A 255,000-nucleotide genomic window follows, 5' to 3' on the forward strand; every position below is an offset into this window, starting at 1 on the left:
GGACAAGCGGATGGGCATGTACTTAGTAATCTTTAGGATGTGTACGTATGTGCGTTGATGTTATACCAAGGCTTTTCTAATTCTTAGTAGTGAATCTAAAATTCCCTCTCACTTTCTATATATATCTTTCTTTCTCTTTATTTTTGCTCTAGTATTAATCATAGGGGATTGTATGGTGTGACTTCAGTTACTGTAGCAAAAAGCAGGCCACTGGGCTCATTGTGGGTATTTGTCACAAGTACGAATCATTTGGCCAGGTTGTCAGCAGTGGAAAATAGCCTAGTATTGAAGGTACACACAACTTATATTGTATGACAAAAACAGCTGAACATAAATAAATCAGGGTACAAAACTAAGCTTACCATGTCACGAGGTACTACAAAGAGACTGGGTATGTGCATGTCTGTCTGTGTATATACTGTGCATGTAGATTTATACATACTTTATATACACTTGTACAGAGAGGTCCATAGAAGACAGCATCTATCTGTGTATTTTACACCTCCAAATGAAACAGATCCAAAAAAAAGCATGTTATCATGTTAAAAACATGTTGTCAGAGATGTTTTACTTGGGCTTTATCGTAGATGCTAATAGTATAACTAATACACTGGGACACAGCCTGGTGCTCAATGCCAATTAATACCTGGTGCTCAGTGGAGTCTGTCTTCTAGCGGAGAAGGTGAGAAAAAGTGGGGAAAATGACTACAGTATGTTGTGTTGTATTAGTAAGTCTTTAATAAAGACTTGACTAACAAAGGTTATTGGCTTTGAAAAGAGAAGTGATGAAAGAAGCCGCAAGAGCTGAACGGGGGTATGACTACCTGGGTACAAACTGCCACAAATCCCATGAGCCTTTACCTTTGTTCCACTCCATGGTCTCAGTCTGGCATTACATTGTGACCCATTTGCGCACATGGGCATGAACACTAATCACAAGAGCGTATGCTATTGCTATGACTTCTCAATAATATACTCTTCCACATCACACCTTTTTTTGCATTTACCTGTCGTCATCCAACCTATCACCACTGTTTTGTCAAATGCACTCCCTGAAAAGATGAAAGAGGAAAGAACATGCACATTCTTATCTCAAAAATACAATGAAGACTGCCAGACTGCTGGACTTCAAAAATCTGTATAATCCTATAACAAAAATGAGATTTCAAGCAAATAAGACCTCTGGATAATACAAATGTAATTCCCTAGAGGGTTTTTACTGATCTAATGGGTGTGTTTTTGTTTTACACATTGTAACATGAAAAGCTAATATATTTGAACATGAAAACCATAAAAAGTTGGCATTGTTTAATAAAAGCGATTGCTGAATATTCAAGGTTGGTCTAAATAACTTTTTTTATCAGTGTCAGAATTTATCAGTGTCAAGGCACAAACCTGGGTACAGTCTTTGATTTATATTGTGGCCTCTGAAAGCTATGGGGGGAATTCTAAGTTTCCATAGCAGCCTTAGCTGTAAGAAATATCTAACATAAAATTTACCTTTGCCTAGCTATTGCTGGTGGTCTGTTGTGTCGGCAAGTTAATTAATCAGTTCTCTTTATCGGGTGATATATGTGTTAAAGGGTTTAGAGGTTGGAGTGTCCCACCAATATCAAAGTTAAGATACCTAACCATCCTCCTTCTAGAGTTTTGGCACGTATTAATTATTGTGACGGGGATATGGCATATAAACTCCCTTGATGAAAATTTTACAAATGTGCTTGTCCTGCTAATTTACTGATTTCAGTGACTCGTTTTTTATTTCCACTGTAGAACCGTAAAAGAGGAAAGAGGAGTCCTTCAAAAAAAAGCTAAAAATATATTATAGCGTGCAAGCGTATAATCTTTCGTGGTCTCGTAAGCAGCTTCAATGCGGGGATGCGCACTCATCTCCGATTCATGGACGGCGTAATGGATTACAAGGTCGGGGGCACCGTTTTCCCGTGCTGGCGCTCTCATTCAAAACCGGTAGACGGATGGGACAGACACAGAGAGACTGAACCAGGATGAATAAACCCTATCACGATTCAGTGACAGTGGGGTCTCTTTGAATGCTTATTTCCATTCATCAGAAATGTGGCCCCAACAGACATCGTAATGTTACATTTTGTTTTTCGTCTCAGAGCTCTAAACTTTCAGCAGGTAACCTTGATGAAATTTGGCTTCTGCAAAAGGAGTAAAGTCAGCAAAAATCAGAAGAAAAAAAAAACAAAACGATTTTTAGGAAAGTGAGCTGTAGTGCTGTATCTAGGGATCAATATTTTCATCGTAACTATGTATATTTACTTGGTGCGTTAACTCGTTTTGACTTTTAATATTATTACACTTCTGTATTTCAGAATGGTTTTGGGTGTGGTGTGATAAGTTTGAATCTCGGCAATCCTAAATCAAGGACTAAAAATCTTGCGCATAATTCCGTCGCGTTTCTGTATGCCACATTAAAAGGTTTTGGAACGTCACGTTATATAGAAAAAATACAATTTATAAAGAAAAATAATAAACTTTCTGTTAACAGTGAATGACCAAAGGATAGGACAGCCTCTACAGCCATTAGTAAATATCCCCAATGATAAAGGCACTGGAACATAACATTACGCTCAGAATGATCGTTTCGTAAATGTAGTGGATTAATGTGATGGGCAAGCTTAATATATTGTAACTCGGCGTTATATGAATTTGCCTTGTCGATTAGACTGCACAGGGTAATGCCTCTTGATAAATGCATGTCGATTGATTTTTTCACATCGCAGATGTCCACACAAACCACAGAACTCTCTATAGTATAGTTGGATATTTGAAGCTCTCCACGAACAACATACTGAGCACCGAGTAATTACAAGACTGAGAGCCTCCCAGGTGCAAGACCGATTGAACAACGCGTTATAACAGCATCACCGTATGTGGTTTACTGGTTTAACACGCTACAGTCAGGTTATAATAAACATAAGAGGAAGGAACTGTTACAAAGTGACTCCTGCAAACCACGGCTAGTAGCGTATTAGGCTAAACCATAGCTGCATTTCTATAGACACCCATGAGCCGGTTTTAGTGCAATGAATCAAATAAAAGCAATCGGAATTCTTACCATTGCAACAGAAAACAGAGGATGTGAAACGATGTGATGAGGATAGATCACTTAGCTCCTCTTCGTGGTTTCGCGAGATGTCTAGAACAAACTGCAGCGTGCGCTTTCATGGCGCAAAAAAAAATACTCCGGTTTCCAGACAGCTCGAAAACTTCGTGAGTTCAGCAGGCTTCTTGCATCGTAGAGTCTCCCTCCGTTACGATTCTCATGACGTGCAAGCCATACCCATCCGAGTGGATATGAAATTGTATAGCTATTTTAAAAAAAGAAGGATGACGTAAAAAAATATATAATAATAAATAAATAAAGGAAATTAGTTAACAATAACTGTAGATGACTGGGATATATCTCTCTCCATATTATATGTTTAGTGACATTGCTTTGCGCTTATCCGCGCAGACTCACAATGTTCTTCGGTATGCGCTGCGCATTTTGATGAACAGACACAATCTCTATCTGTCTCTCTCTGTCTCGCTCTCTCTCTGTCTCTGTCTCTCTCTGTCTCTCTCTCTCTCTCTCTCTCTCTCTCTCTCTCTCTCTTTCTCTCTCTCTCTGTGTCTCTTTCATATACACATACGCAAACAACGTGTCCAGTTGATCAACAGCTGTTTAGAGCGGCTGGCCTAGGGTAGCTTTGCAAATATTGATACCTGCATACACACACACACACACACACACACATAAACACACAGTGAAAGGTGTCCAGGCTGTAGCCTAAGAAACGTGTACATCAAACGAGCCCAATGTAAACTGTATACATTTTAGACATGTATACAAATGTATACATATACGATGTACAATCGTTCGTGTACATGGGCTTGGCCATCATAGCTGAAGTTAATAACTAAATTGTTATACTATTAATCTTTTTTTATCCAGTCGCGTAGGCCTTTATTAGCAAAAGTGAAGTGGGGAAATATAGCTCCGACGTGCTTCTCCATGTTCTCCTCCCTTGCATAAATAGGTGAACTGAAATCTTCACCATGCACATCATGCTTGACCTACATCCGAAGCCAGGAGTACCGCGGGCCAGGACCTTGGACAGCAGCCGGTATAACTTCGCATGATTTAATCAATTAAAAGTTACGTCAGAGACACAGTAGCAGCGCCGGAAATTCTTCTTCCTAATATATACCGAGACTAATAGGCCACGGCTGGATTTTTTTATTTCCTCTCTCTCTCTCTCTCTCTCTCTCTCTCTCTCTCTCTCTCTCTCTCACACACACACACACACACACACACAGCGAAAATTCTTCTCAGTTGTCATCAGTTTTCCTTCTCAACTGTAAAGGAAACTATATAGTGGATTAAATTGATCCACGAAATAACATTTAATACAGTTGACTGTATTGTACTCTGTGCACACATACACAAAACAGAGGACAACTCCATATTTCCAAAGCTTTGCTTATCTTTTGTGTTAGTACTTGTTCGTATTAGAAGTGAGAGTAAGTTTTATCACATGACAACTGTCATGGCAACAGCTAAGGGGGAAGAGTAGTGATCAACATCTACCTGTGCACTTACATATAAGGTCTGAATGGTGTATTCAACCAAACTCCTCATTCAAAAGTTTTCATTGTGCAGGTGAGAGCATTGCTAGCCATGTTTGTATTTTTGGGTGCTGTCAGTAGGCTGCAGGATGTGAAGCAGTAAGAATTGTGTTTGCTCCTTAAGGAAGCCTCAAGCCTATCATTTAAAGGAAAATAAATGCTGTGATGTGATGATTCAGTACTGATCGGGATGCCATTTTCAAAAGTATTAAAAAAAAAAAAGCAAAGCAAAGTAAATTTTTTAAGGGTTCCAGAATGCAGGCGATATTAATGCACTTATTATTGTTTGTTACTTGGTTGGTAACACCAATAGCCTGTTTTTAAGATAATACTATGAGATTCCTATAGGAACATGTTGTCTTGTCTGATTTTATAAAACTGGACTTCCAATGGCCAATAATGTAGATCTGAAGCTATTAGAATAACAAAAGTTGTGGTGACACCTAATGTATGAGTGGTACATTTCAATTGCCCCTTGCCATCAAACTTTTATCGGGCTTACAAAATTTAGGCAGCGTTATTTTTAGACACATTTTTAAAATGCCACACAGATGCTGCGAGGTGTATGTATGCTCACAAAGCAAAGCCCCATTTCAAAATCTAACATATTTTTCTGTTTGTTTCGTATCATGTCTCTGGCTGTTTGAGTGTCTTCTCCACTCTCCCCAAAAGCAGCCGATTGAGTTTGTTATTCTCTTTGCCTCCTCCACACTAGCTGCAGATGACTCAGCCTCCTGCAGCTGCTTTGCTGCTCCTGTCACTGGGAGAAAGTGAAGTCATATATGCAGCCTGGCCTTTCTTTCTCCTCTAGCCCAATAAATTTCCTGCCTATACGTTTCCTGTAACACGGAGTACTCGAGTCCTCCATTCTAAATACAGTGCAGTTTCACTATAGTCTCAAATCAATAATGGGATAATCACCTCCCATATACATGTTTTCTACATTATATTTTCTGTATCTTGCTCTATATGTTATTATACATTGCAGTACACTTTTAAATATTAGTCTTACTGCTGAATAAATGTACCTAACAGAGCTATATTTGCTCACTCTCTGTCCATAGAATCAAATACATGGCACTACTTCTGCACAGCTCCAAGATGGCTCCAACCTTAATCTAACACACTCCTGACTGAGCTAATCTAGGATTTCTAACATGTCTGAATATTGCCACTGGGCATTTCAGATTGCCTTGGAGCTAAACTCTGTAGGTGAGGGGTTGAGTTCTGCTTGCATTAGAGGACACTGCAATACCCACTGTTCCCAAAGCTTTCATCATCATTTTCTTTGATGACACTGACTGAACCCATAATAGCAGACCATGTTTCCCTGTGAGAGTGACTCAGAGACTTTGCATCAAATTAGGTTTGTTTATCTCACCTCTCTGTGACCATGTGATGTGCCCAAGCATCATGGCGCTTTATATTAGTCTCTCAAATCCCCCAGAGTGCATTCTACTACAGCTTCGCCAGTCACATGCTTCCTTCTCCATCTCTCCCACTCACATTACGCCTCACCCAATTCTCGCCTCCTCACGGCTCATCACAGCTCGCCTAGTGAAGCTCTTTTCTTGAACGCATGTCCCTGCATTCCTATGGTCATTCGCAATGCATTGGCTAGTTCCTCGTCTCTGTCCAGCTTTTTCCATTTCCCTCATTCTCCCAGTCTACATCCATCTCTCTGTCTCTTCCCAGGCTGAGATGCCGGGATACAATCATCGCTGCCTCTGGTGCATCAACCATCACTAATTGATGCCTCATTGAAAGAAAGAAAATGATACAGCACTGGCAGTGCATATGGTTGCCACAGCAACGGGCATGTTAGATGAAAGGAGTCAGCGGTGCGGGGGGGAAAAAAGAACTTTGGGATGCGGGGGATGGGGAAGTAATATAGGGGTGTTCGTGTGTGTGTGTGCTGAGGGAGTGCAAATAATTATAGTGGCTGAAAGACTGCATGCTAGAGAGACAAATAATGGCTTCAGGAAAAACAAAAAGCAAAACCCACACTGTCCAATCTATAGCAGGTTCACAGTGATCACCTACTGGGTTAGGAGCATTTCTCCTTGACAGTAGAGTGCACTGTGAGCATTTGTGCTGCAGGGATCCATACAGCTGAAGTGGCAAGAACAGGCAGGTGGTGGTGGATGCTGAAGGGTGCAGCGTCTGGCTCCTAACGGGCTTGGAGTCCTCCACCCAACCCTTCCAGACACCACCAGAGCTTTGAAGCCCACTCACCGTCCAAACGGAGACAGAGAGAGTAAGAGAGAAATTTCCACAGTTTGGCTCCCGCCTTGCTTCTCATGCCCTTTTCCCTGTGGTTGTGTTTGAATCGTACATTCTGAGTGTGGTAGTTATCACTTGTAAATTGACTCATTGGGGACGGAAGTAGCTACAATCTATGTGATCGCAGTATTTTTGGAGTTTCACCCTCTGAATATCGTCACAGGCATTTGCCATGCCAACCTAAACTAATTATTGTACTGACTCCCCTACTGAATCATTGTAGTTTATGTGCAGTATAAACATTGTCGATGTTGCACAATTAATTGTAATGGGAGAAAGTAATGATTTTATTCAGATGAGACAACGTCTTCCTTAAAATGATATATGCATGCGTGGACAGCTACTGCTTATGTAAAAAATGCAAATGTTACTGTTTCTGTTACTTGCTCAAACAACGGTTGCCGTTGTCATGGAAACAAAATCTACCTTTGAGCTTGGCTGTGAAGGAAAAAACAGAACATGCTGGAGACTTTGAAAAACAAAAAGAGATTTATAGAGGTGTGAAGACATTTCAGGCTGTGCGTGTGTGTGTGTGTGTGTGTGTGTGTGTGTGTGTGTGTGTGTACATAAGAAAGAGAGAGCAAGAGAGGAAGAGAGCAAGAATAGTCAGAATTGAGATGGGGTTTTTTTCATTATTAAATTTTTCACCATCCTTTGATCTGTGTTTTTCCCCTGAGACAGCACTTGAGAAAAACAATATTCTGTTATTGACATTACTTCAACCCTCTTAGCCAAGAGCCACTGGGTTTGGGGCTTCTTATGGCTTCAAAAAAACAATACTTAAGAAGTATTACAACATGGTAAAATAACACCTGTAGGTGATATGATCACTCACTAACTTTAAATGTAAGTGATTTATTGTTACATTTTATATTTAACATTTTATCAACATTCATTCTGTATATTTCTCACACTGTTGGTGTTATTTGTAAGTAGAATTTGGTTATTATAATTTTGGGCTTTTTGGAATTTGGGCAGATTTTGAAAGATGAATATATATAGCACTAAGCGATAAAAGCTTACAACATTCTTAGAACATTGTCAGAAACCGGTGGCAGATATAAGGTGTACTTTCTTTGAGAAAGTGTTAGCTCTCCTCTCAGTTCTAAACATCTTGCAGGAATGCTTTTAGTTATGTCGACCAAAACACTGATATGAATGACACTGATATTTTATACTTCTGGTGCAACATAAATGCACATTTCATTATGGACATTTTGTGATTCCTGAAATGTTGGGACCCAAAATGAGGACCCCACAAGATAAGTGGGAATAACTGTACCAAGACCTCAATAGCAAAAGTCATTTTTTAAGTAAAGATCCCTATTTATGGCCAATTTTTCTAGGGCTTGCCCAAGCCTTTAATGTAGATAACTGAAAAAGAGAGCAAGAAAAAAAGATTATGTGGGCTGAAACTCACAATCCTGACTTTGCAGCAGACAGTGGTCTAGGGACTCCCAGTCTTTCACAGTAAGGTAGTTGCATCAGTCTTGAGTGTGCTGAAGATAGTCTCTCTTTTTATATCACTCAGAGTTTCTCTGAGTTTCTTCAACTGAGTTGCAGGGTTTTTTACATGGCTCTTAAGCTGTTTGATTCAATGAAGATCTCCACATGGGGTCTGCCTGTCTCTCCACCTCAATTAGGTCGCCAAGCAGTGCCATTGCCATGGAGACTGGGCTGCCAAGGGGCATGGTAGGATTTGTCAATCGTCTGAAGTGCTTTGACAACCCCCCCCAGATATGGCTTTGTAAGTGAATTCACATGTGCAGCAACGTGTACAGACCACAAATGCAGTGGACGTTCTTATTTCCAGCTAACATAAAGATTTAGAATGGCCAAGATGATAAATTTGAAGAACAAACTATGTACATACCCAAAATCTGTCCATCTCTCTTTCTCTCTCTCTCTCTCTCTCTCTCTCTCTCTCTCTGCACAGCCCTGTTCTTGCTTGACATGGTGCAAGCACTAGTGAGAGAGTGTGCCCTGACTGCAGTATGTCTTTGATTTTAGCTTCATTTAACACTCTGCAGGCCTAGTTAATGACAGTCTTTGTGTCTATGCACAAAAAAGTCTTCAAATCTGGTCAAACTGCTCATTAATTCACTGCCTAAAGTGCAATGGGTCTGACACATACAAAGGGTCACTTTGCATGTTGTCTAAATGAAGGCAGATTCAGGATACAAGCAGAGTCCAAAAAAACTCTTTGCTATCAGAACACAAAGCAAAACACAAAGCACAAAAAACAAACAAAAAAAAAAAACATATCCTTGGTGAAAGAGGATGGAGCTGAGAGGAGAGCAGAGGTTTATTTTGTTGTCACTTTGAAAACACCCAGTGTTTTGGAAGAATGAATAGTGAGAGATTTTTCTCTTCTCCAGCTTAGGTTCAGTACAGGCAATTAATGCAGTTCAAGAAGTGTTGGAAATCAAGAAAAACTTTATTACAGAGAATCATTTTCAGTCTCAAGAGGAAAAAGTTAGAATTTAGTTGTATGTGTTAATCTTAAATACACAGTTTCACAGAGGGGGAACCCTCTTGCTAAGTCTGACTGGCTTATCCTTTTGGCTGATCGGTTTAGTTTCACCTACTCTTAATACCTCTGTATCACCACTAAATGTCATCCTATGCCTATCCAGAGCTTACATGACTTCTCACCTTGAGAAATCTTCAACTGTGGGTTTTCATATTTATAGAACACATTGCCTTTAAACCATAAACACAACACAAACAAAAGGATTTTCTTTCTACCTTTCTTCTGTGGTCTTTCCCTCTCTGTGATGTTCCTTTATCATCACAAATCTTTAGGAGCTAGTTAGAGCAGCTTTCTTTTACAGTGGGAAAACACTGTATTCCAAATATGCCATAGTGTCCCTAGGGAGTTTGTTAGCTATGTTTTTGCCAACATATTTGAACCCTGCACCAAGGTGGCAAATCTTTCAAATATTTACTATGTTTTTAAAGTTTCAGAAAGTATGGAAGCTGTAAATTTTAAAGAATTGTGCACAGTGCTAATCAAGATGGCTGCACACAGAGACAGCAGCTGGGTTCTCTCTATCCTTTCTTTTGAGGTCTCTTTTTTGCTTAGTGTCTTAGTTTTCTTAGTTAGTCTTTTATCAGTAAAGCAACCGCAGTCAACAAGTATGGATGAGCAATTTTTGATCAACACAGCTTCCTCATTTGACACTATCTTTATGCCCCCCGGAGATCCTAACCATAGGAGCCCATTGGAATTGCTAATCCACCCACGAAGCAGCACAGTCGGTGGAGTGAGCGGTAACAGGAGCGGGGGAAGAGAGCCAAGCTGCGTGCTATGCTAAAAGCTAAAAAAGTTGCACAGACCAGCACTTCTGGGCCTGTTCCTCGCCAGCTTCAGGTCTCTCCCCAACAAGACGGACAAGATCAGAGTGAAAACAGCTCCTCACTGGGTTATGACCATTGCAGAGACCTGTCTGAACCATTGTGTTCTAGGCGCTGCTATCAAGCTAGGCGGCTCACTTTACAGAGCAGACCAAACTTCCCTAGTGGGATGAGCATGGAGGAGGACTGTATGTAAACAACAACTGGTGCACAGTCACAGATATGATCAATAAGCACTGCTGCCCTGATCTGGAATTCCTAATGGGAAGGTTCTGACTTTTTCTGAATAGAATTCACAACAGTAATAATCATAGCAGCATACAGCATTAGCTTCTCCCACAAGCTAATGCTAAGACAGCATTGCAAAACTATAGGATGACATTAACAATGGTACACCTGAATGACGTAATCACTGTAGCAGTGGATTTCAATCGCACAGATCTCAAATTGGTTATGCTGAAATTTCATAATAATGTGAATATGCTGACAAGATAGAAAAACATCCTGCACCAAATGTATGCAAACAATCCAGGAGTATTTAAAGCTACTCCATCAGCACACCTAGGACAATCAGATCATATTTCCCTAACTCTGGCCCCAGCTAACAGAGCACAGATCTGCAGAACAAAACCAGCTATCAGGACAATACAAGTGTGGTCTGAGGAAGTGTGGTCTCACTGCTTTTATAGCACACTCTGGGTTTTGTTTGCAGATGGAATAGACATGGAGGAATATGCTGGCTCAGTCTTAGGTTGCATAAACCTATGCACAGAAAATGTATTATCACAAAGGATGATAAAGGTGTTTCCTACAAAAACCATGGTTAAACAGCAAGGTGAGGACACTTATCAAGAAGTGAAATGCAGCATTCAGATCAGGTGACAAAGAAGCCTACAGTGATACAAACACAAGAGAGGCATCAGGGATGAAAAGTTCAGATACAAAGAGTGCATTGAGGAACACTTCAAAAACAACAACTCCTGTAGCATGTGGAATGGCATCAAGATGCTGACTGATGATAATATCACCAATATGCTGCCCAGCCTTGACACCACACTGCCTGATGCCTTGAACAAGTCCTTTTCCAGCTTTGACACTCACAGCAGAAGTGACTGCTCCACTCATCATTGATACTGGTTCTACAGCACCACCAGATGAGGAATGCTAGCTAATCAGCAGGCCAAGGTATTACATACAGAGGTATTTACTAACATATTCAGTCTCTCATTGCAACAAGCTTCAATAAATAGTTGATCATCATACTGTGCCCAAGAAATCAGTTGTGAAGTGCCTAAATCATCCAGTGGCTATAGACATGAAATGATTTGAGAAGATCGTGCTTTCAAGCATCAGATCTGTCATCTCACCTGATCTAGATAAGCACCAATCTACTGGCCAAATCACTACATAGAATATGCTATCACCACAGCACTCCACACTGCCCTGACACTGTTAGAAGAACCAGACAATTATGTGAGAACGCTATTTGTGGATTTTAGCTAAGCAGTTAACACAATCTTCCCCCACAAACTGTTCAGAAAATTGAACATGTGCTTTGGTCATTCTATATGATAAGGGCTATGGTCTCCTTCATGGGCCAACCACGGTAGATCAAAATTGAAACTCACACTTCTTCCACCCTCATTTTAAACAAGGGGCTGTGTGCTGTCTAAAACAAAGGAGACTATCACTTCAGCAGATCCCTCCACATACATGAAGCAGTGGAAAAGGTAGAAAACCAAAACTTCCTTGGAGTCTATGTGCCGAAACAGCTGATATGGACCACCAACACCTCATACCTAGTCAGAAAATCCCAACAAAACCTTTCTTCCTCAGGAAGCTGAAAGAGGCCCAGATGCCATAGAAACTGTTGGTGAATTTCTACATAAGCCCCACTGAAAGCATCCTTAACCAACTGTGCCCCACTGCGGTATACCAGCTGCATGGCATGAAAGGATCTGCATCACGTAGTGAAGGCGTCGTGGTGCATTGTTGCAGCAGGGCTCCCAAACTTGGACACTGTTTATGCTTTCTGACTGAGGAAGAAGACTAGCAGCAGCATGAAAGACGCTGCACACCACGGCCACTCCCTGTTGGAGCTGAAGAACTGGAGAACAGCTTCATCCCCACAGCCGTGGCCTCTGACACCAAGGACTGCGGCAACACTGTTGGGGAGGTGAAGCAGGAAGCAGAGATGAGCCACATAGATATTTATGTTCACATGTTACAAAGCGAATGGCGACACTCAGTGAACAGAAGACAACTGCAGCAAGTGTTAAACATGACTCTAAACACCACAAGAGGCTGGGAACAGCACACATGAGGTCAAACACTTACAAAGACTAACAACTAATCGGGACCTTAAATATATACGTTAACAGGGGAGCTGACAAAAGGGAGGTGTGACACATGGGAGGGGTGTGGCAACAAATACACACACACACACACACACACACATAAAAGACTATGACACATACATGCATGCATACACACACACCTTCAGCCTCAGACATTACAGATACTACTCAGAAATACTTACTGATTTATTACTAACACCCAACACCTATCATTTTTGTTACGTACATTTAGATTCTAAATTTTATTTTGTCCCTTGCACAATGTCACTTTTAACAGAATGCTGAATTTTCTTCCTCAGTAATGCTTTTGTGACCTCTGGAGGAGAAATGTCATGTGAAATTACATTGTACCTGACTGAGCATAATGGCAATAAAGATTCTATTCTATTCTATTCTATTCCATTCTATTCTAAAGAGGATGAATACTAAATAGTGTAATCTCTTCCTTTGGCCATGACACTGCTATGCAGACTGAATCTAAGAAACAAGAATCAGGCAGGATTTTTTTGCAATATTGTTCTAATGCAAGAGGATACTCAGCAGGAAAATTCTAATTATTTCTAACTGGTGTGTAAATATTTATTTGACATGGTTAGCTTTAACCAGGAGAAAATGTATTTATAACAGGAGAGGTGAGGAGAAAAAAAATGGGAAAGGGAGTAACTACTGTAAAGGAATATAAATCCCTGCAAAATAATTATTTGGGCATTAACATAGAAGGTTACTTTTGCTTCCCATAACAGAATGTAAGTGTGTGGTTTGTCTTTTTCTAATGTCTGTTTCTGACAAAACTGATGTTTGGAATCTGCACTGCTGCACTGCTGATGTGGTGGAGATATAAAAAAATTTTTTTATTATTATTGTAAATCATTCTACAGTACGTAGTTGCCATAAAGTCAATTAGCAGCCTGTCCATAACAAAGGCATAGATCAGAGCCTTTTTAGATCTAGTGTACAATCCAAACATGGTACAATGGTTATACACACACATACATACGTGTGTGTGTGTGTGTGTGTGTGTGTGTGTGTGTGTGTGTGTGTGTGTGTGTGTGTGTGTTTGTGTGTGAGTGTGATGTCATATAATTTGCCACCTTATATTAAGAGGACAGCACTAGAGGCTTAAAAGTCAACTCAAAGACAACTGCCCAGGTACCCAGCAGGCACAATAAGATGTTGAAGAAAATAGCTAGAAGCTACCAACATTCAAATAAGAAAACTTCTTGCAATGCACGGATTATGGTGGACACTAAACAAACCTAGAAATGGCTGGAAAAGACAGAATTGAAGAACAGCACATAGATACTAATTATGGCAGCCCAAGAACAAGCAGTAAGCACTAAGTCAATTGAAACGTGGGTGTATCACATCAGACAAGACCCATGGCCCCGAGACAATATAGCACTAATAGCATGATACAATAAGATGGTGAGCAACAGAATATACAGAGAGACACCTCAAGTGCCCTTGTGTCATGCAGAAACATATGCAAATGACAAGCAAATGACCTGCACAGCCACAAGTCTGAATGGGAGGAGCTAATGCTGATTACAGGTTATATTATGTAGCAATACCAAGCAATGTCCACATCTAAGGAAGCATCCCAAGAGGGTTACAGCATTATCAGGGACTGAAAGATGAAATAAAGAGGATGTGGAAGGCCATTACCAAGGTTATTCCAGTATTGATAGGGGCACTTACAGCTGTGTCCCCTGACTACAGGACTGGCTCCAACAGATTCCAAGAATGACAGCATCAACATCAGTCTAGAAGAGTGAAATTCTAGGAATGACAAAAATATTGTGCATCACACACAAACTGCCCATTGTGCATATAAAACCAGTATGAACAGGTTAACTATTGCTAAGAATGCGTAAAAATTCATAAAAGAAATGTTGTGTTGAAGTGAGTTACTATAAAAATTACCTTAATGGGAAAAGGAAAAATTATGAGGTAATGTACATACATAATTAAGGCCTTTAAATAACTTTAATTAAAGCCATTTAGGTGATTTGAACAAATTAGGCCCCAGACAAAAGGAACAATGGATATTTTGTAATCACTTCAGTGCATTTTTAATGTTTAAATGTATTCAGGGGCTACACATATATGATTTTATGTTGTATAACCCCTCCCCCAACCTGTATTTAAAAGCAGCCTTGAGCAGCTGCACACAGATAATCAAAGGGAGCACCACGTCACAATCAAGTGGAAATCACAGTCCCTATTCAGGCTGTAATCACTGTCATTGTACTGCTTCAGTGTGCTTCCACTGACAGGTTCTCTACCCGGCAGTACTTTCCAAGTGCTACACTGGGACCCTAGCCACTGATCAGCAGAACGGCATATGCCACATGAGCAGCAGGGACATTATACGCAGCAGAACACAAGGAATGCACGAGAACAAACTTCTTTAATATTATTCCTTGGATTTGACATCTTAAGACTTACTTCATTATAAGGGAAAGTTTTATTTAGGGTATTTTAGAATAACATATTTAGTTGAGAGTTGATCTGCTAGAATATGTAAATGATAGTTGATTGGATTAATTTAAAATATTGTAGATTGGGGTATTGTTTTCCATGTAAAACATGCATTTTTTCTGCTTCTGCTTTTATCTTAACAAAGAAAAATACCTGCAATCTCATTATCCAGCTCTGTTGTCACAACGAAACACAATCAATTTTTACCCCAGGATTTTACAGTACTCTTCCATTGGTATTTTCTATATGCAGAGAGAATTCATCAAAGAGAGAGAGAATGTCATTATAATGACTGAAGGTTACCCTTGCATGATTTCCTTCTGTGATGAAGGCTAATCCCATAATCTTGCTCAAATTTTATATGACAGATACAGTTGCCAGGGAGGTGCTCAGCGAGCACTGCCCTTGTGCTTGGATTACCAGTCCTCTCACTTCCCTTAGTACTCAACATCTTAGGGCTACTGTATGTCCAGGTATTCTCTTAAAATACATTTGACTGAATTTCAGAGCAAAATCTATGAAGGTGCTCACCACGGTTAAGAATTTTGACAATTTTAACTCCGCCATTGCCGGTTCTCTAGCGCCGGATGCGAAAGAAGGAGGGTTAGGCGCCGGGCCAGCAACCCAGCCCTGTAAAAACATCTACCGCTACGGAAACAACAAGCGAATATTCTAAACGATCCCATCAGCAAAGAGGACCTGGCTCTAACTTGATGAGGGTGCTGGAGCAAACCCGCGAGGGTGTCCAACGCCCGATGCAGACCGGAACCTTCGATGCAAAAACGATTTCCAAATTAGGCACCTGGACTGTTAGAACTCTCCGCGAAGGTGGAAAGCTCGCCCAGCTTCTACGCGAATTTGACAACTACAATCTTGACATATTGGGCGTCTCCGAAATGCGTTGGACTGGATCGGGAAAGATCGTAAGTGATGGCAAGTCAGTCCTGTATTCAGGACATGAGGAGCACCATATTCATGGTGTCAGGTTGGTGCTTAGTAAAAAGGCATCATGTGCACTGCTTGGATGGAAACCTGTCAACGATTGCATCATCACGGTGCGATTTCAATCAAGACACGCTAAAACTTCCATCATCGAAGTATACGCTCCAACCGAAGACTCCGATGATGATCAGAAGGATACGTTCTACGGACTGCTACAAGACACCATTGATGAAATCCCGACCCATGATGTTAAACTTCTCATCGGTGATTTCAATGCGCAAATTACCGACAACCATCGTGGCTTAGAAAACGTCATTGGTCCACACAGTTCGGGGTGACAGACCAACGATAATGGTGAACGACTTCTATCCTTTAGCAATATGAACAATTTCTGCATTGGTAACACATACTTCTGACACAAAAACATCTATAAGAAAACCTGGCAATCGCCAGATGGAGCCACATACAATGAAATTGACCTTATCTGTATCTCTCGGCGATGGCGTTCAACACTGTTGGATGTCAGACCCTATCGCTGAGCGGACGTTGGATCGGACCATTATCTTGTACGATCCTCAATTCGGTTACGGCTCAAACGGAGAGAACAAAAGCAACGGCAACGTCCTTACGCTGTGGAGAAGCTGGAAGGACCTGCCGCGGTCCAACAATTCCAACTGGAGTTAAGAAATCGGTTCGAGCTACTCCAAGATGCGGGCGACATCAACAAATACTGGATGGCATTCAAACAAGCAGTCATAGAAACGGTAAAGGAAACCGTGGGTCGCCGACGCGGGACACAGAAAGAACATTGGATACGGGACCCAACTTGGAGCCTGATTGACGAAAGGAAAATCGCAAAATGCCGACGCGAACAGGCAAAAGCTGACCCTGACAAGGAAACCACAGCAGAGCGATATCGGCAACTGGATAGGGCAGTTAAACGAAGCTGCAAATCTGACAAGAAGGCATGGTTGGAATGCAAAGGAGCCAAAGCACATGAGGCGGCTAGCAAGAATGACAATAAGACGCTGTACCGCATTGTACGAGAGTTGACTGGGGCATGGAGCAACTCAAGTGCACCCATCAAAAACAAGGACGGGATGTTTCTGCTCACCAGAGAAGAACAAGACGCGCGCTGGGTAGAACACTTCAAGGAAACCTTAAACCAGCCCACCCCTGCCAACACCTATGACTTTGGCACCACACCGCCACCTCCAGACCTGCTAGTTAATCTTGATCTAATCACTATCGAGGAAACTAAGGTGGCTATTCGAACACTCAAAGCCAACAAAGCACCCGGCCTAGACGAGATAGCACCGGAAATGCTAAAGCACGGTGGAGACGCAATTGTAAACACCCTCACAGTGCTGCTCAATAAGGGCTGGCAAGATCAGAACGTCCCAAGTGACTGGAGGAAAGGAGTAATCGTTAAACTCCCCAAGAAAGGCAATACCGCCAACTGCAAAAATTGGCCATGCATTACACTCCTTTCGGTTCCTGGGAAAGTCTTCTGCAGTGTTCTATTATGGAGCCTACAACAAGCAGTGGACGAAATTCTCCGGGAAGAGCAAGCTGGATTCAGAGCGGGCCGATCGTGCAGTGAGCAGATTTACACGGTTCGTAATATCTTGAACAGTGCATCGAATTCCAGCACCCCCTGATCATCAACTTTCTTGACTTCAAAAAGGCTTTTGATAGCGTCCACAGGGGCTCCTTGTGGAAAATTTTACGAGCCTATGGCATTCCACAATGGTTTGTCAACGTCTTCCAGAACCTATATAATCAGCTCTAGCTGCTGCGTCAGGACAGACGACGGCTACACAGACTTCTTCAACATCGAAACCGGAGTCAAGCAAGGATGTATCCTGTCACCAATTCTCTTTTTGCTCGCAGTCGACTACGTCATGAAAAAGGTGATGATGAGCCCAGTGACTGGAATCCCTTGGACAAACGGATCTCATCTCACTGATCTCGATTTCGCAGACGACATTGCCTTGCTAGCGAATACAAAACCGGCTCTACAATCCATGACAACATGCCTTGAGGGCGAAGACAAAACCAAGGTCATGCGGGCGAATCATCAAACCAAGGTGCAGATAACTATTGGGCAGCAAACAGTGGAGGACATTGACAAGTTCACATATCTCGGCAGCGTAGTATCCAATAATGACGGTGGCTCAGAAGCGGACGTTCGCTGTAGGATCGGAAAGGCGGCGGGTGTGTTCCAGCGTCTACGCCGCATCTGGTCCTCAACAACAATCAATACAGGAATCAAAATGCATCTGTACTCCACGATCGTCATCCCAACCGCCATTTACTCCAGTGAAACCTGGAGGAACACAAAGAGGATCGCCCAGAAACTAAACGTTTTCCATCAACAGTGCCTCCGCCAAATATTGGGTATCTCGTATAAGGACAGAATTACCCATGAGGAAGTTCTTCAATGGAGTGGATTGCGGAAGCTGGAAGAAATCGTCACCGAACGCAGAATGCGCCTCGCTGGTCATCTCCTACGTCTTCCAGACAAACGCATCTCAAAGGCAGCTGTACACTGGACACTGACAGGAGGAAAGCGAAAGCAAGGCCGACCCAAAACCACCTGGAGATCAACCTTCATCGCTGACCTAAAAACTATTGACATACGCTCATTGGACGAAGCCAGAGACGCTGCAGCCGATAGGACCCGTTGGAGAGCGCTTGTTGCCCAATGCACCAAGGAGTGCGGGAGGAACTAAAGTAAAAAAAAAAGCTGGCCTGCATATAGAAATGTCCTAGCAAAAGTGTGTTTTGAACAGTCAAATGGCACTACATGCATTCCTTTCTTTACCGACATTTTGGAGGGCTTGCTTAGTCCCAAGAATGCCTTCAGACAATTAGCACCCAGAGGAACTTTTTGATTCTGTGTTACATAGGCCACTCTGCAATTAGACAGTAATTGACCCGTGTCTTGCTGAGGTAACCCCTCTAGTCAAACCCCGACATCAGGAACAGGAGTGAATGAGTAAGGGGATGCATAACTTGGCCTCTGGATAACTACTGTCAAGTCTAATTAATGATCCTCATTTATAGCACGTGCTGTGGTACAGCACAGATAATTATAGTTATCTTATGTTTAACTCGTATTCCATGATGCACTTTCTTGCATCACAAATCTACACATATTGTGTCGTGTGTGTGTGTGTTCTTTATTCTTAGAAAAGAGCTTAGAGGAAAACATTATGCTGAACCAAATCTAATTCTCATAACGACCTCAGAGCAAGTCCATTGCTTTCTATGCAGACCTCACTCAGTCATGAATGTCTTTTTATCTTACTTCACTCACCCTTTCATCATGATTATCAACACTGATTACATTGTTGTTGTGTGTAAGAAAGTTAGTACAAAGATTTATTAACAATGATATAGTTCATGGACACCTATGGACACAACAGAAAGGTACAGTGAGGATAGGGAGCACCGCAAAATAGCAAATATATTCCATAATCTTTAAAACATGGTAATTAATTTATGTTGCCGATAGATGGTGAATAATTAACGCAGTTTTTGATGATTTAATTTCATATTGCAGCAACTTGCCTAAAATCAGCCACTGTAAAGAATTATTTTCTCTTTTTTTACCTTTGCTTCTTTTGTTAAGTCAGTTTAGATTCACCAATATTGCTAAGATAGTCTCTGTTTTACATTGTGTTGAGTTTCAGTTATCTTAAAAATTAAGGCAACTAGGCTGCTCACTTTGTTAAAGGTTAAAACAACAGATATTTTTAATGTGTGATAAAATGACAGTTGGTATGTTAACTGTTTCAGTTGATTGAATAAATAAGCATTGTATTTTTTCAGTCAGAAAACCTGTAATTCATTAGGAAACAAAATGATTTCGAATGAAAAATTACAAATGGCTTAGGTTATGGCTAGTGTTGGATTTTTCTTATGATGTTTCATTTTTAGTGACATCTAGCCCACTGTGATTTGTATACATTTTAGTGACATCATTTTCTGGAAAATAACTGAAAAAAGAATCCAAACTCAGATGTAGCATGCACATGAATACAGGACATTTGATACTCCATTAAACTCTACTGTTCAAAGGTCAGGAAATGAATGTTAATAAATCCAGGGAGAATAAAAATCAGGTGTCTGTCTATTAGCATAATAAAGCCATGCTGAAGGTGACATGTGTAAGACTACTAAAAAATGGATCTTTATTTCCCAGTATGTGAGAGGGCTGTTGATCATACAGTCTTCTAGAACAGGAGGCTTTGAGTCTGCATGAGAACAGCTTCCTGTTTGCTCTGAGCCAAATGAAACACTTCTAATTATAATATTTCCAATTTCCAATTATTTTTCCACTTCCTGACTGACTGCAACTAGTCTGTTTATTATTATATCAATAAAGTCATTGCTCAGAGTGACATCATTCTGACCTGGGATGATTGCAAAATGTCTTCCTTGAGAATTGCTCTCTGAGTCACTGAAGCCAAACAATAAATAAAGACATGAAAACAAGAGATTTTAATGAGTGCCTTGGTGTAAAAATGTGAGTCAAGTAATTTTTTTAACGTACGTGACTGTGAATTGTGTAATGCTATGAAATCATTATGTGCTCCCCAGAGGGGAGAAAGAGACAGTCTTTCAGCCGCTCACACACAGCAAGTGTAATTAGTAGAGCTTGTCTGTGATGTAGGCCAAGCTTGGGCCTCGGGTATTTCTCCATTTCAGCACTGCTCCACCTAGTACACAGATCAAGGGCAACTTCAACCCTATAAAACACATCACTTCCACTCTCCCCCTTTTATGATCATACATAATATCATTACTCAGAAAAAAACAATAATACTACTTAATATAACTATCAAGACGAGTACTTAGACTACAAATTTAAATGTAAAATGTATTAAAATGTACATTTATTTTTGCAACATAGATATAAGAAATGTTATATAGATATCTAACTGAAACAACAATAAAAACATACTGTAAATCACAAGCCAATTTGTAAGGTCTTTTATTGTTTTAGTCATCGGGCCTTTAGCAAATAGTAAAGTGCAATAGTCAACTTTAGTCTGTTCATTTTTTTGCCAATCTCTTTAAGTGACAGAATTGCCTTTCTCAGAAGCAACATGCACAATAATAATACATAGAAGACATGTATTATTCACAAGCACATTATTGATATAATACAGTTTTCTGAGTTGACAGATAAAGAGATTAATGTTCAAAACAGAATAGGCAAAAGTATGAAATCAAACTGATTAAACATATGTGTCTGATTTAAGAGTGAATATGCATGTGCTCTTCATACAGAACTCTGTGAATTATTGTTCAACATGGGTGTTTGGCAGTTCCTGCTAAATATAGCTAGTGCTGCAGAAGGAAAGTGCTAGATGCCAGAATTGTGATCTATAGTGTGCATTTATCAGTGGCAAGTGGTAAGTTCACATCAAGTGTAATTGAATTGCAATTTAATTACTGGCAACTTTCAGATTTCATATTTTAAAAGAATATTAAATCAAAGCATCCAACAAAAGTAGAAAAAATAGAGATGGAGAGAGAGAGAGAGAGAGAGAGAGAGAGAGAGAGAGAGAGAGAAAGAGGACATCCCAGGAGTCCTTGCAACAGGCAGACACAGACGTTGAAATTCAGATCACACCCACGTAGACCATGGCACAAGGACAATGGCTGCAAACAAGAGAGGAGAGAACAACAAGGGACTGAGAAAATAGAGAGGAAAGACAAACCACATGGCAGAGAGGAAACTTAAGATGAGAAGACATAGATAGTGTCAGGCAGACACATGCTGAAGCAAGCAGAGCACACACGTGCAGTTACAGCTCTGGCACATGCACTGTGTTAGGTGTGCCTGTTCATTTAGCTTGTCCTGTCTTACCCTCAGTTATGTCTGCAGAAAGACGTTTTCTGTGTCTCTGTAGATTATTAGTGAGAAGCCGCCATTACTCTTCTCTCCGTCTCAAGTACCTCTACCACAAATATATATCATCATTACAATATTAATATCACACTCCATGCATATACATCACACTTACATGGCCATCAAATTGGAAACATTACCATCACACTCCACACATATACATCACAATGACATTACCATCACAATGATAACATTACCCTCACACTCCACACATATACATCACAATGACATTACCATCACAATGATAACATTACCCTCACACTCCAAACATACACATCACAATGACATCATTACCATCACATTGGAAACATTACCCTCACACTCCACACATATACATCACAATGACATTACCATCACAATGATAACATTATCCTCACACTCCATACATACACATCACAATGACATCATTACCATCACATTTGAAACATTACCCTCACACTCCACACATATACATCACAATGACATTACCATCACAATGATAACATTACCCTCACACTCCAAACATACACATCACAATGACATCATTACCATCACATTGGAAACATTACCCTCACACTCCACACATATACATCACAATGATGTCATTACCATCACACTCCACACATATACATCACAATGACGTTATTACTATCACACTCCACACATATACATCACAATGATATCATTACCATCACACTCCACACATATACATCACAATGACGTCATTACCATCACACTCCACACATATACATCACAATGACGTCATTACCATCACAATCCACACATATACATTACAATGACGTCATTACCATCACAATCCACACATATACATCACAATGACGTCATTACCATCACACTCCACACATATACATCACAATGACATCATTACCATCACACTCTATACATCCAAGGAAACTCTCAAAATGGTGCAAATTGTTATTGTTACTAAATGCAGCTCACTAAAACACTGTTTCTGTCTCAACCAAATATCCCATTTCATTCACAACATACCCCGAGTGGTCACTGTGAGCTCAGACGTTTTGGGGGAGTTTGGTGAGCATTTCCAGTTGAGGTGGTCATACAATTCATAATACTGGTTAACACCTTCTACAGCAAGGCCTGTATTTGTATTAAGAATGTTGTGTTAGCGTTACCTAGTACATAATCCGCTTGCATGTGCAATTACACATCCAACCACCAGTTAAACACTGCTAAGATAAAAGAGGGGAGAAAACAATATAATTTTCCATATCCTGATATTGCATAATATACAGTATAAGGTATTATAATATAATACCTGAGAAACAGTAAAATAGAGTGGAGCTTCACATTAGGCATCCAGCCACTAAGATGTTTTTTGTCCTTATTTCTCATGTCTACTTTGAATAAGTAATTTTAGAATAAAAGGTGAGAGCTCCTATAAGAGCACAGTAAATGGGAACTGGAGGAGGGACAGTTATAGTAATATGTACACAGTGTACAGGTGGACACAATGAGAAGAATTAAACAAAGACAAAGAGAATGGGGCATGGTAGATAAATTCAAAGAGGCTGTGTGTATCATAGCATGTGGCATTGTAGAAGGATGAATTCCAAGAGGCTGTGTGGACCATAGAATGTAGGCAAAATATCAAAATCAAAGAAAACAAATTATGCAAAAGGGGTGAGAAAATAATGGAAGCATAAATACACTGAAAAGAGCCTATTGCTCATATTGCATCAACACAGAACCTCTTCTCTTACAAAGGAACACCTTCCTCTGAGTGTATATAACTGCATGCCAAATCCACTACAGTCAAAATAAGGATTCCAAACACTCAGAGGAAGGTGTTCCTTAATAAGGATTTTGATTGGTGTATGCCGTATGTAGTGCAGCAGTCAATTCATGAACACAGCCCATCACAGGGGAGAGGCCTCCTGGGTGGAGACCATATGTGCAGTTCTGGAGCATAGCAGAGCACTTTCTGTGAGTCGCACAGTGCAGCCTGCAGGAGTGGGCCAGGGAATAGAGCATAGGGTGGCTGAAGCAGCCACCACCTCACTCCAAGCTCTCTGGCTTATGCTACCACTCTTATATATACTCAGTCACTTAGTGTAAAGATCACCATGGCAACCACAGCCAGAGCTCTTCAGCCATTTTCTCACCTGCCTTGAATGAGTTGAGCACAGTGGCACACAATGCCTCAGTCACAGCATCATTAAACTGGAGATATCTATGCACAACTGCATTCACATACACACTCGCTCATGCATACACACACACACACACACACACACACACACACACACACACACACACACACACACACACACACACACACACACACACTTGACATGTATTAATGTAGAAGTTAGAAGAAGGTGGGGATTTGGATGGAGCAGAGAGCTCCCAGCTGGCACCAAGAACACAAAACAAGGTGTGTGAGCCATCTAACATCCTGAAAGCCAGCCTTTTGTTGTGAGTTTTATGATCTGCTGCAGTTTCAGGCATCTTTAGTGCCAGTCATGAAGCTCTCCTCTTAGCTTGTAAAGTCTGTGTGGGAAAAATAGATGTGACAACACCAAACTGCAAAACAGTTTCCATTTGTGATTTTTTTTCTCTTGGCCCAAATAGTAGTACAGAATTATTCCATTCCCCTCTTGGAGGACCAAAGAGCTACACAATTTAGTGCTTTACTGACTCTGACACACCTGATATAACACCCCATTAGCTAATGATGATGATTATTAGTAGTAGAATTAATGGTATATTATTATCTGAATCATGTGTTGAGAAAGGCAAATGCTATGCTATCTTCCAGGAGTGAAGACCTTTTTCCTATGCAGAGTAGTAATTATGTAGTCTATTAATGTCATTGATGAAAACAGCAAAAACTGTTCATAACAGAGCGTACTTGATTGAACTATAAAGCAATGTACATACTAATTGCAAAATAAATCAGTTCAGATGCTATCATGCATAAAGTACACATGTATGCACACCAATTTGGAAACATGTACTCATACGTTCTCATATTTCTGGCTGTTCAGAAACAGGAAAGTGCTCCTGGGGTAAGGACTGTATGATGGGGACTTTCTATCATTGTTTAAGTGAGATGCCCTCTGGGGTTACAGTTGTTAGATACACTACCTGGCCAAAAAAAAAGGTCACACACTCTAATATTTCATTGGAGCACCTTTAGCTTTGATTATGGCATGCATTCTTCCGCAATGTCACAACAATTATTTCTGTCCAGAGTTGCATTAATTTTTCTCCAAGATATTGTATTGATGATGGGAGATTTGGCCCACTGCGCAAAGTTTTCTCCAGCGCATCTCAAAGATTCTCGATGGGGTTCAGGTCCATGTGTGAAAATGATGTCTCATGCTCCCTGAACCACTCTTTCACAATTTGAGCCTGATGAATCCTGGCATTGTCATCTTGGAATATGCCCGTGCCATCCGGGAAGAAAAAATCCATTGATGGAATAACCTGGTCATTTAGTATATTCAGGTAGTCAGCTGACTTCATTCTTTGGACACATAACGTTGCTGAACCTAGACCTGACCAACTGCAGCAACCCCAGATTATATATAGTACTGCCCCCACAGGCTTGTACGGTAGGCACTAGGCATGATGGGTGCATCGCTTCAGCATCACTCCCATCACTCTGAAACTGGGTATATCTGGACTTATCAGACCACATGACCTTCTTCCATTGCTCCAAAGTCCAATTTTTATGTTCCCTAGCAAATTGAAGCCATTTTTGCTGGTTAGCGTCACTGACAAGTGGTTTTCTTAAAGGTACACAGCTGTTTAGTCCCAATCCCCTGAGTTCCCTTCACATTGTGCATGTGGAAATGCTCTTACTTTTACTATTAAACATATCCCTGAGTTCTGCTGTTGTTTTTCTATGATTTGATTTCACCACGTTTAAGTGATCGCCGATCACGATCATTCAAGATTTTTTTTCCGACCACATTCCTTCCTCGAAGATGATGTTTCCCCACTGTCCTTCCACTTTTTAATAATGTGTTGGGCAGTTCTTAACCAGATTTTAGTAGCTTCAGCAATCTCCTGAAAGTTTTAGAGATGTTTTCTCTGCTTGGTGCATGCCAATAATTTGACCCTTCTGAAACAGACTAACATCTTTTCCACGACCACAGGATGTGTCTTTCGACATGGTTGTTTAACAAATGAGAAGCTACTCACAGCATCAGTTAGGGTTAAATAACTTGCTGCCAGCTGAAACATAATCACCCATGCAGTAATTATCCAATCAGAGGCTCTTACCTATTTGCTTAGTTAAATCCAGGTGGTGACCTTTTTTTTGGCCAGGCAGTGTATATGTGTGTGTCATTTTGTGCAGCCAGTACTGTGCAGTGCGGTGACTCATCCTCAACGTATTGCTCTGGGGTGCATGGTGTTGGGTGCATTGATAAGCACTTGGCTTCTTTATGATTTAAAATGGCATCCGTTTGCACACAGTTACTCATATGGAATGAAGGATTTATTTGGCTTAACAAATAGCTATAACAAAATGTCAAAACATCAAGATGTTTTAAACAGAAAACCAAGCCTTTAATATGTGAAAACCTGGCAGTCATTTAAGTACCAAATGCACTACACATAATCAGTCCAGCTGCTCTGAAGTGGAGCTTCACAAACTGAGAGTCTTTGAGATTAGGTGCTATGTGTATTGTTATTTCAACCTGACAGGACCAGCATGACAACAGCTTGCCCTTTAACCTCCCTTTTCAAGTGACACCCCCCACCCCCAGCTCTGAAAGTGCCAGCTGTCAGCAGGACAGCCAGGCAGGGTGAGAGTTATTCATTTGGTGCATCTATATCTCTGTCACCAACCAGCTGTCTCTAATTTTCTTAGATGTAACATAAAGTAAGAGAGAAAAAGAGAGAGCGAGAGAGAGAGAGAGAGAGAGAGAGAGAGAGAGAGAGAGAGAGAGAGAGAGAGAGAGAGAGAAAGAGAGAGAGAGAGAGAGAGAGAGAGAGAGAAAGAGAGAGCGAGAGAGAGAGAGAGAGCAAGAGAGAGAGAAAGAGAGAGAGAGAGAGAGAGAGAGAGAGAAAGAGAGAGCGAGAGAGAGAGAGAGAGAGAGAAAGAGAGAGCGAGAGAGAGAGAGAGAGAGAGAGAGAGAGAGAGAGAGAGAGAGAGAGAGAGAGAAAGAGAGAGAGAGAGAGAGAGAGAGAGACAGAGAGAGAGAGAGAGAGAGAGAGAGAGAGGGAGTATGTATGCATGCCGAGGGGTATTGTAACTTACGAAAGTTTAATAGAGAAAAGCGAAATGTTCTTTCTCTTCCTTGTCCTCTCCATAAATCATACCCACCACACACACACTCATATACTCTTTCCTCTCAGCGGATGCTCATCAGTAGAACTGCTACATATAGAGATCCCATCTTTAATGGAAGTAAATGGAGCATGGCTTTGGGAACAAACAAAAAAAAAAACACCAGGTATCTATGGAAACCTAAAATAGGAATCAGACGTGGATACAGCAAAATGAGCAGGATTGTCAACTGACCATCTTCTGATCTAAGGAAAGACAAATAATTGATAACATCATAAGCCAATAACATCATAAGGGTCTTCATCCAGAACTCAGTGGAACACTGGAGGAATATTAGAAACCAACTTGAAAACAATTCCCCAACTTACCATAAAGTGTGATATATACTAAAGAGATGCACTACCCCCACTGTATAGACCTGAATATTCTAGTCACATCGTCAACAAGTCAGTATGAGTACCAACTTAGGAGTGGAATTACCATCAGCCACCTGTACATGGATGACTTCATGCAGTACAGCAAGATGGAAAGGGGCACAGAGTCACTGATCCACCTGACCAGCGTCTACTTAAAGGATGTTGGAATATCATTTGGAATGGAAAAGTGTGGGTATATAAAGGTCCTGGGGGACAGCTACAAATATTTGGGGTGCTATTCTATGCTATACCAATGGGAGTCTTTAGGCAACAGTTATAACACTGCATTTGCCTTCCTCTGTAACCTGACTGAAAATTGTAAGTCACTCTGGATATTAGCATCTGCCAAATGTGTTAAATGTTTCTTAAGAGCCAGTTGAATGGGAATAATAAGATCACAGATCAATGTCCTGCCAGTCATCAGATTCCTCACAAGCACAATAAAGCTGGACAAGAGAAGAGCTGGAAGTTGCTGATGTAAAGACTAGAAAGCTCCTGACAATGCATGGGGCACTCCACCCAAGATCCAACATCCAAAGCTGTACACTTCTTAACCTATAAAATCCTTAATGGCCTGTCCAGTGACTAAGGCCAACCCCACGGGCAACCCCACAGATCCATACTGGCCTCCCAGTGATTAAGGCCATACCCAGCTATATTAGCACTGTTAATGCACGCTCAGTGCCACCATCTGCAGGTACCATTCTAGATCTGACAATGACATCAGACTGCAATCCACTCACCTGCCCAGGCCTCCATATACCTGAAACACTGAACTCATCAGCCATTCCATCTTTGTAATGCATTTCCCCCAACCAGACTGTTCTCTCACCATCTACAGCCACTGACTAGCCCTTTAAGCTACTTCGGTTCATTCCTTTAAAGCTATCCTTATCTTACAGCCTCTAAAACCAAGTTCCACAAGTAAGGATGTGACAGACCTAGATAAGCCTGCCACCAATGTTCTCTCACCTCAACCTCCAAGTCATCATATGCTGCTTCTTCCTTTCAAAGACATTGAAATAATCTGTTTACAAAATCAATTGCACTAAATGTTCCATAATGGGCCATATTACAGCATGCATGACAGGGCATCCTCAATAATTAAACATTTTGGGCCAAACACGTCCCATTTGCAATCATGTCATATGCTGTTTACCATCAAACACTTGGTGCTATCATTGTCGGATCTGGCCTATACCTAGTTCTTGGCAATGTTGACATACTAGCACTCCTAACTTGATACTACCATCTGGGACAGATATGGTCATGTGTAGCTGTAGCTAACCCTGCAATTTTAATTTTAAGATGTGAATATGCTTTCATTACACACACTGAGGTCAAGAATTAATGTCATAGCTCTTTGAGTCTGCGCTTCAAGCTTGGTAGCTATTGGCAATTGCTTTTTTCTCTCTCTCTTTTGACATGTTTATGTGTAAGTGGTGCCCAGACGTTACCATCGATACAATACATACTAAACGGGCCATGGAGGGGGTGGTATAATAAGGAAAATAATGCAGAAGACTTCAAATCTGTTTCTCACCATCAGTAGTCTCGCAATCTGACACCAGAATTCAGCAGGGAAACACTACGTTTTTTTGTTGGTGGTTGTGGTGGTGGGATCGATTGATCGATTGATTGATTGATTGATTAATTGATTGATTGATTGATTGATTGATTGATTTGCATAATCTGTATGTTTTGTGTAATGATTGGAGATCAATTAAATAATAGTCACTAAATCATTACTGCATCATTGCGCAATCATTGCCAGCTACTCAATTATAATCTATAAAAAAAGATTTGATTTGAATCTGTGATCAATGTTTTAGTTTTTTTTTTTTTTACATAGTCTATTCCTCCACTTCCTTCATTGCTTTCATGCTGTGACTCAAAGAGATTTGTCCAGGCTTAGTATTCTACACTCATACCATTCCACAACAGGAGATTCTGAAGGTAAAAAATACAAGATACCACTCTCTTGCCTGTTTTTTTCTGTCTGTGTAGTAGCAGTTTCTGTCCAACCCACTAGCCTTTCCCCACCCAGACATAGATTGCCCTTGCCTGAGTAGCGATAGGCAACACCTGTTTCTCTTTCCGGTTTCCTTTATAACCTCCTGGTTTCCCTATCCAACTTGCAAAGTATTGTATTACTCTGATTCATACCGGGCATTCCATTTCCTTGTTGCTTCTCCTGGCTATTGACCTCTGCTTCCTTCCTAGACTACACCTCGCTCCTAGCCCTTATAATTACTTCAGACTCTGCCTACTGATTTCGACATTGGATTGGACCTACGACTCTCCCCATTGCAATCTCCCTATCACCAGTAACTACCCTACCAAACCACCTCGCAACTCCTCCCTGCTTGTGTTTCATTTATTTCTCTCTCACGTTTGGATCCTCAGCTACCTGGAATTCGTTACAAGCAGTAAACGCTCACACGCACACACACACATATCATCTCAGCTTGTTTCATCTAAAATGCTGACCAGCAGCTTGAGAAAGAATACCTGGTGTTTTATTCTTGCCCAAGTGCTTGAAGCATGTGTGTGTGTGTTTAGAAATGAAATTGTCTCATGAGGACAGCATGCCCCAGGCAATGAACCATGGTCTTAAAAATAAGTACACACACAATTAAAAATTGCCTTACTGCAGAGCAGCAGGGGAATAGGGGAAGAATGAGAAAATGAAAGAAAGCAATGCATTTCTGTAATTACAGTTGTGTGGAAAGGGATTGTTGTAATCAGAAAAAATAAGAAATGGACAAAGGAAAGTGTAAAGTTTCGCCCCTCCTAGTGTCCTTATTGTCATGGTTACCCCGTCTCGTGTATTTGTTTTGCCTCCGTGTTTTGATTATCTCCTCCTATCATTTGGTTCACCCATATCATTGTTCATTTGCTGGTCATAGTTAATCCTAGCGGTTGTTTGTTAATCTTATTGTCGCTAGTTTCATTTAAGTGTTCTACTGGTTGCTTGTGTATTTCTTATAGCCTTCTACCCTCTTTTGTCATCGTGTTTTGTTTCCGTTTGGTCAGTCATGTATTCCCATGCTCTATGACCCTGGACTGTTCCAACAATTATGATTCTGGATTTGCCCAAAATAAATATCACTCTTCTCCGCGTATGCGTCTGCCCCAAAGCGCCCATTTTTACAGAAAGCAAGAGAGTGACAGAGACCCGTATTCTTTGCCTAGGGGTAGAACTGTGTGCTTCTTTCTGTACTAATCTTACTTGACTTCACCTAATGTTGCATTCTCTAATGATGTATAACAGTAACATGTGACATAAAGCTTATTCACCCATTAGTCAAAGAGATACATTCACTAAATAAAGAAAAAAAAGCAACAATTTCTAGTTTATAAAACAGATTTTATTTTCATTTATATGAGAAAGCATTTTAAGCCTATACAAAGTATATTTGTACAACTTTACAAATAAACATGACTATAAGAATTTGTATCAAATTGTAAAAAGTGTGAAGCTTCAAATTAACGTCTACCTCTTGTAGTCATCCAATTAATTTCAGTGCTTTACTAGTACACTGCATGGGTGTTTTTTTTATTGAGAAGCCTGTCTCACGTAGGGTGGTCACAAAGAACAATAAGCAACCTTACCAAGCCAGCTCTGCCCTCTAGTGTTTGTATTTCTCACACTCTGGGCTTCTAGTAGCGGCCTATGAGTTTGAGGGTGTGGCACAGCATTTTCACCATTCCTAGGACTGTGCACTTCTAGACAGAATTCAATATTAGCAATCTGGAGAGCTTTTAGAACCACTCCTTCACCTTAAAGGTTACAGTCCTGAGTGACCCAGTCAACCACTGGGATAACCTTGATGTTAACCTTCCACATTCTCTCTGTGTCATCTTTTAGTCCCTGGCATTTTTCTAACTTCTTGTATTCCTTCCTTTTGTATGCCAAGATGGAAAAGGACCCCAACTCACAAATTTTAAAGCCAGGATATTGGGATGTCATTCAGGACAAAGGGAAATGAACTACCACAAGGCCATATGACACACCTGGAGGACAAATACCTGAGGATTCTCCAGTTAAAGAGGTACTATGTGGCAGAAAGGAGAGGAGGACAGCAATCTCAAAGTTCTTCTGCAAGGTAAGATAATGGAATGGGAATAAAGAAAGCCATATGAATGCATGGCCTGCCAGTCATCTGATTCCTAGCATGCAAAATAAACTCATGAAGAGAAGAGTAGGAAGCTGCTGACATCAAGACCAGAGAACCCCTCACAGTGCATGGAGCACACCACACAATATCCAACATCCAAACCTAAACAGCAACTGGATGGAGAACAGAAGAGACCAACAAAGTGTAAAATCCATTGTTCAGGATGAGACAGGAAACATCCATAAAAACATCCAAGCAGTGACTCCCAGGGTTGAGCTACTGAGAGAGTGCTCCAAGCAAATAGAAGACGTGGATACCATGGAAACAGAGGTGGTTGGATAGCAGGATAAGCCTATCCATGGAATGTACCACCAACAGATAGCAGAGGTGGACGACATAAGACAATACTACAAATTAATGTGGAAGACACTAATTAGAGATTAGAGACACTAATCATAATAGCACAAAAACAATCACCTATGTACCAAGACCATCCAACACCAAGTATCAGGGTATAACATGCACACGCGCGCACACACACACACACACACACACACACACACACACACACACACATACACATACACATACACATAAATACATATATATATATATATATATATATATATATATATATATATATATATATATATATATATATATATATATATATCAGTAACTCTGTAATAATACTGTAACTCAGTAATTATACTGCATAAATATACTGTAATTACAATAATTGTTCATATTTTCAATGAAAAGCAAAGAGCTTGTAAAGTTCTAGGAGGCAAAGCCAGTTTTTACTACTTTGTTTTACTGCCTCTAAACAAATACTACTAGAAAAACTTTTTTCCCAGCACAGTACTACAGTTATTTTCCATTCTGCCAGTTTAGAAAAGGTACTTTATTTCTGGACCTCTTCCACTGCCACAAGTTTGCATGCCTTTCCTAGCATGGTTTTAAATGGTTATATTTAAGCATGTCAAATACCTCAGATGTTAACAGCTAATATCCAATATCTTTATTATACACCTTTTTTACACTTGCAAAAATGTTAAGAATTTAACAAGAAAAGTCCTTTAAGTTATAGTTATATAAGTTATATAGCCTTGGTTTCTCATTTGTTGAATAGGACTGAAATATTTAAGAGTATGGTCAGCTACCAGGATACTGCTGCTTGTCCAGTAAATTGGCCATCTCCATCCAGGCCAGGTCCCATTGGATCTCTGTCACATCCTGTTTTGTTTGAGGCATTTCCTGCTGGGCACTCACCACTCTGGGTACTTTTGCTGGAAACGACTTGATTCTCGTCCTGAAAAGAAGAGCACATTATGGGTGCTTTTCCCAGCTGTCAGATTTCTAATAACTTATAATGGAAGAAGTTAAAAGCTATATATGTATATGTATATTCAAACACAATAGAGTCCATAAGTCTGAGCCTACTACAAACGTTTCTTCAGAATTTATCAAAAATATACCTTTTTAGTATAGCATTCTCTGTGTTATCATTGTGGTGTTTAAGCTGTGAAGAAGGACTGGAAATGTTGACAGAGCTTTCTGAAGTTAATTGTGGCCAAAGTTCTCCCCTGCGTTTTCAAGATATACTCTGTTGGAAAGGTCGTGGTAATAGATCCTTGGTAATGCACATTTCAACCATGTTATATAAGTATGCATATAAAATGCAAACTGCAATTCTGACACGTTCAGAATATTACAAGTTGCAGACTAGAAAAACCTTCAATTTATGGAAAAGTGTTGCATATTATTATTTTAGCTTGTTGACTAAATATCTGCAGCTAAATAATTTTTTGAAAATGTCAACTGTGGTTATCAGCAACATCTGCTATACCTGAGACTTGGTACAAGAAGAAAAATCAGTAGAATGAGAAGTAGAATGACCACAATGGCACAGACTACACCAAGCCAGGGCCCTGTGGAACACAGGTGGAAGCATATAGAAGTATGAGCATACCGTAGTAACCATGACTGACTAAAGTGAAAAAATATACCACAGTTACATACCTGTAGAGCCTTCTTCCTCTGAGTGAGCTTTGGCATTATATAGAAGTAAACAACTATGACTCATAAAATCTGAGGATTAAATTGTTTGAATGATGTTTAAAATAGAAAAGCAGACATTTACCTCTTACTGACAGCCAGCTATCTGGACGCTCCAGAGCAGATGTAAGGTCAGCACACTTGTTGAAACCTTCATGGGCCTTGGTGAGATTTCTGACTGTCACCTCAGCATCATTCATGAACTTGACACCATCTTTGTAGATGAAAGTCTGGTTTAAACGGTTGATTCATGCCTTACACACTAGAGTCACATTCCCCTCCATCATAACCTGGCCTGGTATCAGTACTATCATATTACCATCCATAGAAAGAGACAGAAGGCCATGGTGACTACTGTGTTTCACTGTAAAACACTTGAGTCTCATGCATTTGACAGAACCTTTGTAAACTGTGCTTATGAAATGTCACAAATATACAGATAACTAAGATAAAAGTTTGGTTTGCAATATGTTTTTAGACTGCTATGTTGGATTAGTTGATTTTAGGTAAACCGGTGATACATATATATTTTGTATTTTCTTTATTTGAATGTTAAAAGGTCTGCTGTTTTTCTTTCCTTTTAAAAGAAACCAAGCTGCCACTTCTCAGTGCAGCAAGACTCTCCCCCATCACAGGACTGCATAAACTAGATGGATGTGTGCTACTTCTGCCTTTTGGACTACTGGCTATTGTCAAGTGCCCCAATCTAGTCAAAGCTTTAATTTAATTAACCACAAATATACACATACATCAATCTCACTGTTCAACTGTAGCCTCCTTCATTAGGAATGTTATTGATTCATCTATTGCAGCAACAGGTAGAAGATTAGATATTATATACGGCAAACTGTAAACATACTAGGTATTGCCCTCTCTTGCCTTCATGCACTCATCTGCACTGCCACTGACTAAGCATTTTTAAGTCAGTAGTAGAGGGTATAAGTAACAGAGTACAAATCCTGACACCATATTCTGACCCAAATCACTGTCTCAACTGGATATGCTATGTCAGGCTGTGAAACAATGTCTCATGTCAAAGATACTTCCTGAGAAAAACCTGAAAATTGTGTTTAAATGCTCATTGCCAACTGAATACAAAGTGTACTCTGCGTTGTGCCTGGGTGGGGGAGTTATGGCAAACTAATAGAAGAGCCATGTAAATGAGATAGCACAAGGCAAGGTGTTTTATTCAATAATATTATGAAAATATGTGCAAGTACCATGTCTATTTTTTAGCACAGCATCCAAATCAAAGCACAATCTTGCATTTTCATAATGCCTTAGATGCTAGATATGCGCAATATTTACATAATATTGACCATCAATGATTACGATTATTTATAGATATAAAATTGCTATCCTTTATCATTTTTTAACTCATTTAACTGGGCAGGAAAAAAATGTAAATGTTCTGTTTTCATTTTCTTTCAGTTTGTTGCACACACTCAATTATAACTACTAATTTCTGGTGAAGTCTCTTCCCAGCTAATATGTTGTGCCTTAACAGTGTAATGATGTACATTATTGCAGTTGCAAAAGTTTGCTCACGTCATGCTTGCACCTCATGCCCAAGCACATTGGTCTTGTCCTCATTAAACTGCTCGTGATGCTGCCCTTTTTGGTATGCATTTGGGTGTTTAATGCAGCTAGTACAAAAATACGCGATGTGTAATGTGATTGACTGAGAAAATACTAATTAATCACCGCACCCATACTCCACTGCACCCAACTTTTGTACATAGCGTGAATAAAAACAGTGAATGTCATTTGGACATTTGGACTTTATTACTATGTGTCATTAAATTAGTGCTAAATTAGATTTAAATGGCATAATGTTGCTGTAATGACACATTTTTGGAAGTTAAATTAGAATGTCTATTGATCCTGAGCTCACCGCTCACTGTGACGCTGATGGCTTTGCTGCGCTGGTCTCCGTCAACACTTCTGCACCAGTAGAGGCCACTCATCCTGCTAGAGACATTCTTCAAAATGCACTCCTCTGGGCTCTCCTCAGTGACTCTGCCCTCCATCTGTGAACAGCCAGTGTCAACTACTGTCCCACGAAGCCGCATCTGCTCCCAGCCTTCTCTTTTAACACCTCGAACTGAGCAGCGCAGAGAAAACATCTCCCCTTTCAGGTGCTGCCTGCTGTCAGGGTGGATCTCCAAGGACATGGAAGGTGAGTCTCAAGAGAGATGACATATGGTATGTTGACATATGGTATGACATACACTATATGTATAATTCAGAGAAGTAAAACATTATGGAAACCATTTTAGTTGTTGATTTAGTTTGTCATGCTTACCTGCTGTAACAGTTAAAGATATATGGTTACTTAGTAAGGTTTCATTTGTACACTCTTTCAATGCTCTACACCAGTATGACCCACTGTCTTCAGCAGTCACAGCTGAAATGGAGTAACTGTAATTGTTCACCCTGTGACCATGACTGGGAGTAGCAGGCTTGCTGAGGTTGTGTTTAAACCAACTGTAGATCCACACCTCAGAAACATTTCCTTCAACTCCACACGTCAGAACAATGGATTCCCCATGATAGAAGCATGTCCCCTGGGGCCAGGCAGTTAAGACAGCCTGCCCTGGAAGAACAAATGGATTACTTTAAAATATATTTTTAAAAATGTGAACAAGGACTAATTAATTTGAGATAAAATCACAAAAAACATGACTGTATGTTTGTATCATATGTGTTCGTGTACATGTCTATATTAATGGTTCCTACCATCAGATGCTCCATGTTTCACCAATTTCAAGAATAGCACTAAAAAGTAAAACAGTTTGATAATGCAATTATTCTCTATGACATGTCCCCTTAACCATCACTTAGTGAAAAAAAAAACTTCTATAAGTTTTATAAGCAGTACATGTCAGAACCTATGATATGCTCTAAAAAAAAACCACATTAAAACCTCCAGCATACAGCCAATATCTCAACTATAAACATAACTATGATAAACTGTTACATTAACAAGTCTCAGAAAAGCTCACCTATAGGCACAACAAAAGACATTTTCTTCAACAGAGGATTATTGTTCTCTTATACAGAAGGCAAAGTTAAAACTATAGAGCTCACAACAGCTACAAATGCATTTAAATTCCTCAAAGAATTCTCATGCCCCTCCTCTTCCTCTTACAGATATACAGATAAATGTGCTATCCCACTATCCAAGCCACCAAAAATACTGTGGTAAACATATCTGGTATTTTGAACATGGTACTACAATGGAAATTATACATAACTGATAGCATCATTGTAAAATTATTGCACACTACTGGCAAAGAAGGGAAAATGTTTTGATATGCACAAAACAGACATTTCTGTAAGCCTGAAGAAAAATGAGCATATTAATGATATGATCAGGAATTTTCAAAATCTTGCTTAAGATTATTGCATGAGATTTATTGTTAATGGTATCACTGAAAATAATATGGCAATGTAAAGCACAGAAGAGATCAAGATAACCTCCTTTTCATTTAGATTTATGGCCATCAGTATCCTTGTCAGTCCTGATCTCTTCAAGATTCTCAGTGCATTTTCTGGTGATGATAAAAATTGTATTGTTTGTGTGTGTGTGTGTGTGTGTGTGTGTGTGTGTGTGTGTGTGTGTGTGTGTGTGTGTGTGTGTGTGTGTGTTTTGTTTTTTCAAACTTATAACTTTTCATCTTTATCGTAAGACACACATTTGATCACCAAATTACATTCAGGAAGGCTGGATGTAAAATCACGTAAAATCAAAAGCGCAATTACACTGGGACTTTTAAGTTGGACAAGTGAAATAATGACACCCCCGAACCGGAAATAATTTCAAGAGCGTCGTCAGTGATAGGACAATTATTTTTTAAAGCTGTTATAGTACTCTAGCTAACCCTTGAGTGGGACGTACAGAGGACTACAGCGAGTAACTTCATTAGGAAGCAGTATCTTTATAACTAGCCAGTGTGAGCCTACATCATCATCATGCAGTGTGTGCTGCTTGATGTACTAAGTCGGCACACATATTAGATATACACTTTTCTTTTTACGACCAGGGTAATTCAGTTCCGCGCGTGCGCGAAATCACTATGCCTTCCTCTGATGCGTTTGGTTTTTGTTTCTAAAGCAAAATTTATATTTTACGTGTAAAACAGCTTGCACTTAAACGCGTGCTTTAAAGCTTAGAAGGTACTGATAGCAGAGGTTTTAATGTACAAACATTAGTTGGATAATTAGTTGCTTTCGCTCATTTTCAGCCTCTGTGTATTTTAGCTAGCTTGTTAGCTAGTTTTAATTAAGTTGTCTTTAAATAGTTAATGTAAATGTGTGGTTCCTTACAGAAGTATTGTTCATGCTTTAATGTATTATTACTGCTTGACAGATTGATTGGTCGTATATCTTGGATATCCCACAGCCTAAAAGGACATAATATTTGGAAAGTTTGTTCCAAACACAAATACACTGTATTATATGGCACAGTAATGAGTTTGCATCACTGTTTTAGGTTTCCGTTATCCCATTTAAAATGTACCTAGATAAGTGATGTCCTTGCAACATGTTGCAGTTAAATTTGATCACAGCATAACAGCATGTGCATTACATGAAACTTGTTAAAGGCAATAAGAATAAAATACAACCACTTGCTTCAGTCTTGTGCTTTAAATATTCCTAAACTGTAATATACAGGAGTAAAAATCTCACTTGTCTATTCTGCAATAATTGTAATCATACAAAAGCATTTTACATTTTAAATCAGTAGCAACAGGGTGTTCATGCTCCATCCATTTTAATTTGTAAACTGGACAAAACGATTCCTTATCGACTGGAGACTTCTGGACATAGTTGTGGTGGTATTGACTTTCACAAAACTCAGAGTGTGGCATTTTGAGCAAAGGAGTGAGACTAAACAAAAAATGGATTTTTATGAATAAAGCAACAAAGACAAGCGGGACCAAACTGAGGGTAAAACACAACAGAAAAGCAAGTAAGCACAAGGGGAAACATGACAAACTAGAAATGGCAGAGTCATCCTGTTCATAGGCTTGCAAAACATTCTCAAGCTGGAGAAGGTCAATGTAAAGCACTGACTGGCTGATCCTCTAGGCTTAAGTAGGGAGGGTATAATAAGCTGTGGGTGTAAGTGACTATTAGTAAATGGGTGATTGTGAACATGAAAGTGGATGTATGTCATGATTGGTGCAGTAACTGATGATTGACAGGCTGGAGGTGTCTTAATGGCAGGAGGGTGAATGGGGCTGTGTGGGTGATTCGAAATAGTCTACTACAGACTACTTATGTAGTGATTTGGCCCCTATGCAGTATGCACAAGATACCCAGATGACTTACTTCTGCCAAATATTCCAGTATGTGACCTTAACTATCTTTGTGGTGTACTGCATCATGCAACTGTGTCAGAAAATCTTCCCCAAGTGGGTGGAACCTTCATACATTCACATGATCTTGTAGTATGGTTTGCAATTGCCACATACTGGATACTATACTGCATACTACTATGGGGACCAATATACAGTATATACTGTAGTAGGCTATTTTGAACAGAGCCTCTGTGTGTGTGTGTGTGTGTGTGTGTGTGTGTGTGTGTGTGTGTGTGTGTGTGTGTGTGTGTGTGTGTGTGTGTGTGTGTGTTGGGGCATGGCACATAGCATATCAGGAAATAAATCAACCAGGTCTTCTAACTCATAACTGCCCATCTAGAACTTTGACATTACTATCACTGTTTACAGTTCTAGTCCAATGACCTCTCATTCCTCCCTAAATAAAAATGATCCAGTGTGTCTATTAGAAATGGTTATGATGATGGTCCTGAGAGGTACCAGAAACCCATTAAATGATTTCTGTTAATCCATTAAAAATGCATAATTAGTTAATACTTGTTTGCTGCAGCAAAATCTTGCAACTACTACTCCCACCCCCAAAAAAAAGTAAACCCTGAGGTTAACAGAAAATAAGGGAAATTAAATACAGATTGAAGTATTTTACCTGTCTGTTACACAGATGCTCTCATCCAGAGCGATTTTCAAAACGTGAAAACAATGGAAGCCAAAGCAATACAATAATATAGGAGATATATATCTATATCTTAAAAGACAAGAACCATTACATATATTTAGTAATAGTGTTGACAGTTAGTTAAATGCAGCTTTTTTAAGTGTGAAGACATTAAGAGAAATTATTGTGAATTAAGTGTAAATGAGTGCAGAAGTTACCTTAAGTACTGCCTGAAACGGTGAGTATACAGGAAATGAGCTGTGTGGAGTTTAGGGGGGGGGGGGGGGTGTTCCATCACTAAAGAGTATGGAAACTAAATCAGCATGACCTAGACATACATGTAAGTTTAAATGTTAAGAAGGAGCATGTCAAGGGTCCAGAGGTGGAAGCCAGGGTGCATAGTAGTGACAGGCAGAGCCTTTTGAAGCCTGGAATGTTCTTACTCAGACAGTAAGCTAGTGTAGTGATTTCAGGAGTGGAGTCACATGGGAGAACTTTGGGAAGTTATGGACAAGATGAGCTGTAGCATCTTGAATGCTTTGTAGAGGAGAAACACCATATAAAGAAAGGCATGCAAACTGCAAGTGCGAGTCAAATCCGGAGATGACTAGAGCTTACTGATACTCATCACTACTGATCATAGTGATATAGTGCACAAAAACAAAAGATCAAACCCCTGAGGAACTCCAGTAGTGAGACTGGGTGAGGTTAAAGGTGAGCCATTCCAGGCTACATGGCAGAATAAATCTTGGAGGTGATGAGAACCAAGCAAGAGAAGTGCTGCCAATGGTCTGAAAGTGTTGAAATAAGCATGTAGTGATTTACACTATCAAAAGCAGCACACAAGTAGTAGGATGAGAATAGAAGACATATGACCAGAATTAAGAAGGGATGTGTTTCCTGGTAGGTGGTCCGCCATAAAAAAAAAAACCTTCCCTTTGTAACTCATTCTGTTGATCCTAGCTCAAAGTTATGGCTAATAAGCCATGTAGTCTTATTTTAACCATACAGACACGAATAGGCAGCTTATGTTCCCTGCATAAGTTTAATGGATGCAACACCATAACAAGTATATAGGTTAATGTATTTACACGTCGGATATATAATACTTAAATAAAATGCTGTGTTGACTAAAATGATCCTATGCCCATTATTCTAATCAGTATAGAACTAAAATAAACATGGATTACCTCTGGTTTCGATTGAAAGACACTTAGTTATGCTCTGTAAATCCGCGTTTTCCATCACTGTGGACTGATATGTGCAGTCTTTGTCTCGTTATTTTTGATCGATCTATAGACTTAATGTAAACTGGGATTGCACCCGATTTCGAGTGAAAGGCTTCAGGCGCGCTCACGAGAAGGGGACGCGCCTCGCGGCGGCGTTGAACTCCGAATAACACCGGTGCTTAGTACAGTCCATTTTGGTAAAGAAAGTTGTATCACGCTATTAGCTAGCTAGATACGTTTCCCTACTGTTGTAAATATAGGAGAATGGATGATTATGTGCTTGTAAATTATTTAGCCAGCTATTTTTCTCGACTGAATAATTATAACCTACGTTAATATCATTTGTTGTGAGTGAGCTAGGTTAGCTAACCCTAGCTAGGTTAGCTATCTGAGTGCACCCATGTCGTTAAGACCGTCATCTATGGATTAATGTTTAGGCTAGTTATATAAAGCTATATTAATGTTTAGACTATATAAGACTATATTTAGGTGATAAATATTGTAACCCCAATATGTAAACCACGCAACGTGTCCTAATCTTGAATATTGTCAAACGCAATTACAGTAAAGCTTCTACTTTTCTATTTTTTTATACATCGTGTGTTCAGATGAGGAAAAAAAACGTTTCGTATGTCTCGCAGTCAGTAAAATAAAATCCTTATCCTAGGCAGAAATGCTTGCTTTTCCGTCGCGGTGAGATACAGCTAACCTAGCTACTTGTTTGGCCCATTTTAGTAAGTCAGGTGACAAGTCAGCAGGTTCTTGCTTCCTTCCTCGGCCACTGACAAAACTTGGAATATTCTGTTATTTGAGAAAGACGACCTCCAGTTTCGCAGCTAATTGTTTAGAAAGACAGTCTTTTATAAATCTATTTACGACTTGATTTGATTTAAATTTTCTCGTGTCTTTAGGGATACAAAGCAAATATGAATGATTTTGCAGTCCTGAACACCGGGCGAAAGATGCCTCTCGTAGGACTTGGAACATGGAAGAGTGAACCTGGAAAGGTTAGTCTTGAATAACACTCGATATTACCTTATGATATGTTGCTTTTAATTTAAGGTTTACACCTGAAACCAGTCATATTCAGTGATAAAAGCAGAGCTGGTTTCAGCTAGTCTTTATATTTATGATTGCAGGTGAAACAGGCAGTTATTTGGGCCCTTCAGGCTGGCTATAGGCACATCGACTGTGCTGCAGTTTATGGAAATGAATCAGAAATTGGTGAAGCTTTTCAGGAGATGTTGGGGCCTGACAAAGTGAGTCAGAAAAGCAGAATCATCCAAATAGTATTAATCAGCCTGCATCCATTAGAGAGACACTCAAACTCTAATAATTCAGCATGTGTTTCTCGCATTCTCTGTCCTCACTCTCAGGCATTGAGGCGAGAGGATGTATTTGTGACCTCAAAACTGTGGAACACACGACATCACCCAGAGGATGTGGAACCAGCTCTGCTCAAGAGCTTGAGCGAGCTGAAGCTGGAGTACCTTGATCTGTATCTTATTCACTGGCCCTATGCCTTCCAGTGAGCCTCCTGCCCTGAGCAATGTACACTAATGGATAGACTCTCACATGACCTACTCACAAAGGGAGCCTGATACAGACATTAGACCTTAATAGTGTAGTTCACACATGAAGCTCTTTATGTGACAGGATTCAGATTTAAACTGAAGGCCTGTTTTTGAATGTGTACTATAGTAAACATAGAATGTGTACTATAATAAACAATACGCTATTACATATTTCACATCCTGATAAACTTTTGTACATTATTGTAAAGTGAACTGATTATATCTCTACATGTAGTAATAACTATGGAACTGATCTCTGCTAGCTGTACAGCTATTGTGGTATTAAGAATTGATTTCAGTCATTTATTGTAAATTTGTCATAAAATATTGAACTCCGTCTTTTCTCCCCATCCCACCTCCCCTCTTTTTTCAGACAAGGAGATATGACTTTCCCTAAAAAGGAAGATGGATCCATAATATATGATGATATTGACTACAAGGTGACATGGGCTGCCATGGAGAAACTTGTGGAAAAGGGACTTGTGAGGGCCATTGGGCTCTCAAACTTCAACAGCAGACAGATTGATGATGTCCTGTCAGTAGCTAATATAAAGCCATCTGTTTTACAGGTTGTTGTTTACGGATTAAATTACTATTGTGTTGTTACTGTTATGTTTTTTGGACATACTCCATTGTGTGGTCCTTTTCATTTTAATGCTTTTTTTGCAGGTGGAAGGCCACCCTTACCTGGCTCAAGTGGAGCTACTGGCTCACTGCAGGGACAGGGGGATAGTGATGACTGCCTACAGTCCACTGGGCTCTCCTGACCGAGCCTGGAAGAGACCAGATGAGCCGGTTCTATTACAGGACCCAGTCATTTCTGCTTTGGCCAAGAAGTACAACAGGTCTCCTGCACAAGTCATAATCAGGTAAATACGGTATAATACTCAAATCCTCGATAACACGGAGTGAGATTCTAACAATTGCAATTACTGTTTGCTGGAATGAATAAATGGCACCACATGTTGCAATTTTTGCTGGCTTATTTTGAAAATTGCACAAATAAATTAAAGTACACTTAAACCGACTTTATGGCAGGTGGCAAACCCAGCGAGGAGTTGTGACAATCCCAAAGAGTGTTACAGAGTCTCGCATCAAGGAAAATTTACAGGTTATTTTTCTTCTAAAGTGAAAGTCATGTTTATCATCCAGCATCACTGTGGTAATTTGGCACATACATGCTGTTGTTTGTCCACACAGGTCTTTGAATTCACTCTGGAGCCTGAAGAGATGAACAATATATCAGAATTAAATAAAGGCTGGCGTTACATACTACCAGTAATTACTGTAAGGTTTCAGTCGTTTCAGGGTTTTTTTTTTAATAACTTCAATAATAGTTACCAAATCACTTAACAGATGTGGCAAAAAGCAAAGGGGTGAAACTGCATGTGGTGTGTAATTCACGTTATCATTGTCACACTTAGAAACAAAGCCCAATTTTTGAGTTTTGTTTACTTTGCAGGTTGAAGACAAGCTTGTACCAAGGGATGCGGGACATCCACACTACCCCTTCAATGATCCTTATTAAAACATTCTGCTGCAAGATTCTGTGCCTTCCACCCAACTTCAGTTGACCCCTCTGTATACATTACACATTAAATGTTTTTCTAATTGATTTGGAGTATTTGTGAGCCGTTTTATTTTTAGTTTGTTTTAAGAACTTTTCATTACTATTATTATTGGATGCTCTGTCAGTTATGCAATGATTGGATTTCCACAAATACCCTTTTAATATTTAGTATATAGCTCACTGGATGATTAAAAACATGTGAAGGTTGCAAGTCATGTTCATCACCTTAAGAAGTTAAACCTATCTGCTTACCAAATGAAGATCAGCAGTCACCTCAAGGCAGAGCAAATTATAAGTGTGGTTTTTGTATAATGTCATGCTAGTTTGTATACAAGGTGGGGGCTATATCTCTACCATAAATGTAGATTTACTTGTGTCTCCTATTATTTCATCCCCCAATATCTTCTATTTACTGGAATAAGTCCGTCAGCTATAGGTAGAAATGTGCAGTGGGGTTATATTTTGAAGGGGGAAAAAACCTTGTGTATAGATAAGAGATCAGAAGCAGAAGTGCTGTTGAAAAACATCGTGTGTGATAGGTAACATTAGCACAAACATTCCTGGGAGTAAAACACGTCCACGCCTTAGGAAACTTCCTATGTGGTCTTAAAAGAGCTGAAGAGAAAGATATAAGTTGCGGAGTTTTCATCATCTTGCCCTTTAAAAAAATTCTCCCGCGTTTTGTGAGAAGGTGAAAGTTCAGCGGAAGTGAACTGGGTTGTTTCTGTATTTAAAGGCGCCAACAAAGAGAGATTCAGAACTAGTCACATAAATCTGCCATTTTCTTCTGGACCTTCAGCACTATATACGGCTCGTTAAGTTATCGATAGCGCTTGTGTATTTCCCGTCTTTCTTAAAATGCCCGAAGAAACAGCCGCTGCTTCCAGCACCGAAAGGTAAACATTAAGACCCTGCTTGAACCATCTAGTTAGCTGGCAAACTAGCTCAAGAGTTAGACAACGAACGCCCCTACACTGAACTAACTCAAATAAGACATTTGTACTGTTTGGCAACAAGTGCGGAGATGGTTTGGTACTGTGAGAAGAAAAAAAAAGCACGTTTCGCTTGGTAGCGACTTATTTGCGGGAGCGGGTTTATTGTTCGTCAGGCCTTAGCTGGCTAGCTAGCTGCGGGGCTCGTGCGGCGGCGTTCGCGCACTTGGGTTTGGCGGGAGAGCGCCGCGTGCCCGCGGAGCTGAGCGGCTTAACTGGAGTTGGCTAACGGACACTTCTACAAGACGGGCTCGCTAACCTGGCTGGGTTTGCTTTCCTGTTGGTCGACGAAGTCCGCTACGGACGTGCGTGTCTCGGAAGCGATTTAACTTCGTGTTGGTTTTTTTGCGCGCGAATACATGCGCATAACTGCGGAGGAGGAGGGGAACGTACCCCACGTTAACGTAGGCTAGCTAGCATGGCTAACTGCGGGGAGACGGTTCGCTGGCTGGCTGGTTGGCTGGCTAGCTAGCTAACATTGGCTTGCTAGATACATTGGAATAGTGGCTATCTGTAGCTAGTGTAACTTCATTGCGTTCACTCTGTCCTGGATAAAGTAAACATGGTTAGTCGGCAAGATGAGTAACCTAGCTAACTTGTTTTGCGGAAGTGTTCATTATCTGATGGTGCTAGCTAGCTAGTTAGCTACTTTAGCCATCTTATTATACTGTAAGTTAGATAGCTTAGTTAGGTTAGCTAGTTAACATTAGTTATGTCAGTAGATTTGTAAACGTGTGTGACCTGTTGACGTTAACTAAAATGTGCACAGAATAACGTTTACGTTATTACAGCTAACCTACAGAATCTAGCTAGCTGACATTTTGCTCAACTTGCAAATTGTAACGTTTGTTGGTGGCAGTTTAACGAGAAGACGTGGGAGCCCTGTGACGATTAGCGGGCTAATTAACCTACTTTTTAAGTTGTAGGCTGTTTGACTTGGACTGGCTCGCTTTTATTGAACTATGCTGGCTATAAGCGTTTTCATTTTTGCAGTATGGAAGAGAAACCCTGCTCGTCCAGTGCTGCTGATGGGTGAGATGGTTTCCACGCTCTACTATTAAGATATCTACTTAGCTAGCTACTCCGGTTTCCAGTTATATATAATTAACAGTTACGATTCTTAAATGATTTGCAGCTCCATAGATGTGGCTGAAGAGGCAAAGAAGCTGATTGGCACAGGAAACAGGCACTTGGTCATGGGTGATGTCGTGTCTGCTGTCAGTGTGTTTCAGGAAGCCTGTGCCATGCTGTAAGTACTAATGATTTTGCAGACTGAGGACACGGGTCTACCTGCAGCTTTCCTCACAAAGTCCTGAATTTTAATGCTACATAAATAGTGACTGTTTGGAAATTGTTACTTGCCAATTTGAAGCAGTTTAGACCCAACCATTCAGATCATCTCAAACTCCTAAATTCTCCCAAGCCTGTCTTTGGTGTCTTATGGTACGTCACTGGTCAAATGAAGTGATGGGCAGAAATGGGACAGATTATGCAATGTAGTAACTTCTCTTGTGTAAACTACTATTGGCTGTGCCACCACTATATATTGTACATGTATAGATGAGTGGTAAAACTAGCCTGAATGACAAGAATAGCAGCAAAATTTGACATTGACATTCTAAAGAATGAATGGGGAAAAAGGGAGGGGGGGAGAGAAACACACCTCACCCTTTCATGATTCACCTTCCTCAGAGCTGAAAGATATGGGGATACTGCTGATGAATGTGGAGAGGCTTTCTTCTTATGTGGGAAGTCCTTGCTGGAGCTTGCCAGGTAACATGGTTGTGTGTTGCATCTGCATTTCAAGTGTGTTTTAATGTAACTTAATTCAGGGAGTTCATCACTTGGTCTGTATTGAAGGATGGAGAACACTGTCTTGGGTAATGCTTTGGAAGGAGTCCCAGAGGAGTCTTCAGAGGAGGGTGAGAAGAATGACTCCAAGATTGAGAGTGCAGACAACTTGGATGGTTGGTATATTGGTGTGTGGAAACACCATACTTTTTTTTTTTTTTTTGCTTCATGCAGAGCGATTCAAAAGGCTATTTTTAAGTGAGTGGTTTTCTTTTTGAAAGAACTTTAAGATTGATTCAGCTTGTTAAACTGAAGGTTGCTGTCTAAAATAGCATTGTGCATTTTAGACTTAGTGATTTGATTAGTTGCCAATGTGTATACCAACATGGTTCAGGTAAGAATGCAGACCTTAAGTTTCAATGTTTCCACCACAACACAGAGAAAACCAGGGATGAGCTCCGTGCACAGGTTTATGATGCCATGTCAGTGGGCAAGAGAGATACTGGGGGAGAGGGACAAGAGGAAAAGGAAGAAGGCACAGCAGAAGAGCATGCTAAGAAGGCTGAGGCAGATGCTTCAAGCCAAAATGAAGACAAGACTGAGTCTGCCCTTGAAAATGCTGAGAAGACCACAGTATCTCCCCATAAAAATGAAGAGAAGCCTGCAGAGTTCACCCTTAAAAATGATGAGCAGGCTGCTGAAAATGAAGTTAAGGAACTGGAGGAAGGAGCTGAAGCCTCAAAGCTAGAAGATGCTATGGGAACAAGTAGCCTGAACAAGAATGATGGTGTGAAGAAAACAGAGGAATTGAATGAAGAAAAGGCAGTGACCATGGAGGAAGAGGGTGGAGGTAGAAGTGATCAAAATTTAGGGCAGCACTGGGAGCATGAGGGCAATTCTGGCTATATATGCACAATCTTCACTTGGTGACTTTATCTTGCTCTTAGTGGGCTCTGTGGACCACACAGTACAACAGTCATCAGTGGCCAATCCAAATATTTGTCTTATTTTTGCAAGTTTAATTTCTGACTCCAGTTAATCTCTGCTTGATCAGACAATGACGACGATGACGATGATGATGAAGGGGAGGGCAGTGTTGAAGATAAGGTTTGTATTTACCCAGGTAGGTTACTGAGGACTTAATGTTGCGCAAGTTTATCTAGATAATTTAATGTTGTCTCCTCGTAGGAGAATGAAGAGGAGGAAGTAGGAAATCTTCAGTTGGCATGGGAGATGCTGGAAGTGGCTAAAGTCATTTACAAAAGGTAGGAGTGCTTGGTGGGGTGACTTGGTTCCCTCACTGGAGTTATTCCATTAAAGTAATGTCTTTTTGTTTTTTGTTTTCTGAAAGATTACTTTTATTTGCAGAAAGGAGAACAAAGAGGACCAGTTAATGGCAGCACAGATCCTACTAAAACTTGGAGAAGTTGGTGCCGAGTCAGGTTTGTTTTCATGTCCATGGCTGAATTGTAGTCTTGGTCACTCTTGAGGTTGTGTGGATTCCCTTCATCTGTTTTTAATGAGTGTAACCACATTTCTCAGGTAGGGATTTGTTGGAGTTGACTCTTTCACCAATTGTTCTTTGCAAAACTTGGTTGCTTGACAGATTTACAGTAATTGAAGACATTGTCCCATCAACCTTAAAACACAAAAGCATATTGAAGTGGTTATGAAGGGCAAACTTAACAAATGTGAGAAACTGCATTTGCCATGAAGACCTGACTTGAGTTCTGCCTTGTGGATTTTCAGAATCTGTTTAGACTCGTTCTAAATATTTAGAACTAAAAGATTTAATTCTTTGGGTTTAATTTCAAAATTCATACCTCAAAGATCAGTGATCAGCCTACTCTTTTGTTTACAGGTAACTACACCCAGGCTCTGGAAGACTTCCAGGAATGTTTAACCATACAGCTGGAACACCTACCCCCTCATAGTCGCTTGCTGGCAGAGACTCATTACCAGCTGGGCATGACCTTTAGCTACACAGCACAGTACACCCAGGCCATTCAACACTTCACCAGTTCCATCCAAGTCATCGAGAGCCGTCTGGGTAAGATGTGATGTAATGCATATGCAAGTCTGAGTGTGATTTTTACACTTGCTTGATGTCCCTGAAACAGTTTTTCCAAAATTTGATTTATTTAATTTGGTGTAAATTGTAGTAATTTAATTCATTTACTTATTGTATGTATGTCATTGCTTAATCTGGCCTGTGTAAAGCACTTGGATTTTAAAACATTTACATTTATGGCATTTGGCAGACAGTGTGAATTGCAAAAGTGCTTTATTTACTCATGGAATGCATCCTAGCCAATAGAGTAGGTTGGAATCCAATATACCAGTGATCTAGAATACTACTGTAGAAATACAGGGATTATTGCTGATGCTTTAAAGTACAAAATAAATAAGGTCCATCTTGGACAATGGTAAGTGCAATAAACAAGTAGTAGAATTTGCTAGACAACATCAGTCATAAACAATACCCTATAATAAGTACTAGTTTAGTTGGTCAATATAGGAGCAGGGTCAGTGGTCATTTAAATATTCCGCAAATGGATGGGTCTTCAGTCTGGGTTTGAAAACTGGAAGTTCATTCCACCATCTAGGAGCCAGGACCGAGAATGGTCTTGGCGCTCCTCTTCCATGAGACTTAAAGCATGTTATTTCAAGCCAAGCTGTACTTGAGGTTCAAAGTACTCGAGGTACTGATTGGGCTTTGACCATTGACCTCATGTATGGAGGAGCTGGTCTGTTTTTGGCTTTAGTCAAGCGTCAAGGTTTTTAATCTGACGTGTGCAGCTATTGGAAGGAGCGCAGTAGTGGAGTAAAACCTACTTGTTTGTTTACACACACACACCCCTTTGGTTTTTTTTCCATTTTTGCATGGATGGATGGGGCCTGTTAAATTCCCTTGACTGTAAAGTTTCATGTTCTTCCTGTTCCCAGCCATGCTTCAAGAAGCAATTGACAAAGCTGAAGAGGCTGAAGCTGCAAAGGAGGAGCAGAGTGAGCTGGAGGAGCTGAAGCAGCTGCTTCCTGAGATTGCTGAGAGGGTAGAAGATGCAAAAGAAAGCCAGAGAACGGCAGCTGCTGCATCACAAGCCATCCATCAGACCCTGGTAGGTTGAGGTGGCGCTGTGTATATATGCGCTGGATAGAAAGAAGTCTGGTTTGATCAGAATGTTGTGTGCTTTCTTTTATCACAGGGAGGGGCATCTACGTCATCTGCATTCCCTGCTGAAAATGGTGGTGCATCTTCATCTACAACCAGCCAGGTTTGTTGGCCATCTTAATTTGGAAGTACCCCTAGGCTTTGTTTACCACTTTACTGGAGATGTGAGAAATCAAACAATTAAACAGTGTGAAGGGCCTGAAATGCCTAACTGCTCTTATTTCAGATTGAGGTTAAACCATCAGATGGGGCGTCATCTTCAAAATCTACTTTGGATATCTCCCATCTAGTGCGCAAAAAGGTCAGTTTCCATCCAGTGACTTTATTGGACTTTGTTTGTTATTTTTGGTCACCCTACTTTGAAGGATTCTTTTCAACAGTCCCTAACTTTTGGCTCATCAGTGTGAAAACCCTGGCCTTAGCAGGGCAAGTTACATACCCCCTTACTGTCGCATGATATGGACACAGGACTTTTTGTGACTGGAGAAGTTGTCGTGATGCATGGTGGTTCAGAGGTGAAGTAGTGTGAGTGTAGCCATGGCTTTGTGCACTAGCTTTAGATGAGGAGCTAACATTAGGAGGTAAGAAGGTAAGAAATAAAGTTTCTTCTGTCCTGCTTTGTATTCCTGCACAGAGGAAACCAGAGGACGAGAGCCCAAAAAAGGACAGTGATGCTAAAAAGGTCAAACAGGAGACCACAGTTAATGGCAGCGGCGACTCTGCCAGCAACAGCAATGGAGTCCAGGAGAAAATGGAGCAGGAGGCGAGTTGATAGGCTTGATGTTTCTCCTTGTAGGGTCAGCGGAGATTCTTCTGGGTAGCCGGTTCAGGACAGGGACTAATAAATGGATTGCTCATCGTTCTACCCCCTCCTCAAAACGGCTCACCACATGAACCGTTTTTTGTGTTTTGGGTTTGGTTTCAGTTTGATGGATTGGATTATTATTTATTTATTTTTAATCCAATGACCTCTAAGATAATGGTTTCTGATTTTGGGCCTCTGTCTATTCGGCGTCGATCTAAAGTGCTGCGATCCCCATTAATATTGTTTTGATTTTTTTGATTCAATTTCCCCAATATTGTTTCTTTTCTTTTAGGCTGCAAATTCCTCTTCCTCGGTGGAGACCTCAGCATGACGAAGTCTTTTCTGACTGACCACTGATCTTCCAACCAGCACAGCATGCCTGCCTCAAGTCTCCCCATAAACACTTGTTTTTGTAAATAAGACCTTTACCTTTTCAATGTCTGTCAATTTAAAAAAAACTACTTTTTTTTTGTATTGTAGTAAAGTTTCAATAAAAGATTTGCATACGTCAGCTGTCATGTTTTTAATTACAGTTTTAAGTTCAAGGCTTATACAGGAATAAAGCTAAACAATACCCCAGTTGGGTCTTGGCCATTTTTGTTCTGGAAAAACAAATCCAATATCCATCACCATGAGGGGCCATGCCGCCCCTCCTTCCCTGACCTAAAGACTGCTCCTCTTGACCCCTCAAAACTATGGAGAACAGTCCAAATATGTCTAAGATGTATTCAGTTTTGTCTTGGGTAGTAAAACCTTGCAGAGCAGCACCTTTTTAAAATGGGATTTGGCAAACTCAGGCTAACCTCTTCAAAGCTTAAATGTTTAATGCTAAAACAAGCATCCATTTGAGTTGCTATATGCATCAGTCTGCAATCCTGAAGGCCCAAGGAGTCATGGCCATCACCTGAATGGTAAGGCCTGTTTTCACTTAGTCACTGTATATGTCCCTTTGGAGAAAGATGATCTATAGCTAAGCTTTCTTTGACCCACTCCTTCAGTTTTCTGGCAATGCCTAGTCAAGTCTTTTATGTTCCTTTGTGGAGCTTGACGGCTCTTATGTATCTTTTCTACTAGCCGTTTCCCTTGGTCCCTTTGTGTGCCACTATAACCAAAGCACAGCCACTCAAAGTGAAAACTAGAATCCATTGTTTCTCCCTACTTTTAGAATATTGCAACAGACTTTCATATGAAATCTGGCATGAGATTATATTCAATGATACTGCACATTTTGTACATTAGAATAAATATATGGTAAAATTAAAAAATTAAACATTTTCAGCTCAGAAAAACTAGTGGCAAGCTACTGATTGATTTAATCAAATATTTGACACAAGTCATCAGCCTCATCACTGTATTGCAGAAAATGTCAATTATTAGTATACATACAGGCCAACTGAGCATGTAAGAAAAAAGATTTTAGAAATCTTTTAAAAGATTAAAATCATATAATCTGATTATAACTTGAACAGAGATGAGAAGGAGAAAGCCCACCCGCATTATGAAATGGATCATTAAGATTTTTATAGAATTGAAGGGGGGGAAAAAATGCAAAAAGACAGTTCAGATTGGGATGGAGTCTTTCCCTCATTCTCGTGCCTGTGTAAACTCTCCTTCCATTGAGGACGACCAATCATTTTGTGGTTGTGATGAAAGAAAAGGGCTGGATGAATGTTGTAATGTGATCAGATGTGTTTGGCCAGCCAAGACTGTCGCCGATTGTGAAACCTCCTATAATGATGATGGAAAAAAAAACGACAATCATTGTGATCATAGTTGTAAACTCCAATACAAGCTCTAATTTAAAAGTCAACAGGAGCATGAAAGAAACGAGCTAATAAATGAGTGCATTACCTCTGGTGGGTGCTTGTAATGGCCTGTATTGTTAGGATCAATCTTGGCAAGAGACTGAATATCTCCATCTCGAGCATTAACTACACGAAGACAAATTTCCATGTCACCCAGCTGACCATAGGGAGAATGAAAGCAGTTATTTTGATTAGAAAAACAACTACACAGACAACACACCTGTTTCTCTTTAAACCAGCTGGAAACCCACTGGTAATATTTTTGCTTGAACAGAAAGATTTCTTTTTTTTTTTTTACCTGAGGTACAGGGTTGAGTTGGTCTGTGCCAAGGGAAGGCATTACAGGCAGACAGCGGAATGGAACCCTCCAGAATCCACTCTGAAACTGATTGTATTCATCAAAGAGCAGCAGCCTTGCCCAGCCTTGAGGCACCGGCTCTTGGCTCTCCTTCTCACTATATGATCCAAGACCCCCGGTAGCCTGTACTTCCACCACCAAAGAAAGGGCTGGAGATGGTTGCATCCTGCAGGCAGATTTGTACCTCACACCATTCACATGGAAGGAAATATAGTCCTTGTTGTTGTTTTTTTTCTTAAAGTTATTTTTTCAGAAGATAGAAATCAAGCTAGAATTGAACAATATCATTGGAAATAGCTTTGGATTGACCTTAGCACAGGCTGTTTGACAGCCAGTAATGCATAGTTTCCAGAATGAGTGCTCAGTGGACCAGTCAGAGCCCCAGCAGGATGACACTGGACAGGGGGCATGCGAGTGGGCCATTCCATCTCCTGCCCTCCAATGTACAGCCTGGCTACCAGACGAAGTGTTCTAAAAGTAGCATCCACACCCAGTACTATGTCATAGAAGATGATAAATCCAGCCCTACACACACACACACACACACACACACACACACACACACACACACACATCATAATTACTTTTGTGTTGTGGTAATTGTGATTAAATATCAATAATACGGTTTATTAAGAGATAAAGGAGATGCAACTATACCATGAAAAAGAATCTGACTCACGTAGAATCATAAGGGGCAGGACCAAGGGTCTCCTTAGGGTCCAGCACATGCATACCCATCAGTGAATGCTGCTTGGAGCTATAATCCTGAAATATTGGTGGTCAATTTATTGACTATACTGGGCTATAAAAAAGCTGAAATCTAAAGCATACAGTATCTTTGCAGATATTACTTTCTTTAGTATCTACAGATCAAACATGGAAAATATTGTTATACTTAAGCGATCATAAGTAATTATGGTTTTTGTAGAGTACACTCACAGTTGGCTTTATCTGGGCTAGATGGCGTCCAGAAAAGGTAGGCAGAGGGACCAGAGCTTGACCCTCCCTGCCTCTGTCCACTTCCCTCCTCAGGCTGAAGACCTCTGCCTGTAGGCTGGCTATCTCGTCGATGTGGCGCCTCTGGATCGGATGGCTTTCTGAACCAGCTGCAGTGAGACAGCATTAGCCAATAGATAGCCAACTACTTATTCAATAATATTTGATTGGCATTGTCCACAACATGACCACAGAGCACAGAAACTAAATAACTGCCCTGGGTGTATAATTATGCTATATCGGCAACTTCACTACCCAGTCAAAAAAGCTTTTTAGTTCACAGGGTCTACCTTCATTCCCTCTACATCTCTCCCTTGCTAGTTGCATTCTGAGAATCTCTTCCTCTAGCTTCTGGTTCTCTCGCTCCACCACCCAAATATCCGACTCCCTGGTCCGACGATAGGTCGATTTGCCTGAGTAAAGGACAGAAGGACAACAGGCTGGTCCCGGTGTTCTAAGAGAATTGCCTATCAGAGCAACAGACACTGTTCCACTCACGTTTTTTCCCTGACTTGTGCTCAGCTCTAGGTGTGACCTGCTCCAGAACATAGGCTTCAGCCTGAAGGTCATGCATGTGGGCCAAAACCTCTGGATCAGCACCTCCAGCCTGCACGTATGCTAGCCGCAAAGATCTGTCAGACAAGAAGCATGCTCTTCTGAGGAATAAGGCGTATAATTGCCTTTCCTAATTTTTTAGCAAGAAAGTGAGTTGCTGAACTGGATTCAGTCCCTTATGTAAATAACATCAGGTAAGATGCTTTATGGTCTATATATGAGACCAAACTTTCATATTCAGGGGTGCCCTTGGCTTATGCTTCTGTGGGATTTAACCTCAGTTGCTTTCAGCTTCAGTGGGATGAGCAAACCTTATCTGTGTGGAGACCAGGCCATCCACAGAGAACATCGGCTCAAAGCTGAAATGTTGTGTCTTCTTGTCCTTGAGAAGCTCTGAGTGAGCATGCCCTTCTTTCATCCTAAAACACATCACAGTTCAGACATTGCTATGAAAATGCGCTATGGGACAGATAACGCAGTTCCTCACTCCCTTAGCCAAAGACACAAATCTATTGTAGCTGAGAACATGAGTGAGTGTGTGTGTGTGTGTGTTTGTCTGTCTCTCACCCCCACAGGCGGTTGAGCTGAGTGCTGAGCTGGCAAAGAAACTCCTCATTCCTCAGCTCCTGTTTTTTGAGGTCCTGAAGAACCTTCTCCGGATAATTCATGCTACCCTTCCCGGAAAAGCCCATGAGATGCTGCTCAATATCTGACAGCACACATGCAGTTATTTACACACAATTTTAAACTATTTGATAGTGCATGCTGAAATTCAAATGCAGCTCTGTTAAAATAAAAACTCATCTGAATTTTCAATAGCTAATTTGGGAACATTGATTTATAAACATACATCTCCACTTTGTCCTGTATGTTTATGTGTCATAATCGAACAGACTTGCTTTAGCATGAATATCTGTGTGTGTGTGATTTGTGAAGATAATAAAGATTCACCTTCTCTCTGCCGCTCCAGGTGGTGGGTGTATGCTTTAATCTCAGCCAGCTTTTGCCCATGGTGCTCAGACACTTCCTGAAGCCTCTCTTTATTAAGACACTGGCTGCCTGGACCCAGGCCCTTTGAGACCGATATAACGTAGTCACACACTATTCTTTACTATTATCTTTTAACTGATTTTTAAAGGGGAAAAAAATGGGAAATGTTCTGCTTCACTACATATATCACATTACAAGTAAAACACTAGAAGTACAGCATTTGAATTTTCTCTGAGATTTCACACCTTCCGAATGAGTAACACAATAACTCTGACCTGCGTTTGCCTTCTGAGCTCGTTCTCTTCAACGGACATCCTCAGCTTGTAAAACTGAAACGTAGGATTTATAATAGACACTGTGGGCTCCAATTCAACATTTAACTTTAGTAGTAAGGTTTGGTAGCCCTATTTTCCTATACTGGATACGCTCGACCTTGTTCAGTTGGCATCGGAATTCCCACAGAATTTGTATGTGTTTGGAAGGTGGATTTTGCGGAATAGTTTGCCATTCATGTTGAAATCACTGAATGTGGCCCCACCTCCTCAGTGAGCTGGCTCAGAGGCAGGCCCTCAGCTGTGCTGCGCTGGGGGTGACTCTCCGGACTGTCCCTCTGCCTCACCAGCTTCTTCCTCTGTTCTCTCAGCTGCTCAGTGGTACAGACACTCTCAAGTCACACTCCTGTTCCACAACTTTCCATTTCAAAGCTTTTTAAACGCGCAACCTGATGAACACATAATCTATCTGTATCTAAAACAGGACGCCAGATCAGAATGGAAAACGAAAATTAAGATTTCACCATCTTAATTACAGTTTCACCATATGATGGACAACAAACAAGGCGAACGTCACCGAGATATTATCGTGTATTTTCACTTACACAAATTAAATCAGGTGTCTGTGTCTTTCTGGAAGGGAATCCCAAAGCAGTTTTCTCTGGCTTAGTGATTTCCACTTGAATTTTTCGGAATGCCATTGGGTCTCCTAAGATGCTTCCAGTGCAAAACCTGGCCTTATGTTTATCCAAAAGACTTGCAGAGTTAAATTCCATGTTGCAATCACGGCAACATAACTCTCCTGAGTGTTCCATCTTAAAGTCACAGTCAATGATCAACTTCCACTATGAAGTGAAGCCAATTTAGTTGCAATACTGATTCACAGTACTGATCAGATGTTTGGATCAGCCCTCAATGTGTCTGCATCAGCAGTTTTTTTCCTTTTGATGACTGTTGAGGTCTTGTTTATTGGTTACAGTCACCATGTCAATTACCTCAACAAAAACACTGATAAAAAGGAGGGTGGGGTCAGGGCAGCATGTATATTTCACATACGGCTTTCACGAACACAAATTACCTGGCAAGACCGCATTATGTATTTTGTTCGTTTCTTACATCCAACTGGACTTCTTTGGTCCATTTTGAACACATTTTATTTTGTGGTCCAATTAATGCTTGCTTGTAAATACTTGGGCAGAAAACGAAATGGTAGACATGTTTGGCAAACTGGTGCAAAATATTTATTACAATTTTTTTCTTCTTTTTTTCTCCAAGATGCAGTAGTTTCTGTTTGCTTTGTCTCATACAGATAAACCCATACATGACACCTTATTATCTGCAAATCTGTAAATAATGTTAACAAAATAATCTCAATCTTCCAAAACTCACAATTTTTATTCTTATATTTTTTACAATCCACCCTGAATATCAAGGCTGCAGGAACAACATAACGCAAACGGAGAAAAAAAAAAAAAAAAAAAAAAAAAAAAAAAAACTATGTGGGATTTTTTTACAGCTGTACCAAAATTAAAAAAAAAAAAAAAAAAAAATTAAATCTGTAATAAAGCCTTTTTATACCCCATCAGCAAAAACAAGGTACAAAAAAAAAATGGAGATGCATAATTTCCACCAGCAGTCCCTCATGAAATTCAGAACCTTAGCAGATGGGCTTCTACTGCTCAGGTTCAGATAGAATAGTACATCTAGGTTTGTCATGAACAAAATTGTCAACAGAAATCCTGTTTGCAGAGAAACATCAGAACCAAAGAAAAAAACCCAACAACTTCATTCTCCAGACTAAATTCTCTTTTCCAATGAGCCAATCAAATATTCATTACGTTTGGAAACTGCAAACACTGAACGTGCTTAACAAGCCTCTGATCATTTTATAGATTACTTGTGCAATAGCAAACACGGATACTTCTTTGTCTTTGATGGCCTTTAATGGCTACATCCTACAACCCTTGAGCTTGAAGAAAACTGTTTTTTGGGGGGTGGGGGGGGATGTTTGAGGAGGGTTCACTGGGAAAACAGCATGACTTGATTTCTTCTAAAACAAGAACCACCTGACTACAGAAACACACAAAAAAACAATTGGTTGGTATAGTAGATAATGTCATTTTGTCTTCATTAAATTGCATTGCACTGAGACACAAAGGGATAAAAACAAAACCAAAATTGTTTGATGGGATGTTTACCCAGAAGAGGAAAAAAAAAAAAAAAAAAAGCCAGTGAACTTCTATTGCTTTTTCACGATTAACTTCTCCAATCTCATTAGCCCCTTCACTGTGAATTTTACCTTTATTTTAAATGCTAGATAATGACATACCCTCAGCTGGGCTACATATCAAATCCAACTCGTCACTCTTACACACTTGCAGTGACATGCTTGTTCAAAAAAGCCAAAAGGTGGACAGTGGAAGCGGTACAGTTTGAGACCAACATCAGAGAAGTCGTCATATCTTAGCTGCCGAATTGTGTTTTAGTGCTTGCGTGAAGTAGAGGACTGGCTTGAGTTCATTTCTATGAGGGACTGGGAGCAATGCTGCTGTCAGTGGCTCACAATGATTGTTTCATCTTCAAACTAATGCTACGAATTGTTTTCGCAAAAAGGAAAAATATTTGAGATAGGTGTCAAAGCCATTTTATAGAACATTCAGATGAAGTCATATTTCACGTTAAATCACGGTTATAATTGGTGTTATTATGAGTTAGTCTTTTTTTCCCCCAAGCAAAAACAAAACAAATCTGGTGGGAGGGTATGCGTGAGGCTTTCATAGACATTTCTAGTTCAGGATAAATGACAAAACATGAGAGAACAGGAGAGAAAAAGAAAAACTGCCCATGAGGTGTCAACTCATTGTTCTCTCTTTCTCTCTCTCTCTCTCTCTCTTCCTCTCTCTCTCTCTGGGATATGGATGATGTCCCTTGTCCATGAAACAATATTTTCACTCATTTTCTTCTTTTCACTGAAAATAAAAGGTGTGGCAGAACAGAGAAAAATACAGAGCGCAAGAGAGTGAGAGGGAACATGAGCGAAGGAAGAAGACAGAGGAGTTTTAAAGCCACATTAGGTATCTTCGTCGTCGGAGGTCTGGCTGCTACTGCTCGTCTCGGACTCCGAGCCTTCTTCCAGGCCAGGATTGGGGGTGTTCCTCCAAGCTAGCAGGGCCACGCCGCGAGACTTCGGCAGCACACCGTTATGGCCCAGCCTGTTCTTCTTCAGCTGAGCCATGCACACACAAACAAGCATTTACACAGTGTGCACAGCATCTCCATTTTCACTACACTTCTATTTAACACACACACTACATGTGTATAAGGCTACATGAGAGTACCTGCTCAGTCTTAGCTTGAAACTCTTTGAGCTCATCCTCCGTGAGGGGCTGGAAGTTGTCATCATTCTCTGGGTACTCTTGCCAGCCCATTGCTTTAAGCAGCCTATGAGGAGCAATGCATGGATTGCATGGAGGAGATTATGAAGTGTCAGTGTTCATGGCTGGATGCATTCACTCATCATAAAGTAATGACTGCTGGCAAGGTACTTTGTATGTGTATGGTCTCTAACCTGTGCTCAGCCTCCAGGGAACTGGACAGATGCTCAGTATCAGAGTCACTGAGAGAGTGAGACATGCCATTCTCATGGCCTTCTCCATATTCTTTTGGCTCGGGAGTACTGGCCTCTCCCTTAAAAAAACAAACAAACATGCACAGCTGTTTAAAAAACCAAAAAGCTATATATAAAATATATAATAATTTGTATTCCCATTGATATGGGAAGTTAAAGTGATACAACTCTAGTAAATACAAATTTGATGGTTAACAATGCCAACTGTAGCATGCATCGGGCCAGAGAAGACCTCACCTCTGTTGGAGCTCCAGGACTGTGGCAGCCACTCACTTCTCCGTTCCTCTCGTCCTTGAGCCCACGCAGGAATTCGCTCTTACGGTCCGTGCTGCGACGCATCTGCTTCAGGCGGGTGATGTCTATGGGAGGGGTGGCACTGGAGGGGGTCTATAAGCGAGAGAGCACCAGGGTGAACAGGAGGGTGGGGTGGGGGCAGGGGTGATGCTTATAAGCAGAATCACTCATGTCCCCTAAAACAGTCTATGGGTAACAAAACATTGAGGTAGTAGGAATGCAGCACCATTTTTTTTTAGATAAATGGCTGTGTAGTATAGAATCCTCCTCACCTCTTTAGGAGTGCCATGGGTTGGTGCGTTGACAGGTGTCAGAGGTTTGGTCACAGAAACAGGGCTGGTAAAAGCTGAATCCCGACCAGAGAAATGTAAACCCACTTTACTTTCCCTTCCATTTGGTTTCCATGGGCCAGTCTGCAAAAAACAGGGGAGGGTCCTCTTAATCCAACAATTACAAATAAAATCTAATAAGTCAATAAATACACCAACAACCTAGCGAGACTCCTAATTTCATAAAGATTATAGGAACAAGGCGCATATGCAGCTACACAAGATATTAAAACTAAACTGTCACCATGTTGCCTCAGAGCCCTCTCCCCTCAAGTATAGTACCTTAGTTGGGGCGGTAGCAGTTTTGGGAACCAAGTTCTTATAGACACTGGGGCCAGTGATGGGGACTTTGGAGCCATTGGCAGGCAGGGGACCAGCACTGGCAAAACCAGCAGAGAATGCAGCACTGGGGTCCTCCTTAGACACTTTCTTAATGACCAGCATCTTAGACACAGCCTGCTTAGCGCTGGGCGGATTCTCTGTGGGGTGGAGAAAAACTAGAATTGCCTATGGTGGCTGTACCCCAGACATTTTCAACATGTACAGTGTGGACAAGTGTACTGTAATCATAAAATCTTGTTTCACACAACACTGCGCTACTGTTTTTAAAAAACAGAGAAAACATTAACTTCTGCGACTGGACATGTTTCCTTACCCCACACGCCTGCTGGAGTTCCCACAGCACGAGCTTGACTCACTGGCTTTCCAGTCGTCTCTGGATTCAGTGAAGGCTGCATTTTACACAGAGAAAACAAGTAAATACCACTGAACAAAACAAGAAACCTGGATACAGTGACCATTAGGATGACATGATTTTGTTACTATAATTTCAAGCCACATACTAATTACACAAACCTTACCCAAGAATTAAAAAAAAACAAAGCTGCCAAAATACACTCACAAAATCCTCTTCCACAAACTTAAGCTTGTCATCATTACGCTCCTCATCCGAGTAACGGTCCTGGAAAGGGCCACCCTTGCGGAAATTGCCGTTGCGCTGCCGATGGCCCCCCTGCCTGTCCCTGTCACCCCCACCTCGCTTGGGATGGCGGCCATGGTGATGGTGAGGGCCCTCCTGGCCCCGTGGGGTCCCATGCCAGCTGGGGGTCTCCTTCCACCCATGCCCACTACCCAAGCCACCTTGGCTGCCCTTAGCTACACCAGAGTCCACAGAGTCATGCCTGAGCAAAGATGGCTGGAGCCACCCATCACCTATAGGGAGGGAGTAAGATAGAGAGATATGGTCACTCTTAAATGAACCCACAGTGGAATGTCCTTTAGCTGACTGGGAATGGGAAGTTTGCGCATATGTTTTTACCTCCAGGAGCTTTAAGTGGATCGTTGTTGAAGAAACCATCAGAGGAGTTGTGCCTGCGGCGGTTCACTCCCGGCCGGCCATCTCCACGGGGAAAGTGCTCTCCATGCTTCTCAAGGGGGGCTGCAGGGGACTGAGGCAAAAATCAAAGAGCATGAACACACAGAACAAGGACACATGGTCTTTCTGACCATGCTGAGTATTTGGTGCAACCAACTTTTGCATCTTCAAAACAATGGGGGTGGGGTGCTGGGGCTAAAGACAAATAATACCAATGCATGCGTTTCACCCCAGACACGAATACTCAGTTTAAAAAAAGTATTAAAGCATTTGTCCTTTCTTCCATGACAATATTGCATACATAATCTGTGTAGTTTCCTGGTGAGCCAAAACTATGCTGAAGGATCTGCTATTATTTCTCTCTGATTTATTCCAGTGTATTGATAATTACCTACATTTTCAGAATTAATATGTTCTTGCAGGGTTTGTGTTTGTTTGCTTTTTACAAAAAAGCTGACCTCAATTATGAATAAGTCACAATGATTTAGAGGGGCGAAAATGAACGTCACTCCGAATACAAGATAAATTTACAGTGAACAAAGTGTTGTATTCAACACTAGGAAAGTAGTATATGGTATCTTACCTTGGCAGGCTGTGGCGTGGAGAAGTTAAGCCAGGCAGGAACAAAGTCATGCTGCGCCATTTAGGTCCAGTGTCTCCCGTCAGTGGATCGAGGCATCAAACCTCATGGCCTGAACTGGCAAAACCAGAGGACATGTTCTCTTTATCTGATAAAATAGCTCATTTGTCCAAATGTGCATTCCTCTTAATCAAGCTGGCAGGAAATGCTACTGCTCAGGCTGCAAGCTAACAGAATAAGTGTAAGGTAAAACAATACATGGCAGATTTTCTAACAAGTAAAAAATATTAAGTCTAAAATGCCAAGTTTGTCCCTTACAATTACAATGTATCTGAAATAGCTATAATCATTATGAATTAGCTAAAATCAGTTTGAAGTTTAAACTTAAGGAATATACATTATTAATAAAATTGAGTTTCAATCTAAACATGATAAAGCAATAAAGGATGCAAAATAGGCCAAGAAGTCTACAACAAAGCACAAACAATGCATAACCCAAGCCACTCATGTTATGAGGAGACAGTAGTTCTTTACCCCAGAGTCCTGAGCTCTGTAGTCCAGTGGCCCTGTCCTTGGCTCTGTTGGTGCACTTGGTCCAACCAATCCACTCACACAGCGTTTGCTGTGTAACCAAACCACAGCCACAAGACAACAGAAGCCTGCCACAGACAAATTCCAGTCTCCAGGATGGTGCTGTGAGTGTGAAGGTTGTCGAAAGACCTCGTTTTTGTGTCTGGATGCAACGTTCTATTAAAGGGTGCTGTAGTGGTCCAGCAGGAGGGCCTGGTACCTTTGATTAACAGGATTGGTAAATTGTAGTGGAAGAACACGATGTGGAACGCAAGATGTGGCTGATCAGTGATGCCGACTGAAGCTACAGGACACACTTAATCCAATGGATGGCAACAGAGTGCATTCAGGCAGACAAAATATTTTGATTTGTGTCCATGGAAGAAGAACAGAGTTTTGGACCAGTCTCTTTATCTGGAAGGCTGTGGAAGCAGCACGTTGTGCTCGAGCTCTGAAGCTCAGAATCTCCTTTTACAAACTCATTGTAAGCTGAAGATGCACACAGGAAAAGAAGAAAAGAGGGTGGGGCTGTACCACACAACACTGTGTTGCAGAGAGTCACGAACCAAGTATGTTCACCTCATGAAAACAGTTGAGGGTGCAAGGTCAAAGCAAAAGAAGGGGGGCTGATCCGTCACATCACAATAGCTGAAGGTGCCTGGTGTTATGGAGTCATGGGCATTTCTTTCACCTTCAACAGCACATACTTTGGACAAAATCTGAAGATAGTAGAATAAAGGAATAACTTGACATCATCTTTAATTTTTGCACCTCATGGTAAACCTGTAGTCCAATATTACGTTAGGCTATCAGAGTACTTGAAAGGAAGTATTAACTGATCTTTAACAACTCTGTAGATTTTCCAGCTCATAAATTCAGAACAGGTTTTAACAAATTAGCAACCTGACACCAGAGCCCACAGCTTTTATACAGACATATTGTTAAATAGAGCACACTGTGCATTGGTCTATTACCAGCAGTTCAATTACGCAAATCCAAAAGTTTTAAATGAGCTCTTGAAAGTTTTGAATAATCACAATAAAATGAGCACAGGTTCAATTGTTTCTTGAAGAGGGTATGCCTTTTCCAATAAAATGTGTGCAATGAAAAAATATCCAAAATCAGCAGTTCCTTCCTGTAGATTTCTTCTGTTCAACTGCAGACCAACTCTGTGAAACAATAGACAGACATTTATGTATATTTTTATTTAATCTAAAATTCTTAAAATACAGTTAGAGAATACCCTTGTTAGCTAACGTACATAATCATGTCCCATTCCAAAACTTCTCACTGCATTTCGTTAGCTCATAAATGGCAGCAATCTGGTCTTCTCTAATACCACAAAATGAGACTCGAAAAACCCGCAAACAAGATTTTACAAACATGACAAAATACGTTTAAAAAGTTTTTTTTAAGTCAGATTTTTCAAGTCTTACATAACCATGCTGCCTCTCTTAATAAACAGGGACTGTGCAGCGCCGCTGTTTACAGAAACTGATAACGGAACAAACAAACAACGTGATTCATTTGGTGACTTAAAAAAATATTGTTATACCCCATTAGATGGCTATTACAAATAAACCTGCATCTGAAAACTTGGCCTACTAGCTATATAGCTACCCAAGTAGCAAAGCACTATCTGGTTAACTTCAGCGTCCCGCGTTAAGCACTGAAACATCTTAACGTGACTAATCAGCTTGTTGGCTAACCTAACGCCTGACACGGCTTTAATTTAAATATTAGTGCTTTACATGCGTATATTATATAGTAAACATATGCGATTATAACGGTGTTTATGCTCACAGTACGCGAGTAGTTTATCTATCTGGCTAGCTAACACGCAAAGTAATTAAAGAGCTGACTACTGGCAACTAGTCGGAGAGTTAGCTATCGGGCTAGCTAGCAGAGCCAGCTACTTGACTGGTCGTCTTGGCCAACAACAACTGCTAACCTTGAAACTAGCATTGCTTGCCACTCTTCCCAAGTCAGTAAAGACGCAAATGATGCAAAATGTTGCGTGAGACGTTGCCATTGCGATAAAATGTCTTAGTAAATTGTTATCCCAACTTACCCAGCTAGCATTAGCTAACGCGACGTAGTTATCTGACTGTAGGCCATTCAATGAGTAGTTTTAGCTTACCTAGTTAGCTTAGCCAGCTAATTATTATACACCATGCAGCAAAACACGGACTATAAAATACTTTTCAATTGAAATAAACGAATCAGTAATTTACTTCCCACGAATGCTTGAGCATTTCGGCGGACCTGTATCAAATTATCCAAAATCCTCGAGGCAAAATGTGTTTTTGCTACGACGCTAGTTAGCTAGGTAGCGACTTAGCAAACTGGGCAAAAATAAACTGTTGCAAAATGGCTCCCTAGCACCGCCGAAGCCCCACTCACAACGACAGAAGAAATATTTCGATGCAACACATACCTTTTGATCCGTCGTCTGTCGAAATAAGTTACACGGAGACACGAGTGTACTTCTCCCCGTATCTAGCCAACGGTGCGCAAGTTGCCGTAGTTCAACTGTTTTTATTTTGTTTGCGTTTTAAATCACACTCGTTCGGAGTCCGTCTGGCTATCTTGTTCCTGTCTACTTCTCCACAGACGTGTTTAATCGATGCCAGAGCGCCGTGTACGCGTCATAACATTTACCCCCGCACGCCGTCCGCGGCCCGACCAGACGATTACTGCATTAGCGTTGCGCAGATGCCACAGTCTACTAACACGGTTAAACGTCTATTTTTATTAATGCTTTACACTGGAATGTTTTTGTTGTGTAGGTCAAATAAATACTTGGATTAGCAGCGTGCTTGGGCTACACACATCTGCAACATGAAACCATATATTTAAGAAAAAAATAAAAACAGAATAGTAAGAATCGCAGCGCTAAAGATAAGGAAAATGTTATTTGTAATGGTAACAAGAACACGAAATTACCTCAGAATTGTTCTATAGCAAAATATTTTAATAGTCTAAAACAGACTTTCAAACCTTTTTATCTGCTACAGGAATTGTGCTGTATTTATTTAATCTACACGCAATCTAGTAATTAAATGGCAGTATTAAAAATAATTAGGGACTACCGTATGGACTCGTTTTATACTTTACCCTGTTGGTTACTGTTTCATGTCAATTATCCTTTACATAAGTAGCTTAGCTACTTAGCTTTTAATAACAGCACAACCTGTCTGTACTGAGTTTGTATTAGATTGAGTTAAACACCTCCCTGTAACACTAGAAAGGATGAAGTTTAAAATAATGATGTCAAATCATTTGGGTGTTAGACCTGTTAAGGTAGACATGTAGTTTGTTGTGATCTGGAGATGGCAACGCTAGTATAGAATGTGTCCATACAAAATTTGATGTTGCGTTACAGAACTGCATATCTTATTCTGCATATCTTATTATACATATCATATCTTATTATTTTATATTTTTAAAGTTTGTACTTATATTTTTGATATTTAAAAATATGTATGTGTATTAGAAAGATAATTACTGGAGTCCTAAAGAGAATATGTAAATTGAATGGCATAGTAAAAAGCAATTTAATGAAGAGATCATATTAAATTTACTTACATGCTATTTTTGTTAGGTTGTCTTTCTTAAGTGTGAGACTGGTGTTTTCTCATTTAAACAATAATGTAAAACAAAGTTTAAAGGCAAACCAATCAGTCAAAAGTGTCATATTCAAGTGTAGATATTCAAAAAGTCAAAAGGTCCTATTTTTCACAGGTTCTCCAAGTAAATTATTATTTTGTAATATTGATGATTTTGCATAAACATATCAAATATTAACAACAACCAGGAAAGTAAGGAAAATTGATAGCTTAAGATCTGGAAAAAGACTCCTAAACAATGAAATTACTATTTACAGTCATTTTGTTGTTTTGTTGCCACTAAAGATGACCTAGTGGTTTGAACTTGCATGGTTTCATGTCCAGGGAAACATGAAATTTTAAATTAACCTCAGGCACCCTACAGGGCCTGATCAAATAGTTGTAGATGTCCTGGTATATCTGGTGTATATGAGTTGATATATTTGCAGAAAATGAAATTTCACATATACTAAGGCTCAAATAAAATATCTGATATCTGTGGCATCAAATAACATCACACTTAAAGATAAATTTGATATTAACTACCCTTTGTCAACATTTGATACTATTCAGGCAGCCTACAGTTCACTTATGTTGCCTTGTTTTGCTTACTGTTTTGTTGTTTCATACCCTAATCTTTATTACTAGTTATTATGACCAGTATATTTGCCCCATTTTGTATATTTGACTGTGTATATAGTTTTATATCTTTCTGTGATTAGCTGTTTCCATGTTTTGTATGTTTATTGTACATATCACACCAGGTGTAAGGTTGGTTGCTGTTTGTGTTCTGTTTGGTTTATTGATATTTTTATGGCCAGACAGGAAAGGGTAGGTCAGTGACTGTCTTTTGTTTCACTGCCCTTTTGTTTTCAGGCAGGTTAGGGAGTTGCTCCTTGTGCAATTAATGTGGGTTTTTTATTTTTGTATGCTGGTCTTCCCTTATCAGCATTGGCCTTACCGAAGTCATTGTGGTGTGTTTACTACTCCTGTCCTCTTCAACATATATATGTTGTATACTTTGCTACAGTCCAATTACAGTCTTCCCAGTTATCCATCCATCACTCTATCCCCTCTGTTACACGCCAACCTAGACTGGTCATAACGCCTTACATTTACATGCGCTAGGTCTCAGTCCTCTTTGAGTGCAATAGTAACATTTGAGCATAAGGGTAAACCACAAAAGCAAATATTTAATCAATAATATGTATTTTTTCTCATAAAGGATTTCTCAGGCCTATTTATTAGCTTTAATTCTACCTACATTGTTGTCAAAACCTGCAAGTCTAGTTGTGTAAAACGTAACATTTTCATATTGACATGAGCCATGTTTTGTCCATTTTCTATTATATAAGATAGAGGTATAAATCTAATATCTAATATTCTCATTGCATGTGAAAAAATGCAGATTTTGTTTTGTTTATGCAACCAGTATCAGTTTATTAACCATCTTAACTAAATTCCCCATTGTTTTTTCGTTTGTGCTTTCCCATGTTTACTTAAAAAATTAGGATTTCATACTCATTTTTCATTTTGTTCACTGTCATTTTACTTGTTTATGAGACGATTCCAGGGAGTAACTTTGGAGTACTGTAAAAGTGTATCGATATTTACAGTATAGTACACAAGGTTTGTCTGAAAACAGGACATTTCATATAGATATCCTCCATCAGCTGTGCATTCAAAGTGCTATATAAATCTACACAGAAATCTCTTATTCACAGAAGTTTTCAGACTGTTTGCTGTGGTGCTCCAAATTGTGCTTAGGTGCATAGTGTGCTTTAAGTATCATTGAGATGTGTGTAGAATTCAGATGGAGTCTAGATGTTGTGATTTGAACTGATTGGACATAGGTTGGAGAGGTACATGCCTGGGTCTATAATGGCCCACAACATACACTGTGGCAAGGCACTGATCAGGGCAAAGATATAAAACAATATCCAAGTGATCCCAGGGCCATTGTGGCCTCAGTAATGTTTAAATTGAAGAAGCATGGCACAAGCTAGAGGTGGCCGTGTGCCCAAATTGGGCATCCAGGTGAGAAGAGCTTTGGTCAGAAAGAGGTAAGAAATAAACCAACAATCATTCTGAGATCCAAAAGTCCAGTACAAAGATGAGAGATCCTGTTGGATGCACAATAATCTATGCAGCACTCCATAACACAACTTTGCTAATATCAGCCAAGAAAAAAAGGTGGTGGCAACATCATGCTATGGGGGTGCTTATCTGTAACAGAGACAGAAATACTGGTAACAATGGAGGGATGGATGCATGCAATCAAATACAAACATATCCTTGAAGAAAACCTCCAGAGCGCACACACACACACACACACACACACACACACACACACACACACACACACACACACACACACACACACACACACACACACACACACACACACACACACACACACACACACCAAGACTGGGGTAACAGTTCAGCTTTCAAAATGACATTTACCAAAAGCATACATCCAAGACAACAACAAGAGATTTTGGGGCAAGTCTCTGAATGTGTTTGAGTGACCCAGACAAAGTGCAGACCATGAATCAGTAGTGGAGGACTCTGAAGATGGCAGTTCAGCCTTATGCACAATACTCCAACTGTTTATTTCTTCCTTCTTCATGTTCCACACAGCTCTAGTATTTATATGGAGTATAGCACATCCAGGTATAAAGATAACTTATTTGGATAATGAAGTTAAGTCTGAAAATGTTGGTTTAAATAGCATCATTTGATAAAATCCTATAGAGTCTCATTATTATGTACACTAAAACTCTTCACAATCCAAGGCTTGCAAAAACTCCACCCTTTCCTCAAAGCTATTAAGGCTTAAGTGCTGATGATAGACCTCTATCTGAAATGGCCCATTTCTCTGGAAACGTTGTGCACTTCAGTACAATTTTTACTATCTCTAGGCTCAATCTTTTACTACAGTACACTGCAGTTTCTACCAGAGATCTTCTTGAGATGCCCAAGTAACAAGTGGCTGGTTCATCGTGTGACCGGGCGAAATGGATCAAGAGCTGCTTGATCGATGATCTCATTAGTTACTGATTAAATACGCATGTTGAGAATGTGCTATTGCTCCGTGGAGTCTTGAGCGGTAGACTCCATGCAGTCAAGGTAGACACAGGTCTTGTAGTAGGTTCATTAATAGAGCCTTATGAGCTTGTACCGAATACCCTGATATTTGTAGAAGGTTCTTTTAGTAGGGCATTAAGATACATTCAATTGCTATATGTATATTTTTTGGAGCTGTAGAGTTGGGTGCAGGTTTCTTTTGCCTGTTTTCTTTTGAGTTAGGGATGTTACGCTGTACTTGCATTTTGTTTTTCTTCTTGTTTAGGGAAGTGAGTTTTCCAGGGTAGTTTAGCACTTTGTTATGTTGGCTTATGTCCACCCTGATGTTATGCTCCTGATTTTGTGATTGTGTACCACAGTACTACACATACCACATTATCTCACTCTTGATGAGCATACACAGCTGATGAAGGACCTCTATCCAAAATGTCCTGTGTGTTTGGAAACTACTTTGTCTACTACACTGAAATCATTGAAAATGTTTACTTCCCTCCCCCCTTCATATATATGTAAAAGTTCTGAACTCTCCTTTGGGCATTCTTTTTTCCTTCAAGCTCAGGTCCTCTACCTGTGTAGTGCTGTTCCCAGGACTGCACTCTTCTGGACGGATCTCTTCTTGGGATCTGCTGGAGCCATTCTTCCAGTTTGGGGATCAAAACCCCTAGTGCTCTGATTCAAGTTCAAGTTTGGTTTATTTGTCACATACATAGTCATACACAGTATAACTCGTAGTGAAATGGTTGAGAGTGCTCTGTCCAAACTGAGGAAAAAGAAAACAGGAGTGCATAGAGGAATATATATTCTATATATGTACAAAAATATATTAACAATGTATGTACAATATATGTATATTATGTTTATATACACAATGTACAATGTATATGGTTGTGTATGTATGTATGTACACAATGTACACAATGTACAGATCCATTTTGTAAAATGACATATTTACAGTTTTTATGTTACATGGTGGTAATTAAATATATATATAGTTATTGAATATATATACAGTTATGTTACATGGTGGTGGTGGTCCCCACAGTTTATCAGTTTCCCTGATTCAGCGCCTGAATGGCCTGTGGGAAGAAGCTCCTCTTCAGTCTCTCTGTCTTGGTCTTCAGGGAGAGAAAGCGCTTCCCTGACCTCAACAGAGAGAAGAGCCTATTGTTGGGATGGGTGGGGTCCTTCACAATCCTCCTGGCCTTGGTCTGGCACCGCTTGTAGTAGATGATCTGCAGGTCAGGAAGTTCCGTGTGAGTGATGTGCTCTGCTGAATGCACCACCCTTTGGAGTGCTTGTCTGTCCTGCTTGGTGCTATTCCCAAACCAGACTGTGATGTTCCCCGTGAGGATGCTCTCGATAGTGCAGGTATAGAAGTTCCGCAGTACCTTGGAGAGCAGTCTGAAGTCTCTTAGGCATCTGAGGTGGTAAAGACGCTGACGAGCCTTCTTTGCCAGGGAGTTGGTATGGCGGGACCAGGACAGGTCCTGTGAGATGTGAACACCAAGGTACCTGAAACTATCTACTCTCTCCACCGTGGTTCCACTGATCCTCACAGGTTGGTAGTGCCGCTCCTGCTTCTTGCTGCAATCCACGATCAGCTCCTTTGTCTTACTGACATTTAGGAGGAGATTATTTTCCTGGCACCAGTTTTCCAGGTGCTTAATCTCCTCCAGGTAGGGCCTCTCATTGTTGTCCGAGATCAGGCCCATGACAACGGTGTCGTCAGTAAACTTGACAATGATGGTGGAGCTGGAAGTGGCTGTGCAGTCGTAGGTGTACAGTGAGTAGAGCAGGGGGCTTAGGACACAACCCTGAGGAGCTCCAGTGCTGAGGGTGAGAATGGATGAGGCACAGTTGCCCACCCATACTGATTGTGGTCTGTCTGTTAGGAAGTCGGAAATCCAGTCGCACAGGGATGTATGCAGTCCTAGATCCTCCAACTTAGTAGTGAGTAGGGAGGGGATGATAGTGTTAAATGCTGAACTGTAGTCGACAAACAGCATTTTAACATAATTACCCCTCCCTTTGTCCAGGTGGGTCAGTGTGGTGTGGAGCAGATGTGCAATTGCATCATCAGTGGAGCGGTTGTGGCGGTATGCAAACTGCAGTTGGTCCATGGAGGCTGGCAGTGAAGATGTGATGAAGTCTCTGACTAGCTTTTCAAAGCACTTTATCACAACTGATGTGAGGGCAACAGGGCGGTGGTCATTGATTACTTCTGGAACCACAGTTGCCTTTACCTTCCACATCTTTTCCAGCTCTTCTCCAGAAACAGTTGAATACAAGATCAATACCGTGGTCATTCCCCACCACCTTCAGGGGTGTATCCCACTTTGACCTTGATACTTCTAGCTTGTACTCGGCACAGATGTTCCTGTATACTATGCCACCCACTTGGTTATGGTGTTTGATGTACACTCTGCCTGCTAACACCTTGTATCTCACTGTTATGTGCTGGAATGTCTCAGGGGCATCTTTGCACAGCCTGCATCTGGAGTCCCAGTCTCTATTGATCTTGTATTCGATTGTTCCTGTACAGCTATGATTAGCACCTCCGTGGTGTCTTTTAATCTGACCATTTCCAGCCATTGGTATGATTTCTCCATATCGGCCACTTCCACTATTTGGCAGTGGTACACACCATGCAGGGACTTATCCTCCTACGAGGGATCCTACTCCTCCTCAGATTTCTGTTGCCTGTGGTACTCACTAAGCACTTCATCACTTGGGACCATCTTCCTGGTGTACTCCTGGATCTTTGATGTTTCATCCTAGATAGTGTGTGTGTGTGTGTGTGTGTGTGTATATATATATATATATATATATATATATATATATATATATATATATATATATATATATATATAGTGTGTCCTAGTCAAAGCTTAAAAGCAAACAAAGGTGTATATATAAAAAAACAACAACCAAGGTTACGGACTCTTATTATGTAGATTTGTTCGCCGTGTTCAAGGACTAAAAGTATGTTGCTTCTTTCTTATCGATAATAGCGATATAGTGGTGCGGATCTTTGAGTGCGATATTCGAGGTGTATGGTTTATATATAAATAGATTTCGACATTGGTGGTCTCTTTATGAAAGGTTGGTGAGTGTGTATGCTGTCATGTGTGCCAGGCTTCATTGTAGGGTGGAGAAATTAGAACACACTGGCTACGCTAAACCGGCCTCTTAGCAAGTGTGGCGTTAGCTAGCCAGCTACTCTGGTACCCTTTTCGGAAATGCAAAACACCTGAACGCATAATCTATCTCTTGTCTATACAGTGATTAATTTTGTTACAATTGTATTTCAGGCAAAATGTTATTGGCTTTGAAACTAAGACACTTCGTTTCCAGCTCGTGGGTAAGTAGCTGAAGTTTTGCGTTTGTTGTATCCAAAAGATACTAGCTAGCTACCATTTTTGCACTGCGAAGCATACACATTCAAATAAATATAATTCCAAACACACGACATTAATTTTTGTGTGTGTGTTGATCAGTACACACAACACAAAGAGATATGATTGGAAGTATTGATACTTTATCAGTCTTCCATCCCTATTCTTTAGCCTTGCGTTGTGTAAAATCTGAATTAGTCAAACACTTTAATTTCGCAGGTGCCATTTTTGTACCTAGTTCGGAATCTGATGATATAATATTTTAATGCATTTCAAGCAGAACTGATTTGAATCTTTGCAATCAATACATTTAGGTAATGCAGACTTTGTTAATTTTTTTTTCCTCCTATCAAATACATGGTATTTCCAGGATGTAATAGTTTAAAGTACAGTTAAGCTGTGCAGATGTGTGAATTCTGCATTGGTGAAATGAGACAAATTTACATATCCATCTGATGTTAGGGTTAGTAAGTTGAAGTACAGCCTACATCTAAATTGTTTCTAGAAAATTCTATTAGTAAAAGAACTTCCTGTTGATGTGTGTACCTTATAAACAGTGTCAGAAATGGAGAAGACTTGAATTTCATCACCTGTCAAAAACGTTTGCCTGGTCAAGCCACCGGACCAGCCGTACCCTGTTCCTTGCAAGGGACTGGGCTGCGCAGCTACCTCCCAGATATGCCCCAGGATCTCTTTTGATGGCCCAGAAATTTCACTGCTCTTTACAAATACAGAAGAAACGACAGCCAGATGAGCAACCCCCACGAGAACTTGACTTGCTTCGCTATGATATGAGGGACCTGAACAAAGGTCCCAAACCAGCACTCTATCTGGGATTTTGTGGTCTTTTACCATTTGTATCAGCTCCTATAATTATGGGCATTACAGGTACATATCTTCCTGAGTTAGCTTATGCTGAAGTTGTGTACGGGGCCTCAGTTGTCTCTTTTTTTGGTGGAGCTCGTTGGGGGTTTGCTTTACCTGAGGGTAGCCCAGCAAAGCCTGATTGGCTAAACCTAGCCAACAGTGCAGTTCCCTCCTTAATAGCTTGGCTGGCCCTCCTTTTTAGCAACAGCATTACACAGTCTGGTATGCTTGTGATCATGGGGCTTGGCATATCACTCCATTATGACCTGGCTCTTCTGCCCACATATCCAAGTTGGTTCAAAGCATTCAGAGCAGTCTTTACTATGGTAGCCTTTTTCTCTATTGTGGGCACTTTGATAATTAAAGAATTGTATCCAGAGAAGAGGTATCTGTCAGAAAAATAAATAATTTGTGATCTTACTGTAAACTAGTAATATGTAAAATCAATGTGGATGAGATGGAAACATTTGTTCTGTATTTGGTACTTGTATAGAAATATTAATTTTTTTTTTTTTTTACCAAATCCATGTGTAATGATTTTGGAGTACTCAATACATATATCATGAAGGGATGGCACATTTTGTACACATTTCTTCAACTCTTGAAATGATTACATGAATGTTGATCATTCAAATGTAACATGGTTTTAAAATACCTCAGTATAATAAACCACATTTTCTTGGATATATTTCCCCTGTGTGTGTAAAATCTTGAGGCTTGTGTAGTGTTCAAAACCAATACTTCTGTTAATTTGTGATGAATGTTTAGCAGTTGGTTACTGGTAGCTCAGTCATGTTTAGATGGTGACACTGGATTTCCTTTCTAAGTCAAGAGACAAGAAGAATAGCACCTAACAAACGGTTCATTAAAGTAATATTTCAGAGTGTGGGGTTTAGCCTACGTATGCATGCGTTTAATTAGTTTCTTTGATTCCATTTTGTAACAAACAATAGTGAAAAAGTTATATATATGTGTGTGTGTACATATATATATATATATATATATGTATGTATGTGTGTGTGTGTGTGTACACACATACTGTATAGTCGTATATACAGTTGTATATACAGTCTATAGTTTGAACAATACATTTAACAAAAGAAAATGAATTGCATGCCCCCACCTATGCACTGCAGGTGGCAGCAAAGACATTTAAATGATTTGCGACGTAACTTACTTGCGCTCAACTTTGTGAGGAAACACGTTCCCAAATCAGCGTACCAATATTTACTCCGCGAGTCATGTTTCCGCAGACCTGATCTCAGATCAGCAGTCTGGGCACAGCCTCGTGACGATCTGTGGAGATTCAGAGGAAGCGGGTAAATTCCTTCGTGAGGGGTAGCAAGAAGCCGAGCAACTCGGCTGGATCTGCCGTCACTTCTCATCTATTTATTAATGTAGATGCAGCACTAAGGCTTGCGAAATGGCTAGGCTAGCTTTGCTAACGTAAGGTCTTGAGATTCAGTACATGATGACAACGACTAGGTTGTGTTCTTTTTTGTTACTTTTCCGTGAGGTGCAGTGTCAGTGAAGCCATCCTAGCCTAGCACGGTTTAGCTGTTGTATGAGCCGTTAATGGAGAGAAACGGCGCGGAAAACAAGGGGACTAATGAGTGAAAAAAATACTTGTGACTGGTGCGTCGTTAAATTGAGTGGCTACGAGAGATATCTAGGTTAGCTTCAAAAAGCTGCAGCGTTATCTTACCTGTAACTACAACAGCCGTGCAAATTGGTCATCAGTTTCAGCGAACCTGCTCTAACGTACTAGCGTTGGCTAGTTAGCGCTAGATATTCAGTATTCATCCTACAAGGTATCAAACCAGACGAAGTTTTTTAGCCGGCTAGCTAGCGAACCGGTGCTTCACTTTACGTTTAGGACACTTGCTTAGTTCTAACCGCTAGCCGATTAGTTAACTAACCTACCTTTCCTCCAAAAGGACTAATGTAATTAATTATCCATTTATAGATGTTGTTAATGTCTAGCTACCAAGATAGGCAAGCTCACCAACCCGAACTGACCGATAACGCTAGCTACTTGTAGCAGCTAGGTTAGCTAGTTAGCTTTAGCTAGTTAAACTAACTAGCTTGGTTAGTTACTAGGAATGACATGTCTAGGTACCGAGCCAAAGTGATTTGGGAGAGTAACGCTGAAAACAGTTTTCGTAAACTTGCGTTAGTTGATTATACATTTCCTCTCTTGCTGTGGTCCTCAAAGCGAGGAGAGGTTTCCTCAATGGATTACAGCGTTGTAAATGCGGCTGGGTGCACGTCAGACTATGTCAAGCTAGCTTGAAGACTACATAAACCGCCAATAAATCGGCCTCGCGATTAACGTTATCTGATTGTTAGTTGGCCAACCCGCCCTTGTTTGTTGCTATACGATGAAGAGAACAGAGAACAAAAATAAAAGAAAACTGTGCAGCACTGATCAACAGCCAAGCGGAGCAGAAGGAAAAGATGGGGTGAGTGCATGAGTAAATGACTGAGAGCACCTAGAAAGCCAACTTGTGTTATGACTCGGCACAGGTATCCTGCATAACAATTGCGCTCCGTGGGTTTGGTTCTTAGTTCACATAGATGCGTTAAATAGCATAAACCCTATTTTGGCGTTACCTGCTTTCTCTTTATTGGCAATTAGTTGCAAAAACTGTACTGTTGACTGGATTATATGAATGGGACAATCAAGATTGAATTCAGAATTAATGCTTTGTTGTATAAATGATTGATTGATATAGTGGTCGAGTAAAGAGTAAGTCGAGTTGAATACGCATACCTAAATCTACGATTCTGTGCATTTTTGACAGGTTTGGGCTGAGATTGAATTTACACAGCTGAAAAAATTGCCACTAAATATCTTTGTGACACAACCTTCTTACCTTGGCGGCCTATTCAGTAGTCCGTATATTCTTTATGCGGCAAGATCAAAGGGCTCACGTTTTATAGCATGGTAAATATGACAGCATAAAGTGTTTTTCAAATACATATGCATGTTTTTTTTATCTAGACTTTGGTGATGTCTCATAATTGACACATTGCTGTCTTTATGCTTGAGTATTTGTTGCAGTAGTTCGGTGGATTTTGCTCTCACTGCTTGCTTGTTCTGGAAAAAAGCCAGTATGTACCATTCTTCTTCAATATATGAAAGAATATGGATTCTTTGCAAGACTGCAAATTTGATGAGTTTGAACTGGTCTCTATGTTGAGATGCCTTTTCCTGATCATGACTGTCATTTAGCCTTTGGAGTTACTGCATTGTGTGTTTACATTCTGATTGTGTACGTTGTAGGAGATTAATTGCCAAAGGGTGTGCACAGACCATTATGCATGCTTTCTTGGTGCATGTCATGGGCATTCTGATCTGCTGTTTACAGAAAAGGTCATAAAGGCAGTGACAGTAGTAAGGTGTGTTTGTGGTTGGTTGTGGTGAACTGGGTCATAGCTAACCACAAATGGTTGTTGACATACAACAGCAACTCGCAGAGATGAGCTAGGGAATACCAAACCACCAAACACAAATAGTTTGACTCATACAAACTTGTGAAAGTCAAGTTCATCCAGTAGGAGAAGGCATTCTTAAAGGACATTCCTCATTTTTGGCTTAGCTTTTTGAAAAATTCTGCTTTGTGAATGATGTGTGCTCTAAGCTCTGATTCCTGAAACATGACTTAACAAATAGGCTAGTTGTTTGCATTGCATAATTTTGCACTAATTTTGGCCAAAACTAGACCAAAGTGTAGCAGTAGTGTAACTTCTAACTGTTTTGGAGGACATTCTCGCACTGTATGATTTAACATCATGGGGCATAAGTAACTAACGAGTTCGTCCTATTTATATCTTGGTATTCATATTGATCAGTCACTATTCTCTAGATATACTGACAAAGTGTTCAAAACTGATCATTAACATTTTAATTTTCTTTGGTAGCTTCAGAATTCTAGTCTTGTTTCTAAATTCTTTAAAAATTTCTCTGTTTGTCATCTCTTACTAATGTAATTTTAAACACCACCTGACCAAAAAAATGAAATGTATTTAACCCAATTGCTTAAATATAAATTTTGTTGTGACTGGGATGTAATTATTTTTATAAAATTTCCACATTGAATGCACTGGACTTTATTACTTTTTTTTTACTAGAAGTCCAATTGTTGGCTTCCTGGTAGAGAAACACCATCAGAATATAAAAGCGTAAGCATGTAGTGTTTGTGTTTAATATGGCACTGAAATTTTCAGCTTTCTGTTCTTGCAAGAATGCTTCTGTAGCACATTTGCTGTGTGACAGCAGGGTTGGCTATGCTCTGTATTGCCATGCTAGTCAATATTAATCTTAACACTATATGCAAGATCTGTGTATTTATTATTTATCTTTAATGATTAACTTCCTAATTCATGATTATAATTAATATTTAGAATTAGATGTAGACTTAGATAGTGTACAAAGTTTATATAAAGGTGGTTAGATATATTTATTTTATGCATTGCCTGAATATTTGACAGCTAGGTCATCTGATCATGGAACCTTTTTTTGAGAAAGTGTTCACTACGGAGCTTTTTTGTCTATAGAAACTGCTCGGTCTTCATGTCAGTCTTTGTATAAAAAGGTGTAGGTAATCACAGCACACAGCAGATTTACGATAAACATGCATGCGCTTAGTAACAAAAAACACCTTAACCATATGATGTATCTGTAAGAGAAATTGCTCTGAAAAGCTTTGTTATTGCCTCATTTTACTTATTCCTTGTGAGAAGCCGTGTATGCAGATTTTTGCGTGCACTGATTTTTATTCTGATTTTTGTCCTTGTACAACTATCATCACCATCATGATGTACATTTTGATAGGAAAACAGAAAATAGTAGCACCTCTCTTTTTTAACCTAGAGGCAAACATTGATGCATAAGCAGACGGGCATAATTCTGCATTCTTCAGCTGGCCACGTAGTACATTTGGCCTGTGTTCGCTTGTGGAATAGACTGATGGAGCTGACCACTAAGAATTAAGCTTTATTTGGTTAAGTTCCTTGCATCTGTGTTTAGTTAGCTAAATACAATGTAATGTTTTTCTGACCTGCTACTTCTATAACAGATGGGCCTTTCATCATATGTTTTATGTAGTTTGACTGTACTTGAGACAAGAACTCTCTCTTAATTTATAGAAGGTTTTGTTATGTAAAGGTGAAAAAGTTTACAGCATATTGTTGACCTAGCTAAATGATGGTTTCCCTTATGGCATGTGAGCTGTCACTGTATCATAGTTAATATGTAACATTGATTCAGTGAACCTATAATCAGAGTTAACATTCTTTTGTAATCAAGAAATAGCCTAGCTCCTTTCAGTTTTAGTAATCTACTGCATCACTGGTTCATTATTCACCAACCATTTTTCACCACCAGTTGATATGGTTTATATTTTCGAGAGTGCCTTTACCATTCTGCCTTCCATGCTACTGCTGCTGTTCATTAGGGAACATTAGATTATTTATTAACGTAATTTCTTCCACATCATGCCAAAAAAGTAAATCTTTAACTGTGATTGTTTGTGTGGGAGAGTAACTTTTTATTGAGCCTTAGTGGGGAATTAAAGCAGTTTTTTTTTTTCTACATGAAAGTATTGTTTAATCCTTGTGAACATTTCATTATAGCTCTGTTTTAAAGCACAGCAATGATCATAAAAATAACCTTGTCATAGATTTTTAACCAGCCTTGTGTTCATTACAGTGACTGACACCATAATCTGCCACTACATTATGTGAATGTATGTGGTTCTTTAGATTCTTAATAAAGCATTAATTAAGTGTAGAAAGTGTTGCTCCATACAACACTTTTTCACACCAATCAGCCCAAATAGCATTTAGCTTATGAACATAGAATCCACCCATTATTTTATCATGCATACTTTTTATTCGCTGAATTTGCATCATTTTGTTGCGTCAGCACCCTAATAACCTGTTAATCTACAGAATGAAGCATGTTTCATGGAATACTCAGTACTGACAGCACAGACCAAATGTGGTGAAGTAATCATAGAAACATCTGGAGTTTTAAACTCCTTATTTTTTTATTGAAAGAGTTGGATATAGCTGCTTTAGCATATCTGTGATTTGCTGATGTTTTGTACTGTATCCTGCAAGTCTTGTGTGGCTGCAGGATGTCAGTGCTACTATTATGACAGGCCTGAGGGTTTGTGCTGGCGGGGGTTTGGGCTAACAGCTGGAGTAATGAAAGAAATGGTAGTTCAGAAAAGTGTGAGGAATGCAACATGCATGAACTTGTGTGCTCTTATTATTTATGAAAACAATCGTGGCTTTAGTGTAGTTTGAAGTATACCTTCAATATGTTTGCTAATTTAGTGAAGGAAGAATTTTTTTTAAATAAAAGGAAATTTACAAATTAAGCGTGAAAAACATTTAGGTGCAGCTTACAAGGCAGTTTGCTTGCAGTGACTATTGCAGTTGTAACTAAGCAAAGTTTGAACCAAGGCCATGATTTGATTGTTCAGGCACACGTTTGCTACGTTGGGATAATCATGTGTATACTTTTGTTTCTGCACTACTTCTGTAATTGTACCTTGTGTTGTAGCGTCAGGACTGCTCCTTCAAAGGGCTAGATTAGAGAGTAACTGTTGGCTGACTGCAGTGTGAGTGGCTAAATTGAAAAACATCCTGCCTCCTTTGTTTTTCATCTGAGCTCAAGGTCTCAACACACTCCTCCAATCGCAGGTAACTCAGTGATGACAACTGTAGAAGCTGCAATGCTGAGAGTGCTTGCTTATTGTTTTGTCCAAAACTAATGACAACATATATTTAACATGCACAAGGCACTTTCATAATGGACAAGTAGCAGTATGTGAGGTCCAATCTAGATTTTTTTTCTTTCCTTTGGTGTATCTGCAGATAGTCTATCAATCATTTGTCCTGAGAGAAACAGTGCTGGAAATTACTCAGTAGGACTAATGACTGCTTTACCCATGGAACACTGCAAAGCACCAGATGTCTATGGAAGGGCTGTAAGTCAATACTGTAAAATCAGAAAGGCACTTTGTTTTAAGGGTTAATAAATGACATGTTAGTGGAGATAGGTATATGCAATATACATGTATGCATAGAAGCTTGGTTAGTTGGGCACTATACCTGCTCAGTTACTTTGACAAATGGCAAAACTGGTATGTACTACTTGTCTTGTGTAAACTAATGCTTAAGTAACCATTGGGATCCATGTTTACTGAGTCAGCTTAATACACATGTTGTAGCTAGGGTGGACTGAGGCTTAAGAGATCGTTAGAGTTAGCATTTCATTTTCTACCTGCTTTATAAATTGAAGGTGACTAATGGAATGTTTGTCTTTCAGGGTGAAAAAAAGCACTGCAGAATAAAGGTTTTTGTGTACTTGCAGTGAATCCCCAAGGACCATAATACCTCATTGTAGTGTTTGAAATGATGTATGTAAAGATGTCGTCTATAAAATGTTTTTTCTGTTTGTTATAGGAAAATGAATTTTCAGGTATAAGTGTGAAACAGTGTAGTACAAAAACTGTACCTTAATTGGCCAGGTTGTAAAATGAAATGGGTAGTTTGAAATCTATAGTCTGCACGAGGGTGTTTGTGGCTATTTAATCGATACAGCTTGTTAAATGCAGAACATGATTTGCTTTAACCTTTTAATCATCACTTAACAGGTACTGTTCTCACAGTAACATCAAAATTCTTATCTCAGTTCCATCATTATTCAAGATATCGTTAGAGGGAAATATTTCATTCCTCTGCCGTCCCTTTCCCTTCACCAGTTTTGTCTAAGATTATTCTCTGCTGTACTCTTAAGTGATTTCAGAAAATCAGGCTCTTAAAGTTTTGGCAGTAGCCTTAGACTTGGTTTCAAAAATGCCAATGCAGGAACGGCTACAGCATAATTAAGTTTTTGATCACTCTTCGTTGACCACGTGAGTTTTTGTTATTTAAACTCCCTGGCTAGTGTTTCATCTGTGGATTTTGATTTGAAAAAGCCACCACACTTAAAAATACATAGGATATCCATCATGGAATGTGTATACGAAATCTGTAGGCAATGCAGAAATAACGTGGCCCATTCATCTTAAGGTGAGACTAATCAAAACAATAATTTACTCTTTTACATTTCTATCTTATTTCATTCCCCAGATTGAGTGTCCATTGTTGGAGGTAGCAGCTCTGATTAAGTGCCTAGTATTTTAAAACACCAGACATTCAGAGGCAGTCTCCTGATTCTACAGTGTTACCTGTGTATAATTATAAATGCTTGTAGAAAATGCTGTGGATTATCTACATTGAATTGAATTCCTCTCAGACTCAACGGGAAAAAGTACTCTTGCTTTGATGTGTAGAACGGTGTTATGGATGTAAGTTACATTATGCCACACAACAACTGATTTAATGTTTATTAAAAGTGACTTGTTAGAAATAACATTTTGGAAATTCCACATGTACTGGGATTTAAAGAGATATTTAAAAACATTTTGCACAGTGGCAATTGTAGGATTTTGTAGGCTACCAAAGTTTATTTTAGATGGCACACCAGCATTTAGAATGTTTCTAAGGTCTTGATATACTTAATGTAAAATAAATACCTTCTTTTTGAGTTTACAATTTGAATCTGAAGCTCTCGGTTGCTTATTCACTGGCTTTCTTTAATGATGTACTCTTATTTTTGTGCATGGTAGCTGATCTGTTCTGGTTTGTACTATAGAAATGGTGAAGGTGAAATGCAGTGGGTCCTAGCAGTGATGTAACTTTGATTGCAGTTGTTTTTTGTGTTGGAGTAGAACATTACCAATCCAGCTCCAATCAAGCTGATGTTAAAGGGGCTTTTATGTCCACTTAACTGATGCATTCAGCCTGATGAATGCACTCAGTACCAAGTAGACTCTGCCAACAGCAAAGAATGGCATTCCCTGTTATACACAATGATTGTGGTTTCTGTACGGGATTCGTTTACTTGCCTTCTGTCATTGTCTTGAATCCTATTCACCACATGTGAATGAAGCTGAGATGTGTATGTATGAACATTTTATATTCAGGGGAGGAAAACCATTTACTACAATATGTTGTGTCTGTCACAACTGAGCAATGAGAGGACTGCTGGATGTTGTAACTAGATCATGTATGTAGAAAACGAGTGAGTGTTTAGAGGTCTATTGCTGGCTATTCAGAGTTTGCTGTTGTCTACTGGCATAATTTAATTGTGCAGAATGAGAGAGATAAGACTTGACTCAACACTGCAGTACACCCTGACTGAGGAGAAGTTATGTACTTAGGGCAAAATTTAATTACATTGATATCTATAAAAGTTACATAGTTGAGATTAAAATCAAATCTGTTTTTCAAGATGGGCTTTTTTTTTTAAAAAGAATTTAAACAGCTCAGGTCTGCATATAGGCAATTAGTTACAAAGAAAATGAGGTGTACACTGTGTAATTTAAACTTTGAACTATGAACTTTGTGAATTGCAGAACAAATTTTATGTACACTGTTAAATTTTCCTAACCAGCAGCTAAAACTGGTCTATAATGTATATAAGATGTAGTTGATCCCTTTCTTTCTCTTTCCATTCCCAGTCTCTTGCATTTTTTCTTTTGTCCATATAAATTTCCTCCACCCTCCCAACTTGGCTAATAATGTATTGTATTTATTCAGTCCTTGGGGTCATGGCCAGATGTTATGAACCGCTTCTGCTTGTATCCTGTCTCCAGTCCTCTGTGGCTCTTTAAACCTTCTCTTTCCCCACTTTGGCCTCAGCACACCAGTCTACTTTTGTCCTATTGCCACTATATAGCAGAACACTGCTTCACTGTGGGTTTGAGGATTGGAAGGCTTTAATCCTTATTGCCTCATTGCTTTCCTTCATTGTCTGGAGATTAGCACATCTGGATCCAAACAAGTGAGGTTTGGCAATGCTGCAAAGTAGAATACGGATGTTTTTATATTTTCTATATTGCAATATAAGAATGGTATTTTAGAGATTTATAGTAATTTGTTCTGAATAATGCTTAATTACCTTGAAGTTGGCTGAAAAGCACCTTAAACTGGTTTCACACTCCAAATGACCCAATGATTATGCTGTTGCAGTTGCCGGTCAAAAATCGTGAAAGATGTCTTTCATCATGAGTTGAAACCTGTGGTCTTTGAACATGTAATGTGACACGGCGGCCGATTAAGTACCTCTGTGACCAAAGACAGCTGACTATTATCTTTTGGCAGTGTCAGAAATTTAATTCCAAAATGTTGCACTGTGACCACTACTACTACAGACGTCTTAACAACCAATAGAGAGCATCTTGGAATTATGCTGAACTTTGTAAATAAATAACAGCATGGCAAAACAAAAATGAAGTGTGTGGAACTCAACAGAAGAATGTTTTGAGAATTTGTGGCAGCAGGGAAAATGCCTTTTTATATATCCAATGACATTTGCCGCCTTCACTTTTGGGGCATTGTTTTTTCAAGGCAAAACATTCCCTCTGCTATTTTAGGGGCATGGTTGGTGACCCACTTTTTTTTGGGCAAAAAGAAAGTTGCTTAAGGATGACAAGCAGAATGACTTGCATTGTGGGTTTCTTCACTGGACATTTTTTTTTTTTATTGTATAGTGTGATTTTCAGCACAAGCAAGATCGCTCAGTCAGTCATAATATTTGGTCAGGATTTCAGATGAAATGTCTCATCCAGTGTGACAAGGAATAAAAGTATGAGAGCTGTAATTTCGCAGTATAATCCTGGCATTGGCATGAGCGCTCTCTATCGCTAATCAGTGTGGTGGAGGAAAATCTCAGACTGAAAGTACATTGTAGTTGAGAAGAGAAATGCCAGAACAGCAGCAGGAGTAGCAGGAACTACTGTGTGTTACAGAAACTCAATAGAACATAATTATTTTCTGGTTATGGTAATTATTTTTTGTGGTGAAAAACAATTTAATGCCTTTTCTTTTTTAAACAAATTGGGGGAGGGTGTGCAATGACACCTTTTGGTTGGAGATTTGCCCTTTTCTCCAAATGCATATTAGCCAAAGTACTGATAGACAGAGTTGCAAACTGGATGGAGTTCTCTCCTTTCATCTATTTCGTGGTCGTCATAAATACAAAGAATATTGTGACTTCTATGTGTCAGTTGTGGCCCCAATTAAATGTAATGGCCTTAATGTTCTGTTGTTTGGCACTTTGTGTTGTTGGTCAGGTAAAATAAATATATTTTAGTCTTTTTTTTTAATATACATTTAAAGCATTGCTTTTGAGACCTGAGTTTAGAGTTTTCAGGAACATTTGTATTTGTTACACTTCAGATCCTGTTTCACTTAACTGTCTTAAACCAGGGCTATTTTTCACCATCTGAAATACTTGAAGTACAATTGACTACAGTGTTTTAGTGTCCAAATGAACCGTATCTCAGCACGCAGCAGTGTGAAAGCCATTAAAACCAATTTTCACGCCTTCTTTATTCCTGTGCCTTTTAAAGACAGCTCTAAATGCTAATCTCTGTCGTGCTGCGGCTTGGGTTCAGCTGGCAGTTCTAACAGCTGAGTGCAGTCGCATCATTCTTCCCTCTACCTCCAGCAGATGAGCAGGGAGATGGGATCCTTCCAACACTATGAGGAGGTTAATGAAAACGACACTGCAGCTATTGTTTGAAATTCTGATGGATGAGGTGCACAGTCCTTCAGAGTTTGCCTTTTCTTTCCATCTGTCAGTCATGATTTCTCTTATGAGATAGTGAACATTGTAATTCAAGTTAGGATTCTTTAAACCTTACTGGTCTTACCTTACATATTGTATTATTGCTACACATTTAGGATATCGACAGGGCTAGGCTGCTTGATGTGCTGAAGGAAGGTGCTGGCAGCATGTTCATCTCAGAAAATAAATAGGTGAAAGAAAAATCTTTCAGATTGTATTTTAAATAAACAGACTAAAAATGTTTCCAGTTCATTTTTAACAAAAATCATCTTATATCAAAATAAGATGATGTTAAAATGTTGTGCTGTTATTAGTATTATTAAAAAAAAAAAAAAAAAAGGTAGTGTCTTGGTCCAGTAGGACCTCTTGGAGGTACAAGAAAATGTCTTGGTGCAGTAGGTCCTCTTAAGGGTTTTGGCTGGAAGAAAAGTCGGTATGCGATTTAATGAATCTATTAGTCACGGTGGACAGTGATGCAGTGTCTTGGCCAAGGGCTGCCTCTGAACTTTTGCCTTTAATTAGCTCAGTGAAAGGGCATTGCTGTGAGATGTAGCCTGTTCAGTGAATTCTCTCTGGTGGGAATGACCTCGCAAGGGTTCACAGTCCTGTCACATTTGAAAAAGAAATTTTGGGCACTTCAGTTATTATAGAGCTCACTCCATTTACCTATGGAATAGATTAATGGTGTATTTTTCCTTTCATAACATCTCATACAGCAGACTTTTAATCACAATTTAGTTCTTTGTTTTTTCTGTTTCTTTCAGCTGGCTGTAATGCTCAAGAGGCAATAGAGTGCTGCACATGTCTTCTGAAAAGCAGGCTCTACATTATCCATAAGTGTTATTAATGAGTAGCATGCTGGATGTTTGGCCAAGAAAAGCCATACAGATTAAATCATGCCATCCTTTTGTCCTGGAGTTATTGATGACTTGCCGTACTGTATTAAACATCTCTGCCGATGCTCAACCTGGCAGGACAGGCCTTTGGACGAAACCCTGATCACTCAGATCACCCCCTGACCTCACCGGCTGATGAGACAGGAAAGATGAGAGCTTCCTCTCCCTGGAGTGGATGCATCCTATTTGATATGAACTTTTTATTTCTTTTTGACTGTGTGAAAGCTTATACTGAGTACTTCGTGACTTGGACTCTGAACTTGCCTTTCCGAACATTTTTAATATGCACTACTGGCCACGTGTGCAGTGCTGTGGGGGGGGAACCCTTGATTCAAGGAACAGTGTTTTATGAATTCACCACTCACCCTGCCCACTGCTGTCAGTTCATAGAGTTTTAATTTAATTAATCTTAGACTCCCATAGTCCATGCTTGTAATGTATTATAGAAGCAGCATATGATTTTTGTCCTTTGAGGTGTGTGGAGACCCTCATTTGCACTGTTAGGTAAATTGTTGCACTTGTCGCTATCTATTTAGGCCTTGTCTCCTACTGGAGGTCCAAGTGGCTGTGTTCCATTGGGCAGAGGACTTTGGCTGGACTTTGGGTTGTGCACTTGCACTCTCGCACTCCCACAGCTGCAAGATACAGATTAGAGAAGGCAAGAGTGAGCGGAAAGATTAACCTCCCACAGTGCTTCATTGGTTTATGTCTGACTTTGTAACAAGTCCAGCAGTGAAGGCCTTAAATACAATATTTACATGTAGTACAAACATGGCTTCATGGAAATGTACATATTCTGTCATTCTCATGTGGTTACTGCTGTTCTTTCAAAAATCCCATTGGAGTTTTTTATTCTAATTTGAGCTGGCTAGGTTTTCACTGAAAATGTAATTATTAAGATGTCTCCCTTTTAAACCAGTCTTGTTACAAGTTGTTAAATTGACTTAAAATGAAACAACAGCAACAACAGACTTTTGGTATGCAGCATGCATTTTATACATCAATGGAGTGTCATACTGTATTTATATTCTTGGCCATACAGCATTTGAAAATCTGAACATTCTGATAATTTGAATATATCTTTTATGATTAGAGCTTTATTGTTGTGTAAAGGTAGCAGACGTGCTTTGAAAGTGTCTGTCATATTTGCAGGAAGATTATGAAGCCAAATTCAGCTTTTAATTATTTTCTTAAAAATAATTAATAGCAATCAAATCCGGTGTCTGCTGTGGTGGTGTCATTTATTTATTTTTACTCTAAACCTGTTGGATGCTGACCTCACAGTTCTGAATAACCTCTTGCAGTTTTCTGATGCTCACTTATCTGTTTCCAAATAAGCATAATATGCCAAACCATACCTGCATTTGAAATTAAGACCCAACACCAGAATTTAAAGGACATGACTTATAAAGTAATTCCAGTTTCAGTTTTCCAGCAATTCCAACACCTTAAGTTTTGCACTGGGTTGTTTTACATACACTTCACTTCTTATTTTTTTTTTTTTTTTTTTTTTTTTTTAATGACATTTTAGAAACTTCAAGGGCTACTGGGTTCAACTGGAGATCTGGCAGAGTTATATTACTATGTGTAACACATGATTACATAACATAGCATGTTTGAAAGCACTCTGGAACTATTACTCATGGTACTTGGCAGATAGTGTTCTTGTGAGAGTTCCTTCACAGTTCAGCAAGTTAAAACATTGGGCTAAACAGCGATGACTGATGGTGTCTTAGTTTTCTTATGTATAATATAAACACAATACAAAATTTACTCCCAAATTTGGCAAGGACAAATAGTTCTGAATAGTTACACAATTTTGCTACAAGTATGAGATTACTCTTTTTTTTTTTTTCTTCTTTTTTTTTTTTTAAACCAAAGTCACAGAACTGGTAGTGAATTTCACAAACCTATTGACCCAAATTGAACCAAGATGTGTGGCTGCCATGTCCCTGGGGAAGGTACATTTCTCCCCTCTGAAATTAGATATTTCACAGAATGGTCTAGAATATGTTAAGAACAATTGTAGTCTACTGGCAAGCCTGAAATTGTTTGAAAATGGGCAAAACAAAGACAGAAAAACCTGTCTTAATGATATATTTGTTTGTGTGTGTGTGTGTGTGTGCATTGATTTTAGCAGTGTCTTGATGCAGAATGTAGGGTTGAGTGGGGTATAGTGAAGAAGTCAGGACCTGCCAACTCAAGTCCCATGCTGATGCTAAAACTCACACATGAAATCATATAACCCCTCCCAACTACATTCAAACCAGCACATCATAATTTCCTCTGTAGTGTAATGTGTAGCCTGATGGCTTTTCCTTACTTTTTCAGACTGTGCTGTTGGTCATTTAAATGAATGAACCAAATGTTTTGGAGTTGTATTACACCTGATGGTGGAAAGTAGCATCAGATCTCTTCCCTGTCCAACAATGTCAGCTGTCAGTGGCTTACTCCAAGTAATCAAGGACTATCCGCTTGCCTGTCCACTACACTGATTTAAACAGTTGATTCAGTGCTCTCACTGGAGCACAATGGAGCAGCTGTCATGAAGGAGGCAGTGAAAGTTGCTGCATCTGTTAAATCAATTAAATACTGACCATATTTTACTCACACATTTGTATAAACAAAGGCACACACTAGAAATGAAGAAGACAGATTATGATTTAGCTTTCTCTGCTCTTAACATTCCTGATTAAATAGCTGGTGGCAGTCCCATAAAGTCTCATTATTTTTGGGAGTATAGACAGATTGTGTTTGTGTGTGTATTGGGGGGGGGGGGGTCCATTTAAAGTTGAAATCTGGATTTCTGATCAATGACTTGATTTTGGGTGCAAGTGGGACCAGAATGTTTCTTTTAGGACTGCACAGTGTGAACACAAATGGCCATCTAGATGGATCTCTCTGTCTGTCTATCATATTAAAACAACAAAACAGTTCTTGTGAGGTAGTACCAATTAAATATTTCAAAACTAAGTGTATTCCCAATGCTGCTGTTTCTATGTCTTCTCCTGTAAGCTATATCTTTATCATGCATGATCCTTGACCAAACATGAGTTGTTTGGTGCGCTTTTAATTCTGGCTCTGTTTATTTGTCTCTGGTAAACTCTGTGTGTGTGTGTGTGTGTGTGTGTGTGTGTGTGTGTGTGTGTGTGTGTGTGTGTGTGTGTGTGTGTGTGTGTGTACTTTGAGCTGGTGAAGTCCAGCACACCTGACCTGCCTGTGCAAACAAGATTGCTTTCCATCTTGCTTTTGGACCAATTTTTGATGGGCTGCCACAGCACGTGTGTGTGTGTGTGTGTGTCTTTGCTTACCAGTGAGGGTGAAGGTGTGCAGAAGGCTTGTCAGCTTTAATGAGGCAAACACTAAAAGTGTACTGCAGTGGCAAAAACTGTCTCCCGCTCCGGATCTTCAGGTTACAGGGAACTTAACAGAAATGTTACTGAGGGGAATGGTAACAAGCATGAAAAGGCACCCTGGCTCTTTGATTCTCAACAGATTGCATGAATGTAGTTACAGCATTGCTAATGTAGAGTATTTTTTTTTTCAAAAGGAGAATTGCCTGGGATTTTATTAGGCTCCAGATCATGCTAACCGACTGCAACAGTGTTTCCCATCATGCAGGCATGGATAAACAATGTTACAGACCTCTTGGATGTGCTATGCAATAGTTAGTTTAGCTGTTGTAGATTCAAGAACATGTTTAAATCCTGTCCAAAATGGGAATGGTTATATTGCCCCTGGACAAGCTCTAAGTTTACTAACTGATAGCAGATTAAGCATAGTAGATTGTGGAGGGTGTATTGCTGGGGTTTCACTGATACTTTTAAAGTGTAATTTTACTGTGCGTTAGAGGAAAGAGCAGGAGAGGGCTAATAATGGCTAACGTGCGGAGGAGTGTAATTTGGTATGTGTGCATACAGCATGGCATGCTTCCCAGCTAGAGGTATTTGAGTAGTCAGAGGGGTGTATGTAAAAGAGATGGGACGCCATCCATTATCTTGTCATTAGGCAGGTGGTCTTGGTGGAGTAGATGAACCCAGCTGCTTGGGTTTGAAATGACGGGTCATGCATACATTTCATTGTCTAGTGTATATTTGTACCTATGCTGAGCAGACACACTCCTTAACACACTAATGCTCTGTAGTGGAAGGTCTCAAAATGAGAATGGAGAATGAGCCAGAGGGAGAGGACAGCTCATTAGGAAGTATATGGATTATACCTGCCTTAGTGGTAAAAACTGAATACAGGCACCTTAAACTGCAGCTGTTTTTTTCTTGTGATGCAGTCTACATTAAGACACTTCACCTGATGTGAATATTATCAGACCCTGCTGCCTTTCTTCGATCTCATTAATTATACCAAGACATCAATATGTAACTAGTCTCTACCTCCTGTTGCAGTTTTATTTGTGACATTCTGTTTGTCTTTGCCTTTCTGTCTCTGGTGTCAAGCTGCCTTTGTTGTATACTTGACCAGCAAATAAATGGTAGAAGAAATGTACTCTGGAAGAACATACTATAATGAGGTTATTGTTTTGCTTCCAGAGTGGATGGGCTTCCAAGTAGCAGGTTCCGCTTTTTTCACACTTGTGTGTTTGTCATTACTTTTTAAACTTTGTTTTGCTTTTCAAAAATATAAAAATAATTTCAATTTTCACACAATTGTGGAGTATTTCAGTGTGTAAAATGTATGGAATTTTATTTTGATTCAAGGTTTAGGACCTCAACATATCTTCATTCTCATTTGACTATAGCTGAGAAATGGACTTTCTAGTGCATTGTTTAGTGGAATCTGCTTTACTGCTGCTGTTAACTTTATTTAGTAAACATATACATATCTAGTGTCTAAGATTTGTCATATTTTGCCATGTTGACATTTACTTGTGTTGCTGTTTATTGGAAAAGTTGTGATTGTTAAAGTCATCATTGTAGAAAAACTGGAAGTGCTCATATGGTCACTTTTTGAGGAGAGAAAACAAAGCAGTGATCTGACATTGGAATTGGACACCATGGAAATGACTGTGGAATTGGAGCAGTTGACATTGTTATTTGGATGGTGTTAATGATCAAATTGAGAGGGAACAATGCACGTTTCTACCGTTCTCTGTAACTAAGTTACAAGAGTATCAGATTTGCAAGAAGGACTTGATTAGCAAGCCCAGTTTGGACTGTTGATAGTTATTCCCGTTTGTCGTTTTCTTTGTCGCTATGACTGTTATTCATCCAAGTTGTTTATATCAAATCTGATCATAAAATGAATGCACACAATTTTCACTGACAGTTTTATCATCAATCATTTTCATCTTTGGCTTACTTGTGTGATTGAACTCATGCATGTTCAGTAAATTTCAACATATTTTAACCACTTGAGATTTGTATGGCTAACAACCTTATCAATCTCTTCACTGATTATTAATAGTCATTAAAAAGCAGATGATGATGATTACTTTGACTACAAAATGTGTAGTCTTCAGGTGTCAGATGAGCATTTCCAACTCCGCTTTACTAAAATGTCTTTTTTTTCCTCTGTATGTGTAATGTAATCTAATTTTATATAATATATATATATATATATATATATATATATATATATATATATATATATATATATATATATATATATTATTTTTTTTTTTCCCTTCTGAGCACAATCTGATTAATGTTCACCATATATTAGCTTACCAGTGCTATACCTTCATGAATTAGGGTGTGTTTAATGCAAATATTATGTATATGAAGGCAGTTCAAGGCATGTCCTTTGCAAATGATATGTAAATGAGACAAGTGTGCCAAATGTTGCTTTCAAGCTGCTGAAGCAGATTTATCAGCTGCACTCAAATCAGCACTCATTTCAACATCGTATGAGTTTCATGAATCAGACCTCATGTACATCATTGAGGAAAGTCAAATCTGCCCTCAAGTATATGCAGCTTTAATGATTAAGGGCCAGTGTTCCTATTTGACATTATTTTACAATTATACCAAGTTGTCTTTTAGGTATTTAATGAGGTTAAAAAAGGTTCAAAATTTAATTTCCTAAATCACTCTATCTGGTAAGTATATCCTAGTCCCCCTTCAGACAGTTGTCCAGTATTGAATTATCACTCCAGTGTGAAGTGCTCTTAAGTTTGCCAGTAGTTGCATCGTAACTGATCTGCCACCACCTGATCAAGAGTACAGGCACAGGCTCTTGTGCTTTTTCTAACCCATGTTCAGTTGTAGCACAAACATTTTATTGGTTTTTACATGGTAATTGGGGCACCACCATTATCAAACATGTCGTATGTCTTGCAGACGTGAAAACCTTTTATAGTCATGAAACCCATATGAAATAAGCTAAAAAAACAACAACAAAAAACTACTTAAATCAAAGCGTCTTTGTTTGCCAAGTATTATGGCACTTCAGTGGGGCTATATTTGAATAAACAAACGGCCAGGTCACTGCGCTAAATAAAAACACTGCATGTTTTTGAAAAAATGTAGCTTTTAAAAAGCCAGCCCTTAAGTAGTTCAAAAACAATACAGATGGGCTGTCTGGTTGCGCTCAGAGTGCATACTTTCTTCACTATTGAATAATCTTCTAAACAGAATGCATTGCCAAGCAATAGCAGCAAGGCGTTAACATCACAATATAAAAATTATCATGCTATATGCATTACTGGAGATAAGCTGACTACTTCCCTGGCTGATATTTCTCCATTGTTTGATCCTCTGCTTTGCCTGTCACTCTGTCAATTATTTCCAGACATGCATTGTTGTCATTATTCTTGCTCTGGGTTCAGTTTTTATGTTTATCCTGCACTCTCTCTGTGAGCCATTTTCGACTCGTGGCCAACCAATATCAGTCATTCTGACTGCACTTGAGTGTTCGCCTCAGTGTCCGGGCTGCGGGATGAGTAAGTAGGGAACGCAGAGGGAATGGCGCTGCCAAGCAAGGGGGATGCAGTCAGGGGGAAAAACATCTGGCCAGAAGAAAAGACTTAGTCACAAGTGAGGAACGTGAGTTGGTCATAAGGAACTTTCACTGGATTGTCAAAAAAGCTCCATATCACTTGGTTGAGGCAATCAGCTAGGCCTATGTGGTTATTTTATTTTCCTAAGCTATAGCCCCACTAAAGGCAGCATGGTTTTGTAATCACTCTTCACTTGAGCAACAAGGTAATAGCATGCCTCTTCAGGTGCTCCAGCTTTCTTTCCCTTATTGCTCAATATTGTACAAGCACAATGAAATTGTTTAGCTTTTGTCAATCATGGCAGAGATATAATTATGCCTTCTTTCCTTCTTTTCAGTGCAAGAATTAGCTGCCAGTTGGTAACACAGTCCTGCTCAAGTAAATTGTGTCCCAAAAATAGTGTCTCAAACCACTTAACATGTCTAAAACACAACTGTCTTTTGCCCCACTTCCAGTATTCTGGGAGCAAGTGTCCTTACCGCCCCCTCAGCACTGAGGATGACTTTTGTGTGCGTTCCTGTGCTTATCTGATCCTGAAGAGAATAGCCAAGTCACTATCCTCAGGCCTCCCAAGTTAATGCCATTCTAACAGAGCCTCTAACTGTTGTCAGTATGGTCTTGAAGCTCTGGATCTCCCAGCGTACTCTTAATAGAATATATGGCCTGACCACAGTTATTACTGTGGCTGCAGTAAATGAACTGTTTTAGCTGTGCTAAAGAAGAAAGCTGATCAGCACTCCATCAGAGTTATAGATGCAGACAAGGTACATTTTACATGCGTTTATATTTAATACACAGAAGGGATGTGTTTTTAAACTGAGGAAAGAAATCAACTAATATTTTAAGCTTGTGTAAGGTGAGGAGCCTGTACATTGTTTGCATTATGATTCAGTGGCAGAAATGTTCTTGGAGAAGTCTTGTGTGCTGGAGCAGTTTTATGAGTCCTCTGCTTACAGCACATGAAGGCCCTCCAGATGTTCTGAAATCTTCAATTTCCACAGGGAGAATGGAAATGGTGTAGGGTTTTGCCCGGTTTCCTTTTCCCATTCTCATGATGGAAGAACACGGATTCTCACTGGTGACATAAACCATCCCACATGACGGGAACCCCGTGGTTTTAGGCCCTGAACATTTTTACCCCTAACTGAAGTGATTGTCGTCATGACTAGTGTTGTGGTACTTTTGGAATTCTTCCTTCAGCAAAAAGTCATCTCGGGTTTCCATTTGTCATTAAGTATTGGCATGATGCTGGGTCAAATTTGCTGCACTTTGTTTAAACAAGTATGTTTAAACTCACTAGGTGTGTGTCTGGTTGTCTACTATACAGGTGGATATGTTTAGTTAACTTTTTATAAGCTTTTGTTTGGCCATATAAGGGCCACAACTGGTATGACTCACAGACTCTCAGTTTTTTATTTGGGCTCAAGCTGAAGGAAATGTGGCTGGGTTTTTCCACACCACCCTGTCTTTTATAATGCAGCATGTTTTCACATGTCAATAACTTAATTTCCTAAATTTTCTCTTTTACTTTTCACAATGTATTTTCAAGAGGTTTTGTGCAGTGTTAGCTTAGCAATATGAATAAGGATTTAATTCAGTGTTGTTTGTGGGCTGTTGTTTTCATAATTAATATAAATACCTTAATTAAAATTATGGAATGATTTATAGAATAATATGGAGTTGAGAAATTAACACTGTACAGACTCAGACATCTATAGATTATATTCACAAGTCTTAAGTTTAATTGTTTAAAGATCAATGAAAATGTGTGGGTATATTTGAAATGCATTTAATTTTTATATTTCTTAAATGTATTACTTAATCGCACTCATAGAATTTGAAGCAGATTACACATCCCCCAGCAGTGTTATGTGCAAGTTAGAAAAAAACTGAACCAAAGTTCTATGAGCTTTTTTGCTACAATGTGTGGAAGAATGTGTGGTGGTAAAAACCAAGACGAAGTCTACGAACAACAATCTAGCGTGCACTCTTTGCCTCTAAGTGTTTAAAATGAAGATTGTAAATGTGGCATACTCCACCCTTCTATGTTCCTTGTAAGCAAACTGTTAGTGCCTGCTCAGTTTATCTGATAAGCTGTGTGTTTTTAAGACATCTTCATAACAGTAAAACTAGTTGTCAGATATGGAAAAAATGCATATGTAGGTTCATCAGTATCTTTGTGTCCTTAAACATTTCTGCGTCCATGCTCTCAGTGCATCTCTGAAAACAGGTGACAAATGTCACTGACTCAGCTTGACCTCCTTGGTCAGCAGTCTTTCTCTCAAAATGGTTCTACATTTGGGAAGAAGCAGCAAATAGCAATGATCTGCAGAGCCTAGTGGAGACAAGGGAACCCATTTCTAGGCCTCATAAACTGAATCATAACAAAGCTCTAGTGTCATCCCTTTTGTTTTCACGTGTTGCATATTGATAATTTGTCTTTATAAGTGATGCAACACAATTGTCATGAATAATTGGATCAATTCTCATATTCTACATTCCACACATTACTTTTTCTATGCTGTCTTTTGTGATTTCACACTCATAATACAATGGGTTGAACACTGTGCCGACTCTCCCTCTCTCTCCCTATTCCAATCTCCCCCTACAGAAGGAGGCTGTGGTGCACCCTCCTCTACTCTTTAGGAAGCTGAGCAACCCTGACCTGTCACCCGCCGCAGGAAAGACCAAACTGCAGCGCCAGCTCAGCCAGGATGACAGCAGGGCCCGCCGCAGTAGCATGGCTACTGGCCTCACTGGTGAGACACACACACACTTGAGACAGACTCGCACACATACTCACTCACTGCCTTTCTTCTTTTCTTTCAGAATTACACTGACATAGATCTAGCATTTGTAACCTTTGAAATGGTCTGAAATCACTTCTGAATCTGTTCCAGCTCTAAGAAACCTGATTTGTTCTAAGGTGTATTTCTCTGACATTCAGTAATTCATGATTCATTGTGTGGTTATGGGCTCAAGTCCTCCTTGCCCTGCAGTTGCTAAGCTTTTTGCCTGGTGTGGGTGTGTGTGGGTGTTTGTGTTTGTGTCTTAGGGAAGCAGCTCCTACCTCTGTCCAGCAGTATGCACAGTGGCGTGAGTCAGCTGGCCTGTCAGCAGCCAGCAGGAGAGACCAATAACCTTGTCCGCATGAGGAGCCAGTCGCTGGGCCAGTCCGCGCCCTCGCTCACTGCAGGACTGGTGAGACAGACACACACAGACACACACACACCGACATTTTTGCAAGGGGGTGTGCAATTGCATGCTCTCAAGCCCACAAACTCTCTCCTCTCTCGTATAATTATGTATTGCTCTTGTAAACGCACACTGTATTGCAAAATCTTGACTTCACTGTTCCAGTATTTATAGGGGACCCTGTATGTGAATGGGTCTGGTAGGTGCAGGTGTGTTTTAATCTGCAGTTTTCTGTTTTTTTATTTGAATGTTCAGTTGCTGTTGATTATGCCTTACATGGAGTTCATATAGAAAGTTTGCTTATGTTTCTCAGTGAAACATGAAAAACATGGTAGGGAAATTGATATTCTGTTTTTCCGCCTGCTCATTATTTATTTGTGAATTAATCTTGCTGTAGATTTAACCTGTATTCAAATATTTAAATACTTTTGGAAAGTTGAGACTGAGAGAATAGAGCATTCTAGGAGGTCTGTAGCACTGCACACTGACTCAGCTTCTGAAGGCCTTAGTAAACACCTGATGAGTTGACTCAGGTGTGGTCAAGCCAGAAGAAAGCTAAACTCCTTTGCACTTTGACACCATGTGGTGTGTGTGGTGGTGGTGGTGGGGTGGGGTGGGGGAAGAGAGAGAGAGAGAGAGAGAGAGAGAGAGAGAGAGAGAGAGAGAGAGAGAGAGAGAGAGAGAGAGAGAGAGAGAGAGAGAGAGAGAGAGAGAGAGAGAGAGAGAGAGAGAGAGAGAGAGAGAGAGAGAGAGAGAGAGAGAGAGAGAGAGAGAGAGAGAGAGAGAGAGAGAGAGAGAGAGAGAGAGAGAGAGAGAGAGAGGCTGAGCTGAGCTCAAGACATGCTGTTCAGCAAATTGTCATATGGCATATGTGTTCATCACACGGAGATAGGTGAAACATCCTCACCTGCTGGCTGTACCTGGTACTGCAGAACTGAGGTAAACAACTACAGTTCACAAGTATTCTAAAAGGGCCCTATGTTTCACAGATCATCTAAAATTCCTTCAGTCATTTCCCTTAGTAGGTTGATTAGCATTAGCAATGTTGGTTTGTTTTTGGTACTGTCCAGAAAACCCAAAACTGGTTGATTTTTGTAACTTTTTTTTTGAAATTGCTGTCTTCGTTACACTTTTGTTGAACTGACACCAGTGAAAAAGGTGCTATGGGGGGGGGGAAGCTGAGAAACTTTTTAATTGGATTGAAGTGAATGTGTAATTTAAACTCATCATGGGGAATGAGGAATAGGCTTGTCATTGTGTGTCTCATTTGCTGTAATAAATGCATAACAACAAATAATGGTACAGGGGATTTTATGTGAAAAATTGCCATAGATGAACCTTTGTTGTAAGTAGTGAAACAGTAACACAGTCTTTCAATAATTGGGGAATCGTTTGATCTACATGTGATTCAGGTGAAATAAGGTGTGTAGAGAAGCATATATAGAAGTTAAATAACATCTGTTTTACTAAGTGACTGAAACTGCTGCTGAAGAGGTCCAAAGTGTTTCTGTAGTTTTTGAAACAAAGAATAATGACTTTAATTGCTAGCTGGTGAGTCGTAATACCTTAAAGGTGACAGTACCTAGGATTCCCTTGAGATCTCACCTTTCTCCAATGCTACCATTAGAGGGCGGTATTTTTCACAGTTGCTCACGCTGAGTGGATCCACTTCACTGAGTGGTGATATATAATGTATCTCATAGTGCATAAAGATGAGTAGATTCAGTGCTTCACTCAAGATCATGTGGTGATGAGTTCTCTGCATATGAGGATTTTAATGGACTCATTACTGCAAGATGTCCATTAATATCCTGACACTTAGAAACCCCACTAAAAAGGCCATGTCCACTGAAAAGAAACAACCTTGAAAAGAGTAATTGCTGATTGCAGTGGCTTTTGTGTAGCATGCAAAAGCAGACTGATGTTGATATGACATTGTTTGCGTTTGTCTTTTGCTGCCGAGGTTATGAAGTACAAGGGGCATTTAAATTGTATAGTTTTTGTCAATTGTAATAAATGTAAAAATAGGGCTATGCTGTGAACAGAATATGCATACTCTGTTTTAACTATAGGAGGGGTGGGGGGGAAAGGCGATTAGAAAATTTGAGATACAATTTTAAACTCAAGAATGCAGAATGAGAGACACATCAGTAGTAACTTTTTAATAAAAATAACAACCATCATTGTTATCCTCCTCCAGAGCAAAACAAAAAGCAAACACCTTTGCACATCATGGTATGCAAACCACAACATTATGCATGGTATACATGTCAGATCTTATTACGTTTTGCAATTATTACTGTAAAATATATTTTCCATGCCAGGAATTTCATTACTGAGTCTGTTGTTTGCCACCTCATGCTGTTTTTGTTAAGTAATTTAACATTTTGCACAGGCATGATGTTTGGCACCTGGCAGCCTCTGCTTCAAGGGCAGGCACTCTTCAAGCACTATAGATTAGTCATAGTTCTACTTATAAAAGAAGAATGCCATGTATTTTAGTTACAATTAGACTTTTTTAATATAACGTTAGGTTACTCCTGGCATGTTTAAAATTATGACATGCAAAACAGAAATTCATCATGTATCTTAAAATTGCTATATTCCAGAGCCTGACCTCATTGGTCTGAGAGCTGTTAGAATATATGGAATTATGTCTTATTTTGGGAGCCTGTATCTACTCCTCTTACATTTGAGAATTTTTATTTTCCTCTGCTTATGTATATATCTTTTTTGTCCCTAGCTTTCCTGACAAAGGGACAATGTATTGTCCAAGTTATTTTTGTAGTATGAAGTCACTAATTCACTAAGTCACTAACCTTTTTTGTAGACTGTATTTTAGTGCAATACTAAAATCAGCGAGTAGCTTTCATACTTTAGTGTAGAACCCCAATGAGGTGTGTGACACTGTGCACTTTGAGTGGGAGTGTCGCGTCATTGGCTTGCAGTGTGGTAGAGGTGCTAACCCACTGACCTGGGATGGGAGTGCAGCCAGCCCCTGCAGAACAGCTTTCATGTCCGAGGAGTAGGGGAGAACACAGACTGGCTGCACACACGGACCCCACAGGACAGACAGATGGTGTTTACCACCCAGCCGACATGGAGCCTTGGGTGTGTTTACACTGATTATGTGAAGGTGTGTGAACATGTTTCTGTACTGTGTCTTGCCTAATGTAGGCACCTGGAAGAGAGTTTGTTGGCCTAAAATTGTTGGTTAGTAATGCCAGTTTGTGGGAAGAAACCAAGAATATTTCTGGGCATTTTTTGTTTCATGCCTATTTTAAAGTACTTTCTGCTTCCATGTGCACACATTGTCACAGGTTGTTAAAAGAATACGCAGTGGGCATGCACATTTGTAGAAGATTTGCATGTACTGCAGCAGTGATACTACATTCTCCCATTTGTTTTAGCTGCTGGGTAAAATGTCAGTCACTTTTTTTTTTTCCTGGAAGCACCATGTTGTGTTAAAAAGGAAGTTCTCTGGAGAACCTTTTGCCTAAGGTTTTTCCCAATTTATGCATGGTGTTCATGCAGAAAGAAAGAATAAAGCAAATAATTTTATTGGATTGATCTTTTAGAATTCATTTGAAATGGGAGGGTGAGTTTAGAGAGAATGTCTGTCTGTATCATTAACATAATTTGAAATTTGCATCTCATTTGCATTTGGGCTGGGGGAAAAGGAAAGGAACATGAATAAAAAATACTATTCTTTTTATCTTGTCATTCCTCTCTATTTCTTTTTCATCCTCTTTGCTATTAAACCAGCCAGCTAGCTCGAAGCACAAACCTTAGAGGTTGTACTGACTGGCATAACGCCCAAACAATTTATTTAGACAGTTTAATTTTAACTCACTGTTAGTTAGTTTTTGTACAGTTAACAATTTTATAGTCTTGATCTTGCGTCCATCCTACTACTGATTTAGGTCTTTTAGGTGTGCATACAACATAGTAACATCCACGGAGATGGGTTGCATCTAGTGAGTACATTTACCATGCAGAAATAGTTCATCCTTTGTCAGTTTAGTCTTTTGAAGTAGTGAAAGGTGAGCTAATTAAACTGAGCTACTTCAAGCTCATATAAAAGAACTCATATATGCCCCAGGTGCCTAGTCAGTGCTTTAAATTGCACTTTTGTAAAATGGTTAACGCAGAACACTTGTTTGGTTGTTCTAGACTTTTCAGACATTAACATGGCTAAGTGTATTATTTTCAGGTAAGATTTGTAATATAGGCATAATGCATTTTTCAGCTGTTTTATGTTGAATTTGTATCCCCCCCCCTATTGTTTTTGTTGGAAAATCCAACATTTTTACTTTCTATTAATCTGGTTTCATCAAACATGCAGTTAAAATACAGGTTATGCCTATATACATAAAGTACAAATTGTACTTCTATGTTAAAATGGCATTAATGTTTTGATATTGTAATGAATACTTATGCTGCTCATACATTATATTCAAAATGAATTCTTAGGACCTACTGATGGAGAATGATGTATATTTTTTCTTCTTATTCATGTGTGTTCAGTTTTCTTTATTTCCATTACCTGCATAGCTTTGGCGAGGCTCTCAAGCTAAAGTATGTATTTCTTTGTTGGGATAATTTATACATATTGTCATCATTTCTTACTTGCCAATGTCAGGAGCACTTTTGTTATGTAGCCTGTGGGGTGAATTAATCTAACATTTTTATAATTTTAGTGTTATAAGCTTATAGGCTATTTTTGGCTTTTAAAATGACCTGTGTTGAAGTACATCTAATATTGTCCTTATTTCAGACATTGACCACACCACTTTAAAAATCAGTATCGGCATCAGCTTTTGAGAAATCCATATTTGTTGACCATTACCTAAGACCTTCCAGTTCGTTTGGAGCCAATCGAAATGTTAACATGGAGGGCTGTTTAATAAGAGGCTGTCGGTATCGTTCAGCTTTTATGTGAATTTCATGACTTTCTTGCTAAATGATATATATATTTTTTAAATTGCTTTTTTGTGTCAAACTCTGTTAGCCTCTGATGTATGGGCCGGGTATATGGAGCTTGTTTCATTGCTTTCTACCTAAAAGTGGCACCTAAAGCCTTGGTATGAATCGAGGTTCTCCTGAGACATGGACCATTAACACACTAGGGGAAAGATGACTCATTCCTTGTGCTTCAAGGCTAAATGCTCACTAAACTGGAGAAAACTTTCTTCTGACCTTCTTTCGCTACATGGCCAAGCCTGCTGCAGGTAGTTCATAATTCATCTCTAAAACAGGACATGTGGTACATGACTGGTCTCTGGTGTCTCTTGTGTCCAATGCTGAGGATAGCTACACTTGTCCCAGAAACTACTAATTGCCTTTAGGGTGTATGACAGTATTGCAGCATCAGAGTTCAGCCTACCCAGGGGTCCAAAACGGAATTTTATACTATACAGTTTTTTTTTCCCTCAGTTTCTCTGAGGTTCTTTCTACAGGGAGAGTACCCCTTGCCAAACAGGACTAAAGATGCCACATTTCCACTGGATAGAATGGTTTAAAGAACAGGTTGCACTGAATGCTTGTGATTATTTTAAATGTTTCCCTCATCTTCATCTTAGCCATGTGCCTTTTGAAGTGATGAGATCTTGTTTAGAATTCATCATTAATTTATGTCCTATTCGGTTGTCTCCTCTCATTCATCTCTGCGTATTTAGATATTAAATTTGGGCTGGAGAGATGCCCTTTGTCCATCATTTTTGCTTCCCCTATATGTTCACTGCACATTTCCATTTTGTTACTGATACCTTACATGGACCTCCTCTAGTTGTCTCCATCATGGTAATTTTCTGCTGATATCTGAATGCCTTGCAGGCTATAAAATGTAGAATTGAAGAGGGAATGAAAAAGATGCATGCCTTGATCATTTTGGAATGAATTGGGGGGGGGGGAATAAAAAATTATATATATAAATTACATTTTTGTTGGATTGGGAAAGGACAGTCTCATCGGTGTCACTCACACTGACTTGAATCAAGCAAAAAGGGATTTAATTGATGGAAGTGGCAATGTTCATGTTGTCTGTGTCAGATGCTGGGGGACCAAGGCAATCTGATAGTGGGCTACTGGAACAAACACAATGGACAAGAGTGGAGAATAAAGGACTGTTGGAATGCTATTACATAAGCAATCCCAATGTAAAAGGCTGCTGGAAGACATGAATGCAGCACTACAGATGATCACTACTGTGACCATCACTGAGACCAACCAACTGATATACAGTGATACTTGAGATCCCTGGCTACAAGATGAGCATCATGAAGAAGCAGTATCCTCCGTGGAGAAGGAGGTAAGGAGGTTGGAGTCCACAGGTAAGGGCAACTCGGAGAGAAGTGAGCCAGCTATCAGAACTGCAGAAAGGCTGGATGAAAGTACCTGAGAAGCACAACAAAGTATCCAAACCTGAGACCTTGGAAACTGTCAAGCAAAGATTAACAGCTATGGCTGCCTGCCTGAAGAGGTACTTGAGAAGTAGAAGCTGGCAGAATAAACAGGATATTCATCCATGAGCCATTCAAAGTGTGCTCTGGTTGGCAATATAATAGCATAAGAACAGAGCTGCAGCCTGAACAAAAGCATAAGGGAGAGAGATGCATCACAACAACAATCAGGTTTGCCTGTCAGAGTGCATCCATGTGCACTCTGGTATACACACACACACACACACACGAACAGTGCCACTTCAACAGTTTTTTTGCTTGATTACAGTCAGTGTGAGTGACTCCCACCATCCTTGTGGTGAGACTGTCCTTGCCCGATCCAACAAGCAATTAAAATGCATATGAAAAATTCAGGACTCCTTCAAATGAGGGCATATTTGGAGCCAGCAGTAAAAAATCAAAACAAAAACAAGGCTCAACATTACTCCTTACATTTTACATCTACTTTTTCAGAAATGTCTGACTATGCATTTAGTGGTGGTTGTCTCTCACTATTTTATGAAGACCGTATACACCAATAACGCTGTATGAAGCCTTAAATAAGCCAGATGCTTTGTGTCCTCAAGGAAATGTATTTCTTTAGTTTTGCTGCTTCTTTTCTGCTCTTTTGAAGCCAGCTGAATGAGCTGGGGGCCTTGAGGTTCTTTGTGATGAAGCTGACTACACGTATGCCTTTTTGCTCCGTGGGGTCATTCTAAATTCAGCAGAATGTGGCAGGCTTGGGTGAAGGCTTGCTGATGGATCTCCGTCTGAACCCCTTTGTTGTGTTTCAGTAAGAGTATGATTACCCTAGTGCTACTGTAGGAAGCAGGGATTATATCAATTGCACACACACGATAAAATGATCATTTTATATGGCTTTATTATAGCATGTAATTGACAAAGTAACATGAAAAAATAGTGTGGCATATAGTATCATTTATTTTGTGATGAGTGCATCAATATGCCAGTGTAATAAAAAAAAAAAAAAAAAAAAAAAAAAAAGTCCGGTGTACAAGTAATATCTTTCTCTGTATATAGAAAAACCTTTCTTGGTAAGACTTTTCACCTGTCCCTGTGAGAAGAAAAATCATGCACATCTAGTGCTGTAATTTGATGTAGGTAGATGCATCTTGGATCATGTGTAAATGTCAGTTTTATTTGTCTTATTTGTTTTAACTGTATTTTTCTTTTTTTTTGTGCTATTTTAGCAAAAGGATGGAAGACAAAATATTGGAATAAATGCTCCTTGTTCTTAAGCTTACATGTTTTGCCCAAATTCACACCTCCATACATAAAAAGAAGGAGAACCGACCTGTTATTTACTTCTTTCTTCTCCTTTTTTAAATTTTTTATAGATATTAGCATTTGTGTGTCTCATTATTTTGTTCAAAATGTCAATTTCATTTATTATTCCCCTCATAAAAGTTCACAAGCCCTATGAACCTTAACCTAGACTGAATATATCATAATATCTTGCGGTCAGAACTGGCTTTGCCTGTTTTTCCTCTTTCTTCTCATTACCCAGCAGCAAGCCGTTTTTTTTTTTTTTTTTCATGAGAAATGACCTTTTATGCTGATGCTAGGTGCAGTCTTGTTATTGTCAGATTTTTGAACTAGATGGGGCAATTTGTTTTTAATAAGACAAGTGTTCCTTTGGTTCTTTGTTCAGGGGAGCGATAGAATTTCGATCTTTCGTCTTTTTTTTTTTTTTTAAATAATGGCTGTTGTCTTTTACTCGTTTTATGTTTGTAGAATATTTTTATAGAAAAGGATATGCCCATGTGTGCATGTTTATATCAGAGGCCACCAAGCATGAATCCCTGATCTGAATTACTGGAGATAATTAGTTTTCTGTTGGAGGACAGCTTAATGTCAAATGACTGGAGACAAGACTAACTAGGGCAACTGGCAAAGCTGAGGAGCAATTCAATTAAGAAATGACTGATTTATTATTGTCAAGGATCAACCTGCTGTATGGAGGGTGTAATGCATTTGGTATGCTTTGTGTGCGTTTCGGTCTAACAGCATTTTATGGTATACAAAAATGTGTAAATTTAGTTAGTGGTTATAATTATGGGAGCTTGATGTTTACCTGGAGACGTTATGCTTCAGGAAGCAGACTGTTGCTCAGTAGTGGAGCACACGTGGCGTTACAGCTGTACCTGTGCCTCAGGCTTTGAGGCCTACGCCTGGCCATATGGTGTTGCTGTGAATGAATAAAAGGCTGATTCCAGTTGTCTGCACTCCTCGTGTCACACAGCAACATCATTCTATGCCTTGAACTAAGTCTAATATTCACTGCAAGAAGTAGGCAGGGAAGTGCTGATATGTGCCACATAGAGCATTGTTTCTTGAGCAAGTAAATTTTCTTTCATCTTTTAAGCAATCAAAAAGTTGCAGTTTTCTTTGACAGTTCATCCTCATGCCATATATCGCCTAAAATTGCTTTATTTAAAGTTGCTTGCTGGCTGGTTCTGGCCCGCTCATCGGTTGATAAATACTCATGGTGAAGTTTACAAGTTAATTCTAAACAATATAAATTAAACTTGTATCTGGTTAACACTTTGATTATGCTCATTATATACACTTTTTAAAAAATGCTACTCCAGTAGAAACTTGGAGCTGTACAGTTAGTCTATAGGCCATCTGTTGCCATGCACAATGTTAGCCATCCTCTAGTTCTTCATTATTGGTCAGTTTCTGCTGTTGTCTGGATAGTTGTGGGTGGCAGACCTGTCTCAGTCTAACAGTGACCCTGACATGTATAAGAACTTCAGTAGCACTGCTGCAACCTGTAATTGTACACCTATAAAATTACATGGGTAAGATATAAGATGGATACTTAGTGTCCAGGGAGGATAGGCACAGGGAACGTTTCATCTGTTGAATCAATTAACTTTTATTAGACTTTGAAGACAACCTGTAATGGAAAAGTACTTTTGTTTCCTTGTTTGCTCAATCCTTTGTCATATTAAGCGCGATTCGTAGTGATAAATCACAGAATTGACAAAAGCCTTGTTTTTCTGAAACCCATAGTCAAAGTGCATCAGATGGAATTTAGGCAAAAATAATAATAACCAATAATAATATGGTGTGTTTACTGGCTAGCGCAAATACCAGCTAGCAGTAACAGGGCACGAGGTATGTATTTGGTTGTTTATCAATACCCTTGTTCCCTTTACTTAAAATACAATGATACAGTCCTCAATGTAAATTTTTACATTTAGAAGAAGGTGGAGTGATGGACAATACCAGATTATGTTTGACGTATTTTATCCAGTACTCTTTGTAGAATGCAACTGTCCTACACTCTGCTACTGAGGGTTACAGCAAAATTGTCAAATTAAACCGTTCTGTAAACAGGTACACTTTAGCAATGTTCTCCCTTCTCTGTCACTGTTATAAAATTAAACTAGTATTCCTCGCCAATCTAGTGACTATTTTAGCACTGTGTAGAGTAGACATGGGTCTCATTAATTAATATTAATATATTAATATTAATGTTGAGAAACCTACTTTTCAAAATACAATCAAAAGCTGGTGGTTAAAATCATGTCCTGTTTTTCTCTACTTTCACTCAGAAATGCATTACATTTAAGGAAGCAAAATATGTTATGTTAAAAATCTACCCCCCCCCCCCCCCCCCCCCCCCCCCACAACCTGAGACAAAAGAAGAGAATTTACTGGGATTTGCTTCTTAAAAGTTTGGACTATAGGACAGACTATAACTCAAACACTTGAGAAATACCTTGAGTCGCATTATTTTCTAATCTCATACACACAAGCCCACATTCGCACATGCACCCACATACATGCCATTTGCACTCCCCTTTCTTCCATTCTTCCATGTCATCTGTCCATCTCTGGGTTTTGCTCTGGCTTTTCTCAATCTCCCTTCAATCAGGGCTGAGCGCTTATCGATGTGAGGTCAGCTCGGCTCTCCTAGATTCCATTCAACCATTGAACTGCCCTTCCTCACACATCAGATCTGTTTCTTCACCTAAAGCTGGCAGGGACAAAAGCCATGTGGGGTTGCCTTGGAAACTGTCAGGGCTGTTATGAATGCCTGTTGTCTGTTTTTAAATGGATTCGCGTTTCAATGTTTCCTCTGTGTTGCTTCCTGTGTCCGCCTTGATCAGCAGCTGGATTTGACTTGGTTTATGCCTGCCTTTTTATAGAGCATATTGTGTGGAGAAATACTAATGTGACTTAGAATCTTAAAAATATGTTATACTTGGAGCGTGGGCATGTTACATTTTGCATTACATAATACTGTTCCACATTTGGTCAGTGATTTAGTTTTTAAAAGTTATTTGAGTGTTTGTTTCTTTTTTTTTGTGGTCAAACAAGAAAAACATGGCAGCTATTTCTATTTTTATGCCATTGAATCTCATTTGTTGCATAATTGTCAGTAGGCGTAATCAATAATATTTTCCGTATTATTGTTCAGTATTGCATAATGTTAAGTATATTCCTTGTTTCCTCTCGATTTCTGACTAAGGACACAGTCAGCATATGGCTGACACTGCCCTCTCATCATCAATTATACATGGCCAAACTCAGTTAAAGTGCTATTTTAGTGCAGCCCCGCCTGATAAGATGTTCTTAAGCAGGGAGTGCTGAAATACTGGTAGCATTTGTGATTGGAACAACACGGTTGTGGACAGAGGCAAGTTTGTATTTCCTGTAGAGGAGACTGTCATTCACCTCTTAAATCAGTAAAACTGATCTCTCAGTATATCGGAGGTTCACCACGGCATGTTGCATTGAGATTCATACCTTCTTGGGATAGATTCATCATGAGTGTGATATTTGTTTTTTTGCACATAAAGAAGTGTTTGTTTCCTTTTTGTACAGTAAGGGCTGGCTCCCACTATTGCAGTAATGTCACATAACAGCCAATGTTGCCGTTAAGCAGTTGTTCAGACCCCAGCTTTAGAGTCTGGTCAATTTAATCTGCCACTACTCCCTAACCCACTGTTATATGGTCATGTGCATTCAGGCACTCTGGTAATTAAGGGCCTGAGAGACTATGGGCTCTTGGAAACAAGCTTGTTATTCTTGACTATTTTTAAACTTGCAATATTAAAAGAAAACTACTAAACACAACAGTGGAATTGATCTTATAATTCTGATCTGTTCAGATTTTGTTTACAGGCAGTATAAAATATGCATATAAATGTTTGATTTTTATAATCTTCTGATGTGGGGGGGGGGGAGTCTTGATTTCCTAAAAATTCCTTGTGGCCTTGGTACATTCATACCACTGTTGTCCTTCAAAACATTCAAAATGCAATGAAAACATTTTAGATAAAACTTGGATTGATTGATCCACTTTTTGAGAACGTAGACTTATTTAGGAGCAAATGGAGTTTCCTCGGGTGTACCTTCATTTGGTCAAAGCTCAGTTTCTTCTCCTCCTTTATCTTCCTATGGCTCTCAACCCATTACAAATTGTTTAGAGTGATTTGTCTGAGTCATATTGATTGCTTCACATGGCAGTATCCTGTTACATCCCTTTTTTTTTTTTTTTTTTTTTTGGAAAGCATTGTTCGACAAGATGTGCACTGTAGCCTAATGCTGCCAGTCTATCACTGATTAGTCCGAGAAGTGCTGGTATTGATCTCACGCTTGGCTTTTCTTGCATTTCATGCTCTGCTCCATGCTTAAATGTTAATTCCCATTTCATGTCTCTAGACATTCATTTGTTTTATGAGCCTCTGAACATATCCACTGCTCTTGGAGTTTAACTGTGCTTTATTGTTAACTGATTTAACATTTCTTTGCTGATGCTTTTCGAGGGATTAGTTCTCCCCTATGGATTTTGGTTAAATACTTGCTTACCATTGCAAGTTGAATACTATAATACAGATTTGGTGATTCACATTTGCCCTTAACTGTGTAGCTGTCAAGCTCAGATCTTCTCTGAGAGCAAACCATCTCTGTACACAGCACAGTCTGTGCCTTTTCTTTGGTGTATGCTAGTTCGAAGGGTTTAGAGATATGTATATGACCAGTGGGATTTTGGACTGTCATCTGCATCACCAACTGGCCTGTCAGAATTTCCGCTGTGTAAGAGGACTGTGGTGACGGCCTCTGATGGATGTGTTTCACATTCCCATGGCATGAATGCTATGCTATTTTTAAGTGTGTTTTGTGAGTTTGTATAGTCAATTAAAAGGTTCCTAGTTTATATTTTCATTTATCATATTTGTTTAGATATTTCCATTTAGCTAAAGGTATATGAGTCTTAGGTTCAGAAGGGAAATTATGTTTACAAATGACACTGATGTGAGTGGCGCCAGTGTGAGTCAGACTGCAGGCTATAAATTCTCACATAAGGTACTACAAATTATCTTGTGAATCTAAGCAGTTGTCTCACAGTTTCCTATTTGTTGTAACCATTTTTGGATATGATTTGTTTTACTAAGTTTATGAAATCAACATAACTTGATGTTGCATTTTAATATCAGTGATGAATATCACATTCTTGCAAAGAGTAAAGATTTATTTCCAGAGGTTTTTTTCTGTGCTTTTTCTACTTCATGCCTTCTTTTCGCTCATGTTTTCTAGTGAAACATGCAACAGACGTCAGTCAACAATTGTCAAAAGCGTGTTAGTACATTGACATTGGACTTGTGATGCTGGATTACAGCAGTGTAGTGGGAATATTTCTCTATTGTGAAAACTGGATTAAGGGCAAATGACTTCTCACTGCTATTTTTCTCACTACTACTTCTCACTGCTATTCTTGGTATATTTCTAACAGCACTTTTCCATTTATTGAATTTGTAGTATATTTCTATTTAGAGCAATTTAATCTGGAGTAAAAAATCAAAGGATTTGACGGCTGTTATGTTGTTTAAGATCGTGGACAACAATGTCGGATAAATTCTGAAAAATGTGTGTTTGCAAGGTTGGAAAATAAAGTTAATCTACATCGCTCTGATTAAACCACATTCAAGCACTATTTTTGTATGTAAGTGATTTATTCTCATTACTGGTAAGTATTCAGAGAGTGTTCACTCTCTATTCAGAGAGTTGCTAAGCAATGATGAATTAAAAGCATTAATTTCCCTTCCTAATTTACAACCAAGTTCTCAGCTAATTAACATAATGCAGTTTTGTGGGCAGCTTTGTGTAGTTGCCCATTTTTCAAGACAGTATCACTTCCCTGCTCAGTGTCAGCCATGAACTCAAAATGAACGATGTAATCCTTTAATGTTACAGAAAGATGAGTGTAATTAGTAGATAGCACCTATATGCACTAAGCTTTTTGTTGCTGTAGAATCTTATAATGGGAAATCTAAAAAGATTGACCACATGAAACCCTTTTAGCACAGTAGTATTCTAGATTTTAAGAAAGCTACTTTATTTTTAAAAGCTGTGTATGAAAGGTTTGCACTCACAAATATGTATATCATTTGTAAGAATGTTTTCATCAGCTTTTGTCACAGTTGGAGTTACTTGTCAGTGTATGTTATTAGGGCTTCGTATGTCTCGTGATTGTTGGGTATTGTCTCTAGTCTTGGCCTGAGACATGTACCATGGCCTACACCATGTACAGACAACAACAGATAGCAGAAGCCTTGCACTGATATGTGTGCATGGGAGAATGACCTCATATCACCACAGGAGCTCCTATCTTGATGTTCTGTGCAACTTTAATGTGGGCTGTGGGTGAGAAGCCCCACTTGTTTGCTTAATCAGAAAGAGATAATCTGCCATTTCAGGGCTTTGGGGTTGACAGGAATCTGTGTTTGCTTTCTGTCCACGAGCAACGGTAGTGCGCGCACACACACATTGTGTGAAGGGATGGACGAAGAAGGCAGAAAATGCCTTTTGTGTCCTGCAGTCTTAAGCATCGTGTCATGTCAGGCTGCTGATTTTTGCAGTGAGTATGCACAAGAAAAATACTGTGCAATGTTTTTTGAGGAAATCATATTTTTTCTTTTGCTTAACAGCAAAGTATTCAATGAGTTTTTTTTGTTTGTTTTTGGCTCATAAATTCTTAATTGTATAAAACATTTATCCCAGTGTTTGCTAATGCTGGCAAGGTAGCTTTGTTTTATTGAAGCCTGTTGGTTTGAATTCAATTTCTTAGCACATGTAAAACCTTTCTGTTTGAAAAACTGAACATTTCTGAAGGAATTTCTTGTGACTACGAGTAGTAAAGAAATTGTATGTGCTGCGATTTTCAAATGTGCCTTTTACGTTTAATGTGTTTCATAAGCTGTTAAGTGGTTTTCCATATTCACTCAAGCTCTGCCAACACTGCTACTCTGCCTCTGGAAAGCAGAGTCCTGTTCTTTTGGCCTGAAGCTTGCTCAGCACTTCATCAGTTTCCCCCCCAGCAATGCCCTTTCTTTGATGATGCCTGGGCCATCTCTCTCGACAGGGCTGCTTGTGTAGGCAAGTGTGCAGTGAGCTAACTCCCCTCAGGCTGCCTCTCCCAGCTCTTGCTTGTAGTCAGAGCCTCAGCACCTGCACTGCTCTGTGATGGGAGTGTATAAAGTCTGTGCCTTTCTGCAAACCTACATAAAGCTTTAGAAGAGCGATTAATGTAGGCGAGTACTTGACATGTGATAGTCCCAAGTTTTCACTACATTTGAATTCATCTTTATGTGCCAGTGTGATTGTAATAGATGTCAGGTGCAGTGTGGAAAGTGTGTTTTCGTTTTTTTTTTTTTTTTTTTCTTGGTTTTATTTTGCATCTCTATGACAAGAATGTCTCTCTTGTAGTGCTGCTTGCAGATTTTTTGCATTTCCTTTACTGGCACTGAAGGCACAAATGTTTAGAGGCAGAACTTGCACTAGTTGTTCAGACAATTTGAACAGCAGCTGTGAATTCAGATTGAGAAGACATGGTGAGACTTTCTGGTGGTGGTTGTAGAATTGTACTGTTCAATTTAGCTCTGAAATCTATTGCGGTATGAACATGCATGCTGAACTCTAGCAGAGAACATGTTTTTGAACATTGGGATAAGCACATGCATGTTGATCAAGGTGATAAACAGGTTTAGGCAGTTTTTTTTTTCCCTTCTCATGTCCTAGAAGCCTATCCTGGGGTACCCATGAAAGACTGCCAACACGTCACAGCCATAGCAGAGCAGAGTATCAGTTATCTGTGACGTGAAACTCACCAGACACTAAACACGTGTGTCAACCTCTCTCATTTAATCTTACAAACCTTTATCATACAATAGAATTGCAAATAAGGTGAATAAACTTGGTGACAGACGATTAACATAAGGTCTTATACTAGGTAAATAATTTTATGTATGCCACTGTCACTGTTATACCATGTTTCTTTTCTAAAGTCTGACTGTAAATGTAATATTTGCTACCCTTTGGCACAAACAATGATTTATTTGTATTCTTTTAGAGTTGTTGAGCATCACTATAATGAAAACATTAACAACATGAACACACACATGCAAGCTCTAATTGCTCTTAGACAGAGAGGAGCATGCCCTTTTAAATGTAGATATTTTTTGCAGAGGATTTAAATGAATTTTTATACTCTGTCTCAGGGGTGAGTGTTTGTGGTTCATCATAAATTTATAATGATACATCAGATTTGTTGCATCCATGTATGCCATCATGTTTGCTCCTTCCATGTTGGTGGAAAGCAGACTAGGATTTTTATAGACTAAAGGCAAAGTCTTTCAGCCCTTTTGGCAAATGATTATTTGTTAATAAATAATTTAAACTATGTATATATTATAAAATAGCTTAACAGTGTGGTCTATGAAAATAGAATCATAACACTGTTAACTGCCTCCCAATTTTGTGCGTGTGTGTATAAAGTACACAAGGTTTCAGAGAAATTTTTTGTTTTTTGTTTTTTTAACTGCAATTTTGAATACCTCTATCTCTTATTACAGTACACTGCAGTAACTCATCTGGAGTGTGTGCGTGTGAGATGTCACTACATTGGACTTATTTATTTATAATTATTTTCTATTTTTGAGACCTTTAGTGTTTTATCCTTCATTGATGCGTATTGTGAAGTTTTGTGGCTGTGTGGTCCCACACTGTTTATTACCTTATTTCACACAAGGTGAATTTATTTTTCCTTTGTTTGTGTTTACACATGGTAATCATAAATCTGTCTTGTAGTGTTAAGTGGCTTGACGGAGTAGCACTGTAAAATGTTTACATCCCCTTCTCAATTGACTTTTACTGGACTGAAGTGACATTCATCCACTTTATCTCTTTGGCTGCATAAATCAGCTGGCCATGTGGTAGCACCGGCTAAAAATACTGCTCCCAGCAGTCCTCATTCTCCCTCCAGCATGTCTTATTATGGTTAGAGAGAAAGACGGCTGTTTCCAAGAGAATATGCTGTTTTAATGGCTGCTGGGACATGAGTGTAATTCTGCTCCCCAGTGCATAGATGGGATACAGTAGCCTGTTTTTAGAGAGCTGCCATAATCATTTGTGATGTGAATGGTCCTAGGTACTCTTGTTCATGTTCAGTCAGCTCTTGGCGCACACACACACACACACACACACACACACACACACACACACACACACACACACAGAGAAAGAATGGCCACTTTATTAGAGAAATTAAAATTAGATGCAGGTGCTGACATGCTCTGAACAGCCTGTTCTACCTTGTCCCAGAGATGCTCTGTAGGATTAAGATCTGGGGACTGTGAAGACCAGGGAAGCAAGGAAAACTAGCCATCATGTTCTAACCAGCCCATGACCAGTCCTCTCAGCCTCTTCATTTGCTCATCCTTCCATCTCCTTCTTGCCATATTCTTAATATTACCCACTGTCTGTCACTTCATATACTGTTTACTAATCTTCATATTTTTGTCCTCAGCGTTGCTGTAGTTCTGTTACTTACCAGCATGAGAGAGGAGAAACAGAACTAGAGTAGGGAGGGAGAGGTTGGTAATAAGAAGACACAGCCCTGGAAAAAAAAGCCGTGTATGTTAATCTATCTCTCGTGTCCCCTCCGCCCCCCAACAGAGAACTGAACAAAGCAGCCTAGCTGCAAATGAATCACTGTACACAGAGCCTTGCACAGAGACTTTAACATATTTTTACTGTATGCCACTGTAATCAAGCAGACCAATGAAAAGGGAAAATGTGTTAAGCGCTGAATGATTTTGTTCAAATATTGAGACTAAATAATTAATCACAAATTGAGGTTACATCATTTATTCATTGTATTAGAGTATGACAGCCATGTGCTAGGGAAGAATGCATAGTGTTTCTGTGCTTTTGGGATGAATCTGTCTCTGTGATGAGATTAGAGTGGCAGAGCTGTGCAGAAAATAGAAGTGTGAAAAGGCGGGGCTTTTGAGCTCCCCATTCATATTATGTAAATGCATACTAGCTTGCCTGCTTTTTATTGGCTGACTAGCTGTGTTGCCTGGCTGATAGGAAAGAGAGAGAGAGCACGCGAGAGCACGCGTTGTGCAGCAACTGCTCCTACGCGGTGGACAGAAGAAGAAGACGGAGGCATGTGAGGAACACGGAGAAGGCATAAAAACAGACTAAAGGTGGATTGTACACTACAGCAAAGAACACAAGCAGGAATTTATTTTACCAGATCAAATCCATGCATACTGACAGTGGAATCTGTACAGACAAGTGAAAGGATTAGAAGATGGACATGTTCACAAGTAACTGTCTCTGTTGTGGGAGTCTCTCTGGCAAGAATCTCATTCATACCCATGGTGGACTGTTTTAAAGGGCACAGTAATCTCAGAGATGAATAGGTGCTGAGTGGCACTTTTCCTTCACAGCTCTTGTTCTTGTGCATGATTATTTCTCTCTCTGTGCAGCTGTTCTGCATCTTATGTATATTAGGGTAAGCGGTTTTGGCCGGTGTCACACCTGCTGGCTGAACTGACTGATGTAACGAAATTGTAGGGCGCTGGAGAAATATTGTAAGAGAGAAATCAAAGAAGGTATGTGCGCCAGACGGCGGATTCACTTTAGCTGCGTGTGAAAATGCATAGCTTTGGAATAGACTCTTCATCTGTCTCCCCAGCCATTGGGAGCCCACATCCTCTCTTCATCCGTCGAGTGGATTGGAATCTAGCCATGTGGGTTTGAGTGGAGTTTTTGTTCGTTTATACCGTCAGTGGGCTGCTACTGCCTGGGTGTCTGCAGCTGCAGACTCTTTCTAGATCCGCTCTCATTGTGGGCAGCATTTTTAGCCCTGTCTTTTTTATTCTCCTTTCCATGTGTCTTTGTAACTAGTTTGGGACTGCCAAACAATTTCCTGGAAGGACCTTGATAATTGTCTTGGTTCATGAGAGTGGTCACTCAGGCCATAATTAAACTTAATTCATCAGTTGGGAAAGAAAATTAATGAAGAATTAAGTCATTGAATTGCGAGGAAGTCTAAACAATACATTTTTCTCTTTTTTTCTATTGAGAGGAGTGGTGCTGATCTCATGGATGGATGTGTGTTTTGGGCACTAATACTGCCACTTAAGTAATGCTTGACAGAAGAAGCACTGCAATATCCTCAGTATTGTTCTATTTTATGTTCCATCATCCACCAGGCTACACTTTTCATCATTAAATGGCCACAGGTTCTGCAGAGGCTGTGGTTTCCATAGAAATCAGTCCTTATGGGAATCCCAGGATAGGAAGAGCAAAGGAAGCCTTTATGGAGCCTTTCTATCAGTTCTTGTTTAGAGGAGCTCAGAACCCAATGTGTGTGTGTATCCTGGGCTGAATAGATAAATGAGACGAGGGACGTTGTCGGTCTTGGGGCCAAATGCTCCATTTGCCTGACCAAGTGAGAGAGCGAGAGATGCTGTTGCAAAGGCGCTAGTCAGAACTGCTTCCCAGGAGCAGCAAGCTAGATCTAAAAGAAAACGGCACAGGACCAGGACCTGACGTGCTGCTTTGTACCAGGTACTCAGGACCAGGACCTGAAGTGCTGCTTTGTACCAGGTACTCAGGACCAGGACCTGAACTGCTGCTTTGTACTGTGGAGGTACACAGTTCCTTTATTATTATTTTTCTTTTGGAAGATCCACAAGCCTTGACAGGACCGCATTTTCTACATCAAAAAAGGTTATGTTGCAGAAGATTTCTTCAAAATGGAGATTATGTGCACCGAATAGCAGTGGAAAGCCTGTATTGAGATTTGTCATAGCGTGTGGCATAAAGAATACTAAAGAGAGTTTTCTTGCTACTTAGTTGTCTGTGTCTTGAAGGACAATCACCTTTGTGTAATGTTGACTGCAAATATGATGACCGCAATGTGGATAAAGCTATTTCTTGGAACTGTACACTCAAACTGATCAGCCACTTGTTTTCTGGGAACTGAACAAATATTGATTTATAGACTGTGTTAACTCTGCACTCTCCTCATATCCACTTCTGCCTGCTGGTTTGCCCTTACCCAGAGACTTGGGTCGTGGACTCCTGCTCTTTTTGCAGGGTTGTCAAACAGCATAACTGAAGTTGGCTTGTAGAAGACACATATAATGGATGACTCGAGCATACTAAGACGGAGGGGTCTCCAGGTAAGGTTTCTCGATGGTGAATTTTAGAAAAATACACAATGAAACACCCCTACAACTCAACATAAGTTGCTGAAGTAAAAATTTGGCACATGGCATAGATATCATAATTAGCTTTTCACTCTTTTCAGCATATCAGCCATCAGATTTGGTGTAAATTATTAGGGAGGTTTGCATTTCAGTCTATCATTTTGCTTCTGTTTTGGAACTAATGAGCTTTAGGTTATTCATTGTTGTATTCCATTGTTGTGTTTGCTGACATCTAACCCAGCAAAAAGTAATGAAGAGTTTTAAACTAGATGGGCTGTAATTAGGTGGAATTGGAAGTATCGGAACAATTAAACAGCCTCATTGCAGCACCTTTCAGGTGAATAGAAGAATAGATCTTGTGTCCTCCTTCCCCACAAATTGTACTGGCCACTTTTTGTGCCACCTTGTGATTCCTAACTCCTATGCTGTGTAATGACTCTGTTCACACATCTACCATAAGGACCATGAGTACGCAAACATCTTTGTCATCACTATGACTTTAGTTTGCACTTGTTTGACACTCAGCTATGCTGCCATGCAAATACCCTTCAAGGAAAACCAAGATGTAACCTGGTTGCATTTTTTTATATATATATATATATATATATATATATATATATATATATATATATATATATATATATATATATATATATATATATATAATGATAGTTTAGAGGTCATTCACAAGAATTGCACATAAAGCTGCACTCTGCAGAGTCCAGAAAATTTGATCACATTCACTAAGCTAATGAATAAAACAGGTTCAGGAGTATTCCTATAAGAAAAATAAAATATATTCTCTATTAAATTTTACTAGGCTTATGATTTATAAATATATATATATTTTCAGTGAAATACTATTATTAAATCCCAGTAAGGTTGTATTTAAGCAGCTGCTAGTTCTAATATTGTGCCTCTATAGCGTAATGATGTGTGTCTAATTTATTTTTCCCACTTTTTCCTGAAGCCTCTATACTTTGCTCTACTTTGAGGAAAATCCCCTTTTAAATAGCACAAACTGCAAGAATGAGTTTTCAGACACTATTCATCAATGGAAATAGCTTAACTGGATAGAAATTTTTCATTTTTCATTGCTGTCACTCACTGATAACAGTTTGCAGCATCTGCTGCTCTGTTCAGCCAACATATTTAAAGGTGGATTTTAGACACTTGTGAATTCATAGAGTTAACCCCAAGTGTGCACCACAGAGGTTAGTAATTCAGTTGTGTGCCATTTTGACTTAAATGTGAAGTCTGTTTGAAAGAAGGTGACCAAAATAGAAGAACTGAGGCGAGAAGTGACACGTGCATGCCTTATTTTGCCTCTCATCGGTGAAATGGAGTTTTTTCCTCTAAGCTATTATGGAGGAGTCTCTGAAATTTACTGTGGCTGAGCTAGATGGCATTGTATAGGAACTCTAGCATAAAGTACAGTGCAGTATCATGGCAATTAAATGGTATGTACTCAGTTGTTGTTGTTGTTGTTTTTTTTTTATTTGGTTGATCGTTTTTTCTCTAATTTATTTTTATTTATTTTTTGGTCTGTTGATATGAATGGACATGGACATGTTTTATTCACAGTCATTTATTTATCTACAGCAGATTACCCTCTGGCTAATGTACTAACTAGAAACTAGTTGGTTTCTATAAGAGGAGGTATAAGAAGTCTGGCTTCACCTTGCCTTTGGGGCCTGACTTTTCTTTGATTATTACACCCAATTAATCAGGGCCACGCGTATCCATCTTTGTGTTGTGATGGACAGACCAGACAGACTCAGACCACACTACAAATGAGACACACTGGCCTATGTATGTGCATAGTTCCCTGCTCCACCCCTTCAGTTTGTACATCCAGGATTGTGTTGTGTAACTGAATGTACTATGAATTAATTTTGGAGATTGAGTTGGAGGTTTGCTGACTGACTGAATATAGTAGTTTATTAGTATTTATTTTTTAGTGTTTGTTATGCAGAGATACAAGAGGGGAACAGTGATGTAACCCATTTATATTTGTAATTTTGCAGTTCACCACTGCTTGTCATTTATGGGAGAATTCTACGAAGGAGTCTCAAAAAAAAAAAAAAAGGCCATGTGGATTTTTGAGAATCTAGATTATGTAATTCACTGTCCTTGCAGATGTTGGTGATAAATGTCAATATTATAGATATGATAAATATTAAAGGTGGGGGGCAGTTAGATGCTATTATTATGATCTAAATAGTCTGCTGTTAATTTGAACTAAATTACTTCAGTTCATGACTCCTTTTCTGTGCTTGTGTATATGAGCATGGTTGCAGCGCCCCTCGCAGAAAAAGATGGGTAGTGTTGTGCTGAGCTTGGCTTCTCTGTGTTGTGTCTGGCCAGTGAACTGTGCAGCAGGGGGTTTTGTTTCTGTAAATCCTCCATCCTGGACCTCAGCCCCAGGCATAGGACTGGCTGGCTGGATGTCTGAAGCTGGCATGCATGCAATAGAGCAGGCCGGGGGGCAAAACTCCCACTGAGAGTGGCAGAGATGGGAGCAATGGGCTCGGTCTGCTCCGTGCTGCAGCAGCATGATTCTGGAGTTGCCTATTGATTGCACCACCATCATTCGGCTCTTCGGCATACATGGAGTAAATGTGTTTCGCGTCGTTTAATATGCTGACCATTCATTCCTACAAGCCTGTGATGGGTCCTTAAGCCAACCACACGTGTATGACTGACTGAATGTTTTAAGGAAGACGCAACATTTGTATGACGTACGCGCACTTAACAGTTTAACATGTCTTGCATATATGAACATAATTCAACTAAATTTACTTTTCATTATCATTCTGGTGGAGAATCTATTAGGATGGCTGTTATTGCTTAATTTGATCCTAGTGAGTAAATGCCTGTGCTTGATGAATAGTCTCTTATGACTTTAACTACTTTGCCTTATTGCTCTAAGGAGGTCTGGGGAGCTGTACAGGTAATATTGGTGTAGTATATCTGCTATCTGCCTGGTGCATGATACTGTACCTTGTACTAGGGGGTTTGTACTTAATCTTGCTTGTGCATCTGAATGGCCTTCCAGATCTGGCTACACTTTTCCTCATTGTTTGGACTAAAGCGCATGCTTTTACAATCAAATACTTGTTTTCCAAACACGATGCAACAAAGTGGATTATATATTTTTCATGTGCTTAGACTTTTCAGTCTGACTTGCACATTTGATACAGATTACAGGCATTCAGGTTGTTTGGTGAGCTAGTTTTGATTCCAAATTCCATTGTGAGCACACATACCACTATTGCACTTTATTCTAGTACTTCAGTTAGTCTGAATCAGTAATTGTGTTTCACTGTCCAGGTTTCTTCCTGCTTACTATTATCTGCCTCAGTCTTACTATTATTGCGCCTCAGACATGAGCCTGCTTGTTTTATGTTTTCAGGAATTAAAATGGGGAAATTCATTTTGACTGGAAATGAAACTGTAATCTCTCAAGTGCACAACATATGTGTAAGGTATACAGGTTTATCTCAAAGTTGTTGCTGTTATGAGTTTATTGACCTCCCTCATGCTTGGAGTTCATTTTGTATGACAATTTGCTTGTTCGGTAACTAATATTTGTATTCTGAATGTGTTTAGGTTGATTTGTACATTGGCCTTTATATTAATACCTGTAATTTCAGACATTTAGAAAGATATCTTTTTTTTTTTCTTTTTTTTTTAAAGCAGAAACATAAATACATTTTCAGTTAATTGATTGTTCAGTTGATTGAATTATTTTGCCAGATGAGATGCTAGGTATTTTAAATGAACAGGTTTACCAAAAATCTATATATTCTTCAGATTAACTGTTATATATCAAAACAGTTGTTTCCCTGAAACCTATGGAAAATACAATTGATAAATGAATTCCTCATTTTCAGTCCGGATCTCTGGATAGTTGGGAATTTTTTGCTTTTTTCCCCCCCTCCTTTTCCATGTGATTTCACAAAGGCCAGTAACCTGGATATGACTTCAGTGGCTTCAGTTTTGATGGACACACACCCTTGGCTTGCAGGGATGAGCTGCAGAACCGTATCGGTTGCTCCTCTTTTCCTCTTATTTCCTGCCAGGTTGAACTGGTAAATTGTTCTCCTGCTCCGCTGAGTTTGTAGGGTAAGACTCTGTGGGACGATTGTACCTATGGGCTGAACAGAATGAGAGAAAGATAGGGAGGAGGTGAGGGGCAGTACTCGGGGGCAAAGTGCTTCTGGAGGCAGTTTAAGACTGTAATATCATATTCTGAGACTCTTAGACATGCCTTGCTGCTTTTACACTGATTTGGTGCAGTGACCCAGCATAGGTTGGTCAGGACCATTACGTTAAATATTCATTCACATTCTCTCCAAGGAACAGCTGCTCTCTCTGTGGTTGATGCAACTGAACATTCTGTAACACCAGCCTCTTGACTTTATAAAAAGTGCAAATGTTCATCTTTTTTCCATTTTCCTACTGAATTTATGAAATTGAAGTTATGCATTTATTGTGAATAACCTGAGATTTGTTGTCATGGCCTGTATGGCTTTTTTGGCCATTGTTTTTATAAAGATGGGATAGACATTGTTCCTATTTTCCAAGGATGACTGCCCAAGTGTTCAGCTCATTTGGTGCTGTGTACATGGCCCTCAGGGCTAAGAGGTTTGCAGTGAAACTTCATCCCCTCGAGTTCCTTCTCCCCCACATAGACGCTCTTGACTTTTTTTTTTTTTTTTAATCCTGTCTTCGGGCAATGAAACAACGCCAACTAAATCATAATTCGCAGAGGAATTTTCACAAAGGGCAGTGATGGGCGGGGGGTTGTGTGGATGAAAAGCCACATCAGAAAATCATGTGATCTCCTTTGTGTTGGCGCATAAAAAAAAAAAACACCAAAAATGAAGGAGGTGTCTGAGTTGAGTGCAGTTGCTGTTCTGAGTATGAGTGATGGAGTGTCAGTATGAAGAGCATGCTGTGTGCTAGCAGTCATGATGTGCCACAGTATCCTGACAGCAGATTCCAGTCAGAACAGAAGACCATTAGTCTGTAGACATTGTGAGCTGGTATGGAGTCAGGCTCTACATTCTCCAGAAATCCATACAGATCTCATTTCATTCTGGACAGGTAAGTGATAGGTAGAATGATGAATGGGTACATACTAGCTTCATCCTTAAATGCTGCACCTAATTGCTACTTGACTGTAAACTATGTGTCATGTGTAAAGAAATAACATGGCTCTAATATAGGATACTATATTGGAATGCCTGTTGAATGAAGACCAGCACACCTCCAATTCCCAGTATCTTTGCCAGATGTTTGACTGTGAACATCTGTTTGAAACCATGTTTTTGAGACCATTTTCAGTAATCCACTCTTAAAGATGCCTAAATGTTTTTGCTAGTACTTTGGATATTGCAACTCAAGGTACCTCTGTGCTCATGTAATTGTATAAAGAACCTTTTTGCACCGCTCTCACACAAACCACTAATATCTCAAAGCAAGAAATCAGTTGGGCAAATACCCGTTCATTGTGCCACTCATAATCCAAGTACAAAATGTGTCGTTCTTACTACTGCAGCAGTGGTATCAGATCTCTCTTGGAGACCTCCCTACATTCCTGCTCCTTTCCATTTGTCCTTCTCTTCAGCTTTTTACATTTTAATTTAATTTATTTAACCATTCTCTGTTAGACCCTAGCTGCTGCTGTCACATTGTACTCATGGTTGGTGAGCAACCAGTCTGCCTATGATAAAATGTGGCCATATTGGATGCTACTGCAAATGGGAATGTTTCTTTCAGGCCAGCATTGTAGCAATAAAGTCACCGTCCTCCTTCCTTCTCGCAGACATGGATTTTGGATGAGCCAAAAGTCTTTTTTTGCTTCTTATTCTTGCATGCCAAATAGGCAAACATGCGCCAAGGTCACTTTGACTGCAGATAGATAAATAGTATTTTGTCCCACTTTTTAGTGGGTCCTTAACAGTGCTGTGCAACCCAAGTACCAAAATGCACACACAACAAGTTTAATTTGGTGTACATGTATCTAGTGTTTGCTCCAGCCCATCTTTCTTCAGATACCTTTCTTTACATTTTCTACAAATTGTCAGTGGTAGACAAGTTTTAGTCCAAAACAGCTTGCAAAATCAACAAATGAGAAAATTGTTTAACATCTTGTGGAACATGATTATTGCATAAGACACCTCCTGGAGTTGCTTCCCTTGTTGGACGCCTATGTTCATGTGTATGCATGTGCCACACAACTGTTCTTTGTCATCTTTATTGGCAGATTATGACTGATGCCACTGAGTATGAAAGAGAAAGAAGTGTATTGTGTAACTTGTGAAACAAGCAGATTGCAGGAGTGTGAAAAGTAGAATGAAGGCTACAGAGTAATTTTCAAGTTAATCTTTACATATTGGGGAAATGACAGTTTTTATAGTTTGAACTTTGTACCATATAGGTGCAGATTCTTTCTTTGGTTGTCGCTTCTTTCTTTGGTTTTCCAAAACTGGTTATCTTTCAAGTTCACTATTGCTAAACTCACTGGAGCATTCATCCCTCTGAACATGGTACCCAGATGTCCAACACCCAGACATCTAATTTCATCGCACTGCTGAGGCATTAAGGCTGCCTGATGCCACATTGTACTAATTTCATAGGGTGCATGCACATTTATTGACATTTTAATTTAATGGACACAAATAAATGCACTTGTGACAAGGTAGGTGGAATGGTGCAACACAGTGTGTAACATTTCAAATCCACCAGCATTTTTGAGCCCATTTTGGTTTAAAAACGCATTGTTCTTCCACCTCCTCTGACTTTTAGTGCAACACAATGCAAGTGCAAGACAGTGTTCTCTTTACTTCAAGCACACACACAATTTCTCATAAAGGGATTTTAACCAATAATATTACCTTACTAAAAAACTAAATACAATAAAAAAATAAAGAAAAATCAATGCTATCATGATTATTAAATGTGAATCAGACAGAAAATTGTATAATTTAAATAATTTGTCATCACAGATATGTAATATAAATTTTATTCCAACAATAATAATGCTTTGAGTGCCATATATTTTGGTTGTGACTGTCTGTTTCCTCATTTCTGAATTTTTTATTTATTTTTTTTGTGCTGCCATGACGAATTGTGTCGCCGGCTCTTGCTCAGTTAAAGAATGGAATAAGATGGTAATCTGATTGGATGTTGCAGCAACATGCCTAACCACACTTATCGATCATGTATTCAGTCCAACCCAACCTCTTGTCATAACAGTGCTGCTCCGTGTCGGATTAGTGCAGGAAATGGCAAACGATTCTGTCATGCCAACATGTACCTGCACTGCGGTCTTCTGCTTTTTACTGCTCTTGCTCTGTGTATATAAAAACAGAGCCGGTAATGTTATGGCTATTTTTAAGCCTCAATATTGGGCCACTTTTAATGATAGATTAATTCTTCTCATGTTTAGAGACAACAGTGATAGAATATGCACATGCAGTTGCTGCTATTGTCAAATAAACTTGGACTGGTGTTACAACAGGCGCAGAAACATCAAAACATCATCATCAAACTGTCACAGTCTAATTGCCAGTTGCACAGTATGTTGACTGATTTAGGAAAACTGCCTACCATGCAGCAATACTGGAACACAAAGCTAAGTCCTAGATATAAAACTGTCTGGAACTGTGTTGGTTCCACCATTTTCATGCAGTTTACAATCATGAACTTGTTAATCTGTAAACCATACCTTAATTCTTGTATTCATAGTGTTAAACCACTGGACTAGTATTCGGTTATAACACTCTTAGCCACCATTGTTATGCCATTTAACTATTGAATATCATATCCATAACCTTCTAAATTCAATGTATGTGTCTTTGCATACTGGTTAAAAGTGCTTAGTGCACTTATTGGGTTGTATATTTCTATATGGAAACATAGCAAGAGGTAGTAAAATGGATGAGAGTCAAAACAGTGCCAGAAATACCTGCTCTGCACACACAAAATAAGTTATGCTGCAAAGAGAACATTTCCAAGGCCTGTATCAAACTGCAATGGGGTAACTTTTTTTAAAATGTTCAGTTTTGTAGGGGCACATAGTGTTGGCTTGTTTAGATATCTTTGGTTTGCATTGTGTTTATACTTCAAACAATCCACGCCAGAAAAGGATCGAAACCCACCTGACCGGCATTTTCGGTCCATTTATTTGGTGCACAACAGAGTTCAAAAAGTAGCATTCACACTTGCTCTGTTAGTGCAGTTCATTAGAGTAATCACACCAAAGTTTGTTTTGATCAAACCAAAGCTAACAAGTCTACACACACCCTTACTTTAACATTGTCCAGTTTGAGGTGAATATATTTTATCCAAAGCATAACACAAGCATGTAAAAATTTGATATACCTGAGGAGTGATTGATTAGCAGACACTAAGTTTTGTACTTGTAACTGCCTATTTCAGAGTATCCTCTGCACACTAATCTAATTCATTCTCGTATAATTAAATTGTAATATATTTAGTTCTAGCTAAATAGTCTTCTGGTTAAAGGAAGAAAGAAGACATTTCAAATAATCATTTAGTTCCTTCTGCATATTGTATGTGACTGAGCTTGAAATATCTCAAATAAACTTGTGTAAGACTCTAAGTATACTTTAAGTCTAGTATTTTTATTTCTTTGCAGAACTTAAAATTTCATTGTTTTGTTCATGAAGGGAGTTTCATTTATTCGTTTAGGTCTGCCCTAAGGCAATGGTTTTCAGTCCCATGCCCTGAGACCATACACTGTATTTTTCTTATGTTTTCCCAGCATTAATAACTGCAGGTTACTGACTCATCTTGTGATTATCTGGCTACTTATTTGATGAGCTGGTTCAGGTGTTGCTTGGGGAGCACCCAAAACTGAACAATTTGCAGTGATGTTTGGTGCCAGGATTGAGAACAACTGCAGTACTATGCACCCCCTGCCTCATCCCACCAACAGGCACACGTGTGTGTGTGTGTGTGTGTGTGTGTGTGTGTGTGTGTGTGTGTGTGCGCACACACACACACACACACACTCTCTCTGACCCAACACTAACTTGAAACAGGCTGAGAGGAGCTTAACCAGCTTAGACATTGACAGCCATGTTGTTGACAGAAAGAACAGAGGCATTGTTGCCCATTCTCACCAGCTTGCAGTGCTCTCGCCTAAGTGAGTCTGGCCAGCTCAGACTGACTGGCCTGCCTGCCTTCCCTGCCAAAGCTCTGGATAAATGCATTAAGAGCACAGCAATGAGCTCAATCTGTGTCCATGCTGAGAGCATGAGCTCACCGTTATAGCCAGAGGACAGAAAAGGAGGGGTGAAGGAGAGTCAGAAGAGTGCCAGAAAGTGAGAAGTCTCAGCTGCGCTGGCTCTGTATACACATGCACCCCTTGTCAAACACGGGTCAGCCTTTCTGTGCGCAACATTACCTAATGCTTTGAAATCTTTAATGAGGAATGTCTGAGAAGCTCCTGAAATTAGTCATTGACTCGTGGTCAATTTCACATGGATTGAGACCTGTTAAAATACTATATTGTGACAAGATGGTATGATTAGTCAACTATAGGTTTTAAATTTTATATATATATATATATATATATATATATATATATATATATATATATATATATATATATATATATATATTATAACAATTTATGCAATAGTAGATATTGTGCAAATTCACTATTATGCAGCTGTAGTGGTATTAATTTAGTGTTTAAGATTTATACAATCTTGTCCAATGTGAAAGAGGATGGGTTGGTGCACAAGCATTCAAATTTCAATAACAGCAAATATACATCCTCCTTCCTTTTTACCCCCTGGCCCACCATCCATCCTCCCAAGAAAATAAAGAAATATCTAATGTATTTATAATGTTGTATTTCTTTATGAGGTTGGTTGGTGTGTATTTCAAGTTTAAACATCAGAATTCCTGCTTTTTCTCCTTTGGTGATTGTAGATGCTTCTGGAACAGTGTTTGTTTTACAAGTTAGTTGCTGGGTTGGATTACTTCATTAAGGTATGGCAGCGAAAACACTGGCTGTTACATTAACTCTTTAGAAAACGATTATACTGAATGAAATTCCTGTGCTTCTTTGTCCACTTGTTCTTTTTGTAAGTGACCACAAATGTAGTTAAATGTTGCATTATCTTGCTACAACATATTTACTGTTTGACAGTTTTTTTTTTTTAAAGAAATGGATCGGATGTTTCAAGCCCTCTTTTTGCTCACTCTCTTGCTCCCTCGCTGCTGCTTTCATTTCTGATTTTGGTTTCTTTTGAACCAAGTCTGAATTGCTGGACTGCTCTCTAGTCAACAACATATAAATTACATGTTAGGTTTGCGTGTAGGATGATTTTAAACCCCTGTTGCTTTTGAGGCAAGGAGGTGGGGATGAGAGGAAGTAATATATGCAAATAAACAGAATTCATCATGGAAGACACATCTTATTTATCTCTATAATAGCAGAGTATTAAAATTAGAAATCAAAATCAATGTATTTCTGAGGTTTTTGGAGGGCCCCCCTTTCCAAGCAGGGCCCTATTAGTCAGGGCCACCATTACCTGCCCCTGATGTTTGTATATGAAGCAGTCTGTGTTGTCAAAAAACTTTAAATCAGTAACTACTTGGTAACAATACATGAATCAGAATCTTTAGTTGTCGCTGTCCCACTGAGATGCAGCAAATCACTTGTAATGATCTCAAGAAAAGGGCCTTGTTTGCATCAGTCACTTTATTCCTCAACATTTTTCTGGAGATGATAAACGTTTGTCTAAATTTATATTATTGTCCTCATTGTCCCCTTTAGTCCTGTTGTCTTGTTTTCCGGGGTAGTTAGCGTGTTTATGAAGATGGGACGTTGGAGGTGATGGGCATGCGGGAAGGTTATTGGGGGTGGGGTTATTGGTGTCAGAGGGGTCAGCCAGTCCCAAAACACTGTATTTAGGCCACACAAACACAATAACACTAATTAATAACAAATATACATCCTCCTCCCTATTTACCCCCAGCCCACTATCCATCCACCCAAGAAAATAAACACACAGAAATATATAATGTATTTACATTTCTCTGAGTTTTTAGTTGGTATGCATTTAAGGTTTAAACATCAGAAAAGGAAGAGATGCCTGCTTTTTCTCAGTTGTTGATGTCTTCTGGGGAAGAAGCTATTCCTTATTCACTGTGTACTTGTGGATGGTCTAGTAGTATTCTCCCAGTGGCGAGGGCACAGACAGGCATACGCCAGGATGGAACAGGTGGTTGACCAGGATTTGCTGTGGTAAACGGGCTCATTTTAGGCTCTTCAGCAAAAGGCATTGCACTTTATTCACAAGGTGTTTGATTTTGTTTCCAGGGTGTTTTTGTGATCAGCCCTTTATGTATATTGCCATTTTTGTTTCAGTGAACCTGTATGTACGTGCGTGTGTGTGTGCTGTTCTGTTTAATTACCTCACAGTAAACCAATATAATTTGAACTGAATGTCTAAGCTTCCTCTCTGCACTGCTTCAAATACTAAACATAGTGGAATAAAAACAGCAGTACATGAGAATCTTGCTTTACAACGTTAATTTAATACATTTAAATATCATCTTAAGCTTTCATTCTGTTGTATTCTAACCAAACTTTGAAAATATCCAGGTGTACCTGTACAACACCATGACCTCAACACATATATGTTGTTTCTTTCTTTTTCATTGTTTGCTCGCTCTCTCACTTTTACACCCCCTACCCACGATGTCTGACGACTAGTGTCTCAGTAGGTATTAATCAAATGTCGAGCAACAATGATGTGGTGTTTACAGCGTGTCAGTCTGTTGGCACGGTAGGGGGCTCCTCGTGCTCGTCCCTCTCTCACACACACTTCCTCCCCAGGGACCTAAACTCCTCTATTTCTCCTTGCTCCTTCAACTATTCTTTAATGAGGACCATCCTTCATCCTCGTATGTTTCCTGGGTCTGTCCAATGCACGAGTGTGTCTTTTGTAGATGTGTGGGATTATTTCACACCAAGTTTCTTCGGTGTTTTATTCTTTCTCTCTCTCTGTGCTAATGTTCTGTGTTTCCTTCTCTCTCTCCTGTCACTGTTGTTAGAGGTGTTGCTTTCTGTCGGTTTGTACCCATAGCTTTCTCCTTCTCTCTTTACAAGTCTGTGTGAATTCTTTTTTTTTAACCCTCCCCCCTTTTCCTTCTGCAGATTCCTGTATTTCTTACACCACATACACCATTCATATTCATTGTTGTTTTCTTTAAAACTACTTCAGCAATGTTTTACGAACGGTGAGGCAATTTTCTTTTGTAAATGAGCATTATTGTGTACATATGCATTATTGTGTACATATGTGCCCACATATATGCATTAGTGTGGACATATATGCACGAGTGAGGGAGAGTTAGAGAAATAACCTCTACATTAGTCTTCACTACATACAGCCTTCTGTGAGAGACTGTGTGGGTATATTGAAGGTGAGAATTAAAGCTGTCTGCATATGTCGGAGAGCGAAAAGAGGAGGTGTTTCTGTCTGCCTGCCACTAAGAAACGGAGCCTTTCAGCATGAAAGGCGAGGAGAAGGACGGAGAAGAAGAAAGAAGGGAAGGTTGTAGCAGGGACAAAGGGGATGACTGCATCACGGTGTCGGTGCTTAGGGGTTCTACATTTGAAAAAAATGTATTTGCAGTTATACGTAAATGTTTAAATAGCTCGTTTTTTTTTTCCCTCTCTCTCTCTCTTCAGATCCACTTTTCACATTCATTTAATGACTTTAAAAACAAGCTAGAGTCATATCCGAATCATAAATGTTTTTTGTAGATTTCAAATCTCTGTTGTTCAATCAAAAAAAATTGCAAACTTTACCTCTATGCAGCTGTTTCATTGAAGACTAGGACTGGATAATGATTACTCTCTCTTAATAAAGAGACATTTTCGGTCTCATTTATATGGCTCCTGCAGGCATGGTCTCTCTTGAAATCTGCTAAAGGCAGTTGAAACGTTATTGACATTAGCATTTTTGCTTTCAGCTCTCTACTCAGTAGGAATGGCTGTTTGCTTAATCAGCCTTCATTAGTGTCTTGCATATTATTCTCAAGATTCTATTAGAGGATTGCTAGGACTAGACAAAGAATCTGCTGTCTTCTGAAGTTTGGCACCTCACATTCTGATTAGGCCCTTCTCAGCCTTACTACCTTATTTCACAAGCTGTCTGGACACACCATTCCTAAACAATTCAAATAACAGGCTGAGAAAACATCTATTAAGGTCAAGGTCATTTGAAAGGGTTTTTGTTACTATATAACCTGACTAACACACACAATCTCAAAGGTTCTATTAGAAAATAACCTAAATTTTGAGTGCCCACTATGATGAGGGAATGCAGTATGTTACAAACACTCCTGCCAGAGCTGTCTTTGCGACAGCAGCTGTCATCCTGGGTGTAAAAGACAGATGAATGCTCCGCGAATCTCTGCTGCTAATGTTTACTATTAAGGCAGCTAGCCTCAGCACTCTTAAGAGTTCTGAATGCAGGTGACAGTACATGGTTTCAGCATATTGGCATCATCATGGCTGTAATGTTCAGTGACCTCCCACAGAGAGATGGTGTTGGCACCAACACGAAACAGTTCAAGAGAAGGTAATGGAAACAAAGCTACTCAGAATACATTAGCTAAAGAATCTTATGTGCTCTTCCCACCCAACGGGGAAACCATGCATTATCATATTTAATTGTTCAAAGGGAAAAAAAAGCGAAGCCCTGCCAATCTCAAACTAGCACTGTGTGCACGTCTCTCTTCATTATCTGCACATAAAAATGTCACTGAGGCATGTAGATTTAATTTGAAAGTGCAAATTCTAATTAGAATTAGTGTGATGAGTTTTTTGTTTTTTTTTTTTGGGGGGGGGGGGGGGGGTCCTGTGGTTTCCCCCCACTGATGGAGTGCAGTGGTGAAGGCACTATGAATAGGCTGATCAACCCAGATTATCTTTTCTGTCTGACTGAGGAGGACACACTGGAAGGCAGGGGGGTGTGGGAGGTGTCAGGGCTTCTTCCATGAAAGCCGTTCTATAAGCGTGCTGCAGTGGTCGGGATAATTAGTTAATCTTCTGTTCCAGCTACACAAGGACAAGCAAAAGTAACATGCCTTCTAATTGTGCTGATTTAACACCCGCTCAGTGTGATGGGCAGCTGCAACAGCCGTCTCCAGATCCGGAGTGTGGGGTTTTGTGCAAGTCTCTTTCAATACCCGCAGGTGCACCCATTGGAAGGGGTGAACTGCTTTTTGCTATGAACAGTTTTGTTGTTGTTTTTTTTTTGTTTTTTTTTCCTGTCCTGTTTTTTTTGATGCATGCACCCCTTTTTCAGTCACAGTTGTAGAGCTGCCCCAGTACCCCATTTTAGCTTTCTTAAATCCTGTAGACTCCCAGCAATATAAATAAGGCAGCTTGATTTGAACACAATGTACTCTGATATGCAGCTGTGCTCAGTCCACCCCCTGCTTTGACTAGAACTCCATTTCAGCCTGAGACTATAAGCTAGAGCTTTTCCTCTTCTTTAACATTACTCTTTATCTATTCGCTGCTTAGAGGTTTTCAGTTACTTTATATTGTGACTTGCGTCTATCTTCAGATGCCATGAGACATAAAGCAGTGCTGAAACCTGTGTGCATGTGTGTGTGCGCTTTTTTTTTTTTTTGACTGAGCTGGCATATAGTGTAGACAGGCTTAGTGCTACACCCCATTGCTCTGTGGGATGATTAAGTAGCCACTGATCTGGTTAATGCTAATTGCCTGTGTTGTCTACTGAGAAGCCACCTCTACTTGATGATCTTCTCCTATTCATTTTTTTATTGCCTTAACTTTGGAATATTTGTACTAGTTGCAATCTATCAAGGAATTGCTGAACTATGAAAAATACAATGCGTCATCCTAAGGCCTTATATTCAGCACAGGATAGCCACATACATAGTGTTTTGCTGCTCTGTGAAGTTTTCATATTCTATTTTCCTTATTTCACCAAGATGCTTAAAATGCTGCAGATGTGTTTAAAAATGTGCACCAGTGCCTTTCCTGGAGACTGCCAAGCAAACTCTCTGGGTGATGTGGTGTTAATAATAGCCGTTGCCAATTTGGAATTGTGCCCGTCAGTGTATGGAGTATGGGAATCAGGTTGCTTGCTTCTTTCACTTCTCCATTATTTTACTAGTGGTATTTTAACACAACTTTGCCACCAGTCTTGATGCCCGATTGCCCAAAACGAGATTCCATGATGGGTTTTACACTTTTAATTTCAGAATGTAGGAGGTGATGTACTAATGGTTTCATTACGTGTTGTTGTTTTTTTTTTTCCTCCTTCTTCTCACATTCTCATGTTAGAATCAGCAATTTAGATTAAGGCAAATTTGGCAGGGTAGTAATTTATAAAAAAAAATACTCAGCCTTGTTAAAGACCAACTCGATAGAGGAAGAACTAAGAATGTTACACAGCACCCAAGCAATCTCACCCTGCCTGACCACCAGGCCCGAAAACCTTTATCAAGACGACGGATTTGTATATATAAGAAAATTATATACCAGCCTGTTAAGATGTGATTTAATTGCGAGACAATGCCATCTAATTAAGTTATAAGCCAGCTCGATAGTCACAAGCCAACTTGTGTGGACTGCTCCTATTCAGCTTGCTTGAATCCCAATAAACTCTCTCCTTCCCAACTTCTGCTCAGGAAGGAAACAGGCCATCCCATGAGTCCCTTCTAATTGGCTCATTAGTCCTGTGCTAATGGAATAGGCCAAGACTAGCGTCGCTGCATACAGGAGCTGCAGGCTGCTCGCATGCTTCTTCTTCATCTACCACAGCACTCTGTAATGGAGCTTGCAGGTCTCTGATCAACACTCTAATCCCCACTGCTCTGACCTCTGCCTTTCCCAATAAGCATCTGTCGCACAACCCAAATGAACGGCCTTTTCTAATAGACGAGCGGTCCTTGTGTAAACAGTTTGCCGACCCCCAAAAAGATCAATAGTTAATTAGGAGATTTGTTTATGCAACATGCTGTAACTTCACTTACTGCTATTAGCTCTAACAGATTTCTGTCACACTGCTCTGGTTTCTGCAGTCCCTCACCGGTTTTCTGGTAGCAGTCGGCTCTGTTTACAGGTTCATATTTTGTGCAGTTTAATTCAAATAGTGCATCTTAGCAGCCGAGCAGCTCTCTCCTAGGGTTTTCCCTCTTTCCCTTTCTCTGCCTTTCCCCTGGCTGTTTGCGTAGGGATTAACTCCCTACATCTACAGTCTCTTGCCCCGTGCCAGCAGCTCACTCAGACAGACTGTGGGGTGACTGATCTGCCCTCTGCCAGGCTTGGCACTGCTGCCACCTTGTGCGCTATATTGCCAGGCTGTCACTCTCTCAGCTTGGCCAGGGCCCCTACTGCTCGCCCAGCGGTAAGGAGGGCAAAGCCCAGAGGCTGTCAATCACCAGCCTGGGCAACTGCATGCACTATGGTACAAAGCACAGGAGCTGGTATAAGCTGGGTAAGAGACCTAGCCACCCAAAATTTCTCTATGGACCTCAGTCATTTGCCTCTGCTCTAAAATTTCTTGCTATTGTTTGCTGTCTTGGTCAATGCAAATTGAAACATGGTCTATAGCAATATTCTCTTCAAAGAAAATGTTCAGGCAGCGTGAAACTATTATCAAATTGTTCCGTGAGGTATCCATGGAGATCTGTTGTGGGCAGTGAATTTGCCCTTGAGCCATTGAAAGATGTTTCGCTGCCCGTTTAATAGAGAGGTTGGGATATTTATAGGTTAAAATGCTATTATGCATTGTACATGTTAGATGGTGATGAATTGTGATTAAATCTCAGTCCTTTCGGTAAATCTTAAAGTAAACTTTTTACAACCTTCATAGTCTCCTAAAACAAGTCTAAGAACAGTGGAGACAGAAAACGTGTGCTTGTGTATATTGTGCAGTTTAACTTTCTATTTATGTCCTCCACAGTAGCTCATTGCAATCCATTTGCGATGTCTGCCCACCTGATCACCCCATTTTCAGATGACTTCATAACTGTCTCCAGTGCATCCATTTTACTTGTGTGCTGCTGCTTGCTCTGTCCATCTCTTTGATTACATTTCCCTGCACTCTGGCTCCCTGTCATACTGGATGGACTTAAGCAATATTGATGGGCTCCATTGGGAAGATTGCTTTTGTGTTCGGGCGGAAAGTCTGCTCCAAACTGCCACTCGGGCTAATTTCATTGCCCAGCCTTTTAGCTCATGACATTGATGCAACCTTGACATGGAGGGCATGTGTATGCATGTGTGTATGCGTGTACGCATGGACAGCTGTTGTCCAGTTCTTCAGGCTTCACCCTCTGTAGCCTCAGATAATTAGCCTGTCTGATATATAGCCTCACAATAATGTGTAAGATATTGTTGATTTCATACAGTGTTTCCAGCCATCACTTTCTCTATCACCCATCCTTCTGGGAAAGTATTACTATCTTTATTTTTTGGTAGATTGTGAAATATATTGCTAAAAGAATACTGTGTTAATTGCGTACCGGAACTGAGCAGAAACCCAAACATTCTGCTCGCCACTGTTGAGCTACAGCACCACTAGTGAGACTCCCCTTCATGGCAATTGGTGAGCTCTTAAAGAGCCTAAAGTGCTCAGAGCATTAGCCAGTTGATGGCTTACAAAACAGCAGACACTGTGGTGGTTTGACAAGTGCACGGGCGTGTGTGGATGGGTGATGCTGCCTGATAACACAGTGCATGAGTTCATGCTGCTTCTGGACTTCAGTCTGGTAGAGCTGCTGTGTTTTGGAAGCTGCATTTTGAGTAATCTAATATTCTAAACTTACAATAATGTGCAAGTTATTGTTGTTTTCATGCATTATTTTCAGCAGTCACCTTCTCCATGATCTCCCCCCCCCCCCCCACATGATTCTTCCCATCTGTGATATAGGCCTTGTTCTTCTATAGATCTGCAGGCTGTTGTACAGAGGGAGGAAGAAGGGGTCTGTGTGATTAGATGGTGCTAGGGAAACGCTATCGCCTTAATTTAGAAATGAAGGACAAAAGCTCCCATAAATTCAGCCAGCTGCCATATCAGGCCACCATTGGCTGAGCCACTAATTAAAACGTGTGTTGGCATTTTGCTAAGTGTGCACTTTGAAAAGATGCTGTGTTGGTGTTCTGCAGATGGCCCAGGGTGCCTGGCTCAGTCGTCTGCCTGCGTATGCTTTGCAGTGAGACGAGTCCTGTCTGTCACTGTCACCCAAACTCCCATGTGCTCTCTCTTCCAGCCTGCCTGTCAGCGTTTCCTTCCATAAGTATTTGGTCAATGATTTGTTTTCTATGCTGAAGCACTTTGGCCTGTAGATGAATAGAGAGGCATAAAGCAAAAGTATATAATGCCAGCTATACAACTGCTTAAATGTTTATTGATTAAAATAATAATTACTATTATTACTTATTTCATTCTGGCATACAGTCCCCCCCCCACCCCCTGGCCAGGCGAAGACAGATCACACACTTTTTGTGTCATTCTAAATTAGGTTTAGTTAGGTTTATTTTTCCGTTTCTACACAGTAAAGAATGCTATTTTACTCATAATTCTTAACAGCAGTATAGCTTTTACATTTTACGTGGCTGTTATCTTCAAAGGGGTAATTGTTTTAATGTTTTAAGTTATGAGATGCGACTCAGGTTTGAAAAGGATATTGCATTTCAGACCAACACCTACCTCCTCTAAAATGCCAATGTATTTAAATGCTGAAAAAGAAACCAAGATAGCACTCTCCTGTACAGTGTGTTTTAGTTACCCGCTTCTAATCAGGAATGCCACTACATGTGTGACCTTTACTCACCCACCCACGCAGCTAATGGATGATGGCCCTTATGAACACATCCTCTAACTGAAACTAATGACTCCTCTTTGTGATAATGCCATATGGTTTTATTGGCTGTTTGTTTCAACACTAGGTAGTACATTATGCAAGACATTTTGATTCTCTATGTCTCTGCCAAAAAAAAAGGAAAAGCATGTTGATGTAGGCAAGATGACCCCTCTGACTCTCCTGGCATAGCAAAAGTTGTTGAAATCAAAATTAGACGTCTACGTGCGCAGGATCTTTTGCTAAAGGGTAATTGTGTATGTGTATGTATTAGGATGGGTGTTTTATATTGTGATTATATTGGTAAGTGTGCTTGTGTATGTACAGTATTGCTGTGTTTATCCTTCCATAAATATTTACAGTGCAATGAAACCGCTCCCTACAGAGAGACAGATTTTGTCCTCCCTGACCATCAGTCTACTAGACCTCATATAATTTTGCCAACAGTTTCAGCCTTACAAGAGATTGTCTGTGTGTGTTTGTGCATGTGCGTATGCAAGTGTTCATGTATACACTGGTGTGACCATGTGTTTTGAGGTAAGTTTGTGGCTGCCTTTCTGTGTTGTTTTTTAAAGCGCACATCGCTTCACATCACAATATCAGCTTTTCATTTGGTTTCATGTTTTTATTTTCACCTTTTATGGTTTCAACTTTTATAGTTTTTAAGACATTTAAAAAATAAAAATACTCCAGTATTTCCAGAATGTGTAGCTCTTGTTTATCTGTAGTTAGGAGATAGTGCTCTGCCACCTAGTGGCTACCTTGTAGCTCTAGCTACCTAGGATCTGTGTGTTTCTGTGAAGCAGTCAAATTCACTCACTATGCCACATATAGCTTTTGCCACCTTTTCAAAATAGAACTAACAGTTTAAGCAATAATTTTGGAGTCCTTACATTTATTGTTGTGAAGTCCTTCAGTTCTGACCTACATGTAACATAAAAACCACATTCATAATCCAACTTCATTAACAGGGCCCCCTAGTGGCTAATGGAATTCAGTTTCAGTTTAGTGATTCAAATGTCACTTATAAAGCCTCACTATTAGTTTATTAAAGAATATCTTTGGTAGTGTGGACATGATTAGTATTTTGTGGTTTTGCCAAGTCATGTCTGATTCCATTGTCCTCATATTTTCTTTTGCAGAAGGAGCTAAGTCTTCCCCGAAGAGGCAGCTTGTAAGTACCCAGTTTCATAACAGCCATCACTGTGTTTCCTAAATTTCTTTTATTTAAAATGCCCACTCTGAACTGAGCAACAGTGACATGAACTAAGGCTGCAACAATTAGCAGTTATTGATGTGGATAGTTGAATATTGGTAATGAATTTCAGGTTGCTGTGTAGCTAGGAATATTGCTTCATTGAGAGAGGAAAAAAAATTGTGGGAGAGGCAGCACCAGCGGAAAGCGATGTATTACCGAATGCTTCCAATGTGCAAAAGCACTGTCGAAAGCAGCACGTAATCATCCACCACCACGGGTCAGATCCAGACATTGTCACGTTGTAACACTGTTAAAATACATCATTGGAAATGTTATGAAGAGAGCCAAGTGTTTTACCTTGAAATTCTGTGGCAATGCAGACTTACAGAAATAGACATTTTAAAATAACCATATACTTTTATTGGGGATTGTTTTGTAAGCTTTCATAGTTGCAACATTTGTCAAATGTCGAACATCTTATGATGAATTGGATCTAGGTGGCTAGAACCTTCTATGGTCTGGATGTGACGGAAGCTCACTAATGTCAAGGATGGAAATTCCACATTTCCACAAGGTGGAAATTGTATAGAATTTTGGTCATTTAATTGAGTGTCCATTATCTATTCACTGAGGATGGATTCAGGGTATTTGCTAGATGTGGGTGTGTGTACACTCATGCGCACCTTAACCTTTTTCATATTATTTTATAAAGAATTCCCACAAAAACTGTATTGTTTAATCCAGGCTATTAGGTGTGCGTGTGTGTGGCCATTAGGCATGTGCATACTTGGTCTTGTGACTACTTATTGCATTGCTTCTGATGAGGCTTATGCTAATTTGTTACTCAGTTACATTTATGAATTAAATATAAATTCAAAATGATTTTCATAAAGTTTCATATATGAACAGACCAAAGCCAGAATCAATAAAGAAGGAAAGACTTTCCATTCCAGTTCCCTTCCAGTGCAGAGAAATGCTGTCTAACTTGAGGCCAAAGATGAGAGTTTACTCTTCAATGAACTGCAGTATCAGAGAAGCCAGATGTACTGTTTTGGCACTCATTTTACCTAGTACTCTGTTCTGTGAAATTGCAAAAAACAATGTGATTATCTGAGTGGTTAATCCGATTATTTAAAAGAACTGTCACTGTGTAGAATTAGAATGCCACTTCACTCATTACTGGATGTTTGTGGATAATTCATGGTCAGATGCCTATTGGGGGGGGATATTAAGGCGATATTTGGGCACCATGTATTTTGCTAATTCTAGGTTTATCGTACATTATAGTATAATATAATACATTACGATACTATACATTACATTTCATTACTAAAATACATTATAGTACAATTCATTAAATGAATACATTGCATAATACATTATAGTATAATTAATTATATTAATACTTTACATAATGCATTATAATACATTAATGCATTACATGATACATTATTATACATTTTAGTATAGCATACAATATAGTAAAAATATCTGTAAGAGCTAGAAAAGTGTACCACTGGAAAAATTGTTATAATGCATGTTTATTATGCAGTTAGAATGTATTTTCTAACATGTGAAGGACTAGCTGTAGGGGTCAGGGGGGTCAAAGGTGAGCAGGATGTATGCTCCAACAGCTGAGTATCTCTGCCATCATGGACCTGTTAAAACACTCTCCGCTGTCCTATTTTTAACCTGCTGCTGCCACTGGATGCATGCTGTACCCTTATGAGGACAGCAGCACCATCACACACGCGTGCCTCACGGTGTCCTGGTGGACATTTCTACATTGCTGTGTAATGGGTGTATATAGGTGATGTGTACGTATGCAAAGTATTCTTATATTTATGGTACTTTTATAATAATGCGTTGTCTTTCTTTGTTCTCTGAATGGCATGGACTACTGTAGTTAGTGAAGAGCATTACTCCACAAAACCCACAGTGCTACAAGCCTGGACTGAACACTCTCAAAGGCTCCTAATTCCAGAGAAATTATGCTAATCAAATCAAACCTTGTATTCCTCGTCAGTGCCAGTGAGCAATGCACACACACGTATATATACATACACATTTATTTGTCTCCCATACAGAGCAATAGATCATGTGTCAGGATGATGGCATTATGCTGTCCTGTAGCAGTGTGCGTCACTGCTGTAGTCGGGCTGTGTTACCACTGAATGCTACAGTGGTTATGTTGTAGCTTCTCGTTGATCCTGCCTATTGTCTTACTCTTGGCACACAGCCCACAGCTTAGGCTGGAAACAGGAGAGGGGCCATTGAGGTCCTTTCGGTTCTAAGAAGCGAGTGGACAGAGATGGATACTATGAGCAGTGGGCGACAGCTGCACCTCTATCCAAACCACCACCCCCACCCCAGGGGCCTTGTGATATCACGAGAATGCCCTCTTCCTAGTGGTAGCATGGGTGTCAGATGGAGCAAGAGACAGAGGGAGCGGAAGACATTGATGGCATTAGGGTCGTGCTCTCCTTCAGTATTCTTTCTTTTTTCTCTTTTGCCTCACTATCTGGATTATTCATAAACTTGAACTACAACTTCTTTTTTTGGGGGGCGGAGGGCTAAACTGCTGTTATGTTTTGATGGTGAGAAATGGATGCGGTAGTTATGAGCCAGGAAGATCCCATGGATGCAGGGTACATTGTTCTGATATTGTCTCTTGTCAAATAGCTATGGCTATCACCTCTGACTGAAGTTTTCTCCCTGGACACATGGATTAGTACTGAAGCGCGCTGTGGGAGTACGTTTTTATTTTTTGTGTGTGGCATGGTGAGCAACTTTTTAAAGTGTGCTAAATTGTGAAGGTCGTCGCCACAAGTGGTAGCGCCAGTGCTGGTGTTTCTCTGTCGTCACATGGACTGGTAAGGTTACCCTCACTCTACTGGACATGGCCCTAAAGCAACAGTGACCTGAGTCAGTTTTGCTGGTGTGGAATCAGCGTTCTAACACTCACCGGCCCCTCGCACCACCACTGGCATGAAGAAAATGAGAGACAGAGCAGGAGCCCCCAACCTGCACATACAGTAAGAGCTTCAGTATCTCAGCAATATGTAGAGACATTAGATTGTGTGTTTGTATGTGTGTGTGTGTACATATATGTACATGGATATTCACAGAAAATGTAACTTCAAACTTGTGGATTTTCATTATAGCCTTCATAATAAATTTGAGCTCTTATTCATAAACGTGACCGCTGCAGTAGAACTGCACAAATAGAGAGTGGTCAGTGGATTTAAACAGAGTGCACCTAATGCATGTTGCATGCCTGAGATGTCACACTTAGGACTTTAATCGACAGTGCTGCGTATTGACAGCCACAGATTGCTGCTGTGCTTGCAGTTACCAAACAAGCACTAGTCTGAAGGGCCCAGAAAAAAAAACGTGGTAAAGGAAATCCCCTCTAAGCTGTCTGTGTGAGGGAGAGAGAGCCAGTGCTGAAAGAGGTCAGGACCTGATCATCTTCATTGTTCCTTGTCTGCTCATCCTGAAGTTCCAGACTGTAGAGTCCACAGGCCACTTCCCCAGACCGGTACACTCTAACCAGGCCAGCTGTGCTGCTTGTGTGGACTGTGCAACCCAGCCATATGCTGTCTGGCTGCTCAGATGGACAGCAATGCTGATTGGCTCCAAGCAGAAAGGCACCAGCCTGAAAAGCTGCTGAGGAATGAGTGATGGGTGTTTAACCATAACCACTCAAACTATCTCTTTTTCTTCCACATTTACTCTAGAATCAATACACTAATAGTAGGAGAATCCAGTCACATTGAAATGGGCTGTTTGTCTGGCTCAATCTGTATGATTTGAGCTGTAGTGTTTGAGTGAATGAGTTCCATAGTAATTTTAGTTCATTTCCTTATTTTATTAGACAAGCATTAATTTTTAATTGAATTTGTAATCAGATTTGAATTATATTAAATCTCCAGGAAAGTGCAACATAAGCCACTGAGCTAGTGTAGTGTTTCTTTATGAATCTGTTGTTCTGTAAGGTATGAAGAAAAGGTTGTAGACCAAAGTTTGAAAAGGAATGTTTGAGAGCCCAGCTATCTGGATACCTCTGACAGAATGATGCCGTGACCTTACAATCCATTAGGCTCAAATCTCATATAGATCTATATTCAACTATATAGATGTTTGCAGCGTTCTCTCTCACACTAACTGTGTCTCTGTCTGCCTCTCTTTCACTCAGAAGCTCACTTGCACACACATTCACAGTTATCCAGTTTTATTCTCTTTTTTTTCCTGTTTCCCCCGTTGTGTCCCAAACCTTTCACTAGGGTACCAGCTTGTTTTTACTTTTACATTAGCAGCTCCAGATTTGCACTGCTTTTTACTCAGGTTACTATGGGAATGTGCAGGCATGTAAGTTAATGTTTTTTTCCCAGTCATAACAGAGGTTGGTGATTGGCTGAACCATTCAGCATTTAATACAGGCATGTGTTATGAATATGACATGGCATCCAGGGGCCTCATCCCTATATAGAGTATGGAGTGAGCTCAGGGCTACATTGCTGCTTCTCATCAGCGTGTGTTTGGAGAAACACCTGACAGCTCTCACACTTAGCAGATTTTATTTCACATCCTAGGCTTTATGAAGGAAAGCAAGGTGCTCTTGACATTTGCAAGCTGACCTTGGAGCTTACAGCGTGATCATGTTTATGAACCACTGAGCTCATTAGCATGGGTCATTATGCCTTTAGGCACTCTGCAAATGGATGCCTTTACGTAGTAAATTGAGAGATGCACACGCACAAACATATGCACAAAAACAATCAGCGAGTGTCTCCCTTACCGTACCTCTTCTTCGCATTGCCCCACTCGCTCACCAGAATCCGTCCGGCTGCGCAGTTCCGTTGTCATGGAAACAGCAGCCTCCTCCAGCGCCTCCTCACCCCCACCTCCTCCCCTTCCTCTCTGCTACCATCATCCTACGGGGGGCTGGAGGAGTCCATGCCTGCCCCTGGGCCTGCCTCTGCCCTGGCTCTGGGCCTGCCCCAGGGGGCAGGAGCTAACGCCAACCCATTTCTCTGGAGGTAAGGAGCTTTGTGGTGGAGAGTGCACCAGTACTAATGCAATTTTATCCTTGCCTCTGCTCTCACCTTCCCTGGCACGAGTCACCATTGCTATGTTTACCAACACATGTTTTGGTTTGTGGCAACTGTGGGCTCATATCAGAAAATAAAACGAGAATCTTGTTTTGTTTGTGATTTGTCACTTGTACCTAATTTGACCTTTTTCTGTAAATCTGTCAACTCAGCGTTTTTAAAGCTTTTGTTGAGTATAGCCCAGGTATGTTTTGAGTCTGGCTACATTAACCATCACTTCAGCATCTTTGCCAAGTGTGCATGCGTTGCAGTCACAACCCAGGAGGCAAAATGTCAAGTAAAGCAAATTAAATCAAATGTGTTCTGCAAAAACACTTTTGGTACACAAGGAAAACTCACATGGTTCTCATTTTCCATGACTATAAGAGAAGTCTGTCTGATATAATTTACTCCAATTTAAGGGTGATTAATGAAGCTTCTTTAGTTTAACACTGCGTTTTAGTCTCGTGTACAGAGATGTAACCTCCTGTAATGCCTTCTAGAGAGCACTCTTCTTCATTCACAGATGAGCCCCTTATTTTAGGGCAAGCAACATGCATTATTAATGTTATGACATTTTGGATCATTGACTGGATCATAGTCTGGACTTATACAAGAGTATTATATGACTACAGTGCTGTCATGGTGAGTCAGCCAGTGTATTAAACTACCTAATTTCCTTCTCCAACATCACTTCAGAAGAGTCATGGCACTCACCTGCTTTTGTGTTTGGTGTGTTGGAAGCAATTGTATATTATTAAAGTTCAAGAAAAAGAGGTCAGAGTAAAAGTTGTTTTACAGCTTTGAGGATGCACTCCCTTATAACATCACCACATTGATCCAAGAATGATTCATTCTATTTTTTCCTCAGATAGAGCCATTCAAGTAATCTGGCGAGCATTCCTGTATTTATCATATCCCAGTATACCCCCCCCCTTTTGCTGCAACTGTAGTATTGAGTACTACACTCACATTCAGTCCAGCCCATTCAGACCTTGTATGAGATTGTCCAACAGCTGATGTACACAGCCATATTTGTCTCTAAATTATATTCATTGTATCGTTATCAATTCAGAAGCTTTTCATCTTGCACAGTATCTCTTTTAAGGAGACTCTACCATGCCCTCTTCTGTGTTGTGACTTCAAGCCTGTTGATTTTTTTAAATATATAAATGTTTATTTATTAGGAGATGGAAAGTAACCTTGAAATTATTTTGTCTCCTAACAATATTCAGGCATTTGTGTTCACTGATTTCTCTTTCTGTGCAGGTAACAGTCTCCTTCCTGTTTACAGTTATTATTCTGAGTTACCTGTATGACTAAAGAATAATGCTCAGTGCTTCTGTAAAGGCTGTCACTGTGCACAGTGTGTGTCTGCTGCCGCTGGCCTGTTCAACCTGGTCAGCACTCTAGTCGTAAATGAATTATGCATGACTAATTTAACCGTGAACTCGATAACTGAAAACCTTCTCTTCCGCGTTAAGCTGTCCTACTGTTGGTAGCTTGTGTTGTAGTTTATAGTTCTTTTTACATAAATAACCAAGTATTTGGTAGCAAGTGTATCTTTTGCCAAATTTGAAACATTTAAAAGGCTGTTATTTTTAGTTCTACAATGAGATTTTGAAATGGTCATCTATTTATTATTTTCTTTCATTTGCTCTACCTTTCCTCAATATCTGTTTCATGTTTAAAGGTAGGAGTGTGTGTGCATGTGTGCAGTTCTACTTGCTGCTGTTTCATGTGTATAGAATCCCTGCTTTGGATCACCTCGAGGTGACATCGAATGCTTAGCCACTTACCCACACACACGATTCATGGATTCACACACACACACACACACACAATACACAGAATACACAATGTAGCATTCCATCTAGGTCTAGCGGAAACCTCCTTTAGCTTTGTACCACAGTGCATCTGTTCCTCCAATATGCCCTATCTAAATCTCTCTGTGTTATTCCCTTATCCAAGTCTGGCCAGTATGGTACCTGGCAGATTATGATAAGGAATTGACATTATACCAGATGATTTCTCACCACTTCCAGAATAACTAAATCATTTTGTGAGGGAGAAAGAGAGAGAGAGAGAGTAAGTGTGTGTGTGTTCACTGAGGCAAGCATTAATCTAGTCTTTCTGACAGTTTCTCTGGGGGCTTTGTATTGAGTATTTTTTTTTTCTCTCTTTCTCTAATCTTGCCTATCTGGGGCAAGGACATCAAATAACACTAATGTTCAGGGAATGCAAGTTTGTTTCAGTGCTTTTGAGTTTAATATTAAGTGGAAATTTAGAGCAAGTGTGCTCATTTTCATATTGCATGCCTGTATTGGTACTAAGCACAGTTACAGTGGATTTGAGTTTATCATACTGCCTTGTGTTTCTGTGCACAGTATTATGAATTGAGAACAACCTGGTTCTTTTAGATTGATGGAGATAGAGAAGTAAAGAGTGTGATGGGGAGGGGGAGAGAGGACCGGAGGGGAGGGAGAATTAGTCGTGGGTGTGGGCGGGAGGGGAGTGCGGGGAAGAAGACGGCTGCTGCTCAGACTACCTCTAGAGGTGTCACAGGTTGTACGGGGAAGCGACAGCGTTCTGGAAGCTGGCGACACACACACTCGCACGTTCATTTAGTGCGGCTGTCCTTCATTCTCTCGACTGCTGGTTCCATGGCAGGCAGTGCGTTTGGTCTCTGCATGACAGCCATGTTAGTCAAGAATCTGGATCATGTCTGACTCCTTCTGGACTGTGCTCTCCAATTTTTCTCTGCCTGAGAGGAGCATGCTCCGACGATCCAAGAGGTACAGCTCTACGTTTTTCTCACTTTCTCACTCTCTCTCTCTCTCTCACTTGACGCGCGCGCGCACACACGTGTTCATGGTTATATTGGATGTCTTTGCACTGTCTGTCTTGATCTTGGTGTGTGTGTCACTGTTTATCTCATCAGATAACTAGATTTACTAGTCACATGAGCAGGACACACAGCTGTTTGTGTTGCGTGTGTGCATTTGTGCGTGCTCGCTCATGCATGAGCCTGTCCCCTCCTTCTCCTTTTATTTCTGCCTCCTGAGGAGTGTGGTTTTAATCCTGCTGCTCTACCGTTTGTCAGCTGCGTGCATCTCCTGCCACCTCTCCTGTGCACTTGTGTGAGGAGGTGTGGCACCATCAAAACACGGTGCCACCACCACACACGTTCTGCCAAGCTGGGCTTCACTCAGACGTCATCTCGCGACGAGACTACATATCCGCGTTAACCCGCAGCGTGTGTACACGCGCTCAAACACAAGTGCAGAGGTGGTGTGTGAGATGCAGGACCTTTATCACTTACCCTGTTATCCCGCTCCTGTCTTCCCGCAACTCAGAGAGAAGTAAAGGCTAGGCATGACATTTGCATAGCAACAGGGCTAAGACTGTAGCGGAAGCGCCTGTTGTTCTCAGCTACTGTGCCTCCATCACCCTGAGCGTGGAGGCTGATGGGTGACTGAACTACAGCCGAGGAAGCAGGAGCAGATGATGCTTGTTTAGCCCTGTTTGAAGCTTTTTTTATGCTATTCTGATTTGGCTCAGTTATATGGACAGTTACAACTGGCAACTGGCTAATTGTATAGCTAAGACCCAGTGTAGACTGGACTATGGATTAAGGAGAATTGGCTGAAGACAGTTCTTTTATGACTTTTGATTGTATCTATGGTCTGCAGCATAGCTTTTCCCTAATTCACTTTGCCAACCATGTTTGAATCCAAATGGTTTTTTCTTATTGTCTCAAACTCATTATGACTGTCAGCTCCCCTTGCTACCCTCTCCTTATCTTCCTCTGCTCTCATTTTCTCTTTATTCTCTTTTAATCAAAATTTCACTCTTTGCACACTTCATTGGTTCATTCTCAGAGGCTTAAGTAGACGAGTCTATGCATCTATTCCCATTTTCTATGTACGTTTGACTTAAATTTCGACCAGTATCAGAGGTTTTAGAAGCTTTGTGTTCATTTGGTCCTTTTAAGTCATCAAGTCAACAAAGCTATAAAGAAGCTCTTTTCTTATGATATGAGAAAGGAACCAAATTGCCTTTCTTTCTTGGTTTCACCATTTCCCTCACTTCTACACTCCCACCTATCAGGCTAAGCAAATGAGGGGATCTGCATTATTAATGTGCTCCGTGGTGTGTGTGCGTGCGTGTGACCATCGTGTACACTCAGGAACATCACTGAATTCTAACCTTAAACACACTCATTCTCAAACCTTGTCAGATACTCACTCATCATCATCTCTCACTCTTATTGTGGTCTACCAAATGGGTAACCCAAGCTGCTGTTGGAGAGATTTTGATATACTGTTAAATAACTTAATCAAGAACAATGACAGTGTATTGCAGTTGTTGTAATTATATTAGTGGTTCTTTTCTCTCCCTCTCCTGCTGGCTCTCTACCAGCGAACACCTTATTTACCTTAACTAAATTTTTCTATTTCATTTTTTAAAGTCAATCACAGATGTGTGCAGTGCACAGTTGTGCAAGATACTTGGCCCTGTAGACTCACCACATATTTGCACTCACTGGCCAGTTTATTATGTATACACCTACCTTACAGGTCCACTTTTATAGGTGGGCAGTTATAGCGTGTAGCCCACTGGATGCCATGCAGTTTGTCTGCCACCCTCTACCCCTCCTTCACCCCTACCCATGTTATCTGGAGTGCCATGCATTTGCACCAGAAAAGTGGCACTGCCATGCTAGCAGCAAGGTTGTGGATGTTGTGCTGGTGCAGGTGTGTCAGGCACTGCAGTGTTGTTGGAGTTTTCACACATACATCATTACGGGGTTGAGACTGGTGTGCCACCAAAAAATATTCAGCCACCAGCAATCCTCCATTAAGACACTAAACACAGCTGTACCTATGACAGACATTTCAAATAAACCGATCAGACTGTATAATATATTCTGGTAAATGAGTTGAGGGATGCTGAAACTTAATGTGGGGATTCAGCAGAAAGCTTTATTTCAGTAGTTCAGCTTTTCTTTGCCATTACAGATGCTTTCCTAGTGCCCTTGCTCTGTTTGCTATGCTGCCTGCCTTATTTATAGCACACATCCTATGACACCCCTTTGTGATTCTTATTATAATTACCTACTGGAATGGAGCATGTATATGTATGTTGTGCTTGCAAGCTTTTGCATGCATATGTTTGTATGCAAGCAGAACTAAATGCTTGAATCCAGCAGAAACGATTTCCTAAATCAATTATGCAGTTTGTACTCTCTTCGTTCCTGTGTCATCAGGAGAGAAGAATCGATTTCTCCCCTTTTCTCCCTTTTTCATCATCCCAGTTCCACCGTTCAACACAGCCACTTTGGAGCCTTTGGAGGCAGCCTCTGCCTTAATGTGGCTCGCTCCATGTGTGATTGCGCACAGACGGTTGTAGCTCGGTGACATGGATGCTTACCACTGTAGTGCTGTGCCGACTGATTGAGGTAATATTTGATTGTCTGCAGGCTGCTTCAGGACCTACATCGTGTGGTGTCTGCGGCCTATCAATTTCCCTTCTCCCTTCCGAAGGGAAATGGCTATAATTTGGAATAGAAAATATAACTGAACCACGACATTTGATAGTGTGCGCGCTGTTGCTGGTATAGCTAATATACAGCGCTCACCGTTCCTATTCAGCGGCTATGGTCGGAGCTCACTACTGATTGCCTTTTATGAGTATTTTCAAACGCCGGAGTCTCGGGCTTTAAGGTAGTGCATTTAGCTGTGGACCTAAAATTAGGGCCCAGTATGTGATGTGTGCAGAGTGGAGGAGAGGCTGGAGGAGGGGTCTTTAGCTTGACGGCCTGTTGGTGGTCTTAAAAGTGAGCCAGTATGCAGGGCTGAGACGAGAAGCCGCACCAGCAGGTGTCTGCGCATAATTGGAGTGCTCGGCGTTAATAGGCTCGTCTCATCCGTTAGCTGCAATTACGCCGTTCAGCTCACCGACGCTTGGTGGCATGAGCCTTGGGACACATTATTGTTTCCTGAAAAAAAAAAGAAAAAAAGAAGAAGCACTTAATCATGGATCTCATGATAAACATAAATGATAGTTATGGAACTTTCTCCACTCTATACAATGTCGTGATTCTAGACCATGCTTTTCCTCTGCTACTGTGTCCTCCTATCTGTTTGTGTGTGTGGGTGTAAACGTGTGTGCCTGACCATCTGCTAATATGCAATGCTATATGCTGGTTGCGTATTCACAGGCTTAATGGTTTCCTCTGCCTATCCTTGTGACAGCACTGAGCATATGGCTTATCCAGAGCTGCTCTGTCACAAGGGAGATGTACTTGCCTCTCCCACTGACTCTCCCCAGTCCAGAATAATATGACTGAGCTCATAGTGGCAAGCAGGCAGCTCCTTGATAAAGTCACCTGCCTGATAACGCCCTTGTTATGAATAATGGGAATGTCGAAGTAAGCTCAGAATAGAGAACAGCTAAATATGCAAATATAAAATGTTTCCCCAGCTCAGATAGTACTTTCAAAATGTGTAGACTAAAGCAGCTAACCCCCACCCCCCAGAGACAGAGAGAGAGAGATTCCCTTGTTCTTTAGCCCTCACTATAGTGCAGGAGTATCACACTAAGGATGGCATACCTCCTCCTTTTGTTCCTGCTGTCAGCCAGATCAGTAGCACGCTGGAATACTGACCTCTAGTACCACCCACCTGATTTGATCTCATCTGTACACTATAGCTTTACATGAACCTAGCAGCCTATAACAAGAATGCGGTAGGCCTGTGCAGATTCTCCCTAGTCTACCAGATCTAGGTCTACTCTCCACCATTTCACTGCGAGTTATACTGTGTATGACTATGTATGTGACGAATAAACCAAACTTGAACTTGAAATTGAACAGCTCTTTGATATCTGTGTGTATCTGTCAGTTTCACTGGCATTTCTGTAAAGTCAAGTTCACTTCTGTTTTCTTAAATATGCGTTGTGTCTGCGTGCATGTGCACGCATGTGTGTACATGTGTAAATGTGTACGCATGCCCGTCTGTGTTCTGTGTTGGGATTCTCCGGGTATAGACGTGTAGTCTTCCCAGGCAGCAGTCTTTGGTGACAGACTTTCAGAGCTCTGACGTTCCCCGCTGAACCCGTGAATACCATCTTGGAGTATCAAGTCTCTCCTAGTACATGTTCCCTGTTCAACTACTTGTCCAATTTTTTTTAACTTCACCATGACAACCTATAATATACTCTTTAGTATAACAAAAGCATAGAAAAGTCCAAAGACTAAAATTACAGTAATCCAAAACCAACCACACACTAGACCTAATGCCAGTGAAAGAATAAACTGAATGCTATATGAGTCGTTTATCATTCACCTTGGGGGGGAAAAAAAATTCCACAGCTTGCTAATCATAAATGTTTGGCATTCACACCTAAACAAATGATAAGAAACATAAATAAATCCAAATATTCTGAAATAATTCAAATGAACCTCAATAAACTTGAATGACATCAAATAAGCTATATTATAAAATACCTCAAGTGAAAATGGAAATAAATGGCCACAATGAATTAAACATTTCTTGGTGTTTGGATGCCGGGAAGTACTTTCTTGGATTACTGTAATTAAGGCATAACTTTCATTTCACGCCCATGAACTCTCCACAGCTGCTCACACTATTAGTATGCAAATGTGCCAGGGCTTTCAACTACTATTTATTTATTTTCCCCTTTATTTCTGATGACATGATGCTGCTTTAATGAGTAAAGCTCTCTTGCTAGAAAATCTGATGATATTCCTCATCCGAAGTGCATTGGTCTTGCACTGAATTAGTTTCTGAGGTCCAAACTTTATTTTATTATATATACCTGTGTCTTTGCTTATGCAGATGCTTATATGGAATATGGACAGTGAAGAATGAGCCCTTTAAAATGCGTCAGGTTTTTGCTTTCTGCTCTTGTGCTACAGTGCGACAGGGAGTGTGCATGTGTGGGTGTTTTCTGGGCCAAAATGTGTTCTGTCTATAAATCTTTGAGGTTAATCATTGGGGATGTTTGTAGTAGGTTTGTAGTAAGTTATCAAGTTGCAGAGCAATTGAACATTTTATAGTAGAAATATATATGGCCATTGAAATATTAAATATGGCACCTCTGAGACTACTGTGAAATTGCCCTGCATAAAAGTTTAACAAAGATGGGACCACTGAATGATCAAGCTGACAGTGAAGAAGCCTTTGAGTGTACTGTAGTGCATTATATAGCTTTTAAAGAGGCATTGTAGAAATTGGCAAGCCATCTCATCTTTGAGCTTGTGCCAAGATTTTCTCACATACACACCACACAAAAAAATAATACATATAAAAGGCTGACATTGTTGATTTTGGTACCTAGTTTGTCATCAGAAGTCTTCAGTGTCCTGTGTTTTTGTTGTTGTTTTTTTTCCCCTGTTATTTCTCTCTTTCCTTCTTCCCTCCATCTTGCTCTCTCTTCCCTGCTGTCAGATTTTTATTTAAAAAAAATGAAAAGAGTAGGAAATCGTTGCACCGTTAATCAGCCTCACTCAGTCCTTGTAATCCCGTTTCTACTGAGCTGTTGTGTGTGTGTGTGTGTGTGTGTGTGTGTGTGTGTGTGTGGGTAAGGGGCAGTAAGGGAGCAGCCTTTCTGTCTAACTGCAACACACTGCTCTTTGCAAAATGATTCTACATTCAGAAATCCAGTGTGGAGTATTAGAGCATCTGGTAAGAGGTGTCAGAATTGAAAGAGGTGTCAGGATTAAACCTGGCTGGAGTCTGGGCTGGGAGGAGCTTTTTCCTGTCAGCTCTGAAGACACTTCTAAAGTTTAAGACAGCATGAGAGAGATTTAGCTATTAGCTATTCGATCCTATTAAATTTCAGCCAGTTTCTTCCCTGTCAAGAATTAGAGAATGAATGAATGGACTGCTTTTAGATTCTAGGCACTTGTGATCCATTTTGAACTGAAAGAGAAGTTGGTGGGTAGTTTGGTGTGAGTTTATTGATTTGCCTTATTTCGTTTATTAAATTTTTGAATGGATTCCTTTTTAGATTGAACATTTGTATGATTCTCAAGTTATTTATAATATGAGGTATAAAATAGACAAAGCATTTGTCCTTTTGTGCTCAGTTCAGTGTGACTTACCGAGGTGTGTATTTATTACAGCAAATATACAAGATAACCCCTAACAATAGGGGCACAATTAATTTGCATCTGTATGTTTCTTTTTTCCAGTTGTCGCACCAGCAACAGGAAGAGCCTGATAGTGACATCCAGCACGTCTCCAACACTGCCCAGACCTCACTCACCACTACACGGACATCCTGGTAAAAAAAAAGCAAAAAAAAAAAAAGCAACTAAATAAATAAGCAAGCATATAACTAAATCTAAAGTAAAAGTCTGAGTATGCTATGTGCTACCCATGGGTCAAAAACCTCCATGGTAACAATCATGTCATTTAACTTATGGTAGTGTGTATTGTAGTGTGACTCATATAGGCTACAATAACTGGCTGGCAGGTCTCTTATGATGTGGAGAGGCATTATGACAATTGACATTTAGCAGAACAATCTCTCCACTTTCTCCCCATCTGGAAAAGTGAGTTTGTGCAGAGCGCCCATCTCACAGGCTTTCCTAATCCATCTGGTTAACATTTCACTGCCAGACATGTCGTCATCATCATATCAATGGATGTGTCTGTCAAACCTACATGTACATAGAAAGGGCGCGCGCACACACACACACACACCCACACACACATACATACACCAGAACACACAGAATTTACAGGAATGCTACAGGCTGTTCTGTTTGCATACATACAATGCAATATATAAGAGCCACTTGCAACAGTGAATGATGAAATGGCTGTAAAGGTAGTAGGGCCTGTGGAGCAGAGACACTGGCTGTGTTTTCCTGTAGAGTGTCCACCACCTGTGTCTGGCTGTGTTTCCCTGCACAGCCAGACACAGCAACAGCCATTCCCACTTCTTGACTGTCAATTTCTGTATTAGATTTTCATGTGTGCATTGATCAGCGCATCCATACATGCAGCCAAGCAGTGGCATATCATCCTAGTCCATGTGTTGGACTGCTTAAGTTCATGCTTCCTCACCCAGAATTAGTCTAGTTACATTAATCTCTTGTTCTTTGAAGCTCTTGAAGTGAGAAATAACATTATACTCGAGTTCCAGATATGAGAGGTTTCAGATTCTCTCATCAAACAGTTCAGTGTTGCACGCATGTCGAGTAGAATTCTTCACGATCGTGTGCAGGCGCACATCTAATATGTTTAAAAAGTGACTAATACTCAGCAGGGGACGATACATGAGAGAGAAGAGCTTAAAATACATAGTGAGAGTGGTAGTGGAAGCGGAGAGAGCAGGGAACAACTTAATGGCACATTTAGAGAAAATTGCGCTGGGGGAAAAAATCAGGAAGCTTTCAAGTCATGAGGTGTTTCTAAAGAATATATATTTTTAAAATAGATGGCAAGTATTGGGCTGTAAGGATCGCAGTGGAATTGGCTAGAAAGAGCTGGATAAAGAAAAAGAATCACACAGCTGAGGGATGAGAATGATATGAGGTGAAGTGAAATTGCAGTCAGGAAAAACCCGAATACAACACATCACCACACAGGACCAAAGCTTTCCCTTATACTTTTGCCTGTTTGTGACACACACATAAAGGTATTTCAGAATCAGACTGCACTTCTGCAGGGGACTCCCAACACTACGAAATGCTATACCTGTTGGCACAAACAAAGTTAATTACCACCAGGTTCCTGGTGTGGAACAGTGTTTTTCATTTGTACCTCGTGTTTTGTCAGCAGCGCTGATGGAGCGGGGCTGATGGCTTATGCTCTCAGTTAAGAATGGAGGTGTCATGCTTCATCAAAGACCATATAGCATGTTTTGGAGTCTGACTATGTTCTGCTCCTTTTTTTCCATTTCAGATTGTTGCAAATATGTCTTTGTGGGTTTGTACAATTAAGAGGAAAACATAATAGAGTGTAAGAACCTTTTTCTATGTCATTGTTGGTCTTAATGATGGACTCCTTTTCTTAGCCCTTGTTGGATTGTTTGATCAGAAGCAAAAATATACTGTGAAGAACGTTTGTGTTCTGTTATCTCATCGTGCAACTGGGGGCCCTTTTGCCTTCTGTTGAACAGATTATAACGCTGAGGATAGCTTCAGGTGGACAGGATACAGTGAGGTTACATCAATGAAGATGTGCTTGGTCCCTAAATAGAGAGGCTGGAGTTGTGTGGTAGGCAGACACGTGACAAGTGTCTGTGCAGTCTGGCGCAGAGTAAGGATAAATTAAACTCAGAACAACTCAAAAACAACTAACTAAGGACACTTAACTAAAAACAACTTTTCATCTGCTAGACAGTTTAAATATTTAATATTAAAGTTTTTACCAGCAAATGCTGAGCTCATGGCTTTTTATCTCTATGCAATTTTCCCCCACTACATTTCTCTCAACAACCACACCACCCCAATAATTATTCATAGCCAGTGATCAAAAAACTGTACTGTGTTAATATTCTTTCAGTGACCGTGTATAAGACACTGAATACGGGAAAAAAATGTTAACGTTCTCAAATTAGTTTCAGTGGCTATTCTTTCATTGTTCCATTCCACCAGCTTGCAGAGTTATAGACATCTCCCCATGTATTTCTCCACATCCCTGTATCCTCAATCTGAATCTCTTGCTCACTTTGAAAAATGACCACTCTCTCTACCCCTGTAACATGCCACTGTAGAGAGAGGATGATCTACAACTCTTAATAATAGTCCCTCTGTGACTGGGTTCCTTTTTAAATGAACGCTTTTCCATCGCAGACCCACCTTTCACCTCCCAGTCCAGCTGTGCACAGCTGTTCCTGTACACTTTCTGACAAAGAATTATGCACTCATTAATATTTAAGATTTGCCACAGGCCGGTTGGCAAATCCATAATTAATGTACAGAGGGTGTGACCCCACTGTTGGTACGCAGTCGGGCATTGGGGCTCCCTACTGTGCAAAGTGACTGGCTTGATTAATGATGCCTGGATCTGTATTTTGTTCGCAAAGGATCAGGAATGAACATATTTAAACGGTCTTTGGTCCAGTTTGGTGATCTTTTCTCTTTGAGGAACTTAAGACTGTGTTCAGCAAAAGAAAGTTGATACATAAGTCTGTTTTGGTCACCGTACCTATCCAATCCATAAAAGAGCGGGAAGAGTTCTTTGTGTAGGCATTGTGAGTGTGTGTGTGAGTGTGTGTTAATCTAGGGGTTTTTAACCAATTAAGCCCATCTTTGTAGAACATACTCCCTAGAGCTTTCTGGCTATTAGTCTATAGTTAACTGATAGCAGAAAGAGCTTTCTAGTGCTCTACAAATGATAAACAAAAGCCTTTTCTGTCATGCGACAGTAGTCCGCTTCATAACTATATTGATGGAGAGATCTGTTGCATGCTCTATTTAAAATTTTAATCTGTATCCTTTTGAGGATTGAATTATTAAGAAAAATACATTGAAAGCACTATAACCAAATAGCTTTTTTTGAGAGATTTTATCTGGGAGAGAGATACAATAAAGAAAGAAGAATCACAGATTGTTTTATGGGTATGATGATGACAAAATTCCCAGCTTTAAGTGCTTGTAGCTCATTTTTTCTTTTGCTACCTTTCTGTCTGTTGCAGGCAGCAGCCCGCTGGACAGCCCTCGCAATTTCTCCCCCAACACTGCAGCCCATTTCTCCTTTGGGCCCGCCCGCAGGTGAGTGACAGTCCGAGCTCAGCGGCATGCAGCCCAGGACCTGTAGGCTGCTTTTGTTATGAAAATAACACAATCTCTTTATTCATGTTTAGATCGCATGGGCCTTTCCAGGTGTGAATTATTCATGAAATTTCACTTTCCTCTGCATCTGAAGTAGAATGAACGCTACTGTGTCAGCACAATTCTTCCTTACTTATGACCGGCAGTATGAGCCTCATGAACTGCGGCTCCTTAAGGATTAGTTATGGGGCTGATGGTAATGAGTGAATCCGCACTGCTAGCTAAGCAGACCAGATGATAATGCATCAACACTTGGCCAGACAATTATGCGTTGATGACCTCCTGCAGAATAATAGGAAACAAGGAACAAAACTAAGAACTTAAGAAAACGTAATGAAAAGCTTCGTTTTGCACTAAGATGTCAGTGAATCAACACTGCCATCTAATGGACGGCAGAGATATTAACCAAACAATGGTAATGTGTATGTGACCCTCAAATGGGTTCCAACGTATATGTGCTTTAGGGTGTAGAGATATTTACTTTCTCCTTGTGACCATACACGCATGCAAGCACGCACTCAGACTTTCCTTAATGATATCCTCTTTTCCACAGTCACGGGCACAGGGCTGACAGGTACCCCTACCTTCCACATCACTTTGTGTGTCTGGTTCTAACATTGCTGTCACTGCAGAACAATGTTGTTCACTTCACTGTGCCAGGCAGTCAGACCAACTTAATTAACCAACTTAATCTCCTTTACATTTAAATTCAGTGTGAAATTGGACCTAATATTGTTCATGGTTTTGCATTAAAATGAGTACGAACTGCAAGTGCATTCAAGTACTGATTTCTCTTTTCATTACAATTCAAGCCCCAGTCAAGAACAGCCAGTTGATGCTTCATTTCCTGACAGGGGTGCCTGGTGAACACACAGATTGTATGATTAGCGGAATCAGTGTTGATTTGAAATTTACATTTTTCCAAACTTTGCATGCTTTTAATAGCCTGCTCACAAAGAAATCCAGCTCAATGTGGGTGTCTGACTGTCTGTGTAATTGCCATGTTAAGTGTGAATTATGAATATGCACATGTTTGTTGGTCTGTGTGCTTTAATCGGTTCATTATTAAACATTTCTGTCACTTTGAATTGTGTATGTGCCATGCAAGCAATTATTGCACGTGCATGCATCCATGTGTTTGTTTTTTGAAATAATATTATAGGGTTTATAAAATGCTTTAAAGCGTATGAAAATGCTTTTTGTTTTCTTGCACTAAAATAAACCAAGCAAATGTGGTTTGGTTTCGTGGACCATTTTCTAATATGCAATTGATCTGGCGAAACTGAGTGATTATGGTCAAATGAACACCAGCACAGGAGTTATGAAAGATTTGAACTATCCAGTGTTATTCATTTATTAATTTATTCATTGTGATCAAACAGGTTCCATCATTACTCTTTTATGCTGGTTTTGTAGGACGGATGGCCGACGCTGGTCTCTTGCCTCACTGCCCTCTTCAGGGTATGGAACCAACACACCTAGCTCAACCGTCTCGGTGAGTGCAGGTCTTGCAGGGTGAAGTATGCGATGTGCATGCATGCCTCTTTTTTTTCCCCACACAGTAAAATAAAGCTCAGTGAGCATCATTGTATTTGATTGGGTTCTGGTCCTTTGCCTCCTAGGTTATTCCACTGATGAGCAGTGGGATAGCCTCCAGCTTCAAAATGCTTTGTCCTGAAGAAACGCCAGAATGCTAGATTCAATGTGCTAAATCCTCAAACCAAAAACCAATCATCATGCTTAAAAATATTTGTCTTACTCACTCAGGGTACCATTTCCCAAAATCCTTGTAGTGTTAAGATCATCTTTAAATGAGTGTGTGTTCCTTGTAATACTTACTCTACTACTTAAAGATTTGTCATTGTTTTATGGTGCTTTTGAGAAATCCAGCCCAGTTCATTATTTCTCTCTGACATTTTATTTCCTCAAGCCATACTTTTGCTGTGAGTCTCAAATTTATACATTTAAAGATTCTAAATGGTTGGCAATTGTCTTTCATGGATGTCATCATCTTTGACAGCAAAAAAGCCATTATTTAACATGACTTTTAGAAGAATTTGGACTCTTATCAAACATTAATTTGTAGCATTGTAGTATTTTGCAGTTTTTCTTAAAAACAGAATCCCAGTCATTTCTTCTCAGTTTGCTGGCGGCTGTAGCTCATTAGCCTCAAGCCTAATGAGCCAATATAGAAAACTGCTCATCTAAGTGGCAGTCATCACAGCCTATGCCGCGCCTTCTGCCCTTGTAATCCCTCCCTCTCTGCTTCTCATAGTCATCATGTTCATCCCAGGAGAAGCTGCACCAGCTGCCCTTCCAGCCGACTGCCGATGAGCTGCACTTCCTCACCAAGCACTTCAGCTCAGAGAGCATAACTGATGAGGAAGGCAGGAGATCACCAGCCATGCGGCCTCGCTCCCGCAGCCTCAGGTACACCCCCCCCCCCCCATATTGCTGCGTTCATATATAGCACCCACTCATGCTGTCACACTCCTCCATAAAGTGTTTCTTTTTCTCAGTAAAAGCAGTGGTGCTTTCATAGACTCTCACTGCTAAAGGCCAAAAGCTTCAGCTCTGACACTTAACTGACACCGCATGCATAATGAAGTCTCTTTGTTGCCATCGGTAATGTTATTCAGCCTTTTCATCCTTCTGACCGACACGTTTTCATTCTTCCATCACCCTCTCCTCTTTAATCTGCTCATTCTGACCCAACATCTCTTGGATCCCAAGCCTCTCAGCCATACACCACCTTGTTCTGTACGTCTCTTCGACCGGCTTCTCTGTGTCCCCTACTCTGCCCCACCCTCCTTTGGGTTCAGATTAATTTATTCAGGAAACTATGAACTTCCTCCTTTTGCTTTCTTGACACTCGGTAGGGGTTTTGCAGATTAGAATGATTAGACCCATAAATATTAGATGAGTGTGGTAGCCTAGCTATTACCATGTTTTACCGATTATGCCTTTGCACAACACCATCGCTCTTGGTAAAAGGAGGGAGGAATGCCCATCCTGCTTAATTAGAAGCAAGAAAATGGAGCAATCATATGCTAATTTAATGGCCTTGCTTAGCAGACATGCAGAGTGAACTGACAGTGGTGCTTCTTCATTCAGCGCTTGAGGACTGCACTCTGATTTCTCTTATTCTTGTAATCTCTCAAAGCACACACATATATATATACTCATGCATTTTGTGACATTAATGAGTTCAACCAAAATGCATCATCCATCATTGATGTGTCAAGCTGGTTGGTTACAGTAGTTTTGCTGCAGACATATTGTTTTAATGAAGAACAATTGCAAAAAGATATCTGTCACATTCCCTTTGACTCGCAGCTAACAAAGCTGCACATAGCTCTACAGTGAATTAGTCTGCCAAATGTGATTTAAATTTGACAAAAATACGCGTAGTGTGAATTTTTAATAATGCATAAGGGTGCAAAAACTCTCATTTGAAATCCATAACAAAGTTAAATCAAGTAGACACACAAGCCGTTTCATCTTACTGAGCAGACATTCCGTCAGACACTTTTTTTTATATTTATATTCTTCTTTCTGTATTAGCCAACTGAAAATGGAGTCTCTAGTCAATTTCCAGTTCCACTCTTCCCCTTATACCTCCCCTCAACTATTTCTGCCCGTGTGCGTGTGTAGCGTGAGCACTTGTGTGTGGTGCCCATCCTCTGCGTCACAGGCAGTTAACTCACTGATTTCCCGAGCCTCCCTTTCCTCTGTGCCCCTCAGCCTGTTATTTACAGGGCGGATCCGTGACATGGTCTGTGACACACTGCAAGCTGTCCTCTGGGCTCTACTATCAGAACCGACTTAGTAGTCCTTTAAGTCCACCGAGGATAACTCCTCCCTCTCGGTACTAGTGATTATGGTGACAGTTTAGCTAACAATAGCTCACACATCTCCATTCAGCTGGAACTTCAGCCAGAGTTTGCCTCTCTTTCTTTCTCTCTCTCAATATTGCCGTCTCCCTTCCATCCTCCCTCCTGTTGAGTCTTTCTGTCAGTCTTGTTCTCTTATTTTCTCTTACACACTTACCTAGAAACACAGGGTCACATACAAACACTGGTTTGCACTCGCTCAAAGGATTGAACGTGTACTTTTATTCTCTCTTCATGTACACATATATTAAATAAAAACTTAATGTTGTATTCTATGCACAGTACATATCCACAAGATTGAATAAAATTCTTATTGTGCCTGAAACTTTAATGCTAATATCTTTCAAGGTCATTTCTCAAAGAAATTAACTATATAGCAAGGCCGTTTTTCGGCTTCCATTAGAGAAAAATAATTGCGTTTCCTAATGATCATCTGTCTGAATATGGAATGCTGTTCCACCACATAAGTAGCACTCTGATCTTTTCACCCTAAATTCTTTATTTAATAAAGGTGAAAATTGCTCCAAGACACTTTTTTTTTCTCTCATTTTTACACATGCGCACATGCACACATTCAGCTGGAGGAATATTCTCGATTACCTGTGAATCTGTCAGGCTTAATCTTTTCTTGCTGCAACCTCTTCTTGAGAGAGTTGTATAGTAGATCTCCTCCCTGTCATTCTGACACATAGGAAGAAAGCAGGAGTGTGTGTTTGTGTTTGTGCAGGGAGAAATGGCACCCTTGAGGCTGACCTAATGTGCCAGTTTGAGTGTGTTCTCATTCAATTAGGCTTGCTAATAGAGTAGGAAGCTGTCACTGGATGAGTAAAACATTACCTCATTCCACATAGTCACATGGCACGGATTTCTCTCCGCTTGCCAGTATGACTCACACAGACTCCCCCCTCCCCCTGGCACGTTCCTGGTTTGTCAAAGACTCGTGGGATTTGGGTTTTGGATGCTTCTTTAATAAAATTGGATATTTTACAAAAAGAAATCCTTTATGAACTTTTGAAATATTTCAATCCAAATTATTTGAATATGGAATTATTTAAATAAGGCTTTTTACCTAAAAAGTCCTGTTTTCTTTTCTTGTTTAAAGGTAGAAATTCCTTTGCCTTCCAATATTGCAAACCAGACACAGCATCATTTGGCTCTGTAGTAATGGGCTCCTGGGTGTGGGGCCTGCCTGTGTCTGTGGTTATGGGCTCCTGGGTGTGGGGCCTGCCTGTGTCTGTGGTTATGGGCTCCTGGGTGTGGGGCCTGCCTGTGTCTGTGGTTATGGGCTCCTGGGTGTGGGGCCTGCCTGTGTCCGGTGCTCAGGGCTCAACTCCTTTTGTCTTTTCCAGTCCTGGCCGCTCTCCCATATCCTTTGACCATGAGATTGTCATGATGAACCATGTCTACAAAGAGCGTTTCCCAAAGGTGAGGCTGGAGAACTGCAAAGAAATATTTATATTCCCAGTTAAAATTAAATTCTCATAGTTGACCACTGAAAACTGTATACTATATAATTTTGATTTTATGCTTATTTTTATAGATTTCTGGAAGAACCTATAATATAATATTTTTGAAAATCAATGTGTTTATAATATGGTACTCAGCATGTGTTGCAGTGGGGCTTCATAGTATAGCATTTATTAATTATCACAATATTGGCCTTTACAATACAAATATTGCAGAAAACTGCTATGTGTAGATGGTCTTTATAAACAAATGTCTGTATTTTATGATGTGAACATCCTAATCAACACCAGATGTTTGACATTGATGTTTTGTGGCTGTTTTGATTAATTTCTAGATTGATGATATTGAAAAAACATAATTTAATAGTGTTGTAGGTCATGTCACATCAAATGTGTGTTTTTAATATATTGCAAGGCGTATAGGTTAGCTATTACGATATGTAGTAGGATCGGCTGGCACTTTTAGAATTTAGTCCATGAAGTACAGCTACAGGTTGCTATGTGTACCTGGAGTTCTGCTGTTGTGCACTGAACACAGCGAATTCCTGAGAGTTTCTGCCCCCCTCTCCTGTGCCCCCTGCAGGCCACAGCTCAGATGGAGGAGCGTCTGGCTGAGTTCATGTCCTCGTCAGCGCCAGAGAAAGTCATGCCACTTGCCGACGGGGTCTTGAGCTTCATCCACCACCAAGTGATTGAGCTGTCCCGAGACTGCCTGGACAAGTCACGTGAAGGCCTCATCACCTCCCGCTACTTCTACGAGCTCCAGGAGAACCTGGAGAAACTGTTACAGGATGTAAGTAGAAGGTGTGTGTGTGTGTGTGTGTGTGTGTGTGTGTGAGCGAGCGAGAGAGAGAGAGAGAGAGAAAGAAACAAGGGGAGATGCACTGACTCCTTGTCAGGCTTTGTTTCTGTCTAGTATGAGAATTGCTTACATTCTTTGTCACTCTTCTCTGTCTGTCAGCATGGTGAGGTCATGGCAGTAGTGAAGGTGCTGGCTATTAGACTGTCAGGGCCAGTGGGGCCATGGTGACTTGTCATATGTCAGATGCTGATATCTTGATTAGCTCAGTCACAGGTCCACGGGATGTTAACCAGCGATATGGCTCCCAGTGGTGCCATTCTGATCCCTCTGCCGTGTATGTGTAGGGCTGTGTGTATGTTGTAGGGTGTTTATGGTTAGGGAGGGGGGGAGCACCTCCTTGATTTTAATTTCACGCTTTAGTAACTACCGCTGGTGACGGATGACTCTCCAAGAAAACCATAAGGATGGAGAGAGAGAGTGCAACTATGAGAGGGAGAGAGAGAGAGTCTGACAGAGCTGTGGAAATGGGGAGTGTGAATGGGAGGAGGAGAGATCAGGTCAGGCTTTCCCCTCTTTTGGTTGGCTGTGTCTAACCAACCCATCACTGTTACCTCTCGGCATCAAATTTGTGTCGATCTTGAGCCGGTGGAATGGTAACACATTATTCGTCTCAGACATAAACGCGTGCGCGCACACCCTTACGGACCCAGACGTTCTGCGTTGGCATTCCGGCGAGCGAGGATGACATCACCTAGCCCGGGCTAATTGGCCAGCGTGGGTTGGGGCGTATGGTGTGACAGGTGGGCTCGAGCAGGGCGGCTGTATAAATCGGCTGTTCGGCAGATGTGCGGGGGAAAGCGTTGTGTCCCACTCCATCTCTACGCACTGCCCCGTCTGTAGCTGCCCCCCCGCCCCAGCGGAAGATGTCCTGCATCTCGTGGCAGAGGCGAATGGAGGAAGAGGAGGTGCTTCAGCACATAGTGGAGTATTGGGAACGGAGTGTGCTCCAACACGTCCAGGACCATCCAGTTGAGTCTGACACTCCTTTCTCTGCAGGGCTGTGGGGACACTGGAGGCTTTGGCTGTATGGATGTGGGGATGGCGTGAGCTCGGAGTGCATCTGAATTAGCCGTGTTTACTGCCCGCTCGTTCAGGTGGAACGTGTGCATTGCACATGAATGGTGCATAGGACACATAAAATGTGCTTATTTATGTCAGTTTGAATAAGATTTAGTAGTATTTGTAAATGTTTTAGTACATCTGGATGGACCAACCTCTCACCTTAAGGGTGCTTGGTAGTTGAGATTGTCATTTATTATCGTGATTGTATCAGTTGAGGACTGTAGTATCATTTGACACTTGGTGGTGTAATTTTGCCATTGTTTTTGTTTTTTAGTCCTGTCTGAGTTTTTCAGCTCCTTGTGACACTAAGATTTGATGCCCTAGGCGTTTTCTTTTGTCATGGTGATTATTCAGCATATAGGTCTCTTGGGAAAGGTCAAAGAGAATATGACCCTAGACCACTGATAGCTACCTCTCTTTGAAGGACCAATCACTGTAGTTCAGTTTCCAACAGTCTCATCATTAAAAGCCACAGGATCCAATCTAGTTCCATGGTCAATTCAGTGACCTGTCACCATGGCTCCTGGCTTCTGATGAATCCTGGGAATGTGCTCCTGACCCCATACAGCCTAGGGCACAGTTCATGTTGGCCAATTTTTCTCTCACTTCTTAGTCTTTCCCTGGTGTTGTCTGTCTTCTTCTGAATGGAAATTGCATATCTCTGTCAAACTTCTGACTCTCTCTCGCTCCCCTTCCTTCTCGTGTGTGTGTGTGTGTGTGTGTGTGTGTGTGTGTGTGTGTGTTTCTTTGCAGGTTTCATTACCTGTATAAATTATTCAAAGCATGATTAGGAATCCCTTGGAGGGGAGAGTGTTGTCAGCTGGAGACAGCTCTATTAGCCTGAGTCCAGCCGCTGTTTATTAACCATGCGGTCCACTCTATTACACATCCCACTGTGCCTCTTCAGCAGTGCCCCCTCTCCACTTTGCTCCACCTTGCTTTCTAGAACAGCAGATTTTCATAGAATTCACTCTTTTCTTTGTAGAAGTATTAAAAAAAATGTGGCTTGAGCTTTAGTATAACTAGAAAATGTATTTCTTTATAAAATGTCTGACATATCTGTAGTTCTCCAAAACAATTCCAGCATTGTGTGGTTTTCAGGAAGCAGGTTAAGCCCTATCTTCACACTATCAGTAAGGTTATCACAACGCAAGATGGAAACTCACACACAAACATGTCATTTCTATTGTATTTAATTTATTTTCTTTCCTTCTTCCCCTGTTTCCTTTACTCCTGTCAGGCCCATGAGCGCTCGGAGAGTATGGAGGTGACCTTCGTCACCCAACTCGTGAAGAAGCTGATGATCATTATTGCTCGACCTGCCCGGCTGCTGGAGTGTCTGGTAAACAGCCATGTCTAGTCTTCCATATGACTTCATTGTTATTCTCAGTGGGTCTGCATGTGTGCCTGTCTACGTGCCTGTGTTAGCATGGGCATCTGTGTCCAGAGTTCTTGTTATGGGGGTTTGTTTGGTTTTTTTTGTAGCAAATGAAGCTAACATTCCCATATTTTCATTCAAAGTGAAATATCTCTTGGAAGCCAATCTGCACAATGAACCAAGGCCAAACCACACTCAACGTGTCTAATACCAGTATTGATCTGAGTGTACAAAAAAGCAATATTCCACTGGCTTGTTCTCTGGTCACAGTTTGTGGGTAATACTATCAAGTTAAAAGTTGTTTGTGCATGGAGCTGTTTTAAAGATCAGCCAACCAGCACTTCCTATTTCAATACACACACACACACGCTGTGTGTGGGACAAGGTTCCATGGCTGTGCTCACATGTGTATTTAGAGTAATGGCGTGGCGTGAGCAGTTTACAGTGTGCAGAATGGCCCTGCCCTAATGAAGGCACAGCAGCTGTTCAGCCCCCCTCTATCACAAAACAAATAACACTCATTTAATACACAGACCAAGTCCAATATGAACTCAAATTCAGTTCTGTGCAAATTTTTCTCTCTCCATATTTGTCTTTATTGCCTGTCAAAAATATGATAAGGGGGGAAAATTTTTTTGAAGATGTAGATGTGTTTTTGGAAGGGATTGCCTTAATGGCAGCACTATAGATGTGTGTGGGTAAGGCAACTCTGTCTCGCTGGCCTGAGGCGCTGTCAGCGGAAACAGTGCTGCAGCGTGTCATAGTGATGCATGATAAAGTCATAATAGAGGTGTGAGCAGTGAGCGTAGTATTGCTTTGTGACAGCAGCGCTGTGGTGCTCTTGAGAGCTCTCATGCACAAGCTCGAGTAGTGTTCTCCTGTCTGCTGTCAGCACTTACAGCCAATAGTGGTCTGCTTTACTTCTGCAGGTGTATCTCACCAGAATGCAGTTGTAAATTGTCTTAAGATTAGTGTTTATGTAAATACAGTGGAATGGTTAGATGAAGTACAGGTTATATTGCATGTTCTATTCAATTCAGTGTTGTACCTTTATGACAACATGAACAATATCTGATTCTGCCGTTTTAATGGTGGTTTTCCTCATTTTCACACAATAATGGCTTTTACAGCTAAATTAAATTTAAGTGGTCAGTGCTCCTCCATCTAAGCAGTTTGTATACTGTGTATACTAAAAAATATTATTATACCACTCGAAGTTTTATGATTTAATCCAGACTATCAAAAAGAAAGCGTCCTTGTTTCCTGAAAGGTGAATATTTCAAGGGATTGAGCTCTTTGGTCACTACAACAGTACCGTATAGTATCATGTCCTTTGAAGGTAGTGTCTAGCACTACCCTGTACCTAAGCAGTACTTTAATATAAAAACTAGGAAAGGAGAAATCCCAGAAGACTTGTGTGCACTAATTATTACCTTATCCTCTCTCTCGTTTGCTCTCCCTCACCCTCTCTCTCTCTCCCGCTCTCTATCACACTCTCACTCCTTCCCCCCCCAGGAGTTTGATCCAGAGGAGTTCTACCACCTGCTTGAAGCTGCTGAGGGTCATGCTAAGGAAGGCCAGGGCATCAAATCAGACATTCCCCGCTATATTATCAGCCAGCTGGGGCTCACTCGAGACCCCCTTGAGGGTACGATCACTTTTGATATATATCAGTGAGCATTGGTATATTTAGTGTTTGAAGCCCCATTTGGCTTCATTAGCTTAAAATGAAGTTAATTATTTAAAAGTATTTATTAAAAGTGTTTTTGGCAGAGGTGTGATCCTCTTCTTTTTTGGGGGGGGGGCGCTTGTTTCTGTAGATATGATTCAAATGTCTTGACAATGTTAAGTAACCCAAACTGGTTAGGTGACAGTTGAATTCTGGAACCTTATCACCAAATCATGACCGAGCTGAAAGGGTATAGAACCCCTGCTGCATCTGCTCATGGCCCTCACCTCTCTGTGCACAGAAATGGCCCAGCTGAGCAGCTATGACAGTGGAAACTCAGAAACACCTGAGACCGAGGACTCCTCAGAGGTGAGTCACACACCAGGATCAGAAAATCTTTAAACGACAGTTTAGAAGTAGAAAATAATGCTCTGGGTTTCTAGGACTCCTAAGTGACTGGTCTATGTGCACTTCTCTTCAGAGTCGAGGTGCAGCAGTACAACCACCTCAGCCCCAGGCCAAGACCAAAACTCCAAGAGAAGAGGACTTTGAGACCATCAAGCTCATCAGTAATGGAGCTTACGGGTAAGACATCATGAAGTAACTTGCAAAATACTTTTTAAAATAATAAAAACCACATTACTTAAAATGTTTTGAGCATTAATGTAGTGCAAACAGGTTTACACAGCAAAAATGAACACTAAAGATGAGTTTATAGGAGTTAAAAGACTTTGGGTGATACTGTCTGGCCCCCAGTGCTGTGTTTTTGGTGAGGCACAAGGAGACGCGTCAACGTTTCGCCATGAAGAAGATCAACAAGCAGAACTTGATCCTGAGGAACCAGGTCCAGCAGGCCTTTGTGGAGAGAGACATCCTCACCTTCGCTGAAAACCCTTTCGTTGTCAGCATGTTCTGCTCCTTCGAGACGCGCAGACATCTCTGTATGGTCATGGAGTATGTGGAGGGTAAGACACAGATACACACACACACACACACACACACACACACACACACACACAATGGTGTGTGGATCTAGGTTACACTAAAGCTTTATTGCATGCTGTGTTTAGGTGGGGATTGTGCCACCCTGCTGAAGCACATTGGAGCTTTGCCTGTAGATATGGCACGCATGTACTTTGCTGAGACTGTGCTGGCGCTCGAATACCTGCACAACTATGGCATTGTGCACAGAGACCTCAAACCTGACAAGTGAGTTCACATAAAAACACATACACTTGCAGACATTTGCCAAGTTCTGTGTTCTGCCTGTATTCTAGATTTTATGAGTTGCTTATGTTTTTGGTTTTGGAGCACTAAAAACACAAGCAACATATGTTTGCATTGTTAAAATGCACAAAGGAATCAATGAATGATAGAAGCAACTTGCCAAACAAAAAAATTGACTTGCAAAATATTATGACAATATTTGTGCTATCTTTTGTTTCAGTCTTCTAATCACATCTATGGGACACATCAAATTAACAGACTTTGGCCTATCTAAGATTGGCCTCATGAGTCTCACAACTAACTTGTATGAAGGCCACATTGAGAAGGATGCACGCGAGTTTCTAGACAAACAGGTATATTCCTCCACCAGCTCAGTGTGTCTCCATGCCTCTGTCCTCATCTGGCAGCTCCTTTACTTGGCTCTCACCCTGTCTGCCTGCCAGGTGTGTGGAACCCCTGAGTACATTGCCCCAGAGGTGATCCTCAGGCAGGGTTACGGGAAGCCTGTGGACTGGTGGGCCATGGGAGTTATCCTGTATGAATTCTTAGTAGGCTGTGCCCCTTTCTTCGGAGACACCCCCGAGGAACTGTTTGGTCAAGTCATCAGTGGTTAGTGGCAGAAAGAAAAGTATCAGTTGCATCTCCACTTGTTCCTTACAGGCTCACTGTCGAAAGCATCAATCAGTACATGTGTATAGCAGAGTTATTTTAGTGCAAGGCTGTTTCAGATGCATTACTGTGGCTTGTGCTCGGTTGCTGTAGATGAAATAATATGGCCTGAGGAAGATGATGCTTTGCCTCCCGATGCCCAGGATCTCATCTCCAAACTGCTCCGACAAAACCCACTGGAGCGGCTGGGAACAGGTATGCACTCGCACTGCGGCGTATACAGAGCTACAGTGCCACCATTGTTCTTTCCGTGACTTGATACCTGTATACTGGTCTCTCATTCCACTTTTATTAGAGCTCCGTAGAAAATGTTGTCTTTGGCTCCGTTTTAATCAGAATAAGAATCACATTATTCACCGAATGTACATAGTAATTTAACTTCTGCAGATCATCGCAATATTGTATAATGTGCAAATGAGCAATGTGGAGCAGTACCTTTTACCCAAGAGAAACTGATAGTTTTTTGTCCGTTGGGGGTCCATGGTGAATTTCTGAAACGTGTAGTGATTTTTGCAGCTTGCTTCTTTGTATTGTCATGCACTGTGGCTAGTAGTTCAGTTTTACTTGGATATTTTATTGGCCAGGGGTGAGGGGGCAAAAAACACTTTAATATATACATTGTACAAGTTGAGGGTTGTTTGTTGTAGTTGCATCAAGTCCTATGAATAATGCATTACAGTAGTCGTCGAGAAGAAAAGCAAACAAGCATGGATCAGTTTCTTAGCAAACAGAGATGGTGCCTCACTCGTGCTATATTCCTTAAATGATAGAATGTAGTTCTAGTAATATTGATATGTGGTTTAAAAGTAAAATCAGTCTAGATGTGACACTCAGACTCACTCCTGGCAGCCATGCTATCACGTTAAAATCATCAATTTTCATTGAAATGCAGGAAAAACGGGGGAAAGTGATCTCATACGTGCCTTACCTGCAGAGCGTTCAATTAGTTTAAATGTCAGAGCTCGGCACTTTTCTTTCTGTTGCTAAGAAGTGCCAGTCAAGAATGTCTTCGTGTTTTTGCACATTTTTGACCTGCACAAGTTCACCTTTTGATTTCTGATATGAATTTAAATCGAGTAAACACTGATATTCCTGGTTTTGTCACAGAACTCTTTTTCTTTCTTTCTTTTTTTTTTTTTTTTTTGGAAATAGCTACAAACGCAAAAGATAACAGCGATGTTTGTAAGTTGGTTGAGGCTCCGGTGTCTTGCTGAACTAAAGTTAGCAAGGCACTGCCTATCAACAACTGTCACACACACAGCCGCATGTGTCAAAACGCCAACATGTATTTTCATCTAGGTGAGTCATGGAGCCTAACACTTCATGATGTTCAGTGCTTAGCACTCAACAATTAAGATAGGCTCACTGTTACTGTCCTAGTTAGTTAGCTGTGTAGTTAATAAATGCAGTGTAATGTAGTCGTGCAAGTTGTGCATTTATCTTCAGTCGTTTTTGAGGAACTAGCTTCAGCCAGTTATTATTACAGATCGTGACTGTGATTGGTGGAAACCTAATTTGCCCGAGCACTGGCCAATCAACTTTCCTGCTATACTTTTAGAAATAAATAACTAATTTTATTTATTTATTTATTTTACTGGCCTTGGGCTGTTGGACCGTGACACATGTCAAACCCTCGTGAAGGTGGAGTTCTTGGACTGAGAACTGCTGCTGACAATTCAGTCTGACCTGAGCAGGAGGAGGCTGAGCCTAACCACACGGTTTAAATGTTATAGTTCACCATGTTGGTTCTTTTGCCTTCGGGAAAAGGGATTTGAAGAACCATGTTAGAGAGACTGAGAAAAGGGGCGAGAAAAACAACAACAAAAAACCAGCATGCGAGAAACAGTAAGAGGGAGCGAGCGACACAGTAAGCTAGAAGTGCCTGAAGGGTTGAGGTACTCAGGCACACTCAGCAACAACTAACACATGCTGTTTTTCTCTTTCTCTCTCTCTTGTTCACTCTTTTTTGTTCTCTCTCTCTCTCTCTCTCTCTCTCTCTCTCTCTCTCTCTCTCTCTCTCTCACACACACACACACACACACACTCTTCCTTTCTGTAGGGAGTGCATTTGAAGTAAAGCAGCACAGGTTTTTCACTGATCTGAACTGGAACAGTCTGCTGAGGCAGAAAGCTGAGTTTATCCCTCAGCTGGAGTCTGAGGACGATACCAGCTACTTTGACAGTGAGTACTCACCCCTTCCCTATTCTCTCTGCAGTAGAGCGAAACAAACAGCCTGCTCTTCTTTTTCATTCATACACACACACACACACACACACACACACACACACACACTGATACTTATCTGTTTTTTGATGCACTTTTTTCCTCTCTCCACAGCTCGCTTGGATAGGTATCACCATGTGGATTCTGAAGAAGAGGACGACACAAATGATGAAGAGCATGTGGAAATCCGCCAGTTCTCCTCCTGTTCCCCACGATTCAGCAAGGTTTAGAATGTGCACGCTCGCATGTACTGTCAGACACAGTAATCCCTCCGCGTTGTATCTATGGACAGATGAACAGATGAACCCTATAGTATCTGACCCCCTCCCGGTCTTGGCCTGAGTATGTGTGTGCTGTGCTCAGGTGTACAGCAGCATGGAGCGCCTGTCTTTGCATGAGGAGAAGCGCACCCCTCCCCCCACTAAGCGCAGTCTAAGCGAGGAGGGTGCTGAGCGTGTCGACAGCCTCAGTGGGCTTAAAGCGCGGGACCGCACCTGGCTGGTGGGCTCTCCTGAGATGTACGTGCTCTGCTCCGTCCTCGGGCTTACCTTGCTACTGTCTCACCAGGAAGTGCTGGGCCTGTTCAGCAGTGGTCTGTGAGATAACGTGTGTGTGTGTGTGTGTGTGTGTGTGTGTGTGTGTGTCCAGCCTGCGCAAACGTCTGTCCGTGTCAGAGTCTTCGCACACAGAGAGCGACTCCAGCCCTCCCCTGACGGTGAGGCGACGCTGCTGCTCAGCCATCATCGAGATGCCACGCTTTGCTGTTTCCAGCGAGGAGGAGGGGGTCAGGAAGACAGCAGTCAGGGGTCCACGGGCTGATGAGCTCCCCTCTGCCATTCCTGAGCTCCCCGTAGAGAGGGAACTCAAGCTGAATGAGTCTCCCACCACGCCGGGCTCCACATGCAGCCGCACCAGCCGAGCCACGCTCACACGTATGCACTCTTAACTGTGCATCTATCAGTCTCTTCCAGTAGGGAACGAAAATATGATCGATAATCAGATTTACATGACTCCGCTGACTAATGAGGAATATTTGCACTGTGTTCTGTCTTTTTGCCTGTGTGTCTGTGTATACGTGTGCGGGACACGTGTGTGTGTGTGTGTGTGCGTGCCCACAGCTGGTAGTTCTGGTGACGTAGGGGAACGAGGCTCTCCTCGCTGCGCTGGCGCTGAGGGAAGTGACAACTCCACTCCCAGAGCCATCAGTGACCTGGCTGTCCGCAGGGCTCGCCACAGACTGCTGTCAGGAGATGCGGAGAAACATGCCTCACGACCCGTCAACAAGGTCATCAAATCGGCCTCGGCCACCACCCTCTCTCTCATGATCCCTGCAGGTCAGTGGAGGCTTCCATAGCTCAGGGGAACTATTGGTTCAGTTATTGTAACTCACACCAAGGTCCTTTCTAAAAACAACCAATAAGTTTTAGAAATGCGTGGTTCTAACATGGTCCTCCTACCCCTGGGCTCCAGACCACCATGGCGCATCTCCTCTGGCCAGCCCGATGTCTCCACACTCCCTCTCCTCCAACCCATCATCCCGGGACTCGTCCCCCAGCCGAGACCTCTCCCCTGCCGTCTGCAGCGTCAAGCCCGCCATTGTCATCCACCGGGCGGGCAAGAAGTACGGCTTCACCCTGCGCGCCATCCGTGTCTATATGGGAGACACAGACATCTACACTGTACATCACATGGTCTGGGTGAGTTAGTTCTCTAGTGGAGCTGGGGCACTGAGCGAATATGCAGCATTTTTCTTTTGTTTCCATTTTATTCTTTTATTTAAAATGAAAATCAAAATTACTCAAAGCATCCATATTTCCCTACAGTCAAAGTTTTGTTATTCCATCATACCATGTTTGTAAAGTTCTAGGCGTGATCCAGGGATGTAGTGGGACTGTGTTCATCTGAGTGCGATGACAGTATAACTGTGTGCTGTGTCTCCAGCATGTGGAAGAGGGAGGACCAGCTCATGAGGCAGGTCTGAGAGAGGGAGATCTCATCACACACGTTAATGGCGAGCCTGTCCACGGGCTTGTACACACTGAGGTCGTGGAACTTGTTCTCAAGGTACGTCTGCGCACCCACACACTTACTTTCACTCTCACATTCTCGCGCGCTCTCGCTCACACTGCAGTATAGCTTAAAAATTGCATCTGAAATCTGCTTTTCCTTTTTCCCATGCAGAGTGGTAATAAGGTGTCTATTTCTGCCACCCCCTTTGAGAACACATCTATTAAGGTTGGTCCTGCTCGCAGAACCAGCAGCAAGTCCAAAATGGCCCGGCGCAACAAAAGGACCAAGAGCAAAGAGGGCCAGGACAGGTGCCACTCATTACTCTGGCAAAAACTTTTAAGAGTGTTGGCTTCTTAATCCATATTTAAAAACCAAAAAGGTTTCCATAATGTCTGTGTGTCTCTCTCTCTCTCTCTCTCTCTCTCTCTCTCTCTCTCTCTCTCTCTCTCTCTCTCTCTCTCTCTCCCCCTTACACCCCCCCCGGGTGTACATACAGCAAGAAGAGGAACTCCCTCTTTCGCAAGATTACCAAGCAGGCATCTCTCCTGCACACCAGTCGCAGTCTGTCGTCTCTGAACCGCTCGGTTTCGTCGGGTGAAAGCGTGCCTGGCTCCCCCACACACATGTCCCCCCGGTCCCCGACGCAGGGCTACCGCTCCACACCAGACTCCACCCACTCTGGTAAACCCTTCAGAATGCTGCACTCTCACCTTAAAATGGGATGTGCCTGTAAATTCTCTGTTGGTTTTATAAAGCAGTAAAAAGGCTTGATTGTTAATTAACTATCACTTGATTGTTAATCATGTTAAAAGGCCCAGTCAATTCTCACTTTATGTGCTGGCTAATGATGCCCAAAGCTATTGTATGATGTTGTGGTGCTGTAGTCGGCACAACGGCTCTAGTCATAAAGTTAACCTTTAATCAGAGCGTGTAAACCTTTTTTAATATTTGGCTTTTAATACCATAGCCATGTATTGGATTTGATTGTCTGAATCTGATTTTGAAAATGGATGCCATTTTGAGATAATAGTTTGTAATGAACTGTAAGCAAAAATTTGTCGTGGAGCTTCAGAGGTCTTCATATGCAAGCTGTTGCTCATGAAGTTTTCCCTGCTGTTGTTGCAGTTGGTGGAAACTCCTCTCAGAGCAGCTCCCCCAGCTCCAGCGTGCCCAACTCTCCTGCAAGCTCCGGCCAGATCCGGCCTAGCTCCCTGCACGGCCTGGCCCCCAAGCTGCAGCGGCAGTACCGCTCTCCACGCCGCAAGTCCGCCGGCAACATTCCCCTCTCGCCTCTGGCCCGAACGCCCTCCCCGACACCTCAGAGCTCCTCTCCCCAGCGCTCGCCCTCGCCCCTGCCCAGCCACGCCCTTGGCCAGTCCTTCCCCGTCAAGCTCCACTCCTCGCCCCCCCTGGTGCGGCAGATCGCCCGCCCAAAGAGCGCCGACCCCCCTCGCTCCCCTCTCCTGAAGCGCGTGCAGTCGGCTGAGAAGCTGGCGGCCTCTCTCTCCAGCTCCTCCTCCTCCCCCTCTCCATCAGCAGTGGGGGAAAAGAAGCTCCCAGTGGGAGCCAGTCGCAAGCACAGCCTAGACATCTCGCACTCAGAGTTCAAGAAAGAAATGCTCCAGCGGGACCCCAGCCTGCAGAGCTTGCAGGAGTCTGCCAGTGAGACTCTGCTGGGGGGAAGGGTGTCCCCAGCGGAAAAGGGTAGCCTGCAGAAGCACTCAGCACGGAAGCTGAGCCGTCAGGAGGGCCCCGACTCCGGGACCGGGTCCCTGGGCCTCGCCCCTGGCAAGAGCAAGCTGAAGGACAAATTGTCTGCAATCCGGCAGGACCGTGCCGAACGCCGCGAGTCTCTGCAGAAGCAGGACGCCATCCACGAAGTGGATTCGTCTGAGGATGAGACTGACGAAGGCTCGGAAGACAGCCAGGATGGACGCCGGTCAACCTTTATCCCTCCCAGCCATGTGCTTCGCCCCACGACTGTGATGGGATCTCCCCATGCTATCAGGTTGGGGTCTGCTGCTTTACCCGCTCTGTCTCTCAGCCCTTCCACAACACCTCACCCAGGCTCTCCACAGCTCAGCCAACGCCTTGGCCAGGAGGGCCAAAGCCAGACTCAAGCCACATTACTGCCGCTGCCGCAGGCCGAAGCCAAAGCCCCAGAGCAGAAACCCTCGCAGTCCCCTGTGTCTACTCGCACTGCTGCCGCTACCTCAGTACTGGCAGAGGAGTCCAGCCAGCGAGAAGAAAGGAGTCAGGATTCTCCGTCCAGTAGTAAAATTTGTGCTCCTCAACACAGCCCTCTGACTAGCACTTTTTCCACTCCAGGCAGTGCGTTTACCACTGTAAGCAAGGACCTCTTTCTCAAACCCACAGCGCCCTCTCTAGACCGGAAAACCTTCAAATCCACTGAGTCGAAGGCCAAAGTGAATTGTAGGCAGGAGGCCAGCATAGCACCAGCCTTGGCCAGGGAACCCTCAGCACCCACAACCCCAAGTGGAGGCATCACCAAGGAGATGAAGGAGGCAGACAACCGGAGACAAGCTGCAGCCGCTGCCGCGTCTTCTGTTCCTGCAGCCACTGAGAGTGGCGTGGACAGAGTGGTTTCCCAGCTGGCCACAGTAGCCAAGAGCATGCTGGGACCAGTAAAGCTTAATATACCAGTGACCAAAGAAACTCATGAGAGGAGCAGGGAGATAAGGCCCCAGGCAGACGCCATGGACCCCAAAAGCAAAGAGCCTCGCTTGGACCTTTCCGATCCTACTAATACAACACTTGCTTCTTCTGCTTCTGCCTCCCACACAGGGCAACTGGCTGAATCGCCCCCTGGACAGCCAACTCCCAAATCTGAGCTGGCCTGCACTTCCCAAAGGCCCATGGAGGTCCCAGGAGCTACAAAAAGGCCCTCTACCCCGAAAGACTGCTTCCAAACCACAGAAGAGCCCCAGGATAGGCCAAGCACTCTACCAGGCAGTTCTCAGAGCCAGGCCAAACCAAGCTCTTCCCTACCACAGGACAAATCCGGCAAAAAGACGTAGCAACCTTGCACAGAAAAAAAAAAAGATATTACAACTGACAAAACTTGCATGTTTTAAAAACTAAAACCGTAGATACTCTTAGTATACACACTAACCATTACCGTGAAGCAAACAAAAAACAGATTCAACAGTTTTGTTCTGGATTGTTTTGTACTGTGCGACTGACACATTAACTTGGCCTTTGTATTGCTTTTATTTTTTCCATTTATTATTTTCTCGAATTTTTAAAAAAATCTAATTCACTTTTTGTTTGACAAAAAAATACATATTTGGGGCTAGAAATAAAGAGTGAATGACCAAAATCAGCCTGCTGCATCTGATTGCTCTCCATTACTAGACTGGGCTTTCTGCTTCTTGTTTCTTTTACATCTAGTTGTGCCTTAATACACACTTCGGAGGTTTGTGTAAGTCCCTCTGCCATTTATTCATAGAGGGTTAAGATGTATCTCAGCAATAAAAGTAGCGTATGCTTAGCAATTTGTACAAACACGTCAACCTAATGTTGTAGCACCCCAATGTAGTAGATTTGAAAATCAGATTACTTTTTTTTTTTTTTTTTTTTTTTTTTTTTTTTTTTATAATTAGCCTGCCCTAAACACACGACAGTTTTCAATTTCTAGGTACCATAACACTTGCATGTCTGATTTTTGATGAGTCTGGGACAAACCCAAACTTGATAACGTATGTTATATGGTAGAATAGCGGACAAAAAAATTTCTTATGCCCTGTAATTTCACTTAGCTGATCCCAAAAGAAGTTAGTCAACTGTATGTTTAAATCTGTAGTTTTCTAAAGTCACAATAAAACAATGAATTTTATATGTACTGAAGAATTAACTTTGCATTTTTTTTATTTTGAGTTTTTCTCAAACAGAATTGACTAGTTTTAGATTACCATACCAATCTGTGGAAATTTACTTAGCATTTGCGTCAGACTACATCTGTTATTAATAGCTGAATAGCTAAACAGTTGTATGCTTGACACTCATGTAATGAAGTGTTGTTATTGGCAACTGCTGTTTACCAGCTGACCTTAATGCCTGTATGCACTCTTTCAAGGCATTCAGACTACTTAAAACGCTTTTGTAAAGCATGCTCTGAATTGGGAATGTTTTTAATTCTTTTATTTCTAGCCCCTTCTTTTTTCCCATTTTTCTTTTCATTTACTGAAATGTTCTTATTTTTAATATCTGGACCAACTTGCTGTGTTTTTTTTTTTTTTTTCTGTATATTTGCCACTAATCTTTTAAGGTTAAAAGACTTGTAATTGCTTGTGTATGAGCGACTGCGTGCGTGCTTGTGTGCATATGTTTGCGTGTTTGCGCTCATTTAAATGAATATTTAAAGTTGTCAGTTTTATCCCCACTGGTATTGGGAGTGTGTCTTAGATTAGTCTCCTGTCTTTGCCATGTCAGCCCTGTCTAATTCAGCCATTTGTCAAAAGCTGGCGAAGATGTATTTGCACAATCCCTTTTTACTGTGTCATATGAATATGAAACCTAATAAAATATAGTTCAATCAGATCCAGGGCTTTGTGGGGTCCTGAGGGGTTTGACTAATCGCTTAACCCCTCGTTACTTTTTGTCATGCTATGTTGCTACTGTACATTGATGTGTTCACACCATTTTGAATTTGGAAAAAAATTGCGTGAACGTGATGCCTGTGAAAAATATAGCTCTTTGATATTTCCCATAATTGTATTCAGGTTTTAACTCAGAGTGTGCTGTCTTAGACTCTTTAACAGCATATTGCTTTCATTTATTGCCTTTTTTACTGCCTTCTAATAATCCTTATTGGTCAATGAAGACTCCTAGATGTTCAAGTTTTAAACATAGTTCAGAAATTACAATATTTCAGGTGATTTATGAATATCAATTCAGAGAGAATCTGATGATCTAGACCAAGTCAGTCCTGGAAGTAACACACTTCAGTGAATCCTATAACCCTATAGCCTTTATATATTTTGTCCAGCAGTCTCATTGATATTCTTTGTGGTGTGATTTATGAGGAGTCTCGTTCTGATATGTACAGTTAAGAGATCCGCTGATAAATGTTCAATCCATAAGAAATGTGAATGGATGTCTTGCACACTTTAACATTTGAAAATCTATAAGGAATGGAAAGCTGTTGATGGCTTTATGAGCCTGATGCTTGATTCCTGGCCTAGCAAAGCCCAGTTCATTGCCTCAAACACAGTTCAATTTAGGCACCGAGCTAGTGCTAAGACTTAGATTTTCTGTGTGATTCACATTTGATTGTATTCTTTTTGCAGAGAGGGCATTTTTTTGTATGTATAGATAGATCCGAGCTGCGTGAGGATATGTTGTTTTGGAGAACACTTGTACCTAAGATTATGTACCTAAGTGGCTCTCTTAACTCCACAGCTTAGTAAAATGTGAAAACAGCACCAAATACTGTAATCTTCAGTCCCCTCCAGAGGCTCATTAAAAAACAAACATACAAAAAAAAAAAAACCTTTCACCTCTTGAGAGTGCCTAGATTAAACAGTTTTAAAGCTCATTTTCAGGGCCGTTCTTGGCCCCAAAACTAGGCAGGAGGGCATAGTTGGCCTCACCTATGCCTGCAGTGAGTAAAATTAGGTAAAACTTGACTTTAAAAGTGTCCATGGCATATTTTTGATATGTGCGGTGCTATGTTGAGTATCTTTGAGAATCGTAGGTCACTGTGGGTTCACTCTCGTATGGGACATATAAATGCAGCATAGCAGTTTGTATTATAGGTTATACTTTAGGTTCAGCATAATGATTAAACCTTGCTGTAATGTACAACGCAGATCTCCAAAATATAACTTAAAAGAAAAAATATTTCATGCTCTAAGGAGGTGGTGCACTGAAGTAAGTTCTGAACTGTGCATTGAGTGAAGGCCACACTCTTGCACTCACTCTGACTTGCGTGGTGATGATGGTAATGGCGGTTGTGTTGTTGTTTGTCAGGATTTGGTGAAGGGCCTGGAATCCTGAATTTCACTGTTGAACCCTGTAGCCTTAGCACAGGCAGACACTTGCAGATACGTGCGCTTCAGTTTCTTGAGCACACATGACCAGAACATCTCGCCCCTGTGTGAGCGCTTTCTTTTCGCAAAGGAAAACCACTAGAGCGCACGTGCACGCACAGCCTTTAATCACACTTGACCACTGACTTCTACATCCATTCCTTTTCTTATGCTTGGAGCTCACACGTATGTAGTGTAAAGTATGTTGAGTGGCAGTCTATTGCAGTGGTAGAGCTGGTAAAGAGTATGACTAGGTGCACATCACTGTCCTGAGCGAATCTTTCAGGGCAGGATATCTGGATGTCTAATGTCGTCTCTGTGAGTATGCCTTGTTTGTTTGCTGGGACTGAGGGGTAGGGGCTGTACTCCAATGAATGAACAGAGATGGTCTACGGGGGGTGGGGGGGGGGACTGCTAGTTAAACCAGTGCAATATCTTTTTTTTTTAATTTTCCTGTGGTAAGACGCATGTTTGTTGTAACTCCTTCCTTATGAAAAATAAAGGTTTTTTAAGGATATGAATCTTCTTCCGATTTATTTTTGAATGTGTTGGCTGCTTTCTGTAATTTAACTGTCCAACTTCCATCATTTCGTTGATTTGACCAGATGCTTAAGTTGCCGTTACTAGACATAAAAGCCAGAAGGAATTACAACATACTCTCCCAAAACTGAAATAGACCTAATCTGTTTTTTTCTTTCCTTTAAGTAGTTTGTTTCCTTCTTTGTTGTTTTCATAAGTACTCATCTAACAGGTTTTCATAATGGTCAAAGTTTTGTGTAGTTAATATTTGTAGCCATCACCCCTAATTCGACCTTTGAAAACTCACCAGCCAAATGAACAGGAGAGAGACACATGAGAGAAGCATTCATGAGGCTAATTGACGCGGCCCGCTAAAACTAACCACTGACAAAGCCAACAGCAACAAAAAACCATTAGAACTGAGTGTGTGCACACGTGCATGTCTGCTCTCATGGGTCCCTCAGGCAGACTGAACATTTGTCAAAGATCCGTCCAGTCCGTCGAGCAGAGAAGAAGGGGTCACGTGTTATCCTGTCTGCTTGAAAGGTGTCCGCGGTGTGGGATAATTGGTCTCTGGCTTCACTCACCAGTCTGCACTCAGCAGGATCCTCTATCTCTGTGCGTGCGTGTGCACGTGTGTGCGTTCACGTTGTGTTCCAGCTCTAAGGCGCTGCCATCCTGTAGTATATGGGCGAATGCATGCATGCACATCTTGCAAAAAGACAACACGCCTAGTCCCCCCCATATGTCCCCTGTGGTGTGTAGTTCTCTTATGAGAAGTGGGGGGATGGAGGTGATTTGACAAGGTGCACCCCATACCCACTCCCACAGCTGCTCTTCCCCTCTGTCTCTGCCTCTCTCTCCCTCCTGACAGGCGGCCAGTGCCGGTGATGGATTGCTAGTTGGGCCCGTATCTGACGCCTGCTCTACGTGACCAGGGCAAATTCATTCCAGTCCTGCTTCTGTCTTCACAAAGACCCCCAGCCGCGCTCCCCCTGCCTGACAGCCCACCTAATGGGGGGCTTGGACCGAATGAGTTTCTGGAGAGAGAGGAAAGGCAAAGTCCCCGGGGTTCGATAAGTTCTCCCTCTTTTCTGAATTTATTTCTCCCTTGCGCTCTCAGTCCTGCTTGTGAGTTTTGTCACAAAAAATAAAAAAAAAGTTGGGGGATGGGGAGGTGTGAGCGTGGTGGAGTGGTGGTGTTGACTACTTACTGAACTGTATTTTCTTTCCTTCTTGGCTCAGCATTCTAGCTGCTCCTGTATGCGAGACTCCTGACAGTAGCTGTCCTTTAGCGCTGGTTCTACTGGCCAGAAGAGCTGCAAACCATCTGGTCATGCATCAGCAATCCTGAAGATCATTTCATTGGATGTTTTAAAGATAGGTAGTGTCAGAAACGGGTGCATCACCTTTTACTCCAAATTGGATTGTGTTATACATGTACTAATAAATGCTTTAATCTTTGGTCCCATCTGAAATTGGCCATTAGTGATTAGATCTACCTGGCTAAAGCATGACAGAGAGGGATGGGTGGCCTACTGCATTGCTGTGGGCTAATTGTTCTCCATAGCAGCAGGTGCCAGATATTTAATGAGCCTTATTCTATGTGATATATGTGTACTGTACAGATACGCACACAGCGTGTACAGTGTGGGAGCTCGATGGCTGCCAGGCTAATAGTGTGTGAAAGTGCAGGCGTATGAGCATAGAAGAGCCATTAATTAGCTGTGGCAGAGGGGTGGAGGGGTAAAGGCTTTGGGTTCTTTGTGGTCCTGCTGATACACCAAACAAAGGAACAGTTGAGATTGCAGTGTTTTCTGTTGTCTCTGCTGTGTTCCCTTATCCTGATCTTAGAGGGAACCCCCCCCCCCCCCCCCCCCACCTTGGGGCTCAAATAATGGGAGTCTAGTTTTAAGTTCCAGCAATTAATAAATGAAATTAAAATGTACAAAATCCTAAAAGTCCTTTGGGGTTTAGGTGACATTTCGACAGTGTGGGAATGTACCTTCTCTCTGTAAGTGTATGATAATGACAGGTGTGTGTGTGTGTGTGTGTGTGTGGTAGAGGGCCAATAGGAAGGCAGCTGGAGGTCTCCATCTCTGTCATTCTGATTCATTCGGATGTCAGCCAAGATAAAATATCCTGTCCTGCCTACTCTTGAGACTAGTGCCCTAAGGGAGGTAAAAGAAAGCCCCTCCAACACACACACACACACACACACACACACACACACACACACACCTGCGTAAACATATGCTCGTGCACATGGACCCACTCATTCACTTACACACCTGCATGCAATCCCCACTGTGCTACTTTAACTATACACGCCCCCCTCTCAAATGTCTGTGCTATTGTTTCCCCAGAGATGCTTCTCGTCCTCCAGGACCGCACTATGACTGCTGTTTATTTGTTCATTTTTCATTTTTATTTTATTTTTTTCATTTTTCATTTTCTACTTCTATCCTCAGCATGCTCTTCCTCCGTGGTTCTGCCTCCCTCCCTCCCTCATAGCCCTTTTGCTCCTGTCTCCCTCCATCTCTCTCATCTGCTGCTGAGGGCACATGAGAAGTCGAGGCGAGCTCTTTGATCTTAGACAGCTCAATCAGAGGTGCAGCGGCACGAAGGCTGAGCACAGATCATATCTCACAGCTCCACCTATAAGAAGAGAGTTTATCTGGGCCTCTCACTTTCTCTGGGACACCTCCTGCCACCTGCAGCCTGGCTCCAGAGATAAACCATCACTTTCTGATGCTCGGCATTCTGTGAATGCGCGTGCGAGTTTTATTGTGTGTCTGTGTCTCTCTGCTTGTGTGCTGATGCTTGGCTCTGCAGGCTTATCAATAATTCAGCAAGCCTCCATGTTTCTAAAAATCCCACTCTCACCTCTGGCTGACTGCTACATAATGAAGGCATAACTTTTGCTGAAAGGGAAGAAAGTTTGTTTTCACTCACTCACTCTCTCTCTCTCTCTCTCTCTCTCTCTCTCTCTCTCTCTCTCTCTCTCTCTCTCTCTCTCTCTCTTGCTCTCTCTTGTTTGAGATTTTTACACTCGTGCCTCGTAATAGCTATAGAGAGAGCATTGCCAAACTTTTGTCTTTTGCAGTGCTTTGACTTGACAAAACAGCATTTCTAATTGTCCCGTCACAATACATCTTTCACAGTAAATCTAATAAAGAAAGATAGAGCCAGTTTTAAATCCCAATGTTAGTTACTAAATTAAGCCATAGGAGGGCAGCATTTGATTGAGTTATGTGTTCAGAGATCATACTGGGAAAAAACTTAAATGGCTTTGATTCAATATTGGTTGTGGGTCATTTTTCTGTTTTACTGCTTTATTTGTTCAGAGGGGTAATGCAATGGCTTACAAGACAAACTATAACCAGAGCAGTGAAATTCTCTAGAGTTAGGGTTGAACCTTAATTTTTATATATAGCCCACAACAGATCTAAATTTAATATATGTATGGCTTTGAGAAACTGAGGATATTTATATTTAATTGGATATATAATTGTATTTTTAGAAAATGGCACAGAGCTGAATTTGTCCTGGGGCTTAATTTGATAAGGATAGTAGATTAAATATTGTGATTATGAGGGGGGAGAAGAGGATAATTAGTCACATGTTCGCACACACATTCACACATACAAACACAAAAAAAGGTGTTGATATAATATGGGATAGTCTATGTAATATTTGATGAGTCTCCCAGTGCCACCTTGTGGTGATGAACAGAACCACACTATGGAGAACAAAAGCCACTGACTGCAGAGCTGATGAATTGAAGAAAAGGAAAATTACTAGTGTTTTTATGGTGGCTTAATCATGCATTTTTCTTGCTTGCAGAGCCTATAATTATACCCAGCCCAAGAGCTCCGTATATGGCTGAATGTCACTACTTTGTCTTTTGCTTGGTTATCACAATTTCTCTGGTAACAGGAAAGATGCAGCAAAGATTTCTGTTAAAATCTTTCTGTATAGTTAGAGGGTGAATGAAAATGTGCTTTGAGGGACATAAACTCTTCATCTTAAATTCTACGGAGTGGGTCTCTGGTGGGCTGTTATACTGCTGCTGAATATGTACTGCATAAGTCCTCATGAGTTCCCCTACTACTTTTCTTGCTAAAGTACAGTGGGCTGCAGTGGTAGCTATGGCAGAGGTGATGTGCTAATCAGCTCACTACCTGATGAAAGGTAATGCCTTCAAAAAAAGGATTTGCTGCAGGACCCACATGTTCTAAGGTGAATATTTCTCTCTCTGTCTCTCTCTCGCTCTGCAAATATGTGTATTTGTGAGGAATGTTGACTGATTTGTTGGGATAAAAATATTTTAAAACATTCCTAAATTTAACTCAGTGTTTTGAAAAGCTAGAAAATGGAAAAATCCCATCAGTATTATCTCAGAAAATGCAACGTCGTCGTGACTGTGATGGAATTACGCAAGATCCTGATGGTAGACTGGAATGGATAGTAGACTGGAATGTTCCAGAGCAAACTGGCCTTTCTCATTTCAGGCAGCTAAAAGAGAATTTTGAATAAACAGAGAATGCTTAATAAGGGCAAAGAGTCATTTTAGAGTGCTTTCTTCCTTGCCTGATAGCAGTGATAGGATGTAGGTTTATAAAAAAGTTTGGCTCAATTCTGGCAGATTACACGGAATATTTGATACACAGCTCACGAGAGCTGGGTAACTCTAAAAATATATCCATCAAAGGAAACATGGGACTGAAAAATAGGGGTTAGCTTTGATCAGGAGTTTCTCAGAGGCTCAAATGTTTTCCGCCACTTCCTCTCCTGTTTCTGTCACGCTCACGCTCCCCTTCCCTTCGACATGCCTATGCATTTTCCACCCCCTCCATTCCGCTTCTTTTCGTTCTGTCTCCTCAGCCTCCTTTTGTTTTCCCTCTCTAACCTCCGCTGTCCTTGTCGGCGCTGTTTTTCCTTAGCCTCCGTCGCTTCACCTCTTTACTCCCCCCCCCCCCCCACCATGTTCTTCCGTCCTGCTCTCGCTCTTCCTAATGCTGTGTCTGCTGCCCCTTCCCTCCACCTCCTCCTCTAACTGCCCTGATTTTTCCAGGCTCGCTCCTTTTGTCTTTTGTTGTTTACGCACCCCCCACCCAACCCTGTTGCCTCACTGCTAAGGAGCTTATCTTACACTAACAATGTTCATTTTGCTGCTCTACAAAATGTTTCCCTCTTGTTCTTTCCAGCAACTGTTCCCTCGGTGAATGGCTTATTGCTCCATCCACTTACCTTAACGCAGAACAGACGGCTGGGCAAAACGAATCCACGCACTAGTAAAGCCTCATTATCTGTACTGGACCGTTAGCGATCGGAACGCTTTCGTGATAATCAGCTCCTGTTAGGATAATGCTGTGTCCCCTCCTCAAGGGTACAGTTTAGCACCATAACGCTTACCTGTACTAACAAGCTACCTAAACGCTCCACGCTCTAGCATACTATGGGATTACCTCAGGAAAAGCTGCTTTGTGATCACATTCCTTAAATGTCAGATTTAGCAGTTTAAACGTTTATGTAAATGTCTGTTTATTTGCAGATCAGGGTCCTAACTGTTGCTGTAGTGTCTACATTGTGGAGATTTAAGCAGCAAATTGGATGGCAGCCCAGTCCTGTGTGACTTGCAAATGTATCCGGTCCATAAATGTTTCAGTGCTTGGAACCAAAGCTTGGTATGACCCGTGCCACACTTTCATCCTTCCTCAAAGCATGAGGATCTGCAGATGCCCCATTTATCACAGCTCTCTCCCTGGCACAACCATCCAGTCCTCTGCTCTTTTCTTGGGAACACTGGCTTTACTTTGGGTCTTGCCAAATGCTTCAGGACATCAGAAGAAAATCTAAACGTAAACTAATCTTATAAGCACTTTTAGACTGTGCAGACATTAACCAAAAGCACACAGTAATGGATGCAATGCATATACTAATCTTGCTCCCATGATCGCGTGTTCAGAGCCAAACGCTGTATAATGTCACACAGTATTACCCGTGGTCGGTTTCTACTACCCAAAGCTACGCGCCATAAGTAATTTTGCCACCCATTGCCCAGCCTCTGTCTTCTCACGGTTTTATTTGTTTATTTCACTCTGTATTGTTCCAACTCACTTCCCCTTTCCCCCTTGACCCTCTTATCTTTTCCCTCTTTTAAAAACTTCCTTTGCATTCTGACCTCTTCCATCAGCAACATAGCATCTCATATTGCCCCATGTGTTGTTTCCTTCCGTTAACCGATAATAGTATAGAGTATAGAGCATGAAATGTCACTGCAAATGCGAATGTGCAACAAGTCACGTGAGCTTTTGCTAATGGCAGCAAAACGTCCATTGCACCGGAGTCTATCGAAATCAGAACCTGGTGTGCTATGCCATTACGGATGTAAAGTTTTCTTTGCATGATAGTTTAGATCTCCAAAAAACAAGTCCAACGCTGCCTGAGTAGTCAGCTCCTGGTGGATATTAAATGACTGCTGTGTGGGGTGGAAGTAACTTGTGTTTTGGCTTGCTACTCCAGCATACTAAATTTTAGATGAAACAATGAGTGTGAAGTTAAAGAATGCAACATCTGCAATAATTCAAGTTTACGGCATTTAGCTGACGCTTTTATCCAAAGCAACTTACAATTATGACTAAGAACAACTTGAGGGTTAAGGGTTTTGCTCAGGGGCCCAACAGTGGCAACTTGGCAGTGGTGGGGTCTGAACCAGCAAACTTCCGATTACAAGTCAAGTTCCTTAATCACTGAGCCACCACTGCCCGGTTTATTTAAGTCTACATTAGAAATCCAACAGAAATCACGGCCCTGAAATGACAAGAGCTGAAATTATTTGTAAGTCTCCTAAATGGTTAATAATAGGGCCTCCAAATTTAGATATTACAAGACAAGCATGAATGGATCTCACACTGAATTCTCACTTCAGTGACTGGCAGTACAACACATTGTGACAAATCTATTTTTACTCAGTATTGTGCTAAATAAATCTGATATTCTGAAATCACAGTTCTGACAGTTGAAATGAACCAATTCAAAAAAATGTATTTAAACAATCATATGACTTCTGACTTTCTCCTAGGATATAGCTTTCATTCTAAAACTTTATTCAACATTTCAAACTATGAGTAATATCGTTTTAAAACCCTGTATACAAAATGGTGGTCCTCTTATGAACCGTTGCTGCGGTCAGGCAACACCTACACAATCCAGAAAGAGACACAGTGGGCCACACCACAGCCCTCGAGCGGCCTCAGCCTGCAGCCGCAAGGTGCTTGTTCACGTGAACACAGACGCCTGTTAGCTTCTGCACCCTGGCAGGCAGAAGTGCTGCTAGCTGGGTTTAACTGGTTTAACTCGTTTACAGCTATTACAGAGCTTTAAGCTTCATCAGCTCACGACTATCCTTCTCAACCATTCTCTTTGTTTTGTTCATTGATTATTCATACATTTTAATTGCAAGCCTAAATTTTAATTGGGTTCAACCCCAATTTCTTAACAACTATCCAAAATCTATTACTCAGCTTCTAAACATAATTCCAAACCTCAATGCAAGACTGCATTCCAATTCAATATCTTTATCTTAGGAAGTCGGTTGTGTCACTTTAACTATCCTGTTCCACTCATGGTAGAACCAACGCAAGGCAGGGTTATTGACATTGCACATTTCATACACGACGTAATTAACATAAAAGAAAGATGATGATGATGATTTCCTCTTTGTGAGTACGTAACCGTATGCGTTTCCCTAGGTGTTAAAGCTGAGAAGTCTGCCTTTAATCAGGACTGTGTTCCTCAAGAGGCTTGTACTGTTGCCCTTACGGCTTCTATAAGACTATTGATTAATTACACCTGAGCAGAACTCTCCCTGCGACAATCACACCTCGTATCCCCTCCAGAATCTGCTCTGCTGCTTATATAAGTCATGTCTTCCTCTTTTTATCCTTCTTTGGTCTCCTCCATTACACTGAGTGGATGAAAGCTCTCATTTATGATATCCCCTCAGCCTGTGTAACTCTTTCGGAAAAAAAGATTTATAGTTCTTGTGGGAGCACTTCTCGGCCCTCTAATCTCTCTTTTCTTTATTGCATTTGACTCGGTCATTTCTCCTTGGGACAAAGTTCCAAAATGAAGTTTAGCTTAAACATTGCCTCACTAGCAGGCACTTGGGCTAGCAATTTCCATTATCTCCATATTTACATATAAAAAAGAACAATAAGCACTCTGAGTCAACAAAAACATGTTTATACAGATACTATAACAATGTTTTTATTCTGGATTCTTAAAAACATTTAAAAAATGAAAATAATGAAAAACAATGCAAATTTTGTCTTAATCTATTGTCTTAAGATGAGAACATAGTTCTAATTCTAATAGTTGGGGGGGGGGGGATACACACACACACTAAATTTACTGAATTTAGCAGGGGGCACTTGAGCTGCTGAAAAGGCAAGGATTCTCTTTTCTTGGACTAATTCATGAGAGATGGGAAATGTTGTTTGCTCTACGGTCCATATCATGTATAAAGCCAAAATAACTTGGTGCAGGTAGAATGACTGCTATTAACATTGTGATTGCAAAGGAGATAGTAACATGGTAAACTTCCAGAGCCTTGCAAAAGTATTCAACCCCCTTAAGTCATCAAGAATGTAAATGGCTCACAGTTGGCCTCTATTTGTCAATCATTAAGACAAGTCCCCCTTTTTTAAATAAAAGACCCCTTAATTTTAAATACCAATGGTCATAATGTAAATCTAAAGGAGAATTGTGATAATACAGACCAGTGAGCACGGTAAGGAAATTGGAAATAAAGCTGCAGACATACACAATATAGGAAAAGGCCACATATTAATATCCAAGTGTTTGAATCTCCCAGTGAGCACTGTTGGATCAGTTAGGAGGAAACGGAAGCAGCATCAGACCACCCAGGGACTGCCTAGATAAGGCCCTCACTCAAAATTCGGCATCAGAGCAAGAAGGGAGCTTGTGAGGGAATCCACACTGAGGCCAACAATCACTTTAAAAGAGCTGCAGAGTTCATTAACTGAGTCTAGATTGAAGGTGCTCCAGTCAACTATATCAAGAGCTCTGGATGCTGCTGCCCTGTATGTGAGGGAAAAGAAACCACATCAAAGCACATCTGAAGTTTGCCAGAAAGCATCAGAGTGACCCAGCTAAAATGTGGGATAAGGTTTTGTGGTCAAATGAGAAAAAAATGGTCAAAATGTGATGTGTGGTGCAAACAAAACACAACCCATATCCAGAGCCAGAGCCCCAGCTGAAATGCTGTTGGCCCCAGCAGTGCTCCTATTCTGTCACTTAAGAGCACATCATTGTCTGAGCTTTTAAAGCATCATAAATGTCACATTCATTTGATTTCACTGAGAAATCTATTTTCCAATTTAATGTTGGACCTAAAGCCCAGTGTCAAATAGGGGCCCAAGCCCTCCTCGGAATTTGGTAACAATGTGGTGATGTCACCAAATATGCACAATTTGCAGACCTGTGATGTGAAAGTACTCAGGGGTGCTTGGTTTTAAAGTGTGTATGTGGAACAGACTCCTAGTTCTGAAAAAGAACACAGGGCTAAAGGGCCGTCTAATTCTACCATTGGGGGGAGGGTGATGCACACTTTTTGCTAATTTCCAGATCGTCCAATTGGAATGCAGACCTTGCTTGTGGAATAACCCGAACATGTGATGATATAAATGTAAGAGAAATTATTTTGATTTTGATAAAGAACTGGATTGAAATCACTGCTATATTGGTTGCCCAGTAATTAAGAAGTGTGAAGGATTGTTACTGAATTAAAAAAATATATATTTGACACTATATCACTCGTCCAATCCCCTTATTTTATAAAATTACCTTATCCAACTGACACAAAATACAAGGTCGTCCAATTATTTAAGCAGTGGGATTTATTTTGTTGATTTATTTTGCTTTGTTCCAAAAGAGAAGAGAGCTGCTTTTGCCAAGTTCTTCTCACTGCGGAACAAAAAATCCAGTGGGTGAAGTCGGAACACATCCAACACCTCCCACATTCGTGTTTCATTGGTCTAAAAATATCATGTTTCTATTTTTGTATTATCAAATGCACGTAAGAGCCATAGTGTTAGCGGTGGTAATAATCTGAAGGGGTTGAATACCTACACAAACAGCATTTTTCACTTTTTAATTTTGGTTAAAAAGGATCTGACAAATAATGAATTTTAAATTGGAAACTTAATTGGATCATAAATCTTGGCAAAAAAAATACTGGTTGGAACAATCTGAGAAATGTATAATCAAGAGAACTTTGACAAACTTGAGGGGGGTTGAAGGCCCTTGCAAAGCTCTGTATATGCCATTGTTCTTTGCTAATCCATATAATTGCCTTGCATTGGCATACAAATGAAGAGGTTCACTATTCAAATATACCCCTCAGTTACACCCTATATAACACACATGGCTTGTCAGAAATGGCTCTGTGCTTTGTCAGCATGGTTTTCATAAGGTTGTCATCACGTCTTTAAACATTTCGTTTCTTTGGTTGTTTCCATTTTGCCTTGATCAGAGAACTTGTTATAACAACAATGATGATAAATGAGAATTATATAGCGCTTTTCAAGAACCCAGTGACGCTTACAATTACAGATATACAATACAGATGACATCGGAAAACATAATAGACATAAAACCAGGATAGCAGCACTGAGTAAGACGTGGAAAGTCAGGGCTAGATTAAGCTTGAGGAAGGTCATAGGCTAGGGGGGAAGAGGTGTGCTTTAAAGTTGAACGTAAATAGAGAGAGATATAGATTGATAGATGTACGAGGAGAGAGGGTTCCAAAGGCGTGGAGCACGTCGGCCTCCGAAGATGTGAACGTTGGATGTAGGAACAGTGAGGAATGAGTTCTGTTCCTAGTCTTCCAAATGTGTTATGTAGTAAGCCTATAAATGTACATTTCTAAGCACAATCACCTATTAAAAATCCCACCAATTAGTAAGTTTTGGACTAGCTTTGAGAAGACTGGACAGGTTTTTTTTTTTTTTGTTAGACCACATGCCCTTGATTAACAGTAACATCTGTACTGTACTACAGGGTGTAAATACCTGTTAGAAATATAAATGAATATTAAAAAACCTCAAATAAATGATATTGACACTCTGGCATGATTTGTGGTTTTAGATGCATCTAGTGGCTCTTGTATTGAACCCTACCTGTCTGTGTGTCTCGCTTTGGCTGTGCCGTGGAGAGTGGCACGCGATGGTTTAAGAGTCAGTGTGTCACAGCATGCCTGGATTGCTAAAGATCAGCCTGGGTGGTCATGAGATTGAGCTGCTTTGGGAAAGTAGTTTACGTGTGTTACCGCCCCACAATGAAAAGAGAGTGCCAAAATTCATAAGATGACTAGGAACGATATAAAAGGCTGTCATGCTTAATCGGACCAAGACTTTGAGTTGTGCATGAGTTGTTTAGATAGTTATTTTGGTTGCCAAAGTCAATCAGAATTCGCATGCTATGTTCAAGCCACACCCAGTACTTGAGCATCAAGTAAGGATCAAAAAATGAGAATCCGGCTCTTTGTGACATGTAGCACTGACCAGTAAAGGTTTCTGGGATGTGGTAGCCAGTACTGAAATGTCAAGATGTTCCTAAAGTACATTTTTGAAACTGGACAAATTATATATATAGCAAATTATATATTTTTATCTTAAAATACAAATATATATTTATATTTACAGCATTAAGCAGACGTTCTTATCCTGAGTGACTCATATGTTCATCATGTTCTGAAAACTAATTGCCAGTCCAGGTTGTGTATTTGCTAAGGAAATGCTTGTAATAAAACTACGAACCTATACAATACGTTTCTAGTAACAAGAAGCATAATAAGAATACAAGGCATTGTAAGCACTGGCCACTACTGGACTGCTTGACCCAAAGCGCTGTGGTGTGTCAGATTGGCTGTCCTGTTCCAGTCAGTCCGATCTGCATTGTTAACACACACTCTGCTTCAGAAGAATGTGCACAAAGGCTGTAGAGAATACGTGCTTACATGCATATTCAGTCAACAGTGGACCACTTTTAAGGAAGGGGTTTCTCTCTCTCTCTCTCTCTCTCTCTCTCTCTCTCTCTCTCTGTGCCTGTCTCTCGTTCTCTGTAGCACACGTGATGAAATAATTAAATACTCATGCTCACATTTGGAGAAGACTGAACTTGTTTTTGACCAGTAAAAATAGTGGCGCTATTGTTAAATTTAGCTTCATACAGTAGCTCACTGCAAGCCTAATCTCACCCTTTGCACTTTCTTCAATTAACAAGTCCTTCAGCAACAAATGACATCTGTATTTTTCTTGCTCATTCAGAGGATTAAAATATATCCCCAGTTTCAAATCAACAATTACTGTCATTATGATGTAATTCTCCCTTGCACACAACACTCATTTTTATTCTACTATCTTGGTACCAAACATCTTTAATTAATTGTCTCTAGAGCTCATAACTTGTTGCATTTACAATATCTGCATCATATTGTTTTTTTTATTATTATTGCATCTGTTGTCTTGCACAAGGCTTCATTAATGTGCCTGCTTTAATTAATATGAAGATCCACAGTGACATTATAACGGCTCTTAATTTAAATGACCATGCTTGTGCATGAGTCCTCATGCTGCGCTCTCTGTAGGCTCAAAGCAATCCTGGTCTCCTGTGTCTTTCATTAGCTATGCATTGCAACCATTTGCGTCTTCGGTTTCTTTTAATCACTCTAAATGTCTTTATAAAACATTAGTGTATTCCTTTGTTTTTGTTTTTTTTTATATATTTTTATTTACCTTGTTTATATTTATTTAATGGGCAATACAAAGACATCTTGCCTTGCAACAACACAATGAAAGAAGGGTATAGAAAGAGTGGGGCCCTGAGAAAAGAAATAACATTACATAAATGAGAAAACTAACACACACACACACACACACACACACACACACACATACAACAAACTCTTCTTTGGCCTTTTGCACTTTATGTTGATTAAACACAAGAGTCAACAGATTGTTTAAAATTAGTTTGAATTGATTTGTGTCAGTCTGATATTATTTTCAAGCGCACTAGTGATCTATGAGCTGGCAGTCTTTGAATTTTCCTTAGTTCCTTAATGTGGAGTCTCCGCTTTTCTGTCATTGATTCTTTATGCCGTTGGATGCGTAATGACTGTTGTTTTATTGAATGAAATAAATCATATTTTATTGTAAAGGTCAATATACTGAGATATGAATATTAGCTCAAAGGGCAGAATACCTGAGTTGAGCTAGTGGGATATTAGTATGTCATGAATATAGCTCACTTTCCTTGTTTTTACAGTAGGCAGCAATGTATAATACATAAATATATTAAGTTAGTTTTTTTAATATAATACCATAGTTCTTATTATATACTGGTGACTTTATTATGAACACCTTGTACATGTACAGTTTTAGGTCTGTAGTCTAGTTTTTGTACACTTTTAGGTCTATAGCCTATCTGTCTGCCATTCCCAAAGCATTGTCCTTTAGTGCTTTCTCAGTGATCAGTGTCTGTCACATGTGCTGACGGCAGCATGATTTTGGGTGGTAGATCACTCTCAACCTAGCAGTGACACCACAATGTTCATGTTAACGCTACCATGGCAGTGTTAATGCTGCGTTGTGTGTGTCTGCAACCCACATTAAATCTGGCCAAAACTGATGCACTGTGCATGATAAAATGGGGGAGTGGGGGGGGGGGGGGGGGGGGGGGGGGGGGGGGGGGGGGGGGGGGGGGGGGGCTGTAACTGAACACTTATAAAAGGCATACGAGAGAGCAGTGCCTGTTTGAGTGTAAAGGTATGTGTTTTTAATAAAGTAGATTATTAATAAAAAATAATTAAAAAAAAGCACAGATTATCAAGTATAACTACAGATGATATTCCATATTTATGGAGCATATGTGTTTGCTCAGTGTATACCAGTTACTCAGTGATAAGCAGTTATCTTTGGCAACAAGGACACAGTAATGTGTGGATTCACTCTTATTACACAAAGAGAACTGAAGAAATGAAGACGGCCATTAACATTTATACCTACCTTCAGCTCAAGGCAAAAAGCAGATGGTTCCATACATACACCCAATCACACAGCAAGCTTCACTCCAAGGGGAGGAAACTTCTAGATGAACTCAAACATGAACTTGAATGCAACTAAACAGTTCTGTACAGTTTCTTCATTTTTTAAATTATTCTTTCTTTTTTTTTTCCCCCAAGTAGTTTTTACAAGGGAAGTTCTCTCTCTTCCTCTCTTTCTGTCTATGCCTTCAAATCGAGTTATGGAGCAGAAAAGCTGGTTAAAATGCAAAGCAATGGTCTAACCTCCTGTCAGTCCCAAATGAGGCTAGAGAGTGTGGTGACCGGAGTTTGACACCCTGAGCTGTCTGTCTGAGCATAACATTGATTGGCTAGGGAATGGGATATGGGACGCTAGCGTAGTAGGAGTGATCAGAGAGGGAGAGGCTGGGCGAGGAGGGGGGAGCCAGAGATATAGAAGGGTAATCCGAGTCCTCGGCGGAATTGGTGACGAGCTCATGACAAACGACTCTGGTCTCGTAGGGGATAATTAAAATCACGAAGTAAGACCGAAGCCGTTGCCATGACAAAGCCAGCGCTAGAGAGACGATGGGGTTCTTTAGATAAAAAAAAACAAAGACTTGTGTGAGACTTTGATAACAGTACATTTTGGAAAGAGCTGACCCAGAAAGGCCTTCACACTTTGATAGCAGTGGTAAGAAAGAAAAAAGGGGAGGGAGACTCTCTCTCTCTCTCTCTCTCTCTCTCTCTCTCTCTCTCTCTCCCCCTCTTCCTGTCTCTCACTTTTCCCCTCTTTGATTCTCTCTTTTCCAAACTCACACAAACATGCACACAGTGCATTGCTCAGCTGCCTTTAATAGAATGTCTAATAAGGCACCCTTCTGCTTCTATTATTAGAATAGACAATCCCAAAACAACCACACACACACAAACACACAGCGGGGTATTGAGAGACTGAACATTCCAATATTCTTAGTTTTTCTGGCCTATCTGTAGCAGATACCAATGTTGAGGGTTAAACAGAGGTCAAACTAGTCCCTGGTCAGCTACACTACATTCAAAAATAACTATTCAGAATGTTGTGTCACAAGGGGTGTATTGACCAAAGCAATTCTTTGGACAGGCTGAGGCTAGATCAAGGATTCAGGGTGATGAGTAGAACATAATCCTGTTCTATTACTTCAAAATTAAGCCTTTACAGTGAAGTGCTCCATCCTTCACATATGCCAGAACTGGATTCTCTCACACAGGTTAAGCCTAGTCCTGGGCTAAATATGGCCAATAAAGAGCTGTTGCATCTTTTAAGTGTAATCTAAACTTAGGAACCCTTTTTTAAAATTTTTTTTTTTATAGCATGCATATATGTTCTAAATACTGTTCTAGAAGATATAAGACAGATGTTCAGTGCTCACAATAGTTTTAATCCCTGTGAAACAAAGCATCACCCTTGTTTCCAAATTAATTAACTCCTTTGACCTCTTTATATCAGCAGTCAGAGCATGGGCCTGCAGTGATGGAAACATATGGGACTGTGTAACTGCTGTAGAAAGAAGCTGGAGACGGGAGCAACTGCAGTGACATACTGAATCTGCACGTGACGGGATGATGTGATGGTTTCCGTCACTACGTTACTCTGCACCACTGAATTAATTCCATACTTTGTCAAATTCTACAGTAAATTCCACACACTGCAGAGCTACAGTTAAAACATTTCATCTTGGTATTAAGCATCACAAGCCTCAAACATGTAGACACCCTCTACCATTCATTTTATATTCTCTCCACACATAAAGAGTGGCAGTCAGTTCACCTCTTTGTGCAGTGTTTTCCCTGCGTGCACTGATGACACTGGAACACTGCCATTGCTAATGCCCACTATTCGGATGTCTTGGCTGCTTGTGTATCTGATGGAGAAATAATTACCTCCTACTTAATTCCCCTTTATGGATTTCTCTGCCCTTGGCAGGTCTGATCAAGATTCCCGAACATCTGGAGCATCTTGAGTTGAGGCTTTTTAAGGTAAATTTAAGGTAAGCTCCTAAAAGTGTCATCCTAATCCTAATATCACATTTTCAGCCAAACTAGTGGACAGAGTGGCTGCTTCTTAACCTCGTGACTACAAAAGTGCCTTGAAATGAACAAACTGGACTGTGCAACAGTGCAAATGACATTAACGATCGCCACTTTCTACTTTTGCAGTGGCATTTCTGATGCCATTCTAAAATCCTATCCCTGATATGTCCATTGGTATAGGTAAATTCTCCTATGCAGGGTGCTCCTCAAGTGTCAGCTCCTGGTCCATTTCTTTTAATCATATATGCTCACATGCAGCAGACCTCATACAATGCAAAAAAAAAACCCAAGTTCACTTATATTTATAAACACAGAATGCACAAAACACACAAGGCAACATTTAAAAACAGTGGAATGAGCCAGATTTTGTAGTACAGCATTACTGTATCTTGACATGCTCTCTGCCAGTCTTTCACATTACAGCTGGGTGCATTTACGCTACACCTGATGCACACATTCAAGCAGTTGGAAGTGATTAGGCTGAAGATTGGGCTGGCCAAATCAGGGTCTTTATCTGGTGGTCCTCCAGCCATGCCGTGACTGACCTTAGCGGTCTGACATGACGCATCCCCTGCTGGGAAAACACTCCTTGGGGTTGGGGAGCATATTGTCAGAGCAGATGAAAGCAAGTTTTTCATTTCTTTCCAGGATAACGCTGTGTGTGCCTTGGTTCAGGCGTCCTACGCAAAGACAAATCGGCCCTGGCTGAAACACCCCCAGATCATCAGTGATCTTCTAATAAACTTCACAGTGGGAGTGAGAGACTGTGGCTTTTAGACCTCTCCAGGTTTTGGTCTAACCGTCAGATGACCACTTGTTGAGCAAAGATGAACACAGGACTCATCATAGAAGATGACCTTACTCCAGTCCTCTATTGTCCAGTCGTTATGGTCATTTGCAAACCTCAGCCTGGCTCTTCTTTGCTTCTCATTGGTTAAGGGCTTTGTCTTCAGCCCTGCCCACAGACGTCTGTTTCAAAACGTCTTGACCGTACACTTCAGCCCAGCTCTGATTGCCTTTTTTTTTTTTTTTAGGTCACTGGATGTCATCCTGTGGTTGTTGAGTGACATTCGATTGAGTTGGCGGTCATCCCGGTCAGTGAAGACTCATTTTCACCCCCTCTGCCAGGCTGTGGCTTTGTTGTCTCCAGTGTCTGCTGCTTAACTTTGTTCTTGCCTTTGAAAGAATGGAAGCTCATTGTATCCCTCAGCCAGAAAAGCAATAGTGCTGTTTTTGCCATCTTGCTGATCCTGTGATGACCACAGCAGTGGTTTTTATACTTTTCCTTCTTAAATAAGTTTTGGTTCAGGTGACCACCTAATCAGTACTTCATTTAGTACAATGAGGTGACTGTGTGTTGGAATTCAGTAGACCAATAGACACTGGAATGGACTGGCAATCATACATGACGCTGATTTAGGAAAAATTTGGAGTGGTTGCTTTGTGTGTACATTATATATATATATATATATATATATATATATATATATATATATATATATATATATATATGTGTGTGTGTGTGTGTGTGTGTGTGTGTGTGTGTGTGTGTGTGTGTGTGTGTGTACAATATATAAAGGATATGACTCAAGACTTTGCTGTCTAGTTCTTAAGAACTTTGTATTGACATTGATGGTGTCATGGTGCCATTGTTCATCAGTGTTCGCAGTCTTAGGAGTTTTTAATCCTCCCCTTGAGCCACATATTAGGTAATATGCTAAAGTGAAAAGTTTTCTTCAGCTCCAGCACTCCTGTCTTCAATACTTACTTAGTTTGCAAAGTGCTAAAACACTGGTTCCTGCTTTCATAACCTCACGTATAGACTTTTGCACTTCCCTCCAGCATCCCCATTGGCATCTCTGGTAAAATGCTAACTAGACTTCAGCTTATTCAAAATTCATTTGATAGGTTCCTCATACTCAAAACGCATTACACTCACACTTCATTAGTTACAGTCCCTGCCTGTCTCATCCAAAGTTAAGTACTTCTGAAACTTCTGCCTGAATGTAAAATCACTACACAGTGTGACCCTTTCTCAACTCACTGCACTTACGCATCTATACATCCCAGCTCACACATTCAGGTTCCCTGCTATTGGTGTACAGGTAATCCCTAGGATTTAACTGGTCTCTTGGGGGGCAGGTCTTTCAGTATTGTGGCCACTAAATTTTGGATTGCCATCACATGGTATCATCATTGTTGTTTTTTTGTCTTTGTTTTAAGACCCAATTGAAAACATAACATTTATCTCTAATGTCACCTCTCTTCCTCCTAATTTGCATCTTATGTCATATTAGAAATGTTATATCTCACAATACGTTATGTGATGTTCAGTACATGGATTTAAGACAATGACAATGAAAATAACCCATTAACTACATTAACAAGTACAGGCGACGGTGCATTAAAATAGCAGGATTTTATTCTGTCCGCTGGATGGAAAACTAATTAATGCCAAGGCACGCAATGACTCAGGAAGCCAATAGTGACATTTACGTGATGTAATTTACAAGAGGCAGTTTGTGAAATCTATAGACAGGATCACGCAGAGAGGCATAACAGAGCATGTTTTGTTTGAAGTGCAGTGTGAGGCAACAGAGCCCCATTTGAATACAATAATACGAACGCATGCATTGAGTGCATTAGTCCTCCTTTAGCCATCAAATATTCACCCTGCAGAGGATGCAGAGTTAAAACCAAAGAAGTGTTTACGTTACTGAAGAAAAAAAAGCCATTTTATTTATATATATATATATATATATATAGTAATTCAACATGATTGAAAATTCAGCAGTGTCTATGAGGTTACAGTTCATATATATTTATATAGCCACTTTATTAGAAACACCTTGTAGTTGTGCAGTCTGAAGCCCATCTATTGTCTACCATTTGTATTAGATGTCTTTTATTAGTTGTCAGTTGGACTGCTGTTGTCTGGGAATTTTTGGGTGGTGGACCATTCTCAGTGCAGCTATAGGGCACAGTGATGCATGCAAACCCCCCCAGCAACACTGTTCTGTATGGTAAACTTGTACCGCACTTTCCACCATGCCACAACTATGCTAATGCTAATGATGTGGTGAAAATGGTCTGCCAGCCAAATTATATATAATAACTACATTAAATGGGTCTTTAAAATGATTCTTGGTTTAACACTAATTGGGGCCTGAATGATAAACAGTGCACATGATCTAGGCAGCACACGATCCTTCTTTAATTAGGACCACGGAGTAAGACTGTCTCAGGGAATGTGTGTTTGAAATATTTTAAAGCATTATATTCACAATAATGAGGTCACATAAAAACAAAAGCAAGTACAAAAATGTTCACGTTATAATAATAGTCGGTGGATTTAAAGAAAGTAAAGGATTTAAAGGCAAAATAAGAGTCATCTACTTAAAACTTTAAAGAAAGTAGACAAGGCAAAATAAGAGTCATCTACTTACAGCTTATTTCTGCCTGCGAACCCAACATGCATTCAGGACTATTATGGCTCTACTCTTTTGCCCTGTCCAAAGAACTCCCACTGGGACTGATCAGAGTTGGGTGAGGCCTACACACTTTCCAGATGTAGCCATGAAATTCTCCCCACTGTCCTCTCTTTCCCTTAACTCTCTCACACGGCACAGTCGTTGCTGAGACATGAGCTGAATTCATTCATTGCGCTGTGGCAGGAAGACGTTCAATCCCCCACTCGCAGTCTGCCAGCACTTTTCAAAGGGCTGAACTCGAGTTGACCGCGGCCCCAGACAGCTAGCTGTCGGGTCCAAAGGGACCTCTAGGCTCCCGGCATGCTTTTTAACCGGGGACCCCTACACCCTTGCCTGGCAGGGTGCTACTTCTCCTACCGCTTCTGAGGCCAGCACCAAGCAGAAGCAGCAGCATGAAAAAATCATCACAAGGCCCGGGTTTCTGGCCCTGCATCTCATCCACCCAGGCTCCCAGTATACAGTGACCCATTGACCTCTGCTCAGCTCTGAATGCACAGTCTGATGGGGCAAAGGGGTTGTGGAGAGCAAGGACAATTTTGACAAGGTGTATGAGTAGGGCTGGCTTGTTGCCTGTATGGCTTGTTATTCGTCTTCAGAGTGGTTTCATGATTTTTTAATGATCTTTGGATGTGTTGACCTAGAGTCAGTTAATACTAAGAGTTACACAGCTAATGAGGGAAGACCCATGAGAAGGAGGCTGTGGCAGACAGGGCCGGACCACCAGGGGGCACTCTTCCACTCATTGCCCTGCTGCAAGGGAGTGTGGATGTCCTTTCCCTGAACCCTGATGAAAAGCCATATTAGGACGTCAGTGCCTCAGTGAGTGAAGTTATTTCCCTTTTGTGCAGCTGAGCACATCAGTATGATCTGAGGAGCACGTATTGCCTGCTCAAAGCAATGTTAGTAATAAATGAGAGCACAGAATTGCTTAAAAAGCCAGGATCGGCATATTTCTTGTATTTTCGTCTTGCATGTCTGCTCATTAGAAATAACTTTTGCCAGCAAGTCTTGCAAAACTTTTCAAGGTAATGAAGACACATAATACCATCATATTTGACTCAAGACATGCTATTTGTTACCATGGTTTTCTAAACAAAAGCTGATAATTAAAACATTGTCATTATGATGACAGTCTATCCTTTGATAATTTTGTACTTTTGTACTATAAAGTATCTATAGATATAAAGGCACCAGTTAGTGGTATTGTTAATGAAACATATAATATATTCCATAGGCAAAGTGCAGTCTAATAAAGTTGTTTTTAAAAAGTTGATGTGAGATTAAATGCTATAGTCTTGACAATTAATAGAGATCCAGAATTCAAACTGGAAGAAAAAAAGTATTTGAATGCAATTCATCAGGAAAGTTTGCTATGTGACATAACGTCGCATCAAGAAGACATGAAATGCCGCATGAAAAAGTGCCTCATGTACCATGTCCCCGCACCTCACCCCAACAGTGGCCCTCCCAACTGCAAATTCGTAGGACTCTGTCTGAAAAGGTGTGCAAATGTATGGTTGGAAGTAGAGCAAGTGGTCAGACTACTTCTTATAACATATGAAATGCATTGAGACTTATTAAAATGACTGTGAATTCTTTTATGCTATGAGGCGTCAGATGCAAAGCAGGATACATCTCTAGTTAAATATGCAGGGATTTTACTTTATAGATTGCTGCTCAGAAACTGTTCATTTATTCATTTATTTATTCATGTGTATTTTTCTTTTCTTTCTGAGAAGCAAGGTCACTTCCAATGTAAAAAAAAAATATCACAATGAAGGCACCTAAGAATGGTGCTGCTTGAAGAAAAAAGGTTTGGGTGGATAAAAAGGATTGGGGTAGAGCCTTTTAAAGCTCAGGAACCATGGCATTGAGTGACATGGCCGCCCTTCAGCAGAACTGGTGTTTGGTACAGTAAGCCATCTGCTGCCAGAGGACCTGAGGGTGTGAAGAAGCATTATAAGAATATGGAGACACTCAGAAAGAAATGCAGGGGCAAGACTGTGAAAGTCTGACACTAATGTAGTGTAGCTGATACTAAATATGGGAAGAGACCAGAAACCAGTGTGATGCCTGCAGATTGCCTGGTGTGTTGGCACTCTAACAGCCGAGTTTGAATGGAGAGTTTGAATGTATTGGAGTTTGTTCAGAGAGTTAGCTGCTATAAAAGCGCATTACATTAATCAATATGAGATTGATGAAGGAATGAATAAATGTTAAATTATTGGTCATATTTAGGAAAGGGACTAAAGGCAGATTTAATCAGAGACTTAACTTGAGGCTCAAATGGGACTGCAGAGTTGATAAAAGCAACAAGATTCTAAGCAGTCTGCACAGATTGTTAGACCATTAACGTCAACAGAGAAACTGGCCAGACTGGATAGTTGGAATTTGGGGCCTACTAGTGGTCTTTCTGTTTTGTGTTTAAAGAGGGAAAATGATGGAAGATTCATCACGGACAGTGGTGCTGCCATCAGCACTTAGATACAACAGAACGTCATCTGCATAACAATGAAAGCCGAGACCATTATTATGGATAATTTGTCCAAAAGGTAGTATATATGTGATAAAGAGAAGGAGTCTGACAACTAATTCTTGGGACACACCCTTGGTGACAGAGCTGGTGGATGATTAATGTCTCCCTAAAGTGATAGACTATGTTGTGTCTGTGAACCATAAAATATTCTACATTTTTACCCCATTGTTTTCTTGAATCCTGCAAAAGGTTTCAAAACAGAATACTTTAAAGCCAGCAATTCATTCTTTTGAGTTACATACAGATGTTAAGACAGAGTTTGAGGTTATGAGTTTATAAAACATTTTTTTGAACAACTATTTGCACATATTCATTAAAGCAGTAATCAAAAAGGTACTTTACAAAGTGTGTTTAATTGTTAAACGCATAATACATCTATTAAATCAAATCATGAATCTTAGTATTGAACCAACCAAATATCTTTTGGGGCAATGATTAAAGCTGGTTACAATAGCAAATGCCCTTGTATAGACTAAAACTAAACAAAACTTCTTGAAAAGAACATTATAAATGGGGAGCATTTGAGTATGATATCTGTAGAGAGAGTAAGAGAGTAGTAAGAGAGTCACTTTCCATAGCATGTTGTCCTGTGGTTGGACTGTGGTAAAGCGCAGTGCAGTGATGTATTGCCCAGCTAGTCTCCTGGCTGTTCTTGCCTGTCCTTTGTCCATGGTGTGGGCAGAACTGGGATGGCGGGTTCACCCTTGCAGTGAAAGACACAGTCCAGACTCACTGATTGGATAAATATTCCCAAACATTTGTAGAGAAGAGGAGGTGTTGTGAGGTTGAGGTTTTACTCAAAAATACACAACCCTTTTCTTTCTCTTGCATGTAAGGTCTAAATTATTGATGCTTTTTATTTTTTTGTTTGTGACGCACTTTAATTTCTACCTCCCTGTCTCACGCTCTCTCTCTCTCTCTCTCCCTCTCTCTTTCTCTCTTTCTCTCTCATGGTTTAAGATATGACGTACTAAGACGTACAGAAACTCATGGACAAGATATAGATGTTGCTCCAACCTAGCAACGAGGTGCTGATTGGTTAAGGTGTTGGTAGTCTGAAGCATACCATTGGTGGATTGGTCTGGTGTGAGACAGAGAGCTGTCAGGCAGGCAAATGGAGCAATTGAGAGATGTGACGTGGGTCAAACAACCTGTAAAACTTGGTCATGAGAGCAGAGGTGCTAAATGCAAGCAAGAACAGAAGGTATGAATGAACTATTTGTGAAATGTGTGTATCTGTATACACATTTATTTGTGCATACACATATATGACCTAATAAAAATAGTGCATCTGTATCTGTTGCCTGTGAAGTAAAAAACAGAATGCGTTGAAATCTCTAATTTCCAACTTGTCCCTCTACTCTCACTCCTTTGCTCTTGCTGTTATCCAGTATCTCCCCTTCTCTCTGTTTTACTCGGTACCCAACTGCAATGCTCTACACGATTGTCTGTGTCCTAAAGCACCCTCTCCTGCTAATATTTTCAGCATAAATACATAAGTAACAGGTTGAGAATGGTAAGCAGGGGTATGCGGAAAAGGTTGCCCCCAGCTTTGGCTTTCCAACCCTAGAGAAGTGATAAAAGGCAGCTGTAACTGGACCTATTGGTGTACTATATAGCAGAGCAGAGGGAAAACTAATCCATTGGCCTGGATTTGAGTGGATCTTGCCTGGGAACATCCCCAGTCCTGTTCGCCTAATCCTTACTAAACACAGAGCTCACTTACTCTGATAGGACACCTGCTGCTCGCCTCACAGCCAATGGCGTGCAGGCAAAATTATGGAGTACTTGCTGTCTCTGGCTCACCCTTTTTCTCTTTCACACAGACAATCTCTCCCTCTCTCTCACTCTCTCTCTCTCTCTTTCTCTCTCTCTCTCTCTCTCTTTCTCACTCTCACTCTCTCTCTCTCTCTCTCTCTCTCTCTCTCTCTCTCTCTTTCTCACTCTCACTCTCTCTCTCTCTCTCTCTCTCTCTCTCTCTCTGTCTCTCTCTCTCTCTCTCTCTCTCTCTCTCTCTCTCTCTCTCTCTCACTCTCACTCTCACTCTCTCTCTTTCTCACTCTCTCTCTCTCTCTCTCTCTCTCTCTCTCTCTCTCTCTCACACACGCGCGCGCACGCACACACACACGCAGAACAAGGTAGGATGTTTTTTCTGCTTGGCAGCAGTTTCAGTGTATTGCACAACCTAAAGGTTGAGAGAGAGAAGAAAAGGGAGGCAGTGGCTGTGGTGGGTGGTTGGCAAACGTCAGCAATGGATCACCAGGAGGAGCTACATTTCCAATAAGAAAAACGCAGTATTATTATCAGCTTGAATACACAGAGTGTAAGTTATTTGACACCTTTTTAAAGGTATCATTGAGCATTGTGGAAACAAAACAAAAACTGTAATGTTGTTCTTGAACTGGCCAAGGAGTCCTTAAGATGCAATGTTTACAGTTTAGGGCCATCACCAGCTCATTTTGGGTTTGCCTTTGGGTTTGCTCCAGTCTGATCTGGGTAGACTGATTGCACCCTTGAAACCCTTAGAATTTGTTTAATATACTTACTGTTCATAATAAAAATGAGTCACAGCAGTTTTATAATATATTACTGGGTTTGGGATTATAATGAATGGGCCTATGCAATAACTGAAGTTTAGAAGAAAGACTGCATTAAACCTAGCTAACTCATTTTCTACTCAGCCGTACTGTTCTATACAGTAAGTGTTCACATAGACTACACTGCACCTGTATGGCCTGTATTACATGCTAGTCCACTCTCCATCTGTTCAGCTCACCTGTTTCAACTTGAAATTGGATATTGATGAGTCAGAAGAGAAATTCTTCATTGGCTACCAGTGCCATCTTTGTTTCCTTTCCAGAAATCCTCCAGTTCAAGAAGCCATGCAAGGCCAGCTATAACCATCCCTGCCCTTCCAGCATCTACATCCCAACCCTTCCAACTGTTTTGCCAACCCCTCCCATTTTCATCCCAACGACTTCCCTTTTCATTCCAACCTCTCCACTCTTCATCCCATCCCAGTTGTCTCTTTATCCTTCCCCATCTCATCTTCATCCCATGTCTTTCTATCATCCAAATCCTTCCTTTTATCATCCCTTTCTCCTGTTCATTCTAATCTTATCATACTTCATCCCAAACCCCTCCCTCCCACTGTAGTGGTGGCTCAGTGGTTAAGATGCTTGACTTGTAATTGGAAGGTTGCTGGTTCAAGCCCCACACTGCTACTGCTGGGCCCCTGAGCAAGGCCCGTAACCCTCAAGTTGTACTCAATCATAATTGTAAGTTTCTTTGGATAAAAGCGTCAGCTAAATGCCACAAATGTAAATGTTCACCCAATTTTCCTTCCTGTTTTGTTTTTTTTCCCCTGCTACATTAGTTTCAGCCTTGTCTCATATACTTCTCACTACCTTGAACTTCATGGCGTCATCACTCCTCAGGCGTACCCTCTAGCCTGCCTCCCAGACAACAGCCATCTCTTCAACCCACTTCTGCTCCATTCTGGCCTGCACTGCCAAGACTCCGAGTGCAGTTATCTTGTCTTTGGCTCGTCTCCAGCTCTCACAGTTCTCAGTGCTTTTTTCTGACAGTGCTGCAACCGTCTATCTGCCACTGACATTGGCTTTTCTCTTCGGGCCATACAGAATATGTAGAGCAGATTTAGAACATTTCCTTTCACCTATCATGCTAGCTCCATCTACTGTGCTGTACTGCTCTATCTTTCACCAATAGCTCCCACCCATTTAGTCATACCAATTCTCCTGATACCGGCAATATGGCCGCCTTGCGCAGGCTAACATTCTTTGTGCGTTTACATCCCCCCTCTTCATCCTGTGGAACTGGATGTTCCGTGGTTCACCTCTGCCCAGTCTGTTGAAGCCACTCTCTTACCCCTTACGTCTGTCAACTCCTTAGTAATGTGGAAGTAATAACCTTTCATTGTGACGACCATTCTTTGTGGGGGCATGAACACACAAAAGATTCTCATAACTTAGCAGCTATTCACATCAGTTGTCAGGATTACCATTAGGATCAGTATAGCAACCTCTGCAAGAACTCTTGGACCACTTATTGTTGACCTTTTTGCATTGATGTTTATCTCAATCAGACCATAGTTATATACAGATTCTCCTTCAGCAGAAACTCATCAGCAGCTGTTATTAACAGCATCTGGAGTTTCCTTTGGATCTTCTAACGTGAAGCAGATACAACACAGCACTCCAGTCTGACGCCAAAGCTTTTATGCTCTGATGTTTTTGCACTCACTCCTCAAACCACAGTCAATTTGACTCAGGATATAGGTCTCCTCTTTTAAAACTGAGTCATGCAATTATTGAAGCTTGAAAGAAAGACCACACCTGAAGCATTCTCCTTCCCAGATAATATCCCTGCTCACCACTGCTGCTCTCGCTAAAGAGTTGTCTCACCCTGTCATATTACTGCATCCTTTCTGTTCTCCAAGGAAGCTGACAAAGTGGGAAGCAGCTTTCTAGCACAAAATAGAAGCTTCCCAGTTTTGTATTCGCCACTGATCTGAAGCTTGTTAAACCTTAAGTAAATGTGTGGTCCAGCTGCACTCTTTTAATGTAATCTAATGCAGTGTCAAAACATGTAATGTAATATAGCATTTTGTTTTCCATTGTTAAAAACATGTCCAGATATTATGACCATTTATTTTTCCTAGTTCTAGTAATTGTCTACATCCTTTTTTTTTTTTTTTTTTGCACTTATTTAATTGCTTGCCATCCACATGTGTGGATGGGAGTGTTTAGCTTGGGTAAACAAATGCTTCGGACAGTTCTTCAGCAGACATGACTCGTGGTACAGAATAGACTCTCTGCGTAGGTGACCTGGTTTGGTTCCCACAGTGATGCTTACCACCTCAGTGAAGGGGCTGGAGTGAGTGACAGTACTAATCCTATCCATGTGTGCTTGCTTAACCACACACTGCCTTCATGACACTCAGGGCTGTTGTCAAGGGGTCGAAGCCAGGTGTCCCATGCTAGAGGGTGAACTCTTTGATGACAGAGAGTCTCTCTGAAGAGGCATTCAAACTGCCAAAACCCAAATAGAAAAGACTAAAACATAATTTAATGTGACACTTCTGAGTTTTGGTTTTCTGGGTCTTGTGACCTTAGCAGGCACTGGTGGCTTGGACACAAATATACGAACAATGAACACACAGCCCACAATATGAAAACATATATGTATGAGTCAAGCACATTTCACAGGAATAGACAAAGGTGTTTATTACACGTTTCAATAACAAGAGCTCTCCACACTGAATTAAAACTCTCCATCGGGTGAATTCTTGTATATGAATCTCAGCTGGGATGAACAGGGCTTCTGCCTGCATGAAGCCAGCTGGAGCTGAATGAGAGGTGAACAGGCTGGCAGATGAATGAGAAGGCGGGGGGGGGGGGGGGTTGAGTAGGAAACTTGGAAGCACATGGAGGGGAAAATAGTTTGTGCCTCTCCAGGAGTCTGGGTCTGCTTCTCTCACGCCAGTGGAAAATAGAAGTGGAGACATTTTCAGGCGATTAATGATCAGAGGTCTGCACCGTGCGTGTGTGCGCGCGCGCGTGCACGTGCATGCGTAAGTGAGTTTGAGTGCATGTGAATGCGTGTAAGTCCATGTGCTGTACATTTAATTTCTGATTGCCATTTTCTTGAATTGATATATATGTTTATATGTAACTTCTGCATGGTACGTATGTGAGCCTATGCTTTCAAATTTACTAAATGGCTATTTCTTTACACTATGATTAAGTTCATCCACATGTTTACTTAGAAGAGTATTGTCTGGGTCTGACCAGTATGTGTGTGCGTCTTGGCAGGACAGTCATTGCCTGAGGAGATCACATTACACTACTGTAAACATCTCTCTGACATGGATGTGTACTGTAATTCAGCCGACGCTGTTTATTCTCTTCGCACACCACATGAATCAGGACACTTCCAACTAAACCACTTCCCAAGATACAGTGACTTCTGTTACCAGCTACTCTCCACTAAAAGTAGGTAAGCTATACTATAGCTATTGTAAAAAAGTAAATTCTTACCAAAAAACTGCTGTCACTTAGTAGTTGCTTTAATAGCTTAACTAACAGATTCATTGTTTCAATGCTTTAAAATATCAACAACTTTCATATAAGCCATCATCTCACAGTCTTCCATATGGTCCAGTTGCATGGAAGATGGAAGCTTGCCTGCCCTCTGAAAGGTATCGGTTAGTTTCACCTACAGAATGAAAGGCTTTGATCAAACTACTGTCCCACATGGTGAAATGTGTAGCTTTACATTAGGACATGGATATACTAAAAAGACTAAAGTCAAAATAAATTAATCTGTTGCAGGAATAAACCAACCTGCATCATTTTACCCAGACCCAAAATCCCCGAAAGGGTTTTGAATTTCAGAAACTGCTGCCAGACTCTATACCTACTGTACAAATAAGTACATGTACTGACACTGGAGCAGTATAAATTAAATGGTGGAAACATAGCAGTCCAAATAAAATGTATTTAACCATCACAACTCTCGCATTCTGTGGAGTGCACCATGCTCGTGCTGATTGCTCACATCCAGTTTCATTGTGATGTCACAAGAGAAAAATCAAAACATCAGTGTGTTCAAGTTGTGTTTATTTACATTTTAATTTCTCAAAATGTTCAACAAGGGATTGTTCATTCTTTCCTTGGATAGAAATGAGATTTTTCTCTCAGGGTTTACTGTTGTTTTTTTTTGTCTGCTTTGTCCTGTTCACAAGACCCAGACACACCCACATCACAAAACAACACTGGAATCCTTTAGAGTGACTAAGTGAACATACCCTTTAAAATGACAGTTACTCCTTTCAGCAATGCACTCATATGGAGACATGTAGATACCCACACAAACAGAGGCCACTGTGGGCCGGACTGAGAGGGGTATTGTGTTGGTATCAGGTGTTGGTGTGACCCAGGAGTGTCATAAGAGCAGGAGTGCTTGGCAGACTGAGTGTGTGGGGTCAGCTGAACTGCTGAATGGGTTCTGGCTGCAGGCAGTACAGCCACTCTCTACTCCTGTATGAGACCTTTCAGGCTGCTGTGCCTCTCTCCCAGGCTGCTGGCCTCAGGGACAAAGTGGGCTGATCCAAAGATGTGGAGCTAGTGACACATTCAGCAGTGTCAGACAGAAAAGCTTTTTGTCTCTGTGTCTCGTTCTCTCTCTCTGTGTCTCTCTATCCCCTATGCTTTCCATTTTGATAGCCCTGGTAATCGAAGATATAATAATAGTCATTGAATCCTAGCTTTTAACCCTTAATCCTCAGGGAACAGAAGCATTATAGTGGGCTCGGGGTGTGTGGATGTGTTCAGTGTGTGTGCTACTTTTTGTGTGAGTGCACAGCTATAATTAGTGAGTGAAGGGAGTGGCACTATTACTGGCCAGGGGTGAGGTACACAATTAGAAATGGAGCTGAACAAGTTAGAAGGAGCTTGCTGAGAACCAAACATAGTCACATGCATTCACTTTCTGTTGCATGTTCTGTAGTATATAAACATGTCGAGGAAGCAGGTTTTTACATTATGCGAATATATCCAGTCAGTGCAGTTCAGCGATTCTCATGTAGTTCAATCCCCCACTCTCAGTCTACCGCTAAGACATATGATCAAAATGCAGGCCATTCCACCTTTAGGGACAAACACCCACTGTCTGCCACTTCAACTCAACGCAAAACTGTATATATGTAAATACAGATATACATGTATTGTATATTAATATATATATATTACACCTCCTTTTATAAAAAATAAAAATAAATATCTGAGATAGTATGGGAGAGTACAGGATACTAAATAAAGCCATCTAGTGTTCATCAATACAGATGCATTCTGGATGCATTTTATGTTTATGAAAGGACTTCTTCAACCAAAACCCAACACACGGTCCCTTAGTATGTCTTTACAAGTCAGAGACAAGCAACTATGTTCTTTCCTCTTTTTGTTCATCTGCCATATGCCAAGACAGGTTAAGCCTCAAGACTTGCTCATTAGAGAAAAAGAGGAGAAACAGAATGGCAAATAAAGGAGGATACGGGACAGCCCTGCGCTCCGAGGCTTGAACATTTCCAGTGCATACTTATGCTGTCTTGTTGTGAGTACCTTATCCTCCAGCACTTTGCTTTGGTTCTATTGCTCTGCCATGTTTAGTGCTGCTTTTCTCCGTGGTCAAATGCGCACTTTTAAAAGAAGTGTACTTCGTCTTGACAGCCAAAACTTATACACAAAGAAACCACAATGAAAGGCAGAGAGAAGTGACCTCAGATTTTTCTAGTGTATGAAATTTGTGGTTTTATCTTTTGACATCTCTTGTTCTGGTCTAAGAAACTATTATCACATTTACTATAAAAATAAACCAGAAATAATACTTAAACAACTCAAGCACCAAACAAATGTCATTTTATATAGTGATTGTTATGTCAAAAATATTAAGTATATATATATATATATATATATATATGGGAACAGTGCTAGTGATACTTTTTGGGTGTTTAAATAAACAGTAAATCTGTCTACCAAAGTTTTTGTAAAGTTGTGGCTCTCTCCTTCTTCAGTTACCATTGCAAGAGCCAGAACTTTTCCCAATCACGTGGCCTCAGCGGAAGCATCAGAAAACAAGGCTGCATCCCAAACAAATCCACTGGACTTTCTTAAACACGATCTCAGGGCGGAGGAGCGGAGCCGTTAGAGTCGCACAAAGCCCTCCCAACGCACAGAACAGTGCCTTTCATTCAGAGGCTGCCCACTCCACCACAAGGCTACATCAGAGGCTGTAATAGCCATGGGGTGAGACGGAGGCTGTTGAAAGAGACCCGCAGGTCATTGCTATTTTTATAAACATTACTTTGCAGATTTTTTTTAGTGGACTGACCACATATCCTGCAATTTTAGCCCACCTTCATATGTACACACACACACACACACACACACACACACACACACACACACACACACACACACACACACACACACACACACACACACATCTTCCCCACCCTAAACACCCAGACACACACACACACACACACATGTACACACACGTACACACACACGTACACACACACGTACACACACACGTACACACACACACACACACACACACGTACACACACGTACACACACACACACACACACACACACACACACACACACACACACACACACACACATCTTCCCCGCCCTAAACACCCAGACAGAAAAGTGTGTTCCTCTTCCTGCCATCATATCAGGTAACAGGTAGAGCAGAGCAGAACAGTATGTCCAACTTGGGCTTGCTTACTTGGTACCAATAAATAGCACAAATGCTTAGACAGCAGACGCTGCATAAAAAAAGCTCTGAAAGTCTGTAACGTCTTCAAGCTGTCCTTTTCTTGGCATGAATATGTTACACCCATTAAAAAAAAAGAAGCCAATTTTGACTAGGTTTGATTACATCTCCTTTAATGTAGCTGATGAATTGCAGTCAGACGTACGAGTATTTTTCTAACTGTGCTGCTGGTGTGGATTGGGCTTATAAGGCGCCCACCCCTCCTCCCCACTCGCTCCCCCTCCTCCCAACATCTGCATGTCTTCTGCGGCCTTCCCCTGGGCCAACAGCAATATCCTGCTCCCCCACCCTGCATAAGCTCCTCACCTTACCTCCTGTCTGCCGCCTCCTGCTCCCACCTTGTCCCAGAATTTTAAGCTTGACCACTCCCAGAGCTAACAAAATAAATAACTTCTCTCTGTCTCTCACACACAAACACGCACACGCACACACATACATATATATATATATATATACATACATATATATATACATACATATATATATATATATATACATATATATATACATACATATATATATATATATATATACATACATATATATATATATACATACATATATATATATATATACATACATATATATATATATACATACATATATATATACATACATATATATATACATACATATATATATATATACATACATATATATATACATACATATATATATATATACATACATATATATATATATATATATATATATATATATATACATATATATATATATATATATATATATATACATACATATATATATATATATATATACATATATATATACATATATATATATATACATACATATATATATACATATATATATATACACATACATATATATATATATATACATACATATATATATATATACATATATATATATATACATACATATATATATATATATATATATATATACATACATATATATATATATATATATATACACATACATATATATATATATATATATATATATACACATACATATATATATATATATACATACATATATATATATATATATATATACATATATATATATATACATACATATATATATATATACATATATATACATATACATACATATATATATATATATATACATATATATATATATACATATATATATATATACATATATATATATATATATATATATACATACACACACACACTCAGTGCAGAACCAGCTGTTAGCAAGCAGGGAAAGAAGAGGGAAAGCTTAAAGAAAGGAAGTGTACCAGTAGCAGAATCCCAGATGCAACACCCAGAGAAAGTGCAGCAATGCTTAGCTACAGGAAGGCCGTTTATTAGCATTTCACAGATGTCAGTTCATAAATCTTTGAATCCTCATCTTTAATTTTTTGTTAGTTCCTGTTTTTGAAACGTGATTAAAGTTTGAGGCCATGTATAATCCAACAGCAACTCCTTGCTTCTTTCTGAACACAGTAATCTGAGCTCAGGCCTTGTTTGTGACCAGCGCTCGTACACCAGGTCCTTCACCTTTTCAAGTACAGCTTGGTACAGACCCTTCGTGAAGGCTGTCTGCCTAGCAGTGGGATAACCTTGCCATGGAGTTTGACAAGATATGAGAGTTAAGGTGAGAAATGTGCCCACATGATTAACATTATCTGTCCCGAGATGATATCCCTCTAAGAGCTGTGATTTATGGGACTTTGGGACACCAGAGTGGGACACTAGAGTGGGATACCCGATTCCTTGTCTGGGCATGTGCGCCATGCTATACCTATAAAAGTCCTTGGGCGAGACTTTCACTTACCACTGTAACATTATTGAAATGTGGGTAAGAAACAGAAATTGTTAAAGAGAGAAAAATGTGCAAATGAGGCAACAGAGTATATGTGTGCTGAATAGGCGCGTACTACTTGAGGCTTATTTCTGTTACACAGCCACCGAACTGGCACTTATAGCACCTCATGACTTCAGGACAGGACCCATGTGCCAAATGTCGCCTTCTCTCCTGTCACATCAATCAAGAAGCCTAAACAGAACCAACAGGAATTCCACATATTTTTTTCCATCCTTCCGCCCCATGTTTCTGAGCTCATTTGACATGACATAGGAGGAGGACATTTTCCACACACTTCAGTGCTTTTTGGAGAATAACCACTTTCATTGCAAATGTAGTGTTATCAGTCACCTGCTCAGAATAAATATTTTCTGCAGAAGGTAAAAACATGGGTCCACTCATTTATTCCTTTCACTGGTGCCGAAGGAGGAGTGAGTAAGAGATTCACTCTGCTTTTGAGCCAGACACTATGGAGGCTCACCGGCCCATGTGAGAGGATCAGTAACAAAACCAGATGTAGGCAGGGAGAAGTTATTTCAGCAGGCAAGGGGGCAGCTGCACACTCCCCCTCTGCCATGCAGAACCGACTGAGGCCCTCATGCTGCCAGAGCTTCTCGAGCTGTCAGAGGTGCCAGACAGCACCGGGAATGCCGTGACCTGAACCAAAGTCAATATTTAATCACAGGTCAGGTTTGCTCCTGTAAGAGAACAAAAGGTACAGAAGGAAGAAGACATGGAAAATGTTGATTCTTTCATGTACTGTCAATGTGGATGTCGGTAAGCAGTGGGCTGAACCATAATAGCGGGGGGGGGGGGGGGGGGGGGGGCGTGGACAAACCGAACAATGAGTGTAGCAGAGAAGGAGTTATAGCTTGTGTTCACTAAGAAAATAGATGATGTATTTTCTAATCAGATAATCAGGTTATTTGATTACAATCAACATTATGTTGCATGGATGGTTTGATGGATGATAATGGCAGCTAAAATTCATTCCAGAAAAGAGTACGGCAGTCTCAGGGGTTCTGTGGACCTGGCTGATTAACAGTACAGCATGAGCTTGAAGTGCCTACGTATTATTATACCCTTCCAGACATCATCCATCAATATCAGTGAGGCTCAATATTTTGCACAGACATTTAAGTGCAGCCAAACAAACATAGGAACGCATATATACATACAGTTGGTACAGTTTGTGAACCCCTTGGAATTCCCTGAATGGCTCCATAAATTACACTGAAATTTGATCTTCACATCATTTAAGACATATTGATAGACTTATATTTATAGTGGCTAGGGTTACCTCTTACTGGCAACCACTTTAACCCCGCACTGTGTAGAAGCTGATAACTGCTGAACAGCACTTAACAGCTGCTGGCACATTTCTCTTTGCTAAACTTTGTTTCAGTTTATGTATAATTTTGGGATGTGTTCATGAATGACCTTGTACAGATCAATCCCACTGCATTTTATTGGGATTATGGTCAGGACTTGGCCATTCTAAAATGCAGAATTTCTTCTGTGTGAGTCACACTATTGTTGATTATTTCCTGTGTTTTGGATCATTTAATGCTGCATGACTTTTTTGAGCTTTAGATCACAGTCAGAAAACATATCATTTCTTTGTACGAGTTCCTCGTATGGCATTGAAGTTGCACCATTGCAGCTCCCCTCCATTAGACTGCCTCCAAACACAGCTGTGATGAACTACTGGCGTGTGGCCCTATGCAATGTTCCATATGCAGGAAGTTGTGTCATGTGTCCACAAATTTTTGCTTGTGTCCACAGCACGTCTCATGTGTTCAGTTTTTCTCATATGCCCACAGATAATTTCTCCAGGTAATGAGGTAGAAAGTCAAGGTGCTCTTTAGCAAAGCTTGAGAAGGGCAGCAATGATATTTGGGTTTCCTTCATGGTAACCTATTGAATTTTGTTCAGTGTTTTTCTTATGGTATACCCTTAAACACAGATGTTACCAAGAGCAAAGGATGTCTACAGGGCTATAGCTATCACCATAAGGAACTTGGCCACATGCACTGATCTTTGTGTCATGGTCACACCTAGGCAAAGTAGCAGTACTTCCTGACTGCGCTGATGGAGGGTTAAGTAACTTAAAACACCCTTTTGTAACTTCTGTCAGTCTGAGTATCTGCAAGAACCTTTCTATGAAAATCTCTTTTAAATAGGCCATATTGTACCATGATGCACAAATTGCATCAGAAATGTATTCTTTATGTAATATGAACAGTCAGACCCACACCTAAACTGACTGGAACACATGACTCCAAATACAAAATTGTAATGTTTTATACCTTTCATGCATGTTTTCTGTTTAAAACATCTTCACATTTTACCTTTTTTTTAAAAATCCAAAGTGACAATTATTACTTAGTACAACTTGAGGGTTAAGGGCCTTGCTCAGGGGCTCAACAGTGGTGGGGCTTGAACCAGCAACTTTATGATTACAAGTCAAGTACCTTAACGACTGAGCTACCAATGCCCCGCCACAGCTTCGTATGGAAATATGAAAAGTTGTGTGTTGTGTTTGTTTTTGTGCAGCAATGTATTGTGTTCATACATACATGTATCCATCTCAACACATCTTGCTTACAGGGATTTGACTCCTAGCAATAGTAATTTTTTGACTTCCGAAGACATTAGACGTTGAGCCAATCTTGTATTCCCTTCATTCCCAGATGTACTGCTATCATTTGAGATCTCAGATAAAACGGAAATCACCGTCTGATATTTATAGAAGGGATAGCAATAACTGATGCACCACAGTTTACAGGGAAGTTTTCTTCCAGGTTGCTCAAAATAGTGAAAGATTTAGGGGGGGAAGGCTTGATTTATTCAGGGAGACAATCAGATTATGGATTAACCTCATCTTTTAATAAGTGAAACTACCAGCGTTTCATATTGAACGGTGTGACTCAGGCATTATTGACTTTGCTATTATTGTATTTTCTGAGGTCTTGACAAGGAGGCAGGGCTGTGTCTGACCCTCCCCCCTCTGCTGCTCTCCCTACTCCCTCTGGATGAGTACAGTTGATAAAGATTGGCTGAACCTTCACCTTTATAGATTTGCAAATGTCTGTACCCCTCATCTCCATTTCCAGTGATGGACCTGCATCAGCTTTAATGAGCCTTGCAGACAGACACTCTCTCTCTCTATCTATCTAAATAAAAATATATAAATTCACAGTAACCGGTCTCTGAAACATGCCTTGTACGTTTGTCTCTTGTACTTGCCGTGCTTTATCATAGGATATACTTTCCTAATGATTGGACAGCTCAGGGCTACAAGAGATACCAGACTACGTGGAAGAGAACTCAACGTGTGTTACTGTTTTTGTGTCATTGTAGAAATCATTTCCTTTGCCCATCTTTATCTTTTCTAGGGGTATTTATTTATTTATTTATTAATTTTTTAAAACTTTAAATATGCAAACTAAATTTCAGCTTGCTGTCTTCTGGTTAAACATTTATACATGTCTAACCACATTCAACTGTATAGATAGTAGTGGTGGAGCTTTTGAAAGACCAATTTGCTCTGATACCACAAATCCTATATTGGTTTTAGATAATTTTACACGAGAATATTCAAGCCAGAGTTCAAACAGAACAAAGAGATGCAACAAGACATACACAGAAGAATTGGGTTCCCCCTCTCATATATTTCAGTTACTTCTGTTCTAAATACAGTGGCGTGAAAGTGTTTGCCACCTTCCTGCGATCTTTTTTTTTTTTGGCTTGTTTGTCTAATAAATGTTTCAGATCATCAAACAAATGTAAATATTAGACAAAACACAAAATGCAGGTCTTTATTATTAAGGGAAGAAAAAAAATAAATCCAAGAAATCCAAACCTACATGGCCCTGTGTGAAAAAGTGATTGCCCCCTAAACCTAATAACTGGTTAGGCCACCCTTAGCAACAACTGCAATCAAGCATTTGCGATAACTGGCAAGGAGTCTTCTACAGCACTGAAGAATTTTGGCCCACTCATCATTGCAGAATTGTTGCAATTCGCCCACATATGAACTGCCTTTTTAAGGTCATGCCACAGCATCGCAATCAGATTCAGGTCAGGACTTTGACTAGGCCACTCCAGTCTTCATTTTGTTTTTTCTTAAGCCATTCAGAGGTGGACTTGCTGGTGGTTTTTTCTATCATTGTCCTGCTGCAGAACCCAAGTGCACTTCAGCTTGAGATCACGAACAGATGGCTGGACATTCTCCTTCAGAATTTTTTTGGTAGACAGCAGAATTCATGGTTCCATTTAGCACAGCAAGTCTTCCAGGTCCTGAAGCAGCAAAACAGCCCCAGACCATCACGCTACCACCACCATATTTTAAAAGGTATGATGTTCCTTTTCTGAAATGCTACGTTACTTTTACGCCAGATGTAATGGACATACACCTTCGAAAAAGTTCAACTTTTGTCTCGTCAGTCCACGGAGTATTTTCCCCAAAAGTCTTGGGGATCATCAAGATGTTTTCTGGCAAAACTGAGACAAGCCTTCATGTTCTTTGTTTTCTGGCAAAACTGAGACAAGCCTTCATGTTCAAAAAGAACATGAAGGCTTGTCTCAGTTTTGCCAGAAAACATCTTGAGGATCAGATCAGCAGTGGTTTTCGTCTTGGAACTCTGCCATGCAGGCCATTTTTACCCAGTCTCTTTCTTAGGGTGAAGTCATGAACACTGACCTTAACAGAGGCCTGCAGTTCTTTGGATGTTGTTGTGGGGTCTTTTGTGATCTCTTGGATGAGTTGTTGCTGCGCTCTTGGGCTGATTTTGGTCTGCTGGCCACTCCTGAGAAGGTTCAGCACTGTTCCATGTTTTCATCATTTGTGGATAATGGCTCTCACTGTGGTTCGCTGAAGTCCCAAAGCTTTAGAAATGGCTTTATAACCTTTTCCAGACTGATAGATCTCAATTATTTAGTATCTCATTTGTTCCTGAATTTCTTTGGATCGCAGCATGCTGTCTAGCTTTTGTGGATCTTTTTGGTCTACTTCACTTTGTCAGGCAGTTATTTGTGATTTCTTGATTGAGAACAGGTGTGGCAGTAATCATGCCTGGGTGTGGCTAGAGAAATTGAACTCTGCTTTCCCAAAGATGTGATAAACCACAGTTAATTTATGTTTTAACAGGGGGGACATGTAGGTTTGGATTTCCCCCCCCCCCCTTACTAAAAACCTTCATTTAAAAACTGCATTTTGTGTTTACTTGGGTTATCTTTCTCTAATATTTAAATTAGTTTGAGGATCTGAAACATTTACTTTTTCACACCACTGGCTTAGAGAAAAGGTCTCTCAGTTTAGCCCCCAGGAGCTTCTGGTCGGCCTACTGTTTTCTTCTGGTCCAGATCCTAGCATTCCTCCAGCAGGTAATCCATGTTCTGCTGCTCCTGATTACCTGACCTTGATGTGCTGTGACTCAAAACAGAATAAAACTGGACACGGAGGACTAGGTTGAGAACCAAGGTCTTAAACGAAAGGAGAGCAGGGCCTGGTGAATGTGTTGTAATGAACACACGGACTCTGAAGTGATAATGGCTGATTAGAAGAAGAGAACCATTCTTGTAGAAAATGTCAAGCCATTCTTGTAGAAAAATGTCCTGTAACATCTAATTGAAATGCATTTCTTGGCTCTAGTGAAAAATGCCATCACTGGGATTTTATGTAATGTTGTTCAATGAAATATGACTTTGAGAAAGATTCATGCATGAATGCCTTAATTAAAACCCTAATAGCTACAGCTACGTAAAATATCTTCTTACACAATTATACTCTCATTTCAAATTGCCCACATGCCATCACATTTTCCCCATGTTTGCCTTTTTTAATGAAACTCAAGCAGCACCACATAAAAACGTTCACCATCCAAGCAATTGTACATTTGATATTTTGTTCATTTGAAATTTGTAAAGCTCTTCCCTTAAAACCCCCACATGCTGCTCTACGTTTCGGAGGAAGAGAAGATCCCAGGGCAAGCGCTGAAGGACGAGCTCTCGAGTGACAGACCTAGATTTGCAGGACAAATAATTGTCAGTGTGGAATGTGACTTTTATATAATTCATAAATCCATCTTGTATGATTTCTAAGTAGACACTGACAAGAATGTATTAGGTACCACCAACAGTAACACGGATCTGAAAAGTCACACAGCCAAAACTTATTTCCATAAGAATAGTCAAGAGATACAAGAGATACACTATAAAAGGCTTGGACAAAATATTTTCTTTATTCTGCAAGAGAAATGAATATTGTGGAGTTCCATTGAGAATATACATGAGTTCATCTCATAACAAATGGAGAGTCTACAACCAATACAAACTATTGTAACGGATACAAGAAAATATGGTGGAAAACATAACTGAGAAATATCAATAAGCCTGTAGCAAGGATGATATTCAAATACTGAGAAAGAGGATCTACACCTATAGTTGCCAGATATCATGACGAGGAGATGCTAGCATGGGACTGCTATGTACCATGCTCCTCCTGCAAATTGCCATTTGTCCTGGAGAAGCAGCTCAGCCCAGTGAGGTGGCTGCAAGCGTGCGGTCTCCAGTGCAGCTGGACTGCTGGACTTGGTCGTCTCGGGGCCCATGACTTATTGCTCAAGATGAGTCTATAAAAGTACAATGAACACTGCTGGTGTTGGGCAAATATTTATGAAAGACTATTCATGTTCAACTGTTGTCTAAAATGTGTATTAAGTCTCTGTTGTTTTGACACTGTTGGTTGTTAGGAAGAGACCAATAACATCCTATGAATGTTAAAATTCTACCGAACCCTTGCTGGGTCTGCTATTGCTAACACTGCCCCTCATTCTCAGTATTTATGAACAATATCATTTTTGCATTGTCCACTGAAACACAGGGTTCAAACTCATTTCAGCTGAAAAAGCAGTGTTTTAATAAGCTATATCAAAATTTATATCTGACTACACCATAAACAGACAAGTAACAGTTCTTGTTTCAACGTTTTTTTTTTTGTTTTTTTTTCTCCTTTTCAGCATTTTCTTTTTTACACAAAACAACAGTCAAGAGTACCAAAGAAGCATGCTGGGTTTGTACGCATGTCAACGTGGGAGGGACAGTGAGTTTCTTTTTCTTTTCTTTTCATCCTTTTTCCATTCTTTCGTTTTTTTCTTTTAAATAAGAAGCTTTACTCCATTAAGCTGTGCTGGGCGTCATGATGTGGCAGCAGTGGTAAGAACATAAAAAGACTCCCAACGAGAATCGCAACATATTCGAACCCGACTGCAAATAAAACTTTGCAGAACTGCACAAGGGGCAAGACGAGCCGACATCGTTAACAGTCGTGGAGTAACCTAGGTTTGGTCGTCTAATCACGCCTGTGTCCGAGTTAGACTGACCCAAATCTTAGTTGCTTATAGGTGGTGAGTGGTGAAGGTTGTTTTGGTTGATGGCCAAACCTTTTGAGCTTCTGAAGTAATGCACCATAAAACTGTTATTTTTTTAAATTCTATTTTTTTTAAATCCGTTAGCTCCCCCTATCCCATTCCCACATCAATAAAAAAAAAAAAAAAAAAAAAAAAAAAAAAAAAAAAAAAAAAAATGCACAAGCATTTTTTCCCCCCTTGTAAACGTCTTTCATACGAACCCCCACCGCAATGCTTTTTTTTTTTAAATGTCCCTGAAACCTTTAGGAAAAAATGGAATACTGCATGCTTTGTAGAGTGAACAAAGAATGCCAGCGAATCCCACTGTTCTGCCCTGCAGAGAATGATCATATTTCTTTTTGAGACAGACCACAAATTACTAGGGGTACTAGTATTCTTTTCTCTCTATACAAATTTCCAAAGGAGAGAAGAACAACGCCTCTAACCAGATCAAACATCTCTGAATGCAAGTTTATGGTCTTTAAAGAAATGAGAGATGAGCACTGGCATCAGGTGCGTCAGTGACCAGTCATGTTACAGGTGAAATGATAAAAACACACCAATGGCACACAGAAAGCTCTTCCTAATGAGAGAGTGCAAAAAGAATGAGCGGTCAGCTCAAAACAGATCAACCTCAGCTCTAGTCTCAACCGTCTTGAATATCACTTAGGGCTTGGTCAAAACTCCCACTTTGATCGAGCAAACAAAAAATGACGAGAATTCACCCCATCTAGGCTGCTGTATTAGCACAAACAAAACGCAAGACTCTTAAAGAGACTGAGCACAGTAACCTTATTAATGATTTAAGACAAAACCCAGGTCATTATATTTGTCAGATAAATAAAGACCTTACAATGGCAACCCAACAATGACATCAACTTGAGTCTGCATGGAAGCAATGAAATGGAAAAACAAGGGAGAAGTTACGCATTCCCTCAAGTGTAACACTACCTAGGAGAGAATAAATCAAACTCAAATCTTTGGTCTCAATGCCTGGGAATACAGTGATAAAAATCACAAATAAAGAAGGAAAAAACACAACCCAGCCCAATTCTTGTCTCGTCATGTAAAAACATGGAGTTGTGTGACAGAACACACACACGCCTGTTGCCTGCCTTATCTGTTAATCTAAAAAAGTCTCTTCAAATATGATGTGTGCAATATTGGACAGCAGGATCCAATAAACAGTCATATTTTAGGTAAAGCAAACCCATTAATGTAAAAATCAGGTGAATTCTGTGTCTCTGAATAAACATGTTTACACATATTTAAAACTCAGTTAACTCCTGTCATAAATGGGATTTCTTCTTCTTTAATAAATGTATATATGTAATATAAAGACATTCAACAGTGAGTAATGCTATAGTTCAAGTAATAGAGAGGATCCCTCAGGGGTCCAGGTCAAACAAAAACAAACAATCTGGATATTTGAAAGAAGAGAAAAAAAAAAAAAAAAAAAAAAAAAAAAAAAAAGAAGAGCTAGACATCAGAATTAGCAATCGTCAATGTTGGGGGGGGGGGGGGGGGGGGAGAAAATGCTCACCCTGTATAAGTCAACAGGGTTCTCATGACTCCTACAGTGACATAATTCAAATGAGGAAATCAAATTTTTGCTTAGAAAGGGTTTGATCATTTGCGACAGTTGTCTGTCGTTGCCTTCTGCCGACCAGCCCCAAGAACAGAAGAGCAGGCATGACCCCGCCTACCCGCAAAGGCTCCAGTCTCCCGCTGGGCATTGGGAAGTACCACCGCTGCTCTTCCCCCAGCCAATTATGCCCTACCAAGAGCTCCAAAAGGGACTCAAGAGGAGCACTGTCGTTCCCACGGCAGTTGCCATGGCGCTAGTCAGAAGAAGGGCTCAACTGAAGAGGACAGACAGAGAAACTGTCCTTCAACGTCTGGCCAACTTCAAATCCCAAGCCCTAGGGGCATGCGGTGACTGTCAAGGGCTCCGGGTTCTGACGGGGCCTGAACTCTCGAAGCCAAGTCTTATCTTGAAGCCATACACTGAGGGTGTGGAAAGGAAGACAAATAAATTACTTTTCAAGGGCTTCATGGGACATGTGAAAGATATTTACCCAAAATAGCTTTCCTGTCATTTTTGTCTTTTTGATCATGTGCAACCCAACCAAACTGCACTGGTTGCATGTGAACCTAAGTGAACTCAGGCAGAACTCGAAGCCAAAATAAAATCACAGCTCTCTGACTGACTAACTCAACTTCTTTCTGATTTTCACAATGAGCAATAACTCCTGAAATAATGGAGGGAAGAGGAATACTCTCTGTGCATTTGACCTGTTCATACATAAACTTGTGAATTCAATTTCACAACCTCTGCGGCATGGACTACACTATACAGGACAGAGTATAATATGATATCTGAATGCATAGTATTTATAGAGGAGTAATAGGCAAGTTAGGGCCCTTCACCTGCCCATGCAGTGTGAAAACTGAAGAAATGTTTCACCAGAAAGCCAAGTTGGGGCCCACCAGCTGTCCTGTGCTTGTTCAAAGGCAGTAAATCAGTCTGTTAAAGTGTCTTTAAACAGGAGCCTGTATTATGCAGGGGCCTTAAAACAGGAGCCTGTATTATGCAGGAGAGACAAAAAACCCTACCAATTCAGAAACTCATAAGCAAAGAGCAAAGGATCAGGGGAGAGAGATACTCAAAAAGTACATGGTCTGAGTACCACAGGTCCAGTATTACCAAGGAGAGCTGAAACTCACGTGGTGACAATATTGTGCATATCGCTGTGAAACTGTCTGTTCAATTTTTGAAAAAAAGTTTTATTATGAGAGATGAAAACCAACAGGTTGGCAAATGGTCAAATGTCTGTTTTCTCTTTTGACAAAAAATGGGTTCACTCGATATAAGGAGAAGCACCAGATAGAAAGAGAAGCATTTTCTCAGAGGGAAAAAACAAAACAAAACAAAAAACAAAACAAAACAAAAAACTCAAATGGGTCTTGGTGCATGTGATTATCGTTCATTGGTGCTACTAAACACATTAGATTGCACTTTCTTCAAGTTTATCATCTAAAGCATGACTCATCACTGCTTCTGCTTGTCGTACACTGAGTAATCCAAAGCTTATTTTTGAATGTCCGGTTAACAAACAAATTGAAGTATTTTAAAACATACATTAGCATATAGACTCTGTATAATTTTAAAACCACACATCAAATAGTATTTTAGGATTTACTCTTTAGAGTTTTGTTCACTTTTTGTATTTCAATCTGGTTTATGAAACGTGTGTAAAACGTGCAGCTGCAGTATTTCCATATTAAATAAGTGCTTCTATCGGCTGTATCTGTGCATGCGATTTTGGTAAGAAAAGACTGGAGCCTTAAGCACAGGTCCCTGGCCAGAACTCTATTTTATGTGTGGTTAGCAAACAATTAGCATAAGCATTAGCTTTCCTCCCACTCTTGTTAAAAATGATCAAGAAAATGAAGAAAAAAAAAAAAAAAAAAATCATCAAGATGAGACTTCCTCCCTACGCCAACTTTGGTCTCTGCACTGGACTGTAGCAACACCTTTACCGCTTGGAAAGCATAAAATAACAGTAATAACAATAATGAACAGATCCAGCAAGAAAAAAAAAAACCCAGAACAAAACAAATGAACAGCTCTCCTCTAAGGTTGATATAAAAGCAAGCTTTTCTTAAGACTACAACACATTTTCACTTGTGCCCTCTCAACTTGCCAAGCTCCCCCCCCCCACCCCACCCCAGTCCTGTACCATCCCACGATCCCTTGATCAGCAGCAGTCACTGTGAGAAACACTCTGGAAAGTGTCAGGCGTCCATTTGCTACATAGTTTTTGCTTTTTCAACATACATACACACACTCAAACACATACGTACATCTGCGTGCACACACACACACACACACACACACTAACAGACAGAGAGAGAGAAAATACATATTTTTCCTGCCTTGCATTTAGTAAATAAGGATGAAACAAAACAAAGGATCAAAAGAGCACGAATGACAAGATGTAGGGGCGGGGGGGACAAAACAGGTTGAAATGGAGCGTGTAAAAAGTCCCAGCTGGAGTTTAGGTAGCAGTGCGGGTCACCTGAAACTCGCCTCTTCTGCTTCCGTCTGTATTTTTTTCACATTCACAAACATTTAAAACTTCCTTGTGCAAATCAAGCAGTCTTTAGAAAGAATGCCCTCCAAATTGTTCTAGTAAAAATATAGAACTCCAAGGTGGCTGACATGTGTGTTGCAGCAAGTGTTTGTTGTTGGGTTTTTTTTTTGTTTGTTTGTTTTGTTTTTCGTGACGGTGTGTTTTCCGTTGCTGTGTAGGTAGGTGCGTTTTGGGCAGGAGAGGCCTCATCTCCGCGGCCCCGAGGGCATCTGTGCATACACAGGGTAAGCTAGCCGCACGTTGAGGGAGTCATTGTGCTGGACCAGCGAGGTCTGGTGGTAGTGCAGGACGAGGTCTTTCAGAGTGCTGTACAGGTTGTAGGGCTCAGCGAAGCCATAGCCGCGTGGCGTGCTGTAGATCACACAGTGCTTCACCTCGCTGTCGACGCTGGAGGGGTGGAGAGAGAGAGAGAGAGAGAGAGAGAGAGAGAGAGAGAGGGCAGGACTGATTTCAGTGCTTAGAGGCCATCACAAAAGACGCAGCGACACAAGGGCAGTGGCTGAGCTATAAAACAAAATGCTGCGACCCTCCACAGACGACAGAGTTAAGTCTCTGGAACCTACTTAATCAGATCAATATATTGAGCTACAATACATCAATTTAACTGACTGGCTTTGTCCACTCTTATAAAAAAAAAAAAAAAAAAAAAAAAAAATCCCCAGACAGCAGAAGGAATTGTTACTCATGTATTCATCAAGAGGAAGATAACTGGCCCAAAATGGCAGCCAAACAGCACCTGCTACAGCTCTGCTGGAGGCTGGGATGGGTGAGGGACATGGTGCTGTATACACCCAAAGGCCACTTACACTACGGAGCAGGCGTAGCAGCCCTTCTTGCTGCTCTCCCGGATGAGGAAAGCTCCGTCTGGCTTGCCCAGGAGCAGGTCCTCCGCCTGTGTGCGTTTCAGGTCCCCCACAAACCAGCTCTTCTCATCGTAGTGCGGCAGGTTCTCGTCCTCCTCGCTCACAAAGTAAGCACTGCAACCAGGGGAAGCCCACCAGAGCAGAGGCCACGTTACACTCCAGACAAAACACCATTCACGCCACCGGCGTGCAGACCGCTTCCGTTTAGCCGGCAGAATGCGGAACCCTCTACAGTAATGACCCGAGTCAGTTAAGGAGAGGAGCAGCGTAAGAAGAGGAAGAGGGGAAAACCGGCTCTTGAACTTACTCATCGTCATTCTCGTTTTTGATACCCAGCCAGTCGTTTATTCGTTTCTGACGTACGCCTTTGTGATTGAGCCAGCTGTCGGGACAGAAGGTGGAACTGAGTGAAAGGGGATCGACTGGAGAACATACTTTCTGTGCCGCGCTCTCTAAAAGCAGGGGCTACTTACACAAGGTACTGGTCTCTGATTTTCCTCAGCTGAATGAGGTCGGGCTTTAAGCTGTTCATCTTCTTGTCCGTCTCCCTGTTGTCCAGCGCTTGCGTCTTTAGGTCCTGCTCTAGGCGGATCTTGCTCTCGTGGATCTCGCCCAGACGGCACTTGAGCTTCTCGTAGTTCATCATGATCCTGGAAGGACAGAGGCAGGGCTTTGGTCAGGACGCACGGCTTTGGCCGGGCGTTTGGACGCGAGCGCGCCCAGTACGATCGCGCCGGGGGGCCCGGTGCCAACAGAGCGCTGGAGCTGAGAGAGCATACCTTTCGATCTCTTTGTCATTGCCGTCTCTGCGGGAGCGCTCGATGTACTCCTTGCTGTAGCGCTCCTGCGTGTGACACTGCTCTTCGAAGATCTTGATGGTCTCATTGAAGGCCTCTATTGCAGTGCGTTTCATCTGGATCTCCTGCAATCGAAGGCAAAGAAATCAATGCACTCAATATGCACACCTCCACAAAATACGTCCCACCCCATTGACACGTCCCTTAATTGGTCCAAAGGGCTTTTCAGTGTGGAATGTGGCTTGTGCTCAGCTGAATGCCTTGACTGTGCACTGATGGTCTGGATATGACACTCAGACCCGGCTAACACCGCTATAGAGGCCGGGCTTACCTGTGAGGTCTTTGTGTATTCCTCGTACAATCTGTCATACTCTTTGCTCTTCTCCTGATACTGATTGTGATACTCCTGGAGTTTCTTCCCCACGGCGTCAATATTGTCCTCCTTTACCAGCTGATCCTGAGAAAGGCAAGGAGGAGGCATTACTCATAGAAAGTGATGAGGCAAGGTTTGGACTTCAAAAAACAACAACAACACCTACACCAACACCAACACAGCTTGCAGCAACATATAGTAGGTTTTGCTTACGGATGGGGATTGCCATTTTATTCTTCGAGGAATAATTATTAAAAATCTCGGAGACCGAGAGCACCACTGGAGGATGCGTTTTCGTGGAAGCCCCTAAATAATGAGCATCTGAGTGGCTTGGAAAGGAGATGAGGGCATGGGGCGAGGGGGGGGGGGGGGGGAACGTATAAATGCCTGGATGGCCTTTCGACATTGTGGATGTGTGCAATTATTTACGGAGGGCGCTGCAGTGGCAAATAAGCACGGCAATATTTCACGCCACCAACATCCTGCTGCCTTGGCACTTTCACCCGCAACAAGCCGCAGTGTTGGCTGAGCGCAGGCACCCTCAGAACAAGGGCCGTGCAGGCGGGGGGACCCAGAGAGGGAGAGAGAAAGGGGCCATGGGAAAGGAACGAGGGGCATTTCTATGGGCTGTAGAATGCGCTTGGGGGGCGAGGTGGTGGCTCTGTGGGAGAGTCAGGGGTCAGGTGGATGTACCTGCTGGTAGCGGGAGACGGGGTACATGAGCTTGACGTCCAGTTTCGTGTTGTACTGAGCCAGAGACTCGTGTCTGTAGTGACTGATGAGCTCCACCACTGAGCTGAAGGTGAGTGGCTCTGAGAAACCATACTTTCCATCGCGGTGGTAGATCTTTATTAGCTTATTGTTGCCGCCTTTCCTAAAGAAGCATATCGACCGGCATTAGGTGATGAATGGAAAGACAGCCGTGTGGTTTAAGCGCACACTACCACTCTACATGCGTGTCCTTTCGAGCGTGTCGTAATGGAAAGGTTAAATATAAGGCGACGTGTGAATGGACAGTTCACCTCAGAGTTAGTGTGTAGTCTCCCTGCATCTTCGTAGAGGCGTCGCGTACCAGGAAAGTTCCGTCTGGCATGTCTCGCAATTTGTCGTTCACTTCTTCCCTGCACGGTTAAAAAGCAGGGGCACAGGAGGAGGAGGAGGAGAGGAGCCACACAGTTGGGTTAGGGCATAGAATGGAACGTCAGAAAGTGCACCGACAAATGAACAATTACAGGAAAAAGGCAGTCGTCTGCTGCCCTATGGCCTGGCTCTATGATCTCTGCTGCAGTCTCCTCGCTCGGACGTCCGCGTTTGGTGTGGTGGTGGGCGTAGGCATTGGCCTGTGACTGGCTGGTGTGCTGCTGTCTGGGAGCGAGGGGAGACATCTCTGACTTTGTTTACCTTCCTTAACCCGGTCTCGGACGCCCACTCACTAACTGACGTTGCTGTGCTTGCGCAGACAGCGTGGCGCATTGAAAACAGGCCTGGGCAAGCGTGCGGGGGCAGCCTCGAGGACTTGCGTCGTCTCCCAGATGTCTTCTCCACTCTGTCTGAGACCCCCCACCCCACCCAGTCTGGCCCCGACAGGCAGGCTTGCCTTCACCGGCCCAGTCACGACAGGACTCATCTGACCTCACTACCAGCCCTCTCAGGAGTGGGTATATTTAGCCTGCTCTGGGCAGCTGAGGTAAAGATGCCACTGCACAACGTGGCTCCCGCCTCGGCAGTGGGGAGGGAACTTTGGGCTCAGTCCTCCCGGAACCCATTTCCACAGTCTGGAGGGGAAGCTCTGGCTCTCACACACTCCTGTAGGTTTTTTGCTGCAGTGCACGAGGCACGGATATGTTGGGGGTTGCCCTACTTTACAGGGTAATGCATTGTGAACAGGGAAACCATCAAATAATTTGAGCAATCAGAGCATGAAGCACAACCCTGGGCAGACAGGCAGGCTGTCTACGATGAAGTGGATGATAACTTCTCTTTGAAACTGGGGATTCAGCGTTAGGGATTTCCATTTCACAGCTTAGATCCATCTTATGTTAATGTCTCTGAAAATCCTGAACAAATCAACATTCACTTGCTGCGTAATAGGATTTTGGCTAAGTAAATTCAGACAGACACTGGCCGTCTAGAGCAAAACGTACAGGCTGCCAGATATGCCCACAACTGAGTGTCACATAGCAGCAGTAAGATCTGCATATCTACCGTGAGCAAAAATCACAGCACTATTTAATGCCACAGCTGACAGGTTCCTTCTGGTTTTCCACTAAAACTATTCAGCCCGTTAGAAAGGGTTGGATTTCAGGCTAAACTAAAAGGGAGCTGCGGCCCTCAGGACTGGGGCTATGGCGGGTGATCTGGAGTGCTCTCAGATGTCTGCCCACCACCTTCTTACAGCACCTTAGCTGCATTTCCACAATGCTGACATTAAACAGGCTGAAAGATGGTCACTAAGGCGCACTCTAATCTTCTCAATCCTGAGAGGTTTATGGGTTTGCCTGGAAATGGACTGGCCTGGTTGACATTTTGGAGATTGGAGCTCAGCTGAAAGTACTTTTCTGACTAAAACCGACCCCCACTTCAGTACCACTCCCCCGCAAACTTTCAGGTTTAATCTACAACCACCGCCAAGCAACCAGTGGGGTTGCGGGATGAAATAAGATTTACTAGCTCATGAAAAGAAAAATAAAACCATCCCTTGCAGTAGCCATGGATCACTGATAAGGCGTCTCCCATTTGCAGAGAGCGGGCCTGCAGTGGGGCAGTGGCATGTGAGGAAGCTGGAGAGACCAGCCCCTCTGGGGAGACCAGCCTCAGCAGGGCGGCTGACAAAGAGGGAGGGCTGGTTGCTCCTCCTTCACCCAGAGGGAGGCTTATGCCGTGGAAACCTGCAGCACCTTTTATCTCATCCACAAGGGATCTCATGACTGGACACACACCCATCACCTGATTCAGTCCACCCCGCTGGCAGGGTGAGTAATCTAATCTGCAGAATGCATGGTTTGCTCAGTTGGGTAAAGGGCTCAGAAACTGTGGTCCAAGCGGTACTGGGAACACAGCCGCTGCGAGAGAAGCCTCTTACCTCGATATGTCGCCCCAGTACCACTCTGCTTCCTGCAATGAGCTGCTCGCAGCCTCTTTCACACCGTTGCTGTTTACAGGAGTCATGGGTTTGGCCGGCTTGGGAGGAAGGGCTGCAGGAGAGAAATTGAGACAAGCTTAGTATCGAGAGTGTCTAATACTGACAGACATGAACAGCCCTCGGGCTAACCTAAAACCCCTGTCCGTGTCCAAGTCCTAGAGCGCAACCAGGCCACGCTGTGAGCTCCTCTTCCTTAAAGGAGCAGAGCTTACTGGATGTCTCAGCCAAGCATCTGTGGTTAATTAAGAAGACAGGACATGTGCACAAAGACTTGCCCACAGGCACATGCTGGTGGTGTGATCCTAATGTAAATTTGAGGTGACACGGAGAATGAAACTTCAAGTGCCTCAAAAAACAAAACAAAAAAAACACAAAAAACAAAAAACAAAAAAAAAAAAAAACACACCACACAGCTAGCCAGATTATCCAGGTGATCTAATGTGCCTGCTTCCTGGCCCAGACACCAGGAATTGTCTCTAGTTATCCCCCCCTACACACAAAATCACCACTTAAGTAACAGACTAATGCTAATGCACTAGTCATAAAACACCCACACCACACTGATGTTGCCCGTCACTCGTGTTTGATGTATAGTAAACGAAGGTGCACAACCATTCTTAAATGAGTACGTGACTAGCACAGCACCTCCTCTGTTTTGGCCCAAACACATTCTAGCAGCTGATGCAACAGTGTGTGGAAAGGCCATGTTGACATTGTCCCTTTCCCAGTCCTGAGTGGAAGGCAGCGGACGGCCAGCCGCTGCTCGTCACTGCCGTGCGTCACGGTCTGACCAAACCACAGATGTCGATGTGGAAGAGTCGGTGCGCGAGCGGCGTCTCGGCTGCGCTCAGTTCGCCGTACCCTCGTCTCCTCCGCTGCCATCACACTACTAAACTCTCAGGGCCCAGGGCAATCAATTCAGCATGCAGGCAAATGAGGCAGTCACAGGACAGGGGCTAACGACATGCAAAGCAGCTATGTACTGCTGATGGAGAGCAATTCCAGCGTAATTATCCAGAGCCAGAGGTGGTGTACATTCTGCCGGGGTGTAGCTCTCTGACTGAGGTTGCTTTTAAGATAAAAAGCTGTTGGCTTATGGTGCTTGTGGTTAAGAGGGTGTGGGTGTGGATGTTTTATGTGTGCGAGACTAGGCTGAAGAGAGTGTGTGTGTGTGTGTGTGTGTGTGTGTGTGTGTGTGTGTGTAGTGGCTTTGGCAAACCAGCAAATGCCTGGCCAGGTGCAGCTGTGAGGGAAGTTACTGGCTCTGAAGGGGGAAAGAAAAGAGAAAGCCTCAACTCCAGCCCAGTTCACAGAGGCTGCAGTGTTTGGCCTGGCCTTTGCGCCAAGCCAAACTAAACTTCCCCTGACCCAGTCTAAAGGCTGGGACAGAGTGCCTGACACATGGCGCTGCATGCCCATGCCCTCAATGGAAAGGTGTTCTTCACGGAGAGCTGCTTCAGCAGGCTTTTAAGTGAAACCAAAGACTCCTGCCATTTCCACCGGGACTCTGTGAAAATGTTTAATGCCGTAGACTTGTATGGAAAGATGCAAGTTTGAGTTTGTGGTGACATAACCCCATTCCCTTTCTCTGTCTCTCTCACTGACAGACACACACACACACACACACTCAAGCTGTGGAAAGCTTTTGTGAGGGTGTCTACATACTGGCAGAGGTGGTTGTTATGTGTTAACACAGGGCGGTTATGGGAGAAAAGGTGAGGGTGGTTAAAGATATCTCCACATTCTTGATCATTCTAGAAGCTTCCGGGCTCTTCTGGCCCAGGGACAGCACTCTGAAATGTCAGGACTAGCTTGGGCCAGAGCAGAGTATACTAAGCACTGAGGGTCACTAAAATAAAACCAGACAGGGACACGCAATACTCAAGTGAGGCCAGAGGATGAGTCATCCCTGCCTGCCTAGTCTGTAATGTCCCATTTCATGGTGTCAGCCTAATTTAACAAACATACAAAGACAAAATTAGCTCACATTAACATGTAAGAAAAACAGCAAATCCATGTTTCATAATGCTGAGAAAAAACAAATCTCCCAAAATATACATTCAAGTTCAATGTAAAAAAACAAAAAACAAAAAAAACCCCCCAAAAACTAGCAGGCTGTTCCTTTTCTGTGTTGCTATGTAAACGACGTCGCAACTCATTCTTCAAGCACGGTGCGTGTCAGCAGGAGGGCGACGGGGGTATGAATGGCTTTCTTTGAGGGCATGATTAATTAAAAGCAGTGCTGGAGGTTTTTGGACTGAGTCTGCGAGCGTGGGGCGAGTTAGCCTAGACCAAGTCTTGGGGCGGGCTTGACTCCCCGCAGCCAAGAGCTTATACCTCAACCCGGTGGGGTGAGCCTCGAGCACCAGTCACAGGCCAGCTCTCATAACTGACACATCCCGTATCCAACCGCAGGTCCTGCAGGTGCACATGCTCACACAAACCCCTACCTTTCAGCTTCGCTGAGGGGATGGGGGCAGGAAACCAGGGAGGAAAATGCACATTTAGTCCTTTGAGAGGGCCAGTGAGAAACAGAGTGTGAGCAAGACAGTCAGTGCTCAAAAAAGGAAGCGTGGCCTGCCTGTGCCTTTTCCCGCTGTCAGATCCTTTGGAGATAACAGAAGTCACCTGTTCAGAGATCGTTTACAGGAATGCAGATTCTGAAGGCTGCCTTTTATGCGTCAATTAACATTTACGCCCGTCTCTTGCATAATAATGATCAGATCAATTATCCACTTAAGAGGTCCACATGACTCCAAAAACTGTGCCATTCCTCACTGTGACTGCGCGCGACACAAATAAAGAGCACTGAAGGACAGGACAGAGACACGCTTCATATAGCAGGTATGAAAAATGGGCAGGAATGCATCCACACCCGCACCCCACCCGCACAAATAGTTCCACTGTTCACATATTACATGTGCATATAAAATATACACATATGGCCATCCATGTGTGTGCACATAAACACACATGAATGCGTGCACAGACACACACAGTTCCACTGTTCGTATATTACCTGTGCATGTAATGTATACACATATGGTCAGTCTCACACACAGTGTGGCTGATGTATTTCATTTCGTCACAAAGCCCCATTCAGAGCTACAGTAGCAGGGCAGGAGGCTGCCACGAGAAAGGGAAATGCCTCTGTGGTCTGCACCCCCCCCCACAAACACACAGCCAAAAGGCAGGTGCACCAGTAGAGCTGAAACCTCACATTCCTGCCTACCAGTTTTCCACGGTCAGCTCTTTCTGCAAGTGTGACGACCTCTGCCCCCCCCCAAACACACACATGCATATACATTCAACTTTGTATTATTTCCGTCTATAAAAGTAAGAGGAAGGGGAAAAAAATAGAAAGTAGGCGATTTTGCGTTTGGTGAACATTACCTTATTTGGTTCATTTCTCTGCTAGTCCCAATGACAACAGCCCAAGCCACACAATAGACTGCACACACAACAAAGCTTTCTTAGACTGCCACTATGTTTACTATCCATTAAACGGTGCACTGAAATCAACACCGATTTAAACACGACTATTTCTCTGACTATGGCAGGCGTGTAAAATGCTAAAAACAAGTGTATTCTTACTTTTCAACAGCAAAATTCGAAGTCACTAACTAGGTCAGACTGAGCCGAGTCCGGAGGGAGGAGGACAACAAGGGGGCGGCGAACAGACAGGGAGTGAAGGCAGCACTGCCGTACGGACGCATTCCGGCAGCTCTGAACAAAGCAGCGCGCACGGCTCAGGGTGAACTCTGCTCGGCCGGCTTCGCAGGACAACTCTTACAGACTGGGTGCCCCGCTCGCTCGCTCCCTCAGTACAGGCAAACTGGCAGCTCAACACCTTTGTCCAAATCAACACTCCTGCAGGGTTGTTAATTACCGTGGAAAAAACGATGCGCCGGAACGCCAAAGTTTACGGTGCCACAGGTAGAACATAGGAGTGCTAAGATGGGGGCGGTGTTTGTGCGGGAGGCTTTGTGCGGGGCGCCTGTAGACGACGCAGGAGAAGCATTAACATGAGAAAGGGCGTGCAGCAGAGGAGGTTGGCAGTGGTGCGGAGGGGGGGCAGCGCGCGTGGGCTGCCACGTCCCCCCCCCGGCCAGGCGGAGTGCGTTACACGCCACCTGCCTGCACTAAACAGCTGGCCAGGGAGACTACAAAACACGCACCACCCCGTAAAGACAGGCAGAGTGCAGACCATTCCAGAACATGCTGCAGTTACCAGCCTACGACTTTAACCTCCCACTGCGCGAGAAGTCATTCGTCACTAGTAATCCACTGGTCCTTCACTAGCAATCCGCCAAAATTAATAACAAAAGCAATAAAATTACACGGACAGTAGGAAACAAAAGCCGCTTGCTCAGAGTGACGCACCGGGACCTTGACGATGCCAATTATGAGTGTGTAGCCACGTAAAGTATGTACCTCTCTGCATCAGGGCTCCCTCCCCCCCATATGCACAAAAGGACAAACGCATGTTAACTGCTACCCGGCATCATTACACCTCTATTCAGTCCAATACAGAGACGTGAGCAGCGCACCTAGAGGAATGAGGGAGACGACAGCTGGGAGAACAAGCAGGAAAGGACAGACACGCCAGCAAGCTTACCTTCCTCCACCGTTTCCTCCTTCAGCTGCATGGATACAGAGTGCGCTCAGCTGTCTGACAGTCCTCTCTCTCTCTCACCCCCCACCCCCCCAACTCCCTCCCCCGTCTCTCTGTCTCTCTCTCTCTCTCTCTCTCTCTCTTGCATGCACGCGCTCTCCCTCTCGCTCTCTCTCCTTCCACCTTCAGCCTCTGTTCTGCCTCTCCGACTGGAGCCAGAGGGAAAATCCCTGCTCCTAAATTCAGACGCTGCTGCCTTAACAAACCCTCTGAATGGAGACGTTGGTAGCAGCCAATGAGAGAGCAAGTGGGGAGGAGGACAACACCATATGAGACAGAGAGAAAGCGCTCAAGGGAATGGTTAAGGAGGAGGGACTTGCTCCTCCCAGAGAGAATAAACACGGACATGGACACAAACACACACACACACACGCACACACGCACACACACACGCACACACACACACACACACACACACACACACACACACACACACCCCTTATAAACACACCCTAAGCAACTTGTTTTAAGTAGCCAAAGTGGAAACTCCAGAAAAAAAAAATCCTAGCGTGTGACCATCCCTCAGACTAACAAAAAATGCATACTAAGACACTTTAGTCTTGTCTGACTGTCCGTTACATTGGCATGTAGAAGAATTCAATTAAAAAGCAGCTAGAATGTGAGCTCAATGAATTCATGTGTTCAACCAGTTTGCCAACCATGTGTTCAACATGAGCCCAGTAGCACAGCAATAAAGCTAGGAGGCAGAGAGAGAGAGAGAGAGAGAGAGAGAGAGAGAGAGAGAGAGAGAGATATGAAGGGGGAAAAAAAAATAAAAAATAAAAAATAAAAAATAGTCAAGGGCTACCCAATATGTTCTCTCACAATGTCGAACCTTCCTGAGCTCAGTGGCAACTAACAAAGGAAAGTAGTAACCCCCTGCCCCCTCAAACACACACACACACAGACACAAACCAAACAAAAAACAAAAAACCCCAGACCAACACAAACCCACAAGGCTCCGTCTGAGTGGCAGTGGAAGAGCTAGTGGTTTTCCATTCAGTGGGACCTCCACACTGTAGTCCACTCCTGTCCTCTCTGACCAAAAAGAGCCACCACCCACTCTCACTGACAGATTCAATGTGGAAAGTGCCCACCGGCTTCAAACCAAAGGACAGTTTCCCTTGGGGGTGGTGGTTCTTTCCCACCTGTGCTTATTGTGCAGTGCAATGGAACAAAGTGCCCATCTTTGACTGACAAGCGCACACACAGACCCCAATGATAGCTCTGGGTGGCCCCTGAGCCTTTAACATTTTGGTTGCACTGTAATAAATATTCTAATGAACATCTGCACCAGAGGTCTCTTCCCGCACTGCTCCCACCTCTGCTCCCCTCAGCCCAGAGGGATCTTCGCCTCAGTGTCTCAGCCTGTCCGTGTCTGCGCACCCCCCCCCAAGACAGTGTCAGGAGGGCTGGCCAGAGGAGGACACAAAGTGCCTTTTACGCCCGAATTATATTCACTGGGCTTTGTGCAATGGAGGGGGTGAGAGGCACATTAAGACAGAAAGTAAACCAGCTCTCGGGTGCACAGAGCAGGAGATGAGATGAACGTGTAGACTGATCACACGGAGCCGTGCTCATTCATCCCCGCAGCGGCGCAATCGAAGGACTATTCAGCCCTTAATTCTGCCTGCCGCTTCACCCAGTTCTCCAACCCAAGCCAATCTGCCAGAGCGCTACTGGAAAACCTCCACGTCCTACAAAAATGAGTGGCATGGAAAAAGTGTAATTCAACTGCTCCTTTCAAAGGGAGCCAATATATTGTAATTAACTTTTTTTTTTGTACAGTTTGTGTCTGTTGAATCGCATGTTTCACGTTAAAGCACAGCTATACTGGGACTCATTGCACAGGCATTTAGCCTAAAATATCCCAGCGGCTGTCGCAATCTGAAAACTGTTTTTAAAATCCTAAAAAAGCGACTGAAGACAATGCACTGTTATTACATAACTTGAGCGTATGCTGTATTTCATATCAATACTGTATGAGGTTTTTGCTTGGTTTTAGAAAATCATGGCAAAGACCACCAAGCTCAGACAATGTTGACATAAAATTCCAGCCCATACTTGATGAAATTCAAGTCAACTGCTGGCTCTTTTCACATTTTCTGTCTGCAAAGTGTCATCTGAGCCTTTATTGCGGGAATCATGCCATCAAGAATTAACGGCCTGGATTAATGAGCCATTGTCAGCCATGCCTGTGGCTCCTGAAATGGGTCCAGTCTCAAGTCTATGACATCATTGTGAATGGCTATAAAATGGTGTCAAAGTCATGCGTAATAAATTACAGAGGGCTAGCACTGCATATGAAATAGAAGGAGCCACACACATAGGCTTGCACACAAACACCACGACAGAGAGTTGAGGAACTTTTCTAAGCGAGATTACAGAAAGTTTCGATGACATTAGGTTATTTAAAGTGGAATGGGCTCAAGTATGGGAAACAGTCTTTAGAGGACTGGCTATTTGCTTAAATTCCGAAGAAAGACATTCTAGTCAGTTCCCTTCAATGGCATCTCTTCACCAGCATCAGTTCGCCAAGGTTACCAATACCACTCAAGATGACACTAAACTCTGATGATACCAATGTGTGTCTAAAACCACATGCTTTTTATTAATTATTTAGTATACCTAAATTACATGCTCACAATAAAGAATGAATACATCTCTTGAAGCACTAACAGATGCACCAGAAAGCTTGATCCAATATGCTGTAACGCAGCCTATTCAAATGTAGCTGGATACCTTCCCCCAACCCTATGGAACTATTCACCATTTTACTACAGAGGAACTCAAATCATGACAAAACTTAATAAAATTCAATCCTAAAATATTAAGTCTAAAAATTAATTTTTCATTCAATTTTGAGATCAAAGCGTTTGGATGGGTACAAATGACCAATCTGCTGTCTTTCCAGGATTTCATTCAAATAAAGGTGGCTGTACTTCCGTCTCAACTAAAGCTATTGTAAGTTGCTTTTTTAAATCTCACAATGCAAAGACAAAGACTAGACTATATCTGATATTCAATATATAGAAGATAGTTTATAAGCCAGTTCACCACATCGCACAAGAGTTACACGGTTATAACTGCCAGTTTTATAAAAAATCCAGGCAGAGAACTGAGGATGATGTCACTCGGCTACTGACAGGGACATTGGTTTCATTGTCGCCATAAGTCGATTTTTAGAACATTTTTAGCCAAAATCACTTTCGACCGTCGAACAAATGAACCGTTTAAGCCGACAGCGGAGACACTCTGATGGCGTAAAACCACGTAAAAACAAATATAAGGAATCGCAACGTTAAAACGAAGCGCATCTTAAAGTGAGCTAGCTAACCTACGTGCTGTGCAGTCTTGCAAATGGATTTCCAAAGAGCTCTCCTGAAAAGCCGGCTATAACCTGCCTTGAGCTGCCGTACACAAAACTGCAAACAGGACGTACTTTTCTATCAGAACTGAAAAAAAAGTTAAAGGGGAAGAGGTAACACCCACACAACAAAAACAAGCATCAAACTAACAAACAAAAAAACAGAGCTAAAGAGCTGTTCGGTTGGTCTGCTGTATTTGGTGCTGCAAGCCAGACTTTAGGTTCAGGGCTGCCCGGGCTACAGAATAAACTAGGCTTTTCTGATTAAACACCAGCTAACGCTACAATTAAAACATTCGGCAAGTCGCTCGTCCATGGCTCGGGGTCAGTAATACCTGGTGGCTGGTCCATCTCAATGTAAAATATCAATTCTGTGGAATATGGCATCATCACATCCCTCCAGTCGTCATCTTCTTTCTCCGTATTCCAAACTGTGTTGTACATTGTCTGTCTGAGTCCAGTGATAAAATGACACCTACCTCTCTCCAATTTATTAAAAAATAAAATCTTAAAACACAACAGTGGAAAAAAACAAACAAAAAAACACCAAAACTACACTCTTGTCTGATCCCGCTAGCCAGCTACCTAGACTTGAACGACGGGCTCAATTTCAAGTCTCCGATCTGAAAGCCCGCTTCAGAATATCTGGGTGTTCTTACATTTCTTGAAGCACCGGGCTTCACGGCTCTAGCTAACTTTAAACAAATTAGCAAATTTCTCGACCGACAGAACAGAAAGTAGATACCAGCTCTACTATCTACTCTGTCCCATCAAGACGAAACGGTAGTCTTCATTTCGAGTGCTCTCGGCGGACAACCTTTCACTTCAGGAGGGAGCAACCATTCTCTAGACATGGAACCGGGGGGGGGGGGCGGGGGCGCAACTTAACCAGAGCCACTCGGGGAGGATGCGGGTACTGCCTTTCACTGTAGTTTTAGTCAGTAAAGCAGACTTGATACACTTATTGACATCGAAATGTACATGATATTCGTTGCGTTTAGTATCTGTTAAAAGTTATATGACAGCGGTAATTAAAGCCACAAGTGACATCATATTTTAAACACCCCTTTCCACTGCACTCGGTGGTATCGCCTCGGCCCGAACGACAGGCCGTGCTCATACGTCGCTCAACGCGCAGACTCCAGATTGGGCAGCCAATCAGAACAGGACGCTGCTCCGAATCTGTTGCCAGAGTAGGAGTTTACGTCTTTGAATTTCATTCTTTTTTCCCTTTTTTTTCAGCCGCGTGTTTCTCGGGAGCCAATGAACGTGCCGGAAAAAATGGAAGTCAAAATCCCATTGGCCTAACAGTTACTAAGAGGTACAAAAGGGAAGGGGACAACGGCGGTGGAGAGGAAAAGAAGACGACTTAAATGAAGCTTTTGCACAGAAGCATCCTGTGCAAGAAAGACACTAGAACCCGGGCTGGAACAATAAATACTGCAGATAGTAGAATAAATATAACCCAATGTGTGCAACCCTTTATACCACCCTTCAAGATATGGGAGATTGGTGGGGAAAACTCACAAATAGAATAACTCACCATATTAACTTTATCCAGTATAATCCAGTAATAACATTATCTGCAATTTATTGCATAAACAAACTAATAACCAATAATTCAAACCAGAATAATTTCCCTATAATAAATTAAAATGTCATGTAATCGTGTAACCTGAAGCCATTAGATGCACATTTATAAACTGTATTAAATATCAATAGTTGCAAAATATATGTATATTTATAATATTGTATTACTAACATGAAAATACAGATGCAAAACCAGTGTGGAATAATGCCTGCCTTTACAAAACACTGGGCGTAGACATCAGTCTGTCTCTCTCTCTCTGGCCTGTCCTCTTTTTTCCTTATGTGTGAAATCTACACACATCATGGACAAGGAGGATCCTCCATACCCTGTGCAGAAACAGACGCAAACAATAGGTGCATCTATTTAATGCAGTCATAAAGGACCATCCATATGGCTCGTGCCTGCCAGAGATTCCTATGGTCAAGTGTGTCAAAATTGCTTAATTGTCACGGTTTGTGCCTCAGTCCAATGTTGACAGAAGGATCCAAAACAAACAGGAATTGACTCACACTGGTAACCCACAAGAGCTCTGGGAAAAAGTTGAACTCGCATGTAAACTGTAATGAACAAATGCATACAGTGTAGTCTGCACCTATTTGCATACTGCATTTCTAATTACAAACTTCCATTGCAAGGCTCATAATCAGCTCAGAATATTACATTACAAGGCAGGAGGCTCACCTGGAGATTAAAGTGAGCCTCCTGGGGCTCAACCACATTGTTCGCTGCGTTCACACTGAAGCCACGCCCACATGCACAGGTGACCATGGGGATTAGATTGTTATGCAAGTGGTCAATAGTTGCCATAGACACCAGTTACAGCCAAGCGAAGCTCTGATATGCCAGGATGCTTTGATGTGCGTTTTTACAGGACAGTGAAAAGAAAGCTGAGCTCTTAAAAAAAGAACTTTGTATATAAAAGCCAAAAACAGAGTTATGGTTGCCAAGAACTTACTCTTATATGTTCCCTACAAATAGAGCAATTAACTGTATTTATTGCATCTATAAGGTATTTATTACATGCTGGCTACTTAACAAAATAACAGTTAACAAAAGTGAAATTAAACAATACCAGATTTATTGAAAATCATCCAATGTTGTAAGCAAAGTATCTATGCAATTCTAGGAAAACTGTTTAATAGAACAAAAAAAAAAAAATCCATGACAGCTACTGAAGCAACAAGGAAATGACAACAAGAAGAACAATATTTTCAAAATCTGTTTACATAGAGAAATCCTAAAAAGTATGAATAGATGGGATCTTGAAATTCTCTCACTTGGCAGTGGGCTAACACACAATTACATGACTGATGCGTCAACACCAGTACTAACCAGTGATGAGAGCATTTCAGTGTTTGTATATTTTGACAACTTGATATAGTGATCCAAACTGGTACTCCACCTTAGTGTAAAAGTGTAACTTTGCAGCATAGCAATAACGCTGCTTGGGCTTTTTCCTGAGTTTTGTTCCCTTTTCAAAGTGGCCCCTTACATTCCTGCATCATCTGACAGAGTCAGTGACTGCCTTCTTACTTTTCATTAGCTGAATTCTCATTCCACACTGCAAATTTGCATGTAGTTTGCCATTTTTTTAAATTCAAAGTTCAATCTTCTCTAGCAAAGGGAGATATTTTAATTTGCCTGGCTACAACACCAAGCTAACATTGCCTTACACATTCAAAAGGACCACAAAAAGGATGTTTGGGGGAAGTTGGAAAGTTAGTGTTGGCTTGTCAAATGGAAGGCAGTAAAGTGAGTTATGTATTAGCAGCAGTAGCAAAACTGCCTGTTTGTTGGGAGACAAGAGTTTATGTCAGCTGTTCCTGAGTTGATTATGTAGATTATGCAGTAGCCTTAGGCTTTATCATATTTCTCTGTAACCTTAGCAACTCTGGTGGAATGTACACTTTTAGTGAAGATGTGAATACACTGTTTGATAGCCCCATGCTAAACATAGACATAAGTGGAATATCAAAGTTGCACAAAACCTTGGCTGTTGTGTAACCACTGCTCTTATGCATAATTCATAAAGTTTTGAAGTCTAAAAGAGGTAATGTCATTGCTCTCCAGCTGAAATGGCTGAGGGAAATTGGTTTCACTCCATTGTAAATTACACATGGTGAGAGATCGCCTTTTCACTTTTTTGCTGAGCTCATCATGGCCAGGCTGCTCTCTCTGTCTCTGTGTCTCCCACTTTCCCTCTCTTTGGAAATGTGATATCAGAAAGTACCTGTCTAAGCCATACACCACGTCTCTCCAGGCCATGGTGGCAGCAGTACTCTCCTCTGGGCTGCCTGTAGCTGAGGGCATCTGGAGAGGCATGAACTAGCCCTAATGCTGCATGGGCTAGCTCAGCTACTGTAGTCTCCCTATGACAACACTCAAGAACAATCCCAGTTCCAGTAACCCCAAGCTTAGCCTTACTCATCTGAGGCTGTGGTTGTTTGAGTTTAATAAAACCCTGTTTACCAAGAGAAATAATTTCATAAAATAAATACTATATGCTAATGCTATAGCCTAGAAATAGGCTAATGCAACAGCATAGAAAATTACCAATGAAAAAGTATATTTTACTAAGCTAGGTTACGAACATCAGTTACACAAGGCACACAAAGTATACTGCAAACAAGACAGACATTACAGATCCTTCAAAGTTCTTCAGATACACTTTCAGCATGACTTGCTATCAGCCAGTATTTCTGCCATTGATCTACTCTAATGGGCTCTTACAGCTTCACTCGGCAGTAGGAGTCATGTGTCTTGGATAATGTATTTGAGTTTAAATGATTAGCCATATTGTCTGGAAATTGCTTGGCACTTTCCTTGTGCCCGTAACATTTCCATATTCTCTTAAGATTTGTCTAGATGCACACAGATGCAGAGGAGAATATGTGGAGAAGCATGACTAGGCTGAGGGCATGTGTTACAGAGTAGCCTGACATCAATGTGTTAATAACTCTGTGAAAGTGAGCGGTGGAGAGATATTTTTTTTCTCTCTCTCTCTCTCTCTCTCTCTCTCTCTCAGCTGGTTGGGTGGGTGATGTCATCCTGCAATGTGAGCATCCTTGTTGGACTGATGCAATACTCTGGTGACACTTGGTAACAAGCTGGTGGCATCCACCCACCTCTATATAGTGCACTCTCATTCTTACTCCCTCTCTCATTTATCCTCTCCCCCAATTCTCTACCTCAGCCATTTTTCCTTCATTGTTGTAAAGTTCTTATGTGATTTACCCCCCCCGCCCGCCCGCCCGCCCGCCCCCAACCCCTTTCTAGTCTACTTTTGTGTCTCCTTCCCCTGCCCCCATACCTACTGCACACTCACCCCCTCTTCTCTATCCTCCCTTTCTGCACAGCCCTCTGGTTGTCATGGCACCGGGCACCATGGCTCAGCATTCTGCAGCCCGCCAGATAAAGGACAGACTCTTTAACCCTTTCTTGTCTGAGCCAGAGCAGGCTAAATGACTCAGACAGATATCAGTATCTAGATCCACACACCCTTCTCACATTTACAGCCAGCAGAGCTGATTTGGTAGGTATGGACACTACTGTACAAGTACTATATCAGACACAAGATAAGATAGGGGCTGTTTAACAAACAGCATAATCTTAGGACTCTTGCGTGGATTGAAGTTACTCTGGTCATAGGCAAAGAGCCTATTGTTCTGCTTTAACAGTCTAGGGAGTCCTGCTAGGCTCCAGAGCAATTCTGATGTTCTGGTGTGGGATAAGTGGCTGAACAGGGTTTGCAAGCTTACGTCCCGAGTGTATCCCCTTCCTGGGAGTGAATACTGACAGATCCTGTCATTATTATAGGAGGGTATTCGAGGAAGTGAATTATGAATAGATTCAATAATAGCAAGCTGCAGAGGATTAGAGGCCGAGTTGATATCATATCTTCATGGCCTACAGTAGAACAGTCCAGCAGGATTACGGTCTGACTGAGATTGTGTATTAGACTTTAAATTTAAGAATGTGTGTGCGCATGTTGGAAAGACAGACAGAGAGAGAGAGAGAGAGAGACAGAGCATGTGTGCTGGGGGGCGGGGGGTTTGTGTGGATGGAGAGTGACGTCAGCTTGCAGAATCACATGTTGCCAGTGTTGCAGAACCAGAGAAAGGAGCTCTCAGCTCAGCTGCCTGACTCATACGGTCACGCAGACCTGCTGGGATGCTGTGCCCTTTACCCCTTCTAGTTAGTATGCTTCTACATTGTGTGACTCAGTGACTGCCAGCTCTGAAACCATGCCTCAACACAAGCTCACAAACAAAGGTACTGGGGCTTCTAGGGAGTTTGACAGCAGTGTGGAATAAACCTTAACATAACATAACATAACCCTCTTCTAAAGGGTGAGAGGCACGTGGAGAAAAGGCCTCTGCTAGAGGTGTAGCATTCCTAGTCCTGTTCAGAAGCAATTCGAGTGCGCAGCTACCACATCTGTGGGAGTGGCAGACACTCTGGAATTAGCTACAGTGCACGTGTGAGTGAGCTTGGTCATCCGTTGGGGGCGGGGGGGGGGGGGGGGGGTAAACTGGGGTTCGGGTGTAAGGTGGAACCAAGGGCCTTACCGCATACTTTCTTCATCCCAGGATGAAATCACAGAATTATCAGATAAAATTAATTACACACAAGAGGTCTGCAAACTTCCTTCATTCCAGGGTCTGCTGCAGTACCCACACTCTATCTTAAGGGCCCTTAGGCATGACTTAATGCTCGGATGGTTGAAGGTGACACATTAACATATAAATCAATGGTTGACTTGTACTGTACCAGGTCAAAGCAGATATGAATATTTATGGTAACACTCGGTTTTGGCTATTTAGCAATGGTTTATTCATTTAAATGTCACTGAGAATAGGTTAGCATGTGTCCGTTGACAATACTGTACAGTTTTGTAGAGTGCCCTTCAGTAGGTACTGGGATGGACTAGAGAATGGAGTGTGTGTGTGTGTGTGGGGGGGGGGGGGGGGGGCTAAACCCTCCCGTAGTACAAATTACAAAGCAAGCATAACCTGACCGCTCTTTTAATCATCGACCACGGCATGCACGAAACCCCCCTCCCCATTGGCGAACTGTACAAGACTTCAAAGGGGCCAGCATGTCATCATCTAACCCACAACCCACAGGGGTCAAATACGGAGAACAAAGCAAACCGTAAACATGGCTGTGCTTTCTGGTGGCCGTGCATCATGGGCATGCTACATCATGGAGAAGAAGGATTCCAGCAGAGCATTCCTTTATGCACGGGATCTTTAAAGCTACCCTGTATCTACCAGTAGTATTAAGGCTTACGTCATCTTAGGAATTAATTCTAACTACATTCATTTATTTAGTATTAATTTAGATTATGTATTATTGATTTATTTTTAATAACATGTTGCAGCTAAACATGGTGCTTTTCAATTATGCTGAAAGATCTTTCTTAAAACTACATATGATTCCCTTCAATGCAAAATATCTGCATACCTTTTCTGTACTTTTTTTTTCTTCTCACCACTGTACCTAAGAGAAGGGTCAAAATGCAAGCATGACTTCCAACTGGAAGTCTGCAATCAAACTGTTGCTTGCTTTTCAGTCTTGGAGACCATCTGCAGTGCTTTTGTTAGAAAAGTCTAAAAAAGTTTTTGCAAATCTTATTCTAACCAGTAGCATAGTTTTAAAGGTGTGGGAAGTGAGGAAAAAGCTCAGTGACACTGTTCATCACTTAGCAACACTGGCATCCTGAATCAGGTTCCACACTGTTGCCCAGAGTGGCAGGCCAGTGATGTGCAGTCTCTTCAGAAACCAGAGCCAGAAGCTATTGACAGTGTCCCAGCTGAACCAACCCCTGCCTGCAGGGGGGATTGTGGTTGTGTGCAGGCAAAGGCTAGCTCATTCAGAGCAGTGAGAAGTCAAACAGCCAATGTGTAATAACCATGCTGTTCAGAGGACGTGAGTTTGAAGGGGCCAGGTGGATAAACGTGGATTCCTGGATATCCAAGAGGACAAGGGAGAGTGTCATGTTTATCACATGCACGCACACACACACAGATGCACAATCAAGAAAAAGTGTTCAGTTGTAAATTAGACACATTTAGTCATTCAATGGATTTAGGCAGCAACCATAGGATGTGCACAGAACATTGTGCACAAAAGATTGTCTGCAAGTGGGCCTGGATCAAGGGCCCTGCCAAAGAGTGATCAAGGGGAAATTACAGTTTTACAAATGAGAGGATGTCATTTAAGTAAATGGTTACTATAGCCAGCTGCCTCCGTTTTCCCCACAGCATGCTGCTTTATGCACTGTGCTCAAGCCCTGACCTATCGCCTATAGCTCTTAGAAAACCAGAACAAGAAACATAAGAAATGTTAAGACCAGAGTAAATTAAGAAGTTAGTAGAATCACATGGCAAATATGACATGCCAAATAAACTACAAGAAAAGGGAAAATCCTAATGAGCCATGTTGAAGAACCTTTCACTGGATGAATAACACATGAAGGCAAAAAGACTTTTGTCCGAAAGGTTTCCAACATGTGGAGTTTAGTTGAAAACATACATATTTGTTTCTCAAAGGATCACTGGCAAAAGAGTACGAGATAAAATGGGGTGATGAAGATTGATGATGAGGAAAGGCACTAGGGGAACATTAGAGGAGAGGATAAGCTCATACAGCAAATCATTGCACAGAGAGGATAAACATCGGCAAACCTGCCTCCCTCCCCGGAGCCTCGCGAGACCACTGGCGAAGAGCAAGGAAGGAAAGGGTTAACCCCAGGAGACTAAACAGAAGGTGAAGAAAATGACTAATTGAACACTGGTATATCGCCCCAACAAGCAAGGGGCTGAGATAAAAAGGAACTAGCAAAAAAAATCTTACAAGTCATGCTGCACTGAACAGTAGGATCACATCTGAGAGCAGTCAGGACTCACGGTCCTACATGTCTGGCAGTGCATTCTCACAAGGCCTGGGGCAAGAACACTGCACATGCATATTACATAGAAAGAAATACTGAATAGCTAGAGTGATTTTTTTTGAGGGAAAAAAAAGTACATGTATTCAACACAAGTAAGGAAACAAAATTAAATTTGTAACATACAAAGATATGAAAGAAATTCACTTGTTAAGTATGTCAACTTTTAATGTATGCACATTAATTAAAATTAGGTCAATTAAACTTTTTAAGTCCAGTTATGGTAGAAATTGTAAATTTTTCAGGTACTAGTCTGTTCTTACATTAGAAGTGAGTAATGATGATGTCTGTTGGAATAAACAGATGGACTAACTGCTCAAACACATGATGGTAGTGGCAGTTTCACACTTGAGGAAAACATGAGTGTGATCTACTAATGATCTCGAGACAGAATTACTGTGGATGAAGAAAGACGACCAGAATAAACCAAAAAAGAAAGGCCTACTTATGCCAACGGCTGCAGGACCCACCCACCTGTCCCACAAAGGACAGACACGGATGCATGCCCAAACAGAGACAAGGCTGCTGATTTGTATACGCAGTGGTGCGCCTGACCAATCAGAGCAGCTGTGGCACTGGACACCACGGTTACTTCCAAGCCAGCCATGGGAAAAGCAAACTGAATTAAATGCAGTGAATTTGCCTTTTGCAGCTGGCCTAACGTAGGCATATCATCATGTTTAGCGCAGAGCAACGTGACGGCAGACAGGATGGCCTGGCTTCAATCTACCAATGATTCTGTCTTATAGGAGATTTGATTAATGAAGAGTACAACTTTCCCCATAAAAAGACTTTTTGGATTGAAAAGTCAAGACTATAATGGATCTCTCTTGTAGGAAAAGACAGGGTTTGTTCCAGTGGGTGCCCAGTAGGGTTTTAGTCCCAGCAGGGTTTTTGGCCCCTGCAGGGTTTTAGCACCAGGAGGTTTTTAGTCCCATTAGGTTTGTTTGCCTTTTTATAATGGTTGAAACAGCTTTAGACATATCATATCTGAAAGATATGATCTCACATTTGATTTGAATACAAGTCGTTTGCCCTCTGTCTGTGGAGGGTTACGGAGGAGTGCGTCTAAGGCGATGACATCACCTCAGAGCATGACAACTGACACCAGCACTCACATTGACCCACCACCCTCTCGTCTTTGTTAACCGAGCGGCCAATCATTAGAGCGCGTCTTCAATTATTCAGGGTGCTGCCATGTCACTTCTTCTGTCTGATGAAGACGAATGGCCAGCGCTATGGCGAGAGGAGAGAGCGAGAGAGAGAGAGAGAGAGAGAGAGAGAGAGAGAGAGAGAGAGAGAGAGAGAGAGTCCGTACTTGAGGGCTGCAGGGAACACATGTCGATGTCTACAGAGATAAAATGAGCTAATGCTTTTTAGCATGGACTGTGTGATTAAAGAGGACTGTAGCCGTTCAGGCAGGATAAACTACACATGCCGTCTATACAAGCTGGAACAAAAAGGCCTGGTTTATATGGACTGTAATCGTAATGTGTAATGTTACATCTTCCTCCTGTTATATTTTTGGGTTTCTGGGTTGAGCTTATAGCTTGTAAGTATGAACTTCCCCTATTCCCTGATGCTCAGTGCCCAACATCTGCTCTTCAAGGTATCCACCCCGTTTCATGGGTTCAGCTGGGGGAATGAGGTTTGGCACACTAAAGACCAGCTTGGCTGCCTTTAATAGGGTGTTGCATGCTGGTCAGACCAGAACACCTGAGAGGGAGGTGGGGTTAAAGCCAAACAGGCCAAGTCCACTTGCACTCACCACAACAGCCTGAGCCAATCACACTCACACTACTGCATGCCCTGCTGGGCACAGATTAGGGTAATACACTGGGTATTAGAATATGGAAAAAGAATACACAAGCATCAGTAGTTCAAATAACAGAACACCTGAATTTGAATGACATTATTTTACAGTCTAAGATTTATGATTGTGAACTGACACTGGTAACAGCATCAGAAATTTGAGAGAGAATCACAGAAGAAAGATTTTTGAGTATTGAGACAAGGAAAGTGAGTAAAAGAGGAAATGAGGTAGGGAAGCAATAAGAGAGAGAGAGAAAGAGGTAAGGGGTAAAGGATGGAGTGATGCAGGAGGAAGTGAATAAAGAAGGAAATGAGGTAGGAAGGGAGTATAGCAGTGAGGCATGGAATGTAATGGAGTGAAATAGGGCATGAGGGATGTAGGGAGGGAGTGAAGGAAGGAAATGTAGTATAGGAGTAAATGAGGTAAGGATGGAGTGAAGAAGGGAATGAGGTAGGGAGTGAGGTAGCAAAAGAGAGACTGAGGTAGGGAGGAAGTGAAGAAAGGAATGAGGTAGATAACCAGAGTGTTCTAGAGGGACAGAGAAAGGGAATGACAGAGGTGCGTTAGCAGCTGTACGGTGCAAAATATGCCTGGGTGCTCTCACCTATAGGCTTGGCTGGCCCTCACAGGATTAATGTGGGACAATCTGTGTGAATTAATCTTCGTGGAGAGGCAACCTGATGCCCCTTGCATCTCCTGCAGCTGCCTGCCCTACTGTGAAGTCCTCGTCCCACCTCACTCTACCATTGACTGACGACCAGCAGAAATCTGGTCTCCTAAATCTGCTTGAGAGCCTCCCAGGATTCAGGTGACCAAGCGCAATGAACTGGTTTACCCTATTTTTTATTACCATTTTATCTTCTTGGTTCTTTCCTGTTCTAGGGCGTTTTTTTTTTTTTTTTTGCAAACCCAAGACTGACATCATTATGTACATGTTGCTACTCCCATGAGTTTGTTCGTATGCACAGACACATGTGAGGGCAGAGAAGTGTAGTCACACCTTTCCCTGAGGGTGCATGTCTGGTGCGAGAGTTCATCCGATGTTGTCATCAGCCCAGGGGCTTAGACCACCAAGCAGCTGCTAAAATACTGAAGCTCTACTTGCTTCCCCCCCCAAATCTCTCTCTCTCTCTCTCTCTCTCTAACACACACACACACACGCGCGCTCTATTGGTATTGAAAAATGTGGGAAAAAACCCCCACCTCTCAGTCACCAGAAGAACTTGAATCATCCATTGAAATCTGTCTGGAATGGCATACACAATCCCCCAACATTCCATACAACAGATTGCACACACTTGTTAGAGACACGGTACAGTATAGCAACAAGAAGAGCAAACACTAATCTGAAGACTCAATTTAATTTTTCTCTCTTTTGTGTTTGCAAACCTCTATTATGCGTTCAGCTTAAATATGATATTACTTTGGAAGCCCAAGACAGCCGGACACACACAAACGCACATTTTCTTTATGTTAACCAGACACAAACACAGTCCTCTTTAGCGCAGTCAAGAACACACATTAGAACGATCACACTCTTTGGGCAATGCAACTATTAAAGAGGTGAGTGATTAACTGGCTAATTGAGTGTGATTGGGACATTAACAGTGCATAAACACATAAGAGAATAAATGGGATCATATTAGCCGTGATAGGGGAGAAGGCAGAGTGTGTAGAACAGCCCGCTTGCTTGTGTACGGCTGGCATTCACGGTGAAGCCTGACAGATTACATCGTCAACACACTAGTCTGACTTGCGCTGCTGGATTTAAGCGCAAACAAATGCGAATCTTATAACATTTCCCGGAAACAAACAGGTCAGCCACTAACCCAGACTGTGTTCCCATGCAAAACGCAGAGTGATCACCACGCATTGTTTTTTTCTGTGTGACGGGCGATTATGACATCTCAGCACATTACACTGCTAGTGTTCTGAAATATTCAGCAACCTAATTAAAACACAAAAATGCTTTTACACCCAATATGCCAACTGGTTTCAATCATTTCCTGCACAAACAGAATTTATAATTATGTAAATATATACAAATTTTCCTGTGTATTTTACTATGGATAATAAATGGAAAAAAAAACAACTGGTCAGATCCTGCAAATGATGAATGTATATAGAGACTCTTTAGGTTCCAGAATGAGAATTACTGGCTGAAGTCAATGAAGAAGTCGAACCTTTTCCCAATGCATCAAACAGTGAAATAAAATACAGTCAGTGGAATAAAACACCACATTCAGTCACAGCATGTGAGCTTTTTACTGTTGAGCAGTGTGGTCTCTTGCAGTGTGTGTGTGTGTGTGTCTGGGCACTCTCCCCCCCCTTCCCCATGGTCCTCTAGTTAACCCTACCCTGCCTCCCTCCTGTCAAAAGAGCATGTCCACCATGAGGCCCACAGGCACTAGTGACATTACTCGCTGCATCATGTGCCAGACGTACAAGTGTCCGGAGACGAGACGTCAACCGCTGACGGAGGAAAACGGTGACAGCAGCAAACATGAAAACAAAACCAAAAAGACACAGAATGAGCATGGAAGAAAAGACGGTAACATTAGAAAAAGCGTGATAGCAGTGAAACACCACAGAAGGGGAGACAGTAAAGACTACAGCATGAAGCCGAACGAACTGACGGTCTTCCGTACCTGATAGCATAAAGGCTGTTAAAGGCCATCTCTGCAGAAACAACATGTATCAAGTTTTGGGAAAGATCATGTTAAAGTAATTGACTCATTTAGCTTTGCACATGCTGAGAAAAAAAAAAAAAAAAAAAAAAAAAAAAGGTGAATGCTTAATATTGGTGAATGCTCTCAATTTAAATGAAGATCAGTTAAAAGACTGCTCTTTGTAATGTGCTATTCAGTATGACACACTGCTTAATAATTCTATTATCCTCAGAAACAGAGCTTTCCGAACCATCCCAATAGATTGCCAACATTATGCATGTGACGCACAATGGGTTTAACAGCCATTATGACAGGAGCATTAAAAAAACCAAAAAACCAAAAAACCCAGATGCCACTTCTGCGTTCTCTGAAACTGGTTGATGATAATTGATCTTCAGTATCAATTATTAATCATGGGCAGAGTGGCAGCCCTGACGGGGACAAAAGGGGAGCGGCTCTTCAGCTGGGCTAAGGCGCAGACGCCACGGCTTATCGCCTGGACACAGGGCGCGCTCGCCTCGGATGCCGCGTCATTATTCAGCCCCAGATGGAGGGGCCCATTGTTAGTTTGTCCCGGGGATTGATGCTCTGCCTGGGAAGAGGGTCATCCAGCACCCGTGACCTTTCCCGACCTCTACCTGCGGCGGGAGGGCTGATGTGATCTGGGATCTTAGGCCACCGGTGGCATGGCGGCCAGCCAGGTGGCAAACGGAGATGCAGCTGGGGAGGGAACATCCCAAACCCACGGTGCGGGACTGCAGCTGGTCTTCCACCGGGCTTCATGACTTTAAAACTGCACTACAGGGTCTTTATGGAAAATTCTGAGATGCCCACGATGAGGTAGTATCTCTCCGCAGCTTGTACATGTGCCAGGAGAGAAGGAGAAGCTCTATAACACGTTATCTTAAAGGGAAGATGGTTGACCATAGCCATGCATGGCGACATCTTTATGCATAAGCACCCTGTATTCGAGCATGCAATAGAGGGGAAGACCTTGCAGATGGGACCATTAGCCGGTGCTGTCAAACACGGGCTGCCCATATGATAACAAATACAAATCACCTCTGTGGGAACAAAACGCATCCACCCACATTCTCACTATCTCCCCCAGTGGTTAACAAGCTATTGCAAGGGGGATAAGACCCGGGGCCCACGAAAGGCAGAGTCTGATTGGGGTGGCTCTTGATGTAAAACATTCATCTCCTGCACTCTCAGATCTCAAGGCTTCATTTTGCCTTCTCCACCCACCTGCTACTGCCCCCTCCAACAGCCCGTCTCTGTCTCCTCCCTCAATCTGTCTATTCCGCAGCTGGGGCACAAAGCGGCAAGATCATGTCCACATTTTGCCCTCATCAGGAGGGTGGGGGAATCCTCAGTCGTCCAGGAGATTCTGAATCGAGCAGAGAGCGGTGACGATTTCACACCTATGTGAAAGTCTCGTTTCTGGCTGAGGGGAGATGTGAATCCACCAGTCCCGTCCGTCATGTGAACCGCTTAAATGCCCCAAGCGGCACGGGTCTGAGTGATTCACCGCTCGACCGGCTTGACGGACAGGGCCATTTTCTCTGCGATGGCTATAGTAATCCGGCTAATCACACGCACGCCGGAGCCCTCAATAGGTAGGCGAGGTCAATAATACAAATCCGGCCGGGTCTGCTCGAACCCGGTTTCAGTTATAAGGCCTTTTTGTGTGCCAATTTGTTTATACTTGTCATGTTGCAGCCCCTTGATAAAATTGTCAGTGTTTGAGGAGAGAGAAGGAAAACAAAGAACAGGAGAAGGGAGGAACAGCACTAGAGAGAGAGAGCGAGAGAGAGAGATTCCAGTTAAAAAGCCACCATAACAATGGGTGCGCATGTGTAAGTGACAGTGAAAGATGTTGGTTAAAGAAATGCACAGAGGCATTCTTGGTTTGTGAAGCATGTCTCTGCTCTGGAGCAAAAAAAAAAAAAAAAAAAAGTTGATCAGATCTAGGACACGTTTCACATGATAACGTCGCTGTACGGCGGCTGCCTGGGCAACTCATGCATGCTTGTTACCATATCTCAACAGACAAAGGACAGACCGAAAAGGGCAAACAGAAGGACCAGGGGAAGACAAAGAACTTCCCCCTTTGCTCAGGCTCATTGATGGAGTAGGTGACTGTCACAGCTTTAATGTAAGCCCTAGATTCACCACTGCATTCAGCATCCATTCGCTCAGACACTTTTATTCGAAATGCTCAAAGTTTCACATAAACCCGCAGTGTTCTTTTACTCATTTGGTTAAAGCAATTTTAACCCACTAAGAATTGTCTAGGCTTGTCGCTTGCTCCCATGTTGCATGTAGAAAATCACTGCTTCAACATTTAAATGTAAAGCTCTCATCTCCCTGGTTACCTAATGTGTGAAAGGCACTTCTGTGATTTTGGATCAATACCATTATAAAATGAGCAGTCTCACATCACAGCCAGCTCTCTCCCTCTGTGTGTGTGTGTGTGTGTGTGTGTGTGTGTGTGTGTGTGTTTCTGCTTATGTTTGTTTGAGTGAGCTCCTGGGGGGAAAGAAATAATCAGGCCACTGAAGACGAGTTTTAATCTCCTTTTTTCCAGGCTCTGTCAACTTCATGTCAGGCTCCAATTAAAATGGATGCTTTTCATTGCCACCAAGCTCCTCTTTAAACCTCCCTAACCCTTATGCTCGGCCGTCAAGGCAGAGAAAGACCAGGAAGAAGACCAGTGTCTCCTTCAGAGGAAGGTCCACCCGGCCATCATGTTTGGGCCGTGGTACACCCATGAACATTGATGTGGGAATGTTTCTCTCTTGAGTCAAGCGATTCTTCCACATCAAAGCAGACCAAGAGGACTGAACAGCCAGCACCTTTAGTGTAGCAGAGTTCATCTGCACTATGCGTCTTCTCATTTGGACAAATGAGAAGAGCCGGCCGCACTGGGCGAAAATGACCCAGTCAGGACAACTTTCAGGCGAACACTCATTTCTGACTGTACGGTTCTGTTTCTCTCCCCCGCTCTCTCTCTCCATCTACCACTCACACACCAGGCATGTCTTAACATCTCTCTCTCTCTCTCTCTCTCTCTCTCTCTCTCTCACACTCACACACACACACACACACAAAACCAAACTCTTGTCACATATGTCTTACTCAGCATGATATAAATTCCTCCATTAGTTGTACAAGCTTAGTAAGAGCTGTGTAACGCTGCCAAGAAATGTGCATTTGTTGCCATGTGCAACCCCCCATTAAACTCTCTCTCTCTTGGGTAAAGCAGGAGCAACATGCTAAGATGTATAACCTTTACATCTGAAAGGGTCAATTTACACTTATCTGCCACTCTAATCCTCAGCAAGCCCATAACAGTGGAGCAGAAGGAGCTAACTTACAGAATGGAATATAACGCGCAAGAACTTTATTGTTGCTCCAGAAACACCCCATCCATTTACAGTAGAGTCACATTCATGACAGGTCAGATCAATGGGAGATTTCCATTGAGACCCATTTCAAATTATGTTGTCCAATAGGAGGGAGAAGGAAAGAATTGTAGCACTTGGGCCTGGAGGTCAAAGTGAGGCATGACTGACATCAAAATTAAAATACAACATTGATTTCTTACACACCAATATCTCCTGTCTGCAGCAGCTGTGCACACACACACACACACACACACACACACACACACACACACACACACAAATGTACACAGACACACTAGTCAGCAGCACGGTGCAATTCGATCTGAGGCCCGGGAGACCTGGCAGAGTGAAGGTAGGGAGACCCACAGCACACTAGAACATTGCAGTTCTAGACCTTGGAGAAACTAAGCTGAGAGCAAGAGTTACATGTGACAGTGTAGATCATTCTTTCCTCATTCCTATGGTGAGCTTCCTGAAAAGAGACCAGCCACCGCTCTGCTACTAGCCAGCGTGTTGCACTGCTTTAATCAGTCGTACAGCCACTAGCTTATGACATGGTTACCCTTCCAAAAGTAAGGGGCAAAAGCCATCACTTCCTGCTTCTGCCCCCTGGATCTGCCCCAGGGACACAGTGCAGAGCTCTTCCCTGAATGGGCTTGCCCAGGAAAGAGCATTAACCCACGTTCCTTCACAAACGTCACGCAGAACAAAGCTTAGCAGGATACGGGAAACAAATCAACAAGAGGCTACTGACGTCTCTAAGAAAACTGCTGGACAGGTATTCTCCACGTACATAAACATGCACACTCAGAGCAAAAATAAGTGTCCCTGACAAATACAATGAATCTATGGCCATTTCACCAATCTAGCACTGATATGTCTTACATTGAAATGTAATGTAGATGACACAATCAAGAACCATGACTGACCACGAGAAAGCAAAATGAACAACTGTAGTGTAATCTATAGTATTCCCAGAGTAGACTGTTCATACCTGTAAAACAGAAGCCCATACCAGGACCAAGTGTATGGTATTTAAAGTAATAGGCTGATACAGTGAGAGGGATTATAATTATTAAATGCTGGTGGGGCACCCAGGGGAAATTAGAGGTATGAAGACACACAAACGATCAGTAATGGGGGCTAAGGGTGCAAATATCAAAGTATACAGCTGCAGAGTGTGCAGTGGATTCATCACAGAGCTCTTCAATGGCTGTATCATGTGTGACAGAGGTGCACTATTCCAGCTCTACTTCCAGACTCTCTGCTTTTTCACATTTACTCCGGATCAGCTCCAGGTTTGCTCTCACCTGTATGACGAGTGCATTAACACACACACACACACACGTCATTATGTCAGAAGCCAGAAGAGCGCATGTGCTAGTCATAGTCACACAACTGCAGCTCCTGTGTTCCCAGGTGAAAGCCTCGTGCCCGCCTGGGGTGAGGGTGGGGTTGCGTGTGGGGTTGAAGGTGGGGTTGGGTGTGGGGTTGAGGGCAGCATTGAGGGTGTTGGTGTTGGGGTGGGGTTGGGGGAGACTGCTACAGCGTCCCCCGCTGGGCCTGGCTCACTAGAAGACATTGACCCAGTCTGTCCCTATTCTGCTTATACCTTCATACAGGAGAATTAGACCCTGGCATTTAAGTAGCCTTTGATAAGAGCCACAGTGGCCTAAAAGACATGCTCTCTTCTGTTTCAAAGGAAAATTACTAGATAGATCAATTTGACCTTTTGAATAACATGGCGGAGTCTACAGTATCTTAAGGGCAACAAAAGATGGTAGGGGATATAAAAGGATCTCCAAACATTGCGGAGCTCTTGGTCTTCTCCGTTTTTGCGCCCCCTCAACAGGTCCCCGAGTGGTGTTGAATGCAAATGAGTAGGCATAGTGCACCATGCACAGCATAATAACCACAGCTCACAGGAAAAAAGACAGTAAGAGATCAAGTGAAAAGGTCTGTAGCTGGACCTTCAAGGTGGTGGGTGGTATTGCCTTAATAGAGATCTCTGCTTGGGTTCTGTTCCAGACTTTTTTTGGGGGGGGGGGGGGGGGGAGGATAAGAGAAGAGGGACTTGTTCTCCTGCTGAGGCCGGGGGCAAGGGAGGTGCGCTGGGATACTTGCGTGTCCTCCTGGCTGAAGGGTCTGGATCTACACTCCTGTGAGCAGTACATAATGAGGCAGACTCCTGTCTGTAGGAGGTGGTCACCCTGGTGCGGATGAAAGCAAAATAAAGCCAGCAAGAGTTGGGGTTAGTCGTTTGAAGTTCAGTTGCAAAACCCATACCCAATACTCACGCTGTAACATTAACGGGAAAAACCCGGTTTCAAAAAAGCCTTTGGTTTAAGCTATTAATAAGTAAACTGGATGCTTTTGTTGGCGCTAATGAAAGGTGCCACCCTGGGCCTAAGCAGTCAACTTAATGCACTGACCATTAGCTCAAGGCTAAGACCACAGCCTTTTCAAACATTTCTCCTGCTGTGCTTGAGTGTATGTGTACGCAGTACCAAACGGATCTCCTCCAGACCCATGAGAAGGAGACACGGTCAGAGGGAATAATGGAGTATTGTCCTGCTCTAACCTGCCTACACCAGCATTAGGAGGTTTTATAAAAGACTGCCAGAAAGAACAGTATTGCAAACGCATGATTGTGACCGATGCAGTGTTTATAAAGAGTTTATAAAACGCAAAATATTTCACAGAAAGAATGAGTAGATGGATTAAGTACAGAGTAAAAGTGACTGTAGATTACAACAGGCTACAGGATAAGAGGGAAGATCAGAGCAGATTTAGAGTGCAGATTAGGAGAGCCAAAGGCAGGATGAGGCATATCACGAGCGCGTACGTCTTTAGCATGCCTGTGGTGCAACGCTTCAGGGGATGTCAGAAAACTCGTACACCGTGCCTTCATCCCTGTGGCTATGGCAGGCCCGCAAATTCACCCCAACAGT

General features: G+C 41.3%; 8 protein-coding genes and 1 long non-coding RNA gene across 19 annotated transcripts in view; 5 read left to right on the forward strand and 4 right to left on the reverse strand.

Moving 5' to 3' along the window:
* Window positions 1-3,544, reverse strand: part of adcyap1r1b (adenylate cyclase activating polypeptide 1b (pituitary) receptor type I) — a 32,360-nt gene extending 28,816 nt beyond the window's left edge. Inside the window, exon 1 of the mRNA XM_027024099.2 lies at window positions 3,086-3,544. The gene's annotated coding sequence lies outside the window, so the exon portion shown is untranslated. The remainder of the gene's footprint in view (window positions 1-3,085) is intronic.
* A 37,646-nt stretch (window positions 3,545-41,190) lies between these two features.
* On the forward strand, window positions 41,191-44,260 carry akr1a1b (aldo-keto reductase family 1, member A1b (aldehyde reductase)). The gene is made up of 9 exons (XM_027024089.2): window positions 41,191-41,268; window positions 41,983-42,078; window positions 42,211-42,330; window positions 42,448-42,599; window positions 43,019-43,214; window positions 43,315-43,514; window positions 43,684-43,756; window positions 43,846-43,932; window positions 44,108-44,260. The coding sequence occupies exons 2-9, from the start codon at window positions 41,998-42,000 to the stop codon at window positions 44,171-44,173; spliced, it is 975 nt and encodes a 324-aa protein (XP_026879890.2). The 5' UTR covers window positions 41,191-41,268; window positions 41,983-41,997; the 3' UTR covers window positions 44,174-44,260.
* A 678-nt stretch (window positions 44,261-44,938) lies between these two features.
* On the forward strand, window positions 44,939-51,486 carry nasp (nuclear autoantigenic sperm protein (histone-binding)). 4 transcript variants are annotated; one of them, XM_035524792.1, is made up of 15 exons: window positions 44,939-45,111; window positions 46,201-46,239; window positions 46,343-46,456; window positions 46,900-46,980; window positions 47,068-47,174; window positions 47,438-47,848; window positions 48,053-48,105; window positions 48,187-48,263; window positions 48,367-48,440; window positions 48,860-49,048; window positions 49,945-50,117; window positions 50,205-50,273; window positions 50,397-50,471; window positions 50,805-50,933; window positions 51,268-51,486. In XM_035524792.1, exons 1-15 carry the CDS (start codon window positions 45,074-45,076, stop codon window positions 51,304-51,306), a joined length of 1,668 nt encoding a protein of 555 aa, XP_035380685.1. In that variant the 5' UTR covers window positions 44,939-45,073; the 3' UTR covers window positions 51,307-51,486. The 4 variants fall into 4 exon arrangements, with proteins under 4 accessions (XP_035380685.1, XP_026879905.2, XP_026879907.2 ...); XM_027024104.2 differs by lacking the exon at window positions 47,438-47,848; XM_027024106.2 differs by lacking the exons at window positions 44,939-45,111; window positions 47,438-47,848 and adding an exon at window positions 45,419-45,512.
* Window positions 51,487-52,559: 1,073 nt separating this feature from the next.
* ccdc17 (coiled-coil domain containing 17) lies at window positions 52,560-56,772 on the reverse strand. Its single transcript, XM_035524030.1, has 14 exons — window positions 56,557-56,772; window positions 56,218-56,322; window positions 55,955-56,008; window positions 55,641-55,761; window positions 55,257-55,398; window positions 55,001-55,108; window positions 54,619-54,766; window positions 54,425-54,518; window positions 54,078-54,244; window positions 53,818-53,903; window positions 53,448-53,663; window positions 53,079-53,304; window positions 52,827-52,937; window positions 52,560-52,703 (listed from the first exon to the last, which is right to left on the reverse strand). The coding sequence occupies exons 1-14, from the start codon at window positions 56,764-56,766 to the stop codon at window positions 52,560-52,562; spliced, it is 1,932 nt and encodes a 643-aa protein (XP_035379923.1). The 5' UTR covers window positions 56,767-56,772.
* Window positions 56,773-57,321: 549 nt separating this feature from the next.
* On the reverse strand, window positions 57,322-65,349 carry gpbp1l1 (GC-rich promoter binding protein 1-like 1). Of its 2 annotated transcripts, none has more exons than XM_027024098.2 (12): window positions 65,165-65,349; window positions 62,692-63,896; window positions 62,161-62,269; window positions 61,521-61,650; window positions 61,104-61,414; window positions 60,858-60,933; window positions 60,485-60,681; window positions 60,146-60,286; window positions 59,817-59,966; window positions 59,520-59,638; window positions 59,290-59,392; window positions 57,322-59,177 (listed from the first exon to the last, which is right to left on the reverse strand). In XM_027024098.2, the coding sequence occupies exons 3-12, from the start codon at window positions 62,218-62,220 to the stop codon at window positions 59,022-59,024; spliced, it is 1,443 nt and encodes a 480-aa protein (XP_026879899.1). In that variant the 5' UTR covers window positions 62,221-62,269; window positions 62,692-63,896; window positions 65,165-65,349; the 3' UTR covers window positions 57,322-59,021. The 2 variants fall into 2 exon arrangements, with proteins under 2 accessions (XP_026879899.1, XP_026879898.1); XM_027024097.2 differs by having other exon boundaries at window positions 62,161-62,274.
* A 7,017-nt stretch (window positions 65,350-72,366) lies between these two features.
* On the forward strand, window positions 72,367-74,375 carry tmem69 (transmembrane protein 69). Of its 3 annotated transcripts, none has more exons than XM_035524465.1 (3): window positions 72,367-72,407; window positions 72,737-72,786; window positions 73,378-74,375. In XM_035524465.1, exons 2-3 carry the CDS (start codon window positions 72,742-72,744, stop codon window positions 74,089-74,091), a joined length of 759 nt encoding a protein of 252 aa, XP_035380358.1. In that variant the 5' UTR covers window positions 72,367-72,407; window positions 72,737-72,741; the 3' UTR covers window positions 74,092-74,375. The 3 variants fall into 3 exon arrangements, with proteins under 3 accessions (XP_035380358.1, XP_026879894.2, XP_035380359.1); XM_027024093.2 differs by lacking the exon at window positions 72,367-72,407 and adding an exon at window positions 72,414-72,527; XM_035524466.1 differs by lacking the exon at window positions 72,367-72,407 and adding an exon at window positions 72,538-72,649.
* A 631-nt stretch (window positions 74,376-75,006) lies between these two features.
* On the forward strand, window positions 75,007-176,436 carry mast2 (microtubule associated serine/threonine kinase 2). 3 transcript variants are annotated; one of them, XM_035524152.1, is made up of 30 exons: window positions 75,007-76,149; window positions 95,839-95,986; window positions 96,283-96,428; window positions 136,455-136,486; window positions 150,824-150,915; window positions 154,282-154,357; window positions 154,971-154,991; window positions 155,834-155,912; window positions 156,693-156,847; window positions 159,660-159,735; window positions 160,360-160,569; window positions 162,941-163,042; window positions 164,594-164,726; window positions 165,049-165,116; window positions 165,229-165,332; window positions 165,504-165,712; window positions 165,818-165,956; window positions 166,195-166,327; window positions 166,418-166,583; window positions 166,737-166,838; window positions 168,703-168,825; window positions 168,982-169,091; window positions 169,231-169,385; window positions 169,516-169,799; window positions 169,986-170,201; window positions 170,338-170,564; window positions 170,809-170,931; window positions 171,049-171,185; window positions 171,374-171,558; window positions 172,003-176,436. In XM_035524152.1, the coding sequence occupies exons 1-30, from the start codon at window positions 76,069-76,071 to the stop codon at window positions 173,913-173,915; spliced, it is 5,745 nt and encodes a 1,914-aa protein (XP_035380045.1). In that variant the 5' UTR covers window positions 75,007-76,068; the 3' UTR covers window positions 173,916-176,436. The 3 variants fall into 3 exon arrangements, with proteins under 3 accessions (XP_035380045.1, XP_035380047.1, XP_035380046.1); XM_035524154.1 differs by lacking the exons at window positions 75,007-76,149; window positions 95,839-95,986; window positions 96,283-96,428 and adding an exon at window positions 114,333-116,379; XM_035524153.1 differs by lacking the exons at window positions 75,007-76,149; window positions 95,839-95,986; window positions 96,283-96,428; window positions 136,455-136,486 and adding an exon at window positions 144,182-144,398.
* A 29,057-nt stretch (window positions 176,437-205,493) lies between these two features.
* Window positions 205,494-211,194, forward strand: LOC113586164. Of its 2 annotated transcripts, none has more exons than XR_004775839.1 (5): window positions 205,494-205,653; window positions 207,643-207,768; window positions 208,229-208,492; window positions 210,468-210,618; window positions 210,929-211,194. It is a non-coding gene; the product is annotated as an uncharacterized LOC113586164 (long non-coding RNA). The 2 variants fall into 2 exon arrangements; XR_004775838.1 differs by having other exon boundaries at window positions 205,494-205,649.
* A 10,781-nt stretch (window positions 211,195-221,975) lies between these two features.
* On the reverse strand, window positions 221,976-236,417 carry pik3r3b (phosphoinositide-3-kinase, regulatory subunit 3b (gamma)). Of its 2 annotated transcripts, none has more exons than XM_026996140.2 (10): window positions 235,950-236,417; window positions 227,513-227,624; window positions 225,453-225,551; window positions 225,124-225,304; window positions 224,389-224,514; window positions 224,040-224,182; window positions 223,734-223,910; window positions 223,568-223,642; window positions 223,204-223,374; window positions 221,976-222,784 (listed from the first exon to the last, which is right to left on the reverse strand). In XM_026996140.2, the coding sequence occupies exons 1-10, from the start codon at window positions 236,056-236,058 to the stop codon at window positions 222,583-222,585; spliced, it is 1,395 nt and encodes a 464-aa protein (XP_026851941.1). In that variant the 5' UTR covers window positions 236,059-236,417; the 3' UTR covers window positions 221,976-222,582. The 2 variants fall into 2 exon arrangements, with proteins under 2 accessions (XP_026851941.1, XP_026851943.1); XM_026996142.2 differs by lacking the exon at window positions 235,950-236,417 and adding an exon at window positions 232,191-232,294.
* Between the last annotated feature and the right edge of the window lie 18,583 nt (window positions 236,418-255,000).

Source organism: Electrophorus electricus, chromosome 3, assembly GCF_013358815.1.
Source record: "Electrophorus electricus isolate fEleEle1 chromosome 3, fEleEle1.pri, whole genome shotgun sequence".
Lineage (NCBI taxonomy): Eukaryota > Metazoa > Chordata > Actinopteri > Gymnotiformes > Gymnotidae > Electrophorus > Electrophorus electricus.

Excerpts from the sequence above, each read along its gene's own strand:
- akr1a1b (XM_027024089.2), top strand. The coding sequence starts at position 41,998 with ATGAATGATTTTGCAGTCCTGAACACCGGGCGAAAGATGCCTCTCGTA. Across the intron at positions 42,331-42,447 it reads AGATGTTGGGGCCTGACAAA|GCATTGAGGCGAGAGGATGT; the intron begins GTGAGTCAGAAA and ends CCTCACTCTCAG. Across the intron at positions 43,515-43,683 it reads CCTGCACAAGTCATAATCAG|GTGGCAAACCCAGCGAGGAG; the intron begins GTAAATACGGTA and ends ACTTTATGGCAG.
- nasp (XM_035524792.1), top strand. The coding sequence starts at position 45,074 with ATGCCCGAAGAAACAGCCGCTGCTTCCAGCACCGAAAG. Across the intron at positions 46,240-46,342 it reads TCGTCCAGTGCTGCTGATGG|CTCCATAGATGTGGCTGAAG; the intron begins GTGAGATGGTTT and ends AATGATTTGCAG. Across the intron at positions 46,457-46,899 it reads CAGGAAGCCTGTGCCATGCT|AGCTGAAAGATATGGGGATA; the intron begins GTAAGTACTAAT and ends CACCTTCCTCAG.
- ccdc17 (XM_035524030.1), bottom strand. The coding sequence starts at position 56,766 with ATGGAACACTCAGGAGAGTTATGTTGCCGTGATTGCAACATGGAATTT. Across the intron at positions 55,109-55,256 it reads CAGCTCAACCGCCTGTGGGG|GATGAAAGAAGGGCATGCTC; the intron begins GTGAGAGACAGA and ends GATGTGTTTTAG. Across the intron at positions 54,519-54,618 it reads AAAAACGTGAGTGGAACAGT|TCGGATATTTGGGTGGTGGA; the intron begins GTCTGTTGCTCT and ends CGGACCAGGGAG.
- gpbp1l1 (XM_027024098.2), bottom strand. The coding sequence starts at position 62,220 with ATGGCGCAGCATGACTTTGTTCCTGCCTGGCTTAACTTCTCCACGCCA. Across the intron at positions 60,934-61,103 it reads AGTTTGTGGAAGAGGATTTT|CCTTCACTGAATCCAGAGAC; the intron begins GTGAGTGTATTT and ends TGTAAAATGCAG. Across the intron at positions 59,393-59,519 it reads TCCCTGGAGGCTGAGCACAG|GCTGCTTAAAGCAATGGGCT; the intron begins GTTAGAGACCAT and ends TGCTCCTCATAG.
- tmem69 (XM_027024093.2), top strand. Across the intron at positions 72,787-73,377 it reads ACTTCGTTTCCAGCTCGTGG|TGTCAGAAATGGAGAAGACT; the intron begins GTAAGTAGCTGA and ends CCTTATAAACAG.
- mast2 (XM_035524152.1), top strand. The coding sequence starts at position 76,069 with ATGAAGAGAACAGAGAACAAAAATAAAAGAAAACTGTGCAGCACTGAT. Across the intron at positions 136,487-150,823 it reads CTTCCCCGAAGAGGCAGCTT|TTGTCGCACCAGCAACAGGA; the intron begins GTAAGTACCCAG and ends TCTTTTTTCCAG. Across the intron at positions 169,386-169,515 it reads CTGGTGGGCTCTCCTGAGAT|CCTGCGCAAACGTCTGTCCG; the intron begins GTACGTGCTCTG and ends GTGTGTGTCCAG.
- pik3r3b (XM_026996140.2), bottom strand. The coding sequence starts at position 236,058 with ATGTACAACACAGTTTGGAATACGGAGAAAGAAGATGACGACTGGAGG. Across the intron at positions 225,305-225,452 it reads GACTACACACTAACTCTGAG|GAAAGGCGGCAACAATAAGC; the intron begins GTGAACTGTCCA and ends ATGCTTCTTTAG. Across the intron at positions 223,643-223,733 it reads ATCAGAGACCAGTACCTTGT|CTGGCTCAATCACAAAGGCG; the intron begins GTAAGTAGCCCC and ends CTGTCCCGACAG.